At 44.7% G+C, this 243793-nt stretch overlaps 9 protein-coding genes, 1 long non-coding RNA gene and 1 pseudogene across 17 annotated transcripts; 9 read left to right on the plus strand and 2 right to left on the minus strand.

Annotated features, from left to right (window-relative positions):
* Nucleotides 1-23849: 23849 nt before the first annotated feature.
* NOL6 (nucleolar protein 6) lies at nt 23850-50411 on the minus strand. Its single transcript, XM_066180899.1, has 26 exons — nt 50388-50411; nt 50080-50292; nt 48619-48735; nt 48206-48385; nt 47450-47618; nt 46560-46694; nt 46250-46413; nt 45928-46048; nt 45535-45593; nt 45269-45370; nt 44616-44731; nt 44060-44237; nt 43537-43659; nt 43233-43381; nt 42421-42496; nt 40036-40176; nt 39640-39751; nt 39266-39420; nt 38873-39036; nt 38283-38435; nt 37022-37119; nt 36007-36131; nt 35756-35845; nt 33518-33715; nt 25339-25440; nt 23850-24233 (listed from the first exon to the last, which is right to left on the minus strand). Exons 1-26 carry the CDS (start codon nt 50391-50393, stop codon nt 24084-24086), a joined length of 3396 nt encoding a protein of 1131 aa, XP_066036996.1. The 5' UTR covers nt 50394-50411; the 3' UTR covers nt 23850-24083.
* A 19970-nt stretch (nt 50412-70381) lies between these two features.
* On the plus strand, nt 70382-128318 carry UBE2R2 (ubiquitin conjugating enzyme E2 R2). The gene is made up of 5 exons (XM_066180901.1): nt 70382-70740; nt 113979-114065; nt 117471-117568; nt 123390-123524; nt 124838-128318. The coding sequence occupies exons 1-5, from the start codon at nt 70564-70566 to the stop codon at nt 125055-125057; spliced, it is 717 nt and encodes a 238-aa protein (XP_066036998.1). The 5' UTR covers nt 70382-70563; the 3' UTR covers nt 125058-128318.
* LOC136288796 (sodium/potassium-transporting ATPase subunit beta-3 pseudogene) lies at nt 110181-111427 on the plus strand (annotated as a pseudogene).
* A 3103-nt stretch (nt 128319-131421) lies between the features above and the next one.
* UBAP2 (ubiquitin associated protein 2) lies at nt 131422-236375 on the minus strand. 8 transcript variants are annotated; one of them, XM_066180912.1, is made up of 28 exons: nt 236283-236375; nt 214595-214734; nt 210618-210695; nt 208920-209030; nt 205016-205169; nt 203248-203325; nt 193427-193481; nt 192166-192269; nt 185872-185924; nt 181201-181268; nt 179951-180140; nt 179074-179287; nt 177289-177563; nt 176158-176330; nt 174878-175085; nt 173670-173709; nt 170895-171078; nt 168257-168323; nt 167373-167568; nt 166039-166130; nt 165099-165146; nt 138421-138499; nt 137149-137363; nt 135729-135828; nt 135538-135645; nt 134199-134266; nt 132999-133190; nt 131422-131611 (listed from the first exon to the last, which is right to left on the minus strand). In XM_066180912.1, the coding sequence occupies exons 2-28, from the start codon at nt 214691-214693 to the stop codon at nt 131516-131518; spliced, it is 3345 nt and encodes a 1114-aa protein (XP_066037009.1). In that variant the 5' UTR covers nt 214694-214734; nt 236283-236375; the 3' UTR covers nt 131422-131515. The 8 variants fall into 8 exon arrangements, with proteins under 8 accessions (XP_066037009.1, XP_066037008.1, XP_066037007.1 ...); XM_066180911.1 differs by having other exon boundaries at nt 165099-165149; XM_066180910.1 differs by having other exon boundaries at nt 176152-176330.
* On the plus strand, nt 141585-142295 carry LOC136288797 (interferon-like). Its single transcript, XM_066182296.1, has one exon. The coding sequence runs from the start codon at nt 141585-141587 to the stop codon at nt 142293-142295; it is 711 nt and encodes a 236-aa protein (XP_066038393.1).
* LOC136288121 (interferon-like) lies at nt 147146-147718 on the plus strand. Its single transcript, XM_066180905.1, has one exon. The coding sequence runs from the start codon at nt 147146-147148 to the stop codon at nt 147716-147718; it is 573 nt and encodes a 190-aa protein (XP_066037002.1).
* On the plus strand, nt 150884-151456 carry LOC136288118 (interferon-like). The gene has a single exon (XM_066180902.1). It carries the CDS (start codon nt 150884-150886, stop codon nt 151454-151456), a length of 573 nt encoding a protein of 190 aa, XP_066036999.1.
* On the plus strand, nt 154622-155194 carry LOC136288119 (interferon-like). Its single transcript, XM_066180903.1, has one exon. The coding sequence runs from the start codon at nt 154622-154624 to the stop codon at nt 155192-155194; it is 573 nt and encodes a 190-aa protein (XP_066037000.1).
* On the plus strand, nt 158360-158932 carry LOC136288120 (interferon-like). The gene has a single exon (XM_066180904.1). The coding sequence runs from the start codon at nt 158360-158362 to the stop codon at nt 158930-158932; it is 573 nt and encodes a 190-aa protein (XP_066037001.1).
* Nucleotides 162098-162670, plus strand: LOC136288122 (interferon-like). The gene has a single exon (XM_066180906.1). The coding sequence runs from the start codon at nt 162098-162100 to the stop codon at nt 162668-162670; it is 573 nt and encodes a 190-aa protein (XP_066037003.1).
* A 1244-nt stretch (nt 236376-237619) lies between the features above and the next one.
* LOC136288798 (uncharacterized) lies at nt 237620-243113 on the plus strand. The gene is made up of 3 exons (XR_010720589.1): nt 237620-238015; nt 241523-241640; nt 242374-243113. It is a non-coding gene; the product is annotated as an uncharacterized lncRNA (long non-coding RNA).
* The last annotated feature ends 680 nt before the right edge of the window (nt 243114-243793 follow it).

Genomic DNA, 243793 nt, shown 5'->3' on the forward strand with positions numbered 1-243793 from the left:
TGTTGGCTGGGAGCAAAAATGTAGAAGGGTGTTATTAGAGCTATTAGAGACATTAAATATGTCCTAAAAATACAAGCCTGCATTCTGCTTGAGAAAGATGCTGGTTTGAGAAATATGCTACTTAGAGAAAGGCAGCAGTGTAAGTACAGACAAAAGACACTGCAGATTTTGTGAATTATGAAAAGTATGTCCCTGTGGAGACACTTTCTAACCCCCAAGCATCCCAAGCAGATAGGTGTCTGAAAAAAAATTCTGTGGATGCTGGTTATAGCTTTCTGATTCAAGACTCTAATTAGTTTAGGTTATTCTTCAACTGATTGTGATGACAAAACTCTTTGAAGAAGTTTAAGTGTGGATTTTCTTCACCTTGTACAAACTTTCGTGCAATTACCCCTTCACTCACTTTTTTGTATTAATCTGGGAGAGTTTATGTTTCATATGCCAAACTCCCATATTGTTAGCATGGCAACTCACAAACCAGAGAGTATTTGCAAGAATTAGGAAATATTTGTTTGGCAGCACATACACAAGCTCCTTAGGAAATTCAGAAAGACCAAAAGGATAGTAGGAAGAAAGAGATAGTGGGATTTTTAAAAATAAACTAAGAGTCAAGATTTGTTTCAAGGATTAATATAATTTAAAACAACTTTCCCGCTCAAGAACTTTTATACACATAGCAAAGTTTGTTCAGTTTATTTGGAACAAAATATTCACTTCTGCAAGACCCTAGATAACCTAAAATGGCATCTTACCTGTTGAAATTCATTCAGATAATTTGTCTACTTTAAAAAAGGAGAAGCAAAAATAGTTTTTCCAGGAACAGAAAACTCCACAAAGCTATCAGCTGAAAATTTCAACAAATGAACTCCACAAGGACACTAACTCATTGCTAGGACACAGAGGCAACACAAACAGCCTGCTTCAGATCCAGGCAAGTGTAAAATAATTGCACTTTCTTTCTAATTTAGGTTTTTGAAAAGAGGTGATCATAAAAAAACCCTCTGAACTGAACATGCAAATGTGTTCTCTATCCTCATCTCTCAGCACTCATCACACCCTCTCTGTAAACAACTTCAGCAAGACAAATAACTGAAATAAAAGAGTTTGTCCCATAGCACAATTTCCAGACTCAGCAAAGTTTTAGCAAAATGACATATCAGAGGATTCTGTGTTCTGGGTGGGGCAAAGCATTTAAAATGCTTCCCACAAATCAGACTGTCACCTTCATAGATTTTAATGGGTTTTTTAAACATTCTCATTAATTCAGCATATCCCAGTAAATCTCATGATTGGGATGTTTTCCTCAAGATGAAACACAAACAAAATTTCAATGAGAAAGAAACCCAGTAGGATTTGGTTGTGCTTTAGCTAACTACTGAGGTCTCAAGTCTTTAGAGGACTTCTTCTGAATAATAGGTTTAGAGGACTTCTTTGATTTCATATAACTTATTAATATCACGTGTCCTTGTCTATTCAGCCTGTGAGTTTTATCCTTGAGGTGCCCATAAGGATTCTCCAACAAGGAGATGGTGAAGCCTCCTATCTACTGCTGATACTTGCAGCTCTTCTACTAATTTGGACAAAAGGGTGAGCCCACTTAGAGCTGTAATCCCTACAATCTCCTTTCTGCAAAGCTGTGATCTCCTTTCTGCAAAGGAGTTGCAGATAACATGAAACATGCTTCACTGTCTGCTTACTTTAACATCCTAAAAAAGTACCTGTGTCTGAAAAAACCCTGGGGAAAAACATGCAGGAAACTCTCTGGAATGGAAAGCCCATCTCCACAAACCACAGTTAAAAGACAGTATGTTAGGAAAAACACATGTCGGTGGCCTGAGTGGTGCCCACACTGAGGTGATATGCTGGAAGCTAAAGTGCATTCCAGAGACAATGGTCTCTTCTAAACTGTGACCTGAATTACCAAAGCCTTTTGGCACATCAGTCCAGGGTTTCAGAGACAAGAAGGTTTTAGAACTGCAAATAATGAAACTGGAATAGAGCCAAAATAGCAAGACAAAGGAAAGCTCCTGCCCTTGCACTGAATTACAGAGAACCTGGATCCGCCCAGGTGAAGTGCAAGTGTCTCACCTCACCTGGATCATCCTCATTAAATCCCTGTCCTCAAAACACTTTCCAACTCCATCAGCTCTTCCACTCTTTCTCCTACCTGTCAGTGAGACCTCCCAGAAGCATGGTCTCTCTAAAAAAGTTACACATACTGCAAGACTTTCTAGTTCCCAAACATATTCTGTGATTTTGTGATTCAGTGATCTCTCCTTGTTAGCAAATAGGGGTATAATGAGTAACTGCAGCTTTTGCTTTCTTCAAGCCACTGCAGGCATCTTTAGAGGAATTAGATCCTTGTCAAACAACAGCAGTAGCATCACAACCAAGCTTCCTGAAATTACCTTTTGTCTTGCTGCTATCAGGTAATATTCAAGACAGTGCAGATTATCAGAGAGGTGGATGACATTCAGGATGTTTGTCAGCATTGTGAAAAGGTCAGATCAAATCTGAGGCCACTGTATTTACCACCCAGAATCAACATGTGAGGCTTGTGATGCAGAATCATAGAAAAATGGAGTTGGGGATGGCTGCCTAGCAATTCATAGATACCTGGGACTGGATTAGTATTGCTCAATATATTTTTACTAATCCAGAAAAGGAAATGAGCAGTTAGGTGACAGCCTGTTCATTGCTCACACCCTTCTCAACTATGTTTATGAATATATTTAATAGCAATGACCATAAATTAACACTAGTTAGTTATACAGTCATAGAGAACTGGGATGCAAAGTGACCTGGAAAGAGCCAAGAAGGGGTCAGCCCTAATCTTGTGGTTACAGACAGATGTTCATCTAGCTTGTTCTTTAAGATTCCCATGCTGCTAATAGCAAGCTTGCCCAGATCACACATTCCAGCACCTAGAGATCCCACTATCCCTAAGATTTCCTCCATTGTCATTGCTACAATGCACTCTCCTAACTTTCTACATCCCCAACCAAGAGAACAGGTTTTTCCTTCTATTTTATGCATTTAAAAGTTGGCATTGGGGGCCTTTCACTCTTCTCTGTGAAACAGGAATGGTTCATTGTCTCTCACTTCAGTGTTGGGCCCTAAGTTTCTTTGCAAGGACAGACCTTTTTAGAGAAATTATATCTGTAGACAGCCCTAAAGCATATAGAAACTCGCTTTTCTTACTCACCTTTTCCAGACCATGTACAAATAGACCAGAAGACAATAGGCCACAGTCTGAGAAGCCCCTGCTCTAGACCCTGGTCGCGTTTATGGATCATATTCCCTAACCCTGCAGTCACTTCTGTTACATTCCTCTGACCCCTCTCCTAATGGTACACAACCTTCCTGAATGGCAGTGCCCAGACCTGGTCATATTACTGCCATGTAGGCATGATACACACTAAAAAATCGTTGGAACTATTTAATGTGTCCTGCCAACAATGCCGTTGTTTATACGTCCCAAGGATGATTAAATTTTTCTTTTTTTTTTTTGCAACACCGTGACTCTGTTGACTTATGGTCAGCTCATAACTGCTCCAGCCACCTGCAAAGCCCTACAGCTGCTGCCTCCCCACGTCTGCCTCTCCCATGTTTGTACAAAGGACTATGCCTGCACCCACACCAAAACCTGTGCCATCTTCCTTGAAATATAACCCTTCTCTCTCATCAGACTAACAAATACCGTGAGCAAAGAGCTGCTGGGGCTGGGCACGTCACAGTGAGCAAGGAGGGATATCATATAGTCTGCAACACTGGAAGGTAAAATTCCATATTTCCAACTGAAAAAGAAAATATTTGAATTATTCAAAACAGGCTTAGTTCAGCCTCTGTGCTGAGACCTGACCACCACAGTAGTCAACTCACTGGCAACATCTGTCCCACCAGTGATCAGCCACACTGTTTACTTTTTAAGTAAATCTCTGCTTCCAACTGAGAATTTCTCCCAATGGCTCCTGGTTCCTGTTGTTGGTGTTCTGCAAGACATGGCCCAAACAACACCTCTCTCGAAACAGTCTGGACAAATGAGGGTGGGATTGCAATGCTAGCACCACACAGCTCTGGTTACCATGGGTGAACAAGGAAGTTCAGGAAGGAATTCCGAGAACCAAAAGTGAAAAGTGCAGCTTCCCCAGTACCAAAGCCATACCCAGCACAAGCTGCATCCCCACAAAAGCCTCCTCCTGATGAAATACCCGCATGCAAATTGCATTTTGTCTGTGGAGGGAAGTAAACCTGTGAGCTCCCACCAAGGTAGAGCTTTAACATCTACCTGGGGCTTTATGCCTCAGCTGCCTTGGAGGTGAGGTGGATAAAACAAGTGGCCTCTCCCAGCAACAGTGACCAGGAAACCCATCAGAGCATTCCTGGCCTTTCATATGCACCTTTGCCAAAGCTGAAACTCAAAGAAAAATAGCAGCAAGAAACAGGAGGACGGATGAAAGGGAAGTCAGGAATTTTCTGTAGTATGTATCCTTTTCTTTTTTATCAAAAGGATGAAGTCTAGAGGATTTTGACTTTGTAACTTTACTCTGAAATGTCCCATGGGCCTGAGGTGTGAGAGGTATCTCCTCTAGGGTGGCCTTACAGACCCTGCTCCCCAGGGAGGCCAGGACACCCCACCTCTACAGATGGTAGGGACAAGCCAAGCAGATCCATGAAGGATGTGGTAATGCCCATCTCATATAAATTGTCCTCTAACTTCTCTTCATGCTAAAGAAAATTTTAACAGGCATCAAGCATCTCAGGTAGTTCAGATCACAGATAAAGACAAAGGAAGGGTCCATCAGGTTTTCTGCATACCTTCTTCCCTTCATATCAGGATCTCCTAATCACTACAACTTCCCTTACTAATTAGACTTCAAATGACTGGCTGAGAGAGTTGGGGCTGTTCATTGTGGAGGAGAGAAGGCTCTGGGGAGACCTTACAGCACCTTCCAGTACCTAGAGGCTTCAAGAGAGCTGGAGAGGGATTTTTTACAAGGACATGGAGGAATAAGATAAGGAGGGATGGGTATAAAGTGACAAATGGCAGATTTGGATTAGATATTCAGAATTCTTGTCTGTGAGAGTGGTCAGTAAGTGACACAGGTTGCCCAGGTAGGCTGTGAATTCTCCATCCCTAGAAGTGTTCAAGGCCAGGCTAGGTGGGATGCCATGAACTGGTTCACTGATGGCAGCAGTGTTGATATTAATCACTTGAATTTCAATATCAGGTAGACCTTCAAGTAACATGGTCTAGTGGAAGGTGTCACTTTAAGGTCTCTTCCACCCCAAACCATCCTATGATTCTATGACTGAGGAGTGAGTGCTTTAGCACCCAAGAACCCTACAGCCTTCCCTGCTATAGTTTGTCATGCAGGACACTGTTCATGCATCCAGCAGTGCAGTCAGCCTCCCAGCTCACACACAGCCAGTTATCAGGTTCTCTTGCCATTGTAAAATATTTGTAGTTTAAAGGTAGACCAAAGAATGTAAAATCCTAAGTTTTTCCATGGGCAGAGCTTCTGTAGCATGGAAGAGAATTGCAAGGGCCCCAGGGCTCAGTGAGGTGCACAGGGCAGCCCCATCTCACTAGGCTGTGCAAATGATGCCAGGCCACAGCCATGCTTGCACAATATCCCCAGCAATTTCAGCAAGAACAACCCAATCTCTCCCATAAGAGAAGGGGAGGAAGGCTGGAGAGGGTTAATGAAAGTACCTGTGAGGTCCTGGGATGCTGCATCAACCCTGTTCAACCAACCCCTGGGAGAACTCATGCACTGGCCACACAATGAGCCAGCAGTGACACTGAGCCAGAGCAAGAGGGCCCCACAGATATTTTTCTTTCTTTTGGCATCTGCAGTGGATGTTTCCAACCCATTAGCTGTTCTGTCACTGCCTAGGTGTGGATGATTCCACTCCTGGGGCACAGATGAGGCCCCATTGATGGATTAACCACCTCAATAGGCAACATGAATGGCAGGCATGATTTGTGCACTCAGCTGCCAGGAGGAATTGGATTTTAATCTCATGCCAATATGGGTCATATCCTCAGCTCACAGCCTGAATCACATCCTCACCTCACATTCCTGACCCACATTCTAGCTCAATTCAGCCTCATTGGCAAGGAAATGGTGAGGGTTATTTCAAGCACATCAGATACAGCAAAGGGGGAGCTGTGCCTGACAGTCCCCTTAAAACTGGTAGAACATAGGTGTAGCTAAGACCCCTTCAAACCTGGCCCACAAAAGGAAAGTCTAAAACCCTGCCTTCTTTCTTTTTAAGGAGTCTGGAGAGATCTTTCTGGAGATGGACATGGACAAAGAACCAAACAACAGCTGCATGCATTTGCTTTCCTAGCCCCCTAAAAACACAAACTCCCAGAAACAGCAAACCCATCCACGTAACAGGAACCAGCTCTGGTCCTTGATTTGGTGAAGTGCCCCGCAAATAAATTACATAAGAAATTTCTGATTACATAAAGTACATTGCACAATGCATTATATAAAGCTCAGGTCATGGTTTAATCAACCAACACTCAGCTCTCTTACATCAAGAAAAATTAATCTGAGGAGCAGCAAGGAAGGGGGAGGAAGAGAAGGATGCTCTCCCTCTCTTAAGGACGCATATGGCATGGCACATGGCACACGTGTCCAGTGAGCACACCTCCATTCCCAAGCCAGCCCTAAAGGAGCAGCTTCCAGCCAAATTCTAGCATTTGGCTCAAAGGCCACCTGCAGGATACCTGTACAGGGTGGGAGATTTATGAATCCCACAGAAAACAGATCGATAATCACAACCACCTAACCATTAACCCTGTCTGGCTCTAATGGGATTGCCCAGAGGCACAGGGTGTACATCAACTGCTATAATGCACCTTGGAGGGAAGAAATGAGAAACTCCTCATGAATGCATTGCTCATAAAGGCCTGGTATTCTTTTCTGGCACTTTTTGATTTCAAATCAGCAGGACATAGCCAAGGAGTATGTTTCAATGCTGACAGTGATAAAGGAAGTTTCACACCAGCAGATGGAAACCAAAACAAACTGGGAATTCTATGCTGAATCTGGTGCAAGCGATGCCCCTAAGATACATAACAGAAGCCAAAGCTCCCACTTCTCCACCCTAATATACAGGCTTTTACATAAAGTAGAATTTGGGTTTCATAGTTTTTAAAGCCCAAGAACAATGTTAAATTACTCACAGGATTTCCAATCAATCCACCATGGGGCTGGCAGGTGGGACCTGCTCCTTCTCTTGGAAAACTTTGCTCTCAGAGATCCCTGAGGCTACCTGTGGCTTAAATACAACTCTTTCAATCAGTTTCAACAGGTCTTGTACAGTGTTTTGAGCATGCAAGCACTTCAGAGTAAGAAACATCTGCAAAAGTTCTCACCATGTCTTGCAGAATCAGATTGAATCAGCAGGGGTGTCAATGAAAATCGTTTCAACTTCTGCAGGTTTCAGTGATAATAGCATCCATTAAATAGGAAAAGCAATAAATCTATAGTGGGCCTATGCTGAAAATAAACAGTGAGGTTTCAGCCATGCTTTGAAGTTGCATTGAATGGCCCAGAGGCAAAGAAGTGCTGGGGACTCCTTGGTCCATTGTGCCAGACAGACAGAGAACTTCTGTGTACCAGGGGAGAGGCAGAAAGTTGCAAGAAGAGGAGAAAGGCCTTCTTTGATAGTTGATTTTGCAGCTGGGCTGTTTCATGGAAGGTGAAATTCTGAGAGGAGAGATGGGGATGCAGGAAACAGCAAGGGCAGCACAGAGAAATCCTCATGGGGTATTTCTGAGCCTTGGAGGCAGATGGTTTCTAATAGCTCTTCCCATGAGAATGGCCATAAAGGAACCTAAGAGGAGACAGGAATTTGTGTTCTATCACATTTCCCTTTAGTCACAGGAGCACCAGCTGTCACTAGGGGAACACAAGAGGTGGGCCGTTTGGGTGACACACAGATGCAGGGGTGTTACACTTCCTTGGCACTTTCTAATACTGCTGTCAGCACATTTGGGGGGGAGAAAACTACAAAACAAACACCTTTATCACACCTTGCCCTGTGTAATAAAATCCAAAGAGAAATCAGGTGAGAAAGGAGCCAGGGCACATTCCCTGTGACCAGCCATTCCCAGGGAGGGAGTTCCCACCATGTCTTCTGCAGAAGAGAATGAGTCAAGGAGAAGTTACCACAGACACGACAGGGCATGCAGGCGTGCACAGGGAGACAGCTTTCCTCACTGGGTGATGGGAATGGGGAGCATAACTCAGGAGACCTTTCTTGCAGCCAAGATCTCCACAGGTGAGGTCAAACAAGTCCTCAGGAGTCAAGGACTCTGCAGACATATCAGCCTGATGAAGCCTGGATGTGGCATTAGGAGAAATTCAAACACTTAGAGCCTGCCTGTGCCCAAAAGCCATTGCAATAGTGACGGGTTTGGGTTGGAGGAAGAGGATAGGGAGCTGCTCCTAGCTAGTCCTTCCACCCATCCTCCTTTTCTTCCAAAAATGGTGTTATTTAGGGGTTATTTAGTACACAAAGGCTCTCTGTGCCAAGGCTAGATTTCTGAGTCACTAGATGAAAAGCAAATCTATGCCACCGGGGAGAAATCTATGCCTGTAATGCAAGAATGAGAGGGCTCTTGCACAAGACGCTGGGTTCCCAGTGATCACTGTCCCACACCTGGCCAAAAGCTGTGGGCTTTAGTGCTCCACATAAAATTCCCTGGGTAGACACAAGATGCCAACCCATGAGATGCTTGGGCTGACTACGCCTCCTGTTTGTCCAGTTGGGAAACTCGTTCTGCAGCATGACCAGGGAAACCTGGCACCGGTGATGCCCGCATCAAATCCTCCCTTTGTGCGAAATGGCGTTGAACAAATGCCTCCACTCAGGGTTTCTCCAAAGAGTCTCTGCCACCCACACCTCTATCCCACACAAACGGTGTGTTCAGGGGATCCCAAATAATCCCCAGCCCAAATAGATTTTGCACTGTGACCTGGGGAGATAATCACTCACAGAATTCTCAGTAAGATCAGGCTTTGCAGCTTGTATTTACACAAAGGTCCCATCAAAGCCAAGTGAAAGAAAACAGAATTTGACCAAAAGGTCTCCTAGTTGGTCCTGGAAGCTTTAGTTACAGTCAGGCAATTCAGAATTGTGTTTGATGCATAGGCTGACAGCTGACAAGGTTTTTGTCACTGTGGGTTTTAGCAGAGGACTGCAGCACAGGATTGCTCAGATGCAAAAGGGAGGTGAGACCCTCTGGGTGCAGAAGGAGCATTCCATGGGCCATGAAGCACCAGAGAATTCCTGAGTCAGGAAATAAATAGGGATGAATATACTTTGCACTGAAGAACAAGGCTCAGAGAAGAACTCTGCTTAATCTCAGAGTCAAATCATGTGCCAAAGTCAAGTCACAGAAAACAGTAATGGCACATTCCTGTCCAAGAAACAGCTGTGTTGGTACAAGGTAGGCACTGTACAGTTAGGGTTCTTGGCCGAGCACTGGCCCATCAGGTAAACCTTCAAAGTTTTGTCAGATCTCAGACACAATACAGGGGAGTCAGCACTGACCTCCTTCAGCCTATGATCGTCACCCAAGGACCAGGGGATTCCATACTCAAATCCCTTCTCTCCCCCAAGAAATGAGACACAAAACTGAAGTGATCTAGCCCCAAGCCCGTGAGTGTCAGACACATGTGAGATATTGTCGCCGGTAGGGACACGAAAGAACCACACTCACTCAGGTTCAGAGGTGAGCAGAGAAAGAGCAAGCTTATTATCATTTGTGATTTAAATAGGATTTGGAGTTTGGTCAAGGATTGGTAGATGAGAGGAACACCTTTCTGACCCTAGTGGTCAGTTCACCAGTCCATCACAGACTGGAATGAAAACAATCTACTTGTTTATGTTACATTCGTGAGAGACTCCACTAGAAATATGTAAACAGTCATCAGAAGGCTAAAGAATCAGGGCGACAAGATATTCCTATCTTTCCTTTGGAAAGCTCTCTCACTTGGCACAAAACAATCTGAAAGAGAGCACACAAATCACTTCCATCATGGTCATGGCAGAAGGCTTTCAGCAGGAGAGCTGGAACCCTCTCATTTAAGCATAAATAAAAGGCTTGTGTCCCTCTGTAGGTGGGAAGGGAGCCAGACCTCGAGGCGTGGACAGAGTACAGACCACGGAGGTAACATGGGAACACTCACCTTCCTGTCCTTGGGTCACCCAAGCATACCTTGCACCTTCAGCTGTTGCTGTGTACTCTCCTCTCTCTGCTTGTGGTAGTTGGCTCCATCTCACATCAAGATCAGTGATAAAACAGGGAATAAATAAATACAGTAAATTGAGAAAGATTAGCTCATCAGGCCAAGTGCAAATGCTACATAGTCATCCAGAAAACATCCTGTAATGTGCAAACAAGAACTAATAGAGATCCTCTTCCAAGGGCAGAGCTTGTTCATAACTGATGGATTCTCTTGGCCAAAATCACCTCCTGCATATCTGGGCGTGAGCACTGCTATCTGCTGCTGTATCATGCACAGCCCAGATCTCTCCTGGGCCAAGGGCAATTCTCAAATTGGAGAGAATGGAAGCATCAACAGGGGCTGATCTGTTGTCCTCATTAGCCCATCCTGTCAGGGAGCATTTCAGGATGAAAGTGAGGGAAGAAACATGCCTTTTTATCTTGTTACATTCTTGCATATGGAAGGGAATAACTGAATCCCTGTGGCAAGTTCTGCCTAGCAGAGCAAGCCCAGCTGCAGAACCTCACACTGCAGCCTACATAAACATCATCCTGGGAAGATCTCTTGGGAGTCACAGCACAAAAGGGCTCTGTGCCTGGCAACAACTACAACACTGGAAAAAAACCCTCACTATGGAGCCTGGGTCTTAAGGCACTGTAACAACAATTAATCTCACCAACTCATTTCCTTACCCTGGGGAAGTGTGCTATGGGAATCACCTGAATCCTCTCATAGGAAGGGCTATGATGGGGAGGGCACTCAGTAAATCAGGTGGTACCTCACTTCACCTGCACTGCACAGGGCATTGTTGAAAAAAAGGACATCTTAGGAACTCTCAAGGAGGGGTTATGAGGCAAGACAGCAGCAGGATGAAGCAACAACTTGGGCAGCAAAAGACATGAGTGGGAAAACCTGCTCTTGGGTCAGATTCCTTAGTCCAGGCCAGATCACCCCTCTCTATCCCATTCCTGTCATTACTGCTGCTGACCTTTCAGAGTGAACTCTGACATCCAGAGATCTGCAAGGCAGATGGACAGTAACCATCAGAGCTGACCACTGACATCACTCAGGCTGAAGAGCTCCACACCCTGTGTGCCCTCTTTGCATGTCTAGCTTGTGGTAGCAGAGGGGCTACAAGTGCAGCTTCTATGGGAAGTTTCTGGAAGCTTCCCCCATGTCTGCCAGAGCCAATGCCAGGCAGTTCCAGGATGGACCTAGCATTGGCCAAAGCTGGGCCAGTCAGAAATGACAGCAATGTCTTTGTGATATGGTATTTTGTGTGGCATATTTAAGAAGGGGAAAAAAAAAAAAGTTACTGTGCAGATGTAATTGCATCCAGAGAAAAGCAGGGGGAGAACATGTGAGAGAAGCCGCCCTGCAGACAGCCGGGGCAGTGCAGAAGGAGGGGCAGGAGCCGTTCCAGGCTCTGGAGCTCACATTTCCCTGCAGCCCCTGGAGCAGCCCATGCTGAGGCAGCTGTGTCCCTGCAGCCCAGGGAGGGCACAGGAGAGCAGAGATCCACCTGCAGCCCCTGAAGGAGCCCAGGCTGGAGCAGGGGGATGCCTGACAGAGGGCTGTGAACCCATGGGAAGGTGGATGCCTGAAAGAAGACTTTGGACATTTGGGAAACCTGTGCTGGAGCGGGCTCCTGGCAGGACCGGAAGACCTGTGGAGAGAGGAGCCCAGGTTGAAGCAGGTTTGATGGTAGAACTCCCCTGCAGGGGACCCACACTGGAGCAGCCTATTGCTGAAGGACTGCAGCCATGGAAGACCGAGCCAGAGCCATGGAATGGGCTCACATTGGAGATGTTCATGGAGAACTGTCTCCTGTGGGAAGGTCCCCATGCTGGAGCAGGGGAAGGACTCCTCTCAGGAGCAACAGCAGGAACAATGTGTGATGAACTGGCCATATGATCCCATTCCCATCTCCCTGCTGCACTGTGGGAGGAGGCAGAGATGGGAAACGGGGAGGAGCGGGTGAAAAGTGGTTTTAAGATTTATTTTACTTCTCATTATCCTGCTCTGATTTTGATTAGTAATAATTTCAATTAACATTTTTAGTTCAAGTCAGTTTTGCCTGTGACAGTATTTCATGAATGATCTCTCTGAGTCCTTAGCTCATGAACATTTGTTATATTTTCTCTTGTCCGGTTGAGCAGTGACAGAGCAGCTTTGGTGGGTGCCTGGCATGCAGCCAGGGTCAACACGCCACCCCCTGCAGTTCCCAGTCTAAGCCTGGCCATCCTCATGGCTAGGATTTGGTGAGCTCATCGGCAAGGCAGTGGTGCGCTCACCACCTCAGAAAGGTACCCAAAGAGCTTTTGCTGGGCAGGGTCTTCCTGTGGGTATTCAGGGCTCTGAGGGATGGCCTAACTAGCACTGACTCCTTGCCTTTGTTCCTTTAGGATTCCATAGTTTTTCCTGCTGCTGTCATGTCAACCATCCCACCTCTGTCCGCAGTCTTACCTTTCCCAGCATGGCCATTTCTCACAGCATATGGGCAGGACCACAGCTGGAATTTCGGACTCAGGGAGCTGAGACGTGGGAGCAGGGGATTACCCAGAGATGGGGTTATAGAGAGATGGGGTAAGGGTGGATAGGAGGGGTAAGAGGAATTGGTTCCCCATGCCTTTTGCTTGAGCTGTTCCACCTCACATGGAAAAAAAATGAAAAGAAAAAAAAGGGTCCCATGAGCCATAGAATGTGTGATAATGAGTGCAGCTCCATCATAAGTCATCTCTGCTTTGAGACAGGTCAGGAGGGCTGAAGTTTCCCATGACTGGAACACGGAGGACAGTCTGGCATTGGCACTCCATGTCAGGGGAGCATCTCCCACAGGATCAGAGACACACAGCCCTCAGGGACCACCCAAGCCAAAGTTCAGTCTGAGGAGCAAACATGATACATGGTTCTCAGCTGCTTGTCTTATGTGGCATTCAGCAGGATCCCTTCCAAGTCTTGTGGAAGCTGTCCCTGCCTGTGAAAGATCATCTGGGAAACAAGATAATCTTTTAGATCCGTTCTGACCAAACCATTCTGTGAATTCTCAGGTTGATGGGGTCAAGTCAAATCTCCCTGCAGAGCCAGGATCCAACCTGTGCATAGAGAGCATACCCAGTATCTGACTAGCCACTGGAGAAGACTCTTTGGATGTGTTACTGCTGAAATCCCCAGATGAATACAGGAACTTCTCACATTGGTGCCACAATCCCACTGGAAAGACTAAAGAAAAATCTACCCTTGTGCTTTAGGCTGCTGTAGAGAGAGCAACATGAGAAGCCTCCACCTGCTCTGCCCTTTCCAACATTTCCCTGTGTCCCTGGACATGTAACATAGCACAGAAGCAGCACTACGGATGACAGTGCTTGTGGGACCCACCAAATTCAGGATCCCAGCTTAAGCCTCTCTGCTCCCATCCCAGAACCACATGGTGGTCACCCAGCCTCCTTACGAGGTGTGTGGGGAGGTCGATGCTGGCCTCTAGCCCTCCCAGCTGGTTTGCCAGATGCATGAGCTGAAGGCATAAGCTGAACAAGTACAGCTTGTGCATGGAGTTTCCCCCTGAGGGCTTTGCAGCCCTTTTTAGGGTAACACAGGTTAGGGCTGTCCTAGTGGGCAGTGCAAGGGTAACCTCAAGCCCGAGGGTTTCACTGGATGTAGATACACTGTAGAAGACCGCACAGAGGCAGCTTGGGCAAAGCAGAGGGCAGTGCAAGCCCTACACTCCTCTCAGTGCTACATCCATGCCCATCTACCTCCCAGGTTAGCAATTTTTGTTGACAGTGCACACAGCCAGATCCTGTCTTCTCAAGAACTCTGTGGGTGATCTCTGAACACACCTCAGATTCTCTGGCACCAGTTGCAACATTCCTACTGTGCACACTGAGTTCCACTTCAGCAGTGCTCAAAATCTCAGCAGTTCAGGGACAAGAAAAACAGATTTCTGCTCTCAGGATCTCCAGAGAGCTGCTCTGGTAGTGAGCTCACCTTTGTTGTCTATAGCAACTCCCAATGGAGGCTGTGTTGATCTTTTTCCTAGGAGATAAACACCTTCTGGATTTCAGCAGCCCATGTACTGGCACAGCCAAGGTCTGCCCTGACTCACACTGAGACCCATTTGCCCCAGGGGTACCAGTTCCAGCCATAAATCCCAGCCTGAGCAAGGCTTGTCATTACATTTGGCTCAGTCAAAATTCCTGTAGAAAAGCTAATACTAATAAATGAAGGTTTGCAGGAAGTGTTGGCATGAGCCAGCAGCATGCTGCTGAGCTTTGCACAGAAACCTACCAACAGCATTGTGGTTTCAGATGAAACTCAAGACATTTAAGTCCTCTGGCCAAGTTTGCCACTGGGTTTCAGTGTCACCCTCAGCAGCAGGAGCCAGCCACCACTGCAGGACACCAGGATACTGGACTGCAAGCACAGCCAGATCCCCAGCACATCCAAAGCTGGAGCAGTAGGCTGGTTCAGGAGGCAGAGGGGAGCTGGTCTCCCCTGTACCCACAATGACAGGTTTCCCTGGCAGCTTGCAGGTCCTGGATTTCATCTTACTCCCCAAAATGTGGTAGGGAGGCAACCTAGCCCTCTCAAGCTCACAGCAGGGACACAGGAGAGACACATGTGTGTGGTACCTGGCTCACAAGCCACACAATCCATCTGGGACCTGGGTGGGCAACACATGCACCTCCACCACCAGCATGGCTCACTGAAGTGATTACTGGACCTCAGGCAGCCTCCATGCTGAGTGACCTCTCCATACCTGTCAGCAGCCTGCCACTGGGAGCTGCAAACCCAAAGCCTCCTCTAGCCTCTCCATCTCTGATCCTGCATCTCCAGAACTGCAGCCGTGGATTCAGATAAATGAATCCACTAAGCAGGCAGTTTACTCCAACTGCCACAACCAATGGATTTTTGCCCATGCAAAATTGCAGACAAGTCACTCCCTATTTCCAGGGGCAACAGGTTTGTGGGGGAAATCCTTCCAGTCAGGCAGGGCTCTTCTGTCCTCATCACAGGAGGGAGGGCAGCTTTGCAGCATCCCATTTCCATGGAGCTGCCTCAGAGCAGAAGAGGCGCAGGAGAGGCCTTGAAGAAGTGTGTTACAGGCTGACAGTTTGTCTTGGACCACTCCTGAGCACTGGCAATCCCTCAGCCCTTGGAAGAAAACACTCTCAGCTGCTTTGAACATTCTTGTTCAAGCACAGCAGCAGGCACATGGAAATATTTGCATGCTCAGGAACACGTCTTGTTGGAAGAGGGGGAAAGAGTGTCTGGATTCATGTCCTTGCTTACAGCACTGCTGGTGACTTGTCCTGTGTCTTGGGTTTGACTGCTCCACAAACCACACCATGTCCAGCTGAGATAGGAAGATAAAGGCAGCCATGTACTCACACTGCCAGACCATGGCTATCAGGCATTTTTTATAGCACTTTACACATACAGGTGGTAAAGATTGCAGCCTTAAAAGAGAACTAAGGTGATTGCCCCCCTAGCCTGGCTCTGGATAGGCAAGGGAACAGCTGCTGCACTGGGGAAATGGTGTAAGCCCAGCCAGGAGAACAGGTCTGGAAAAGGCCAATGCTTTTTCCTATGGTGGCTGTATCAGTGACATAGCCCCACCTTGGGATGGATAGCACATCACTGGGGTGAGTAGGAGGGTGCCAAATTCAGTTTTGGATGCTGCTTTGTTTGATGGTTGAAATCCATGTCCATGGCATGGAAAAGAACAGGGGAAGGAATCCTGCCAGCCATTCTCCTGCCTTGCACAACAGGGATAGGCTTCCCTTCCTTTCAGGGTCATCCCTAGACCCATGGCTGTGATGTCCCACCCATTCCCTGCCCAGACCCTGTGTTTCCCCCAAAACTCCTTCCCCATGTGCTGCTCACGCCCTCCATGTCTCATCCTACCTGCCACCAACCGCCAGTGCTTCAGGGTAGGGAAAGTATCTCATTGCCTCCTTTCGATGGGTTGTGGCAAACTGCTGGTGCTAAAGAAATTGCAGTTCCTGCCAAAAATCATCACTGTCATGGGGCAGGAGCTGGGAGCATTACTCACCCAGGGAATTGTATTTGCCTGTGTCAAAAAGGGCTGGGAGCAGCAGCTGCCTCACTCGCTCTCTGCTATAGGACAGTGGTGACATGGCATAGGCCACCAGTCCCCCAGCAACATATTCCAGGGAAAGGCATGTCATTCTCCAAGTCCTCACCACCCCCCAACAACTATCCAAAAAGGTGAAGGAAAGGCATACCTATAAAAATACAAGGTAAGGGGCAGGCATAAGGCAGGGCCAACACCTTGTCCTGTAACCATGCAAGGGAGGGACATGAATTGTACTTTGAAGAGCATAAGGGAAAGGAAACGTCCTTGGGATGGGACCACATGGGGAAGAGGTCCTGGTGCTGTGGCAGCAGCAAGAATGTTAACCATCTACAGCTCTAGGCTGTACTGGGAGGGAGCATGGGATTTGGTTACCAATTATTCCACCTGGCTGAGTCTTTAGCAAAGATAATCCCCACTGACAAGATCTAACAGCAAGGGCTGGCTCAGCCCTGCACTGTAGGACACCCCTTGTACCATGCAGTCCTGCCCTGTGAGCCCTGATCCCACTGGATGGAGGAGAGGCACCACCCACCCCCTTTGATCTTCCTCTGGTTTGGGGAACAGCCTTGTTTTAGGACAGGGTCTGCTGATCCCCGGTATCCTTGCAGAGCTAGCTGCCCAACTGCAATACATAGCCCCTCATCCCTTCCCTGTAACACTGCTAGTGTCTCCCATCATGCAGAAGGACGTGGTTACCCCATGGCAGCATCTCCAGCCCAGAGCCATGGTCTTGCCCTGCAGTAACACAAAGCGGGTCAGCATTCCACCAAGCCAAGCCTGGCTATCATGTGTGTTCACAGCATAAGCAGAGTTGGAAGGGGCCCAAAAGGATCATCAAGTCCAGCTCCTGACCCTGCACAGAACCACCCCAAGAGTCACACCACGTGCCCAAGAACATTGTCCAAATACCTCTTGAACTCTGCCAGACTTGGTGATGTTACCACAATCCTGGGGAGTCTCTTCCAGTGCCTAGCCACCTTCTGGGTCAAGAGCCTTTTGCTGGTATCCAACCTAAACCACCCTTGACACAACTTTAGGTCACTCCCTCAGGTCCTGTCACTGTCACTACAGAGCAGAGATCAGTGTTTGCTCCTCCTCTCCCCATCATGAAGACGCTGTAACTAGGATGAAGTCTGCCCTCAGTCTCCTCCAGGCTGAACAGACTAAGTGACCTCAGCCACTTCTCACATGGCTTCTCCTCAAGGCCCTTCCTCATCCTTGTTACCCTCCTTTGGACACTCTCTAATAGATTTATATCCTTCCTGTATTGTGGCACCCAAAGCTGCCCCCAGCACTTGAGGTGGGCTGCCCCAGTGCAGAGCAAAGCAGGACAATCCCCTCCCTTCCCCAGCTGGCAATTCTGGGCCTGATGCCCCCCAGGACAGTGATGTCCCTCCTGGCTGCCAGGACACTGCTGACTCATGTCCAATTTCTCATCAACCAGAACCCCCAGGTCCCTTTCCCTGGCACTGCTTTCCTCATCTCATTCTCCAGTCTGTCTGTACATCCAGGGTTGCCACATCCCAGGTGCAGAATCCAGCACTTTCCCTTGTTGAGCTCCATGTGGTTGGTGCCTGTCCAGCCCTCTAATTTGCTGAGGTCTCTCTCAGGGTCTCCCTGCCTTAGAGGGAGTCAGCAGCTCCTTCTAGTTTTGTAGCATCTTTGAATTTGCTCCTGTTCTGCATCCAGGTAGTATTTGCTTCTGTTCTGCATCCAGGCAATTTATGAAGATGTTGAAGAGCAGCATGCCACCGATGGAGCCCTAAGGAGCCCCACTAGTGACAAGTCCCTAGTCTGATGTCACCCCAGTCACTATAACCCTTTGTGCTTGACCTGTGAGCCAGCTGCTCTCCCATCCCATTATGTCTTTATCCAGCTGTGAGATGGACATTTTGTGCAGAAGGATACAGTGAGAGACAATATAGAAAGATTTCCTGAAATCCAGGAAAATTACATAAACTGCCTTCCCTTGATAACTAGGCAGGGGAGAGTCAGAAAATTACAAGCTTGAAGCCTAGAGGGGCTACCACTGTAGTTTGCCTCCCAGACACTCTGATTTTCAGTGTTTTAATATGCATGAAACAATGTGATGTAGCCAAAAAGGAGAGACTCCAAGCTAATAAATCAATACAGTACCAGGTTCCTGCAATGCACTCTTCTGGCACCTCCCTTGGGCTTCCCATGCATATCCAGGAGCAACATTAACAGGAACAGTCTGTCTGGCACCTTCAGCAGTACAGGAGTCACCAGCACAAGGCACAAGTGTTTCTCTGCAGGCTCACTGCCAACACAAGCTCTCAGCACCTTCATTTGTGACAGCAAATGAAACCCTGGGGAACAGATTCCCTCTTTCTTGCTCTCTCGTGGGAAGAGGCAGAGTTTGCAGAGCCTGGTCATGATGCTCAGTAAGCGGAATAACGGGGAGATCCTTGATACACCCCCAGTTCATTCCTCTGCCAGAGCCCACCATGGCATCACCTACACAGCACCTTCCCCACTGTACTTTTGGCCAGTGTTTACTTTTCTCCTGGTGGCTTCTGAGCCTCTAGCACTTGAGTAGTGCAAAGGCTTCACAGCACCAGAGCATACATCTTTGTGACAGCTTGTATGGTCTGAGCAACTTGCGGTTTCGTTCTGTACCGCCCTCACAGCCCTGAGATGCCAGCAACCAGCATTGCTTCTCCCACTACCCCTTGTGTCCCAACCCTAGCCTCTTTCCAGACTGCATTTCTCCCATTTTGCAATTTCCCCACCCAGTATCTCGATTTCCCCTTCATTGTGGTGCACCCTGCACTTAGTAAATACCACTCTCACCCCTTCAGCTGCATCACTCTCCCTTTCTGAGGAGACCACAAGCACTAAAAGCTGCTGTCTGCCAGAGCTGCTTTGCCTAGGGAGACTACTTCCCGAAGGCTGCTGCCTTGGCTGGGAAAAATCACTTCAAGTCCAGAGCGTTTTCCTGATAATAGAAACCCCAGCAAAAAAGTCATTCCCCAGCCTAGCAGAATGGCCTTTGTGGGAACAGCAAACCAGGGGAGATTATTCCATTTCTGTGCCAAAAAAAAAAAAAAAAACCAAAAAAACCACAACCCAGACAATCACTCTTTCACTTCTCAGCCACGGAAATTTAACCTAAGGGTTTTCAAAAACGACTAGTAATTGTGGGTGCCTGAGCAAGATACCTCTTTAAAAGGCCTTTATTTCCAGGACACATGTGCTTCTTGCTTTCAAGGGGTCAGCCTTACATCAGACAGCCCCACAGAGACCCCAAACAGCCTCTGAAAAGACCTCAGCAGCCCCAAAGAATGAACATCAAAGTCTGAACAATTCAGTAAGCACAAAAACCTCACAGCACTCCATCTGCTGTGGTTATCCCATCATCCCAGCTGTGTTTCATTAACCTGTTTCCCCTGCTCCCTTTCATAAATCTTGTTATGGTCACTCAAAGCTGTCAAGGGCACCTAGCAAGGAGGATTCTGGTGGCAAAAGAAAGGCTCCATCCCCCAGCCCCTTCTCCTGAGTCTTACAACAACAGCTGTCTGAGAAATCCTTGAATCCTTGCAAAGCATGAGCTGATCTTTTAGGAGAAACTGCCCAAAGGGTGGCTCAGGTAAAGGCCCAGGGGAACCCACCAGCTTTTGGAAAGCCCTGCTAGAGAGCAGAAAGCCTATATAAAGCATGCACCACTTGAGCCCTGTCTTCGCTGGCTCCATCCATACACTAAGCATCCCAATACCACCACTCCAGCCCAGTTTAGCATTTGGAATCACCTCCCTGTTTGCACTCACCCCCCACACAGAGGAAACCCCCAGTAAAGAGCTTCTGAGGTAGCCTTGTAAAGCCAACACATCAAAGCCCATTGCTGTTGCCTCAGCTCTCCCTCTGCCCTCATCCCAGCTCTTGCAACATGACACGGTGTGGGCTTCCCAGCGCAGCTGTTTGCAGAGCTCTTGTTTATGGCTGGGACCACAGCTAATCAAACAAGTGAGTGCCCACTCACTGCTCTGGAAGTAGAAGCTTGGCACGGTTGTCAAACAAGTGCGCTCTGAACAACCCAGGCCCTACCCCAGATTTTACAATAGGAATTAGTCACAGTGCTCCAACCGGAACAGCAAATCTGGCAACAGGAGATAGTTACAGCAGAGACCTCACTTGTCCTCTCTTGTGTATCTGAGATACCTCCTTCCTTTGGTTCCTGCCTTTCCAGACCCCTTAGAGGTGCAGGCACCCTCTGCTTCCAAGAAAGGTGTTTTGGATTTTGCTTTAGGTAAACTGTCACTAAAGAAGTCAGAGTACAGCAATATCGAGGCCCTAACAGCAACCAGTGGATGTCCAGAGGAGGCTACCAAACTGATTAAAGGAATGAAGCAACTCTCTTAAAAGGAAAGGCTAAGAGAATTGGATTTGTTCAGCCTGGAAAAAAGAAGGCTCCAGGGTGACCTAACTGTGGCCTGCCAGTACCTAAAGAGCCTACAAGAAAGACGGAGAAGAACTTTTTACAAGACACATAGTGACAGGACAAGGGGGAATGGCTTCAAACTGAAAGAGAATAGGTTTAGATTAGGTATTAGGGAGAAATTCTTCCCAGTGAGGGTGGTGAGGCACTGGGACAGGTTGTCCAGAGAAGCTGTAGATGCCCCATTCCTGGACATGCTCAAGGCCAGGTTGTGAATGGAGCTCTGAGCAACCTGGTCTAGTGGAAAATGTCCATGCTCAAAGCAGAGGGGTTGTAACTAGATGATCTTTATGGTATCTTCCAACTCAGATATTCTAGTCAGATTCTATGGCTTTGATACCCAGGCTTTGCTGAGAAATGGCAAGGTGACTTTGTTCATGTGCATTGCCCAGAAGGGTCTGAGTTTAGCAGATGATAAAACATGACCAAAAAATTTGCAGTCTTTGATCATATGAACAAAACCTTCAGAATGGCTTAAAGGTGCTTTTAAATATTAGGATACTGGAAGATTTAAGGCAATGGAGCTATCCTTCCCCTGAAAGCGGAGGCAGGAGCTACAGCGGAGGATCAGCTACAGCTTTGGCAACAAGAGTATTGCAAGCAAACGTGTGATAGTTTGTTATCTGGGTTACTTTTGCTGACACAGGTGTATCCCTTCCAGGTGATGTAACCTGGCCTAGCCGTGGTCAATATGGTGAGTCTGGGGTGAATTCATGACAAGGTCTTTGCTGAGGTACCCATGGTTGTCACCAAAACTGGGCTCACATCTGGCTGCTGGCATGCCACAAGTGGCACCACCTTGTGAAACACCAGCAGGTTAGGACTTGTACAAGGGTTTGCTTATGAGTTTCATTTATCATTTTATTGGGACCAGTAGAAGATTTGCCTGGACATTTCCTGTCCCTTTGCTGCATGCTGCAAATGGAGGGTGGAGGAGCACTTTTTTGCCTTTTTAAAGGCAAGAAGGAAAAAGCAGAAATACAATACCTAACAGTGTAGAAGAAGTAGATAAAAGCAGAACTGGGGTGGGGAGGACAGGGCAGAGGGGATTACAGCATTGTTCAGCTGAAAATGCAGAGGCCATCACCCCATAAATATTTCCAGGCAGGGAATAAGCCACTAAGGGGCCACATCCCATGACAGCCCCAGAGAAGGGGGACCTTCAAAGCCTGTTTGAAGAAGGCGGCTGGAGGAGCTCTGCTGCCCTGGAAGCTAATGCAGGCTCTGGCACACGCCTGTGCCCTTGGGCTAAGCAGATATATGCAGTGGGGACAATGTTCCAGCATCTGCAATATACAGCAGGGGCAAAAGCAGCAGCAAGACAGGGCATGGAGAGAACAGGCAGAACTCTAGCACAAGCAACCAGTGCACCAACTCCAGTGGTGTCTGACGGCTGTGCTGGCAAATTTACGTGATTCAAATGTCCAACTGCATGTTCAGAGTGAAGGCAAATGGACACAAAAAGCAGAAACAATCCAACTACTGACAAAAATTACAGCCACCACTGAAGGCAGGTTGGGCAATTCCAACACCTAGAGGATGATAAAGCACAACAAAGAGAAGATTAAGAATTAATCTCTAATTAGCTGCTTCTGAAAGCTGTTGAAATCACTGCCTGCATCATTTTCTGATGGACTTGTCAGCAAGTTCTGAGGCTGCAAGGGTCACAGCAGCAACAAAACATGCTGCTTTGTTCTCAGCAGAGGGGTCTGTTTTGCCCATTAAGAGCTTTTGATGTTTTCAGTTTAGGTGTACCCAGAAAGCTCTTTCCAGCAACAATGGGCAATGGATCCCCCATGCAGCCTCCCTCAGCCACTAGCATAGGGAAGAGAGAAAAATGATCCTTTTAATTTAAATATACCAGATTTATCCCAAAACCAGGGGTGCTGCATACATGTTCCTACCCCATAGGACACACAGTGCCTTCAACACCAATCAATGGGCACTAAGCAAAGAGCACTAGCCCAGAGCCTCATCTTTGCCACAGCCCACTTTAAAATGATTCAGAGAAAACATCTGAAGAACAAGTCATGAATTTCCTACACAAAGCCCTGGGCTCACTGCCAACAGCTGGAAAGGCCAGCAGGTCTTGAGGCACACATTTAACATCTCATCTGAAATGCTCCTAACCAAGCAACAACTGTCTAGTTATCAGGCCGCCTAAATTTCCACTTGCCTCTCCAAGCTTGATGTACTTTTGGTTTCTGCAAAATCTGCTGTCATGAAATCAGTTTTCTTTGCTCTGCATCTGATTCATCCATGCTTTGCTGCGGGAGTATGTGCTCTGCCTCCACCAGAAGAGGGGATGGGACAGGTGCATTTGCTCCAACTTATTTTCCTCTCTTCCCTTATCAGGAGTCTTCACAACCATTCCACATGAGAGAAATAAGCCAACATCCCTGCTCTGAGTAGGGTCACCTCAAGCAGGTTGCCCAGGACTATGTCCAGTTGGGTTTTGAGTATAAAGTACAGAGACTCCACCATCTCCCTGGGCAACCTGTGCCAATGTTTAACCACCCTTATGGTAAAGAAAAAGCATTTTAAGCAGAACTTGCTGCATTTTGATTTACCTCTCTCACCCAGCATTTGGCACCAACCCATCTTCTTTACGTCCTCACCAGGTTTTAAGACAAACTGGCAGTAACTCCCTGAGCCTTCTCTTCTCCAGGCTGTACAAGTTTGGCTCTTGCACCCTCTTCCTTTCATGAGAGGCTTCAATTCCTTTAATGTCTTTGTTGCCCTTCACTGGACCTGCTCCAGTATCCATGTCTCCTTTTCATTGGGAAAACCAGCATTGAACACAGCATGTCAAATATGCCTCACTGGGGCTGAGCAGAAGGGAATAACCTGGTCATTCTTTTAACAGCTGTTTTTCTGGTTTTGCCAACCCCTACAACAGCAACATCTCACATTTACTCCCTACTAAACCAGGAAACTGCCCTTCCATTGCACACCTCAGCCATATTTTTCAGACCTTTACATTTTCATGTGAACACAGCTCCAACTCCTACAATGAACAAGAAACAGGAACATTTCCAAAAACTTTATCCTATCTTTATATTTTCTTCAAAATAAAAAGGCATTTGTATTCTTGAAAGCAATAACAGGTCCCATTGCTATTCTGAACCATATATATAAAGATAAATAGAGTAAAACATACAGTTCTGGGATTTAGAAAGCTAAAAGGCTTTTCTAAGACTGATTTATAGAAAGGAACAGACTGAGAGGGAACAGACTGCTTCAGGACAGGCCACTCTGAGACCTCTCAGTGGTTTCAGATAGTCCACTTCTCTGTATGAGCTTCCACATTTTTGACCAGGCCTTCTCCCAAAATCTCAAAGTCCTCCAGAATTGCCTCCACATTGGGAACGCAGACCAGCTCATTGTTCAGAGTTGTCACCTTCCTTCCTTTCATGCTGGAGACCTGCAGGACACAGAAAATACTGCATGAATGGGAGCACCTGCTCAGAGTTGCATTGCAACCACTGCCAGCCCCAAGGAAGAAAGTTCCTCTCCGGCCTTGTCACGTCCAAACCCTGCTACACCACAGCACCCAGTTCCACAAGTTTCACTTCTCAGTACAATCAATGCTCATTTTGAAAGCTAACAAAGTGCAAAAGTGACCCTTCCAGCCCCTTTACGATTTACCCTGGAGCTACAGTCAGAAGACTGAGAGGATATCAGGAAGCAGAGTAATGGCCAGGGGCATGGTGGAATGACAAATGTGCAGATGCATGGCAGATGGCAGAGCCTGGGTAAGCAGTACACAGGAGTACGCAAAAGGGATCACAGCACAAAGCTGAGTAAGAGCTGCTTCTGCTCTGTTCTTTGGTGGGTATCAAGACCTCAGGTGGGAAGATATCCTTGGCTCCTACACTGGCAAAAAACAAAACCCTTGTGTTTAATCCAGCCAGACTCAGCACCAATGCAAGCATCTCCTCCTCTGTTTCACCACTGTGAATAACTGGGTTTCACAATAGCATTCAGGCAGAATGGCCAATGCCCTCTGGCCATGAAGAGAGGGGAGATAAACCACCCAGAGACTGACGGCAAAAGAGCCTGGGCTGCCAGCTCTGAGCCATGAGTAAACAGTTTCTTTGCGTCATTCCTTCATAGAAAGCAGCATGAATCACTCCAGCGTGCCTCATACCTGGCTTAACCACCCTCTAGGGTTTGCCAACCCACACAGTGCAGCTGGAAAACGGCCCTATGCATCAATGAGGACACGGGCACTCTGGACCTGGGCTTCTTGTGGGCTGGGTATTTCCGGTAAGATCCCAAAGCCACAAGAATGGGATAGTCCATTTTCCCTTCTCAGATCTGCTGATGACTGAAGGCACTGTGGCCACAGCCCGGTCTTGGTTTCATCCCTTCTAAGAAGCAACAGAACTATGATCTCCATTTTTCAAAGGGCTTTGGGGCTGATGAGAGTTGGACAAAGCAATTACCATGCAGAAAAAAATAAAAAGCCCTTCAAGCTTTCAGGGTATAAAGATACCATGAGGCTTAATGCAGAGACAAAAACTCACCTTAAAAGGCTGAGGCTGAAAGCTCAAAGGTTTCCACAAAACTGCAATCACTTCCCCACCATGCTTGTCATAAAAGAACAAGGCAAGATCATCAAAGGCATCCTGGGTAGAAAACAAATGCAGGTTAAGGACAGTGACCCCTCAGTGACAACCCACTGAGTGACCCTCACTGTGGTACTCCAACAGCTAACCTGGCACTACCAAGTTCTATTTTCCCAGTGTCCAGCATCTATATCCCAGATTTCACAATGCATGAGGCGGAAGGAGGCACGCCCTACCCCGCAGGCAGTCCTGCCACAATACATTTCATGGCACCAAAGACAAACCTGAAACTAGAGGCCAGCATCTCAAGCTCTGCAATCTGTGCAACCAAGGCATCAAAGCTCCTCCTTCTACCAAGATAAACCTCATGTGACCTGTCAGCACTTTATCCATAAAGGACACATAAGAGCAGAGGTTTTGAGTAACACAATGTTCTGTGGAGTGCAAAGAGATGGAAAGCTCAAAGGAGGCACTGCAGGAATCTGTCCTACTTGACCCTTGTGTTTCAGCAGTGGTGTCAGTGAGCATCTCCTTTGGTGGTGCTGGGCAGCAGAGATCAAAGAGAGATGTTGCACAAAGGGATGACTAAAGCCCAATCTGGCTTCCCCCTAACCCGCACCAGCTGGATTCCCAGGACTGCAAGGAAGCAGAGGAGCATCACAGCAGAAGGAAACAATGCTGTGTGCAAGTAACTTCTTGAATCCAAAAATCTGGCCCTACAGCTCATCACCCAACACGCTGATACCAAGAGATGTGTACCCTGAAAGATGCTGACCAAGACAGCCAAACAGCTGCTCCCTGATACATGTTCATCTTGGTGGAGATCAACATCAGGCAACAAGGCATATTTACCAGGCTGAGCAAACAGTCCCCAGCATCAGTACAGGAGAAGCCTCTGCACAGGGTTCCACCAGCCTTGGAACAAACTATTGCCCAGAATACAGACCCTCTGCTCCCTCTTCAGCCTTCTTTTCCATCACTTTAGTTTCCCAGATTTAACCAAGAGAGGTCTCTGCTGACATCATGGTATCATGAGGCTTCCATGAGGATGAAAATGAAAAGAAAATCAACATTTTGATGGACAGAGACAACTTTGGATGGGCTCTTGTACAGACATACCAGGGTTGCAGTAGGAAAAAAAAGGTGGACTGGTTGGTGTTACCAGTGATCCTAAAAGGGTAAGATGGCATTTTTAGAATACAGACCTGATAAGGAAGGAGGGGTGGTGTTGTCTGCAATCTTCAGAGACAGATTTGAGTTTGGACTGTTGTTGCCCTCTGTGAGGGCAAAAAAATTAGGTCATCAAGATGGAAAGATCCCAAGAACTGCCAACTCATCCCACTCCATCCCACTTTCACAGGGGCAAGCCTGGTCAAGGCATTATTTCACCAAATTGGCTAGAAAAACCTCTGCCTAAAAATACATTGAGAAAGAGGCAATACACCCTGGCATTTCTAAGCTAAGAGCAACAGGTTATGCTCAGAGCCCAGTCAATAGGGAAGATTGCTCTTTTAGCCAAAGAGCAAAGAGCAGGAGGGAGAGAAAGCTCAAGGAACAGCAGTAAAGCTCAGGGCACACCGAACACCAACGTGCAGCTTTCTGAACCAAAGGGGAGCACAGCATGTGAGAACCTGAAAAAGCCCAGATACTCTGCAGGGCGAGGTCTTCAGTGTCATGTGATGCTCCTTATGAGAACAGTATTTTTTACAGATGCATCTTGCTGGACAGAAGCCAGGAGCATTTGCAGTAAAAAAACCCTCCCAGGCTCAGCTAATGTCCCAATAAAACCACTGTTTGCCTTGATACCCAGCGCCAAACCCTCTGTTTTTTTGGTTTTTTTGTTTTTTTGTTTTTTTTTCTCCCAGACAGCAGGAAGCAGAGAGCAGATGTTAAAAGGATGGCATCCAATTCAAAATCCCAGCACTTGATCTGCTCCCAGCATCATCCATGTGACAGTGCTTCTAACTGGCCTACCAACCTGTGGAGTTCCTGGAAAATTGCAGCATTAAAAGGGTCAGGTGTTTTAGTCACTGCACTCCTGTTTGTTCAGAGACTTGGAGAGTAAAAGCAAACAGTTCACCTTCCTTTCCACATCCCACATTCTGTGCCCAGTGTCACTGGACTTGTCTGAGCCTGCAAACACCTTCTTCCAGGAAAAGTTTCAGAAAAAAGGAAGGAAAGGCAGGTACTCCATTTGCTCCCTTCTCAAGCTGCTCTTTGGTTGCAATTCAGCTTTCAAGGCCCAGGGAAATCCCTGCCATCAACAAAACCTACAGCTGGTTCCCATCTCATAGAGACATGGGGGACCTACAAGCTCAGGCCTTCAATTGGGAGAGGCCTCATTGTCTAGGGAGATGATATATATGGCACTGAAAGAAGATTAGAATGAGCTCTGTAAGAAACCATCTAGGTTATATGTTATATTGGAAAGGGTGGAGAAATGTAGTGAGTAAAACAATACCTGGATCTAAAATGGGATTACCAGATTAAGCACCTCCATCTGAAGCGTGGATTTTGCAATGAGCTAAATGTAAGTTAGTTAAGTATCTAGTAGTTGTTAATATCTACTTGCTGCTAGTTAAGTGTCTATTACTTAAGTATCTATACTGTTGTTTACGGATAGGGTTTTTTCCATCTGACCCTTTATCCACCCATTTTTTTTACTGCTCCTACCAAGAGAGTAGGCTCATTCCAGCATCTCAGCTGGTGGAAGAGCCTTTAAGGGAGGTCTCTGCACCCAAAAATGTGTCCTACAGTAGAATTTCCTGGTTCAACAGTGGCTCAGAAAGCAAATGCCTCAACAAACACTTGCTCAGTGTTCAGAGCATTTTAAGTGCTCTTAGCAAGGAACCCACCACTGTTAAATCCTATTATTAAAGCTACTTCTAACAAACAACATTTGTGGTTAACATTTTAAAGTCTCTGTCACCCTGTCATGACCTGTGCTGGTGCTCCCAGTTATGTGACACAGACACAGCCTCCCCCATGACCCAACAGAGCAAGGAGCACAGTCCAAGGAACCCCAGGCTGGGGCTACCTCTGTGACTTTCTTTTAAAAGACAAAGGAAACTCTTAGGTTTGGGATTCAGCTGATAAAAGGTTTCACACTGGTTTCAAACTAAGCAAACTCTTCCACCTGAGAGCCACACAGACATCTGTGTCCTGAAGGTTTGGGGCAGCAGGAAAGAAATATGGAAAGGAAAGAAGCCACCTGTGTCCTCCTGGCCGCATCAGAGAACATGTCAATCCACTGAACCATTGAGACAAAAGTATTCTGTCACTCCCAACAAGACAAACCCTACACAGCCTCTGGGAGGGCATTACCAACACAGAAGAAAGGCAACCACAAGTCCCCTGCCAGCTCACCCCAGGAGCACGTGAGGTTGATGCCCCACTGAGGAAGTGGGCACACACACGTGTACCCACCCCCAGCCCAGAGCACCGTGCTGAGGGTCTTGTGGCAGTTCTGCAACCCTGAAAGCAGGAGACTGATTTCCTGACACCTCCACCCTTCCAAGGCTGCAGATCCAAACAAGAAGTCTCCTGCCTGACATGAGAGCCCACAGAGTTTTTTCAGCTTTTCCCTGTCTATGTGGTGTCACCAGAGGAGGAGTAGGAGTCAGCTCTGTCAGTGAAAACAGAAACAGAGCCAACTGACCTGGAAACATTTCACCAATTCCAGATACATCACAAAATCACGGCTTACATATTTTAGGAGACAGAGAATTTTTATCATTAATTCCTTTCTAACATGCAGTAGCAAGAGACATTTTTACACCATGGGAGGAAGAAAGGAAAGGGCTCCAAGTCTTCCTGATAGATCGTGCCTTAAGGTGCAAGAAATGCAAAACATTACTTTATTGGGATGCTTATAGCAAAGCAGGAAACATTTTTCTGCTCATCCACACAGAAAAGATCTCACAAGATGGACAAGCTCCTCTGTCATAAGCTCTTCCTCTGGCATGTGCAGCCCAAGAAAGCTAAATCTCAGTGAATGACAGCACATCCCATCAGTGATCTGGTGAGACCAAAGACCTAGTAAGAAATGTGAGGTCTGTTAACAGCCATAACAGACAGGCAGATGGACATGGCACAAGCAGCTTTACCCAATTTACCCCACAATGAGTGAACAGCTCAGGGAGGTGACCAGAGCCTTTGGCTTCTGTGAGCTTCAGAATGCAGGTAGAAGGGCATGACAAACATTTCCACAAGTCCTGTGGCCTCTGGATGGTCTCAAGTCCAGAGTACAACCAAGTTACCCTGAAGCAAAAGATGCAAGGACTAAGCCTTCTCATACCACATGCCCAGCAAACACAAGGCCACTCTGCAGCTCCACAGCCACCACAGTACAGATCAGCAGTCATGACAGAGACTCAACGGGAGCTTCATCTGAGACACCTAAATTTAATTTAGCCTTGCTGGAGAATCCCGACCAGAAGCCAACCCAAGATTTGCTCAACAAGGTGCTCTGAACTGTAAGTTGCAGGGAGGCTGTTGATGGGCTGAATCTCCAGGGAAGCCCTCTCTGTGCGATGTCTGCTTTCCCTCAAAAGTGTCCGCAAAGCCTTCTCATCTGGACAGGATCACAGAACAGGTCTTCTCTATCAGATCTGTTCTGTTCTGGAATCGAAGAATTTGCTGCCTGAATCCAGCCAGCCAGCCTTTCGTCTCTACCCAGAGCCTCCCAGGCACCAGCACAACTCAGGGCAGTTCCTGCAGCATGTCTCCTTGAAGCAGGAAAAATTCAAGCAGTAAGGACTCAACACCTCCTCTCCTTTCATCTACTCTGATTAAGCTCCCTGGAAAAGGCACACAGCAATCCTTCAGTTCCAGAGCACTACTGCCTTGCTAAACCTTTTGACCTTAGAAGAACGGGGCAAACAGGCTGGACAGAACTTGTCCAAACTAGGAGAACCTCTCAATTCAAACAAAACACCAAGGCATTTAAATCCTGTTTTCATGCAGAAATCTCAGTAATGGGCAGATGTACTTTTTCTGCCCACAGAAGAACACAAAATCCCACAGAATCTGTGTAGCAGATGTCTCCCTTTGTTGCTATAAACTCACCATGGCTGCACTGACAGCCATAGCTACAGCCCCATTGCTCGGTTCTGTGGTTTGTGCTGTTAAGAGAGAGCAAATAACTCTGAATTAAACCCAGCTGGTACTGCATCCAAACTACCTTCTCATCCAAGATCTCTCATAAGGATTCGCTGCTGTCACCATGCTCCTTTCTGGCACCAACTTCTTGCACAGTTTGTATCACCCCCAGGACTCCCAGCCCACAGGACAAGGAGTTGAACACTGCCTAGAGCAGCAAGAGCCAGGGAAGGAGAAATAAAAAGGTGCTGGAGAGGCTACCAAGCAAAGCCGAAGTCGATGAAAAGGTCTTGCCTTTAAGCAACAACATCAATACACTGCAATATGAAGCCAGATGATTTCTCATGGATGGAGTAGCTTCTACTAACAGCTCAGCATCACCAGCTTGCAGTGCTCCTGAAGAGCAAAATCAGCTTTTGAGGCCTTCCAACTTAACTGGATATGGCTGAGTTTTCTAAGACCATGTGCAGCATCATCTCTGTGATTTTTCCAGGAAAAGAAACACCTATTTGCCTACAAAAACAGATATTCATCAGCCCCTTCAGGACTGCCCGCAATTGATCTGGATGCTATGAATGGCAAGCAAACTGTTACTGCAAGATACCTCCAATATGATAGCCACAAGAGAACAAACCATATTTAAGAGCCTTAAAGACAAAGAAAAGCCTCCCAGACAGGGCTGCTGAGGCAGATTTTGGGCTCTCTGCCCCACAGCTCACTCTTCAGAAAACGTTGCAACCAAGTTCCTGGTCTGTTCCCTCCTAAGAACCCTCAGATCAAAGAACAAGGAACACCAAGAGAATGAACACTGCTTCCAACAAGCAAAGTGACCTTTGCTCATATCCATCTTTCTTCATTGGGATGTTGGCATATCAGATTTAGGAGCAGCTGTAATTTGCAACCTGACCAAAACCAATTCCAAATCTATTATAACCTGTATTGATAAAAATAGGCAATAAAAAGCAGTAAAAATTCAGGCAATTTGGACGTCACTATTGACTAGACCAAGTAAATCACCATTGCCTGAAGATTAATGAAAGCTGCTTTCCAGGAAAATCTCTTTTCTACCTTTCACTTCCAGAGCCACCTACGGATATCAACTTGTCCAGATGCATAAAAATGTCCTATAAACCCCGAGGAGTTTCCTGATTGACAGCCTCAATCTACAGCCAGACCTGCTGCAAGCATTTAATGGCCTCCCCAAAGAGTCAGCTCTCCCAACCAGCTCATCCAGCATGCTCCAGCTTCTCTTCAAGCAAGTAGTCTTCTTTCTATCAGGTTTCCACAAGGGTTGCTTAGCCCTGACCCCTTCAGAGATACAGAAGCTCTGTCCCCATGCATCTCCAGCACCTTGGCAGCTGCTGAAAAGCTCTGTTCAGCTCTAAAATCCACTTCCAGCACTGGGTGAAGAAGGATTTCAGACTTAAAAAACTCCATTTCCTACCCACATCTACACCTCTTGGCTGAGGTTTCATGGCAAGCAGGTCATTCATCATTGAAAAGCGAGGGGCTGGTCCTGATATGATTCCTCAGACATCAGGAAGGAAAGTGAAAGAGCAATCAGTTCCAAACCAGCTTCCTTCCTCCCTTTTAAAACACTTGTGAAGGATGATTCTCCCCTTCCTTCTTGCCCCAAGAAATCTCCCAGTGCTCTCTACAATATATCTGCAGGACCTCCAGGTCCACCTTCCTTATCAAAGGGAGGAGAGCACAGGGCACCTCCCCTCCCACATGTCCTTCCAGCTAAGGAAGCAGTGCTTTTGGCAGGGAAATTGTGTGACAACTTTGAAGTCTTCCTCAGCTTCAAGAGGCCTTTCACACATCCCTGTCTCTCACTTCCTCACCACCCAAAACTGTCCCAAGCTGCTGTGGGTGACAGGAGAGCTAAGCTTGCACCTTGGCAGACCTGGCAGGTCTGCTGAAGGCACAGCAGGTTCACATGGGCACAGGTTATCATGCACTGTGGCTGGCATGCAACTCAGGGGTAACAGGGCTGTGTCCAGGATGAGGAAACCTTCAAAGAAACCCTTGCAAGTTTTCTTTGCCCAGCTCCTAAGGTACCTGGTTAAGGTGAAAGGGGAGCTTGAACTGAAAAGGCCCTAAACTGGACTTTTAATTCAGGCACCACTGAGTGGGGAACAGGGCCAGAGATCCCCACAGCTCCTTTCCTGCCAAAGCCAGCCTAGATTCCCATGCTTGCAGTCCTGAGACTGTTCACAGCACTGCTAGCAGAAAGGGATGATAGTACTTCAAAGTCAAGGCAGACTTTGACAAGACAGCACCACAATCCCACCTCTCTGCATACCCAACACTAACATTTAACCCAGCTACCACATCTGAAGCAGGGAAGGGCCAGAGTGCCAGGTGCTGCACAATTAAAAAGCATAGGCTAAGTCCCTCTAGATCCAGGGAGGATCACTGCTGTCATCCAGCACCTTGCCTATCTCCCCAGCTTGCCAACGCTTTGGCTTGCCCTCATGGCAGAAAAGAACATGGTCGATGACTTTGGGTACTGATGTTCTCCATATTTCCATATTACCAGCTTCCTCTGTTGTTATACATGCAGCAAGACACAAGAAACTACTCTGTGGCCAATACTGATCTCCTTTGGCTCACACAACTGTTGGCCTAACAATAGAAAGCTTACTGGGACCATGTCTTGGATACCTGTACATCCCCCCAAAAACTGTGTGTGGTTACTGCCAATCATGCACATAAACTGGTGCAAGAAGCCATGAAAAGTGAATTAAGCGACTGGAGACAAACGGCTTAAAGACACTTCTGTGCTGAATACAAAGTTCTTCAGCAAAAGCTCCTGGTTGTTTGTATCTGAGCTCATTCTCACATCACAGCAGCACTCCCATTTCCATAAAGGAGGTGGTGCATTCACCAGGACTTCTGCTGGAGCAGCAATGCCCATCCCACGCAAACATCTGAAGATGTCACCAGCCACGTCCTGCAGCAGCAGGCAATCCAAACGCCACCAGAGAGCTCCCGCTTAGGCACCCCATCTGCCTCCCCAACAGGCCGTGCTTACTCTCAGCTCCCGGAGGTACAACTGCACAGGGTCGTAATCCACCACAGGAAAGAGGATATTCATGGCAGAGCTGTTCTTCACCACACCACGAGAAACCGCTTTCACCGGCCGGTCCACACTCTCCAGGTGATGAGGAATCTGGTTTGGATTCAGGTGGATCAGGACATCATAGAAGTCCAGAGGAGGGCGGAAGACCATCTGTACGGAGAAACGAACAGTGCTACTCAATACTGGACAAAAGCAAGCAGGAGAGATACGAGACGTTTCCCAAGTCCTTGTTTCCATTTTGTCTCCTTCTCCTTAGAAAGCAGTAAACCAAAGACGAAATTTTTGTGAGATTAATGTTAGAAGTTTGCCACAGACCCCAGGAAGCCTGCCTGAGTAAACGCTAGTGGGGTGGGCAACTGAGAGGGACAAAGAGGTGAGCTGAGATAGATAACTGCACTGCATGTGGGAGAGTCTCAGGAAGAAGAGGGGAATCCAGAAGCCAACAGGAGCTGAACAACACCCAGGGGACACAAGGAGCTGTTTAGTAACAGGATGGCCCCATGTGTCCACCAGGATTTGCCCCAGAGGGCAACAGCATCTTCCATCAAGCAGACAGAGGGTGAGAGCAAAACCCTGTTAATGGAGGGGAGCATCTCAGACACGTAAATATTTGGACAGGCAGGATCTAGCTGTGGATACAGCTGCATTAAAATGGAAAAAACTTTAAATTACATGTACATTTTCAAATGGAACAAACAATGCAGAGACATGAACAGAGGCACGGGACACTGCTCAACTTGGCACTGGAAGAAAACTCACTGCATGAAACCGGTTTACAGCCATGCTGGGGTGAACACACATGAAGAACATCAGTGGCCAGCACTAAGTCAGTCCTAGCTCTGTTCCACACAGTCCCCCAGTCCCACCCAGTGACCATGTCCATGGCTTCCTGTGTGTGCCCTGGGAGCAAACCCATGTCTGCACCTTCATGACAGCAGGCATGTCCCAAATGCAAAGACAAAAAAACACAGCCTGCAGCACTCTTTTAGATACAGGAGGCAATTGCAGAGAAGGCAACTCCAAACTAAACTGGAAAAGCTTTTTCCTCCTCCCTGCCCCAAGCTCTGCCCTGAAAACAGCATCCCAGGTTTATCCCTGAGGAACATCATAGGCCTGGGAGGACACTGGCATGGACCAGAGGGATTCCATGGCAATGAGAAACGTTCCCACTGCAATCGAAGGGAGGAAGAAGGAGGCCCAAGGAGGCTGAGTCAAAGTGTTGGGAGACTGCTCTGACCATCTCCAGCTCACAATGTGCCTCTTGAATTTCAGTGCTGGGCCAGCACTGTGACTGCAACACACTGGACATGCCTCATTCCTTAACAGCCCTGTAACACACACTGCTACTGCCTCAAGTACATCCTCACCTCATAATTTATAATTCCAGTGCAAAAATAAGCAGAACAGAAAGCAGTGTCAGTATGTCCTTTCTATATTGCCTAGGCAGAAAAAAATCCACTGTATGTGCTGCTTTCTGGTTTTGGTTTTAGTTCGGAGTTTTTCATCTGTAATGTGAATCTGATATATCTAACCATTGCTTGGCTTCTTTTCATCCTTTGAGCTTCCATCTCCTGGTTCACTACCTGGTCCACCAAAAAAGTACCCCTCAAAACACATGTATCTCCCATCAAAGGGCAAATAAATATACATCTCTCAGGTCCATCACAGTAACGGATGTTTCAGTTTACCTAAAGAATAAAATCACTGAGAAAATGAAGAGGGTTAAACTATATAGGGCTTTACTCCTCCACTCAAACCAAAATAACATTGTCCTAAAGTGCCTGCTACTGTCCTGCCAAAATCTCCAACACCCTGAGCTTCTTAGACTTGAGCACACAAGCCAGGTTCCACAGCTACTCCAAAACAGTCTCCCTGAGGAACCATTTGATCCAGTCATGGACATACAACTGGTTTGGCACAGGAAGAGTGTGGGTTTGCTCAAGAAAACCAGAGAATACAGAATTAACTTGTCCTAGTCACACCAAGCTGCAGTGCAGAGCTGAGTCCCTCAGAAGCAGGGTGACACAGAGGGACATGAGCCTCCCTCCCTCCATCCTTGCAGCTCTACATCCCAGGGCAACCACATGGCCACAGCTTGAAACCTCCTAACACATCCCAGCGACCATCACCAAAGCCCAGTCTGCTTGGCCACAGCCTGAAAACCCTTGTGCTGCTGCCCCAGCAGGTCACCTTCACATCCTGGTCACTGAGCGGGTTCATGAGCTGCTCCTCCAGGGCACGGAGAGACTCTGAGGCGAGCAGGACAAGGCGCTGCAGGATCTGGGGAGGGAAGGAAGTCAGAGGGTAAAACCTGGCAGTCTTGTATGTAATAGGGATGCCTCTCCCTCATGGGGCTGTAAGAGTTGGCTCCAGCACTAGGAGCAGGGAACTGCCCCAAGCCAGCAGCCACCGGAGGCAAGTGGACAAAGGGCCCAGCTCACCTGTGCTGAGGGGCGCTCCCGGGTCCACATGGAACTACACTGGTCCTTGGGGGTGGCCAGGAACATGACCGGGAGGTGAGAACGAGCTGCTACAAACTTATTCTTGATCTCTGTGCAGTCAGAATCTGGAGAGGGCAGGCAGACAGATGAGGTGGTCTGCCCCATCCACAGCCCTCCAACCTCCTCACTGCAATCACAGCCAGGGAAAGGGCAGCACAGCAGGATTTATCTTCTCCCACTCTCTGATCCCACAGACCATGTGAAACCAGAGCTCCTTAACCTCAGGCTTGTGCCTTACTCCCGTTAGATGGACCATTGCTCTAAACTAACTCAGGTGGGCTCAGGCATGGTAGGTACTGACACAAGCTGGAAACTCACATTATAAGCTAGTGACTGTTCATATTATCCAAAGAGTGTTCTCTCATTTGTCTTTTACATCCCTTAAGTGGGGAAAAAAATAGCTCTTTAGTTCATTAAAATAAGTTGGAGGGCACTTTGGAAAATATCAGTTTTCAAAACCCAATTCTCCCCCAAACACCTTTACCATTTTTTTATAAATCAGTTTTAAAAGCTGGGTGTAACTATATCCCCCACTCCATAACTTTACAGAGCCAAGACAATCTCACGGTCTCTTGCGTCTCCAACATGTATCCAAAAGACAATCAACACACAAAACACTAGAGGGCAGGAACAGAGGGCTTCAAAGACACCACCACATCAAACACCACCCATGTTTGTCACAGATTTCAATAAAACCAGAAGCATCAGAGCATCATTACTGAGATACACCTCTTCAGAGGCAGGCAGGGAAGAAAAGAAAACCACACATGGCACAACCAAACCCATCCTGCAGGCAAGTGAAACATCACAGGACAGGAGCAAGGGAGTAGAAAATCTCCTTGTCCCCAGCACAAGCTGTGATGTCTTCCTGTATCCAAAGGATCTGGAGCCAGGCACTGACCAAGGAGGGTTCAAGAATCTCATCTTGCAGCTCTCCTAGCCACTGCCTGCTCACCTGTGAGGCCAGTGTTTAGGTTGACAATCAGAGGGTTGTTTTTCCAGTCAAAGGTTGCCAGCAAGTTGAGGAAGCGGAGGAACCCCACCTGTGGAGAGCTGCAGGCAAGACAAAACAGTTCAACATCAGCATTTGTTCTCCTGGCAGCAAGCAGGGCTGCACTTAAGGGTGACTTAGTGAAGGCCACATGCAGCCCAACAAGGGATATCTGTAATGGGAAAGTGAAGTTCAGAGCGAATTTCAGGCCCCTCCCCTTCTCCAAATCTCCAGGGTACGTTTTTTCCCCCTTTTCCCTCATTCCTTAGGAAAAAGAAATCAGCAAAATGTAAATCATAGACCTCCACCAGCTGCCCAATCTCCTGGTGCTCTTCCCACCCAGAAGAGCAAGAAGGCAATGGAAAGAGGGCTGCTCCCATCTCTGGTGCAGGTCTGTACACCAGCCAAGTTCCCAGTGTGCCTCTTCCCCTTCAACACAACATGTGCACAAAGCCAGAGAGCTGGAATATGGGGATCCTGCTATTTTAGGAGACAGGAAAGCATTCTAGGCATCAGACTGTTGTTCCTGCCACTTTGGGAAAGGAAGTTGCACCCCAAGTGCAAGCCACAGTAACATTTTGACTCCACACAGAACAAAAACATTTCCTTTAACTTCATTTCACTTCCTTTGGGCCCCATAACATCTGTCTGCCAGGGGCCAGCAAGCAATTGGTTCTCTGGGGTTATTTACCAACACACTGCTCCATTCAGTTTTCAGAACCCAACCCCTCGTCCTTCCCTTCAAAGACTTCTCCAGGAGGAAGGGACGCTGGAGCTGCTGTCACCACCACAACATCCTTCCTAGGGAATCCAGGAGCCCCAGCATGTTGGTAGCCACAACACAGCCCTCACCCTGCTTCTCCTGGCCACCATCCCCAGAACAAGGGGCCTCACCAGTCCTCCAGAAGGCACAAGATATCCTGCAGTTGTGCCACTAGCACCTAGAGGCCACAAGAACACTCACTCCAAGCCTTACCTGCTTTCCGCCTTTCACTGCAGCGCACAGTCTAGGGAAAGCCACAGCCCTGCAGTGCAAAGCATCTCCATCTTCTCTAAAAACTCCCAACAGGAACTTGGGACACTATTTTGGCAGCACAGGGCCCTCATGCTCCCTGCTGTGACCCTCCCAACACCTCCAGCCTGAGCAGCATCCCACCCTTCCTCCATGCCGGGTAATGAAAGGCACTAAATCCCCATCGGGCCAGCCTGGGCTCCTCATTCTCACCTGGGTGGTGTGAATGGGGCTGGGTGGAGGAAGAGAAATGCCACAAGAAGGTCCACACACTCCTCAGAGATGCTGTCGCCCAGGAGCTGGGCACTGATCCAGCGCTTGGCCAACCGGGAAGTGCTGCCGTAAACAGGGTGCTGCTGCTGGAGCCTGTGAGGAAGGAAACATGCCACTGCTCAGCCCATGTACCCCAGCACTCACAACAGCCTCCTGACATTTGGCAAGAAACAAGAGGGGCAAAAATCTGCAAGGAACACTTACACAGCATCACAAGCACAGAGACTTTCAGCAGGTGCTGAGTTTTTGGGGGGAAGAAGGGAAAATGCTGCCTCCTGCTCCTCTCTAACCACGTGGCATTTTAGTATTTGTCTCCCCACACCAGTGACCTCAGGGTGACAACTGGTGCCACCCACACCCACATCCCTCACTTAAGCCTTCCGAAGAGCCTCTCCTAAGGTTGGCTGAAGGGCTACTTCCCACAGCAAGCTCCTCTATCCACCATCACCCTCCAGGATCCAAGGGCACCTCCAAGCTGGTTTTCAGCCACATCCCACATTCTGACCCCTCAGGCACCTTCTGTCACCTACCCATGCAGTGAGCTGGTTAAATAGGGCAGATGTAACGTTTCCAGCTCCAGCTGCCAAGATTCTTCTGTGTCCTGGTACTTCAGCATCCCTTCCGGAGTGACCACTTCCTTCAAGATCAGGGGCTCCCGGTGGTAGGCTACTTCGAGACGGAAAACGTAGCCGTCCTGAGATGGGAGCACAAGGCAAAGTCAGGCTTGATGGTGACACAAGCAGCATGGTGTGTGTTATGCTGCCCCTCAGGAATACAACAGCAGCATCCTGACATTAGCGCAGTCTCACCACACTCTTTCCTAGGTCCACAGTCCAAATACTGTTTTTGTCCAGTGGGACCACTGCCACAGCTCCCCACCTAGGTAAGGTCAGGCCTGGAGAAGGTTCTGCGGACCCCCCTACCTTGTACACGTCAGTGTAGGTGACTGCAGGTCTGCAAACCAGCTGGTGCTGCTGCTGGAGGAGCTCAGCCAGCTGGAGGTGGAAAGCGGCCTTGATGCGCTTGATGGCTTCTTTGTCCTGTGGCCACTGGCCGCTGCCTTCCATGTGGCAGATGACTGGGGGCAAAGGGATAGCAGGAGATCAGTGAACCCCGCACAGCAACAAGGTGTTGGATAAGGGTGTCTGGAACTACAGGTTACAACAGGAAGGCAGGAGGAGTCAGGGTTCTGCTCCTGCCTGCAGCACACCAAAACAGCAATAACACAGCCAGCATTGCTGCTTGCCTCCACTTCCCTCCACCAGACCATCTCCCACTCACATCTCACCCCACTTACTCTTCAAAGGGGTTATATAGGCTGGGCAGGGTTTCTCCTCCGAGGGAAGCAGCAAGTGTTTGCTTCTGGTATGGAAGGAATAAATTGGCTTCATAGGAATGGGAGGAAAGACCTGAAGGAGAACAGCCATCCAGCAACTGAGAACAGGGAGCAGAAATCTCTTGGCAATGTGTATCGGCTCACCCAAACCTCCCAAACCAGCAAAGCCCTCCAGTACAGAGAGTTTGGTCACCTTGTGCACAGCCAGCCCAAATGATGGAAGAGCACGGAAGAGGCACCATATTGTTTCAAGGGCTCTCAGGAGTCACAAAACCAGTGAGTGACTCATTCCCTCAGTCCTCCCTCACCCCAGCTCCCTGCAGACCCCCATGCATGGCCATGGCCCAGGACACTCACATCTGTGTACCGGAGGGCTGGATGGACACCCTGCACAGCCGTCACCGTCAGCGGCAGCTCCTTCAGGTTCCAAAGCTTGCGGCTCAGGTCATCGTAGGAGCAGACGACACTGACCATGGCCTCCTCGCCCGTTCCCTGTGCCTGCAGACACACAGGGAGCCTCTCCATGCACCTCCCCTGTTCCTGTACTCATCTCACCTCCCTCACGGGCTGGCATCACAACTGAGCTCTGAGGAGCCAGCACTGCACCCCAGGAGCAGCTTCAGGCAAGAGCGCTCAGCAAAATGGGGAGGTAAGAAAGAGAGCAAAGACAAGGGAAATGCTGCCTGTGACTCCCCAGCAGCCACAGGCATCCCAGAGGCAAATAATATTTCTTTTGCAATACACTAAGGCAGGCCAAGAGCTGTACTACCAGCAATCACAATAGTAAAAAAGAAGCCAAGAATGATCTGGGAATAGAAGGATCACCCACTGGCAAGGTGAGAGCCCTGCTACTGTCTCCCCAGCAGTTACTATGACACCAACAGAGGCAGCAGTTAACAGAAAACTCCACTGACGATATCCTTAGCCAAGGCAGAACTCTGGCATGTGGCAAAAGCAAAGACAGAAAACATCACAGGAACCCTGTGGAGAGCAGAGAAGCACCAGGAGAATTGGTGTTGCCCTCACTGCTTCCGCCTTCCCAAATAACAGCCTGAGCAGGGAGGACACATTGGTGATACAAAACCACCCAGCTCAGAGGCAGGTGAGAGTCACACAAGGAGCCAACCTGCCTGGAGTTTTCTGCGCTGGGCTCTCTGGCAGAGCAGCAGCACCCTCTGTGGGGTGTGCCATGAATGGCAAACCCCATCTTGCTTGGGTCTGCACCCTTTCCCTGTCTTCATCCCGCACATCCTCACACTGTTGGCTCCCCAGACTGCCTGCACACAAACAGCTGGAGAAGTAGATACCCCTGTACCCACCACCCCACACTCAACACCAACTTTCTCCTTTGCACCTCGAGGACAAGCAAAAATGGAACTCCTAAGCACCTCTCAGGCTCCAGGAAAACGCAGTCCCTGTCAGGCTATACACATCAGCCCTGCTAACCCCAGACCAGCATGAAGGGACACAGCACACAGATCTTCCTGACTACCACACAACAGCCTGTGGAAACCAGCAGCTCATCCCAAATCTGACACGCAACTCCACTCAGACTGCAACTTGGAGATGGCACAGGAGATCTCCTGGTGCAGGAGATCTTTTTCATCAAATGTGCATCCCTTCGATCTGAAAAAGCGGAAAGGAAACAATTTCTTCCTACATCCAACAACCAGATAAAGAGCTGGTTGTACTGATGCCTTTTTGGGACTACCTAAAAACAGAGGTCAGACAAAATTAAGGGAATAAAAAGTGGTTATATTTATTGAAAGGCCTTCAGGTCCATTTTTGGACAGATAGAGTCCCCCTCAGGGGCTACACTCAAAAATGGACAATGGGACAAGGGTTTTCATCCTTTTTTAAGTTTGGCTCATTTGCATATTTGGGGGTTACTCTTCCAATTACAGCTTCAGGTAATGAAGTCATTTACTCCAAGTTTGCTCCTCCCCAACTCACTTTTGTTTATACTTTTCAGGGCCTGAGACAGTAAGGTGTCCTTGAGTCCCAGGCCTAGAAAGGAATTGTTTTATCTGACCAATATGTGAAGACAGTAGCTAGCACTCTATATGGAGTTTAGAGTTATATGCTAAAGAATTGCAGGATTACAAATAAATGAAAAATATAAACGCTAAAATCCTAAGGCATCAGTACAAAAAGATTGACAGTGTGCCAAAGTGCTCATGGCTCATCTCGAGACTGTAATTTCACAAGCTGGAAAGCAGAAGTTGTAAAGAGGGACATTTCCCAACCTCCAAGATGCATCTTTTCTGTCTGAAAATGGACTGACTTTCTTTGTTTCGGCTGTACATTCAGATGGAGCACAATCTAACATTTTGGAATTTGCCAGGAAAGATCCCATTCCCGGGTTTGCCAGCTGGACCTAAGGGATGCCAGCACAGAATTGTCTGGCCCATGTCCTGAAGGATGCAGTACCTCAGACATGCACTCAGAGGAGCATTGTGGGACAGTAATATATCCTCAGGGACACGGACAGAGGGGCAAAAGCAGAGAGAATAGAACAGTGGGGTGCTTGCAGGGGAAAATGAGGTCTGGTGGATGCTAAAGCAAGAGGATTTCAGCAGCTATGCATTGGCTACCATGAAAGACATGGTAGATTCTTACCCTTACTACATTATCTTGGGAACCATCCAGCTGCCTCAGTGCCACTCAAATGACCTCCCTACAGCCCTTCCCTCGCTGGTCTTCTTGGAGACAGCCCCAGCCCCACCGGGGAAGCAATCATACCTCTTTCCCAGTCCTGATCACAGATTCCAGCAGGGCTCCTGTGTAGCAGATGGAGGACTCAGGAATGTCCGCATGGCTACGTGGAAGAAGACAACAGAGCATTACAGCTATGACATGCCAGCCTACTGATCCTATTGACACTGCATGGGTCAGCCCAAGGATGGGCAAACCCTCTCTAAAGGAAGGTCCTGGTGAAAAGACAAATCAGTTTACATTCCTCCCTGCCCAAGTAAAAACTTCCTTTGGGTAAAAACCCAAAGTGGACCAGTAACTTGGGCAGCCTCACAGGATGCAAAGTCAAAGCCACCAATGTGCAGCCTTTCCTTACAGGATGCATCCTCAAGTCAGGACAAAGAGGCACAGGCAAACCCTCCTCTCTGTGCAAGAGGTCCTCACTTTTGGCAGACGGTATATACTGCTACAGAGGCTTTCCAATGCCATAGAGAAGACAAAATCTTGTGAACCACCATAAGGTCTCAGAGGATTTCACAAAAATGTCCTGCAAGGTTCAGACAGCCTCTCTTTCAGCTCTGAGGAGTGTCCTGGCAACCCATCCACGTGTAAGGACAAGATCATGCCCCTTTGCATTATGTCCAACAGAGGCTACAGCACCAGGTCATTGTCCTTCCCACCCACTCTTGGGAAGCAGCTCACAACATACAGACAACTGAAATGACTTCCAGATCTCACAAATCCGAAGCAACTCACAACACCCCACAAAGCATGAAGCTGACAATGGGGTCACCAGGGACAGGACGCATGGAAGGAGTGACATATGGAGTAACCCACGGCTGCTGCTCAGTGCAACTTACAGTTTCAGCAGGTGCCTGATGATCTGCTCAGGAATGAGGCGCTTCTGGCAGACAGTGCTGGCCTCCCACACCACAGCCTCACAGATGCTGCCATCCTGGAACCGACGCAGCTCTGACTTCTCTCCCCAGAAGCTCCGGAACTTCAAGGCCTGTGGAGGGACATTGACCAAGCCAGAGCAGAGACACAGGTCACTTCTGGGCCAGACAAAACTTTCCCAGGATCACCAGCCAGCCTCCCAGCTCTCTTCAACCACAGCACTACATCAGCTTTGTTCTTACTCAGCACAAGCAAGGCTCCCCTCACCTCGGGATGATCAGCCTGAGGACCCTTCTCCAGCATGCTGGCAGCAAACTCAGGGACAAACAGGAGTCCAAATGTCACGGGCCCAACATCCTTGTGTTTTGGGGGCTCAGCATCAATTGGCCACTGTGGGAAAATGAGGAACATGAAGCACAAGGAGAGATGAGGTTTCTGGAGCAGCAGCTGCTGGGATATTGGGAAGCTAGATCAACCTTCTGCTGTGTTGTCCCAGGTGCCCAGACAAGCACAGAGAGGAAAAGTCTCAAGTAATAGGTCTCCCCAACGACAAAAAAAGTTGTCTTCACCCTGCCCCATTAATGGACCAGAATTTGTGCACAGACCAAGCAACACAGCTTCATCCCACAGCCTAGTGCAGGGCCTCAGGTTCCATATTCCCAACAAAGGAGACAAGCCTGTCTCATTCCCCAGTGAGCAGGGATGCCCTCCCTGTGCTCTGTAGCACCACAAGAGACACAAGAGCCCTACAAGCTGCAAAGGATGCAGTGCCACTGCCAAACTGCATTACCTCAGGGATCTGGGGCAGGGAGTGAGCCACCAGCTGTGCTCTCTGGGACAGACCACGTGTCAGCAGCGAGACAACGAAGGGCAGGGCTGCAGCCACATAGTTCCCACCCCAATCCATCAGCTCATTCAGCAGCTGCATCTTCTTGCAGGTACCCTGCAGCTTGGAGACATGCTTCAGGCTACAGAGAAGAAGAGAAGCTGGTTACCCATCTCTACCACAGAATCTTTTCTGAGAGAGGAATATGCTAGAGGATGGATAAAATGGGGAACTGAGGCACCTAGCCCAGGATGGCTGCTTCAAGAATGCCCTCTGGCATCTCAGGAGATCCTGGTCCCTGCTCCCAAGGCTTAAACATTGCTCCCCTCCTCTGGGAGGGTATCTAGATGGTGGAAGTGGAGCAGCGCAGTGCAAGGAGGTACCAGTGTCTATCTCAGAGCTTAGCAGAGGCACTTCCCACCAGGTAAGTTCGAATCTAACCCAGACCAAGGCCAGAAACAGCTCACTCCTCTTTGACCAAGCTCCCTCAGCACTACCCCACCATCACAGTGAGACTCACTGGAAGACATGGTCAAAGGTCCTGAGCATGGGCTTCAGGGTCATGAGCAGCACCTGAAAGCCATCCACCATCCGGTCATCCAAAATCTCCATAGAGCACTTGGCTTCGAACTGGACCTGAGCAAGGAAGGAAAGCAGTGCAGGAGCATGAATGTGAAGGGAGAAGGAAAGCAAATCCCTCCAGCAGTGGTCACTTGTGCTCCCACCCCCCATCAACCAGGGCCAGCCCAGTTCCAGGGCCAGCAGCACACCCTGATCCCAGTCTCTCTCCTTAGCATGAGGAACTTTGTTACTTTTTACTTGTTACCCAAGTAACAAACACCTCTCATTGCTGGCCAGATAGTCCCTTCTCCATATCCCTGACATCAAGGTGATTTTTTTCTCCTTCAGAACAGTTATATCCACTGAACAGTTGCTTGGCTTCACCCAAAGGTGGACACAAAGACTCAAGCAAGACTGGTAAGGCAGCACTACATCTAAGTCTCCAAATTCACTTCCAAGCTTCAAAGCTGGAGATGTTAAAAGCTTAGAAAGCCACAATGAATGCCTTCCCTTGGTCCTACATCCTCCTCAAACCACGTCTAACCACTCTCTGCCTGTCTGAGCTCACTCCAAAGACAGCACCTCAAGAAGCCACCACAACCTGCTAGGTACCTGGTGGTATTTGCTGGCAGTCATATCAGCACAGAGGTTCACCAGTCCAGAGGGATCCACAAAAACCACTTCAAATGCCTGGTGGAAATCATCCAGAACAGGCTGGAAAAGTAAACATGGTCCTTAGAGCTACAGTACATCAAACACACCAAGACACCCCAAAATTGCTGCTATCTGCCATCCCTGCAAGTCAGTCACATCCTGCTCCCAGAAGCAGTGGCAGCACAGACAGATACAGGAACAAGACTCCTCAGAAGGCTGCTTACCAGGGAGGGATCAGCATCTTTGGCTAGACTGATCCCTGTGACGCTCAGGTCAGTGGTGGCTGTGGATAGACAGGAAGGAACAAGTCACACTAACATCCACGTCTCACCCCCTGGTGACAGTGGGACAGCTATGTGTCAATACCACCAAGGTCTCACATCAACAGTGCTACAATACAATGCTGGCCCCACCTTATGGTGGGACTTACCCACTTCTCTGCAAGCTACACCATCCAGCCCTGCTCTTTTGACTCATCCCCTCCAGTTCATCCCACCCACAGGGGCTCAGCACAAAAGAAAAGCCACAATGGCCTCTCTGCTTCTTCCCCCATTGTGTCCAGGCTTTGTGCAGAGACACAAACCTTTCCCTGTCCAGAGAGGCCCCTGGAAACTCACCCAGGAATTGCAGAGTGCTCCTTAACACCTGGTAACCACTCATCATCTTGACAATCTTGCGCTTCATCAGCAGGTAGGCAACAAGCATGGAAACCAAGAAGCCACTGAAGCACCCCAAGCCCTGTGAAAACAGATACCACAACCCCATGGCAAACCACAGCTTAGGATGGGGCCTCTTTGAAACCCTAACAAGCTCAAAGCCAAGACACAAGTCACCATTCCACCCACCAGGACCAAAGCACTACCCTTCTGCCCTAGGAAGGAGAGCAGGTCAAAGGCAGGTTATCCAGGTAAGCAGAGTCCACCTTGGCACAGAACATACCTTGCTGAGCTGCCGCTGGTTCAGCCAAACTTTGAGGAGGGCCAGGCCATCTTTCATGCCTGGGAAGTCCATGGCTGCATTAGACAAGAAATGCAGGTGGGAGAGCATCACTGTGTCACAGAGGATGGAGTTGTTGTAGTGGGGTGTCGGGGGCTCGGTGGTTCCTGTGTGGGGAGATTGACAGCATGTTGGACCCAACCATCAACAGCCTGCCCACAGAAAAGGGCTGCAGTGAACCCACCCACAGGCACTGGGGGCAGCCCCTGCCTGAAACAAACAGCCTCATGATCCCCCCATCCCCGGGCCGTACCTTCTTTTGGGGTGCTCTGCTCCATGAACCAGGCAGTCCGGACGTTGTTCTTGCTGGGATAGAAGCGGCTGGGTTTGAAGAGACCCGAGTCGAGACAAGCATGGAGTCGGACAGTGACCATCTTCTCATCTTTGCCTGTAAGTGCCCAAGGGGAGATGTATAGGAGGAAGATATGTCAGAGATTAAACTGGGAAAATACGGAGCATCCCTAGCCTGAGCAAAGGCAAAAGCTCTTTCCCAGTAAAGTTCCACAGCAGTGCAAATCATCTCAGAGCAGAGAGTGACCACATCCCAGAGCTAATGATGACCTTGAGGTCACACACCCCATGCCCCATTCCCATTTTCCTCCCCACTGCCCAGTGCGGCATCCCTGCCTGCCCTGGCCTTACAGTGCCACATCTGTCCCAGACTCCAACCCAGCATGTCCTGTGGGCTGTGGGAACAAGCAGCACTTAGCAGCCCATGCATCCCACATCATCTCATCAGGGAAGAGACAGACCGCAGACAGGTTCCTGGGGAAAGCAGAAGAACAGTGGGAACAGGGCTTGGGAGAGCAGGAAGGGCAGTGCTGGGTACAGGTGCATTTTGTAGGGTTTACTTTTTTGCTCCCTGAAGTAGCCACAGGATATGCCAGCCAGCAAGGCCAAGGCTGGAGAGCCCAGTCAAGCTGTAGAGGAGGATTGGGAAGGGGAGAGACCCTGAGGACTAGACTCTGCGTGAAGAGAGAAAACAGCTGAGAACTACTCAAAATTTATCACCAATTGTGATATCAGCCCCAGACTGATCCCTCTCCAAAGGGCCATTAAATAGTATGAGACCACCACCAACACCCTCCACCCAACACCAGTACCCCATCACACCCCCACACCAGATCAAGGCTCAAGTGCCACCTTGAGGCCTCAGGAGCAGGATGGGCTTCAGATGGTTGCTGTTCATGTAGGCAAACTTCACACTGCTGAAGAGTTTCTCCTTGGACAAATGCTGCGCGATGTGGGACAGGTACAGGGCTCTCTTTCGGTGGTAGCGTTGATTCAGGTTATCTTTGTCCTGAAAGATTTCCTGGGAAGAGAGGGACAGGACAATTCCACCTCACCTGCTGCCAAGTTCAGTTCAGCCCGAGGCACCCCACCACCCACAGCTCTCCCTGGCCCCACAGGCAGTCCTATCTCAGCCCCAAGGAGCTCCAAGCTGGTCAGGAGCTTGCTGCTGGCTCACCAGGCTCCAGGACTGCAGGGGACAAGAGCAGTCATGCAGCCAAACAGAGTGTAATTTGTCTCAGGCTTTTCTTACAAGCAAGTCTGGGCAGCTAGGGGAGGAGGTTACCAGCCTCCAAACATCTCCCTCCCTGTAACACAGTCTTGGGAGCTGGGGCGGAAGTGCAATTGGGTACAAAAACACACAGCATGCATCTCCCAGGCAATGTTCAGTCCAGGCAGAGAGAAGGAAGATCCTGATGAGGAACTAAGATCAAACAGCTGCAAGCTCTGATAAACCAAGAGGCCAGACGACACTCCCCAGCTCCTTGTGGGAGTCATTGTGCATATCCAGATGCTGTTACTGAGGAATGGAGTGGGCAGGGCAGGTGTCATGGAGGACAGAGCTCTAGCAGGCCTTAAGCCATTCAGGAGGTGCATGGCCAGACTCACCCGTGGCATGGTCACTGCAATGTCCACATTGATCTCTGGCCTAATGCAGGTGCCCAGAAGGTAACTGCCCACCACCTTCAGCTCGGCTGGGGGCATGAAATGGAACCTTCCCTTGACACTGAACGGCACTTGAAGGAACGGAACCTTCACATCCTTGGAAAGCCAGGCCTGGTCAGTGAGCTGGGAACAGATGTGACACACAAAATGCTCTGAGCATCAACAGCAGCAGATATGCAGAGACCAAGACCCCGCTTCCCACACAGCTGCACCCAGAGCTTAAAGACTGTTTCCCCCCTTTTTCCTCAAAGAAAAAGCAAAGTATTATTTTTTCAGTCCCTAAGGGAGACAGTCCATGAGTAGCTGCTCCATCCAGGGCAGGGGTCTTTCCACCTCTTCCATAACCTGGAACATACTTCAGTTTCTGGAGTCTCTGGGATGGCACTCAGCAGGCTGTTAATTTCATGGAGGAAGGCATCAATCTTCTTCTTCTTTGTCTCCTTCAATGTCACCTCCTTCAAAAGCTCTTCTATCTGTAGGGGGAAAGGGGACCATCAAAGGCAGCAATAACATTGGAATTATTCCTGACTTACCTTGTCCTCCAGCACCAACCATGACCATGGTGCAAAGGACAATTGGTGAGCTGAGGAACACAGCAAATTCTCCATAAACCCTGCCTGGAGCTAGCAGTTTCATCAGTTCCTGCCATTTTCTGTGAGCGCTAGATGGCAATCATCTCCATCCCAACCAAGGTGCAGGCAAAAACCCCTGATGTAATTCACACAAGCATAGCTCTCAGGAAGGCTGTTCGTGTGACAGAGAATCAACTGCAGGAAACAACCACACACACAAACCAGGCCTTAGAGATCCTGCCACTGGCACTAGCAAGTAGATCAAAGCTGTTCCTCATAAAAACGACCAATGTTACAACCACCTGAGGGATGGGATGCCATCCAGAGACCTGGACAAGTCTGAGGAGTGGGCCCATGAGAATCTCATAAGGTTCAACAAAACCATGTGAAAGGTGTTGAATCTGGCTTGGGAGGTGAACAGATGGAGCAGCCCTGCCCAGAAGGGCTTGGGGGTGCTGGTGGGTGAGAGGCTGGACATGCCCCGGCCATGGCACTCACAGCCCAGAGAGCCAAACGTGTCCTGGGCTGCATCCAGAGTCCCGTGGGCAGCAGGGGAGGGAGGGGATTCTGCCCCTCTGCTCTGCTCTGCTCTGGTGAGACCCAGCTGGAGCCCTGCATCCAGCTCTGGGGTCCCAGCAAGGGAAGGACAGGGACCTGTTTTTAGCTAGCCCAGAGAAGACCACCAACATGGTAAGAGGGATGAAGGAGGTCTCCCATGAAGAAAGGCTGAAAGTATTGGGATTGTTCAGCCTGGAGAAAAGAAGGCTCTGAGAAGATTTACTGTGGTCTTCCAGTACCTAAAAGTGCTACAAGAGGTTTGGAGAGGGACTTTTTATGAGAGCATATAATGATAGGAAAAGGGGCAATGGCTTTGAACTGAAAGAGAGTAGGTTTAGATTAAAAATCGGGACGAAATTCTCCCCTGTGAGGGTGCTGAGGCACTGGCACAGGTTGTCCAGAGAAGCTGCGGATGCCACATTTCTCAAAGTGTTCAAGGCCAGGCTGGACGGGGCTCTGAGCAACCTGGTCTAAAGGAAGATGACCCCGGGGGGGGGGGGAGGCGGGGTGTTTAAACTAGATGATCTTTAAAGGCCCCTTTAATCCAAACTCCTCTATGATTCTATGACCTAGTTACCAGCTGATCTTCACCTAACACAGCTTGATAACCCAAGTCATCTCCGAGTCCGGGGCCCCGCAGCCCCCCGCGCTCCCCCCATGGGTCACTGCGCGCCCCCGCCACCTGACCTGCAGGCGGAGCAGGCTGGAGTGGAACAGATCCTCCGTCTCCTTCAGCTGGGTCAGCTCCTCGCTGGTCGGCGGTTTGTAGAGCTCGGTGCGGCTCAGCTTGGCTGGCTGCGGGGCTGAGGCTGTCGGGGCAGCCCTCTTCCCCCGCCGCACCGCGCCCCCGGCGGGGGGCTCTGGGCCATGCTCCGCCTCCTCCGCCACATCCGGAGAGCCCTGCGGGGAGAACACAGCACAGCATGGTTCGGTTAGGTTCGGCTCGGCTCAGATCGGCCCCGCGATTCCCCCGGCCCCGACCCGCCGCCTCTCACCGCCATGGCCGCCGCCCACGTGGAGTCCCATCACCACGTGCGACGCCGCGCGCCCCGCCGGCCGCCGAGCGCCTCTCCCTATTGGCCGCGCGCGACAGAGCGGCGCTTCCTATTGGCCCCACCGCCACTGCCCGCCCACGGGAGGCGTGACCGCAGCGCTGCTCTGCTTCCGCAGCAATGGCGGCGCCGTTGGCAGGCAGCGTGGGCCGCGGACTTGCCGAAATCACCGCCTTTCACCCCAAAACTGCAGCTCTCGGGGCAGCGTAACGGACCTGCGCCTTCAGACGGGCGAGCGCGGGGCCGGCTGCGCGCCGCAGATTCCGGTTGTGGTACTTGATGCTTAATCGGGGTGGGTATCCTGGATGTGGCCTGCCGAGAGCCTCAGCCGGCCTGGCCAGCAGGAACGGACACCGGGAGCTAGGAAAATCCTTCTGGCCTGGAGGAGCGGGCACCGGGAGCCATCGTTCTCCTGGCCAGTTTCCGCAGGGACTGCGAAGGACGCCAGGTGTCTGTGGCATCCTACCTGTAGGTTATTGGAGTGGGAGGAATTTCCCCTTTATATAAATTAGATATATATGCGTTTACAGAAGCAGCTGTGAACACCGTATCCGATCAGATTTGGGTTGTCAGGGCATTTAAAAGACCACGCTATGCGTGTCCCTGAACAGGAGGACACAGATTTTGGACCCAGGTAATTTTATTTCTCTTTCCAGCTTTTTGGATGGCTTTTACATAACTGTAGTCAGTTAATTCACTTCTCTACACCGTACCATGAAACAGGGATGCTGTGTCTCCAGTGAGACTGTACTTCTCCAGAGAGATTGCTCTGGGATAGCACCCCTAGAGTCTGTCATCCCTGCGCCAGGTCCAAATTTTCCCTGAACCCTGGCCACACACCGTTTTTTTCCTGCACTGTGAGAACACTGCGAGTAGGATCTCTTCAAGACCAGTTGTGCAGGCATGTTAAGACAGAGGGTAGAAGATAAGGTATCTATCCTGAAGGTAAGCGTGGGAGTTCAGAGAACTCAGTGAAGTAAGCTGAGCTCTGTCCCCCCAGAAGACCCATAAGCCTCAGCCCACTGCTCATAGGCTGTTGGGGGAAAACATGCAGCTTTAGGGTAAAAGGTACGGTCTCTTGGAGGCAGGGGGTGGGAAACAAGCTGTGTTCAGAGGATGTTTGCAGCTGATACTCTCTGTCCTGCAGGTCTTTCATGTGTCTGACTTGTCTCAGAGCAGGGTACGCTCTCACCCATCCCTCTGCCAGGGAAAGCAGAGTAATGTCATGTCCTGCCCAGCTGCAGAGCTCATTTCCACACACTGCAGCATATCTGCCTGGGACATCAAGGTGCCAAGCTCCTGCTCAAGGCATTGTTTCAGTTCCCAAAGAACGCTGGCACCTGACCTGCTGCTTGGTTGGGACAGCCACCAGCATCGTTGCCAAGACCCCCTCAAGCCTGTCATCCCTCCCTCATATTTACTGACTTCCATGCCGGGAAATCTGCTGGAAGTGAGGTCTCAGCCTTGTGTCAGTTTGGCTACAAGGACTCCTGCAGGTGGGCATTTGTTCCCTGCTTTCCAAGGAGAATGTCTGGAGACCCCAGCTGCTGTATTTGGGGAGCACATTCCCCACACAAGTAACTTGTGGCAGGGAGGCACGTGACATGAGGCTTCTGGTCCCTGTTGCTGCTCATGGCAGTTCCTGTCTGGCTGCTGCATCACGCCCTCTCGGGATCCCAGCCACCAACAACAACTTCCCCAACCCTCTCCAGCGGATCCCAGGAAAGGATTTTTGCTGAATATAACCTCCAAATCATTTTTTCTTCATCTCAGTGGCCTGGGTCAGATCTCTCAGGCTTAACCCTGAACCGTGAGCTGGGTAGACAAACCCCCTTCATCCATATGCATCTATGCACACACTCCCCTGCATTCTAAAGTTGCCTCCAGAACTGACTTCCAGTTAGTGTGGTATTTACTTCCTGTCCAGTTTTGCAAGTAATTCCTGAGTGCAGCCTCAGTGATTCCACCAAGTAAGAATCAGCTCCTAACTTTGGAGGTCTTTATCCTCCCTGTTACCAAAAAAATCCAGTTTCTTGGCTGGAGGAGCTCCTGTTCCTCCCCCTCTTCCTGCCAGGGCCAGGACTCACACACTCAGCTCTGCTCCATTCCCCCAGTGATTCACTGCCAGACACCTGCAGGTGCTACGGCCATACCTGCAATGTCAGGTTCCTCTCTTTTTTGAGAGGAGGGTAATTACAGCCCTGTGCAGGATTTTGAGGAAGGCTGGGCAAACCAGTTTGGTCATCCCTGTCCCCAAGGACACATCCTCATATTGCCTGAGAGCAGCAGAGGAGGGAGGACTTACTTAGGGGCAGGTCCCGGGTGGGTTGCTGGGGTGTCCCCCAGCATTCCCTGTGCACCCCAGCTGTTCCTGGGATGGCATGTAATGCCCAGCTGGTGTGGAAGAATGAGTTCAGGGTCTGTTCTGGGGGCACTGGGGGGAGTTTAGGGACTAGGGGAACAGGACTAGTCAGCTCCTGGATGTGTCACCTCAGGGCAGCCCAGCCAGCTCTGCACTGGGGGGCAGGACCACTGATGCTTGCCCCAGAACAGGTTATTTAATAAAGCATTTCAGCACATAGTGAGTCATTATTACACCCAATCCTACAATGCTAATAGCAGTAATATTAATTTAAAAAAAAAAAAATACTGCATTCCATACCATGTGCCAGCCCTTGCAGACATCATGCACCTCCTTCTATCCTGCCTTGCCCAACAAGCTACTGCTGAGCTCCTGCTTCTTGTTATGCTTCATCCTTGCTGTCCAGAAACACCTGGGTCATTGGAGGAATGTTCCCTACACCCCATCCCTAGAAATCTGGGGCTTCCCGACCCAGGTGAAGCCATTCCAGGGTGAGTTTTCAACAAGGGTGAGCATCCCCAAACTCTGTGTACCAGTATCTCCTCAGCATGACCTTTTGAAGCTCCAGCTTTCCTAACAGGTACAGTCAGATAGCAGTGTGGCATCAATGCCCCACTGGGAAAATCCCACTCTGCCACACTGGCAGAGGAGCCACGGGGAGCATGTGGAGCCACATCCTCGGTGCTGTCTTTCCTGGGAGCAGCACCCGAGCACCTCCAGCCCTCAGCCCACCACAGTGGTGACGCCCTCCAGCACACGTCTCAAAGTGAACGAGTGCAGCCCCGCATGCACACCTGTGTACACACATCCCTGCTACCTCGGCTCCGGCCTCAGGAATGCTGCCGGCATCACGTGCAGCTGCCGAGAAGGGGCTGTGGTCGATGCGCCTGCCGAGCAGGTTTAGCAGCCACATTGACCCAGCTTATGCTGTGTCCACTTAAACCCCGCGCCAGCTTGTCCCCTCCTGGGGTCTTCCCGAAAACACCACTGCTGTGGAAATGCTCCCCTGGCAGCTGTGGAGAGGTAAATTTGCGGCAAAAACCTTGGCACAACCTTGTAGCTTGGTATCACCTGCAGGTGTCTGCAGGCAAAGCCAGCTCCTGTTCAGAGCTTCCCCCCTCCGAGACTTCTGCATCCATCCCTTAACTCTCTTTGGCCACCCCATGGCTGTGGCTGGTTTTTACCAAGTACCCCAAAACCTCATCCCAGTGATAACACCTGGACATGGCACTTCTTACTGCCTGGCAGCTTCACCAAGATTAGATGGAGTTTCTTGCTGCTTCTGTGGAGTGGGGGCTCTGTACCACTTCAGTAAATCTGCATTTCATTGTAGGAGTAAACAGTTCCTCCCTTTGGTTTCTGTAGTATTTTCAAGTGTTTTAAATTTTGAAGTATTAACACATGACAGAGTCATTTGTAAGTCCCAAAAATAACCTGGCACACAGGCTAATGACACACATAATGTTTGACTGTCCATCACAGGTATGGCCATATCACAGAAACACGTAGCCACTGAGCAATCTTCACAATGGCCAAGAGGTGGGGGACTTCATCAGGGCAAAAGGATAGGGTAAAGTTTGTAGTTTTAACTTCAAAACATTGAAGTTTTAAACAAAACATCGTGGGCTTCACCCCGGGGTTCAGGCAGACCCCCAGCACATTTCTGGCAGCCAAAAAATAAGGTCCAAGGAGAGCTGGAGCCTAGACACCGCCTGTGGGATGGGATAAGAGGGATACCCAGGTCCCTCCTGAGGCTCAGGGACCACCCAGGCAAAACAATATTGCATTGATTAAAACGAGTCTCAATCATCTCTTTTCTTGGATGGATGATTGTTAAGTCTTACCTGGTTCATTAAAGCTCAGTCATCTGCACTGGGACATGGAAAGAACTTTGCATCCCTCCACACCAGCAGAAGCAGCATTTTCAGAGTTTTACAAGGGACAGGCTGAGGGTCGTAGGATGGTACAACAACCACAGCCCTCCTGGTTGGGTCAAATGCTGGGATGGTGTGTTAGGCAACCTGTCTGACGGAAAAGGAAAAAAAAAAAAAAAAAAAAGCTTAACCAATCCTTACGTACATGTCAGGGGCAGAGAGGGAGAGACTGATTTTGACTGTCTGAAGTCAGTCTCTGGCAGCTTCATCTCAAAACTGGTGATCCGAGTTACACAAAGAGAACTAATGGGAAGCTGATACGCTTTGAAATGTACCAGCAGTTTTGCCTCCTCTTAAATTTGCCTTTTGCATAGATTGTTTTGTGTACCTTGTTTTAATTCTCTGGTTGATGCCTTAAGTTTTAGCTTTCATATTTTCCAGATTCTGTACTGCATTATTATATAACTCTGAATTTCATATAAAGTGTTAGCAAGCTCTCTTCATAGTTCAGTTAGACAAAACAATCCTTTTCCAGCCCAAGAACCAAGGACACCATTGCAGCTTTGGGCACAGAACCCATAAACAACAGTGAATTGAGGAGAGCAAACTGGGAGGATGGGACTTCATAATCTGAAGCTGTAATTGGACAATTGACCCCAATAAGTAAGTGGACCAAAACTTATATAAGTGTGATAACATGAGACTATTAGGTTGGGTGTAGCCTCGACCAGACTCTTGTCCAAGGTGTATCCTTTGAAGGCTTTTTTAATAAATACCTACTTTATTCCTTTAACACTGTCTGGCCTCTGTCCTAGGTAGCCTCTCAGGGCATCAAATCACTTTGTTTGATTTATGCAACAGGCAAGAGAACAAATTTACCTTACTTCCTGTATGTTGCTGGGTTGGCTTTACATATAGCAACAAGGAGGAGAAACCTTTTTTTTTTTTTTCTGGTATTAAAAAACAGTCTCTAAAAATCACATTTGAGACACTGAAGGAAAGGAAAAGCTCTGCCCCCTTTTCTCTTACAGTCTTGTCATGTTTTATCAGTGATGAGTTGGTATGCCTTGCCTGTCCCACCAAAGCATCCCTCGGCAGTCTCCCTGCAGTAGAATAGCGCTCTGTTTCCCAACCACAACAGGAAAAAATTCAGTCTTCAGGCAGCTCCTGAGACAAGAGGGAGTGGAGAGAGCCAAGAACATGCAAATGTGAGTTTTATTTATTTATGGTTTATTTAAACCTCTGAGTGCCAAACAGCCTGGCAATGTGAGTGCCCTCCCCACCTTTCATCCAAACCCAGCTTGCATATTGCTGAGCAAACATCAGAAGGTGATGGTGGTGATGATGATGATGATGACAACTTGATTAATTGAAATCTTCACGCACACCTGACTCAGATTTAACAGCTCTGGCCTTTTTTTTCTTTGATCCAGCTTCCCCCATTCCAATGACTCTTCAAGGCAGGTATGTTACATCCTCATGTACCTGATGGGGGACAGAGGAAAGGCAGTGGAGGGTTTTGCTGGAATGCAAATTCAGGAATTCAGGAAGAGCATTCAGGAAATTCCCTCATAGTTCTTCACTTTGCTTTTGCTTCTCATTGAAACAGAGATTAAGCGACAGTGTTGACTGTGTCTTTGCCACATCCCTCCTTGTTTGTGATTTCAGCCCACAGGGCCTGCCTCACCTCTAGATGCAGGTGTTTCAGAGCTGTTTTGTGGAATTTGGCAGCTCAGCTGGGTGGAGGAGAAAGACCAGTGTCCTCCACCACAGGGAGGAAGATAGTGAGGCACTCTGAACCACATTACTGGCCACTCAAGGTTCCACCTAAGATGGTGCTACCAGAAATCAGCTTCAAAGCTCTGCCACTCCAGGAGCACCTCGGAAAAGACTTACCCTCTGAGTGTTGAATCCTCCTTTTGCACTGAGATGAGTCCCCAGCATGTGGCCTCACCCCCTGGTGTGCCTTTGGGCTGGAAGGGAGAAGCACTCTGGCTTTGGGCTGGGATGGAGCCCTCTTTCCTGGCCCCTGCAAGGCTGCTCTGCAATCCAGAGCTGTCATCTGCTTAGGTCAGAGACATCTTCCTCAGCAGGGAAGACATCTTTGAGGCCTACATGAGGGTTCTTCCAACAAAATAAAAACTGGACATCAGCTTTGGGGAATCTTGGCAAATCTTTGCTGATCTTTAGCCTTATTTGACTTCAAAGAGTAGGAATTACCTGTCTTGGCTTAGAAATCAGGGAGATACATGCCCAAGGATGAGTCAGGGGAACACGAGGTGAGGCCAGATACCTCCTGGAAGTGCTGAAGGCTGTACAGAGAGCCGAGGGCTTTTTGCTATCTAACATTCAGGTGAATCCAAAAGTCCCAAAACCCAGGGATGACAGGCATGCCGCCCAGCTGAATGTTTTCGCTCCAATACTTCATCCTGCCCTGCTGTGCATTACCAAGCCACGGGCAAAAGACTTCTTTGCCCACTGCGATGTAAGCCTCTATCCTAAAACAGGCTGGTTGTTGTACCCAAGTTTAATCATGGAGATTAATGACTCTGCTGTCATTTGGGGTTTCCTTTGCCTCCCCTCTACCTGTTGTGGGGAGAAATACAAAGAGACATCCCACAGGAAGCAGGTCTTGCAGTCTGTGTGAGAACAGCAGCTATATCCAGGGAAAAAAGCATGGGCATGGGACAATTTTAAGTCACCTGGCAGATGGTGGGCATCTCATTTTGGTTTATTTGTAAACAATCTGTGGACTTGCACCCAAGACTCACAGAACTTTTTATGAAAGGAATAGAGACAAAAGGGAAACAATTTTCAGACGATCATAGCACTACAAGGTCTCTGTGTCCATGGGAGGAACAGCTGTGCAGGCTGGAAATCTTCTGCAACAAAAAGACACCAAAGAAAAGGTTATACTACAGCCTGCAAAGTTACAAGGGGCAGAGTGTGACTGGCCAGAAAAGGACCATTTATCATTTTCTTCACTGTGAGAATGAGGGCATCAAAAAAGCTATCAGATCAAAACAAGGCCAAGGAAATGATCGTGCACCCAAACAGGTCATTAGATTGGGCAGCTGTCTGGCACAGGATGTTGCAAATGCTTAAAATTTATCTGCCTTCAAAAATAACTAAAAATAACTAAATAAATTAATGGGAGAACAAATTACTCCAGGCTATTATGTATAAGGACACTTCTGGCTTAGGGAGTCTGAGTCACAAAAAAATGTTGGAGGTTGAGGAAATATTCTGGGGAAGTATCACTTGTCCTTATACCTTTCTAAGGATGGACTTGCATGAAGAGAAGTGCTAGGATAGATAGGTCCTTGTGGGCTATTTCTAGATTCCAGAATAGATAAGCACTCAGCACTGAAAGCTGGTGTTGGCTATGACAAGCTTGCTATCTACCTGTGTGAATCTGCCCCAAGATCTCACTGCTGTGCTGTGCAAAGCACCTCCTGGAGGTTCGGGGGGGGACAGGACACGTGGCCCCCAGCAGGTGGGGGCAGAAGATAGTGCCTATCAGGACCTGTGCAAGCAGGCTCCCTGGAGATAAGGCAGTGTCTGGAGAATCACTTAGTGCAGTACCTTGATAGAGCAGCAGCTGCTGGCTTTCAAGCCAAGAAACCAAGCCTGAAGGTCATGTGATAAAGTGAAGGCAGAGGGAAACCATGACCTGGCAGTGAGAATTTCCAAATTTCCTTTTTCATTCTTGTGACATAGGAAAACAAGATAAAAAGGGAAAATATTCAAAACAATACATATCTCAAGCAGGCATAGCTCATCTCAGCTGACTCAGACCCATCTGCAAGATCAGGCTCTGAAAGTTTGTGCAATATCTTCATGGTCTTCATGGTCAAGGTGCTGTTTCAGCTGAAAGAGAAATGGACTGGCAGGAGCAGAATTCAATGTCATGCCAACAGATAGGAGCACTTTTCAATCTTCTGGGCTATTCTTACAGCTTGGTCTATATAAGAGGCAAGTTCATTGCCCCCAAAACAGCCTCTAAGTCTTCAAGCCTTCCATTACCCCCATATTAGTATTTTCCATTGGATGGCTGTACACTGTACCCTGTACACCAAGGGCTCTCCAAAGCACTGTCATCCCTCTCCCAGTGTGCAAAGTATCTCTGGTGCAGCCACTGTCAGTGCTGACAGAGAGCCTTAAAGTCTCAGGTCTCACTTGGCGGCCACCTCCAATGTCAATAAAATATGACTTAAATGGCCCCACTGCCAAACTGATGACGACGAAAAACAGGCAGAGATACGATGCCACACAGAGAGACCTGGACAAGCTCGAGGAGTGGGCCCATGAGAATCTCATGAGGTTCAACAAAACCATCTGCACTTGGGCTGGGGTAATCCCCAGTATCAGCACAAGCTGGGCATGAGCAGATGGAGCAGCCCTGCCCAGAAGGACTTGGGGGTGCTGGTGGGTGAGAGGCTGGACATGCCTCGGCCATGGCACTCACAGCCCAGAGAGCCAAACGTGTCCTGGGCTGCATCCAGAGCCCCGTGGGCAGCAGGGGAGGGAGGGGATTCTGCCCCTCTGCTCTGCTCTGCTCTGGTGAGACCCGCCTGGAGCTCTGCATCCAGCTCGGGGGTCCACAGGTAGGGTGTCTGTGGTATAAAAAAAAACACAGACCTGTGTGCTGGTTTAGAGTACAGTGGCTGGAACAGAGTTCATTTTCTTCACAGTTGGTTTTCCTCACAGTTATGGGGCTGTGTTTTGAGTCTGTGCTGAACACAGCGTTGATAACATAGACATCTTTTTGTTATTGCTGAGCAGTAACAAAGAGCCAAAGCCTTTTCTGCTTCTCATACCACCAGGCTGGTGAGGAGACTGGGGGTGCACAGGACATAGCCAAGACAGGTGACCCCAAATGACCAAGGGGGTATTCCAAATCATTTGAAATTATGCTCAGTAAATAAAGTGTGGGGAAGAAGGAGGTAGGGAGACATTTGGAGTGATAGTATTTGTCTTCTCAAATAACCACTATGTGTGATGGAACCCTGCTCTCCTGAAGATGGCTGAACACCTGCCTGCCCATGGGAAGCAATGGATTAATAACTCCTTGTTTTGCTTTGTTTGCACAGGTGGCTTTTGCTTTTCCTATTAAACTGTCTTCATCTCAAGCCACAAGTTTTCTCACTTCTACTGTTCCGATTCTCTGCCCAATCCCACCAGACAGAGTGGCTGCCTGGGGCTTGGCTGCTGGCTGGGGCTAAACCACTGCAACCTGTCAGAGAGGTGGTGGATTCCCCATCCTTGGAAACATCAAGACCAGGCTGAACAAGGCTCTGACTAACTTGCTCTAGCTGAAGATGTCCCTGCTCATTGCTGGGAGTTGGAACGAGATGGCCTTTAAAAGTCCCTCCCAACACAAGCCATTCTGATTCCATGATTCAATAAGAACCCTTTTGTTTTCTCCTGCTTTACCAAGGATTTGGAAATACCTCCATGGATAGGAACAGTCAGGAGCTTCATGAGCTCCTATTTTCCGAGAGCCCCAGCTAAAACATTACTCAAATGGCTTTTATTATTTATTAATCATCCAAATATGAGGAATAACAGCAGGGTAATTTGATTGTGCTCTGTTATCGGAACTTTTGTCAGCTTTTGCAGGTTTCTAGACAGCAAGTAGATGTGAAAGAAGCATATATGTATATATATTTCATCTATATGTGACAATCAGTATGTGGGTGACTGTAAACAAAAAGGAGGTTAGGGCAGTAGAGGCAATGGGACAATATTTTCACATGTATGAAGAAACCTCACAGAAAAATGTCCTTAAGCATTGAAAATGGCTCTGGAAGAAGCAGCTTTGTACTGTTATAGAAGAAGCTAGGCACACTGTTTGCAAACCCTCCCTTCTAATTTCTTTTGCTCATAAGCATTCATGTAAGTGAAAATGTCTCACTCTAGGGAAAAACTCCGCATTTCTAAAGCTGAGCATGTGTTCTGATGCTTAGGAAAGGATCTAAGTGTCCTGGCAATGCTCACCAGTGCTGCACTTAAAGGAAAAAAAAAAAAAAAAAAAGATAAATATATTAAAAATGGATGCTAAGAGGAAAACATGCTTGAGGTGGAGAAGGCTTTTATCTAAGTTTTGTGGCCTTCGTGAAATGTTGGCTGCTTGTTTGCAGAGAGAAGAATTCACTACTTCGGAAGTCCTTACTGATTCCTCTGCTTCCCATCTTGCAGTCCCTGCTCTGTCCATTTTTCCTGAAGAGGGAGTGGTTTTCAGGCCTCCGCCCCACAGGCTTTTCTGCTTTACCCTACTCTCATACTGAAGGGGCAGCATGAAGAGAAAAATAGTTAAAACTTGCCCTTTTTTGGTTCTTCTTGACCACTGGCAAGTATGTTCACAGTTTTTTTAACTTCCGCAGGGCAAAAGCAAAGAAAGGGTCTTTAAATATCTTGGCGATAAGGAGATGCAGACCCACAGGACCAGAGTACAGCCATCTCACCCAGATGAAAACCTCCCCTGCAGCACCCGTGAATGTGTCAAAGACAAGAAGAAAAGCATATTAATTTAAAGCACTGTGCAAATGAGGGTCCAGATGCAAAGGCTTAGCCCTTAAACTCCTTCTCTCCTACTCTTCTAGATCTCTGAAATGTCCACACATAGGAAAAACAAACCCATTTGAGATAAAATCTACAGCTTATTGTTTGGAACAGCATCAGAGCCTTCTCCATCATTAAAATGGGAATTCTGCAGAATGGACTGGCCCTGATGTACATCCAGACACAAGCATGGCTGTTGGCTCTCTTTCCCGCTTCCTGCCCTTGAGTTGACAGCTGAAGATAAGAAGAGGGCAAGAACCCATCCTATAGGCCAGGCGGAAGATCTGAGATGTGCTAGGTGGGACGAGGAAACGGGATGTGCCAAACTTAACCATTACCTGAATTGAGAGCTTCAGGTTGGTGCAGCCAATGGGTTTCTTGCAGGATGAAGAAGCATGAGGTTAATTAATGGAAATCTCGCAGCAGGTAAACAAGTCTGGAGGAGATTTACCTGGCCCTGCAGGCAGCTCTAGATGGGGATTGAGATGTTGGCACAACAAAGCATTGAGGGACAGCACCTGCAGGGCACAGCCATGCTCTATCCCATCCACGTGCCCCAGGGACTCTTTTGCAGGTCTGAGCCCTCCAGCTTTAGTCACAAGGCAGGAATATAACTGTGGTTGCCCCAAGATCTGCAGTAGGGTGCTGATGGAAACGGGGTAGCCAGCAAGGGGTGTTTGATGGGGACAGTAATGCAGAGCAGCTGGTGGAACCAAGAAGACGATCAAACCCCTGAACAGTCCCTGCAGGGTCCCATCCCTCCCTTCCCCAAAAGAGTGTGTGAGCACTGCTCTCCAACACGGACAATGCTGGAGGGTTTCAGCCCTGTGAGCTCAGTGGTCTTCTATCTTTTTTTTAAGACTCCATAGAAGTTCTTTCCAAATTTCCATGGGACAGCAAGCCCCAGGGTGGCGATGACAGCACCTCTCAGCATGCTCAGGCCAGGCAGGAAGGTTTCTCCAGACTTGGGAAAGCTTCACCTGTCTGGGAAATTTGTAATAATCACCCTCCTGGTGATTCAGGCTCCTGCAGTTAAGTTCAGCCTCTTCCTTTCTACATATAAGTGCACAGAGAAGTTTTCAGGATCGGTGCCAAGGGTGTTCCCCTGCCCAGTTCTGCTTCACACCCACCACAGAGTGGTTTCCAGAGCTCAAAACCTGGTGCACACAGCAGAGTGAGAGACTGCATGTGCCACACAAGCCCTACAAGCAGTTTTTTAGAAGAACATACCTTTGTTAGAAAGTTGGAGGTGGAGATGCTAAGGGAGGATCCGTTGCACCCAACCCTCTCTGGACCTTTTCACCTAAGAGATTCTCTCTGCTCTCAGCCACCCAAGCCTGCTGGCCATGCCTTGGACTTGGTGCTTACACTGCAGTTTGGTTTTCTTCCTCTGGATATGTTCATATTTATTGTGGGAAGGGTCATGAAATTCAGCCTCAGCAAAGCAAGGTCCAATTCAACTCACTTGGTCCTCCCTGTTTCCTAAGGGAAAGTCTTCTTGTGGTCAGTTTTCAAGGCCTTGGGCAGGACCTGAGCTGTACATCTTCATCTATGCCTTGCTGGGCCTGCATTTTAATTACTGGCAGATGGTGAGTGCATTGCTGCTGGTGACCAGCCCACAGAGACCACCCAAGGTATGGCAACGAGTGAGAGCATTGTAAGCTCAGCTGACAGCAGCTGATATTGTGCCATTCAGCATGGAACATGGTGTTGGTGTCCTCAAGCCAAGAATTATGTGAGACCAGAGAGCTTCCTCCTCCCCCTCACTCACCTTCTGCAAAAATGTTGTCCGTCCTCATCATGGCTTCTGCAGAAATACAAGGAGCTGCCTGCTCTGAGGGTAAAAGCCGGGTCTGATGAATGCACAGGCAGCTGCTCTGTGCACTCCAGCTCCTTCACTCTGCTGCCAATGCCTGCCTAACAGAGATGGCCCATCCCCAGGAATGGGGATAGCTGTTAGTCCCTCTTTCTTGGTCACCCAGTCACAAGGGATGGACAATCCCACAGAGCTGACCCTGCAGGCAAGGTGAAGGTAAAACACTGGGAATGTTGTCTTAGGCTGATGTCTCTCCCAGAGCACACCCCATGCTACCTTATTCCAGTGATGCTGGCATCCACGCCATCTCAGCCACACCAGAATGCTGGAGACAGGGATATCCTGTGTGGCAAGAAGAACCTAAAATTCCAACTTCCAACATAGAAACTATTCCTGGGACTGAACAATATGGATATCCCAGTACAGCCCCATCATAAAGAATTATGTTCCACAGATTGGTGCTTTGGATGGGGGTAACAATCACTTCAGGCTTCAATAGAATCCTGATAAGTCCCTTCCTTCTCAGCATTTTCTATGATTCTATGAGATTGTGAATTTCTAAAGACCATGGCACATACCACCACCCCTGTGGGCAGCTGGAGGACTGTCCTTATAGCTGGCAGCTTGAAAGGGCTCAGATATTCTGTACACTGACCCCAGAAGGAAGGTGTAAGGTGACCTGAACAGCCAGGTACACAAACTCTTGGAAATTCAAACCACTGGCTGGCAGGCATAAGGTCACAGTCGTCACACTCCTCAGGCCCTGGAATCACAGCTGAAATAGCATTGTAATGCCCTTATAATTTATTCATCAGCTGAATGGGAGCAGCAGGCATTGTGACGGCACTCTTTTATCAAGCCCTTGTGATGAACTTCATCCATTTTAAAAGAGCAAATTGGAGTCGAAAAGCAAAAAAACAAAAAGTAAAGCCAACTTTATTCAAACTAAAACAAGAAGAAAAAAGGCCAAATCAAAACAGGGAAAAAGAAAAAGCTCCACTAAAGATCTGTTTTTCTCTTCATTTTTCTTCTCCTTTGCTCTGAATCTTCCAAATTTTGCATTACTCTTCTGGTGGCTACTTTGATGTTGGAGGCTCCTGTTAACCCAGATGCTGCTTTCTGATGCTCAAAAGCATCTTTTCATCCCTGTGATGAGTTCTGCCTGAGGATCAGATTGCCCCATTTTTAGGTGAAAGAGAGCCAGAAGGAGAATTGTGGACAGATTTTTATTCGCAAAGATTGACAATTACTTCCCTTGAGTACTCTGATGCTCTGCTCCCCAGATATATGAACGTAGTTTCATAGGAACATAGGTGTCAATGTGAAGGTGAAGGCACTTGTGCAACTGTCTTGGGGGGTTTTGGGGGGTGTTTTGTTTTGTTTTGTTTTGTTTTGTTTGAAGTGAGACTCACCCCCCATACAGCAATACTGCTCTGATCACTTGGGCAGCAGACCAGATAATCACACTTTGATTTTCCTCACTAAATGCTCAGGGAGTTTTAGGGGGAAATCTTTCTTTGGCACCAGGGCTGAAATCCATTACGATAGTGCTTGTCTGTCATCTGGTCTGGGACTGAGGTGTCCAGTGTAAATAAAAGAAGTAACCCCAGACTCCTCTGTTACTGCTCCTCCAGGGCAGCAAAACCAGCCTGCAAACCCCAGGTGCTGTTTCCCCTTATCCCATGGGCAATGTGTGCTGCTGCTGTGAGAATGATGGGTTGCCAACACCTTTGTGGCCTCAGCTGGAAATTTGCACCCAGCCAGGGCAATGGCACTCTATGAAGGAGACAGAGGAAATAATCCTGGCCCCTCTCTCTATCTTCCATACCCATACAGTGGTCTTGGCAAGAAAAAACAGGGTAAAATTTGGGCGGTGGAGAAACCTATGAACTTTCTAACAGGATGAGGAGCTGAGTCCACAGCTGAGCCACATTGACCTAGGAGCACATGAATTTCCACTTTGGGCATTTGAAGGACAATTACTGAAAACTGGTTGGACAAATATATCTTAAGCTGTTTAGAACCAACTTTGGGCAGTACAGTGATGAGGTGGACCTCCAGGTGTCCTGTTCTGTTTCAGTACAGCCCAAGGAATAGCTGCCTGTTCTTTGAGCAACAAAGGACTCCTGGCGGGGTAGCTGTAAGCTGAGCAGAACTCATAGCCCTTGCCTGATCTTCTTCATCACTTCACCATCTGACCTGCTTGGGGTAAGAAGCTGTTAAAGTCCATCCCAGAGTCCCCAGGATCCATGTTGATGTTTCACCAAAGCACAGGTGCAGGGAGAAGGCAGGAGGAGAAGAAATGGTGTTGATGGTGCTGATGGTATTGTCTTTTATCCCAGGTGAATCCAGTTCCCCTGGGGAAGGAGCAGATATCTCATCCCTTGAGCAACTCAGGAAAGAAATTAGATAAAGCAGTGAAAAGCATCACATGAGAGGAGTCTGTCCTAAGAATGGAGTTACACAGGCACTCCCACATCTTCCCACCTCTTGTCCTCTCTCTCTGACAGCTCATAGAGCAGTAACCCTCTAATGTGACACCACGACAGGTTTGCATTTTCAAAGCTTCTGCTGTTGCTAAGCAGAGGTGTTAACTCTCAGTTTGTCATCCTTTGTGAACACAGCTCACAGGAAGAAAGAAATAAATGAGGAAGAGAGATATTAAAAATAGCTGATAAGAACAAAACCAAAAGGACTTAGAAGTTTTAAATTCAGATTTAACCTACTGCACTGGTGGCACCTTGAGGTCCAGTTTACAGTGACAAGTTCTACTGCTGGGGACTGGATTAATGATATGTATAGCCTCCTCCTCTCCCAGTGAATCTTTCCCTTCCTGGAGCTCCATGTTCCCACATCAGACTCTTATTTCTTGTTTTCCGAGCCCAAAGAACAAACTGATTTATTCAGGTGAAAAAAAAAAAAAAAGAAAATAGAAGAGGGAACAATACTGTTTGTGGCAGAGCACACCCCATGTAAAGCCCTGCTTGCAGGTGAGCAGTGGCCATCCATGGAAGAGCAGCTGAAGGGGGAGGAAAAGTAGAAGGCTTCATTCTTTCATTATGATATATCAGAGATGATTGGAGGGGAGAAATGCCAAATGATAAATCAAAAAAGTTATGCTAGCCTCGGGGCAGCCTGGGTTTAGGGAAGGGGACACCAGGCAAAACAGCTCAGCTTCCCTGGAAACACAGGCAGAAGTGCAGACAGGAGCCTTGGAGGGGCCTGCCAGGCTGCACAAGCTTCAAAATGCTCTGTTGCTTCAAGACTTTATATTTTCTTTGAGTGCTGAATGTTTTTGCAGGAAAGGGAAAAAAAACAAAACAAAACAAAACAAACAAACAAACAAACAAAAACCAGAGGGAAAAAACACCAATATCCTTTCTAAAAGCAGAGCCAGTGGAAAATTTGCAGTCTGCTCTCTTGAATACACCAGGGCTTGCTTTACTTTCTGCCTTGCATGATTACATCTTGCATTAACATTCAAGACAGGCAGCAGGAGGAGATAAATCCTGAATAACTCCAAACTTTGCTTCTTCCACCTCTTCCAGTATTAGGCAGGTTCAGACAAAGCCTGTGCTGGAGGCTGACTGCAAGAAAAGATTTTTTGAGGGCAGTGCAGTACCAAAAGAGCTTGGTTCCTGTACATTTTTATCCAAGCATGAGCAAATCCATGTTTTACCAGCAAGCTGGGATGCCCAATTAACAGAGCAGGTCTTTACTGGCTGGCATCAGCACAGAAGTCACAGTATGTGTTATGTCCATCAACTAAAGACAATTAAGGAAGCATGTGAAGATCCATGAGTATGGCCTGAGAAGCACAACAAAGGTGGTGAAAAGGCTGGATGAATGTCTTCTGAGGAGCAGCTGAGAACTTTGGGCTTGTCTAGTTTGGAAAAAAGGGGGCTCAAGGTAACGCTCTCTACAGGACCCTGAGGAGGGGAAGTGGAGAGGGAAGTACTGAGCTCTTCCTGGTATCCAGTGATAGGACACATGGAAATGGTTCAAATTTCTGTCATGAGAGGTTTAGACTTGGCGTCAGGAAGCATTTCTTTGCAGAGTGGGTGGACAGATATTGGAATAGGCTTCCTAATGCTCCAGCCTGTCAGTGTTTAAAGGACATTTGGATAATGCCCTGAACATTCTTGAACTTTTGGTCAGTCCTGAATTGGTCAGGCAGTTGAACTGGATGATATCTATAGTCCTTTCCAACAGAAATAGTGAATTCTTTTCTGTTCTATTCCACTGACATAAATAAAAAGAACAAGGGATTGAACTTCCACCAGAAAACACATACAGCATGGTACTGCCCAGCCTCCAAGGAGTTTCTCTGACAAACAGTGTTTCATGATCCAGCCCTCCAGCCCCCCGCTGAGGAAGTGAGAGCTGAATTAAGCAGCTTTCAGTAAATCTCAGCTCACTCCAAGGTGGTGAAGGGAGAGCCAGGGCCGCTGACCTGTGCCAGTGGCTGACCTGCCCCTGTAAACACATACTTCATTTCAGCAGTCAGTCAAGCTGTGGATGGATGAGGGATGTTCCTCCATATTATCCCTGTGGCATTGAGCAAGAACTCATCCCAGCTTCATGATAAAATTGATGCCAGCCCCCAGAGGGACATTGTCCAGGGTGAGATGGGATTTTGCAAGGGCCTACAGTATTTTATAGCTTGGAGGCAATTACAAGCCCTGGACTGGGTACCACTGACAGTGCTGGAGCACCTTTGGAGAAGGTAATGGGGGGCGACTCTGGGGAAAGCTCAAGAGGCAGGAGAAGGGCAAGCAGAGCAGTCTCAGGGATGAGGGGGAGGATGCCTTGCTTTTCACTGGGAAATGGCAAATTTGCCCTGGGAGCAGCTGAAGCTTGGGGAAAACCGTCTGTTTCCTGTTCCCCTCCCTGGGCCAAGGTCTGGGGAAGGAACCAGAGCCAGACCCAAGGCTGCCATGTGTCAGGGAGAGACTTCAAGGTGGCCCATGCAGCACAGACTGCTCCAGCATGATCTCCCACCAATGCACGGGGCCCTGGCTGTCAGTCCTGTGGCTTTGGTAAAGTCCTTGGCTTTGGAAAATGCAGGAGATTGATCCAGTGGTCACCAATGTTTACAGGGTTGTCATCAGGATGGGAAATCATGGGAGGTGATAGGGGCAAAGAAGGAGGTTAAAGCCATTTAATGACGTAGGGATGATGGGACACATCATCCAACCTGTTTGTCCAACGAGCAGGTGCCTCTGTGAGGTGACCTGAGCCCTTCCATGCACAGAAGCATGAAAGAAATGCCAAGTAGAAATGGGTCATCCTTCTCCTGGACAATTACTGTTATTTTTCTTTATTTAATTTTTTAATGAATATTATTTATGTTATTCATTAAATACTCACTAAGGAATGGATGCTGGCTTATGTTTACTGGTTGATATATCTCTACACTTCTGCAAGCATTTTTCACCCTTAGCCAAGCCAGGGAATGGCAGGAAGGCTGGAAATGGCATGTTCCAGTGTGACTACCTTGCACATCTGTGGAGAATGTGAGAACAACCTGTTGGGGTGAGGGATGGCAGCTGCCTCTTCATGTCCTACTGCAGCTTGGGAGTCACTGCAGGATTTTTATGGGGCCCTGAGTCATGCGAGTTCACTCCTCAAAAACCATGCTCTGTACAAAACCATCTGTTTTGTGACCATGGGTGCCTGTCAGTGGGCCAACCACACATGCCCTGTTGTATCCACTCATGACCTGTGACGATCTGGACAGGCTGGATGGATGAACCAATTGTGTGACATTCAATAAGGCCAAATGCTAGGTCCTGTCCCTGGGTCACAACAACTCCTGCAGCTCCATGTTGGGGATAGAATGGCTGGAAAGCTGCCCAGTGGGAAAGGACCTGGGGACTGCTTGATAGAAGCTGAACATGAGACAACAGCAGTTTGCCCAGGTGGACAAGAAGGCTAATGATATCCTGTCTAGGATCAGTAATAATAATAAAAGCAGCAGGATTAGGGAAATGATCCTTGCCCTGTACTTGGCACTGGTGAGGCACCTCAAGTGCTGTGTCCAGTTCTGGGGCCCTCAATCCAGGAAGGAGATTGAGGTGCTGGAGCAAGTTCAGAGAAGAGCAATGGAACTGGTGAAGGATCTGGAATCCATCTCCTGTGAGGAGCAGCTGAGGGAGATGAGGGTGTTTACCTAGAGAAGAGGAAACTCAGGGTGTTGTTATCTCTGTCTGCAACTCCTGACAGGAGGGCATAGCTGTGGGTCAGTCTCTTCCCCCCAGGCAACCAGTGACAGGATGAGGGGATGTAGAATCACAGAATCACAGAAACACAGAATCACAGAATAGGTTGAGTTGACAGGGGACCACCAAGATCATCAAGTCCAACTCCTGACCCTGCACAGGGGACCCCAAGAGTCACGCCGTGTGCCTGAGAACATTGTCCAAATGCTTGTTGAGTTGTGTTAGGCTTGGTGTTCTTGGGGACCCTGTTCCAGTGCCCAACTACCCTCTGGTGAAAAACGTTTTCCTGATATCCAAACTAAACCTCCCCTGACGCAGCTAGGGATCATCCCCTCAGGTCCTGTCACTGGGCTCCACATAGAAGAGATCAGTGCCTGCCTCCCGATCATGAGGAAATTGTAACTGCAGTGAGATCTCCCCTCAGTCACCTCTTCTCCAGGCTGAACAGACCAAGTGAACTCTGACACTCCTCACACAGCTTCCCCTCAAAGTATTTCACCATCCTTGAAGCCCTCCTTTGGACACTTAGCTAATGGCTTAAAGTCTCAAGCTGTGCCAGGGAATGCTTATGTTGGACATTAGGACCAATTTCTTCACAGAAAGGGTCATTATACATTGGACTGAGCTGCTCAGGGGGGTGATGGAGTCACTGTCTCTGAAGGTGTTAAAGGAAAGACTGGACCTCGCACTCAGTGGCACCAGTGTTAGGTCATGGGTTGGTGTTGGGTGATAGGGTGACTCGATACTGTCAGAGATTTTTTCCAAACGACTTGATGCCGTGATTTTGTGACTCCCCCGCCAGACCACAACCCTGCGTCCCCTTCCCATTCCCACTTCACCGCGTAACTCCTATCCCTGTACAGCCGCGGCGCTCGCGAGCGCGGCCCCTTTAAGGGCACGCGGCGGGGGGCGTGGAGCGCGGCCGCGCGTGCGGGGAGGCGTGGCTCAGGGCGAGGCGGGGCGTGGCCTAGCCGCGCGCCGGGGCACGGCCGGGCGTGCGGCGGAGGCGTGGCCCGGGGCGCGGGGGCCGTGGCTAACGGAGCGGCGGGGGCGGGGCCGGCGCGGCGCGCTGAGGTCAGCGCGAGCGGCGCCGTCACAAAAGGAAGTGGCGGCGGCTGGGCCGTCAGCGCGGGGAGGGGCGGGAGCGGCAACAGCACCGGCGGCACCACCGGCACCACCGGCACCACCGGCACCAGCGGCGGCACCGGGACCACCGGGAGCGGGACCACCAGGAGCGGCACCGGGAGCGAGAAGGCGGCCGCGGCGGGGGCCGCGCCGCGCCATGGCCCAGCAGCAGATGAGCAGCTCGCAGAAGGCGCTGATGCTGGAGCTGAAGTCGCTGCAGGAGGAGCCGGTCGAGGGCTTCCGCATCACCCTGGTCGACGAGTCCGACCTCTACAACTGGGAGGTGGCGATCTTCGGGCCCCCCAACACGCTCTACGAGGGCGGGTACTTCAAGGTATGGGCCTTTCCCGTACGCCGCGGTCCGCGGTGTGGGGCTGGGCCGGGGCCCGGCCTGCGGGAGGGGGCACGGGCACAGCCTGGGTAGAGAGGGAGCCGCGCCACAGTCGGGCTGCGCTGGTAATCTGCTCTTTTAGCTCCAAAGAGCTTCCTGTAGGAACCTCGGCGCAGGGTGAGAGTTCTCCCTTTCCGCCCCAAGTTGCCCCCGGGCTCTGCTGTGTGTGTATTTCACAGAATTGTTACGGTTGGAAGGGACCTCTGGACATCATCTAGTCCCATATTTCCATATTCTTTCAGTACCTGAAGGAAACTTAGAGGAGAGATGTGGCAAAACTATTTACTAGAGCATTTAGGGACAGAGCAAGGGGGAATGGTTCAAACTGAATAGAGAGTAGGTTTAGCTTAGATATTAGGACGAAATTGTTCATTGTAAAAGTGTTGAGGCACTGACACAGGTTGTCCAGAGAAGCTGTGGATCCCTATCCCTAGAAGTGTTTAAGGCCAGGTTGGATGGGGCTTGGAGCAACCTGGTCTATTGGAGGGTGTCCCTGCTCGTGATGGGGATGGAACTAGATCATCTTCAAGGTCCCTTCCAACCAAAATATTTTATGATTCTGCGATATTTATTTCAAAGTAAGGGACTTCCGAGCCATCCCTTGGTAGCTTCACTCACTGATGGCTTATTCAGGGTGAAGGCAGTGTTCTCCTCAGGACTCCATAGGCTTCAGGTTTGTTTGACACAACTATTTTTCTACTCCTGTGTTCTTCCTCTCCACACTTTAAGAAGGCAGCCTTCAAAGGGCTGCGGCAGCACATAATGGGTGAAGGTAGATTCAATTACTTTTTCAGCCTTCCTGTTAGTACAAAAAAACTTTTGTGGTTGCTATTTCCACTCTTGTGAGTACAGCAAATAAGAAATCTGGCACAGCCATCCCAGAAAAGAACTGAAGGGAGTGTATTTAAATTATCAAAACAACTGGAGGAGGAGGAGGAGTTGCACTTTTTTCTTAAAACAAGTGATAGGAAAACCTTTGTGCCTGCAAAAGATGTGTTGCATTAGGCGCACTCCTCTGTGCTTGAAATCTGCCTGATGTCTGGCAAAATATTGTCCCCATGAGCTTGCTTCTCCCAGCAGTTAACTGTTTTAATTGTGGCTCCTGCATCTCCCATTTCATGCCCTTTGGCTTCTCTCAAACTGAAAAAAAATTTAGATGATGTCTCTACTTGACTAACATGCACCTTCAGTGCCTCTTGGCCTCTGCAGGTCAAGGTTTAAGAGCTTTGTTCCACAAAACCAAAATAACCTGTAGCTTGGGGAATAATGGATTTGAGTCATGTTCAGTTTGGCCTCATTGTTTGGAAGGAGAGGAAGGTTTTGGCATAAGACTTGCCTTTTGTAATGAGTTGGCTGACTTACTCATGTAGGTGTGATAGGTATATTCTTAGACTCACCTCCATTATTATTTATTCAGGAAGTCGCTCAAGTCTTTGGTTGGTAACAGTGTCATCTTTACATCCAAATGGTCTGGTGACCTCTTCCTGCACTTATGTTACTCACCCATTTTTTTTCAAGGAAATCATGACTGATTGAAATAGTTTTGTTTGGTTGGGGAGCTCTCTGGACTGCATGTTTGCAGTTGTTCCTGGAAAGAAGCTAAAGCTGCCTGAGAAATAATTTGGGGATGTGTGTTAACAAGTGTAGATTTAGGCAAGGCTCCCAGTTGCCTTACCTCAGTGCTATGATTGGGTTTTTGGGTATTTGATGTCCTCGAACTGCCGTGCCTTTTTACTAAATTCTTTTGACCAATCCTCTGATAGTTGTTTTGAGAGTGGGAAGATGAGGTCTCATGATGCTTCCATCCCTCCCCAGCAGTGGGATTCACTTCAAGTGCTATTCACTTCAAGTGCTGTGGCTGAAATCTCTCATGTGTTTTCTGTCTCAACTTTCCTTCGTGAGGAGACCTGCATGCCAGATTTTTGTAACGTCTAATCTTTGGTTATGCATCTTGACTTCCGAGACACTGAAAAAGGAGTCCTGTGAGAAGTGGTATACTTGGCTCTCTTTGTCTTAGGTCTTCACATGTGTTAGACTCTGCTTGTGGGATAATTCGGAGATAAGAATAATACCCTAACTTTCTTTCATTGACTTCTGCAATATATTAATTGTACATGCTGTTCTGAACTAGTGCTCACCTTGCATGTATTTTATTTTGCAGATTTCTTAACTTAATGAAATATTTAGCTTCATCTTATTTTGTATTTTCAGTTTAGTAAGGTTAGAAAAGTGGAGTTAGAAAGTTGCAATTACAGGATGTAACTTTTTTCAACTTTGTGGCAGTGAGAGTTTGAGGATTGTGTTCCACTTGAAGTATAGTTTAAGGGCAGGAACTTGAGGGAGAGTACACAGACTTCTAGTTAAGCTAGAGCATAAATGTTTTTTACGAGGAAAATTTGTGTTTAAGGTGACTTCAATAAAGAAAGTGTCAGGGATTGTTGATTGGGGAATAGAATTGCTTGATTTGTGTTTTGGGAGCTCTTAGAGGTGGTCACATCAACTTTTGGCACCTTGTTTATTCTTGGAGAAATACGACCTTTCCACTAGTTCAGCCACCTTAGGTTTCTGAACTAGTGGAATAAACTGAAATGAGAGGAAGTGCTCTCTCTGCACCTTCTTGACAGAAGCTACTGTCTAAACCTGGTTCAACATTTCAACAGATTCTGGTTTCAGTTGCAAGTCCTGTAGCTCTAACATCTGATAAATTGAAGCAGAGAACAAGTCCCCTCAAATGTTTGTTTAAATGGTAGGTTGTCAGCATGCTGACTATGATAAAGTCAGAGACTTCTTAAAAATTCAAGCACAGTGTCTGAGCATATTTTATCAGCTAATATAGCATGCGCAGATCTGCTGCAGTGTTTCAGGGTTTAGGGCTGCCATCTAGATGGAAAGGGCAGCAGCCTTCCAGGAGCAGCAGCTATATGAAGAGCAACTTATATAGCAAGGCATCATGCAGCAGCCCCCCCCACCCCATTCATGTGATCAGCTGAAGGTGGACATCTGAAGTGCAAGTTACATCAACCTTTGTCTTACCTAAAGACTGTATTCCCAGTCAAGCTGAAGAGCTTTGTAATGCTTTGAACAACCCTTTAAGTTCCTGGCTACCATCCTCAAGGAAGGGGTTGAGCTATTTCATGTACTGGTTACCTCTCTTCTTTGCTGGCAAGGGGAAAATAGTTCAGGGGCAGTGATGTTAAGTCCTTCAAAGAGGTTGTGATAAGAGCAAACGTCTGTCCCTCAGCTGCTGGCAGTAAGAAATAGTGAGTTTGACTAAAGTTCTAGCAGAATCAGTTTTGTTAGCCCACAGGGATTGGACTGCACTAAGTGAATTTGGTTTTTGGTCCCAGACCCACTCACAGAGTGTAAAGGTGAAATATGGGTAGACCTTGTATGTCTAAGATGTTACTTAACGTCTGATTTACTTGCTGAGGTTTTGAGTGACAAAGGGAAAATTTTTCTCAGAATTAAATGCTTTGTGTCCAGTTCACAGATAGTGATAATTGTGTCTTTCTTAGCTCAGCTGTGAAGGACGTGGTGTGATAAGATGGGTCTTCAGATCAGATTCCACTGGGCTATGTACTAGTTCTCAATTGCTCTGGAAGTGATGGAAATGTGTTTTTCTGGTATTGCAGGCAGTGCCTGAGCAACAGAGAACCAGAATGTACCATAATCTGCAGAACTAAGTGTGAGCAGTTCATCAGTGCCACCCTCATGCCATGGGCATCTTCTGTTCATCTGAGAGCGTCCTTTGCTACATGGCAGAACTTCCTCACTTTTAGTTTTGGCACCTGATACATAAATGGGGACCACCACAACAGAGATTGATATGCTGTAATCTGATGCTGATAGGTGCTAGCTGGGATAGATCTCAATGGCTGAGGGCCATGCATGATGAAATCTTTACCATCTCAGGTGACCATTTTTCTCTTGAAATGAGTGTATTTCTTTAATGCTTGAGCCTTCAGAGCTTGGAGTTTGATGAACCTTTGCCCAATGCTTTGATTAAACAGCGAATACTTGCAGGACTATTAGAAAGTGTTTTGATAGCCTGCTTGAGGTCGTGAATGTTTGGTGCAATTGTACCTTAGCAACAGAGCTTTTAATTGTTTTTGAAAAAGACAGGTCTTCTGATTTTTTTTTTTTTCGTTTTTTTTTTGTATGGTATTCTTGTGCTGAGAGCTAGTGTTTCAGGAAAGGTACAAGTGAGAAATTACACAAATAGGAACTTCATTAGCACTGCTCAGAAGCATGATTTGACCAAGTACACTGTGTCAAGAAGCATGTTTAATGTAGACCAAAAGTCAATATTAAAAACTCCTTCAGAGGTGATTCAGGCTGGGTAAATTAAAATGAATATAGCTAGCATGAAAGGAAACAAGAAAAATTAACCACATTGTTAGAGTTGCTATTTAATAGTTCTTGAGGCAGTTTATTTCATAAGATACTTTTCCACCTTGAAGGAACAAGCCTTGACACATCAGTTGGAAAGGGAGAAAAACACCAAGCATTATGATTAGTTTTTTCAGGTAATCTGGGGGCTAAATACTTGTCAAGGCATTGTTATCCATGCTTTTTGTAAATCATTAGCCCTATGCTGTATAGAGTTCTGTACTGTATCTCAGCTTCTTCCAGATAATTTGATTTCAAAGTAACTAGGAAGATGTGTTAAGATTTCAGAGCAGAAAACAGGGAGCCAGTTACCAATAACTGATGGCAAGAATGAACCCCATGTTTAAAAGTTTGGTATTGTAGTCTACTTCTCATAAACGTTAAAATTAAGCAAATAGAAGTTTTCTAAGCACTTAGAATTGTACAGCTGGTAAAACATTTAATTCCACAAAAATATCCATAATGCCAGGATAAAAATGTGAGGTGCTCTCAACACAAAAATTGCCTTCCATGGGCCTCTGCATTGCAAGGTCCTGCAGAGTTTCTCTCTGTGTACTTGATTTATTTTTGTTGCCTTTAGGTATCATTGATGCTAAAAAGCAGTGGCTTGGTGCAGGAAAGGGACATGGAATTGCAGGCGAGTAGAGCCCTGCTTGCTCCAGGTCTGTGGAGCTCCTGTTCAGTCTCAAAGGCCAAGGAGCCTCTAAGCAGTCAGAAGGCAGAGAAGCAAAATTCTTCCTCCGATTTTGGTTCCTGGATCTAAATCACAAATAGGATCCCAGACTCTCAGGCCTGGGGAATACCTGGTTGTTCCTCACTCTGCTGTTGCATAGTTTTTTGGATGCCTGTGCCTCTGGGCTGCACAGATGGCTTACTTACTCATCCTGTAGCCTGTTCTGGACATTACTGTATCCTCAGGAGGAGATGGGCTAAGTCATGGTGGTAGCTAGCCCCCAGTCTTTTCCCTAGGGCTCCTCTGATCCAGGTAGGACTGTGGTATGTGCTAAGTACAGATAGTGGTTTCCAGTCCTGATACTGCCTTAACACAGGAGATCACGTGAAGTCAGGTCCTGTTGTATGGCAAGAGGAGAGCTGTACCGCAGCCCAACTCTTCTAACCCATTAGAATAAAAACAGAAGACATTCTGTATTAGTAAATTGAGCACTGTTCATTTGCCTAATTTTTGTACAGTGGTCCTTGGATAAGGTAAAATACAACTTGAGTTTTTAGGGTTTTTTCTCAGGTAACAATGCAAGGAACTGTGCCTCTTGAAACTTCTTGTCTGTCTGTTCAAGAGATAGTAACTAAAAGCATGTAGACTTACATGTGGTTTATATTATAGGAATTAATTGGAGGTTTTAACTATATAGTGTTAGAAGAGTGGGCTTTTTTAAAATTATTTTTTTGTGTGAATCCTTTAGATCCAGTATTGCAGTGATGTTATGCCAGTGTCTGAGGGTTTCACACATCTGTAACTTTCCAAAAACTCAAACATGTTTTTACTTTACTTGTTTCTGAGGTCGCTCTTATGCTGCCTTGCTATTTTACATGGTAATATATTCACACAAGGTACCTTCTCTTTAAGAGCGCATTAGGTCTACTACACAATGCTTATTTTGCATCTGGAGGGTAGGGAATGCCAGAAAAAAAATGCTTGCAGAACTGTAATTCTGATCTTTGATGTGCAGTTTTGTTGTGTGGTTTATGGCATGTTCATCGTGTGTTCAGAGTAATGAATAGTATGGGCTAAATGATGCAGGTTTTATGCTGAACTTAAATGTAGCCGAGTTCAAGTTGGAAATGTCACAATTATGCATTGCCTGCAGTGTGGATGGACTAGAGGTGATGTGACTCATAAATACAGCTGCTCTTATGATTGTCCTGCATGTCATCAGATGTGTGCATACATATATGCATGTACACAAAACTAGTCAGCTATTTCCAGAATGCCGCTTCATTTTTAGGCTTAGTGTTTTTTCCAGCATTATGACTTAGGGAAATTGCAGTTAATCTTGCTAAGCTTTTGTGATACTGACTTGCTGAGAACGTCCCATCTCACCAGGCTGGTTTGATAGTAATAACTTTGGCATTGTGTACCCACTCTTGAAGCACTAGTAGCCAAGAGTAATTAGATTGATTGATTAATTGCCTATCGTCACAGTTGCTGAAATATTTTAAATGCATTTGCCCAAACTGGCTTACAAAGGGAAGAAAAATGAGAGCTACTAAACTGCAGTTCAGGATATTTTGGAATCTTGCTTGACTTGAAGAAATGTGACCTCAAGACTTCCTGGGTGTTCATTTTGAATTGAAGCTTCTACGTGGAGAACAGCAAGAACATAAAGGGGCTGAATGTTAAATGGGTGACACTTGGAGGCATCGTAGCATTTGTGGTTTAGAAAGAGAAGGCTACCTGGCAGGCAGACTGTATCTTACTACTTAAGGTTTCAGTACTAAAAGCATGACATATGTTCTTTTTGGACTGCTTTGTTGTCTTAAAATTGTGCAAGTAATTTAGATATTCAGGTAAATAGGTTTTGTCTGAGAAGTCCAAGCTGATAGCAGTTAAGGACATGTTTGCAGTACCTTTGTGACTTTTCCCCAAGTTATGTATCCTAACTAAGTATTTAAAACGTATGTTTTTGTGTTCATTGTAGCAAAATATTTGAAGAGGTTAAGATGCAAAACCCTCTGCCACTGTATTGAAACAGTGCAAATACCAGTGTTTAATCGGTTGTCACTTGGGACAATTTTTGAGTGATAAACACTTGTCCATTGTGCAAAAATTCTTTGGTTTTATATTAGTCTTCAGACATCTCTGCAGCTAGAAACCTTTTGCTGTCAGACCTAGATAAAAGCTGAAATAATATTCTTTTCTGCTGTACCTCTTTGGCCTTGTCAAAACAAAAGCCATGCAATGGAGTAGCTTTGACTTACAATGCATTCTCTGAATACACATTTGTTCTTGCATGAAGTCTGCTTGTATAAGCCCCTTATTCATGGATGTAAACCACACTGGTGTGCAAGTGTTTGCTTATCTTAGCTAGAATAACTATCTGTAAAAGCACTCACCTTTATTAAAAGAATGGGCTTCTTATAATGTATTGAAGAAAACTGAATTTCATTTCTGTGCTCCCAGCTACTTCTCTGCAAAAGGGTAACTGGACCCACACTTGGTAGCTGACTACTTTTCATTAGTGCATTAAGCAGTATAACTTGAGAGGCTGACATCTCTTCTATACTTTTTAAGTATCTTGTAGCTATTATCTAAATCCCTTATTTGTCATTCGTGTGGTAACAAAATGCACGTACCCAGATGCTTCAGGTGAAGGTGCATGGCACTTTTTGTTTAAGGTGAAAAGCAAAAGCTAGTTTGTTCTTAACGATACTGCCACTTCAGTGGGTTCTCTGCCTAACCTCATTCATTTATTGCTGTGTCCATGTTACTCAAAATGCTAAGTAAGAAAGATGTTGGGAGATAACTCCTATTGAAAACTTATTGTTCAATTTCAGTGGATGATGGTAATGTTTCTTCTCTTGTATAGTTCTCTCAGTGTCAAGTGGCTGTTTCTTTAGTCAACTACAGCAATGTTTAAACAATTCTCTGTAGAGGACCTGTTGTTACTTTTTTTTTTTTTTTTTTTGGAAAGCACTTCTAAATGAACCTAGGCATTTTCTATTGCTGGATGATCTCCACTGAAGCATATAAAACTGAAAATTTTGAGAGTAACATATGGAATGATTTCCATTTCTCAGTCTCTGCCAGAAACTCAAAAGCTTATGTCCTTCAAAATCTGACTAATATTCTTTCTGTGAAATTTAACTGATTTTCTTTGTTTTTCATGCTGATTGCAATATTTGATTTTTGTGCATGAAGCTTGGCTGGCTTTGGCCTGAAGTACAAAAGCAGTGAGACTACTGGGGAAAACTAGGTAGGTAGGGTAGATTTGTTTGAGGTTGTGGACATTTGGGCTTTTGAATTTTGAAACTGGCCTTGTATTATTGAATATTTTTTGATACTGAAGATGGTTTTGACCCTCAGAGGTTTATGGACAGACTCATCAGGCGCTAAAGAGCAAATCTAGAGATCTGTTTTAAATTACAGTAGTAGCTAAGTACATGGTCTTGTGCGCATATCATCCATAACTGTACTCCATTTGGAAAGAGATTGGAGTTGTACTGGCTGCCACTAAGGAGGGATGGGGTAAGAAGCCTGCTGGTCTTGACCGCTTTCTTCTCAGTGTTAAAAAATAAGCCTGGGTTCTGTTGCTGTTAGAGGTGATACCCCAATTTCACAGATTCACAGCAGCCTGCTTAATGTTCACCTTGGATAAATGACTGTTAACTTTCACCCAACTTGCAGGCTTATCGCATACCTACTAAGGAGTTGTTCACTTTTTTTTCATGTCTCTAATGTAAGTGATATGCTTGGGCTCTTCAGCCAGGGTCCATGTTTTGCCTATAAAAAACAGCTAAGTAAGCTGCTGGTGGTAAACAAAAGTCATGAGAAGCTGTGGTGGGATGGCTGCTCTACGTATGTAGTACTTTCCTCAGCCAGGGAGCTTCCTGCTGGCAGGTGTGGGTGTATTCCTGAATGATGGACCAGGTCGAGTTGGGGTAAGGATCATGACTAGCCATTCCAAAGCACAGCATTGTTCCTGTGCCTCCTGGGGATGCAGTGAAATGTTGCGTGGGCATGTCTTCAGCATGTGCACCACACTGGGATCTCATCTGCTGTCTAAGCAGCTAATGCCACATCCTGTGGGTTCAGCTCTGTGTGTGCAATGGCGGAGGCATGAAGGAAGGTTCTGGTACACTTGGCTACAAAAGATCTGTCATTGTCTTTGCCACCAGGCCTCTTCATTTGTCTTGGAATCTCTTGGCATCCAAGTCCACTTGAGGCATCTCCCTCTTCCTTCAACTCTTCCTAAACTAGAATAACTGTGCTTGAGTCATGACTACAGGCTGACATGAGGTCACCACATGTGACTTGATTGGTGCTGCTGGTGTCTCAGCCTTGTTCCATTTCACCTTCTACTCTGCAGCTGCCAACTTTGCTGAGCATGTGGATGACTTTCACCTCCTTAGAAACACAGAATTGTTAAGGTTGGTAAAGACCTCTAAGATCAAGTCCAACCACCACCCCAGCACCCACCAACATGTTCACCACTAAACCATGTCCACAAGTGCCAATCTGTGCTTTTTTTCCAGGAGAGCAATGAAGTATTTTTGACCTACCTACATCTAACCTGTACTTCTAAGATGACTAGTGTCTGCTTTTGAAACAAAAATGATCCTAGGGAGACCCTCTGAGTTATACTACAGCAAATCTAGGAAAGCTTTGGCTGCAGGTTAGTTCTATTGTATCTTTAACTCTTTCAGGCTTCAATTTATTTCAGATTGTGTAGGTTTTTGTTCAGATTGCGTTAGTTCACAGGTGGGGTTATAATTAAATCTTGGAGTTTTTCTCTTTCCTTTTCTTGCAAAGTTCAGAGCAGTGACTTCTGTGCCCTAGAAAGAATGTTTCATAGAATCAATTAGGTTGGAAAAGACTGCTGAGATCAAGTCCAGCCTGTGACCAAACACCACTGTGTCAACCAGTCTATGGCACTAAGTGCCACATCCAGGCTTTCCTTAAACAGCTTGAGAACAGTGACTCCACCAACCCCCTGAGCAGTCCTTTTCAATATCTCATCACAATTTATGTAAAGAAATTATTTCTAATGTCCAACCTAAACCTCCCCTGGTTCAGCTTAAGACTGTGTCCTCTTGTCCTGTTACTGGTTGTCTGGGAGAAGAGTCTGACCCCCAGCTGGCTAGACCGTCCTGTCAGGCAGTTGTAGAGAGTGACAAGATAACCCCAAGCCTTCTTTTCTCCAGGGTAAACACCCCAAGCACCCTCAGCTGATCCTCATAGGATTTCCCCTCTAGATCCTTCACCAGCTTCACTGACCTCTGAACCTGCTCCAGTACCTCAATGTCCTTCCTGAAATAAGGGGCCTAGTACTGGGCACAGCACTTAAGGTGTGGCCTCACCAGTGCCAAGTACAGGGGGGACAAATTGGAACATACTCTGTGTAACTAGTAGGTTTTGTATAGTTGTCATCTAAATTCTATGCTGGATCTCTTTCTCTTAAAAAAATACACTATGGAGGAGGTATTTTATGGAAGAGGAACGTAATGATGGTACTGGGAAGGAGTTTCCCTATTCTCAGAAAAGGCTTCAGTTTTGTTAGGCTACTTTTGTGTGGTGCATAATTTGTACAACTGTAGTAATGCAGAAAAACTAAGGATAACAGAATTTGGGCTGAGCCTAAAGTCCACTTCTAATGCTACGTTGGTGCATTGAATTTGGTTCTTAATTTGCAGATTAGTTACTATATGATGTCAACTTGAAATAAGAGGGTTATGAGAAATCAGTTTCTTAGGAAAGTTTGTGTCTGTTACTAGGTGCTTTTATGGCCAACCAAACATCATCTTCTGCTAGGTAGCAGCCAACAACCCTTCTTTGGGACATGTGGTAAAACTACTAAATATTGCTGTGTCACATTTGCTGTGAATGCAAATCACTACAATCTGATGTTAGACTGGGTGAAAAGGGATACACAGTCCAGAATCTGTTTTCTGTTAGGCCCTTTGTGTGGGTGAAGCATGGCACTTGTCCAGAACAGTCTATGGATGCTACACAAACAGGCTGAGAGAGCCACTGCAATGCTTTTTTCATCATCTGTAGTGACTGTAAGAGGTGCTCACATGAAGGACACTGGGCTGGCATTGAAGGAGCCCTGTAGACACATAGGGCATTTTACAAAATATTCTTTGTCTTGTCAAGCTGACCTTTGACAAGAGTAAGAGTAATTTAGTGAGTAGAGACTAAGCCTTCTATCTGGTTCATATTCATTATTCTGGATAAATTAACACTTCTATGTAAAATATGTATATCTTATAATAGCATAATTGACTAAATCTGTAGGTAGAAAGTGTTTTGCTTGTTATTTATAACTCAGGGGAGAGCTTTCTTCCAAAACAAATTGTACATATATGTTTACATGTACAGTATTTAATTTTGGAATAGCTGAAGAAATTAAGTGAATAGGTTTTAGGCTGCTTAAGCACAAAAGCAAGATTTTTCTTCAATAAGAACTTCTGCTTATTCCTGCTTTTTAAAAATAAAAGCCTGAGCAGTTTCTTGAAGCGCCCCAGCACAGAACCTGATGTACTGACAAGTCACACTCCTCTGCACAGACTTTGTCCATGAGGCAGCTGCGGCAATTCTCTAAGAGCAAAAAATAAAGCTGGGGTTGTGTAACTTAACCTGGGGGAGGAGGGGGACATTCCTGGTGCTGAAGAGAAAGCCATCAAGTCAGGGCCTGGCTATGTAGGCTTCTGAGATTATGTTATGCAGGCTTCATAAATAAATCTCAGAGTATATTGTGGAGAATCTGGGTAAACTCCTCATTGGAGGAGACAAAGTTATCCCTTTCCTTCCTTCATTGTTTGAAATGTCAGAGGGACCTGCACTGAGTTTGAAGCCACCCTGCTTTTTCACTTCCCACCTGTGGGATTTCTTTCTTGTACTGTATTAATTGCTCTGGCCTCTTGTATACTTCCATTACAGCCACCCCATGTCTTCTCTCCTGTGCTTTGAAGGAGACATTCAAAATAAAGCCTCTCAGCATAGAGAAACCAGCATGTGGGATTTGATGTGAAGTGTAGAAGTGTGAAAGGGCTTGCAGCTCTGCAGCACAGCCAGGGAAACAGCCTGGTGTGGCACGTCGTGGAGCTGGCACATTTGCAGGGCAAGTTTTGGTTCCAGTCAGTTAAGACCAGGTTTGAAATCTACTACTGACATGCCGCTGAGTTCTGTTGTGCTTGTCACCCCAAGTGCAATTACCCAGGCTATGGCAGAACACAGCTTAAAACACATGGGCAGAAAGCCAAACTCTGCACTTAGCAAGCACTTTAAATAGAAAACTACAGCACAACTGACCTGCAGGTACCTTTCCTTTTATAAGGAAAGCTGGTGTTTCTAACTGCTTTAGTTATAAAATGCGTTGGTAAATGCTCTTGTAGAATATTTATTCACAGCTTCATGTGATTGCTATGTACAGTTTGAATTTTAGGCAGAATATAAGGCCTTTGTCTTCTCTTATTTTGTTAACCTTGTGCAAATAGGTACAGCAAAAAGAATACTTGAGGCATTTTCCAATGCTACTGTGGCAACCATGGCAAATCACCAAGATCCACACTAATGAACCATTGAGATAATTTTGTAGTGTTTAAGTATGTCTGCAATGCAGTAGTGGCACATTTGACCTGTCTCAAGCACAGCAGTGGGGTCTGTTAGTGACAGCATGATATTTAACACCAGTTGTGAACTGACCCAGCTTAGAGTTGGTTTTGCAGCCCATGCTTAATCCCATGTTGCCATGGTTCAGCCACCACCTGTATCCGTGATAATGGATGCAAAGCCAGTACAGTTGCAGCTGTAAATCTCTAAGTCACAGCAGTGACAGCCATGTAGACAGAAACTTGGGAAGCTGCTTTGATGTGGCTTCAGGTGCTGATGGTACAAAGATGCTGGTACCTTTGTTGATATTAAAACTTAACCAGACCTAGTGTAATTGCTTCTGTTGGCTTATCCCATATTTTGTAAAATGTAAATTCTAATCAAAGCTCATGTTGTGATTGAAGTTGTAAAACCTTCTTGTTTGTGTTTAAGATAGATGGGCTGGGAGAAGAGGAATGCTATGCAGGATCTTACTTCTGTACTTTCACTATTGAGAAATTTCGGAAAATTGTATTATATCATCCTAAGACTTGTCTGCCTGCAGTGTTTGGCTGAATTTGCCACTTTGTTTCATGGCTATCCTGTCTGGAAAGTTTAAAGGTTTAAGCCTCACTTAGTTAAAACGTCTGTATAGTTATGGGATTATCTACTTACTAATTGCTTTATGGAGGTTCTGTGACCTTTTTTAGAAAAGATACGAGTATTGGTGTGCATTTCAATGCCTAGATGAGTTTTAAGAAATTTTGTGTCACTTTGTTTCTCTTGGTAACAAAATTGTAGGACACTTCAGATACTGACTTATTGAAAGTGACAGTGTAGGCGCATACCTGGTTTGGATGTTTACCTCTGTGATTGCCTCAGTGCCTTGGAATTTAAGCTATCAGACTTTTTACAGCTGAGGGTATAATTAAAACAAAGCTGTTCCTATGTCAGGAACTTGAGATTCTTAGGACAGAAGATCCCAAAGGCTACTAAAAGTTAATGAAAACCTCAAAAGCCAGATTTCAAAAATCACTGTTTCTGGCAACTGATTTCCTGGAAGTTATGGTGAATGGAAGGGGAGCCCAAGATAGATGAGCTGAGGTGCTGGTGTTGATGAAGTGGTTGTCTTGGCAACTGCAGTCACTTAAATATCCTGAGGAAAATAGCAAGCAAATGTTAAGATTGAGAAATGGCAACGAATTGACAGAAGAACCAGGAGCAATGAGCAGCTTGAGGCTTACACAGGGAGTTGATATGACTACCATAACAAGTCCAGTAGTGGGATTCTTGAGCATTGTAACCCCACTGTTTCTTCTCTTGTAGTGACAGCGTGCCTGGCTGCCTATTTGCTGCATGAGGCCAGGTCTCTGAGGAGACACCTTCCAGGGTATATTTGTCCCCAAAAGGTGGCTGATTCTTGTGGTGTGAATTCAGGTTCTACTGGTGTGCTTCATTTTGCAGCCCCACTGTTCCATGTAGTCATACAAATATTGCAGTGAAATCCCAGTGCAAAATAAACCGTGCATGCAAGCAAGTACTAGTTTGAGAATTGTATTCCGTGTCAGAGATAAACTGCTGGAGCTGCAACTGTGTCAGGGATTGCTCTATGTCCCTGTAGTGCTTTCCGTAGCAAGAAATTGAGCCATCTTGCTGTGCATGTTTTGCTAATCGTGATTGCACATGCCAATTTGTGGTTCTGTAGGTAAAAACTGGTAAGTTTTAATCTTTTGCTTCCCTGATGAAGTACTTAATTCTCTGTCACTTCAGGACAAAAAGCACAGCCCAGAGAAAGCCCAACTGAGTAAAACAAGCAGAATTTAAGCCAGTTTTTTCCTGCTGCCACAAGCACATTTGTAACTGCCAAGTATGACAGGTATTTCTACAGGCACTGAATCTTAAGTGGAACACCAGGTGCTCAGAGAAGTTAGACGGCTAGGTGTACTCTTTCTGCCTTTCATCAAATACTTGGTTTCTGAGCTTCTCTTTGTGTAGTAACTTGTGAAAAGTCACAGTTGAAGACTTCATTCAAATAGAAGTGAAAAACTTGTAAGCTACTTCTTGCCACAAAGGCCAGCAGTAGTGAAAACTGCTTGTAAGATTAATTTCCTATCACATTTATTCCCTTGGTTTTTTTCTAGGAAAAAACCTACCCTGCAGATACAGGAAGAGTCACTGTCAATCTTTTTTATCTTTTACTTGTTGGTTTAAAAGCTACCTGGCTCTACTGGTAGCGATCAGGGTACTAGGTGAACTTGATGTTTCTGTGATACAGATCCAGCTTGGTGCTCTGGTTATTTCATTCAGTCATTTGACCATCTATTTCTGCTTAGCCACATTTTTCAACACAGGCAAAATCTCTGGTAACTTTCTTTAATAGCAATGCAAGCCTGTGCTACAGTTAATAGTTGATTTACTTCTGAAGCTTTGCCTAATTAGAGGGGGGTTTTCCTTGGCAAGTGATACCAGTTTCTGCAGTACTGAAATGTTAGAAATTGCAGTCCCTGGTGTAATGAAGATACTGATGGTAAGTGTTTTATTTGTAGGTAGCTTTTGCTGAAGGAGCAGTGGTAAAAAATACCTATTTAGGCTTTTTCCCCTTCCCATCTTGTAAGTTTTTAACCTGTATTACATCTCCCTCTGATCCTTCAAGGTTTTTTTACACTGAAAGTGCTAATCTGTTACAGGACTTCTTAAGGTATCTGTAACTTCATCTGACACCAATCAACAGATTAAGGTTCACAGATGACTTCTGAAAGTAGTGTGGTATGTTTTCCAAATATTTCCTATTATTGCAAAGAATATTTAATTAAAAAGTGAGGGAGTATGAGATACCTGGGTCACCTTATGTAATCACTTTGAATTGTGTGCTTATAATGGTCTGCTCTGTTGTTAAGATCCACTATTTTTATCCTATTTTCATTGGTTTAAGGGCTAAAAGTTCCAAATATGCCTGGTATAATCAAACCCACTATTTTGTCAAAATGAAGCTTGATATAGGAAGTTTCATAAACTAGGCACTACCATTATATGGAGTAGTCTGAGTTCGCTGAAGAGAGCATATGGTAGCTGGCACTTCAGTGGGAGTGACTTGGTAATTATAGCTCCTTTGTCTGAATCCCTCTGCCATTTCATGGGGCTAATGGCAAATTGAGCTTTTTGTAAATGCAAGGAAAGCATGCTGCTAAAAATATTTGGGGTTTGTACGTCTTTAATTATTTTATTGAGTTTGGACTAGAACAGTATCTTGGAGTCCAAGGTATGAGGTCAAAGTGGTTAAACTCTCTTGAAATGAATAGTCCTGCCACTGGAGCAAAGCTTCTTGTGAATGGAGATCTTGGTTCTCTGAACCCTTTTACAGCAGGATGAGGCAAGACTGTTAAGACATCTAGGGATTTTTTTTTTTTTTTTTAAACTTTAGGTTGTAGCTGTTTACTGAAATCAGCAGGGAATTGCTTACTTAGGTGGCCATGGTGGCTTTGCTGTGATGATCAGACTCTGAGGGTGTCACATCAACTTCTGTGCCTTAAATGTCTCAATTCTAGTTTGTGTTGTAAGCACTTGTGAATGTGAATCAGCTAAGGTTTGGCTTGAGTTGCTTTTATTCCAAGATAAATGTAATATACAGCTGTAAAAGCTAACTAGAGGAGCCTGAACCTGAGCTAGTGAAATCTAGTTTGATTTTGGTTTTTGTGAGCTGATCCTTAGTCAGTTGCTAGAACAGTGGGCATGGTTTTTACTGCTCTGTGCTAAGCAAAACAATCAGAAAGAAAAAATTTATCTATGATATAGTGGCTGACTTATACCACAAGGTGTGGTATTCCTTTAATCCTTTTATAAACTGTTTTATCCTACCTAATGTACTTGTGGATGTTCTTACTACCTATACAACTCTTAATTCCTTTTGAACTCTGCTAAACTGTTGGCCTTAATGTTGCTTGGCAATAATTAGAAAAACACAGGTGGTTTATGTATTAACTCTAGATCAAACCTTCAAAATTTTGTTTGTACTGACCTGTTATGCTTTTATGTTGGTAAGATTTCCACTGCTGAATGGTAAATGGGAATTCATCCAGATGGGTGCTTGAATCAGCCTCGCTGCCAGTCCTTAGCTTGGATCTTTTCTTAATTTTGTCTTTAAAGCTCTTGTGTTGTGTTTCCACTTGACATGACAGGCTTTTAAGAATGTTGGATAGCCTCCTTCCCAAACTATAGAGTATGCTATAGGAAGTTTCGCCTTCACAAAGTAAAAAAAGCTTCTGTTTCCCTTTTTATGGGAACTTGAGATGAGTTGCTGAATGTCATTCTACAGTTTAACCATGGTGCTCTTAGAGGAGCACACAGGTTACAATAAAGGATAAAGGAGTAGTGGCAGTTGGTATTCAGATGTTTTAGATGTTTGATCTGGAGGCTGTGTAACTTTGCTAGGATACTGGAGAACCCTTTATTTTGTGATTTTGATTCCATATTCTTCCTTTCTCAGATGTTTGTTCTAGGCAAGTTTGGTTGTTCAAGGTCAAAGTTCCTCTTAAGCTTAAGGAATAATACAGGATTCTGAAATAATCCCTGCTGTGCTCTTGTAGCAATGTTTTTATCCTATACATTCTTGCCTTGCAACTATTACCATTTTAGAGCAATCTGTGGTAAGGAGGGTAAGGTACTAAAATTGTGTAGAGGTGCCTGAAGTGTCAACAACTTCAGTACTGAAGCATGGCATTAAGGGCCAGCCCACTTATTTTACATGCCCAGCTTTGGAGTGAAACTTGGAGAGGTTCAGCCATCTCTTGTCTGGGGATAACTGTGTCCTCCTCAGGGCTTTGGCTCCTGCAAGAAATTTAATATGTGGCTCTCAGCCAGAAGTACTGGAGGTGTATTTAGTTCCCACTTCAACTTAAAGGGACTAAACACATGTCTTCTTGGTTTTTTTTGAGATAATGTATTTATCGGGCTGTGAGTTTATATTGAGGAATCCTTCCTTTCTCTTGTTGAAACTTTTGAGTTCTGGGCTCTTGGCTGCATACTGGAGTAGAGACAAAACCCAGCCAACAGTGAGGGAACTTGCCTCTGTAGCTTAAGGTGCTCAGCTGGAAGGAGGGATTGCTCCTGTTTATCAGCTCACATGCCAGTGTGAAATATTACTGATCCTGACAGGTTTTTTCCAAGCTCTCTGCTCTGAGCTATCAGTCTCCTTTTGTTTTCTGGCTTGGGCTTTAGCATTCCTGCCTGACAGTGGCCTGATGCCAAGGGGAAGGCTGAAGAAAGCTGTGCTTAGTGCCCTTTAGGGTAGGGTGTCCACCCAGAAGGTGGAGGATGCAAGGTGCCTTTGGGCCAAATGCCCCAGTGCCAGCTGATTGAATGAGGTGTCCCAGTTTAGCTTATTTTTTTTTTTTTTAAGAAAATAGGACAATCATCTGAATGAAATGTGTGGTACAAGTGGTCACGTACAGAATTTCAGGCTCTGAGTCAGCCTCGTACACATATCTACTTGTAGCCTTGGGTTCAGTATTAAATTCCCAGTGCTCAGTGTTCAGGGCATTTTGTTTCTTGTCACTTCTGTTGGGCAAGTCAGCAAGCACTACTCAGAAGGAACATAAGGAGAATCCTGGGTCTAGAACCTGGTGTTTTCAAGGGTGTGTGCCTAGTCTGCACTGACTCCTGAGATGCACTTCACAAGCACCAGGCTTGCCATGCTCACCCATGGAATGCTTATGGTGTTACTCCTTTTTCTAGCAGGGTCCAGAAAATCAAAGGATAAGCTACTTTTAGGTATCTATTAATTACTTTGTTCTGGAGAGTGCAGGATTTTCTTTTCCTCTTTAAACTTCTGTTCTTGTATTTTTGGAGGACACACCTGTAACAGAGGTTGAGAAGGTGGCCTCAAACAGTTCCTGTCCAATGCTCAGTGCCTAGTAATATATTTGTGGCAGAAAATTTTCCAGTGCACCAGGGAAATGACTTTAAAGTCCATCCTTATAAACACTTTGTCACTGGCTAACTTTTTTACAATTATTTTTCTGGTGAAATTTTCTCATTACTTTGCTGTAGTCAGTTGTCTTGTTGATGAAGCTGTGATTTTAAAGGCATCATTTCACACTGGAAGCAATTTCAATGTCCTATGGTAATATGTACAAGAATGTCAGATCAGTCAGTGTTTAACTTGCAAATTAAAAATCTTGCTGTTGTGGCTTTTTGTGTTAAGCTACTGGACTGTAAGGATAATGAACTAGTGATGCAGACTTCCATGGTCATTAATCTGATATTGTAATAGCTGTGTTTAAAGCTAACTGCTCACAGTAAAAAGCGAATGAGCTATGTGTTACCTTAGATATAATTAGATACCCTGCCTAGTATGTTTATTTTGGAGATTGCGGCAGAAGCATTAGCCCCCCTACAATACAGGCTGCAATGCCCAGTGCAGAAGTGGTTGTATAGGGAATGCGAGCTCTGCAGCACACACAGCTTAGTGCACAGTGTGGGTTACTCTGCGCTGGATTTGCTGAGAATCTTTTTTTCATGCTGACAGCAGATAGTATTTTAATCCTGGTGGCTGCAGTAGCTATGTCTGTATGAGAAGTATGAGATCTGATGTGTCCCTAGACTTAGTATGCTGAAAAGTTGGACAGCACTGCAGCAAACATGAAGGATGTTGTGCCTACGTCATTGGTAGGATACTTCTGAGGTCGCTTTCCCAGTATTCAACTCCTCAGTTTTTCCTCTGAGAAAGATTAGGGCTCTTGAACCTGAATTACTCTCCCACTTGCTGCTAATACAGGATACAGACAGCCACGGTGTTCAACTTTTGTGTCTCTGCAGGCTTTCTGTCTTGAAAAGATGACATGACTTCACTGCGCAACACTGAACAACAGTTAATTATGTAGATGTCTTCCAGGTACTTAATTTGAAACACTGTGAAGCCATAAAATATACTGGATCTGCAAAGCTGGCAATATGTCTGTACTTAGCACAAGGGCCGTTTTGCCAGCAGGAGAAAGTACTTTGTCCTGCAAAGTCTCAATTGACTCAAAGGTTTTTGGTTAGTTATCTTTGGTGTGATGTGGGGTTTTTCATTGGCTTGGTTTTTTTTAATATCATCTTTGTAAGTAGTGGTCTGGTGTTAGTTTCAGCATCTGAGTCTTCTTTTTCTGCTTTCATACATTGATACGTGCTTTGAATGATGCCTGGTTGGGAAGAGGCTAACTGAAAATATTGCAGAGTAACTTGAGCAGCAAACAGTGTGCTACTCAAATGAGGCTAACTTCTATATAATGAGAGTGAAGGAGGATGTTTTGAAACTCGTCTCTTTTTACAGGAGGCAGTTAGAGCTGTTGACATATTTTGAGGGTAAGTTGTGTTACTGCTTGTGTCACATCCACTGTGACGAGGCTGTGACTTGCTGGGGTCTCTTGAACCTACAAAGTTAATCCAGCCCACGAATACAATAAGGGGTTTGTGAATACTGATGAGCTGCAGAAATGATGGTTACTCTACAGTTTTTTGTATGCAAATATAAATAAATTAGAGCCCTCTTGAAAGCCCAGCGTACTCTGGAGGATGGTGACACAAGATTTTTGCTGAAACTGGGCTCTATAAGAGTTGGCTTCTGGTGAGTGTTTGCTTCTTCCACTCTTCCAAAAAAGTCAAACATAGTATATTAATGACATGCTCCATGGAGGTACATGTACTGCTGAGGCTGTAATTCTAAAATGTGTGTTATAAATCAGGCGATCCTGAAGTCTGGCCAAAATTTACTGGCTTAACTGTCTTTATCACTAAACAAGCAAGCAGGTCACTAATTTAACTTGTTTAGATTATTTTTCCCTGCTGCCATTCCCCTGCCCTGTACCTGCCAGGATATTATTGAGTGTTTGAATGGGAAGGAAAACTGTTTTGTCTTCCCAAGGTAGAAAAGTACTGATAGAGTATATATGTGTGCATGTATTCAGATTATCAGCAGAGTATTAACAGCCAAGGCCACAGCTGACAGTATACAGAACTGCCTCAAGAATCTTATACTAAGAAAGGCAACACAGGCATTTGTAGAGGATTTCCGTAGTATCTAAAGGCTCCTGGTTGAGATTTTTTTCGGAGCATGCAATCCCACACTTGCTGAAAGATTCAACTTGGTGGTTGGTCTAGCATTGTACTGACTGAACTGTTGATACTTAACTCTATAAATAAAGGATTACTTCTTCCAAAATAAACAATTTCAATTAAAAATTAGGGATGTTCTGGCTAGTTTGTTATCTGTCTGCACAGTAGTGCCAGGAGGGGTTGGGAGGAGGAACCTCTGTTGTGACTTGCACCGGTTTGTCCTTCTCTTCTTGCTTAAAGCTAGTTTGGATGCTAAGTTGTTTTTAAGCAGTAGTACTGAGGATTTATCAGACCCATAGTTGAATATAAGAGACAGGAAACAACAATTTATACACTTCAGATTTTGTGGCATTCAAATGCCAGTGACAGTGCTGCCCACAGTGTCATCATTCATCAGGTTCTTAATAGTCTACTTGACGTAGTAATTCCAATTGCTGCTTTCATCCCGATTTGTCAACGCATTGACTGTGGTGCTTGTTTGGGACCCTGAGCTGTCCTGATGGGTGTGTAACTGTCCTGATGGGTAACCTGCTCTTACAGTACCTGTTAGACCTCAGTTGTTAAAGATGCTGTAAATCAAAACAATCTCTGGGAGTGTTTTGGCACTGAGCTCCCAGTGCATTGCTGTTTCCCTCAGCAGCTGCTGTGCTGCAGCTGCTTGTGCACAGGCACAACTGTGCTCATGAGCATCCTCATAACTGCTGCTCTGAATGTCTGTAGTGGAGCAGGGAAAGCATGGAAGTAATGAGCTAGCTTGATACTGAGAAGATACTTGATGATGTTCAAACATAGGTGGGGAAGGAGTGCATCTTAACTAGTGAGAAAAAACGAAACATAAGCACAGGTTTTTAGAAATAATTTGAAGTTAGTTCTGTAGAAGTTTGAGTTAGTAGAGTGGATACTTTCTACCATGCTGGACAGCTGTAACTATGAAGTTTACAAGGATGACACTTCCTCTTTGCAATACCTTCTTGGAATTGGAGTCTCCCTGCTCAATTGGGAAGTCCAAGCTGCATTGTTAATATCTTTTTACAACTAATTTTCACCTGTGCTCAACATCTAGTACTCATTGAGCTTTCTCAGTGCTTTAATGAGCTCACTGTAACATTTTCTGTTGTTCCAAAGTGCCTTCTCACTGTTGACAGGTTCTTCACACTGATCTCCAGGTGTTAGTTAGAAAGGTACATTATTTGTCAATAGAATGGCCTTATTAAGGTTTAGGGCTTGACATGCTTCAATTTTCTCAGACCTAGGGGGAGATTAATAAAGCTTGGGAAGCAGGATATACCACTCATAGTGGGCACAAAGAATACAAAGTTTACCAGCCACAAGGACGTTTGGCAGAACTCCCAAGATAAGGAAGAAACTAATAAAGTCAGCAACTGAGAAATCAGCTCCAGATGGATGAAAAGTAATTCTGGCAAGGGAAGATGAGGACCACCAACTCACAGACCACTGGCCCAAGAAACCCACTGACTCAAAAAAAACCAAACCTGCTTATTAGTCTGTGTGCTCTACAAAGTGAGGCAATAATTTAACTAATAGAAGAAAAAATACTAACTAATGAGGGAACTCTATAACTTGTAGACAGTGAACATTAACGCCTTTGTTTGCTAAAATGTATGAAAAATGAAAGGTTTTGATAGTTTTTGTGCTGGCTTTGTGGATTCACCAGCCTGCATTTCTGTGCAGAACTGTAAATAAATACCTCAACTCTGTGTGGGGATCAGCCTCTTGCGCAGTGGGTGAAAGAAACCATTTTGGGACAACAACACTATAGTACAGTGAAGCTGACTGCATGGAAAATGAGCTTGAAAGAATCTCCAGATCTCACTTTGGTACTAATATGAGTTTACTTCCAACAGTTGAGATTTGAATCAAACTGTCATATATTAATTTTTTGTCCTTTCCAATACTGATTTATGTACTAGATCACAACTGCTTTTTTCTGCTCAGTCCACTGTTTCGTCCTTGGTGCTGCCTGGAAGTTTTAATAAAATACTTAAGGCAGCTGAACTTGCTAGGTGTATTTTGATGGGGAGGAAAAGAACAACAAAAGAAAGGCTTTAAATATGGCTTGGTCATCCACTGTAAATTAATACAGGCATTTGTGCAAGGAGTTAGTAGCAAATGTAGATGAAGTGCTGAATGCAGAGTGTCAGCCTGTCTGCCTGAGACACCAGAGGCTCACCTGGGGTCTCTGCAGAGTGTTTTGGCTAAGAATATCAGCATATAACTTGGTAATCCTGATCTTTCATGTTAGCAGGAAAGCAGTTCTCAGTTAACCTTATATATGTTAATTTTCCCACAGCCTTTTTTTTTATTTAGCATTATGACAGTTTGGGAAGTACCAGTTGAACTGTGTAGCACATAAAGAAATAATACTGGGATAAATATGTCTCTCTGAAAGCATCCTCTGAGAGGAATCCAGGAGTCTTAAATGCTGACTTCTGGCGTGTGGGTAGTCAGTTTGGTGTCTTCTCTGAATCTTTCCTGTACAGACAGCTAAGTGCTTCAGGGCTGTGAAGTGACAGACTGAAATGGCACACATAGTACCTAAAATAAATGAGGATTTTAGACTATTCTAGGTGATTTAGACTAAGTTAATCAAATAGGTCAGTTGCTGAAGACTAATAGCTGTCAAGACGTCAAAATAGCAAAATACTACCAGGTAGAAAATAATTAAATTACCGTGTAGAAAACACTGAATTTGGTGCTTTTTGTTTACATTTTGGGGGCAGGGTAAATGTGTTAATGAAATTAAGGGTGTTTTCTTTAGATCACCAAGGGGTGGCAATGTGGTTCCAGTAAGTGAACTGAATGATCATTTAGCTTGCTCCTGTACTTCATTTTGGTACTTTGTGTGTAACTGAGGTGGATTTTGTACTGATGTCTCTGCAAATCTCCTGTGGTAAGTAGGGTCTGACCTAGTAAAAACATTACTGAGATGGGAGTGCCCTGGGTCCCCAGACATACCGTGCTTCTGCATGTGCAGTTCATGCTCCAGATTCTATAGAGGAACTGCTGCTCTGCCATGCAGACATTGCTTAGCAGTTGTGAAAATGCTGGTTGTTAGAGTGGGATTGCAGGCATTTTTGCCATAGTACACAACTTGAACCAAGCAGCTGCAGCTGGTTTCCTGGGATACCAGAGCAGAAGCCATGAACAGATTAGATGTTGTTCCCCTTTTGCTCTTGGACTCATTGACTGGCTCATCAGTGTTGTCTAATCAACTTACATTGCAGGTTTGTTTGAAGTGTACCATATTTGAAATGGATTAGCAAAATCAATATGATGTAGTTTATTTTGTAGCACATGAAGCTGAAAGCTGGTGATACAGTCAAAGGCAAGGGTCTTTATCGTGCCCTCTGCTTTCTGTGGTAGGTACAGGGCATCTACCTGTGTAGCTCTCAAGTACCCTGTTAGGAAGGTTAAGGATTCTTGGGCATGCTGCATATTAATGTCAATGCCTGTCTTAAAATGAGATTGTCAAGCCTTCTGATTTTTTTTTTTAATACCTATATGAGTTAAATGATTTCTTACTTTTTATACTGATGCTGAAAGTTGGCAAGCTCTGACCTAAGCACTTCAGATAGCAAAAAGTTCCTTGAAAAGCAATCTTTTTTAGAGCTTTTCTTTTGACATAGTGAATACTGAACAGTAACCTTCAGAACAAAACTAACATAGTTTCTGTAACAGGAATTTTTAGGAAATCTCTTCCCATTTGTGATGGTAATTCTTTGGGGTGGAGAGGATAACTTCTCTGAACTTCAAAGCATAGCATGCTAATTTGAAACCCTTTTGGGTGTCTTGAATTGCAGCCTGTTTGAGAGGTAGATCCTTACCCTACTGATAAGTGTGGTTTGGTTTGAACACATGTATTTAACGTTGGTGATGTTGACAATGGACTGAGGTTAGTACACTTGAAAGTCCTTCAGCAGCATTGTGGCTGAGAAGGGAGCAGACTGAGCATAAAGAAATATGTACCTAATGGTACCCTGCTTAGGATCCTCATTCAGAATTTTTTTTCACTTCCTCTGCTTCTAAATTGGAGTTGAAACGGAAACATGAATAACTGATGGAGTAAATACTATATGTGAGTCCTACTTCCTGGGGTAGTAATGGCTTTCCACTCCTAAATTCACATGACAATGGTAAATGTGCTGTCTCCTTCTCCAGCAGATTTCAGAAAGCACCAGCTTCTGCTGACCTAATTGATGCCAAAAGTGATAATTAAATTTCTAAAAAACTCTGAAGATAGTTCTATTAGAGTAGGTATTCATGACTGTTCTGTTAAGTGGGCGCAAAGTGGGATTCAAAAGGGTTTCTCTCATCATTGTATGATTGCTTAGTATTGCTGTGCAGGGGAGAAGAGCTCTGCTGCTACTGCAAAGCATCTTTGTAGTAAGATGTTTGTATTGATATGTAAGCATTGCTTCTGGGTGTGTTCAGGTGCACTGAAGTGTTTTGTAAGAAAAACAACCCAGGGGGTTTGGTTCTATTGTTGTACTCCAAGACATATGTACGGTTATAAGAGCAGTGTGATTAATTAAAATTAACAAGTTCAATATGATAGTACTTGTGTGAACATTAAAATGGGCACTCGTGATGTTCCTTGTTCATGAGTTTGGCGCATAGGAAAAAATGGTGCTATGTCATGGAACCACTTTGTACTTTAAAGTCTGACAGTTACTGTGTTTCGGGTGTTAGCCATTATGAAAAGTAAGTTTGTTGGACTTAACTGCAGTACTATGGTGTAATCCTCTGCTTCCAGTGGAACGGTTAAAATCCAAGTAGTTTTGGACATCTGCAGGATATTCTGTCTTGCACCAAATCCATCAATATTGGGTATAGAACAGTATAAAGTTGAGCAGGCAAGTGTAACATGAAAGGTCAGATGTGCAGAGATCTTTAGAGACAGTTGTACTTGCTTGGTTGAGCTGTTTATGTGCCTGACACATAAATTTGTGATGGTATGGCTGAGGTCTATCTTAGGAGTGATTTTGTGAGTGTATGTTGCACCGGTCACCCAAAACCCTGCTTCAGTGTACTTTATAGGAATCAATTGGGCTGTTCCTAAGGTGCATCATCTTTTTCACAGGGCCAGTTCAGGACTGGAGGGATGTGGAGGCAAATTGTCTGGATCTGGAAATGCATAACCCTTTTAGGACAGCAAAGAAGACCCTTGGATCTGATAGTTTACTCTTCAGACTATTGTCAGTGCCCCTGAAGGTCATTGTTCTTGCAGTGTCTGATGGGAAACAGTCTCACTTGAAAATGCTTTTCCTTAGAGGCAGTAAATACTGGGGCAAGGTTAGGTAGGAGGGACTGAGCAGCAGCTCTAGTAAATAATACTAGATGTTCAAGAATAGGAATGGAAGGGTCTTTGTGGGTGATTTTTCTGGCAGGCTGCTTGGAATGAGTTTGTGCAGTTGTCCCCCTCTCCACCACCCTTATAGTGCAGGTATTCCCCCCATGTCTTCCTCAAAACTCTTCGTAGTATGACATGGGTGCGTAACCTGGGATTTTTTGTGAGCTGCTCTGTGCCAGTATTGCCTCTTGTATGGCTAGATACTTTTAAAACTGAAAACTTATAGCATGAAGCTTTTCTTAGGCTAAAATCTCCATCCTGTAGCTGTTCATATAGAGAAAAGCAGCTGAGAATAGCACAGAATAAAGCAGCTACTGGAAAACAGTTGACTCCTGTTGGTCACATTGTGGTGTTCCCCCATCCCAGCCAACTCTGTGATCTCTCCCCAAATCTGCCAAGGCATACAGAGTTCTTAAATGTACATCATTGTATGCTTTCTCCACAGTAGCATCTGCAGAACTCTGGGTTTTTTCCCTAGGAAATGAATTCCATGCAAGAGTAAGACTCTAACCATGTAAAGGTATACCTTTGTAAGCAATGTAAGTGTAAAGAAATTATTTTTGTCTTCCAGTCATTGTGCGGTATAATTTTCATCCAAAGGTCTAACATAGCAGCATAGTTTCCTATATTTATAACTTAAATAATGCTTATTATTTTACATAGTTTTTGTTACATTATTTTCTAGGCACAGGATACCTCTTTATTTCATTATATCCAGGCCTTCTAAAACACACCCTGACAACTAGCAATTTCTATAAACATACTGATCATATATAGAAGTCAAATAGTTGTATAATTTTCGGTAGAATTTGGGAAAATAAAAATTGGCACCAGTTCTATTATTTGATTTGGGAGAAAGTCTACTGTGCTTATCAGGAGGAGTGTAGGAAAGATGGAGATCTGTATTTGTCAGACAAATCTTTTGGCTGTGAAAAAGCAAACCTCTGAAGTACTTTGACAGTGTCTAGCCTGCAATTGTTGTTGCAAAGTGCTGAAACAGCATTAACTTTTTCAGCATCTGAACCTTGTAACTACAAACAAAAGATAGCTGTTTCATTCAATGCTTGATGCCAGAGGCTCCAGTTCTTTAAGGGCTCGTACTGGAACCTAAATGGTATGTGAGACAATGCAACCAAATCGCCAAATGCGTTTTTTTTATTTTCTTTTGTGCTAGGCTAAAGAAGGTGTTGCGTCAATATTAATGCTTACCAAAAAGAGTAATGTTACAGGGCCTCCTGATAGAGTGAAAGCAGCTTTCCAGTTACATGCCACATCAGTGTGGCTGCAACAGGTCACAAGATTGGAGAAACTCCACAGTTTGACACCTGCTGGTCTTGCCAAATGAGTTTCAACAGATATTATCAAAGTTCACGCTCCGGGAAAGTCGTTTTGCAGCAACTAAACATTCTCCGGTGTTGTTACCTGTGGAAGATACTGCTCTAATGTCACTGTAAAGTTACTCAAAGGATGTGTTTCTGCAGTGCAAGGCTTTCACATCCTTGCCTTCTGTGTACATAGACAGTTTGTTTAAAAATAGTGGTCTGCCTGTGTCAATATAACTTACTGGAGAAAACTGGTACCAGCACTGCTCCCTATTCTAGGAAACTTTGAGAATTCTTGATGTAATGACTGAGAAGGGGCACAATTAGGGATTATTAAGCCATGCATTAAACCAAAAAAAGTCAAGAGAGGATGATGGTTTGCTCTTTCCTAATTCAAGAACGAATATGCATTAAATAGAACTATGAAGTGAGTCAAAACAAAAGTGGATTTTTGACACAGTGTGCAGTTTAAACTGTAGAACTCACTGCTACAGGAATTTGTGCATTTACCTCCCTGCAAAAAATACTAGTCTGAAAGAGATTAAACAAGTTGTCAGGATATACCTTTATTCTGTTTTTGCACTAAATATTGCCTACAAGCTGAAGAAGTCAAGAAGCAAGCTGCTTGGTTCTTGAATCAAGGCAAGGTAAAATTTGTAGGTAGAGCACTGTTGAAAACATGCTATTTGGTCCCAAGTGTGTGTGTGGCTTGCAGGCCACATTGCCAGTAACTTCACTAGGAGTTGTGTCTGTAGGCTATGTGAATGCCAGCAAGGCTCTTAGCTTAAGCATCTGCTAATTCATAATCACATCTACTTCATCACCACTAGAGGCTCCTCCAAGTCATGCTTTGGATTCATTTCTGTGGCAGGAAGCAGCTTATACTCTAAGTAGCATGCAGATATCTGAATCTGTCACTGTAACACGTCTTTACATGCAGTGAATTAAATTTTTTTTTACATCAAAATACAGCCATTCTCTTGATACTATGGCTGAATTCAAATCATCTGTTTGAAATAGTTACTGATAATTAACTACTGATGAACCTTAAAGCATCAGAACCTAGAAGCTTGGATTACTTGCTAGTAGGTGGAAAAAACAGTCACAAAAATATTTAACAGTGAGTGAAGGTAAATAATTTTAACATGAACATATTTTATCCTAGCATAGATAAGGCTTTAATTACCAGCACAGGTTATTTTGTGGTTCATAGGCTTCATTGTGTAACTGGGGTAGGTTTCCCATGACAGGGCTGTACTTACAAAACACTGTTGACTTTTGCTGTAAAATGCTTATTACTGCATTGTAATTTGATAAAAGTGTATCAGGTGCAGGGTGTCTTATCTAATGGCCTAACAACATGGAGACTGAAGTTTTCAAGACTCAGTCTGATCAGACAGGAAAGAATATCATCGTGGGATTGTCCAGCACACAGATATGGATGAATTTTCTGTTCTTGCCAGTCTTGGGGTTTGGTAGCCTTGGTTTATTCTATACATGATCAAGTCTAGTGCTCAGTCTTAGTTTTTTGCAGATGTGTGGGTATCATTTTTCTCTGGATGGAATAAGAGAACCTGGTTTCCAAACCGACTATATGGATGCTGCATTTTCTGAGTGTGGGAGTGTGTTGGAGCACTGTACTTGAGCTATCAGACAGTGTGCATTCTTATAAGTGGTCTCTGTAGTAACATTTGTTGATACTGTTATTGAGAAAGTGGAAGAGCATTTAGCTGAGTCTTTGCCGGAAGGGAACATGCCTTGTTTCTGAGGAGGCTTCAACATATGAACTTGCTATGTGGTTACTGGCATATGCATGAGAATGCTGTGGATGATCATATTTTATCTGTTTCTCTAGCATTTAGCTAAACATTTAAGACCTTGGCAAGCAGAGCTGAAAAGTAAGTTATCCAAGAATTGTAAGAGGGTAGATCCCAGAAGAGTCTAAGTAGAAAATGATATCTCACAATAGAAAACTTGTTATGTCTGGAAGTACCTTTTTTTTTTTTCCTTCAGATATCACCTGTTCCTAGAAATCTTTTTAAATGCAGCACCTCATGCAAGAGCTCTTGCTGTCAGCCTGATACTGCAGTTCATCTTGTTGCTCACCTTAGACTGGCCTGCTTTTTTCCCCATTGTTCGGTTTGGGGGCTTTTTTTCAGCAGCACTCCAGTGCTGCCTGCTAGGAGCAGACTGTAGATCTGCCATAGATCTCATCATCGCTATTATGCCACTCACATGTGATCTGTCACACAAATTTCTTCCAAAGTTAAGTCAGATATGACACTTTGAATCAAGAACTATATCTAGGACATGCTTAAATATATGAAGAAAAATTAAATGAGTTCCAATTTCCCTTCAGATCCTTTCTTTGTACGGGCAGGAAATAGTGCATAATGTTGGTGAGGTAAAAATGAAACTTTAAGGGTTGCTTTTAGTCACACAATTGTACAACTTTCCTTTGACTTTCCTACAAGTTCCATCTTTCTTCATCCAAATTATAAGATCCCTTTTCCTGTATTCTCATCTTACACCTGTCTCATTAATTTTTTGCCTTGACCTTAGTCCTCTTAACCTGTGGTAGGCTTAAGTGGTTCTTCCTCACTGCTACTCTCACCTGGTACACCTTCAAACTTAATGGTTCCAATTAATTAAATACAGGCTTGAATTTCAAGGCTGTGTGTGCTTGTACCAAGCTTGTTTGACTGCAGTAGTTCTGCTTTTATAAGTATAAATGATACCTTAAATTATGCTGCACTGCAGATGACTCAACCTGCTTTGCTCCCTTTGCTGACTCTTTCAGGAGATTTTTCAGCAAATTGAGGTTTCTGGCTTTATCTGGATGTTGCATTAGTAATTGACATGGCAACTAGTTAGAACATAGGTAGAAATATTAATGCTAGTCTTCACTTCAGAGTTATACTTGTGTCTTGTATATCCATAGTAAAGTTTTACTGGTTGTAATGCTGTGACCTCCAGATCCTCTGAAGCACAAGGCAGAGGCGAAAAGAGGTGAAGAATGACAGAATGCTGAATGCCTCTTTTAATTTGACTCCTCACTAGCAAAAAAAGCCCACTCAAAACATGTTACTGTAGAAAGAATAGCCTGGGGAGCAAGGATGTCTGTGTATCTGCTAATTCATTTATCCAAGCTAAAACTTTATACTTGTTCTGGTCAGAGCAGCCTGTGATAATGGAGCTGGCAGGTGCATCATGCAATAATGGGAAAATTTGCCTTTGTGTCTCAGATATAATCTTCTCGCTAGCAAGTACCTTTTGACACAGTGCTGGCTCCTGCAGTGAACTGGAGGATGCTGTGCAGGGGCCAGCTGGTGGACATTTATCAGACTTCACTTGTGCAGGATTGGAGATGCTTTTCAGATGGTTGTACACTGGGTGGGGCTATGCATAATACAGTGTATCACTATAGGGTTATACATCTAGACTAACACATTGTTATTGGGTCTCCACGCTAGGAGATGGTGCTGCTGATTTAGCTGTTTGCTTGGTAGCGGTACAGTCCAGCAGACTTGTTTGCTACCGCTCAGTCTGCCTAGATTTACTGCCTGTGTCCAGCTTCAAGCAGGAGGGCTTATGATCAGTAATGCAGTGGCTGAAAAATAAGTGATAAGGCTGCAAGAGTACTTTGTTGGCTTCTGCATGGCAGCCAGAATAAATAAAATTTCAACTGTAGTTCCTGAGTGCTGCCATTCACCTTCCTGAAGCCTGTGTCCCTTATTTAAAGAAAGGCTGCTGGTATGCCAGCTCAAGAAGTCTCATCAGAGAGCTGCTGCCTGCCATGCTGGGAAAGGCGAAGTTGTGTAACACTGCAGCACAGTGCTAGCGTTTACACTTAAAATACTATAAATATGCCTTTCCCCTTGCTGCTTATGAAAGAGGTGACTGCATCAAGACCTGCCCTGTGTTTTTAGTAAAACATGTGATAGGCTGTCCCGTGAGGAGATCTTTCCTCTTGCATCCAGCCTGGCTTGCATAGGAATAGAATCAAGGCAATTAGTCATTCACTGACTCATGAATAGTACTGCTTTAAAGAATTGGCTAAAAATAGTAAAAACAGGCTGAAGGAAAGGGTGTTCTCACATTGAGCTAGCTTGGACATCACTCAGCAGGTACAAATGGTATGACTTGGTTCACAGAGCAACAAAACAATCTGCTGTGTTTTGGTAAAGATGCAAGTATTGGAATGAGTAAGTTCACAGACACTCTGTCCAACATTTTTGGGAAAATTGGGAAGTGTTTTGGCCCCGATTAATCACAGAACTTTAAGAGTTTGGGAGGGACCCTTAAAGATCATACAGTCCCAATCCCCCTGGTGTGGGCAGGGACACCTCCCACTAGACCAGGTTGCTCAAAACCTTATCCATCCTGGCCTTGAACACTTGCAGAGATTGGGCATCTACAGCTTCTCTGGGCAACCTGTGCTGGTGTCTCACTACCCTCACAGTAAAGAGTCTGTTCCTAATATCCAACCTCATTTTCTGCTCTTTCAGTTTGTGCCCATTACTCTTTGTCCCATCTATAGTTCCTGATGATGAGTCCCTCTCCTGCTTTTGTATAGGCCCCTTCAGATACTGAAGGGTTCCTATGGGGTTTCCACGTGACCTTCTCCTTGCCAGGCTGAATAGCCCCAACTTTCTCAGTCTGTCTTCATAGGGGAGGTGCTCCAGTTCTCTCAGCAACTTTGTGACTTCCTCTGGACTTGCTCCAACACTTTCATGTCCTTCTCTGTGCTGGGGTCACCAGAACTGTATGCAGTAATCCTAGGGGGATGTCACAAGAGTAGAGGGGATAATGACCACCCTCAACCTGTTGGCCGCAATTCTTTGGATTTATCCCAGGGTACATTTGCCTTTCTTGGCTGTGAGTGCTCACTGCTGGCTCACATTGAGTTGTATATCAACCATCACCCCCAGGCCTTCTCAGCCAGGCTCTTTTCAATCACCCACTTCTCTGTGGGTGTGCCACAGTCCAGATGTAGGACCTCATACTTTGCTTTGTTGAACTCCATGATATTTACACAGTCCCACCTCTCCAGCCTGTCCAGGTCCCTCTGGATGGCATCCCTTCCCCCCATAGTGTGACTGCACTACAGAGCTAGATCAGTAGTATCATCAGTGAAAATTTACTGAGGGTGCCCTTAATCCCACTGTTAATTAATCCCACTGATAAATTACCAGGATACATCTAAAGTATGTATGCTGTCTCACAGTTAACCATTCCATAGATGTGCCTGTGTAAATCTGTGTCAAGAAAATATGAATTACTTATCCAGTAAAGTTAAATTCCAAATGGTGAGATTGAACAAAAAATTGAAGATGTCATAGCCTAGTTCAATTCTTACTAAAGAGACGGTCTTTTGGACCCTGAAGCCTGGCAAGTAGAGAGAGGTGCCCAGATTGACAACCCTCTACATATGTAATTGGAGGACTTCCACATATGGTCCCAAAGATGCCAGTAATGTACCGTGATACTTTGAGTAGGCTGTCTCAAATATTCCCACCACTGCTCCACCAAAACTGTTGTTTTTACAAATGGAAGGAGATGGAAAATTGCAATGTCTGAGGCAGAGAGAAACTGTATCTAAAATAGTTATGCTTATGTGGGAGCGTTACCAGTTCAGGTATCAGCATGCTCTGTTACATGTGTAGTTGGGTATTTAAGTCCCAGCATCTACTCTGAGGCAAAGGCCTAGGGGGAGATGCATGATTTGGTTTAAACTTTAGATGTGTTATCCTCAAGTATCTCTGGCTCCTTCAGCAAGTATCAGGCTGCACAGGAAAACTTAAGTTTGGACATAAGTATAACATTTGGAGTTATTCTTCCTATTTTGTCTAAATGGGGAAGCTGGTGTGTTTGTACAGATGTAAATAAGAACTGAGTCATCTGTTTCCGCCTGGAAAATAGTCACAGAGAGTAGCCTCTCTGCATAGCACACACAGAGTGATCCCGATCTCAAGCCTGTGTACAGTCTGTGGGCAACCTGAAGGCATCAAATCCAAGGGCAAAATCTCCCCACAAAGAAGCCTTCAGGCATGGCAGAAATCTCTTAACATCTGGCCTGTCATAGTCTCTGATTTTTTTCCATCTTAATCTTTTTGTCTCCTAAAATGAGGCCTGACCCTGGGTTGAAGGTTAAATTGAGGGTGCAATCTTGTAATATTTCAGCATGGAAGTTTCTGGGAAAATACATAAACCACAAGATGACATCAGCTTTCTCTTGTGGGAATCTGAAATTGCTTTATTGTTTGGCCCCTGTGTCAAAGCTCAGTGAAGCTGTTGAACCAACAGCTTGTCCTGTGAAAGAGAATCAAGAAGTTCTGTTTGGTGGTGTGTCTTACATAGCTGCTGGTCATGGCCTTTTAAGTGATGAGATAGCAGACAAGAGCAAAAGCTGTGTGAAAATGGGCAGGTTATAGAATAACTACTTTGTTGTTTCAGGATGCCACTGTTTCCTACTCAGTATCTCTTGCTGAAGGTTGCGTCTCCTGCACTTGTTGAAATGATAGCATTTTCTGTAGTATCATGAAAAGTCAAGAGCAGTGGAAATGGACCTGGCAACTATTAGCTGAGTGTAGATGGATGCTTTTGTAATCTAGCCCTTTACCCGCTTTGGTCTGGGTTGGATGACTTGCCAACAATGTCTACTTTAGGAACGTAGCAGATAATATGTTACAGAAATATTTAATAACATTTTACTGTTAAAAGAAGTTCTGGGAAAAGGAAATCTAGTTTGTCCCAGAGGAAGCCTTCCACTGAAAACAACAGATTTAGTTGTGCCCCAGATAACTAAATTAGGAAATGTTTACAAGATATGGTTTAGTGTGAAACGAGAATGGGCTGGTGCCTGTCAAACCAGTCTCTGTGTAAGCTAGCCTTACTTCTTGACTCATCATTGCTCTGCTGATATTTGGCTCTATTTTCTTTTTTGTTTAGATGTTTCATGTCCTCATGAAATCTAGTTCATTCTTCCCATTCAGATCTTTGTGATTTAAATTCCTTTTGAAACAGTGCAGGTAATGCAGGACATCAGGGGTTTTCTGCTGTTACTGTTCATATGGCCACTTCAGCATCAAGGAAGTTATCAGAACTCACAAGACTTCAGTAGCCTGGTCACTCATCTTGGGTCAGAGATGTGCTCCTATTCTGTGAAAGCACAACAGATGTCAATAAACACTGATACAGTGCTGCTGGGAAATAAAGCAATAACTGCATTTTAAGTATCAGGCTAGCCAACTCTGCCACAAGAAATTAATTAGGCCATAAGCCATAAACAGAGGTGAAATAGCAGTGTTGGCCCTACATTCATTTTTGCCTCAGCAAGTAATTGACAGTGCGGTAGGACTGGCTGTAATGCTGTTTTACATGTTGTGAGCTGGATGATACTGAGGTACTTTAAACCTCACTGCTGTGAGAAACTGGCTGCTGGTACTGACTGCTGACCTCTACTGAACGTGCTTTCCAGCACATAGTGTTTAATATTGCATGCACTAATCCAGGCTTAATGTGAAAGAGGAGATTCCACTAAATGAATTGCATAAATGCGTGATGCACCAGAAGCAGGAAAGGGCATTTTGTGGGATTAGATACAAACACTTAACCTGGTAATGGCCTGTAGTTCCTGCTCTCACCTTGTATATTCAGCGTGTGGAGCAGTCAGCAGGAGCACAGTGGGGAGCCTGGTTGTGCCCCTTAAGAAGGAAAGTGAGGAGTCCTTGTGCTGTCTTTGAGTCTACTAGGGCAGGTGGGTTATCTGTAAGAGACCTTGATGATACCTGCACAGAGTCAATAGGAGCTTATCTGTGGGCTGACTGTAGCAGATAATTACAAATATCAGAAAAACAGTTTAAAAACTCAAACCACTTCCTTTGTATCTGATCTTAAATACAATTTGCTAACAGTCCTTGCCCTCACTAATGCAGAATTTTAGAGGGGCTGGCATTAAGGGGCTTGCGATGTTTTTGAAAAAAAAAATCTCTAAATGGCACTTTCAGGAACACCACACAGCTGCAATTTATGCTGGCCACTATAAAAGCTGATGGTGTTCCCCATTATCCTCAAATCAGATCAGTTGTGATCCTGGTGGCTTTCTGGGAAATGTATGTGCTTCCCCCATGACCTGTCTGCACTGGGCAAGTAGGATGAATTCAACATTCCTTCCCTTTCTGTCTAAAAATCAGGGGTCTCAGTTTTGCCAGCTTGAGATGGATGTAAAAAAATCAGTGTCAGACTGCTGAAGTGTCATTTGCAGCTAGGCTGGTACGAGGAGTGAGGCTAGGAGGGAATCCTGCCTGTGTTTTAATGACCATGCTATTGCTGATCCAGACTAGGATGCTCTTGCCCATCTGGGCACATGTTGACTCATTTTCAGCCACTGTCAACCAGGTCCCCTAGGTCCTTTCCTGCCAGGCAGCTTTCCAGCCTCTCTGCCCCAAGCCTGGAGTGCTTAAAATAGTTGTGACCAAGTATAAGTGTTGAGTCAAGTGTGTGGCAAGTTCTCAAGAAACAAAATTGCTGTAATAGTTATTCATAATGACTGAATCAGTGAATAATTCAGTGGTTGGCAGAAATACTAGGTTTATATTTTCAGTCACATAAGATCTAGTGAGACTGTGTGTTTTTCTGGCATACATAGCAGAACCTGTGCCTTTGTCTTATCCAACCTAAAGAAAATTGACAAACCTGAAGTGCAGTCTCTGTTGAAGATGCAGGGGAGCAGTACAACAGGAAACAAAGTTACTATGTTGGTAGCAATATTCTTAAAATATGTGCTATGGTGTAATTTGGAAGTTGAAGTTCTTGTGGCAGCTCTAAACGTCTGTAAAGGGCTGTATCTTCTTCCAGGCTGAACTATTTAGAAGAATTTATTATTTTTCTAGGGACTATAAGCATGACTAGTTACAAACTGGGGAAGGGAGGAATGAGGTGATTGGTGGCTGGTCTTCACCTTCCTGGCTGTTGAGTATGTTCAGTGATGTCAAGGAGCCATGGCATGCAGCTGGCTAAAATCATAACCAAAATAGGATTATTTCTGTTTTGTTTAAGTTCAGTTTGAGGAGTCAGGCAAGTGGTGAATGCAGGAACTGTTTGGAACTTGAAGGGGAGAACTGAGCTGCATCTTTAGTCCTCTTAAATTAGTTTGTGTGGCTGTAACTGGGTGTCTTGGTTTAGGAAGACAGGTATCTGCTAGGTAGAATTACAATCAGAGGCTCTTTGGCAAAGATTTGGGAAATAGGAATAGCAGTTTTTTATTAGTATGTAATACAAAGCAAACAAACACAAAAAAAACTCCCCCCCCCCCCCCTCACCAAACAACTACAGCATTAATGACAAACGACAACAGTACCAAGAACTTTGAGGGCTTTGTTTCACAAAACCCAGGGCAGTTTGGTTTCGGTGTCCCTGCAGGATCCTCAGAGCACCAAGCTGGAACAGTGGAAAAGTCCCGGGCTGGTAGCTGGGATGGCAGGGTGTCCCGGCAGGCAGGGGCAGGATGTCCCGGCAGCGCAGGGGGTGCAGGGTCACGCTGCAGCAAGAGGAGCAGCGCCGAAGGAGCTGAAGGCGAGGCAGAAAGCGGCCCAGCTTCTGCGAGTGGCAGAGAAAAACTCAGGATTCAGGTCGAACCGGTGATAGTAGATTTCTCAGGACTGGATCCTTTTGGCTACAGTGAAACTCCTCTAGCTAGCAACAGCCGTTCTCTGCTCGGCGTGCTTTGCGGCGGCTGAGCTCCTCGAGGAGCGGCAGACTCGCGTCTCCCCGAACGCCGGAAGCAGAAAAGCACGCAGCTGCCTCAAGCTTTATCTTTTATCTGCGTTATCTCCCCCTTCCACCTTTTGTCTACCTCTTTGTTTCGGTTAAGTACTCTCCAGTATCCAACACTTGGTCTCTTTGGTAACTTGTGGGGAAAAAATTCTTTAGAGGAAAAAAAAGGAACAAACCTAACCCCCAACACTGGGCTAACAACAGACTCCCTGTAAACTTTGCCACACTCTAGTACCTAGCAGCCTGGCTGAGTTTAACATATTTTTTTTGCCTTATATTATTGAAATTGTAGGGAAAAACTCTTCTGTGAGCTCTATTTAACGTTAGGTTTATTGCATAATTTACTTTTCTCTTTTTTTTTTTTTTTTTTAGCATGTTTAGAATCAGGCTTTCAGTGGAGAAAAGAATGACTTGTAATTGTGGCTGTTGCTTCATCTTTGCAAACAGTCTTGCAGCTTGTCTTGGAAAATCTTGGCTTGCTTAACTCTTAAAAACTCAAATCACATTCAGTGAGAGCAGAGTAGGCTTATATAACTTTCCATGGTTTCTCTTGCAGAAGAGATGAGGTAATTCTCTCAGACTGTTTGCAATGTCCTGGAAAAATGTTTGGTTTCACTTTCAAATTCTGGATGATCTCACCATGGGGACCTGACAGTGTTGCTCATTTGGTGTGGGAAAAATCCCTGCCTGAAATTCAGGGTTTTCTGTTTCAGAGGTTTTTGACTCTGAAATCAGGTTTGTAGAGAAGCCTCACTTGCTCTATGTTCCAGTACAGAGTCTCAATGTGCTAAAGAGCTACAAACTAGTTAGAAATAGCTGATCACCATATAATGTGACTGATTTCTCTAAATATGTGATAGATTACAGGGAAGCTAGGATCTTGGCTGCCTGCATGTGGGAAGGAAAGATTTCTTTTGTTTCTCCAGTTGCATTTTCTGTTCCTAGAGTTCAAGTGAATCCTTCATGTGACACAACACTGCATTCCATAGTGATAGTTATTTTAGGCAGGTAGTCCTTTCCTAATAAAGAACTGTGTTTGTCAAACAGGAATTCGAAATCTGGAACAAACTTTCAGGATCTACAGCTTCTGCATGAGTCTGCATGACATACTGGTGCCTCCGGCTCAGCTTCTGGAGTGGTCTTGTTGAGACAAACCCCTCAGGATTAGACAATTCAAAAGCAGAGGGAGTTTACTGGGAGTAATGAGACCTGCACTCCTTGAGCAGCTGTATGGGTTATAAGCATGGCAGTGCTCGTAGTCTACTGGCACAGTTTTGGTCACCTGGAAGCTGTGGCTGTGTAGAAGACAGATTTTTCTAAGACATCTTGTAGGTAGCTCAACCCTGAGTTTTGTTGTCTTCTGCGTTTTTAATCTTGGTCCTTTTGCCATTTTATGTCTTAGATCTCATGTAACTGCATGTGAGCACAGGAATGGGCTTTCTTGGGAAAACCCCAGTGGATGGAGGAGTCTGCAGCTATATGATGCAAGCACTTGAGTTGGAATGTGCCTGTCATGGGTCAATCTCTGCTCTGCTTATAGTGCAGGGTGGCATGTTGTGGATCCAGGCATGTCCTTGCTCCAGCAGTGTGTGGTGACAAAAGCCATTCACTCACTGCTTATGGAGCAATGCCATTTGTGCAACTGGCCTAAACTATGGGATTGTTTAAGTGGATCATAAATCTCTTGGCTGTGAGTGTACTGTGACAAATCACTGCAGGGTGAGCACTCAGTGCTGCTATAACATGCCCACATAGAGTCATGAGTAGGCATCTACAGATCATAAGGCCATGTGAGCTGGTGAATTGCTTTTGTAAAGGTGAAAAAAAAACCTCCTTTTTTTGACTACCTAGCACTTTGACCCCATAAAATTTGGGTTGTTAGGCAAAGGTATGTGCTGATAAGTAAAACTGTAGTCAGGTATTTGACAGTTCTGTAATCCATTTGTTGGGTTGTTTGCTTCTGTGTTCTATGGAATAAAACTTTCCAAAGTTTCTCTTGCTGAACAAGTGGCATGGTTAGGTACTTAAGTGGAAGCAAGTGACCTGGATTTCTGCTCTTACCATGTTTTCCAGGGCGACTAAGTTTCCTTCTAAATTTGTCTCAAACCAGGATAAATATGAGTCTTGCTTTTGGGATCTATTCTTGCATTTTCAGTTGCAAAGGAGCCTGGCTGTGTATGAGGGACCAGAAGATGCTTCCCTGGAGGTCCCTTGCTGGGCCGGCAGTAGGACTTTTTGGTGGGTTGAGCATCTCCAAGGAAATCTGCTCCATAGTGCAGCAAGCAGCATGCAAGTCCACTTTCCAGAGAGAAATATTTTGGACACTTGATCAGTCCATATTCAGACTGCTGTGGATGGCAGCACAGCACAGAGAATTTCCAGTGCTACGACCTCGGCAGTCTTCCCATCATTGACTCAACTCAGACATGCCCCACAGATGGTTGTTGACCACTGCAATATGTTTGCTGTCATTGCCCATCAATATTTCTCAAGGTGCACTGATTTACTAAACAGACACAGATGATGCTGAGACTTCCAATATGCCTGTGGTGGTAAAACATGTAGTATTAGAAACACATGTGGATGGACCAACTTAACTTTCAAAGAAAGGCAAAGTAAATAGAGTGAGTTATGTAACAATTTTTTTTTTCATCATGGGGAGAGTAATTTTAAATATTTGTATGAGCAAATATAAAACATCGGTTTTATAAAACATCGGGCAGTCAGTTCCAGGTATACTGCACTCCCCTCCATGTGAAGGCAAATATAATGAAATCGTATAATGATTCAAAGCAGTCCCAAAACATAGAGTGTACCTCAGGAAAGATCTTTAATCAGAGTGATGCTGCTGTTAAAAAGGCTTGTCAATTTAACCTCTCTGAGCTTGGACAGTGCTCTGGGAAGGAAGATACAAATTTTGGCTATTCTAAAGGAACTGCCTGTGTGCTTGTGAAAATGAATAGAGTAATTGGATTAAAGCCTGAAGGAGAGCCACATATACAGTATACCCCTAAGGAAGAAGGCATGGTTGACATAACATAAATTATTTTCCTCCTAATGGTGCGATGGACTTGACGTACTTCCTATACTATGGGAAAAACTTGCATGCTCACTATTTGCAGCCCCTAGTGGCTATCCAACTAGCAATTACCCCCAACGGTATCAAAAGAAGAAATAGCAATTGAGTGTAAGATCCTGGCCTCACCTAATTTAAAAAATCAAGATGACTGTGACAAGTTTCTGGGACGAATTGCCTTCGAAGTTCTGATGTCTGAATAGGTGGAATAAACACTCTCCACAAAGTAAATGTTGTGTTGTCTGTTTTGTATCAGCTGGACATGCCGTTCTAGGATATGAGACCACCTTGAAGAATGTTAAGGTGGTTTATGGCATTCAGGGTAGCATAATAATATGCTTCTGAATTGTATGTTTAAATTCCCTTAAAATAAATGCCTATCCTGCTTTTCGCCTGCCGTGTTGGAACAGTGTACATACCATAGTTATGTCATAGGGACCTGTAAATAGCTGTTTTCAAACACATAATGAAGGTGCTGGAATCTATTCCTGGTATGTATGGTTCATGGTTATGGTTATTCACCCTGTTTGCTGGAGGAGGAGCAGGGGATGAAGTGTTGCAGTCTTTCGTTTCCCTCTTCTCTAAATCTGTTACATCACTTTTGGAGAATGTTCAGTTTCCCCTAAGTGTCAAAGAGACCATCTTTCTGGTATTTAATCTGATAAGCTTCCTCTATACAGTCTGCAGCTTTTCTAGAATGAGGGCTGAGATTTCTAGAGGGGCTGATGAAATCCCTGACCCAGGAACAGACCCAGGCATAGAAAATCTGGAGTGGTGTGGCAAATGGGAGGATATGGACCAACTCCTTAAGGAATTTTCTGATCCTATAGTCTGGGACTTCCCATGTGAACAAATTCAGAATCCAGCTGAAGTGGGGAAATACCTGAAAGAGAAGTACTGTGGTGCCTCTAAGGGAGAAAAGATCATTACAGTAAGCTGTGCCCTGGCATATGCTTATTGCACAGTGTTAGATACTGTAGGGGAGCAGACAGAGGCAGGGGGGCAGGGATACCAGTCAACAGCCACCCCAGTCATGAAGCCAGCAGCTAAATCAGAACCTGAGCCTGAGTCGGCAGCTAAATCAAACAGTAAGCCTAAGCCGCTAGCAGTTGCTCCGGCAAAGAAGCACACACAGAAAACTGATCGACCAGTGTACGACGATGACCCAGGAGAAGGACCTTCACCAAAATCAGAAGCCAAAGCATCAGGCACAGGATCAGAAACCAATATTGATTCCTTCTCCCTGAAGGACCTTTGGGGCCTAAGAAAGGATTACAGGCAGCAACCTGATGAATCTGTAATTAGTTGGTTAGTCCGTCTTTGGGATACTGCAGGTGAGGCTACAATTCTGAACAGCACTGAAGCGAGGCATTTGGGATCCCTGTCACTTGATCCAGTCATCGACCAACAGATGATGCCAGAGGCCAATCCTCACAGTCTCTGGGTACGGGTCCTAGGAAGTGTGGCAGAAAGATCCCTGTGTGTGGATGATCTCTACATGCAACAAACCCAGTGGATGCCCACAGAACAAGGGATTCAATGCTTGAGAGAAATGGCAGTGGCAGAGATGGTCTTCTCAGATGTCATAAGCACTAGGAACCCAGACTTGGTACCATGTACATCTGTGATGTGCCGAAAACTTATACAACTTGGGCCACAAGAATACTCTTCTGCTTTAGCAATAATGAAGCGGGAGGAGACGGAGGAGTCTGTGCTTGATACGGCAAAGAAGCTCCAGGAATATGCGGATGCTGTGCATGGCCCCACATTGGGCGCCAGAAAAGTTGCAAAGGTTTAAGGCAGGTTTGGGAGGAAACCTCCTAAGGGGCCCTCCCTCCCCTCCCCTAACTGGTTCAGGAAAAAAACCCTCCTCAGAGAGAAGTGGAAAGAACCCTGTTTATTAAACAGACAAAGCACTCCCCAGCATAATAAATTGGACAATACCCGATAACAAGAACTTTGTGCCGCTCTGGAGAGATGACAGATTTAGAAAAGAAGTCCTTCCTGGAGATGGTTGCTCTGTCTCAGTCCCTCTGGCACTGGGAAACGCTGCACAGGATGGATCTTGGTGGGTTCCAGGTGCGAGCCCCCACAGCGCTCCCCCAAGTCCTCAGTCCAGAGAGATTGTAACAGTTCAAAGGGAAGGTGAAAAAAAGGAGAAAAAAAAAAAAACAGGAAAGAAAAAAGTTAAAAAAAAAGGAGAAAAAAAAAAAGCGAAGCTTCTCCCCCTCTGCTAGCTACTCACTAGCTAACTGATTACTGAAAAAAAAGCACAAAGAAAAGAAAAAGATCTCTCTGTCCCTTACCGTGTGTTGCTGAATCCGACTCTCAAGGCCAGCCGGCGGAGGAAAGTTTCTGAAAACCAACTGCGCGCCTCTCCCTTCCCCCTGCTCCCAGACCCAACACCAAAGGCACACGGGGCAATATCTAACAGAGACCCAACAGACAATAGGGGATACAAACCTCACAGCGTCACCCCAGGACACAGGTCTATTCAGCTTAGTAAACTTTTTTTTTTTTAACTTTTTTTGCTTTTGAACTCAAAAAGACAGCAGTGTTCTCTCAAGTTAAAACTTTTCCAGTATATTTTACCCTGTTTAACAAGAACTATGGAATACTGATTCTTGAATTATGGCATGGTGAATGCATTTTGACTTGTTTTCTGAGAATTACCAGCCCAGGTGTTTTGATTTTTCTTGTTCAGTTAGTTTTACTCATAAGAAATTGTATAGAGTTATACTGTGGGATCACTTGAGCACTGTTTTTTAAAATGAGCGATTTAGTAGCCTTAATGAATTTTCCCTACCCTGATCTTTTTACTGTAGATGTTGCTTGTTGGTCTTTTTTGTTCTGTTTCATAGCTAAAATATTCTGCTTTTTTTTCAGGCTCACATTAAATTTCCTATCGACTATCCATATTCACCACCTACCTTCAGATTCCTGACCAAAATGTGGCACCCCAACATTTATGAGGTAAGGTGTTTCTTAAATAACTTTTTCTGGGGTGTGTGAGAGGGCTTTCTGCTTCTTTAAACTCAGTACATGTATGGGTTACTTTCAGAGAGTAGTTAAGGCTGTGGATTGTCAGCAATTGGATCACAAATAGAACTACACGGTTGGTCCAGAAGAGGATGATTCTATGTAGTGGCCATTGGCACAATATCACCCACTTCCATAGAGCTGCATTTGTAGGCTGGAGGCCTGTTTTGGTTCAAAACTTGACTTTTAGTGGAGGTCAGCCAAATCCTAGCTGAACTTCTGGGTATCCTAGAAGAATGTCAGCCTGCTAAAGGAACACTGGTTCTACCTTTTGGGAGCTAAAGGATTTCAAAACGTTCGTGTTGGTGCAGGTCTCTCACCTTATCACGGGTCTTCTTATGAGAGGTTCCACAGGCTTCCTTTGAAACCACCTGAAAACAGGAATGTCATTCTCTTCCATCCCACGAACCAATGAAAGCTTCAGTTGATGGCTTGGGCTTGAAAAGCCCATTCTGATAAGTTCTTGCTGCTGAATGCCCAGCTTGGAATGGATGTGCTTCAAATATCATGGTGAGAACTGCACTGATGGCTTAGTAATAAATGGCTAGAAACCTTGCTAAACTTCAGTGCAGAACAGAATAGTAACCAGCTTTAATTATTGACTGATCCAGGGGATTGCTCTAAGTCTGGGAACATCCTCTAATCAGTTATCTGACGGTTTTCTGATGTGGGTTTTTTACTTGGCATAGGATCTTTCCTGTAGCCAAGGATGGTGTTTCTCTTTAAGGCTTTTTTTCAGTTACATGGAATTTTGATCTATAAATAAAGACAACTTTGAAATCTTCAGATAACTACAGACTCATGCTGTGGGTATTGATTCTGAATCTGGAAATCCTCATGCAGGTGGTGAGTGCAAATGGTTACCAGAGTGAAATGTACAAAAACAAGCCTTGGAAAGAACCTCTCCCAGTCCTGGTGAGAAAGATGAATAATTGACTAGAAACAACTGAAGGCAGCAGGAGGAAGAGGAACTAACCCAAAACTTGATGGTTGTATTTTGGGGTTGCTCTTCAAATACTTGGGCTCTCAGCTTTGTGTTTGTAGCAGTATATTTTTGTAGCTGAGGGAATCTGAAGCAGCTTGCAGGCTGTTTTGGAAACAACATTTAACCAATGAAGATGAGGCACTGGGATAACTCCAAATGAAACTGAGACTATCTCAGCAAAGTGTTTGAGGTTTGAGGGTTTTTCAGGAGGCGAGGGTCAAAAAACCCCAACCCTTTTAGTGCAAGGAAGATGAAAGAAAGTAGCAGTTTACAGAATCTGCTGGTAGGACCAGATGGAGAGGCTGGGGCTGACATTCCTGATCTGAGCAATGAGACTTGAGTAATGTGTGTTTTTCCATCTCTGGTTTACTTGGATCATCTAATTGAACTTTGGTAAAACTGCATTCACTTGCTCTTTGTTTTTATGACATAACAGTTCTCAGTCCTGATAGAAGTGTAGGATATTTCTCAATGGCAGATGAATACCCCATTCTCCTTGTTTATGTTTTTCAAAAATGCATGTAGGCAAAGGCTTGGCCCCTGACTGTCCTGATTCCTAGAACCTTGTGCTGACCTCATCAGGCCCCATTACACCTTTACTCTTCCAGACTCTTAACGCAGTGCAGTTTCCAAACATGTAACGCTGATTGTGGCAAGACAAAGACTTCTCACCTCGTTGCTTCCCTGTATCTTCATTTTGACAAATATCTGTCCACATGCTGCTGACCTGATTGCTTCAGGAACTTTTTCCAAGTGCTGAGATTATTCCTCTGGGCTACTAGCATTGTATTCTCCCAGGAAGAGGTTAAAGGGAAATCTAATGGAAATTGTTAGTAAAAGCAAAGTAGACTGAGCATAATGTAATATTAGTAAAGTTAACTTCACCTTGGAATGATACTAAAAAAATTTCAGGATTTCAGAAGCCTGTTGGGGTCCTAAAAGGGAAACTGCCTTCTTAAAGCAAACTGTTCTAGCAACATTAAGTACGTGCTTTGGAATTTGGAATTTGCCCGGCTGTGTTCTTGACTAAAACCTGCTTCAAAGTGACAAGGGCCTGCTAGATTAGCATACCTGGTGGGAATAGTGCGCCACTGAAATCTGGATAGCATCACAACCCCCAAGGTGAGCTGCTGCTATCTGTAGCTGTAATCACTGGCTTGGGCCCAAAGGCACAGATGCTGTTGCTGTGAGTGGCCCTGCTCTGTGCTCGAGCAGTGTTGGAAGGACATGAGACCAGGTGTGTGGGAAGCTGCCAGCCTGGAGTCCTGAACAGAGCTGATCCTGTCATCAGCCTGTGCCCTGGACTGAGGTGACAAGGAACAGCACAAGTGCTGCCCCTCAGCTGGGGCTGTGCCTGCTGAAGGTGTGGTGCTGCCCTAGGAACTTGTGATTCATCCCACAGCTGGCTGCAAGGGAGAGTAAAGCCCATGGGGCCTGGTGAGACCAATATCTGCTGGTTCGTCTCAGGCCTCGTCTTCACCTTCAGCCCATCCTGCAGTAAGGCATTGGTACCACATGAGTCCCTGGAGTCTGCCTCAGTGGAGGATATCAGCTGGGGTGTATACTGTTCCAGCACTCCTACAAAGCTATTGTGTCAGAATGCTGTTGCTGATGGAGAATTGGGTTGACTGCTCTCTTAAGTAGGCATTATGGAACTTTAAATCTATGTTCAGCCCATAACACTGGTGAGTAAAACACATATTGAGGATTATGTGGCTGTATGGCTTTCATATGCTGCCAGAATATTCTTCCACTTGCATGCTGGAAGGGATTTTCAGTGAAACCTTCAGAGAGTATCTCCTGCTTTTTCGTCTAGCATTTTGAACAGCTGTGTCCTAGGGAAGCTGTGTAAGCCTGCCCCACACCATCTGTTCAAAATCCTTGTGTCCTGGGAGACATAATGTTTTCATACCTGAGCTAGTAGATGGTTATTAAACTCTTCAATTCAAAAATTTCCTGTAGCTAGCTCAAGCTACCAGTGGGAACACAAATTTTCTTTAACCCTACTTTGGGTCTCCTGTGATTAAAGCTTATGTCACTGTGACAATAGTACTTGCTGTTTGGAGACCAATTTAGTTCTATGTTACATTATTACTATTTTTCTTACTTCAGTACATTCTTTAAACCTCTTGATTTTATGTTGGAGGTTTTTGCCAGTTTAGGCTAATCCTTGGGTATAAAGTAGATCCACGAAAAATTCAGAACCATTTCCAGCCCTTGTTGGTTTTTACTGGCAGCTGGGTGGTCATATCAACAAGATCAAACTGCTCAGGAGACAGCCAGAGTGGTGGATTTGAGTCATGAGGCCTCAGCCTCCAGCCAAGCTATTCTCAGTGTTTTTTTCTGTCTTGCAGAATGGAGATGTATGTATTTCAATTCTTCACCCACCTGTAGATGACCCACAAAGTGGAGAGCTGCCATCAGAGAGGTGGAACCCTACCCAAAATGTCAGGTAACCGTAAATATATTGTACAGTGGTGACCTCAAAGGCCTGTCACCTCTAATGCCTATGTTGGGAGAGGTTTGGGAGGGAATTTAAGGTTTTGTAGGTTTTAGGGCTTGAATCAAGTGGGAACCAGACTTACCAGTCTGTCTGAACATACTGGGCTGCTGTGTCCTCATACTGGGCTGACAGTGCAGAGCCTTCTGTTCTGTTCACAGGGTTTCATACTTCAAAGGCAAATCATCTCAAATGTTGAAGCCTTTCTCAGTCACTGTTATCTTCTTCGAAGTACAACTAGTGAAAAAGTATGTGTAATCACTTCCAGGTACCCATCAAACTGCTGTATTATTCCCCTTCCCAGCAGGACAGGGGAGAGAAAAATAATACAGAAAGCAACTTGTACGTTGAGATAAGGCAGTTTACTAATCAATAGCAAAAACTTGTGTGCGAATAAGCGAAGGGGAAGACCACTGAATCTCTATTTACCATTGGTCAGCAATGTTCAGCCACTTCCCGGGAAGCAGGGCTTCAGCATCTGTGCCAGTGGCTCCAGAAGGCAAACATTGTAATGTAACAAATGTCCCCAATTCCTCATCTCTCACTTAGCTTTTGTATCTGAACTGATGTTATATGGTATGGAATATCCCTTTGGTTAATTTGGACCAGCTGGCCTGGTTCTGTCCTATCCTGGGATCTTGCCACCTCTCAGCTCCTTGGTGGGGGAGTGGGAGTGGTGCTGTGCCAGCACTACTTACAAGTAGCCAAAACACTTGTGTGTTATCAGCACCTTTCTAGCTATGAATGCAAAGCACTGAGGGCTGCTAAGGGAAAATGAGCTACAGCTCAGCCAGACTGAATACAATCTCCACTCTTTATTCCATACCATTTGTGTCATGTTTGGATCCCACATAATTTGTGTATCTTCCAACTGTCCCATTGTATTTATTTCTCATTACTGGAATCCTTTCTTACTGACACATACAACCCAAACTACATCCTTGAACCATTTCTATAACAAACATATATTTTCCTTAACCTGTCCTTTTACAGGTTATTCTGTTTCGTGGCTTCTGCCACCCCTCCAGATCCATGACTTATGCTCTACTCCATCAGGATGGGTGGTCAGGACAGGAGAAGCAGCACACTTGGTCATTGGGCACCAGTCTGGCTCACATCATCATCACATTCTCCTTTCTCCTCACAAAATTCATTATTTGTCAGGTCACGTCATTCCTGCTCCTTTACTTCCTGCAACATAATACTCACACAAATTTTTTTTCTCCCCAAGGTTAAATCTCCTTGAGGTACACACTGGGTCTCTTCATCCTTCCATATTACCCGCCATGTACACCAAGGTCCTTGGGCAAAGACAGTCCTATGAATGGATTTGCCTTTTCCCATGGGAGGAGAAATGCACACTGACTTCCCCAGCCACTTTCCTGTGTGTAGTGCATCGACGTTATCTCCTCCCACAGTGTCTGTGGGCTTAGTTTGGGCAGGATCAGTGCAGTTAGCAGATCCCCTAGCATTTACCAGCCAAGTCGCTTCTGTGAAATTTGTATCCTGGTGCTTCCATGTCCCATTACCTAAAGCTCTTAATAGTCTTCAGCATTTCTCAGTCTTTCCAGAGGCTTGTGGGTGGTAAAGGATGTGATTTATTCGGTCAATGTTTCTTTGCCCAAGAGTTTATGAGATTATTTTGAAAATTAGTCCCATTGCCTGATTCAGTTCTCTCTGGGGTACCTTGTCACCACAAAATGTGTCTCGCAAGACCTGAGATCATGTTCCAAGCAGTGGCATGGTTTACTGGGTGCGTTTCCAGCCGGTTGTTGCCTCTGCCATAGTGCGTATGTAACTCTTGCCTTTGGCATGTTTGTGGCAATGGCCCAGTGTAATCTATTTGCCAGCCTCAGCATACTGGAAACCCAGCCACTGCCCTCTATTCCAGGGATATTTCACTCATGTGGCTTGCTTGATGGCAGCACATTTCACATTTGTGGATAACCTCTGTGGTGGCATCCATGGTCAGGTGCACCCCTTCCTAGATGTCCTGATGTGGCCTGGGGCTAGAAATAGCTCACCCTTTTGCTGCCAGCCTTAGTCTACCTGAGCTGTTCCAATCTTTGTAGCCTTACCTACCTGTTCATTTTTCTGATGTTCTTCTGCAGTACATAAGGACCAGGAGAGATCACTCACCAAACACCATCACGGACAAAACAGACGACAGTTACTGATATTAATTAAATTTATTACCAACAAAATCAGAGCAGGATAATGAGAAGTAAAATAAGACCTTAAAAACATCTTCCCGCCCCCCCCACCTCTCCCTCCTTCCCAACTTTACCTCCTACCCCAGCAGAGTATGGGGGTAGGGGAATGGGGGTTACAGTCGGTTCATCACACATTGTTTCTCCTGCTGCTAAGGATGAGCAGTGTTCCCCTGCTGCACCATGGGGTCCCTCCCACAATGGGCCAATTCTGCATGAACTCTGCCAACACGAGTCCACCCCATGGGCAGTAGTCTTCCCCAGACTGCTGCAGTGTGGGTCACACTTCCACAGGATGCAGTCCTTCAAGGACAGGCTGCTCCAGTGAGAGCTCTTTCCATGGGTCTCCCACAGGATCAAAGCCTCCTCTCAGTACCAGAAGTATTCAAGGCCTAACCTGTCCATGTTTTTGAAACAGCAGCTGAATTTCATTCTCATTACAAGACGCTGTCAAATAAAGAATAAACTAGGTGAGAAGCCTTAACTCAGAGTTAGTAAACAGCTTTGGGCATTAATTACATATATCACACATACATTTTGAGTATTTCATTCTATTCAGCCTTAAAGACTGACACGGAACTTCTCATGGTGCTTGTTCTGTAATTTCTGCTCTCCCTCACCACAGTTGCAGTTTTTGGTGCTAATGCTCTTGAGACATCTTGGGCTTAAGGGTGACAGATCAAAACATTCCTCAGCAAATTAATGTATCAGCAAATGAAAATAAAGCTGGTTCTTCACTTCTAGCCTGCTACCACTATCACTCGTTGGGTGGAGTGCCATCCTGCTGAGTCCATTCTAGCTTGGGAAAGCTTCAGAGTGTCAGACAGGAGACAGAGGGCCTGAAGATGTGGGAGGGAGCTGCTTCCTCAGCTGCTGGGTTCTGTAAATCCTGCCAGGTGTTAACTGTTTGCCCACAGATGAGTAGTGTTGAAGTGTCTGAAGAAGAAAAATCATTCTTCAACTGTCAGAGTTCACCTGTGCTTCCACTTGTAAGGGTGTCAACCAGGCTCATTTTCTTCTTTAAACACAATCAGTATGGACTTTCCCATCACTGGGAGCTAGGTGATGCAGGCATGAATAAACACAGCAAAACCCAGAAGGATGTGAAGTTCTGATCTGTTTGGCAGAGAATACTGCTTCCTGTGTCCCATGGAACTGAGTGAGTTGGTGGCAAGGTTCAGGGTTGAGCCTCTCTGATCATTTTAGTTGTCCTTTTCCACATCTCTTCTGTCTTTGAGCTGCACAGGCCAGGACTCAGCGCACTATTCAATGTACCGGTACACCTGAATCTCCTGTGGATAGGTGATGTACTGTCTGCCTGTTGCTTTGTTTCTTGAGGATTCCTGTTTTTCTTGGCTTTTTTTGCTGCCTAAGATTTGGGCAGATTCCACAAACAGCTTGATGTAGTAACGTGTCAGTGCAGCCTAGCCTAAAACTTTGAACTTTATACCAGAGGGCAAAAATGTACTTGGACCAATCTACACCTCCCTCTTGAGGTCACTCTTGAGAGGCTACAATGTGGATAGCAGCTGGAATTTTAAAGAAAAAAATCTTTTTTCAGCAAAGACCATAATAGGATATGCTGGTTGGGAGAACCAGGCAATCTGTATCATGTCTCTTTGGGAGGAAACTGGTCTGTTTCTGAGCCTTCTTGCATTGATACATGAGAAAAAAAGGGTCCTTAACAGATCTGTTTCCTTGAGCTTCTGCTGGTTGCTCTTCCATGCTACAGCCATCTTGTCTGAAGGGGAGACAGATCCCTGACAATATCGTGGAGACTCAGCCTATATCCAGCCTATGCAGTTTGTGTCGGGTGCTGCGGTTTTCAGTCCCACATGGCTGAATTCTTTCAGTGGTTTTAGTCCTGTCAGATGCCCCGTGCTGGGATGCCTTTCTGTTACTGTACCTTGTTCATGGCAACCGGGTTTGAGGTGGACGACACCATCCGGCTCTTAAAGATAGCAGCAGTGATGGAGCTGATCTAATGTGCTGGATGGGAATTGAAGAGCTCAGAGAGTTTCACTTCTAGTAGAGTTGTCTTGGTGTATTTAAGTAGCTTTGCAGTGACTTTGGTGTCTGAACACTGCGGTGAAAATTGGTTTCTGCTCACTGTTGATAGAAGTGTGGTAGAGCAGATACTAAATCCAGACATGAATTCCTGTCCTTTGCCTTCCCTAGACTTCATTTGCTCTACATGAAAGCTGCTGCATGATGCTGGAGCTGACATGCTGGCCTGTTTGCAGAGATACAAAGGCTCTTAAATAAATTCTTGAGATGAAGTAGAAAATGATCTCTCATGTCCATCATTCCAGTCCAATGAGACAGTTTCTTCCAGAGCTGCTGTTCTCTTTTCGTACAGAATTATATAATTTAGAAAATTAATTGTGAGACTCTCTTGATAGCTGTACTGAACAGTATGTTCAGATACAAGTGTTTATTTTCAAAACCTTTCAAGATACTTAGTATCCAAATGACCAAGCATTTCCTGGAACTGTACCCAGATATATGATCTGGTAGATGTGCTCTGAACGTGTCCGTGAACCAGTGCGAACATGACTGCGGCTCCCAGCCTCCTTTAATCAAGGTCTGCAAAGTGGCTGTTAGGTAATGCTGTGTTTCAAAAACTATTCCCTGTCCCGTGTTTGTCCATTCCACAACCAGGGAAGCTGTTGCTGGCAGGACCACTGGGAAGGGGTGGCACTGTTGTGGTGGCAGCTACAGCTGGTGGCTGGATGTGGGTGTTTGTGCTGGTTGGGGCACGGCGTGAGCAGCAAAGGCTGTGTCTCTCAAGTGCAAAGGGTTCTAGGAATTGCAGGAGAAAGCTCTGGGCAAGAGGATGGTGTTTGCAGCTGGTAAATGCCAGCAAAGCATGGCATCTGGCTGGAAATCCTGGGAGACTGTCTGCCTGCCTGCCTGCCAGGGGTTAGGTGACTGACTCATGCTGGCTTTGCTGAATGCCAGCAGCTGAATCCCACTGGGCCCTGGCACCTTGCCTGGGCGCTGAAAAGCATCTGCACTGTCTTACCCTTGCTGTGCTCAAGAGCTGCTGCTGCGGCCTGAGTGGGGCATGAGTTGAGGAGAGTCCTCCCCAACCTCAGCCTCCTGCCACCTTGGCAGGGCAGGGGAAAAGTAGTGCAGCCTTTTCTGCTGGCATTGGGTCGTAGTGGTCCTTCTCCCTGTGCAGAGCAGGCAAAAAGCCTGGCTTCCTGCTGGAGGCTGCAAGCCTCCAGGAACAGCTCACAGTGCAGATTTCCAGCCCCACACCATCTGTGGATAGTGCAGACAAGCTGAATTCTGGTCTGATTGTAGTTTTGCCTTCTGCCCTCTCCCAAGCACATGCACAGACACAATGGTCTGTAGTCACAGGAGGTTTGTGTTGTGTCACCTTCCCTATGCCCATGTCCAGGGTCTAAGGTTCATAAATACCCTCTCTTGCTTAAAAAACACTGTCCTCAGCTTAAGACTCGACTTCAAACAAGTTTAAAAAGTCTAAAGAAGTTGTGGACATCCAAAATCCATGAATGCATTAGCTTTGACTCTGCTGTTGTGGTTACCTCTTTCAGGACTATCTTACTGAGTGTAATCTCTTTGCTTAATGAGCCCAACACGTTCTCCCCAGCCAATGTGGATGCATCAGTCATGTTCAGGAAATGGAGGGACAGTAAAGGAAAAGACAAGGAGTATGCTGAAATCATAAGGTAAGATTTGCCACTTGTGATGCTGGACTACCCGCCTTCTGCTTTGAATCCTGTCAAACAGACTGCTTCCAGAATTTGCTGAAACCAGCTTCTCACAGCAGAATTTAATTTGGAAATTAATTTCATTGTCCTATTCAAAGTCCATGCTTCAGGTCCCTCCAGAATTTTCAGCACACAGAAGCAGTGCAAACTTCTGGGGCAAGAGGATTGGGCTTATTGGTCTTTAAATTGTTCTTTCTTCAGCCTAATCTGTTATGATGCTCTGTAAAACCTATTGGCTACTAGTAAATCCCAGTCAAAGTCCCTGCTTGTCTTTAAGCCCTGCATTGCTTGGGATGTGATGCAAACTGACTGTATCCTACTAATTTCTATGCTTAATATATGCTTGAATCATAATCTTGTCCCTCCAAAGGAGCATCAGCAGTATTTGTCAAGGGCTTGCAGAGCTGGGTTGGATTAGCTGGAAGCAGTGCTCAGTGCTGCACTTGGAGAAGTCCATGGTTCGTCAGGAGCTGCAGGGGGATGATGTGAGTGTGGGCCAGGGCTGCTGTGGAGGGACAGCCCAGCCTGGAGCAGGTCTGCTGGCATGAGGCTGCACCTGCGTTGTCTCTGCTAGCTGGGCAGACAGGATGTAGCCCTGGATGGGGCCAGCAGGGCTCTGTCTGTGCAGGGAATCCTCCAGCTCCCTTGGCTCCAGCGGAGCTGGGTGCACTCCACACAGGGAATGGCAGACTGATGGGCAGTGGGTGGGCGAGGGGAAATGCTGCCATCTGCTCCTCCCTGCTGGGATCCAGGAGCCAGGCCTAGCCCAGGGTGATGGGAAACACTTGGCTTCTTTGAGCCCCAGGCTGGGTCCTGGGGTGCTGCCATGTGCCCCAGCTGGTCTGACCCTCCAGTGGGAGCTGAGAGCTGCCAAAGGCTTGTGGGAATTGCAGTTTTGAGCATGCTGTGAGAGAGTTGTCAGCAGCAGAGTCAATAAATCATCATAGGAAATCCCTGACTATTCTGATGGTAGTGAATGGAATTTGCTTTGGCCTCTTGTAGGTCTCTCTAGTGTGTAGAGCCTGTGGAATGACTGATTTCATGTGTTGCTGAGAGCATGTGTGCTGCAAACACCCTTGACGTGCTCCCAAGTCTGGGGCTGCAGGAACCAAATCTGTTTCCAGTGCTGCCTGTGGTGCTTCCCTCAACCCTCAACTCCCCTGTCCCTGAGCTGCCAGGAGGGCTGGGCAGGGCCTGGAGGGGAGGGCGGGGGAGTTGAGCCACTGACACACAGCCCTGCTCACATTCCTGCTGTGTCCTCCTCCCCACAGGAAACAGGTTTTGGCTACCAAAGCTGAGGCAGAGAAGGATGGCGTGAAGGTCCCCACTACACTGGCAGAGTACTGCATCAAAACTAAAGTGCCTTCCAATGACAACAGTTCAGATTTGCTTTACGACGACTTGTACGATGACGACATTGATGATGAAGACGAGGAGGAGGAGGATGCCGACTGTTACGATGATGATGATTCTGGCAACGAGGAGTCGTGACCTGCTCCCTCTGTGCCCCTGTACTGCCCTGCCGACTCAGGCCAGAAGGGAGCAGCGGTAACCTAGCAGCAGTCCAGCAAAAAAAGGGGGGGGGGCGGGCTTGGGGGGGTGTCAAAAAACAAAAAAGAAACCCAACACAAAACTTTGTCTCCTGCTGTCTCCTGTTGTATGGATCTGTTTGCTCCTTTTTTATGGACCTCTTAGAGACCCTCCACAGAATGTCTGAATTCTTGCATTCTTAACCCTTTCATTACTGTATTACAATTTCTTTTTAAAAAAGAAACTCCCCTTTTTCACTTCTCTACAAAATGCTCACAGCAAAAGAGGTTTGCTCGTGTTTAGATTCTTGAATTAAATACAGTCTTGCATTGGGATGTTCAATGTATTTAAAGCTGGAACAAACCCATTGGAAGCCGAGTTTTTGGGAGCTCAAAGTGCTGCATTTACTGGGAAGAAAACAAAATCCCCGCAAAGCAAATTGCCAAGGTTTAGCTGCTCCATTTACAATAATAGCATGTGTACATTCGTTTATCCTTGTGGTGGTGGCTTTTCCTTTATAAGGTGTGGGGCGGAGAGTGTAAAGCTGCTGTGTGTTGAGCTTGATGGGATGTCACTGAAAGGTACAGTACTCCTTTTCAGCCTGCTAAGTTAGGAAATAGCTGGCCCCTGGAACCCCAGAGGGCACAATCAGCTTTGTCTTTGGAAAAGGCTTGTGATATGAACCCTGAAATAAACACTTAACACTTCACATCTTTACAACTGAGCCCTGGGCTGCTATTTTTTTTTAATTTTTTTTTTTCAGAATAGGATAGGGTTGAAAAAGTTCAGTTTAGTTGCTCTGCTGAGATCTGCTGCCACCTGCCCCTCTCTGGAGGAAAAGAGTAGATGTGCATCCTGCTGCCCAGAGGGCCACTATTCATGTTGGACTTATTTTTGGCCGTGGGACAGACCAGCAGCCTCCTCCCATGTGCTGTCTGGCAGCCCCTGCTCCCTGCAGCCCCAGCCCTGTGCATCTGGAGCTGCCTTCTGTCACTTGTGTAGGTCACCTGTGGTCAGGTGCGACTCTGCACAGCTGAGCTTAAAAGCTCTTGACACGCACTTGCTTAGGGTGGGTTTGTCTACACAGAAAAGGTAATTAACAATATAGGAAATAAAAATGCTTATGATTTCAAAAAAGACAATCCAAGTGCTACAGTGTGAGCTCCTAGCTCCCTGAAGATGTCTGAAATTCTGCCCACCTTTCATAGGCACAGACTTCCATTCTAATTATCTGTGTAAACATGGAAGCTGAAGTTACAGATTGGGGTTTCAACTACACACAGAAAAGCTCCTAAAAGAGTGGAATTCTGTTTGTTCTGCACTAGCGCTTGCATTTTTATGGAAACAAGTTCTTTGAAAAACTGTGGTTTTTCAGCAGAGTGGTAAGAGGTAGCAAAAATAGATTTGTTTTGTTTTGTTTTGTTTTTTAATTTTAAGAGAAGTACTTTGCATGCACTTCCCAGAGAATTTCAGAGAAGAGCCCGCTGGGCCGGCAGAGGTTGGAGCTCGCTTTGGTGCCCGCAGGGTGTCCAGGCTGTCTGTGCCGCCGGGCAGAGGTGGTCAGTGTTGGGCTCTCCCCTGCCCGGCTCCATGGGGCACAGTGGTGTGTGCAGCCCCACAGCGGAGCAGGCCGGCAGCAGGTTTTGACAGACTTCAGCAGTGTGCTTCAGCTCCGCCTCACGCATGTTTTTCGGAGCCCTTGGCAGACCTTAGAGCTCTCCGTCGTGGGCAGGGGGATCCTGCATGTTCCAGTCTCAGAATCCTCTTCCTCAGGCCCTCGGCCGTCCCCGCGTTGCAGGGTGCTCGTGTTCGGCTGTGGTGCAGTCCCCGAGTTCCACTTTCGCATGAGCCCTGGATCGGCAGCCGGACCTGGCAGCCCCGGGAGCAGATTGGAGGTGCTGGCCCTGCTTGGGCGAGCAGGTACAGAGGTACAGAGGCATCGCCCTGACCAGAGCCTGCGCCTCCCCTCATGCATCTCAGGGTTTTCCATGGTACGTCGCCAGCCGCAGGTCGCTCAGGGGTGCTTCGGTGGGAGCAAGTTTTGTTCTAGATCCGCTCCGTGGCTGCGTCCCGGGGCAAGACTGAGCAAAAGCTCCGAGTGCATGCCCGGACGGAGAGGAGCGGGAGGCCCTCGGGACTCTGCATGAAGTGAGCGAGGCAGATCTGTTTCCAAAATGTCTCTTGGTGGGGTTTTGCAGACACAGTTCCTGCCCCGGCGGTGCATCCGTCTGCGCGCAGGTAGTGTAGGCTGCCCGAGTGGCGATTCTTTGTGCGCGGCGCTCCCTCGGGCGCCTGCCCTCCTGCTTGGGTGTTACCGGGGAAGGCAGCCGCACTCTCCTGAGGTGTCAGCCTTCTTCCTGCAAGGACTGGCTCAGCCCCAGGTGCTTTCTGGAGCCTGCAGCGGGGCTCCCTTGCGCCTAGTGACGGGGTGCGGCAATCCCAGCTTTACACCAGCCCTGTGAGGGCAGCACCAGGGTTGGCAAATTGGCCCCTGATGCACCTGGCTGCAGGACTGGATTGGGGGCCACACCAGGGCAGGGGCACCAGCCTCCAACTTTCAGGCAGCTCTGGGGGATGAAAGAGCAGAGTGTGGCAACGCTGGCTTTGCTGATGACTTGGTTGGAAATGATACTGCATCTTTCAGGATTTCCCTTGTACTTTTGACCGTCTTCACTGTATACTCTCCAGTGACTTGTATTTCCAAGCTTGGTGTTGTAAGATGCATTATTATGACTCTTCTGTTACTCTTTTTTAATGACAAAAAAACACCTCTTTTGAGAGCTCCGACATTAACCAGATTAATTTCTCTTCCCCACTGTCCTGTGCAGTGTCATTGCTTGTTGACTTGCTGGTTTCCTTTTTTTGAGATACAACTGAAGTATGAGGGGATTTTTTTGAAACTATTTAAGAGATTGCAGAAAAATGTTTACTTGCTCTATGTATTCTGGGTTTTTCTTAACCCCTTTTTTCCTGTTTCAGTCAATATTAGCGTTTACATTTGCAACTACATGTCCCTTCAAATGCAGTTTTCAACCATTCTGAAACCAGCAGGGTACACTAGGTTTCTTAGTAGTTTTCTTAGCTGAACTCCCAGATCTTTTCCTTTTTTTCTGCAGTATAATTTACCATAAAGAATTAACTGATGCATTTTTGTGTTGTCTTCTCCTTCAGTAGTTATATTTTGTCTTTTCTGCACATCTGTCTACTAATAAAAATGTGAAATGAAAATATCTCCTTGCTGTTACTTGTGTGTTTGAGCTGGTTGCATTGCATGGGTTACTCAAAGCTTTGAATAACAGCTGCTCATGAGTTCATTGGTGCTCTGGCATCAAGAGACATATTTATACACAATTTATCTGTAAGTTTATTGCAAAATAAAGCTGCCTGCACCTAAGACTAAAGAACAAGGAGAAGGACTTTTGCAAAAGGCCAGACCTTTGCTGTTATATTTAGTTTTCCTAGGTCGGGAAGGGGGAGGCCAGTGAGAAGGTGGTTGGTGGATTGGTGTGACTGGAGCAGGGACACAGCGCTCAGGCCAGAGCTGCTGACGGCCGGTGCCCTGGCAGGGCAGGAGCACAGTGCTCCTGAAAGGGTTGGACAGGGTGGAGGAGGAGTTTGACCACTGTGTCAGGGAGCAGTTTTGGCAGAGAAATTGAGGTCATGGCTGCCAGCCCTCCCGGGTGCCAGCCCTGCCTGTCCTGTGCTGTTCCCTGCAGGCTCAGGAGGGAAGCAGGGCATTTGCAGTGCCCCGGCTGCTGTGGTCGAGCTAAAATTAGTAGGACAAGTGTTAGGAAGTTGCACTGGCTGCACTTTGTGTTGATGGCAGCACAGCGACTGCTGAGTCAAATGTGGCTGGGGCCCAAGTGGTTCTGCTGCACAGCTGAGCTGGAGGAAGGGTGATGGCATTTTGGAGCTGCCTTCCTAAGGCAGTCTCATACTATGGAATGGGACCGGGAGGGATGGTGTTATCTGGGATCTGGCCTGCTTGTATCTCCTGCCTGACTACAGCACTAGGCTGCCCTGAACTGCCGGTAGCTGCTTCCTCCGGCCCACCCTGCACTGGGTAAGCCCGGGGGGCTCCAAACGGGAGTTTTCCCCTTCTTTTCTTGGTAGCCAAGTACAGCTGGGCAACCTCACCTCTGCCATCAGTGTAACAGGACTGAGAGAGGAAATTGCTGCAGGCAAGTCCTGCCGAAGAGACAATGTAGGGGAAGGGAAAAACATTTTGTTGAGTCTCACAAAGAGGAGAGGAGCCTGCCTGTGGTTGAAGGCAACACTCTGCCTGCAAGCAGGACCCCAGGGCAGCTAGGAAGGTGTGGGACCTGAGGCTCAGGGGCTGGTGGGGACTGACACCATCTCTTCCCGTTGCTTTTCCCAGCTTCAGCTGCTTTTGGACTGTGACACACATGCAAGAACTGAGCGACACCTGTGGGGCAGCACTGGGTGTCTACAAACAAGGCCTCAAGAGTGAAGGCAGCTCTGGGAAGTCTTGTGTTTTGAAGTGGGCAAATGAGGTGCTGCTGCTGCTCTGAGGGCTCACCTGCTGGTGCAGTCTTATACAAGCTGATGCACCCCAGCCTGCAGAAACATTTTTGCCCTCCTTGACATTCAGGCCCCAAAGCTGGTGGCAGTGCAGCAGCAGCTGACAAGGGCTTGGAGCAGCTGCTGGAGTTCAGCCAATGTCAAAACCTGAGCCAGGGCAGAAGAATGCCAGTGTAGTTCTTGTACTGCTCACACGCTGGGGGAGACCTGGGTGACAACTGGGTCTCACAGGGTCCAAGAGCTGGTAACAGAGGAAGAAAAATGGTTCTCAGGGTAGAAAGAGACTTCTTTTTTCTTGTGGATACTGAAAGAAAAAAAGGCCCTCACCTGTTGTGTGCTTCACACTTACCCACCTCCTCTGCTGCACAGGGACAGGATGATCAGAAGGGTAAGTCTGGGGCAGCAGACTTCCCTCAGGTGCCCTCACATCCCTGCCCTTCCTCCCAGTATAGCCCATGGACCTCATGGGCAAAGCAAGAGAAGGCAGAGCTGCAGCTGTGCTTCATCCTTACCAATCCCAGCTGCTCGCAGGGACTTGGAGCACCACCCCAGGAAACACCAAAGGCAGAACAGGCCTTTCAAGGCCCTGGATCCCATCCTAGCTGTGGGTGCCTTAGAGCTCTCAGCACACAGGTGAACGCACTGCTGTGAGACACACCTGCTGCTCTTATCCCCACAGTATGGCTGCTCTTGCAAGAGCAGGTGGAAAGGGACAGGCTGTAAAACTAAAACTGCTCCTGGAGCCTTTGAAAGTGCAGACAAAAAAAACGTGGTATGCTCAGATCTTTATTAGGTGGAGAAAGGGCTATAAAGAAATGAAACTCGTAGAACATTCACTGCACTGGTGCAGGACAAAAAGAACCAGGAGTTGCCTCCAAGCTATTTGTTTAAAAAAAAGTGGGGAGGGACAGATGAAGGTTCCATCCAGCAGCTCTGGCTTTCCTGGGAAGTTGGCTCAGGGCAAAAAGAGGTACAAGACACGGCTTATACTTTTATTTAAGAAACTGCTACATAGTTTTTGCCTCTAATGATGCAAAGGAGGTTTCAGGACACACTGAGCCATCCAAAGTCTCTTGCTAGAGAAAAACACCACCAACAAAAACCCTCGCACAAACAAAAAATAAAACCCTGTCCTTTTTTTTATTATTATTATTAAAAAATTGAAAAATTAAAAGTTGAGACTGCAGCTCAAGGCCACAGTGATGAAACTGCCCACAAGAGCCTGTCTTCCACAGCAGGAGGGTGGGAGGCAGGGAGGGAGGAAATGAAAGAAAGGGGAAGGCCCACAAAACTTTTTTTTTCTTTCTTTTATTTTCCCCCTCTAAAATAATGGCTATATTGGGGGTTGGGGGGTAAAATCAAACCAACAGGACACATCTTGATTTAGGTTTTTGGAAGGGCAGGTCTTCTTACTTGTCTGAATTTAGAACTGCATTAAATAAATGGGCTCCAACTCCAAAAAAAAGGCGCAGTTTTGTGTTTTTCTGACCGAGTTACAAAACCCATAAAGCTTAAAATACAAAACAAAGAAGGATGCCCTGGTGCAGATGGAAAATGAACAATTAGTTTTCCTACAAAGAAAAAAAAACAGGCTGCAAGATGCAGAAAACCACATTTAGGCTCTATTACATTTACAAATACATACATAAATATATTACATATAACAGCAACTCAAAGAGGAAGCAGGCGAGTCACACAGAAGATGGCTGGCTGCAGTTCTCCTCACACAGACGTTTGGCTGAGCAGTTACTTTCCCTAATAATTCCAAGAATGGGCTTCCACTTTTATTTTCTTTTTTCTTTTTTCTTTTGTCTTCTTTTTTTTTTTTTTCCTTCCTCCTCTCCTTTCATTCTCTCCCCCCTCCCTGGTTTTCAGATTTAGTTTGTCCAGTATGGAGAAGTGCCATAGGCAGTTTTGGTAGCCTGAGACTTTTGCTGCATGGTGCTGGGTTGGTTGCGTTGGCCAGATCCACCCTAGAAAAGGGAGAAAGAAGAGACAAGAGCATCAGCGGCCACTGCACTAGCATTCCCAGGAAGACAAGCTCACCCCCAGCTCATAGCCAGGGACAGCCCTGACACCCAGCAACGCAGCGATGTTCCCCCTGAACAGATCTGTTTCTGCCCTGTACCACCTCTACATCCCACAGTCCAGGCCAAGCAGCCATGGATACACCATGCAGGAGCTCAGGATGCCCCATCCCACTGCCTCCCAAGCTCAAGAACAAGGGAAATGAGGAGCAGGGCCAGGCACAGCAAAGGAGCTTTCCGAAGGTGAGCTGAGGTGGTGCACCAGACAAAGATATCACACATTTGGTGTGCAAAATCATGTCCTATCACTGGACTCTAAGGCTGAACACTGTTTTTTTCAGGGAGTATTTAGTGTTAGGAAAGCAAATGCATGCGCAGATGAAACCGAATCGGAGCTGACATGCAGCCTGCAGGGGATACTTGATTTTTCCCCAGAATCACAGCACAAGTGGTCACATCCTGCTCTCCTGCCCCCCTGACAGGGGACAGCAGCACATGCCTCAGCTTCACACCCCACAAACCATTCCTCCCCAGCCCACAGCAGGATGGGCTCTTCACACAATCACAGCCTGGCTGAGGCTGCCAGGGATCTCTTGAGGAATCTTGTCCAACCCTTTTGCTCAAGCAGGATCACCGAAGAGCCAGCTGTCCAGCACCATTCCCACCCAGACAATTTCAAGGACGGAGACTCCATCAGCTTCCAGGGCAGTGCTTCATCACCATCCCAGCAAAAACATGTTCTCTGATATTCAGAGGGAACCTCTTGTGTTCCAGTTTGTGCCCACTGTCCCTGTCACTGGACACCACTGGAAAGAACCTGGCTCCTCTTTACATCCTCCCTTTCCATACACTGAGATCCCCTTTCAGTGCTCTCTAGGCTGAATTGTCCCAGCTCCCCCAGCCTTTCCTCAGGGGAGACATGATCCAGCCCCTTCATCAGTCCTACACTGGACACTCTCCAACACATCCCTGTCTCTCCCACAGTGGGGAGGCAAGATCGGACATGATGCTGCAGCCATGACCTCACCAGCGCTAAGCAGAGGGCAGGGATGAGCCTGGTGCAGCTCAGGATCCCAATGTCCCTTTTTGCTGCAAAGGCACACTGGTGGCTCATGGTCAGCTTGGGCTCAACCAGCCCAGGGCCTTTTCTGCTGAGCTGCTTTCCAGCAGGTGGTCCCTGACATATATTGGTGCCCAGGGCCGTTTCCTCCCCAGGGACAGGTTGTGGCACTTCCCCTTGCTGAACTTCATGAGGTTCCCTCCCCAGGCTGGTCAACAGCCACTGCTGCCAAGGTCCTTGCGGATGCTGTAGAGGCAGAAGGAGCCGACTCACCTGCCCATCCTGCTGAAGGTGGTGATGCAGCATCTGGGAATGAGGCTGCTGATGCGCAGGAAGGATATGAAGAAATGGGGCTGGAGCATAACCTGGGGCAGCACCAGGGTTCAAGGGCCCAGTCGACCCGAGAGCAGAAGGCAGGCTGAAGGGAGGCGGAGTGCCAGCATGGAATCCCTGCTTGTCAAACGCCTGCACAGGGGGCAATGGGCACAGTGTCAGAGACTGGTGTGAATAGCCCCAGCCAGGCTAGAACAAGAGTGGCCCAAACACACATCATCTGAACCTTTCACCTACCCCATGAGGAAGCCAAGTCACACTGAACACCACAGGATGAGTTTCAGCTCCTGTTCTCACCCGTATTTCTGCACTAATGGCTCCTGAAAGTTTTATTTTCACAGGCATTGTGGGGTTTTTTCCCTAACCTCTTTCCATTCAGAGGGACATGGGATCACAGCAGTTGCCTAATCAGTTCTTCTATCACTGAGTGATAGAAGAATAGATAGAATAGATAGAATAGATAGAATTCTAGGCTCAGCCTAGAATTACTCAACCTATCCAGGGCAGCTCAAAAAAAAACCACAGGAACTTGCAGTAATATTTTCCTCCTGCTGGCCAAAGCCTGACCCCTAACCATGGAGCTGACAGCTGGCTTCCTACCTGCAAGCATGGATCACAGCCAGACACAGATTTCCCCCGCTGAGGTTGCAGGGAGGAGCAAACAGGAGCTGGATATAAGCCCAATGCACAGCACAGCTGGTCAAAGCACTTTCTGCTTTGCCTGGGAAGCTGCACACTGAGCAATGGCCACAGGTGAGCTTGGGACAGGGACCCCTGGGTGCTAGAGGTGGGCACTACTGCCTGTCCCCCTGATGATAAGCAAACAGCCTCCCAACTCACCTGCTTTGGGGGCTATCTAGACTAAAAATGATAACACACATAACTTCATTTGCACCCAGGACACTGCTGGCATGGTGTAGCGTGGGCAGTGTGCAGCACAGGGAGCACTGAGCCTCTTCCAGCAGCTGCTGTCAGGAGCTGACACCGCAGAAACAGTGGGACAGAGGATGAGACTTCACTCCAGCAGCAAACAGAGCCAGCATTAAAGATGCCGTGGCCTGCTGACCCTGAGACTGGCCAGCCTGGGAGTAGGAGTCATCGGCCTTGGGCCCTGAGGGAGGAGGGTCCAACACTCCTCACCTGAGTCTTGTTATAGACTGAGCCACTGATATCAGGCACACCCGTGTTACTTGAGGTCACAGAAACACCTGGAAAACAGAAATGCCACCAATGGTGAGAATGTCACCCCACCAGCCAGCATGATCCCAAGCTCTGCTCCCAGCACCTCCAGCAGCCTCAGGGGATGCACTGCTTGGCTGGTTCTCCATTATCTCAGACCCACAGCACCCCATATGGGAACAGAAAAAAGGGCTCAGCCTCTTGTTCCCACTGCAGAAGCCCAGTGGGATAAACCACCCAGGTCCACACCCACCCATTAACACTCAGATTCCAACACACCTCGCCAGGCAGCAGTTGGCTGCACTGACCACTCACTGAAGTCCGCAAAAAGCCAGCTTTCTCTTAGGATCAGAGGTGCATTTGGCTCTATTGCAGGATTCAAGAGCTTTCCAGTAGTGCCCTGAGTGATTAGACTTGGCACATCCTACACATCTGAGCCCCTGTCCTTCCACATCCTACCGCAGAGTGAAGTCTGCAGTGCTTCTCTGACCTGACAGAATCAGCATCGCTGGCTCAGACACAGTTAACCACAGTTTTATAGAGGGTGGCTCTGATCATTTCACCTGGATCAGAATAAAGCCAATGTTCGCCTTGTTCAGTGAATCAGTGTCCAACGCTCCTTGGACACTACTCCTTCCTGGATTGCTTCTCCACCAAAAAGAGTTTGATCACCCAGTGTTTCAAATGCACAGCAAATGCTTGGTATTTGCTTCAGCATGAGGATGAATCAGTTGGTGCTAAGCAGCCCAGTATACACGTCTCAGATCTAACTAGCATGTGCTGAATAAAGAATTTGTATGAGCTGGATAAATTCTTCAGCTTTTACGATCACAAAGGAAACATGTCCAGGAATGACACAATGTTAGGAGCACATACAGGCAGCAGCCAGACAGCCCAGAGATGCATGAAGTGCCCTGCTCCTCTCCAACATGTGTGTGTCTCAGGTGCCTCCCAAGAAACTTAAATTCTAGCTATGATTTGGCAGAGGATCATTTCAGCAACAGCATTGAACTGCTCAAGTTTCAAAACTGCAGTATGTTGAAGGAAAGAAAAGTTTGGCTTAGGAAACAGCTTACCATTTCTCCCATGTGTAACTGGACCAAGCTGTGCATCAGCCACAAATCTTTATGCAAAGTCCGCCATGAGGTTTAGAAGGAACAACTAGGCCATTACAGAAGCATTTTACATAGGGGAGATGGAGAAATAGATTGGATCACGACCCTGTTTAGAGCTGGCTGAGCACTGAGATTTTGCCCTACTAAATCCCACTCCAGAGGAACCTCCAATCTCAAAGTATTACCTTTCCCAGGTCCAGTGCCAGTAGATTTGTTTTGTGCTTGAGATGACCCACTGTAGCCTCCTTTGCTGTAATCTCCAGTTGCCGTTCCCTGCGTTAAGTCATCGTAGCCTGCTGGTGCGCACAAAACAGGGCATTAGGGCGCGCGAGCGGTGTTGTGGATGCTCACGGGGGAGCAGGGGCTGAGGGTTTACCTGCACTGTAGCCATGCTGGCCGTAGCCACTCGCCTGCTGGAAGGGAGTTGATGCCGTGTTCAGGTTGACTCCGTGCTGTTTGGCAGATGCTGGAGGTACCTGGCCAAAGGATGGGAACAAAAGGTGCCATCAGCTGGACCACAGGCTCCCCCTGCCATCTAGTGGGGAAGGCACCTTCTACCTCATGTTGAGAATTCAGTCTGGAGTTGGGAGGACTGGGATGGCATGGGACTGCTTACAGACATAACTTGCGAGAGTGGATTTGTGTCTCAGGATTTCTCCCAAAGCTTTCCCTGTGATTGCAATGCAGCCCTCCCTCAGAATAGGCTGTGTATTTCTTTCATATGCTGAATGTAAACAGCAATTTCTTACCCACAAACCTGAGAAGAACAACCACAGAATCAAAGTAAACATCAATTCCTACCTGAGGCTGTTCGTAAAATACTATCCTACAGGGCCCTAAATAGCCTCATCTACCCTTCTGCCAGGAGCAGCACCTCTTCCCAAATAACATTCTTCCTCCAGCTGCTTCCAGCCCTGCTCTTCAGCTCAATGGGGTCTCCTCCATCCAGGCTCTCTCAGCTCACTGACTCAGCTTTGGGTCTCCCCTTGACTCTCCAAGGACTAGTAAGGGCTTTCAGGAACAGCAAGCCCACAAAATGCAGCTGTCAGATATTTGCAGAAATTTGCACAGGGGTTCAGGAGTTCTGGCCTTTTAAATTTTTAATTTTCTTCTGGGTGCGATTGCAGCTATTTTCTCCCATTGCATGTTTTTGCAGATCTCCTGCAGACTGGGAAAGGTGACTATTCCATTCTAATGAGAATCTAACTGAATACTGACTCCAGCTCTGGGGTCCTCAGTATGAGGAAGCTGTGAACCCATTCAAGCAGATCCAGAGGAGGTCATGAAGATGACCATGGGATGAGCTCCTCCCTCCTATGAGGACAGGCTGAGAGTTGGCGTTGTTCACCCTGGAGGAAAGAAGGCTCTAGGGAGACATTACTTTTTCTGCACTCAAAGAAGGCTTATAAGAAAGATGGGAAAAATATTTTACCAGGCCCTGTAGTGACAGGACAAAGGGAGGCTCTTTTAAACTGAAAGATGGTAGATTTAGATTAGCTACAAGGAAAATAGTCATCACCATGAGGGGGGTGTGGCACTGGCTCAGGTTGCCCAGAGGAGACGCAGATGGCCCATCCCTGGAAGTGTTTAAGGCCAGGCTGGATGGGGCTCTGAGCAACCTGGTCTAGTGGAAGATGTCCCTGCCCATGGCAGGGAGATTGGAACAAGATGGTCTTTGATGACATCTTCCAACTCAAACCTCCCTACACTTCCAAGATGTGGAGTGTTTGGGCTGGAAAAAGCAAACCTGGAGAGGCACACAGGGAGAGAGTTACAGTTTAGGCTGTCACACTTACAAACATAGTAGGCCCATATTGGAATGCACTGGGAACACCGGGCATTCCAGCATAGTAAGGGAGCCCAGTGTAGCTGTACCCTGGGGGCAGGGTTGGATTGAGGAAGGGCTGCTGAGTTGTGTGGTGAGTCTGTGTCTGGTTCTGCTGTGGCTGGGCCAGTGTGGTCGCAGGAGCAGGAGAGGCAGAATCGCCACGGCCAAATTTTGTTACATCACCTGTGAAAGAAAGAACTGATCAGAAAAGCTATCAAAGATACTGCAAAGGTGAACAATTGGATGTATTTAAATCCTCTAAATACAAGCAGACAACTACAGAAGAGGACACATCCTACACCTGAAAGCCTGCAGCTGTTCACGGGAAGCCCTCACCCAGTCTCTGTTCCTGACTGCCACAGAGATATTGCCTGTTCATGACACAGAACTCCATGATATGGAGGTTACTCCACTGATAAACAGAGATACCAATACTCACCTGTCTCACATGGTCTGAGCAAACTCATTACCATCAGATCATTGCAATAAAACATGCTAAAAGCCGAAGCATGATAAATAGCCAGAGAGACAATGCTTGTTGGGTTAAAGTGTGACTCTCCTGGAGGTTAACCTGTTTAGCTAAGCTTCATGGGCTGAAAGCAGGTTAGGATTTACAGGCAGTGATGGGCGTATTTTTGCCAATGTCTGTTTATTTGTCAAGCATGACTAGTTAAGATGTCCAGTTCCTCACACCACCAAAGTTCTGAAGACAGTAGCTGAAGGCCAGGAAAGCAAGGCTTGCATCGTGGGCCACCTTATTGAAGAAGTAGGAAGGGAAATTCAGTTATTGACCCAAAAACAGCCTCCCAAGAGAAGTGATCATGAAGCAGAAAATTCACAAACACTTGTACTTTTCTGGCAGCCTATAGAGCAGCATGTTCACATACTTACCAAGGAGCTGACATACATCAATCCCTTCTAGCTCACTCCCAACCAATATTCCTTTTTGCTAGTTACCAGGAAGTATGACAGCACTTAATACCATCGTTATAGGAACTACAATGCCTATGGCTACAGTTTTAAGATTTAATCAACTGGCAGTGGATGAAAACCAGTGGCTGAATTCCTGGATGGCATTAACATAATTTTTGCACAATGACAGTTAAGAGCAAGAACAGGAACAAGGAAGGGCTTCTTTGATCACAGAAGGGCAAAGCAACTCTTTGAGCAACAGCAGAATGAACTGCACTGAGAAACAAGCATATCTCACTTGCCATCCTCATCTTTAAGTAGCACTCACCTGAGTAAGGGTTGTTAGCAAGGCTCCCATCTCTGCCTGTTAAGGTTGCAGGAGCAGGGAATGTAATTCCATAGTAATCCTTGGAAAGAGACAACATCATTTATTAATAGTTGAAACTAACACAGCTGGACAGATCTTATGAACTGCATACTAGACACAGAAGAAAATTCTAAAAGCAAGAACTAAAGGAGGTTTGGGTGGAAGCTGGTATTACATCCGTGCAGCAGAGCTGAAAATTGACATGGATTCTCAAGCTAAAAAAACCCCTACTTTATAGACACTGGTCATTTTATATACAAATATTTCATCTCTTAATGGCAAGTTAATGGCAATAACTAAGTGATTTCCCACACAGCTCCCAGCTCTGAACCGAAATCTTCCAGTGAGAGTGCCTGAAAAAGAGCTGAGCATTGTGGGTCAAACGCCTGAGGTCAGGCCAGATGTGTACTCACAACATGGATGTAAGTCTAAGGGTTTTGCTCTTGTACTATGCCCTATTTTCTAAAAGTGGAAATGTCAGCCACGAAATCAGCAAAAACATTGAAAGAGAAAGAAAAATAGTTACTATTGGATGACTGGAAAATATTTTTAAACTACTTTACAGGAGACCTCAGGTCATAGTCTCCAAAGTTGGGTGTGTATCACAACTCATTGGGGTGTAGGAACAAAATGGATTTGCTACCCTCGATAAATACAACTTAAGAGAATTTTGAAATAGTGTTTGTTTAACCTTTCTCTCCTTTTTTTTGTTTTTATTTTTGTGTATGTTTTATAACATATATATTAATACAGGGGTATATGTATATAATTCAGAAATAATACTGAAGGTGAGTGCTCACAAACTTTCTGCTGATAGGGTGCATAAAAAAGGTGGAAACCACTGCCTCAGATCATTCTTCTAGGTCTTCAACAAGAAGGTAAGAAATACTAGAAGACTTGCACTCTGAAATAACAGGACATGCTAGCAAAACCAAAGCAGTATTTTGACCTCAGTTTGGGAAAAAAGGCAAGAAGTTTACCCTTCTCTCCCTAGGTGAATTCCACCTGTGGGTCTGGTAATCTGTTTTTTTTCCTCCTAATTTTCATGTTCTACACCTCACTGCCTCCAATCCAGAAAGCGATAATGCATTAAGTAGTAATGTATCCATTTCCACATGTTTTCAAACACTGGAAAAGTCCCCTCTTTTATCATATCCCTCTATGCAAATGCCATAGCACCTCAAATGTTTTCTCAGAGTCAACAGCACCCTCCACCTTGCTCCACTTCCGTGCATCACTTCCTTGTCTCCTACACCCAATCCTCCATCACTGAACATGAAATAATGTGGCAAAAAGTTTTAGTATTGTAGGTGCTTTCTGTAACTTGTAATGGTGCCATTTTATCATCAACCTTTCCTTGCATGGTAATTCCCCCTTACGAATTCCAGCATGAATCACTTGGCAAAACACAACTAAATTTACATTTAAAGTCTAAGCAGGTTATTCAAAAGCAGCACTCTCATATTCTTCTGATGAAAATGCCACAAAAAGAAGATCTAGAGAAGAGATGTGAACACAATTCAGTGGGTATGAACTGACACACTAACATATCCCCCCTCTACAAACTGGACAAAATATAATCAAATCCACATGAGAAGAGGGTGTAAGGGTTGCAAGTATTCCCACTGCACCTCAGTCAAGGGAAAGACACATCAGTACTGAATATATGTATCCTACTTGTGCATACACACATTCAAACTAAAAACTCAATAGAAAATATGAGTGCAAGGCAGATATGTCTGCAGTTTATGCCTGCCGAAAGGAAAATATCAGGGAAGACACTTGGCTCTTCAAACATCACAGATATCTCCTGACCTACAAAAGGAGAAGCTGCCTAAAGCCAAAAGTGAAATACCAGAAATAGGCTCAAAAAGTGAGGCAGAAATGGATGAAAAAAGGGTAAGTGATAAGACATTATAGATTTAAGTTTCACCCAGCAGTTCACTGGGTACCACATACCAGCTGACACATTTGTAAGATCTTTACAACAGATGAACAGAGAAGACAGCGTATCCCAATGTGACATACACCAAAAGAACCCAAACAACAAAAAGATCCACAGTGAGACTTTATAGCAACAATATGCACATTACTTGAGTTAAATTAAAAAAAAAAAATCTCAGGAGAAAATCCCATTCTTGCTTTATCAGCAAGCACAGGCATCTCTTGCTGCTGGAAGTTACACAGGAAGCAGTGACAACTCTCACTTGGAACTTTGCCTACTTTCACTTTTCACATGTAAGTGGACTGGCACATGAAATAGAAGTATTCCCAACTGCTCCTTCCCCCAGACCATCTACCACAGTCCATTTTCACAAAAAAATCACAACACAATTTAAAAAAACCCAAAAATCTAGAAAGGACAAACACTGCATGAAGAGTTGATGAAAAATCCTTTGTGACATCTGCACATTTATTTCTAACTACCACCATACCAAGGGTAATTAACTCTGGATACAGGGGTATGAGAGATGGTTCCAAAAATATTGTGCAAGATTTTGCAGAGAGAGGAAAAACTCTTGCACTAGAGCAAAGCTGCAGGTGCCACAGAAAAAAATAAGAACTATTAAAATATATACTTATACATAGAATTTAAAAAGACTGAGAGTCTAACAATATTTGTCAATAAAAATATTAGAAAAAACTAATTGACATGCAAAATAAACATTATATACAAATAATATTAGAGCATGAAATAAGAAAAAAAAAGATGCCAGTAAATAGAGAAATTTTAAAATAAAACCCCAAAAAAGGAAACACACAAAACAGATGAAAACACAATCCTGAAGCACATCCCCAGCACACCACCCTGAAAACTTCTGCCACGCTTTCATCTCCTGTAATAACACAGTAGCCATGCTTCCCCCTGGCAGCAGCCCTGAAAAAGTGCCAGCTCTCGTTCCAATAGCAGCGTCCCCTCGTGGTCAGGGACAAGCACCAAAGCCCTCAGAAGAAGCAAACGAAAAAACAAAAGTGAAAACAGAAAAGAGAAATTCTTTATAGGTGGTGATGAAAGGAAAGCCTGGGCATGGGCACATAAAACTGCACACCCAGCAGCACCCAGAGCAAAGCAACCACCACTACTGAGCCAGACCAGGCTCCTGCACTGCTCCCAAAGCTCTGCCATGGCTGTACCTGGATGTGCACAGCCCTGCCTGTGGCACAGCACCATGGCACTGTTGCTCCTCATTGTGGCTCTCACCACCGGCCTCCCGTGCTACCACCTGCGGACCCATGATCCTGGGGATGCACTCCAGCTTCTCCAGGACATGGCTCCCAGCCACACACAGCCCTGCCACCTCCAAGAGCCGCCCTTCTTCCCCGACACCCTCCTCCGCAACAACCTCCACCCGCACCAAGCCGCCGCCGCCGCCCTACGCATCCTTCAGCGCCTCTTCCACACCCTCAGCACCAACAGCACCCGCCAGCACTGGCCCACCCAGGCTCGCAACGACCTCCTCAACAAACTCCAGCACCACATCCACCACCTCGAGCAATGCCGCCCCGACAACGCCACGCTCTTCAAAGGACCGCGCAACCCGCTGCTCACCATCAACAGGTACTTCAAGGACATCCACCTCTTCCTCCACGCTCACAACCACAGCGCCTGCGCCTGGGACCACGTCCGCCAAGAAGCTCTTGACTGCTTCCAACATGTGGACAGACTCATACGGCGAATGAGACGCCAAGCTGCTCTGGATCCCACTAAACCCACGGATAGCAAACACCCATCCCCAGCCAGCACCAGCGGCCACAGATTGAGTGGTGACAGCAATAGCCCAAGTTGGGATCACTCAATACCAGTCACACCTCTTCTGTCCAGAATGATGAGCTGATGGGGAAAAGGGCTATGACTGTGGTGACACTGGATTCAGTCTGTGGCGCAGCCCACAAACCCAAACCACAGACACTGGAGAGAAAGGAAGATGAAATTTCTGTGCTACACACTGATGGACAGCTGCGAGGCACTGGGGATATGGATAGTACTTATTAGCTGTGGAATTATCCCATTCATCCAGACTGCAACCTCACCTGATGAATGGGAAGGGGATCATGGACACTGGGGAACTACTGGGGGACTCTTATGCCAATCACTGTTTATTACACAACTGTGTTTACTGACTCATTTAATTATTAATTAACTTATTTATTTATTTAGCCATCCATTTATTTATTTATTTATTTATTTATTTATTCTTTTGTTAGAAATAAAAACAGAAAAGAATGAAAAAGCAAAGCTGTGGTCATTGTGCTTCACGCTTATACCTGACATGGCAAAGACACAGCCCCCACAGGCAGGCAGGGATGAGTCTCCCTCCTGCAGCCCATCTTGCCCATGCCTCTTGCCTGGGTCAAAGGCTACAGACAGCAGATTATTCTCAGGGAATAAGTGGCCCTGCAACCTCCAGGCATCTCTTACAGCTGCCAGATCATTGGGACACCCACTTGCCCCAGATGGCACGATGCCTGTCCTGCACACTTCATCCTCTTCCATCACCACACTCTCTCTTCCAGACCCTCCAGTAACACAAAGACATGAAAACCAAACCATCATCCAACCACAACCAGTCATTCTGCAATGCCACAGCATTGCTTCGGAATAAACAATGTGGCATAAACAAGGTGCACCTCAAAGAATCAAGGAGGGGATGCATCAAGGTCTGCAGAGATTGGGACAAGGAAGAGAAGCCCAGTGCTACCAGCTCCACCCAAGAAACACCAAAAAGACCAAACCTCCAGATGTCCAGAACTGCTCACTGCTCTACTACAGCCACCACAACCGGTCCAGGATACTCCTGCCTGTGCTTACACCCCAGTGGCTATGGGGACCTGCTGCAGTACACAGAGCACATTGTCCCTTGTCCTTCTCCACTGCAACACATCATCAGCATGCAAAGAGTTTCATCACCTAAACACCACCACCCAGCATAGTCCAACCCAACGAGGACAGCATACCCCATGAAGGAAACTGCTCACACATGAACGGGCCCAGTTGCTCCTTCACCCTCCAACCACCAATCCAAAAGTATCTCCCTACGTCAGTGCTCTGGCCTCCTCCTGCATGGGACAAAGAGGTTGTTTCCTGTACTCAACCTCCACTACTACATCACTGCAAGGACACTGTACCATGCAAATACAAAATGATCACCTCCCATTTAGCTGAGTGAGAAAACAAGAGGACCAAACACAGAATTACAGAATCATTAGGGTTGGAGAAGACCTCCAAGATCAAGCCCAGCCTTTGACAAAATACCACTAAGCCATATCATGAAGTTCCGCATCTACTCAATTTTTGAACACTTCCGGGACACTTCCTGGTGACTCCACCACTTTCCGAGGGAGCCCATTCCAATGGTTGACCACTCCTTCAGTGAAGAAATTTTCCCTAATATCCAACCTGAACCTCTCCTGACACAACTTGAGGGCATTTTCTTTTCCTGTTGCTAGATGCTGGGAGAAAAGGCCAATCCCAACATGGTTATAACCTTCTTCTGGATCATTGTACAGAGCAGTAAGGTTCCCCCAAGCCTCCTTTTTTCCACACTAAACTCCTCCAGTTCCCTCAACTGCTCCTCATATGACTCACTCTACCGACCCTTCTCCAGCTGTTTCCTTCTCTGGACACACTCCAGCAGCTCAGTGTCCTTCTTCTTGTCAGAAGCCCAGAACTGAACACAAGATTCCAGGTGTTGCCTCACCAGTGCCCCCAGCACAGGGGTATGGGCACTGTCCTGGTCCTGCTGGCCACACTATCGCTGGCACAAGCCTGGTGCCATTGGTCTTCTTGGCCACCTGGGCACACTCTGGCTCATGTTCATAGAAACCAGCATCTCCAGGTCCTCTCCCACTCTGCAGCTTTCCAGCCCCTCTGTCCCAGCCTGGAGCTGCAGGGGCTGTTGTGGCACAGGGGCAGGACCCAGCACTTGGCCTTGTTGAACCTCACACAGTTGGCCTCAGCCCATGGATCCAGCCTGTCCTGACCCCTCTGCAGAGCCTTCCTGCCCTCCTGCAGATCAACACTCCCACCCAACTTGGCACTGTTCTCAAACTGACTGAGGATGCTCTCAATTAAAAGGGGCTGGCCCCAGAACTGAACTCTGGGGAACACCACTAGTGACCACCTGCCTGCTGCAAGTAACTCCATTCATCAGCACGCTCTTGGCCAGGCCATCAACCAGTTTTTAAATTGGAAAACAGAGCACTGAAGCCACAAGCAGCTGGTATCTCCACGAAAATTCTATGGAATACAGTATCAAAGACTTTTCTAAAGTCCAGAAGTCAACATCCCCAGACTTTCCCTCATCCACAAAGAGGCTCACCATGTTATAGAAGGAGATTGGGTTGGGCAGTTATGCCTTTTACAAACCTGCGCTGGCTGGGCCTGATCTCCTGGATCTCCTGTGTGTACCATGTGATGGACACTCAAGAAGATCTCCATGAGCTTCCCCAGCACCAAGGTCAGACTGACAGGCCTGTAGCTCCCTGGATTCTACTTCTGACCCTTTCTGAAGACGAGCATTACATTGGCCACTCTCCAGTTGCCTGGCACCTCCTTGGTGAGCCAGGACCGCTGGTAAATGATGGGAAGTGGCTTGGTGAGCTTTTCCACCACCTCTCTTATATATTCAGGTACACAACAGGACTCCTCAAGATGAAACTTCCACATTGTGCCACTGTCCTCCTGATGCTTCTATTCAGAAGTACCCTGTGATGTCAGGAATGAGGACCTCATTGGTTCTGTCTTTTCTGAGGTGGCTGAAGGAACTAAACCACTCTCAGATAAAAACAGGAGCGGTAGTAATGAAACAAACTGGAATACAGGGAATTCAAACATGAAAGAATAAATGCATTTGTATTATTTTTCGTATTCTAGTGATACAACACCAGAATAGGGATTAGAGAGGCTGAGTGATATCCATTCCTGGAGACATATCTAAAAGCATCACTGTACAAGGCCATGAGCAGGCTCTTCTGATACCATCTCCTCTCAGCATCACACTGTACTTGGGATATCCAAGGCAAAAGAGACAAATATAAATATTTTTTAAAAATCCTTTGTTGTTCAAAAGTAACAGGTTGGAGAAGACTTCTTAAACCCAATCACAATGAAAGTCAAATTGCAAAACGGAAGCAAGAGATTGCAGAAGCTTCATCAACAACATTCAGCGCTCAGGTGCTTAGACCCAGAGCCACCTCCTCAACTTAAGAGCTCCTGAGGTTCCTGAGAAATAAGCCATTTCACAACTCTTTCAAAGGCTAAAAAGAAACAATTTATTCATGTGAAAACAAAAAAACCCAAGCATACCATAGTTTAAAAAACCCCGAAAAAATAGAATGGAGAATTACAGAAAGACTTGGGAAGTGTCCCAGGCAGAATGGAAGCTTTGGACAACATTTATCAGGGAAGGCTTCTAGCTGAAGTTCAGAAAGGGCTTCCTTGCTTGCCATACTCCTCCTCAGAGAAGTCTGGGTGCAGCTTAATCAAATTCTAGTCCCAGACTTGGAAAATGGTTCATCTCTAAAGAATTATAGAGCTGTGATTGAGCCTTTATATGACTTTCTCCTGCAAGATTATGGGCATATCTATTTATACATTTATACAGGAAATATATTTATATGGTATAAAAATTAAAACTGATTATGAAAATGATCAAAGAAATTTGCTCAAAATTATTTATGATGTTACAGATAGTTGTAACTACTTGTAGAATACTCTATTACAACAATCCTTTAAAAGCCAGCTTAATAATATATTAGAGAACAATGCAATTAACCAAATCACTTCTTTTCAAACCTCAAGGAATAACCTAGATGTCTGTGCCCACTCCAGGGAGGACCTTCCATGCTCACTAGCAGAAGGTATGTCCTGGAACCCCCTGCAGTTAAGGTGTGAAACTGGAATTCTACAGAAAATAAAATGATTGACTCTAATGCATTATAAGCCAAGACAGCTCTACCAGATCAGCACCTTACCAGTAATTTACCAGTGACTCATTACTAAATTACCTGTACCACCACTTCCACTTTTCTATACAAGGAGCTTAGGACATGCACACCAGTGATACTCTCAGTCAGGAAACACTATGTTAAAAATCCTAAAAATGCATGACTTTAGAAGAGTTCAGTGAGATTGATTTCAGCACTGTTCAAAACAGAAAATTCTGTTACTTCCCCTTTCAACCAACACATATGAGTTTAGGAAGAAGAGTAAAGTCCAAGACACTACACAGCTCAAGAAGAGTGCCCTGCTAAGGGCAAGAACGGAAATTCAGTGAAACAAAAGAGGAAAGACAGATGCCCACAAGGAGAGGTAAAACCACAAAAAAAACCCAACATCATAAGTCAATGATGTAAACTAATTTAGAGCTTAACCCTCCATAACCAACAGAAACACATCACCAACACCACTTCCAAAGACAAGAAAAAAACCTAAAAACATCCCCAGCCACCGACACCCCAACTAAACACTGCCCCGAGACCACCGCAGCCACCAGCCCAGAATGGAAACCACGGGCGGAAACTCCCAGCAATCAGAAAGCGACAAAGGGAAAGCTGCCGCCATACAAAGCCCCACGCCCGGCAGCACCCCAAGCACAGCCACCGCCACCACCGCCACCACCAGCAGCACCACGGGGCCTCACCAGGCTCCTGCCCAGCACCACCCGACAGCACCCACAGACCCACCATGGCTGCACCCACGGCCCCACAGCCATGCCTGCTGCACGCCGCCACGGCCCTCCTGCTCCTCCTCACCGCTCTCGCCGCTACCCTCGCCTGCCAACAGCTCTGGACACACGACGACACCTTCCCCGGCGACGCGCTCCGCCTCCTCCAGGGCATGGCTCCCAGCCACACACAGCCCTGCCACCTCCAAGAGCCGCCCTTCTTCCCCGACACCCTCCTCCGCAACAACCTCCACCCGCACCAAGCCGCCGCCGCCGCCCTACGCATCCTTCAGCGCCTCTTCCACACCCTCAGCACCAACAGCACCCGCCAGCACTGGCCCACCCAGGCTCGCAACGACCTCCTCAACAAACTCCAGCACCACATCCACCACCTCGAGCAATGCCGCCCCGACAACGCCACGCTCTTCAAAGGACCGCGCAACCCGCTGCTCACCATCAACAGGTACTTCAAGGACATCCACCTCTTCCTCCACGCTCACAACCACAGCGCCTGCGCCTGGGACCACGTCCGCCAAGAAGCTCACGCCTCTTTGCAGCGCCTCCACAACCTCACACGCACCATGCGCCGCTAGCACCAACTCCCGCACGACAACCCACGCCCACGCCCCCACCACGCTCCCAACACCTACACCACAAACCCACCTCAGGGCTCACCTTCCCCCAGCCTCAGACAACCCACACGGCTGTAACAACTGCACGGCACCTGCAGCCTTCAACCCCTCCGCCTCCATTGATACAGCCTCTGCTATTCAGATGGACAAAGGATTACTCCACTTATTTATATACCTATTTATTTATTTATTTATTTATTTATTTATCTATCTGTTTATTTGTGTATTTATTTTTCTATTTATTCATTTTTTTATGGCAAAGAAAATAAAGACCAATGACAAAACACTTGCCACTGCCTCTCATCTCACTAGTACAGCAACCAGTCTTTGGACCGGGGGAAAGCCACCTCGACACAACACTTACCCCAGGCTCTGCTCCAAACAGCCCCTGTCCACCCCTCTCAATACCAACTGACCATGCAGGATCCTGCAGTAACCCCCACGGAAAAACACTGCCAGCATCTGGCCAACACCACCGAACCACAAACCCAGAACCACGCAAAGGCTGGAAAGCACCGCTGCACTCCACCTGCTTTATCCACACCGCTCTCCATCCCTCCAATCCTTGGCTCTCTGACTTACACGCAAGGACGTCGTGCCGGACACCGTCAAACACTCCGCGCAAGCCCAGGCACACGAGGTCACTTACTCTGCCCCTGCGCACCCGTGCTGTGTAGCCCTAACCACATACCGTCAACAAAACTGCCAACTGGCAGTTGCAAATGGCAATTTTCCTCTTTGGAAAGCCATGTTCCCTGTTACCAACCTCTTTGTTTTCCACAGGCCTTAGTAGAGTGTCTCCTTCAAGGAGAAGCATCCTCACCTTCTTACCTGGCAGGAAGGTCACATCGACTGCTCTGTAGATCGCAAACTCTTCTGCTTCTCCCTTTGTGAAAACAGGGCTTATATTTCCCCTCTTCAGGTTACTGGAGACTTCACTTGGCACCCACGCCGTATCTCAAAAATGATCCACGTTGGCTTAGCAACTCCACGTGACAGTCCCCTCGGGACTCGCAGGTGAATCTCATCAGGTCCTACGGACTTCCACATATTCAGGTTCCTTAGATGGTCTCAAACCCCACCCTATCCCTCCCGTGGCCTTGGGCTCTTCATTCTTCATTGCAGGGCTTCCAGCACTTGCCTTTCACGACTTGGGCAGTGTGGCTGCAGCTCACTGACACACAAAGGCTACAACCACCTGCTCGTCTCAACAGCCTGTTTTCCACAACAGTCCTAAGCTTTCTGTCCTAGGGTGACTTTAAGATGCTTGTATCCCCAACTGTCTGTTCTGTTTGTACTGGACATTAAATTCTGCAACTTCAAAACTGATTCCAAGAGTGAAGGGGGGGGAAAGAAGCGCCACGGCCTGTTTTCAGAAACCGCCTTCACTAGACCGCATCCTTCACACTGACTGCATTTGTCTGCAGCACGGACGGACAGCGGGAGAGAGCTCTCCTTTGCTTTTAGTTACCTTTTAGCTAGCTGAGGCAGAGAAATTCCCCAGACTCTGTTGTTCTCTTCTTCTTGGAACTGATCTGACCTGCTCTGGACCGAAAACCCAGAAAAACACCGGGAGCTGGCATCTGTGGCCCACCGGAGCCTGGGACAATGCACTTTCCAGCACAAGGAGGACTCAAAAGACACTGAGCGAGCTAAGCCGCACGCCACAACAAGGACTTTCTGAATTTCCCATCTCTTCACAACACCGAGGGGTTTTACGGTCTAATATTATTCATCTTTACGCTTGTGAATACTGCGCTTCTTGAACAAACAGGCTTTTCCCACTTTTCTCCAAAGAAATCTTTTCCTAAACTGGCTGGCAGAGGGGACGCTTGAATCTGCTTTCTGGAGGGACCCATTTGGGAAGCCTTCTCCCGGATTTGCCCTAAACCACGACACTTGCAAACCCATTGATCCACTCACAGGAACAATCCCACTTATGTCCCCAAGAGGCCAGCAATACCATACCCGTGCAAATCTGAAAACGCCACTAACTCCTCTTCACCACTCCCCATAGTTTGTGCCTTTGTTGAAAGCCATCTGAAACTACTGGCAGGTCGTCTCTACTCCAGCTGAAGAAGCCCAGCCCCATCAGCCTTTCTCACAAGTGACATGCTCTGGTCTCCTCCGCATCGTCAGAGCCATCCCTCCAAAAGCTCCACACCTCCCACGGACTAAAGAGCCCCAACACAGGACATGCCCCTGCAGGGAAGGGCTTTGGCAATCCCAAAACACAACGCCCTTTCTTCCACGGGGCACAGTCTCGCTCTCTGGCCGCTGCACCCTCTGTGGCACATGACTCAGAACCAGACCCTTGCTCCAGGGCTACAGCCATCACACCACAGCCACAGACAGCACGACAGTAACTGCAAGGCTCTTCCCTTTCTCCTGCTCCTTCGTCACTGAGCCTTTATCGCCTGCCTTGCTGCTCGCTCCTCCCCAGCTGCAAATACTGCAGTGGAGCACCCCCCATGCAAGATCACACTCAGCCCACAAAGGCTCACACCCACAGACATTCATTCCTTTGTACACTGCTTCTGCCCCTGGGCCCTTCACTGCAGAACGGGGAACCCCAGCCCTGGCCCACTGACATCACTGCACATCCCTTGACCCCACAAAAGGAAAACAGTGGCTCAGATGAAAATAACAGGCAAGGCACAAAGTGAAAAGGAAAAGTGGCCACAGCTACCATCAGGGCACTGCAGGAAGAAACGACGCTTGGGCACGAAGCACACTTCAGCTGCACAGCACAGTGCAGCTGCTAGCCCTGCAGGTGAAAGGGAACACCCAACACCCCTCCACAGCCTCTGACCCAGCACTTTTGCAACCCCGCTCACCCACTACCGCCACTCTCCCCTGGCACACCACTGCCACCGCAATCCCCAGCCACCGACACCCCAACTAAACACTGCCCCGAGACCACCGCAGCCACCAGCCCAGAATGGAAACCACGGGCGGAAACTCCCAGCAATCAGAAAGCGACAAAGGGAAAGCTGCCGCCATACAAAGCCCCACGCCCGGCAGCACCCCAAGCACAGCCACCGCCACCACCGCCACCACCAGCAGCACCACGGGGCCTCACCAGGCTCCTGCCCAGCACCACCCGACAGCACCCACAGACCCACCATGGCTGCACCCACGGCCCCACAGCCATGCCTGCTGCACGCCGCCACGGCCCTCCTGCTCCTCCTCACCGCTCTCGCCGCTACCCTCGCCTGCCAACAGCTCTGGACACACGACGACACCTTCCCCGGCGACGCGCTCCGCCTCCTCCAGGGCATGGCTCCCAGCCACACACAGCCCTGCCACCTCCAAGAGCCGCCCTTCTTCCCCGACACCCTCCTCCGCAACAACCTCCACCCGCACCAAGCCGCCGCCGCCGCCCTACGCATCCTTCAGCGCCTCTTCCACACCCTCAGCACCAACAGCACCCGCCAGCACTGGCCCACCCAGGCTCGCAACGACCTCCTCAACAAACTCCAGCACCACATCCACCACCTCGAGCAATGCCGCCCCGACAACGCCACGCTCTTCAAAGGACCGCGCAACCCGCTGCTCACCATCAACAGGTACTTCAAGGACATCCACCTCTTCCTCCACGCTCACAACCACAGCGCCTGCGCCTGGGACCACGTCCGCCAAGAAGCTCACGCCTCTTTGCAGCGCCTCCACAACCTCACACGCACCATGCGCCGCTAGCACCAACTCCCGCACGACAACCCACGCCCACGCCCCCACCACGCTCCCAACACCTACACCACAAACCCACCTCAGGGCTCACCTTCCCCCAGCCTCAGACAACCCACACGGCTGTAACAACTGCACGGCACCTGCAGCCTTCAACCCCTCCGCCTCCATTGATACAGCCTCTGCTATTCAGATGGACAAAGGATTACTCCACTTATTTATATACCTATTTATTTATTTATTTATTTATTTATTTATCTATCTGTTTATTTGTGTATTTATTTTTCTATTTATTCATTTTTTTATGGCAAAGAAAATAAAGACCAATGACAAAACACTTGCCACTGCCTCTCATCTCACTAGTACAGCAACCAGTCTTTGGACCGGGGGAAAGCCACCTCGACACAACACTTACCCCAGGCTCTGCTCCAAACAGCCCCTGTCCACCCCTCTCAATACCAACTGACCATGCAGGATCCTGCAGTAACCCCCACGGAAAAACACTGCCAGCATCTGGCCAACACCACCGAACCACAAACCCAGAACCACGCAAAGGCTGGAAAGCACCGCTGCACTCCACCTGCTTTATCCACACCGCTCTCCATCCCTCCAATCCTTGGCTCTCTGACTTACACGCAAGGACGTCGTGCCGGACACCGTCAAACACTCCGCGCAAGCCCAGGCACACGAGGTCACTTACTCTGCCCCTGCGCACCCGTGCTGTGTAGCCCTAACCACATACCGTCAACAAAACTGCCAACTGGCAGTTGCAAATGGCAATTTTCCTCTTTGGAAAGCCATGTTCCCTGTTACCAACCTCTTTGTTTTCCACAGGCCTTAGTAGAGTGTCTCCTTCAAGGAGAAGCATCCTCACCTTCTTACCTGGCAGGAAGGTCACATCGACTGCTCTGTAGATCGCAAACTCTTCTGCTTCTCCCTTTGTGAAAACAGGGCTTATATTTCCCCTCTTCAGGTTACTGGAGACTTCACTTGGCACCCACGCCGTATCTCAAAAATGATCCACGTTGGCTTAGCAACTCCACGTGACAGTCCCCTCGGGACTCGCAGGTGAATCTCATCAGGTCCTACGGACTTCCACATATTCAGGTTCCTTAGATGGTCTCAAACCCCACCCTATCCCTCCCGTGGCCTTGGGCTCTTCATTCTTCATTGCAGGGCTTCCAGCACTTGCCTTTCACGACTTGGGCAGTGTGGCTGCAGCTCACTGACACACAAAGGCTACAACCACCTGCTCGTCTCAACAGCCTGTTTTCCACAACAGTCCTAAGCTTTCTGTCCTAGGGTGACTTTAAGATGCTTGTATCCCCAACTGTCTGTTCTGTTTGTACTGGACATTAAATTCTGCAACTTCAAAACTGATTCCAAGAGTGAAGGGGGGGGAAAGAAGCGCCACGGCCTGTTTTCAGAAACCGCCTTCACTAGACCGCATCCTTCACACTGACTGCATTTGTCTGCAGCACGGACGGACAGCGGGAGAGAGCTCTCCTTTGCTTTTAGTTACCTTTTAGCTAGCTGAGGCAGAGAAATTCCCCAGACTCTGTTGTTCTCTTCTTCTTGGAACTGATCTGACCTGCTCTGGACCGAAAACCCAGAAAAACACCGGGAGCTGGCATCTGTGGCCCACCGGAGCCTGGGACAATGCACTTTCCAGCACAAGGAGGACTCAAAAGACACTGAGCGAGCTAAGCCGCACGCCACAACAAGGACTTTCTGAATTTCCCATCTCTTCACAACACCGAGGGGTTTTACGGTCTAATATTATTCATCTTTACGCTTGTGAATACTGCGCTTCTTGAACAAACAGGCTTTTCCCACTTTTCTCCAAAGAAATCTTTTCCTAAACTGGCTGGCAGAGGGGACGCTTGAATCTGCTTTCTGGAGGGACCCATTTGGGAAGCCTTCTCCCGGATTTGCCCTAAACCACGACACTTGCAAACCCATTGATCCACTCACAGGAACAATCCCACTTATGTCCCCAAGAGGCCAGCAATACCATACCCGTGCAAATCTGAAAACGCCACTAACTCCTCTTCACCACTCCCCATAGTTTGTGCCTTTGTTGAAAGCCATCTGAAACTACTGGCAGGTCGTCTCTACTCCAGCTGAAGAAGCCCAGCCCCATCAGCCTTTCTCACAAGTGACATGCTCTGGTCTCCTCCGCATCGTCAGAGCCATCCCTCCAAAAGCTCCACACCTCCCACGGACTAAAGAGCCCCAACACAGGACATGCCCCTGCAGGGAAGGGCTTTGGCAATCCCAAAACACAACGCCCTTTCTTCCACGGGGCACAGTCTCGCTCTCTGGCCGCTGCACCCTCTGTGGCACATGACTCAGAACCAGACCCTTGCTCCAGGGCTACAGCCATCACACCACAGCCACAGACAGCACGACAGTAACTGCAAGGCTCTTCCCTTTCTCCTGCTCCTTCGTCACTGAGCCTTTATCGCCTGCCTTGCTGCTCGCTCCTCCCCAGCTGCAAATACTGCAGTGGAGCACCCCCCATGCAAGATCACACTCAGCCCACAAAGGCTCACACCCACAGACATTCATTCCTTTGTACACTGCTTCTGCCCCTGGGCCCTTCACTGCAGAACGGGGAACCCCAGCCCTGGCCCACTGACATCACTGCACATCCCTTGACCCCACAAAAGGAAAACAGTGGCTCAGATGAAAATAACAGGCAAGGCACAAAGTGAAAAGGAAAAGTGGCCACAGCTACCATCAGGGCACTGCAGGAAGAAACGACGCTTGGGCACGAAGCACACTTCAGCTGCACAGCACAGTGCAGCTGCTAGCCCTGCAGGTGAAAGGGAACACCCAACACCCCTCCACAGCCTCTGACCCAGCACTTTTGCAACCCCGCTCACCCACTACCGCCACTCTCCCCTGGCACACCACTGCCACCGCAATCCCCAGCCACCGACACCCCAACTAAACACTGCCCCGAGACCACCGCAGCCACCAGCCCAGAATGGAAACCACGGGCGGAAACTCCCAGCAATCAGAAAGCGACAAAGGGAAAGCTGCCGCCATACAAAGCCCCACGCCCGGCAGCACCCCAAGCACAGCCACCGCCACCACCGCCACCACCAGCAGCACCACGGGGCCTCACCAGGCTCCTGCCCAGCACCACCCGACAGCACCCACAGACCCACCATGGCTGCACCCACGGCCCCACAGCCATGCCTGCTGCACGCCGCCACGGCCCTCCTGCTCCTCCTCACCGCTCTCGCCGCTACCCTCGCCTGCCAACAGCTCTGGACACACGACGACACCTTCCCCGGCGACGCGCTCCGCCTCCTCCAGGGCATGGCTCCCAGCCACACACAGCCCTGCCACCTCCAAGAGCCGCCCTTCTTCCCCGACACCCTCCTCCGCAACAACCTCCACCCGCACCAAGCCGCCGCCGCCGCCCTACGCATCCTTCAGCGCCTCTTCCACACCCTCAGCACCAACAGCACCCGCCAGCACTGGCCCACCCAGGCTCGCAACGACCTCCTCAACAAACTCCAGCACCACATCCACCACCTCGAGCAATGCCGCCCCGACAACGCCACGCTCTTCAAAGGACCGCGCAACCCGCTGCTCACCATCAACAGGTACTTCAAGGACATCCACCTCTTCCTCCACGCTCACAACCACAGCGCCTGCGCCTGGGACCACGTCCGCCAAGAAGCTCACGCCTCTTTGCAGCGCCTCCACAACCTCACACGCACCATGCGCCGCTAGCACCAACTCCCGCACGACAACCCACGCCCACGCCCCCACCACGCTCCCAACACCTACACCACAAACCCACCTCAGGGCTCACCTTCCCCCAGCCTCAGACAACCCACACGGCTGTAACAACTGCACGGCACCTGCAGCCTTCAACCCCTCCGCCTCCATTGATACAGCCTCTGCTATTCAGATGGACAAAGGATTACTCCACTTATTTATATACCTATTTATTTATTTATTTATTTATTTATTTATCTATCTGTTTATTTGTGTATTTATTTTTCTATTTATTCATTTTTTTATGGCAAAGAAAATAAAGACCAATGACAAAACACTTGCCACTGCCTCTCATCTCACTAGTACAGCAACCAGTCTTTGGACCGGGGGAAAGCCACCTCGACACAACACTTACCCCAGGCTCTGCTCCAAACAGCCCCTGTCCACCCCTCTCAATACCAACTGACCATGCAGGATCCTGCAGTAACCCCCACGGAAAAACACTGCCAGCATCTGGCCAACACCACCGAACCACAAACCCAGAACCACGCAAAGGCTGGAAAGCACCGCTGCACTCCACCTGCTTTATCCACACCGCTCTCCATCCCTCCAATCCTTGGCTCTCTGACTTACACGCAAGGACGTCGTGCCGGACACCGTCAAACACTCCGCGCAAGCCCAGGCACACGAGGTCACTTACTCTGCCCCTGCGCACCCGTGCTGTGTAGCCCTAACCACATACCGTCAACAAAACTGCCAACTGGCAGTTGCAAATGGCAATTTTCCTCTTTGGAAAGCCATGTTCCCTGTTACCAACCTCTTTGTTTTCCACAGGCCTTAGTAGAGTGTCTCCTTCAAGGAGAAGCATCCTCACCTTCTTACCTGGCAGGAAGGTCACATCGACTGCTCTGTAGATCGCAAACTCTTCTGCTTCTCCCTTTGTGAAAACAGGGCTTATATTTCCCCTCTTCAGGTTACTGGAGACTTCACTTGGCACCCACGCCGTATCTCAAAAATGATCCACGTTGGCTTAGCAACTCCACGTGACAGTCCCCTCGGGACTCGCAGGTGAATCTCATCAGGTCCTACGGACTTCCACATATTCAGGTTCCTTAGATGGTCTCAAACCCCACCCTATCCCTCCCGTGGCCTTGGGCTCTTCATTCTTCATTGCAGGGCTTCCAGCACTTGCCTTTCACGACTTGGGCAGTGTGGCTGCAGCTCACTGACACACAAAGGCTACAACCACCTGCTCGTCTCAACAGCCTGTTTTCCACAACAGTCCTAAGCTTTCTGTCCTAGGGTGACTTTAAGATGCTTGTATCCCCAACTGTCTGTTCTGTTTGTACTGGACATTAAATTCTGCAACTTCAAAACTGATTCCAAGAGTGAAGGGGGGGGAAAGAAGCGCCACGGCCTGTTTTCAGAAACCGCCTTCACTAGACCGCATCCTTCACACTGACTGCATTTGTCTGCAGCACGGACGGACAGCGGGAGAGAGCTCTCCTTTGCTTTTAGTTACCTTTTAGCTAGCTGAGGCAGAGAAATTCCCCAGACTCTGTTGTTCTCTTCTTCTTGGAACTGATCTGACCTGCTCTGGACCGAAAACCCAGAAAAACACCGGGAGCTGGCATCTGTGGCCCACCGGAGCCTGGGACAATGCACTTTCCAGCACAAGGAGGACTCAAAAGACACTGAGCGAGCTAAGCCGCACGCCACAACAAGGACTTTCTGAATTTCCCATCTCTTCACAACACCGAGGGGTTTTACGGTCTAATATTATTCATCTTTACGCTTGTGAATACTGCGCTTCTTGAACAAACAGGCTTTTCCCACTTTTCTCCAAAGAAATCTTTTCCTAAACTGGCTGGCAGAGGGGACGCTTGAATCTGCTTTCTGGAGGGACCCATTTGGGAAGCCTTCTCCCGGATTTGCCCTAAACCACGACACTTGCAAACCCATTGATCCACTCACAGGAACAATCCCACTTATGTCCCCAAGAGGCCAGCAATACCATACCCGTGCAAATCTGAAAACGCCACTAACTCCTCTTCACCACTCCCCATAGTTTGTGCCTTTGTTGAAAGCCATCTGAAACTACTGGCAGGTCGTCTCTACTCCAGCTGAAGAAGCCCAGCCCCATCAGCCTTTCTCACAAGTGACATGCTCTGGTCTCCTCCGCATCGTCAGAGCCATCCCTCCAAAAGCTCCACACCTCCCACGGACTAAAGAGCCCCAACACAGGACATGCCCCTGCAGGGAAGGGCTTTGGCAATCCCAAAACACAACGCCCTTTCTTCCACGGGGCACAGTCTCGCTCTCTGGCCGCTGCACCCTCTGTGGCACATGACTCAGAACCAGACCCTTGCTCCAGGGCTACAGCCATCACACCACAGCCACAGACAGCACGACAGTAACTGCAAGGCTCTTCCCTTTCTCCTGCTCCTTCGTCACTGAGCCTTTATCGCCTGCCTTGCTGCTCGCTCCTCCCCAGCTGCAAATACTGCAGTGGAGCACCCCCCATGCAAGATCACACTCAGCCCACAAAGGCTCACACCCACAGACATTCATTCCTTTGTACACTGCTTCTGCCCCTGGGCCCTTCACTGCAGAACGGGGAACCCCAGCCCTGGCCCACTGACATCACTGCACATCCCTTGACCCCACAAAAGGAAAACAGTGGCTCAGATGAAAATAACAGGCAAGGCACAAAGTGAAAAGGAAAAGTGGCCACAGCTACCATCAGGGCACTGCAGGAAGAAACGACGCTTGGGCACGAAGCACACTTCAGCTGCACAGCACAGTGCAGCTGCTAGCCCTGCAGGTGAAAGGGAACACCCAACACCCCTCCACAGCCTCTGACCCAGCACTTTTGCAACCCCGCTCACCCACTACCGCCACTCTCCCCTGGCACACCACTGCCACCGCAATCCCCAGCCACCGACACCCCAACTAAACACTGCCCCGAGACCACCGCAGCCACCAGCCCAGAATGGAAACCACGGGCGGAAACTCCCAGCAATCAGAAAGCGACAAAGGGAAAGCTGCCGCCATACAAAGCCCCACGCCCGGCAGCACCCCAAGCACAGCCACCGCCACCACCGCCACCACCAGCAGCACCACGGGGCCTCACCAGGCTCCTGCCCAGCACCACCCGACAGCACCCACAGACCCACCATGGCTGCACCCACGGCCCCACAGCCATGCCTGCTGCACGCCGCCACGGCCCTCCTGCTCCTCCTCACCGCTCTCGCCGCTACCCTCGCCTGCCAACAGCTCTGGACACACGACGACACCTTCCCCGGCGACGCGCTCCGCCTCCTCCAGGGCATGGCTCCCAGCCACACACAGCCCTGCCACCTCCAAGAGCCGCCCTTCTTCCCCGACACCCTCCTCCGCAACAACCTCCACCCGCACCAAGCCGCCGCCGCCGCCCTACGCATCCTTCAGCGCCTCTTCCACACCCTCAGCACCAACAGCACCCGCCAGCACTGGCCCACCCAGGCTCGCAACGACCTCCTCAACAAACTCCAGCACCACATCCACCACCTCGAGCAATGCCGCCCCGACAACGCCACGCTCTTCAAAGGACCGCGCAACCCGCTGCTCACCATCAACAGGTACTTCAAGGACATCCACCTCTTCCTCCACGCTCACAACCACAGCGCCTGCGCCTGGGACCACGTCCGCCAAGAAGCTCACGCCTCTTTGCAGCGCCTCCACAACCTCACACGCACCATGCGCCGCTAGCACCAACTCCCGCACGACAACCCACGCCCACGCCCCCACCACGCTCCCAACACCTACACCACAAACCCACCTCAGGGCTCACCTTCCCCCAGCCTCAGACAACCCACACGGCTGTAACAACTGCACGGCACCTGCAGCCTTCAACCCCTCCGCCTCCATTGATACAGCCTCTGCTATTCAGATGGACAAAGGATTACTCCACTTATTTATATACCTATTTATTTATTTATTTATTTATTTATTTATCTATCTGTTTATTTGTGTATTTATTTTTCTATTTATTCATTTTTTTATGGCAAAGAAAATAAAGACCAATGACAAAACACTTGCCACTGCCTCTCATCTCACTAGTACAGCAACCAGTCTTTGGACCGGGGGAAAGCCACCTCGACACAACACTTACCCCAGGCTCTGCTCCAAACAGCCCCTGTCCACCCCTCTCAATACCAACTGACCATGCAGGATCCTGCAGTAACCCCCACGGAAAAACACTGCCAGCATCTGGCCAACACCACCGAACCACAAACCCAGAACCACGCAAAGGCTGGAAAGCACCGCTGCACTCCACCTGCTTTATCCACACCGCTCTCCATCCCTCCAATCCTTGGCTCTCTGACTTACACGCAAGGACGTCGTGCCGGACACCGTCAAACACTCCGCGCAAGCCCAGGCACACGAGGTCACTTACTCTGCCCCTGCGCACCCGTGCTGTGTAGCCCTAACCACATACCGTCAACAAAACTGCCAACTGGCAGTTGCAAATGGCAATTTTCCTCTTTGGAAAGCCATGTTCCCTGTTACCAACCTCTTTGTTTTCCACAGGCCTTAGTAGAGTGTCTCCTTCAAGGAGAAGCATCCTCACCTTCTTACCTGGCAGGAAGGTCACATCGACTGCTCTGTAGATCGCAAACTCTTCTGCTTCTCCCTTTGTGAAAACAGGGCTTATATTTCCCCTCTTCAGGTTACTGGAGACTTCACTTGGCACCCACGCCGTATCTCAAAAATGATCCACGTTGGCTTAGCAACTCCACGTGACAGTCCCCTCGGGACTCGCAGGTGAATCTCATCAGGTCCTACGGACTTCCACATATTCAGGTTCCTTAGATGGTCTCAAACCCCACCCTATCCCTCCCGTGGCCTTGGGCTCTTCATTCTTCATTGCAGGGCTTCCAGCACTTGCCTTTCACGACTTGGGCAGTGTGGCTGCAGCTCACTGACACACAAAGGCTACAACCACCTGCTCGTCTCAACAGCCTGTTTTCCACAACAGTCCTAAGCTTTCTGTCCTAGGGTGACTTTAAGATGCTTGTATCCCCAACTGTCTGTTCTGTTTGTACTGGACATTAAATTCTGCAACTTCAAAACTGATTCCAAGAGTGAAGGGGGGGGAAAGAAGCGCCACGGCCTGTTTTCAGAAACCGCCTTCACTAGACCGCATCCTTCACACTGACTGCATTTGTCTGCAGCACGGACGGACAGCGGGAGAGAGCTCTCCTTTGCTTTTAGTTACCTTTTAGCTAGCTGAGGCAGAGAAATTCCCCAGACTCTGTTGTTCTCTTCTTCTTGGAACTGATCTGACCTGCTCTGGACCGAAAACCCAGAAAAACACCGGGAGCTGGCATCTGTGGCCCACCGGAGCCTGGGACAATGCACTTTCCAGCACAAGGAGGACTCAAAAGACACTGAGCGAGCTAAGCCGCACGCCACAACAAGGACTTTCTGAATTTCCCATCTCTTCACAACACCGAGGGGTTTTACGGTCTAATATTATTCATCTTTACGCTTGTGAATACTGCGCTTCTTGAACAAACAGGCTTTTCCCACTTTTCTCCAAAGAAATCTTTTCCTAAACTGGCTGGCAGAGGGGACGCTTGAATCTGCTTTCTGGAGGGACCCATTTGGGAAGCCTTCTCCCGGATTTGCCCTAAACCACGACACTTGCAAACCCATTGATCCACTCACAGGAACAATCCCACTTATGTCCCCAAGAGGCCAGCAATACCATACCCGTGCAAATCTGAAAACGCCACTAACTCCTCTTCACCACTCCCCATAGTTTGTGCCTTTGTTGAAAGCCATCTGAAACTACTGGCAGGTCGTCTCTACTCCAGCTGAAGAAGCCCAGCCCCATCAGCCTTTCTCACAAGTGACATGCTCTGGTCTCCTCCGCATCGTCAGAGCCATCCCTCCAAAAGCTCCACACCTCCCACGGACTAAAGAGCCCCAACACAGGACATGCCCCTGCAGGGAAGGGCTTTGGCAATCCCAAAACACAACGCCCTTTCTTCCACGGGGCACAGTCTCGCTCTCTGGCCGCTGCACCCTCTGTGGCACATGACTCAGAACCAGACCCTTGCTCCAGGGCTACAGCCATCACACCACAGCCACAGACAGCACGACAGTAACTGCAAGGCTCTTCCCTTTCTCCTGCTCCTTCGTCACTGAGCCTTTATCGCCTGCCTTGCTGCTCGCTCCTCCCCAGCTGCAAATACTGCAGTGGAGCACCCCCCATGCAAGATCACACTCAGCCCACAAAGGCTCACACCCACAGACATTCATTCCTTTGTACACTGCCTCTGCCCCTGGGCCCTTCACTGCAGAACGGGGAACCCCAGCCCTGGCCCACTGACATCACTGCACATCCCTTGACCCCACAAAAGGAAAACAGTGGCTCAGATGAAAATAACAGGCAAGGCACAAAGTGAAAAGGAAAAGTGGCCACAGCTACCATCAGGGCACTGCAGGAAGAAACGACGCTTGGGCACGAAGCACACTTCAGCTGCACAGCACAGTGCAGCTGCTAGCCCTGCAGGTGAAAGGGAACACCCAACACCCCTCCACAGCCTCTGACCCAGCACTTTTGCAACCCCGCTCACCCACTACCGCCACTCTCCCCTGGCACACCACTGCCACCGCAATCCCCAGCCACCGACACCCCAACTAAACACTGCCCCGAGACCACCGCAGCCACCAGCCCAGAATGGAAACCACGGGCGGAAACTCCCAGCAATCAGAAAGCGACAAAGGGAAAGCTGCCGCCATACAAAGCCCCACGCCCGGCAGCACCCCAAGCACAGCCACCGCCACCACCGCCACCACCAGCAGCACCACGGGGCCTCACCAGGCTCCTGCCCAGCACCACCCGACAGCACCCACAGACCCACCATGGCTGCACCCACGGCCCCACAGCCATGCCTGCCGCACGCCGCCACGGCCCTCCTGCTCCTCCTCACCGCTCTCGCCACTACCCTCGCCTGCCAACAGCTCTGGACACACGACGACACCTTCCCCGGCGACGCGCTCCGCCTCCTCCAGGGCATGGCTCCCAGCCACACACAGCCCTGCCACCTCCAAGAGCCGCCCTTCTTCCCCGACACCCTCCTCCGCAACAACCTCCACCCGCACCAAGCCGCCGCCGCCGCCCTACGCATCCTTCAGCGCCTCTTCCACACCCTCAGCACCAACAGCACCCGCCAGCACTGGCCCACCCAGGCTCGCAACGACCTCCTCAACAAACTCCAGCACCACATCCACCACCTCGAGCAATGCCGCCCCGACAACGCCACGCTCTTCAAAGGACCGCGCAACCCGCTGCTCACCATCAACAGGTACTTCAAGGACATCCACCTCTTCCTCCACGCTCACAACCACAGCGCCTGCGCCTGGGACCACGTCCGCCAAGAAGCTCACGCCTCTTTGCAGCGCCTCCACAACCTCACACGCACCATGCGCCGCTAGCACCAACTCCCGCACGACAACCCACGCCCACGCCCCCACCACGCTCCCAACACCTACACCACAAACCCACCTCAGGGCTCACCTTCCCCCAGCCTCAGACAACCCACACGGCTGTAACAACTGCACGGCACCTGCAGCCTTCAACCCCTCCGCCTCCATTGATACAGCCTCTGCTATTCAGATGGACAAAGGATTACTCCACTTATTTATATACCTATTTATTTATTTATTTATTTATTTATCTATCTGTTTATTTGTGTATTTATTTTTCTATTTATTCATTTTTTTATGGCAAAGAAAATAAAGACCAATGACAAAACACTTGCCACTGCCTCTCATCTCACTAGTACAGCAACCAGTCTTTGGACCAGGGGAAAGCCACCTCGACACAACACTTACCCCAAGCTCTGCTCTAATTAGGTTTCTGCACAACCCCTGCCTACTGTTCTCAATGGCACCTTCCAAATGAGGATCTGACCTCAACCTCTTTGGTGAAACATCAGTAGGTGTTAGGTATCATTGTAATAATGTTTAGGGCCCTTTTCGACTTAATAGTTTCCACCTCCCTTTCTGATTATCGTTTCTGAAGGCGTCATGACAAGGAAGGCACAGACCTATTGGAGAAGGTTCACTAGAGGGCCACAAACACAATCCGAGCATCAGAGCACTTCTGCTATGAAGACAGCTGACAGTTGGAGTTCTTCAGCCTGGAGAAAACTCTAGGCAGAACTTACTATAGCTTTTCAACATCTCAACAGACCTTACAAAAAAGAAGCAAACCAAATTTTGAACAACATCTGCTGTGACAGGCAATGGACTACAGTGACTATCTCTAAACTGAAAGAGTAGGTTTACATCAGACATTAGGAAGAATTATGAGGATTGTTAGGCACTGGAACAAGTCGCAGAGCTAGCCAGATTACTGCAACCCTGGAAGTGTTTAAGGTCAGACTATATGGGGCTCTGTGCAATCTGGTCTAGGAGGTTTTCCTTCCCATGGCAGAAGTGCTTGCCATCAGATTACCTCTACTAACACAACACATTTAAAGACTCATGTTGAAGTTTTGGAGGACTGTGGAACCAGCAGGGAAGAGTGTGAGTAGGAAGGAGCAGAAGTGTGATGGCACAGAAGTAGCCCCACTCTCTATCCCCCTACGCCACCTGGGAGATGAAGGTAGAGACAATCATGAGTGAAAGTGAGTCCAGGAAAACATGAGAGGTGAAGGGAAGGTGTTCTGTAGATTTGGTTTTATTTCATTATCTACTTAGTAATTGCCCTGATTTGATTGCTAATGAGTTAACTAATTTCCGCAAGTCAAGTCTCTTTTGTCTGTGACTGTAACCAGCAAGTAATTTCTCCCTGTACTTATCTCACCCCACATGCCTTTCAGGATGTACTTTCTCCCTTAACCAGATGAGGAGGGGAATGACAGAGGCCAGTATTAACAGATTACAATATGTGTCTCTTGGCCCTGCAACTTCAAATACTTCGCACCTTGCTGCCACGAAACTAATTCCATGCACTTAAGTTGACAGCTCTTCAAGTATCACGACTTCATCTGGTAAAGTCTGTATTCATGTGCACAACTTTGGGGTTTTTTAACTTTGGGGTCTGTAGTTTGAGAGGGCTTTGTCTGAGTCATCTCTGCACTCACCTTTAAACTGTCTGACTCTGGCAGCTCCAAGCTCTACATAGAATACCTAGTACTTATTTGGGTCTTATATGATGGCATTCATCCAGGTCTTCTCAGACCACTACTCACTGTTCCATTTCCGCCTCTACAGATACACCGCATCATTCTAGTATGTAACTGTTCCCAGTTACCTGCTACAAACCTTTTCTCCAAGCTCCTTACCCTACATTTCTGATAGGAAAATGCTTTACTGTTTTGCAATCTAGATTGAGGCCCTTTTTTAATCCACCTGGGAGCTCAGCCTGTTTCATATGACATTTGCATTATGAATCCAGACAAGGGAGAAAACTTTGCACACTCTTCCTCCTGCAGCTCACCTGCATTTGTTGCCACGATGCATATGCAAAGATCAGTACCTATGAGCACCTCCAAAACCTGTCAGATACATCTATCAGCTACCAACTTCTTTACTTGCTGTTCAACCTTACCTCTTGGTAAAAGAAAACACTTAGACTTCAACTAGATTAGACAAAATGTCATAACGTTGCTACAAAAATTAAGACATTTCTCCACTCAGGAGTACAGAGCACACTTGTGTCTATTTATAGATTTTGCAGCTGGACAAATGCATGATGCGACAGTCGCTCTCAATCAATTTACACAATCCTCGTGTAAATTTAAGAAAAAAAACATAAGGAAAAGCTCTTAACCACCACTAAATGAACCAATTTATGTGGTACTAATGACCAACAGTGAAGACAACTTGTTTAAAATTAAGAAAGTCATTTACTTACCATTGGCAGTCTGGATTGAAGCATCTGGAGATCATCATAACCATAAATCTGCTTAAAGACAGATAAAAATACAACATCATTATTTTCTGATGGTGATCAACTTGGGGCTTTTGAACTGAGTTTGACTTAAGCCCAGTTGGTCTTAAAGGCCTACAGCTGTATGTCATATTGCGCTATCATGGAGCACTATTGCATTTCAAGGAGAGTAGAACTGAAGTTAAAAAGGCTTGTCACTCTGATGCTGTTTCCTGGTGACAACGTCCTCTGAGGAGAGTTTGACTGTCCCATCTTCAATACAGTTTTCACAGACACATCATTCCTGAACTTATGAAAAATCTACCGGGCATTCAGATTTGCGAGTAAGAACAATAGCCCTCTTTGCTATAATCATTGCTTCAAAGAGCATTAAGATCTAAGAGTTGATGACTTGACCACAACACAACCTCCTGGGTATCTCCTCACATTCAGTTTGATACAGAAAAGTTACTGATATAAAGGATTGGATTCAAAAAACAGATAACTAAAAATACGTTGATGCTGGTCAGACATCAAAAAGCTATATGCAGTCTTTTAAAGCATGACAGACAGGACCCATGCCACATTTTATTCACTGCTATGGCAAATCCATTCCAATAACACAAAACTAACGGAGCCTAAATTTATTGAAAGGGTCTGAAACCTGTTAGCACTGAAAACCATAGCCACACCCATGTTTACTTTCAATAGCAGCCAGATCGGGCCTGTACCAAAAGCTCTGCAGTTTACAATCAACAGTAAGCCTCTACTGAACATATTTCAGATGTTCTTTAGCATTTGGAACAAGAATTCCAGGTGTAATATGTGCCACCAGAAATGCCTTGGCATAGACAGTAGCAGGTCTGGAGGGCCCGCTTGCGCCAAGGGCTAAGAAATCAAAGACAGAAACAATGAAACTGCTTACTGGGTAGGCAGGCAGAAGTCCTCCAGGTCCCACAATATACTGGTTATGCAACAAGGGTGGTACACCCTGGGGCAGGTTTGGGGGAGCTTTGCCTGTAGAATCAAAATACAGACACTTTAACAAGCCTTTAGAAAAGAAAAGGTTTCAGCATTGAGCTGAAGATAGCTCACAATATAGCTCACAAGTTGTGGCAGCTGCACTATCTTAGATTATGAAGAGGAGATTTTTTGCTGTTTGATGAATATGCTCAAAATAGCCTGAAGAGTTTAACCATGCCTCAAGGGAGGGAAAGCACAGGCAACTTAAGCCTGAAAACAGTCCAATCAGAGAACAGCCTGATTTTGTCATTTACTTTGTTCAAGAGTATTACAAGAATTACAGAAACTTCTCTCTTGCTCAGTCCTTTCCTGAAGGCAAATTTAGAAATCATTCTCAATCTGAGAGAGTAAATTCTCTCCTTTCATTTCCTGCTCTGCCAACACACTCCCTTTATCACCAGCATGAGACTGGAAAGCACTAAATGTTGCCAGCATGCTTTCTTTGAGTGACTTACTACAGCTAGGAACAGCAAAGAGAAGAGTGAAATGGTTTCAGCTGCCTTCATGAAGCAGTGCTAGGAAGCAGAACAGTAAAAGAACAATGCACTTTGGCCAGTCATACAACACTTCATTTACAAGCTACAGAAATGAGAAATACTTCTGTAAAACTAAGCCTGATCCTTAATAATACATCACTCACTTCTCTCTATAAGATTTTTTTTAGCAGTTCAGGATCATCAGAGAAGAAAAAGAATTTAGCATCGCTTCTACTTCAGAGCAAGAAGCCTCCCAGCCCTCTTTCTGCATGGACCTTCCTTCTGAAGTGCTATTTGCTGTGCAATGACCCAGACATTTCTTTCCTTTCTGTAGAAGTGGCAGTAAAGCTGTGATATATGATAATGTCAACACTGCAGTATGTTCTGATACTGCCAAATGAATTCAAGTCACAGAGAAGCCTGAAACTAAAGCTTATATGAACTCATAGTCCGGAGGTGATCACAACTTGGAATACAAACTGGGTGAATTTTATAGCCCAAAACTTCCCAAGCCAGAAGTGCTCTAGTGCGTATTTATAAAGCTCTCTAGGGATGAAATGTGCTATATAAATGCCACATAACACCCTAACAAATATTTCAAATACATAAAACCAGGCAACTTCATTTCATAAGCCAGCAAATACAGCATGCTGGAAGACTGTGGACTTCTGAGCATTGTTATGGCAGGTGAGATGCTCAACCGACAGCCCTGCTGACTGAAATTCTCTGTCTATCCACGTGATCAGTCAATATTGCCAACCTGAAGATACTAAGGGAGCTGCCCGTGTGGTAGCAGCTGGTATAGACACACTGGTAACACTCAGGCCAAGGCTGTTTGTAGTGTTCATACTGCTTGCCATGCTGACAACCGAGGAGGTGGTGCTAGTGGCTGAGGTTGAAGCAGTTGAAAAGGCTGTGGAGGGCTGGAGCGAAGTTGTGTTCTCAATACTAGCGTGCTAGAAAAGGAGACAAAAAGAATGAGGATCACAAAGCAAATAAACCACTGTGGAAGATGCTGGGAAAAAAAGAAAAAAATAGAAAAACAAAGAAAAACTTTTAAAATAACAGCAGCACATGCAAAAGATATGCATTATCTATGTACCAAACAAGCAACTAAGTTGGATGTTTGTGATGTTTTCGTGATTTAAAGAAAATTACTGCATGAGAGCTAAACTCAAATTGCTATACCATCATAAAATTATAATACAGTAACTCAAACATAACATATATCATTCCATCACCTGCATTTTCTCCCCAGTGCTCTCCAGACTGCTAACAATACACATTTTGGAGACATTTCAGATTGCTACTTTGAAGTTTGGTTTTGTTTTGTTGTTTTTTTTTTTTAAATAAACTAGTAACAAGCAAGATTTTTTAAAATTTCATTCCCTCCAGCAGGCACAACAATTTCCCTCACAGCTGTGCGACTGGCAAGTCTCTGTCATAGCTATTCCTGATCTAGTACAAATCACAAGTGGTAATCACTTTTCTCCCACTAGAGGGCTGACAGTCCTTCTTCCCTGAGGTAAGGCTCGTGTTTTGGTTCTTGGGGTACTGAGAGATATCCAACTTGAAGAGACGGTCCTAATTATGAGATAAACTGACTATTTGCCAAGCACTTGTTTTAATACTAACAGGACTTACCACATGTGATGTGCTTGAAGACAATACTGAGGAAGGAGAGAGGCTGCTCTGATGATTGGAAAGGGAGCTGGAAGGAAATTGCAATGAATTAATAAAATCAATTTTCCCTTTTCAACAAGTACAGATATGCAGTAGGACATTAATTAAAGAATTAAAATTCTCGAATAACAGAGTAGTTAAAGAAAAAATTACATGTAGGAGAGTGTGTGTACATGCACATACACACACAGATTCATGTATATGTGTGTGTATGAATACAGACACCTCTACAGGCAGTTTTTCCTTTAATTAGTATCCTACTACCTTTTAATGAAAAAAAATAAAGTCCAGAGTCATTATTACTAACAAGAAACATCTAAAACACCTTTCATTTGTATTTTTCAATTTATCCTATCTTTAGAAAAACTATAGTTGCTTTAGGAATCAAATAGCGGTGCCTCCAAAACACAAAGCCCAGAATCAAAACAAGATTCACACAAGCACAAGCCCTGTTTGTCATTCTTACTCTGATGCTGCTTACCATGGGGGAAAGGTTCTAAGTGAGGCAGTGCTTTGGTTTGACTAACTGTGGTGTTTCTCACATTTTGAGCTGCATAACATGAATTCAACCAATTAGAACTGCAGGGTACTTGCCCCATAATTCACCCAAAGATCTTCAAATGTCTCCCTGAAAGGTGACTGATACAGGCACTTAAACATTTAAGCTGACAATTTATGCCTTATAGTTGAGGTCAAGAATGTAATCTACTGTATATAGTATGCAATAAATTGAACCAACATTGAACAAAGGTAACCAAAATAACGATATAAAACACATGTTTATCTTGGTGCTCAAAAAAACACTTCCTTATTAAAAATGAAGCAGGAGAGATCCTAACAACAAAACTAGTTTTCTGGTCTATCTGGAAATAGCCACAAGAAAACACAGCAGTTTTCATACTAATGCTGACAGATACATTACATGACCTAATTTAAGGGCAAACACTTCTGGTAGCTCTTCAAGGTGTGGGCCCAGAATAAACTTTCACTGTTTCATAGATTAACTTTCAAAACTGTCCTGCTGCTGCAGGAATTGCAACATCAATCACTTTAGGCATCAAGGGAAAACATAGTTCAGTCCAACATAAGAGTTTCATACCACTCTCTCACTCACTCTTCCCAGCTCTTTTGATAAGCCTTCATTCACCATCAGACCTACGGTAGAGACACAGACCACAGCCATCAGCTCTACCAAGTCAGACATCCTGGGAATTCAGGCACCCTGACAATGGCTAAAAACTTTGTGTCTGTCCAGCATCGACCCCCAGCTGAAATTTTCATCCATTTATACAGCTTTTCAACAAATCAGTGTGGAGAAATGTGATCAATGCAAAGGGAATAGTTCTCGTTTGACATATTTACTATTTTATTCAACAAAAAAGTACTGGAGTGTTAAAAGAAAAAAAACTACGTTCTAGCTGTGAAACAGGAAGAAAAACCCCTGATATCTCAAGTCAGTTTCTTGTATTAACAAATATAGTACAAAGGTATCAAAAATATAACTCAATCAATACAGCTTCAGGATGCCACCTTGATGCCTTTTTCAGGCTTACCTAAATACAGAGCCCAGATAAAATTAAGGGAATAAAAATTGGTTATATTTATTGAAGGGCCTTCAGGTACATTAAGAGCAGACAAAGCCCCCCTCAGGAGCTACAGCCAAAAATGGATGGCCAGTCATGAGTTTTTACACTTTTATAAGTTTGGTCCATTTGCATTTTGGGATTAATTTTTCAATTACAGCTTCAGGTAATGAAGTCATTTATCCCAAATTTTACGCCCTCAACTTGCTTTCGCTTATACTTTTCAGGGCCCGAAACAGTAAGGTGTCTTTGATTCCCAGGCCTAGAGAGGAATTGTTTTGTCTGACCAAAATGTGAAGACAGTAGTTAACACTCTATATGGAGTTTAGAGTTATACACTGCAGAATTGCCAGATAACAAATATATGAAGATACAAAAGCTAAACATCCTAAAGCATCAACTGAGGATATAACAGGCATTCAGAAAAACAGAGAGACACTGCAAATGAGCAGAATTGTGCTAGATGCACTTCCAGGAACATCAATCTGATATTTTGAAGTATCTCTTAGAAAAAGAAAACACACTTAGTTTCCCTGTGAAATTATTTCTGGGTTTTAATATTAAGAAATATAAATAAAAATGAGACTACAGTATTTCGAATTGGCCATGTAGTAAACTGTTAAAGAATGATTTCAAACATATGACACTGAGCCAGAACAGCAAATAAGAAAAATAAACTGGGGACATCAATTCAGCTGATTTAGCTATCATGATTGAAGCAAACCTCTTGAAACAAAGAGGTTGTATATGTATCACAACTAAGAGGTTGTATATGTATCACAAAGTTGTATATGTATCATGAAAGCTTGAGGGCAGCAACTGCCCGGCCATTAGGAGGCAGCCCAGAGCTCATAATTTGCAAGCAGAAACATTCTGTTCTCTTCTGAATCTCTCTTCTAATTCTGGTTCACATCAGAAAAGGGACCTCTGGTGCCTGACAGCCCCATATGGAACCATGCTTACACATGTCCTATCTCCAAAACAGACTCCCTCAGTTTATCACAACTCTACCGTACCTGCTCAGCTGGGAGAGTGAGCTGCTGGCCAGATCGCTGCACTGAGGCAAGCTGGGCAATGCTGCCACATGCTGTGATGCTGAAGGCAGAAGCGAGGCCGTGGTGGACACCACACTGGGCAGAGAAACAGCTGAAGGTAGTGAGGGAGAAGGCTCTGTCTTAGGTACTGCAACTGATGAAGTAGCTGCAACAAGTTAAAAAGAGGCATTCAAATTAAAATTCCAGCATACCTGACATCGCAGCCCAGATGGCAGGAACACACCACAAGTATTCTATCCAAAAATCTGACCATTAAGAACTGATAACCGTATCAAGCAATTTGGCTATGAAGGAAAATTCAAACACAACTGAACTACCATTTTTTCCCCTTTAAGCTCTCTACTTACAATAAATTTATAATTATCACTGCTACACATGTGGTAAACTACCATCTTCTGCACTTCCCTGCCACTATCTGGATTACTAACTTAGGTTCACAAGTCATTTTACCTTGCTTTTGGTTCAGCAAACACAAGTCATTTCTGCCTTTTCAAGGCACTGTACAAATCTAGTTTCACCTACAGCTGCTTCTTCATTCCAACCTACACAGCACCTTTGGAGATTGAGACTGAGATTGTTGGAATACAGGTGTAGATAACAACTTACCACTTTGGTATATGCAGTCAAAAGTGCACTGCAGTAGAATTAAAGAAGCTACAATGAAAAGCCAGAACTGAGCACAGCATTAAGCATTTTTTATGGCTAAGGAGTTGTCAAGTATTGCCTCACTTTCCTTAGATAATAAAAGATGTTAGGTTTTATCTCACATTTTTTAGGCTACACAGATTAAAACTTGTTTATAGGATCACTATACTGTAACAAGATGCTTAAAAATTCTACTGCCCAACATGATTCCCAGCTATTTCACTTATTTCTTCTCCTACAAAAATAACAAAGAATGAGAGACACTCACTCACCAATAAAACTCAGGGAAGAGTTGAACCCTACCTTCTGCTGGACTGTTTTCCCATATCACACCAGAGACCACTACCCAGTGGATCACTAACTTGTAATGTATGTGAATGCACTTTTAGAGTGGTCACCAAACAAAAATCAAATAAACTTGGAAGTTATGTCTTAGAGTTTCTTCACTTTATTGACTTGATTTCCTAGTTTAATGATCAAAGTCAGGTTGGTGGGTTGCAATATAAAACCTTAAACAGGAATCAAGTGGTCACGGCCTTGGCAATAAGTATATCCCCTTAGAGAAGGAAATCCAAGTGACAAACATGGTTATGAAGGCAGCAACTATATCGCCTCATAACTCCTGGTAAATATCATATAAAAAGGGAGTAAATAACATTTAAAACTCTCAATATATTAAGAGCAAGATTCCCATCTTTAAGTAAAAATAGATGTCCTCAACACAAGGGACAGAATCACCATCTTAAGATCTCCTACAAAAAGCCTGAATGCAATGTCCAAGACAAAGAAAACCAGGAGACAAGTAGGACGGTCAGAAGTAAAACACATCAGCCATACTTTGAATTAAGGATTTAGGAAGCTTGAGATCTGAATATTAAAGAAGACTATCAAAGAAGAGACATGAACAACTAAGAGCATTATAGCACATACACAAGGGGAAAAGTACTTATAAAAGTTAAGACAAAATTTAAAATCATTTGGATGCATAAAATAGACTCAATGGAAGAAGAAAACAGAAATGCTCTCAAAGGAGAGCTGACATAGGAAAAGAGACTAGTAAAGCCATTACAGAATACAGAAGCATGACAAATTGTCAGATCTTTGTTTTCTGTAGAAAAAAGGACAGGTTCTGCAGTGAATGTCATAAATTGTTTATTAACTCCGTACACAAAAATACAAAAGGTTTCCTGTTGAAAAGCTGTCTTCGTATACGTCAATCTTTTACATGGATTTACATACAATCTTTACCTCTTGAAGCTTATGCGCTCCTGCTCCTTTAAATTCAACTTGGCACTAACAAAACACTGTCCCACTAATAGCCTGTCTGAAGAGATGTTTAAGAGGAGGTTAGACCTAAAATTGAGGTGTTAGAATTCCAATAGATACTAATTCACACCGCTGTACTTGAAAACTTCCCCAGAGCAGCACACAGATCAGAAGAGTGAATACTATACTTGAATTATTTTAACTCCCAAGTAGAGAGCTGCAGGCCTGCTACAGGTCCATGATACATTAGAAACGGGCCAAGATGTAGAAACTAACACCTATACCAATGTCAGTACTGAGGTATTGTTTGCAAGGTATCAAGAAACTCAGAAAAAGGAACATGTCTCTCACTTTTATTCCCCACAGTCTTCTAACAGGGCAGAGATAGAACTACACCCAGTGAGAGATGCACTCAAAGAAGGTGACTTTGTTTCACTACAGCTAAATGCTATTTGCAGCTTCCCAATTCAGAACTAGAAGAATTGCTAAAAAAAATAATATTAATTTTTGATTTTGCGTTTTTATTTTATATTAAAATTTTTTGGCAGGTAAATTCAAAAGGAAAACCAGCAGCAAAGCAGCTTCTTTAATTCTAAGGCTGTATAGGTTTGTAGATTAAATACACCTGCCTTCATATTTCATTTGTAGTCAAGAAGCAAGAAGCATTTTACGCAAACACAAATAAAGTCAAATGGGTCAGCCATAAATTAATCATGGAGAACAATATAAAACCTTAAACCCAATGTCACTGCTATGCTTGTGTGCACAGCAAGTAGCAAGGAACGAACAGAAAGTCATGTGCTCAACCAAGCTTTGAGAACTTACTGTCAAGTGTTGCCTGTGTCCTACCACCACTGTGCCCGTTCTGTAAATAAGGAAGAAAATAATTAATAAATCATCTTAGAGGTACATTAAATGTTCAAACTGAATCACACATTGAACATGCTTCATGCAAAATTCTATATTCATACTAAATTGAACAAGGCAGAAAATTAAATTTTTACTGCCTTTAAAAAGACTACATCATAAAGTTGTCTGAAGTGCAAGGTGTCCTGAACATAGAGAAACCCATACACTGCCCATAATACACCCATCAGCAGCAGACCTTCCCATGTACTGTAACATAAACTTGAGGTTCACACCAATATGAAAGAAGGAATTGCATTAACATATAGGAAATGGTTGTGCTTTTGATCTAATGTAACTCACAATTTTAACTATCCAAGTTACACAGAGACGCCAATTTTTTTCCATTGAAAGATAAGACTTGAGAAGCACCAGTTGTTTTTTGGATAACGCTGGAGTACAGAAGTGGATAGTCTATGCTTGATCCTCACCAGTACATACGAGCTAGTGCAGAAGACAAGTGTGACTGAGCCAATACATAACAAAGGCCAGAAGTATATAAACTTACAAACTCACAAGTTCCTAAAACGTTTAATAAAATCAGTTCTTTTAAAACAAACCTACATTCCATACACAAAGAGAGCAGGTGGGTCTGAATGTCCCAAGAGATTCTTTGTCCTATATTAGACCTCTCCTTATGTTTATTAAAATAACACATGAAACTAATTCCCACTGGTGTTTAAATACAACAGAAAAGTAATGCTGGAGGGGCCAAAAAAAATTTGGAACCATTCAATAGGTGCCATACAAATTTAGAAAATCATATACCTTTGTATAGAAACTGTCAAATTATGGGAAAATACAGTAACTAGTATTTACATACAGAGACAGATCCTTAGCTTCAGGAAAGGAAACTCAAATAGAATTTTAAGTGTTACAAAAAAAAAAAAGGTCAAAAGACAACTTAAGATGTCAAAACCCACAAAATCAGAGGCTCTTATATCCCAAATACAGTATTACCAAAATTGACTACACACCAGGAAAGGCAAAAACAAGTAAGAAGGTGGGCTTGGGAATTACAAATACCACTTGGCTTAGTTGAAGCATTAATGTATCAGGGAAATACAAACCTAACACAGGTAAGAATATTCCCCCTTTTCAAGGTCCAGTTTCTGTAATGAACTCACCGTAACTGCAACAGAGGTCGGTTCAGACGGAGCCATGGAGCTTTGGTACGCTATCCTGCTATGCGCAGAAGTCTGGTCATAGGAGGAAGTTGTTACTGGGCTAGTGGTCTGGGATGAGCAGGTCAGACTGGAAGAGCTGATGGCAGAGGTTGTGTAGGTGGAGTCCTGTACTGTATTGGATATTGGCAAAGAGGTATTCAAAGGATCACTGGAAAAAAGAATTATTTATCATCTTGGTAAGTATTGCAAATACCTTCATGAAAATATCAGCTCCTATATATAGCTGCCTAGAACTACCTTAAACATGCAGAAAAATCTACACTATTTATAGTAGAAAATCTAGGAATGTAAAAAAAAATTATATTGTTTTGGTCCTCACTAATCACTGCTTCAAAACATCAGCCTCACTAAGTACCATTCACCTTCCTCACTCCAGCTCAACTAAGACAAGAATTTACACACAAGCACTTCCAGTCACATTATTTCCACCTTTTCCAAGGATAAATTAATGATCATAATCTTTCTTTTTTAAACAAGCAGAATTGGTAAAGCCTGGTATATGGTGAATAACCACAATAGGATTCTTTTTACAATACAATTTTAATGTTACAGAATTAATTATGCAAAGAGCTAAAAAATACTTTAAAACATGCAGGAATGTTTTATTTTCCAATTAGTTTAAATATCATGTATAAAACTAAAAGTTATGTGAAATTTCATTTTTATTAATATTTCTGAGTTACCTTCAGGAAGTTTTTTACTGATGCCAATTTTTCAATGAGTATTAAAAATTACTGGTACACTGGCACTTATCATCGGCTGTTCTAGCATTTCAGTAAGAGCTTCTGCATACAGAAAGCCTAGCTTCTTTTCTCATTTTCTCATCTTGTAGGAGCAACAGATCTGTAACCTGGTGCCAATCTACTAACACACATATATGGTACAAAGGTCAACTCGGCTGGATCAGATGGAGAAGAACACAGGTAGTGAGGAACAAACCCCACAAAAAATCTGAAAATCAGGGCAATTTTACATGAGAAAGAAATTCTATAAAGCATAGCTTATTAAAAGGTCATTTATATTCATGTCATCTCCAGCTTTGCTCTATCCATCCAGGGAGATTTGGATTATCACTAGAAAAGAAATTTATCATTCAAGATACAGTCCACAGAAAACAAGTCATCATGTTTTCCCCTCTCATTACATTGTAAATCTGTCTTAGCACAAACTTGATCCCCTTCAAGAACACCTGAGAATGCAGGAGGGCAACTCACACATACTTTACAGATTTTGAATATAAGCTATTGTTGGTTGCCTGGCTGGTATTCCCACTGCTTGAAGTTGATCCAAACTCTGGGAGTGTAGGCTCTGATCCAAACTCAAGAGCTCCAAACTGAACATTTAACCCTGTCATGTCTGCTGATCCAGGCATCTCCACAGCAGAGGCAGGAATCTTAAAAGAAGAAAAAAGACTGTAATTCTTTTGCATGCATCTGCAACATGAAATTAATCCACTGAATCTGGAGCTGAAGGAGTAAACCAAATTATTCCACGATAACAAAGTATCATCTGTGTACAACCCTCCCCCCTCCACCAATATTCATATTGTGGCTACTAAATCAACCTAAAAATCACTCAGCAACAGACGTTTTCCATACAGAGCAAGCAGCTATGTGCTTGCAAAAGATATTACCACAATATTTTGGACCTAGTAACTATCCAGCTTAGTATTTCTTGCTTCATAAATAAGAAATATACCAAGGTCTTTGCTCTTCTTCTCCCTAGCAATTTATATAAAACATATACCAAATCAAATAATAGAATCATTTAGACTGGACAACAACATTAGGATCAAGTCCAACTATTAAAGCTAGCACTACCAAACCATGTCACTAGGCACCACACCTTCAAATCTTTTAAACAGTTCCAGGGATGGTAACTCCATCACTTGCCTGGGCAGCCTGCTGCAGTGACCGACAACCCTCTCAGTGATGACATTTTTTCTAATATCCAAACTAAACCTTCCCCAGTGCAGCTTCAGGCTGTTTCCTCTTGTCTTGTCACCTGTTACCTGGGAGAAGAGACTGATCTCCACCTGGCTATACCTTCATTTCTAGAGAGTAATCAGGTTTCCTCTGAGCCTCCTTTTCTCCAGGTGGAGCCCCCATAACTCCCACAGCTGCTCCTCAGACCATCCCCAGCTCTGTTCCCTTCTCTGGACACGCTCCAGCCCCTCAACATCTCCCCTGTACAAGGGACCCAGAACTGGACAAAGGATTTGATATGCAGCCTCACCAGTGCCCAGTACAGGGGGGCAGTCACTGTCCGGGTCCTGCTGGCTATGCCATTGCTGACACAAGTTTTTGTGGTTTTTATGTTCACTAATGACAAGCCACCACTCAATTACCCACCTTGGATGCAGGAGTTATCCTCCTTTTTGGTGGTTTTATCTGTTTCTGCTGGGTTTGATGAACAGTCACTGCCTGGTTATCCATAGTGATAGTGGGGAGCTGTAATATTTTGCTAACAGCTGTAGAGGTGTCTACTGGTGATGGCTCTCGGAGTTTTACCTGGGAGGAGGACGACTCCAGCCCAGGAGGAGAAGCAGGAACCACCTGCATTTGTTGTTGCTGCCGCTGGGTCAGCTGGCTCAGAACTGGAGATGGCTCAGGCTGGGATTTAAAGTCTGGTCAGTGTTGGGAAAAAGAAATACCAAAATTAAAGCACTGAACTTTGCTCTTCACAGTTCTACTCTTTATGCAAGAATCTGGGCGATGCCTAAGAGTTATGATTCTATAGCATTTTTAAGTCTTTTCAGACATCACAGGGGTTTCACATGGATCATTACCACTTTAACACTAATAAGGACAACAGCTAATACATCTTCAACTTTTAAACAGCTGTGACCAAGCATTGTTTAGTTTTTTGCAAAAAAATAAAAACAAATCCATCTACACAGTCACAATATTATCACACACAACTCCTCAAAAACTGTTACGGATTATTTTAATCAAATACTTCAAGTTTCACTGCAATGTGCTGATATAATATGATTACTTCCAAGGCATAAAGAGTTGCTGCCATTCAGAGGTATTATGATTTACAATTCCCTTCCCCTGCAAAGAAGAAAATTAAAGAAAAAAAACAGAAAGTCTTCTACCATCTCATAATAGCTAAGAAACAAAGAGATGCTGGACATGAACAGTTTTTTTCCCCAGTCTTCCCTTTCACAGTTTTTGGATGCTGAAATCCATGAAGTGACCTAAAGCACTGGTCAGCCACCACCAGCATTTCCAGTGTGAAGGGTTTTTTATTCAGGTGGTGGCATCCATTAGAAAGTATTAAAATGTACTTTTTTTTTTTTTTAAGAATTTCTGCCTGTCAAAATAGCAATTGCTACCAATGGCTGCTTATCTACACAAAAACACATACACACACAACAGACACAAGAGCTATCTTCTTCACAGTGAGGATACTGCTAAGAACAACACTTAGAAAATAAGTTCCTGTCATTCTCACTGTTGCTACTAATTTTACTCAATTACATGAAAAAATTCATACAATTATAAATATACAAAACAAGTAACCTGAATCATTCACAGCACACTAGGGAAAGAACACTGAGGCGTGATGCACATTATGAAGGAATTACATAGTACTCATTCAAAATTCATGTAATGATTAGAAGAGAAAATTGGGGAAAAAAAACAAAACAAAAAAACCGAACAAACAAAAACAAACGAACAAAAGTCTAAAACAAAACCAAAAAAACACCAAAAAACCAAAATACAAGTACACGACTTTGCACTCAGCTCTGCATGCAGCACAGCTACAATGAAAATAAGTATTTTCCAGCATTTGTTGAAAAACAGTCATCAACAAAATTCTATGTAAATATTCAAACACGTTAAATCAAAGATGTCATTACCTGGAAGGCTCAATAACTTTAAAGATGTAATGACATTTATGGATAGGCCTAATCTTAACAAATCTTAGTTTATGATACATTTGTTATGTCTATTACCAGCAAAAAACCGTAACACTTAAAATGTTGTAAATAACTGCATTACTAGTATTAAAATTTTTGGAAAAAGTCTTTCATTTAAGTAATTTTGAACTATCATTGACATTAAGAAATCTTATTTAGATAATTAATGTGGAGAGAAAGAGAGAAGCAGCTGTGTCAAAGCACTTACCAAACTGACTGAGGACTGAGGACTGAGTACTAGGTGGTTTTAGATCCCAGGATGACACAGCAGCTGTGCTTGTGGTGGCAGAATTGCTATTGGTTTGTTGAGAGGTAAACTGACCCAATCCTGGCGATTTCAATTGATCCGAGATTTGTGAACCAGTAGAGTTTGCCAGTTTAGAGGATCTGAGCTCTCCAAAGCCAGAACAAAGAACTGCCGACTACCAAAAGAAAAAGAAGACGATGGGAAGGAGTGGAGTTAATATTTTAACTAATAAATGAACATAATCATAGGGTCAATGTCTACAGCTGCTATCTGGCAGCAACTAAAATCTTTTCAGACCTAGATTATTAATAAATGACCAGTAAAAACTTTCACTACTGTAATCACAATAATACTAACTTACTTTAACCTGTGTATCTTAAAATACAAATCTACTAATAGCTAGACTGATTTTTAGAGAATAAACACCTCATCTCAGAACCTCAAAACTGACTCAGAAATAGGCATGCTTCCACAAAAAGCAGTTGAATATATCTGCCTGGAAATAACACACCAGTTTTCTGGCCTAGAACTCTTAACTATAAACAAATTATTTTATCCTGCATCAGCAAGCAATGAGCACATCTGTTCTCTAATCAAAAATTAATGTAACTACTTCATGTAAACACAGAGACAACTAACTTGCAAAATAAAAAAAAAAAAGTAATTCTTTCCGAGGGGGGTGAAAGGAAGGAATTATATTCTTTGTTTTCAGCTTTTTCAACAAATACCAACACACTTCATGAAATAACTGGCACTGGAAACATTGTTCAACCTGAAATATTTACTCATGAACAACATCTGGTAAACATAATACTTAGAAAGCAGAAGATAGTTTTACCAGACTTTGAGGAGAATAAGAGTTCACAGCACTGGAGCTGCCTGTTCCTGATGCCATCTGGGTGCTGTGCTGAGAATTTGTGAATACTAAGGCTTGGCCAAAGGTCTGCTGCTGGGGAGACTCAAATGAGTTGCCTTCTGTCTCTTGGGTAGATGTCACCGGCTTTTGAAGCAGTGCCACCAAATCAATGCTGCAAGACAAAGTGAAATTTGGCTACAATGAACACCGTGATTAAACTCACTGAGGAAAGCACTAACAATACTAAAGCTGCCATCCCAGCAACAGAATTATTACTGATTAACAATCTTCTCAAATGTTTTTTGTCTATCATACAAAGAGAGAGAAGGAGTCGTTTGCCAGTAAGTAACTAACACAAAAATCCCAGCCCAATATGAATGGATGAACTACAACATTTTCTAACATAATTTGAGGGACATCCACTGGAAGAACAGAACAAAAAACATATTAATATACTACCACTAAGAAAGAAAGAAATATAAACAATACACCACCTGACACCATGCCTCATGCAAATTGTATCCATATTATATGGAAAATTTTGCTGCAGTAAAGCAGAATAAGGACATTTGAGACCATTAGCCTATTTAGTTTTCAGATCTCGTGCTATCCAGCTACCGAGATCTTTATCACTAAACTTTAACATGCTCTCCAAAAACACAAGGATAACAGAGGCAGTTGATTCCACATCACCAGCAAGATATTTGAAGACAAAGGCAAGCAAAGGAAGGCAGCAACTGACATATTTTTGGTTCTTGATCTTAACCCTATGTCATCAGTAAAGGCTTGTAACTCTGATGTTTACCAGGGAATTCACCTCTTTGCCATTGCAAGGTTTTATTCAACACATTTGTCAAAGCACTACATTCTGAAGACGTTCTGCATCTACAAAGACAGGTTTTCCATTTTCTGGACCCTAAAGCCAGAGCTCCCTTTTCAACAGCAAAAATTTTTTCCTCAGCTACTTTTCTTCCTGCCTATAAGCAGTCCTGATGTAGAAGATGTGTTATGCTCACACATTTGGTAAGTTTGTCTCTACTCTCACAGCCAAAAATATGTAACACAGGAACTCACAGAAAAAATAATTTGCAAGCAAGGCTTTTTCAATTTAGAGATAACTTCGACCAATCTCTGACAGCATCTTTATTGAATATTTTGTGTGTGGAAGCTAACATTGCTTCATCAACAAGAAGGTTTTTAAAGCATAGGGAAAACATGGAAGAAGAGCTTACCTCTGCCCAGGAGTCACATGATTTTCAGCTGGAACAGAAGATGCAGTGAAGACTTTTGTTTCAGAAAGCTGAAAAAGAGATGGGGGAAGAATTTTATATGCTCACAATTCCCTCCTGCAACATCTGTTGAAATTCCATTTTGGTCATGCACTTTCAAGATAAAAGAAAAGTCAAACTACCATTACAAACAGCTACTCTGAAGCTCTGCTTAAAAAGAAAAAAACATGTAGTCAAACTTCAGTAAAATCTTGTCCATAGAATGAAGTACCTATTTAACTAGAGGGTTGGGTTAGGAAATTAGACCTACACAAAACATGCACCAGCATAGAACAGTATACCACTGTAACTACATCAGCTTGGAAAATAGTTTAACTGAAATACACCAGTAGAAAGTAATTAATGTGACAGCCATTCTACCTACCATCAATGAGTAGACAATTTACCACACTATTGAGCAACTCTGATAAATCCTGTTGCACAAGGGTAACATGTTGCACCGCTCACACCCATTCCATGTATCCTTGCATCTGACATTTCAGCTCCCACCACCAGCGGAGGCAAGTAAGTACAGGTAAGTACAGTGAACTGGCATTCATGGCTCCTTCTTGGCAGCTCCATTAGGAGAGGCAATAAGGTCTTTAACTGAGTGCTCTGAGGGCTCAAGCTCGGAAACAGTAATAAAATGAGGGCCATGCTGACACTCAGGTAACAAATCAGACCACCCACAGAGGAAAGTGGCACTGTTTTCATGCTGTTAAAATACAGAGAGATACTTGCACAGGCACCTGGGGAAGTGGAGCTGGTTGGGACTTTGGGGGAAAAGAGGGGGTTGGTTCTTTGCAGTGTGGTTGGATTTTTTAATACTTTTTCTTGTTTAAAGAGTAGTAGTTGAGCAACTCTAACTTCTTAGGGCTAATTTGTTTCTATTGACAGAAGTACTAGCAAAACAGAATAGGTCTTAAGCCAGTACAGGTTAGGTTTAGCATGACAGAGATACACATGTACAGTGTTTGTAGTTAAAATTTAATTTTCACAAAATCACCCTTAATTCCTTCGGAAGCCTTGTCTTTGACTGATGAATAACTGACCTATTCAAAGAACACCTTTAGAATGTGCCATTTGATACAGCACTTCTAGTAAATGATGCACTTTTAACTGCATCCATTTCTAGCAGCCCAGTTTAAAGGACATCACAGACATGAGGCAGTTTCATTTGCCACACCACAGGCAGTTATACTGACAGCATGTGCATCCCTGAACATGGACATCTGATAGGGGTCTCCTGTGAAACACTTGTGATTTAAGAATGGCACAGAAGGGCTGACTGGGAGCAAATCACCACTCAAGAGGCAGAGTAGAGATATTTCACATACTTTCCCAGAGCCCTCTTACAAGAAACACGAGACCATGAAGAAAACAGTACTACCACAGTTCCTCCCTCCATTTCTTGCCCTTCCCTTGCTGCCAACACAATGCACTTTAATGCCCCATTTCTGGATCACTTGTGTTGAGATTAATGCTGACAGCCCACAGCTCTGTGTACTGACCAAAACAAAGAAAAAACATTCCACTTAAGTACATTTCAGTTAAAAAGGCTGTTCCTCTATTGTTCAGCACTTTCCCCACATTTTATTTCAAAGCAATGCATACTGTACTTTCTGGGGTATTATGATACTCCTGCATTACATGGCACAAGGTCAGCTAATGGCACAGGCAGCACTCTATGGTCTGCAATCCCTTGGTTAAATATTATATTATTAAATTCTTTGTAATGTAAACAGTTTCTTACACTCACATAACCGAAGAAAAGACTAACCATGGACAAACACTGATGAACCCCAAAAATCGGGCAAATTAAGGAGACTGAGAATGTTTGTGACAATGCAAATGCATGCTTGATGTGTGAGAGAGTAAATGCTCTTTACGGATGAACCAGAAAGCAAACAAAAGTCTCCAGCTACCAGCTCAGTTACATTGAGATTTACACTACACCTTGTGGCAAACTCACTGCCACAAGGTTCAATAAAGCACTTAATTCAGGACTCTGCAGGGATTACGGCATTCGTCAAAACATGTTTCCTGCTGCAGCAGCTGAAAATTTTTATCATACGTATGTATTTAGCATTCCTCAGAAGCAGTATTTCCAGCTCCCAATCAAGCCATTATGCTCACTGCACACTACTCTCACAAATCTTTCACTGAGTCTCTGGCATTTTCCCAGAACTGAATGAACGGTTGTGGGTCACTTGTTGGTGTTGGCCTCACAGGGATATGTCCTCCATCTGCAGTGAAATGCCCATGGCTTTCCAGCTCCTGTTCCTATGATAAAATCATTCACCAATCACCAAACAGACAACTAGCCATCAGCTCCTAAAGGAGTACAGGAATGGTGAGGAGAAGAGGAAACTATATTCCAGCAACCTCACAGAAACTCAGCATCAACAAAACAGAAATTTTAAAAAAAAGCTTATTACTGTTTTAGTGTGACGTAGTGAAGGTAAAGAAATTAAAACAACTTCTCATGCTGCATCCTGGTAAAGAAATCACTTCCACCAAAACACACTATTTTTTCCTTTCCTTATTTTTAAAAAGTGTTGCTGTGGTTTCAAATAAAAACTAGTACTACCAACATTGTATAGAAAATATTTGCCATCATCCACTTTCTGGCAATTTGTATTTATTCTATTTCTCTCCTTTGGAACGCTTTCTGTAGTTAAATTTTTTTAGCCAGGAGAGCATGATCACAATTTTAAGAGCAAAATTCAGAGTCACCTAAAGTACCTCAATATTTGTCTAATCATTCATTGTTCATGCCCTGAATAACCCTTTAACAAAATACAACCTCCCATTCCACTGCAAGCAGTTTCCATTTTATTTAATAACACTTTGACAACCTATTATACTTGCTCAATACGCACTGCAAAAGATAAGGACCAGACAGGACTATTAGGTCAAAAAGACCTAATTCTTCTTGGGTCAAACAATATTAAATTTCACTACTTGCTTCTAACTTGTATCTGACTAGAGAACACCACCTTTAAACAGAAATATTCTTTAGAACAACACCTGGTCTTCCCCTGCAGACAGCAAATATATCAGCTTCCTTGGTTCTTGTAATCAATAGTCATGTCACTAGAACTGTTTGTTACACGCTTAAATCCATGGATCCATTTTCCAGACACAGGTTCATACTACACCTCTGCTCAACTAAAACCAGAGTCCATCATATGTTCCTGAAGTAACCCTTTCAGATGCCCTAAACTAAAATCTCCCTTCTTAAGGATCTTTGATCAGACATTTTCACCTATTATACACAATTTTTCAGCTATAAAAGCTGAGAAATTGGATTTGGTACTTAAGAATCAAGTTCAGGAGTGTCCACATACAGAAACATAACTCAAGAATGACTAAGAGATAGGGAAGAGTGCCAATAGACAAATAGGAGCTTTTTTGATACAGCACCAGCTCATGCTGAGCTGTTCTTTTTTCATCATCCACTACAATCCTGAAAACTTTTGAGTTGGTGCTTCCCAGACACCAGGCCCTTGTTCTGGAGGTGTGTCTTTATTCCTATAAAACAAATATGTACTTAGCTATAATAAAGTATTTTTCAATGGAACAGGTCAAATTTTGCAGAGGTCCAAATCTCACTGCATGACTGGCTTTCATATGCTATTCCAATACTTTTTGTATTTCACAAACATTTTATTAAACAATTATTTTAGTTTTACTTCCCAATCATTAATCGAGGCACTAGATGGTATCTGGCCCCAGACTGGGGGGACTAACAGCCTTCCTACAAAAGCCCACAATCAATAAGGGTTCTTCTGTAACAGATTTGTCAAAATTTGCAAGGCAGATTTCAATATACTAATACGTTTTGTGATAGAATGCAATTATTTTTAGAACAAGAGATGTAACATTTTCCGCCTTTTTTGGTTGGTTGGGGTTTTTTGGGGTGGGTTTTTTTTTTTTGGTTTTTTTTTTTGGGTTTTTTTTTTTTTTTTGGTGCATGTTTTGGGCTAATGTATCTGCATTTTGACAGTTCATTCACTCCTTCTGAATATTAGTGGACAAACTACTTTCTCCTAGATTATAGGGATTTTCCAGGATCCGAAATTAATAAAAACTAACAATGAGCTAGAGATTACAAAATTCATTTGCAAATTATTCAGCTCTAGTAACTAATTAAAACAAATTCTATCCCTAGTCAGCATTCCTCAGCACCCCTCCCACATGACAAATGCTGTCTTGCACCAGCAACAAACAGGGGTGAGAACAGCCCATAAATTTCCACCATTCTTAGCCCTTAGTCCACCTATACACATACTGAAGAAACTGAGGAAAGGTTGAAAATATGTCAGCTTTTGATGACATTAACTGACACAGAAAACCTAGGAATTTAAGAGTTTCTTTCAATTCTCTCAAAAGATACATCCCTCTCATTAGGTAAGGATGGAGTTTCCACATCAGTCACATGAAACATCACATATTTCCAGGAATAACACTGACATTCCACCTTGCAGGAGGAGGCAAAAGGGATGACTTATTTTAACTCTTCTGAAAATAAACCTGAAATAAGGGGTTACTTCAAATATTTAGTTTTTGAAAACAACATGAACTCCAAAGAGAATAAATAATCAATTAGTATATCCAACCAGTTGCACTTACATCTTCATTCCAGTCTTCTGCCGTCCATTCTTCTATTGAGTTTTTCCATGCTCCTATTATAATTGGATAAAGAAAGAAAACAGGTACAAGTTAAAGGCACAACACTGTGTTTCAATCCTGCTGCTTTACAAGCAATCCTGTTTTCATTATCAGTGGAACACAAAGCAAGGAGATGGAGGCTGGAAACATATTTGGAAACATGGTTGGAAGCTCTAGGAAACTGGTCTGCAGAATTAAAACTTTGGGAGGGAAATGCCACCACTCCTCCATCCCCTTTGCCCTTTATTTCTGATTTCAGGCATTTCTTAGCCACTATGGTATTGGACTTAATTAGCATGGATGCATATCTGCACCCAGTGATTAATCCCAAACACTGGAAGAACTTCCTCCTACGGGTCCAACAACAGCGAGAGGTTACTCAACCCTTAGCCACAGGATCCCCTGGTTTCACGCACAAATTCGTAAGAACAAAACACAACCACAACCACCTGCTCCAATACCCACAACCCTACTTTCAACACATTCAATTTCAAGACCCAAACTATGCCTGTGGAGACTACTTTCCAACCTGTTAACTCACTCCTCGGAGTGGAACAGCTCCAATTCCTTCCCCTGAGAGAGCAACTTATTTTAGAAAATAAATAATTCTTATGATGGTAGCAGGACAATCTTTAAATGTCCACTGTAGCTAAAAAACACTTCCTGTACCTTGTGGCAGACTGGATTTGGCAAACACTGGAGCACAGTGCAGCATGCAGAAAGAAGAAAACTACAGAAAACCATCCCATGGATGCAAAAATCCAACCCCTTCTTTAGCAAACAGCAGGTACAGACATATACAAGAGCAATACAGGGACTGAAGGCCTTGACCACCAGCAGGAGTACGGGGAATGTTATCCCAACAACAACCAGAGCCTTTGCGTAAACTGTGCAACCATGAGCAAAGAAAACACCAGCACCAAAGTTAGTGCCACCAGCACCTTGGATCAAGTACAAAAGCAAAAGGACTGCTTCTTCAATCATCTCCTTGCACTTAACGAGGAACTGTCTGAGATGCAATAATCCAGAAACAAGCCCCCCAAAGACAGCATCAAAGCCACCTGGTACAAATGCCAGCACTGCATTGGTGCTTCCTCTCACACCCAATGACACCGCAGTGGGCTTTGGCAGAGGAGGGTCAAGCAGCGCCAGTCCTCTCAGGCAAATGGGCTGAACATGAAGGTTACACACAGTGGGGGGAATTGAAGGGGAATATACCTTGGAATTCAAAATTATTTGGTAGGTCCTGAGAAAGGTAACATCCACTCTGTGTGGACTCTGTGGAGCAATATAGAGTTGCCTGAAACATCTCATGCTTACATTTTACCAAACAGCCCCTAACCCAGCTAATGTTTTTAGGAATATCCACACCCTGTAGCAAAACTATTACAATGCTTCAAATTTCTAGAGTAATCCACACATCTCTACAGAAATTTTGAAAAGAAGGAAAAGCCCAATGAGCAGCAGATTTTAGAGGAACAGTTGATTTTCTTTCCCTTCCCCTGATCAGCACAGAATCCCCTTCCTCAGTATTTCTTCTTTGAAGAAAAAATGGAAGTATTTGCCCTGCTTATATTTATCTCCCATAAGCCAGTGCCAAGGCCTGTCTCTGGAAGACAGGCCTTGCACTGACACCAGAACACTAAAACAGAGCTCAGAGTCTGATAAAATAAACTCTAAAAGAGCTCAGATCCATCAAGTTAAACTCTTGAGTATTTTCCACCACCTTTGAGAGACCAAACCTATTTGGAATAATACTTGTGATGTTTTCATGACATTCAGTTTAAACAATTATCTGTTGTTCCTTCTTACAAAACTAGTTCTGAGGGTTTATTCTTTTAAATACTTTAATTTAAATACTGTGTACAGCCTTTCACCCTTTTATTAGTTTACTTAAGCCACCAAGTTTACTAGTGTCATTTGCTAACACTCTTCCTTCCCAAGTCAGTCCTTCCACTCAGAGTTGTTTCAGTACTCTTATGTGCACTAAATCCAGTTTTCGAATATCTTCCTCCTATTGATGGGATTTCTAAATCAGATCTTGCCACAGGCGCATCAATTTCTTTTTAGTCCAAAATCCACCTTGGCATTACTGCAAATCATGCATCCTCTTCCCAATCTTTCCCCCAAGCTTTGCAAAGCATCACAATTCAAGAGTTCTCTGTTTTCCATCAAAATTATGCTTTGGGTTTTCAAGGATCCTTGTCATACAAGCCTCAACCTAGATGATTATTTGTGACCCTTTCCTCTTTCCCTTTGTAACAAATTCAGTTTTAGAAAGTTATCAAGCCAATAAAAATAGAATACATCTTTTGATGAGTCTTCTGCTATATTCTTCAAATTCTCCTCTTCTGCTATCACACTACTTAATTTTTTACCCTTTCTTTGAATAATCATTGATATTAGCCCCAAAATAAATTTAACTTGGTCTCTGCCAACATTATGTACTAGTTCTCTCCTTGTGGATTTGCATTCTAGAAAGACTTGAAGGTTTCCTTAAAATATTCCTTCTGACTTTTACAGCAGATATTGAAAAAAAACCCAAACACAAAACCCCCAAAAAAACAAAAACCCAAACACCAACTTACTTCTACCTTCCAAGGAGCTCAACTGTCGGTCTTGAAAAAAAAAAAAAAACTCTGTAATTTATATTTTATTTCTTGTCATTCTTCAGTTTCAGAGTAATTTAAGGTTGTTCATAACTAAGATAACAAAGGAAGCTGTTCTGTGAAACTTATGAAACTCTATCAAAGTAGAGATGTGAGTAAATTACCAGAACACAAGGCCATTTTTACAACGTGAGCACCTCCAATATAATTTATGTATAAGAACTGCTGTGATTTGCACTCATTTTCTCCCACTGTCCTGTACATTACAAAAAAGGTAAGAAAGGAATGAGGCTGCTCATGTTTATTTCCTTTTGGAGGAGAATTGCTAATTTTGTTTCTCTTCATCCGTCCCTTCTCTTTGGCTCTCATCTGTATATTCTTTCTATATAAATTAGGACACAGGAAAACTGATGCTGTATTATTTGGAATACAATTACACTTAAACATTATGAACTATTAAAGACTTGCCCTTCAGTCTATATTTCAACCAAAACTAAATTCTACCTTCACAGAATCGGTTGGTTTTTCTACTGGGTTACACAACGGTGCACCTAGAAACACTATTCAAGTTACCATGAAGTCTCTGGCATCTGCAACAATTCAGGGCATGAGTTTCTAGAGCACTTTCAGAGTAAACATGACAGAAACTACTTTTTGGAAACAAATACTGTATTTATTTTTAATGAAAATATTCATTTCCCCAGCTAAATGAAGAAACGGCTAAAGAAAGAAATACTTAGTAAATTACTCAGAATGTCACAGAGCTTATATTTGTATGATGTCTTCAGAAAATATTTTGATAAGATCTTTTATTTCTCTAGGCAGTTACCCAGTTATCTCCTCTTTTATGTAACTGCAGATGAAAGACACTAGTTTTCCAAGCAGATAGCATAAGCTAATATTGTCTACCTTCTTTTCAGATTAAATAAGAAATGGGACTGGGTAATGAGAAATAAAGAGGCGTATTTCCTTCCTGTCCTTCCTGCATAAACTCTTACCTGACAGTTATAAAGCCCACTGCAAGCTTTACAGTTTTCCATACACATATAGTTCCTACATTCAAAACTTTCGTTAACTCCCCACTGGGAACTTAACTGATTTGTAATTAACATTGATTTTTTAAACACTGATCATTGTCATTGATCTGTAATTAACAAAATACCACTGTAAATTTAGGGGGGGAAATCTGTAAATTAATATTTGGGACTAACAAGTCAAACCATGCTCAACTTTATGCAACCTACTTCCAGCCCCATACCTTGTCTGCCACTGTCCCCCTTATCACTGCTTCCATGTTCCTTCCCAGAAGTCTCTTCTGCTGTAAATTTACCACCCCAGCTGCAGCTTCCTCTAAAAACCCTCAAGATGCTTTCCATCACAAGGCTGAAAGTGCTACCCATTTGGACAAAATTGATGCTTCAATTTTAAAGCCCCTTCTTTCTAAAGTGATTCTTTTTGGCCCAGGAACTTCTTTCAGACATTTCTAGAGCTTGTCTAAAGAGGCAACATCATAAAAGAAGCATTCTGTAGAGAGACATTTTTGTTTTGTCACTTATTGTGCTTTTTCATTTGAAAGTAAATTACGATTGGCAACAAAAAGGTACTTAACACCCAACAAGAACATTCACATCTACCTAGTCTCCTTTAATTTTCTGCCAACCAAGTAATTTTGCAGCAACTTCCCCACAACGCCACCACTCATTCATACCTCAAAGATTCAATCATCTGACAAGGCCAGGGAAAATTCCCAAATGCCTTCTCACACCTTCGTCCTACAATGCTTCCCAAATTTCCATGCACGCCTTAAGTTGTGTTATTGAAGTCCGGTGTGGTTGTTGGTGACAGCAAAAATGTGCTTGGCATCCAAAGAGAAATTCCACACACCTGAACTTTCACCACTGTCAGCAGCACACCTCTCATGGTGACACATGTGTACTGTAGAGGGATCTGTTTACCCACATCAAGCTACTCTTATTCCTAGGTAGATTTCTTCCCTTATTGAACACTAAGGAGATGCCTACAAGGACAAAGGCTGCTATAATAGAGGCACATGGAGGCTACTCTGAGTTAGCAGGGAGGGTCCCAGAACACTTGAGTCCATTTTGGAAGTAGAGCACAAGTCATGTGTAAGTTACAGCCTTACAGATGCAATCAGTAGTAACAAACCAGTGATTCTCTACCTCTGGTCCCATCTCCTAGTACCTTTTTTGCAGATCTTTCTTTACTTAGTTAACCTTACAGCTTCTGCAACACCTGTAATTACATACCCTGCCCCTTGCTAACAGGTAGCAAACAATAACGTTAAGAATCCCCAAAGGAATTTTCAAGACATTAGGTATCTTCCTTATTTGAAAAACTAATGTGAGTGAAAACAAAAGTGAGTATTTCTGTTTGTGCTATAGCACCAAGTAATTTAAAAAGTAATTCCTTAGAGAAGATACCATATCTGGCAAGAATGCTCCCATTAACAACCACTAATACACTCAAAGCCACTCTTCCACACTGGTTTAGAAGGCAATCAGAGTGACAAGACAGTTGATTAATAAGCCTCCCTAAACTTTGAGCCTGTTGTTGTCTTCTGTGGTTAAATGGAAAATATTCAGAAAGCTGCACCTCTCAAGTGGCTCACAACAGAGCTCAACAGAGCATACTCTGCCCTTCAGCATCAGCTTCACAACTTGACATGGGAATTCATGAAAAATCACCTGAGGAGGTTTCACAAATGAAGAGATCAGAAGAGTTATCCATTGCTTCACTTAAAAGAAATTCACTTAATGACTCACAAATGAGGACAAAAACATACATTACTTTCTCCATTCTAACACAAGGTTTCCTTTGCCTTCACCTCCTATCACAGAACACATGAAGCAGCAAGGTATCCTATTTTTCCCATCACAGATAAGCAGGACACCCTCCGCATTTCTGAATCACCCTAAGACCACAGCCAAATGGTTTCTTTCCAAACTATGTCAGTCTCTTGCCTTTAGCTGGAAATGTGTATTTTTCACTTGAAACTTCATACAGAAACACACATCTGCCTCGATCTTCAGACAGGTCAACAGCTTTTTGGCTTCAATTCAAGTGCCTACTTGTGCTTTAGGTAATCATTTTTCTCTTCAAAAGTTGCAGATCCTGGAACTCTCCTCCATCCAGAGACTCACATCCTTACTTTTCTGCATTTTGCAGCAAGGGCTTCCAAAGCTATCCCAGAGTCACTGAGTGAATTCACACTTGTAAACTTTTTCTTTTCTTTTTCTTCTTAGATATTTACACACTACTGCCTAAAGCCTGTGGACCAATCAATTCTATGAGAACATACGCTTCTTAAACTACATTAGGTGAGATCTTAAGCAGTATAAAGATATCTAAACACTCCTTTACATACAAGGTTCTTCCAGTGACTCTTCAAATTCCTTTGTCTCTCAAGGGTTTGTTAGTACTAAAACAAAAGAATTGCAAAATGCCTCCCTTCATTCTCACCAGAGAGACACTCAGGCTCTGCACATAAGCAGCAGTTAAACTTAAAAATCTGTGTCACAAGAGATGTACACAAATTTTCAGAAGTTAACTGAACACTAACAGAATAGTTATTTTAGCTGCAATTCGCTACAGGTCTTCATTCCTTCCACTTCTTGAAGCATCTTACCAGTTCCATCATCTGCATCACTCTGACCAGTCTCCCAGATCTCTGACTTTGTCCCAAAGCCATCAGTGGCAGAAGACTCCACATAGTCTGCAGGATTAAATGTCCTAGAGTTTTGAGAGTTAAGAAATGGAAGAGAACACATGGGTCATTCAGTGAGCACAAGTGTCATAATTTTAGCTGAAGTTGTATTAGATTTAACATCTTGATTTCCACATAAGTTATCTTGATACCTTTTAGTTTAAAAAAAAATCTTCAAAAAAAAAATTCTTCTAAGAGCAGACAGAGATAAAAAGGGAGAAAATAGCAGAAGAGAAGAAACTGAAGAGACTGGTAAACAAAATTCCTATAGAGAAACCGAACCAAATCAATTCCTAAAAAGCCAGTTAAAGGCATCCCTATTCCTTCCGGTACTATAAAGCATTAGTTTACACCCACAACGATATGACTCTCTCAACTGATAAGTTTTTCAGCAGGTGGCTGACTGATAAGTACCAGTATCATGTCCTTTCAGATCACCAATAAGATTATTTCAAAGTGCTCTGCTGACACCAATGCCAAAATACACAGATGCAGCTAAAAGGTGAAAAAGCATTATTGAAGAAAAACCTCTTTTCAGTTCATTATCTGCAAGTATGAACAAGAAGAATTATTAGAAAAGTAGAACAAGACTCTAGTTCATCGTGACATCATTGATGTTGCATGAAGTGTCATTAAAGGCAAACACTAAGTGAAAGTAGTTGAGGTCACATTTCTATAAACCAAGTTATTCCAACAAAATCTTAAACTTTTAAGCTGCTGAGTAACTTCTTGAATCTGTTTTAAGGTCCATATGAGTCCAAACAGCCAAAGCATGAAATCTCAAAAACAGAAGAAAGTTTAGTTGCCACTTTCAAGTTTTATATGTGTTCATTGCATGTTCTTCATTACACTGAAATAAATCTAGTTTTAAATTCACCTAAGACTACACGTAGCACACAACTTTTCAGACTCCAAGACACTATGTGGTTGATAGCAGGCATGGCTCTTCATGTTTGAGATATTAACATTGAGTGGATATATTTTAGGATTCTACAGGTGTGCCTAGTTAGAAACACTAGTTTAAGACAAAAATCTTCCATTCATCATCTAAGAAATTTTTCAACTTTTGCATCCATATTGGTTTATCAAACATACAGCAATATCCATACATACAGTGACAACATTGTCAATTAATATTGCCACTCTGATCCTTGCCAAAATCTGAACTCTGCATGTTTCTTACCCCATGCCTTGGGCTGAAAACCTCCCCGCTCCTCTCCCTCTGCCACGTCCAAACCCTAGGAGAGAAAATACCATTTAACAGCAACAGCAGAGGAGCCTCCAGTCACTAGTCTGTCACATTAAAGAATGCCACAGTTCAACAAAACTACCATAGTTGAAGTTAAATATCATTTACTTCCCAAATTCCCACACAGAATTTGCTTCCCTGACACACTCAAATAAACCTTGGTTCATCTAAGACCATGCATTTCAGCAGGATCTGCAATTATTTGCCATCTTTTCTGTGTCTTACAAAGTAGCTCCAAATGCCATTAAAAGAAATTACCTAAAGACTCATCCCAAACACTGCTATTGCAAACTTATTAGACATTGTTCAGAATTTTCCCTCTACTGTCTCATTGTTTACTAAGATCCTCTAGAATCTCAGCCTCCCTGAGTATTCTCATCTCTCAAGCAATTCTCTGTCACTCCTTATCTGTGAGGAAAAAGTTGAAATACACCACTTGTTTCCTTTTCTGACTCAGACCAACTGTCTACCCTCCTGTGCTTTTGCCAATCTCTGATTACACATTCCTTCTGCCTCACCCTTCATCACAGTTACTGATAGGAAAATACCCAAATCAAATAACTCAACTTCCTTGTTATTATCCACTAAAATATTCATTTGTTTTAACAAAAACAATTATTTGTTTTCTCCAATTTTGATTACTAGCCTCAGTTTATGAGCTTCTTGATACAATGAACAGCTTAATTTTTGCACATTGTATATCGTCAACAAGGCATGAAAATTTCTGTGTTATTCAAGAATACACAAAGCAAGTGTCTACAAAAAAGTGTTACCACCTATTTCTTATATGTAATATATTTCTGCATAGATTTCCTTCCCCACCTCTTAGGGGTTTAATGGAAGGCTTACCCAGTTTATTCAGGTTTTTTTCAGGAAGAGTAATAATATTATTTTGTATTACAAGAACAGAAGGAGGTCAAGAGCTGCACTCAGAGAACAAAAGAATTTTTATTTTAATGACAAAATTATGTGGTAATTGTAAGTCACCAAGAAACTGCAAGTTTATCAGAGCACACAAAAATATCATCTTAAATAACAAAAACACTGATGTCCATAGGTCAGAATTACCCATGACAGGCCGTTCAAAGTTGGATCAGAATTACCCATTACTTTCAGAAGACAATCCAAATTGAGCAAGAGCAGTACCCCCAGAACGTGGTAACACCAGTTTATGAATGTTCTACTTTAATGACTTTCTGCTCTTCCCACTCATTCTTCCCCTTACCCCAGTTCACTGTTGAAGTGTTAAGACATTTCTGGACCTGCTTTATCAAGACTTCTTAGAAGCATCAAAATAGATGAAAGATTCCCATTCAGCAATGCACAGCATTTTGTTGGGACAGGAACACAGAAGAGCTTACATCTGACACTGACCAGCTCTGTTACCTCTACATTATTTTCCCCTCCTTGCTCTCTTCTCACAACTCGTTGGAGAGAAAGCAGACAGAGGTTAGGAAAGAAGCAGCAACTGCCGCAGCCTGGCATTTCCCACCCATCTTCACTGAGCCCAATTGCTCTTTGCCATAAACAACAGTGCCCCAAACCCCAATGTACCCAACTGCCTCCAACTTGGCCACTGAACCTTGTTCAGCATACCTACTGTACTGATATCCTTCGCAAAGTCAGAGCACTCTGGATTACTTTTCTGCCTAGTAGGTTTTTCATGTCAGTAAGTTTTTTTAAGAGTAGAACCAGCTACACAAGTTTACCTGGGGACATGGTAGGGGCCGTCATGTAATGAAATTACTTTCAATCACTATCAGTAGAGCATTAAACACCATGTACAGAAATTGCACAGAAAAATGATCAACAGTTTTCTGACAGGCTGAGGTACAAGTCCAGGTGGGAGCTGTGAAATGCAGAAACAGTCAACCAAAAACAGTTTTGAGTGAGACAGACATTAGGTACAGACAGATAACTGAAACAGCTGTCATGACTTTTTAGAAGAGGAAGTAACTCACCCCAGTATCTCAAATACAAAAGTCTGAAGGAACTCAGGACACTAAAGAGAAGGTGACGTTTTAGCAAGCCAGGCATACGTAAGATATGTTCCCATAATGGATGCAATAAACTTCTGACTAAAAACATCAATAAGCAACAATTTTAGAAACTGCAAAAAAGAAAAAAATGCTGTTCCTGCAGTTCCATGCACAGTCTTAGACTACTAGCCAGCAAGGCATTTTTTATACCAGATCACTATGTAAGATAATCCTGAACTTGCATTTCAAGTGAATTCCTTTAAGATTGTAATGTTGTGTCTATGTTTTCTGTCAAAACTGGAATTAAGTTTTATCAACAAATGAAAAAAAACCCCTTTCTAACTAAGGCAAAAGGGAGTACCAAACCAAAATACTAAATTTGAAGTTAGAAAAATTAACCCAAAATATGGGACAGTGAATGCTCACCACAGCAATACCACCTCACTCAGACACAGGATCTCCTACATCATCGTCACTAGTGCAAGATGCCAGTGGAAAGGGTTAATATTCTCTTTGACACAACCAGACCACCAGCATATCCTTACATTCTCATGCAAAGAAAGCTACTTCTCTCAGCTGTCAAAATTTTAAAATGGCCTTAAAACAGAAGATAGAGTCTTTTAAGACAGAGAAGTTAGTCATGAAACAACTGTGAATGCCCACAGGGTATCAACAAACTTTTTATGCTTTTTAGTATTGACTAAAAAGTGAACAAGCAAATGAAGCTTTCAGAATTCACTGCAGGAACCCAAATACTGAGCATGCAATCCCACAGGAATTTAAATATATTTAAATTAGAATGACTACAGTTGTGGTCTTCCTCACTGGTGATCACAAGCTCTGCTCCTTTGTGCACTGACAGTTTTGCACTTTCCAGTGAGTGAGCACCAAACAACCACCAGGAAATAGTATTTGTTCACTTTTGGATCAGCTCTCCAAATAAGTTCCCACCTCAACAGATGCCAGAAAACCTTTATACCAAGTCACCAAAAAACCCTGCTGTCTACAGCAATATGTTACCTGCCTTTTTCTTTGTGATGGATAGTTTGGCTCACCTCACACTTCCTAGTCCCTTAACTTAGCTTCCAGGAGGATCTACTCCAGGATCTTGCCAGGCACAGATGTGAGACTCCCTGGCCTCTAGTTCCGCAGGACTGCCTTCCTTCCCTTTCTAAAATGGAGGTTATGTTTCCCTTTTTACATCAGTGGGAACTCAAATATGATAGATGGTGGCTTAGCCACTTCATTTTCCAGTTCCCTGGGGACCCACAGATGTATCTTGTCAGGCCCCATAGACATGTGTACCTTCAGATTTCTCAAACAGTCTCAGACCTGATCCTCTCCTACAGTGGATGGTTACTCATCTCCCAGCCCCTGCCTCTACCTTCTGTAATTCATATGGCTGGAAATCTTGGGGGAAAAGACCGAGACAAAAAAAGTAATTAAGTACCTCTGGCTTCTCCATGTCCTGGTTAGCCAGGTCTCCTGTTTTCCTACAGAGAAGGCCTACATTTTCCCTTGTCTTCCTTTTATCACCAACAATACAACTTTTGCATTCCCAACCAGTACCATCCTGGCTGCTCAGACAATCCCACCTCCTTCTGCCTCCCAGGCTACATGTATTTGCTTCCTCCTTCTCTGGGCTTCCTTTTTGTGTTTGAATTTGTCCAGGAGCTCCTTTTCATCCACACAGTTGGGGTAGTTTTGTCTTTCTTTTGGTTGGGATGCATTATTCCCAAGCTTGGAAGAAAGAACCCTTAAATATTAAAAAGCTTTCCTGGGCCCCTCTCCCTCTGAGGCTCTATCCCCTGGCACTCTACCAAGCAGATCCTTGAAGAGGCCAAAGTCTGCTCTCCTGAAGGCCATGGCAGCGAGCTTGTTGTGTGTTCTCATCGCTGCCCCAAAGATCCCAACCTCCACCATTTTACGGTCACTACAGCCCAGGCTGCCCTTGACCTTCACATTCCTCACCAGCACCGCAAACCAGTTCACTTCCTAGCCTGTAAGCACACATTGCCAGTTCATGACAGCTTTTCATCTGTAGGAAGTCCCAAGTCCTTCTCTGCAGGGCTGCTCTCAAAGAGTACTTCTCCCCAGTCTGTATTTATGCCTGGGATTGCCCTGATCTGAGTGCAGCATCTTGAAAGTAGTCTTGTTAAACCTCATCAAATTCCCACGGGCCCACTCCTCAAGCTTGTCCAGGACCCTTTGGATGACATCCCATCTTTCAGGTGTGACAGCTGTAACTCTCAGCTTAGTATCATCTGTAAATTTGCTGAGGGTGCACTCGATCTCACTATGTCAATGATAAAGATATTAAAGAGCACCAGTTCCAAGAGCCCTGAGGGACACCACCTGCCACCAGCCTCCATCTGGACATAGAACCATTGACCACAACTAACTGATGCATCCATCCAGCCAATTCTTTATCCACCAAATAGATCAACTTTCAAATCTCTCTCTCTCCAATGTAGAGATAAGGATGTCATGTGTGACCACGTCAAAGGTCTTACAGAAGTCTAGATAGATGATGCCAGCCTTTTCTTGCTGACTGTTGTGATCACTTCAACACAGAAGGACACCAGATTGGTCCGGCATGACTTGGTGTTCACAAAGCCATGATGACCAAGGATGCTTGTCCCCTTCCCTGACAGATGGAACCCATCAGTCCCCAGAAGAGCATATTTCTCAAAGTGAGTCCCCTGGTCTAAGAAGTCAAATCCCCTGTTGTGGCACAAGGCCTATGAACACCTGCTGATTCTCCAAATACAACTGGTCCTTTCGACCCACTTTGTTTTTGACTGGGAGGATGGATGAAAAAACTACCTGCTTCAGAGTGCCTTACGGCCATACCTAAGGCTCTGTAATCCCCCTTCATGCTGTTCAGACTGCTCCCAGCTCTACCACTGGTGCCCATATGAAACATCAGCAGGAAGTAACAGTCAGTGGACTGCAAGAAGCCTGGTAGTCTTGGTGACATCCCTGCTAAGAGCCCCTGCTAAGCAGCGCACCTCTATAGACAGCACAACGTGTCATCTAACGGGTGCCTCTGTGCCTCTCAGAGGAGTCTCCTACTACTGTCACCTGCTACCCTACTCTTTCCTCTGAATGAATTCTAGAAAAGTCAATAGACATACCCAACCCAGGCAGAAGGCAAGTTTTCCTGTTTTCTCTGAAACCACTAGGAGTTCAAAACACTCATCACATAATCACTTCTCCACTCTGGTACCATCCATGCATGGCAAGAATTGCTCTCCACATTCCCAACATTTCTTACCCCAAAGCAAATGCACGCTTCATGGCAGCATGAGAAAGGTATGTAGAAGCAAAACTCAGATGGGACTAGCCCATTAAATTACTAACCTATTTTGCAGAAAATCAAGTCTGCTGAGCTTGTAAACCTAAATCCTTGCACTGCACACAGGTGCTTTATTTCAAAACTCAGATTTTTACTCATTGTTTAAATTAGTGGAAGTTACTTCAGAAATGGCCTGAAGAACAGCTGCAAGGAAAAGGAAATACAGACTCAATGGGCAGGCAACACTCTAAATTTGTGCTTATCTCTGACTACAAAGTAACTGAACTGCCCAGGTCTCTGCTCTGGCAGTGCAGAGCCAGCCATCCTCCCAGCAGAACCAAGCTGACAGAAGCTTATTAAGCCTTAAGAGATAAGTACAAAAACTTTGTATTCTAGGTACTCCGTATTACCAAAACAAACACCAAAGTTGGATTTAGTAATTCAAATTACTTTTGTCTTTATTAGTCACCATAAAGCTAGAAGCAATTCATCAGTTTTATATACTGCATTTACTCTAGAAGCCATTTTTACAAATCATGCTGAAAACTTTCAACTCTAAAATTATATTTAAAAGAAAGTAGGTGACTTGTTACAACTGAACTATGATAATATTTTTTTAAAAAGTACATAACACAGTTTCTTAACTAATACAGAATGAGCCACAGCAAAACTAAACAAATTCCAAATTTTGACTTCCAGAAGGTCTGCTCCACATCCATGTTTTAGGAAAAAACGACATCTTCCTTAGTTTTGGCAAACAAAATCCGAGATATATCCTCTGCCAACTGGTCTAAGCTTTTAAACCAAGGGAATGTTTACACATGTAATTCTGGATACAGAAACTCAATTTGTTTAAGGATAGATACTTCTTATGTTAAAAACAATGAAAAGAGATCAAGAATACAAACTGGACTATAATCAGATATCTATGAAAAGGATAAGCTGCTTTATTTTCCTATACAGCCAGCAGACAAAACAAGAGTTGGAATTAAAGCATGGCAGTTTTTCCTTTCATTTTTATATCCGTTTTGTGGGAAAAAAAAACCTGGCAGAACCCACATTTATGGCATGCTCATGTTGTTCTGGAAAAACGAAGTAAAGAGATAAACAGAAGTGCAAGCAATAAATCTATCTTGTCTTTGCAAACCAGGAGAATTACTATACATGAGTCTATAACAATATCTATGATGAAACAAATCCAAAAGCCCACCTATCTGTTATTCCTTTACAAGCCACGGTCAATTAGATATCTAAGGAAGAGCACATGAAACCACAGTGCAGTTCCTTTGGATGCCTTCCTGGTCTTCAACTATTTGTGGCTTTGACTTCCTTAGTCAAAGATAATTAACGCACAACAAAATCTTTGGTGGTTTCTCTTTTTCTTGCCTGTGGTTCTTTTTTAGGATGAAATTGCCAAGTCTTTTTATGTGTACATTTTCTGCACCGCATCATCTTACTGCAAGTTCTTCCGGTTCACTACATGTATGAAGAACCAACTCTTTAAGTTCATCTTGAAGCTGTAACCTGATGATCTCATTTAATAGTCTCTTTTGCATTCCTGCTTGGCATGATCAGTTGATGCCCCTACAGAAGTTTAACAGATCTCTATTGTACATCCACTCAGTCCTCTCTCACAGCAGAAAAATCCTGGACTACTTATTCCTCACACCCCATAACTGCAGGCTTCCCAATCTCTTCAGAAGTCTTTTCTAGCTCTACATCCTTTTCCTCTGCATCCTTTTCAATATGAAGTAGAAAAACTGGGAGAATCAGACCTGCACTTAAAATCGAAGATTCAAGAACACTAAAAACCAGCATCATAAAAACAACCTGTGCTAGTGAAGTTTGTCAATTTGTATACAACGCTGCAGCTGATTAAAATACAAATGAGAAAATGTTTCTGTAGCTGACAATCCTAAAGGCATAACCATCTGCCTCCATAATTTCTTCAGGAGATTCCATTGTAGACAGTTGCAAGTCTTTGCTATACTGACAAATATAATCGCTTTGATGCAATTACTGCTCATCACCATTTCAGTATTTCTTACATGTAACTTAAGCTCATGCAAGAAATTTGGTTCTGAAAAGAAGCACAGATGAGAAGGCATCTTAAAAGAAGATATTCCTTGACTTCAATACAAAGTTTACACCCTTAGTTTAAAATGCAAAGATTTAGCTAAGAGCAATTACAGCTCATACCTGTCCTGTTACACATACTGTGATACATTTTTGCATTCTGTTCATGAGTCAATAATTTGTACATGCTTCAAATCCCTAACACCGCCCATACCAGCACACAGTGGTATTTGCACTGTTTACCTATGACCCTATAAAGTTACAAGGAACATGACACAGTCATTAATGGAAGATTTACTGCCAGATAAAGCTAGTGCCTTACACACTGAATATCAAATACTCAGTATCAGGGTTTCCCCCCGCCCCCAGTAAACAGCATATTATCACCTCTCAATCCCATTTTTGCTATTTTCAGTTGCTTATCATTTCTTAAAACTACGCTTTTGTACACTGAAGCAGTAATACATACGATAGCCCAGCAAATCGAGAAGGCAGCCAGTAAGATTAACTCCTGCCTGAGAAGGTAGGTTAAAATAGAGAGACAGTGTGTTGCTCAGATAATTAGCTGACCCCTTATTTCACATCCAGTGCCAAGATTTCTACACACACACACACTGCATGAAATATTTCCAAAAATTGGTTCTGTGGTGATTACCAGCAATCTGTTTAACTTTCAGATGAAGTATGTTATCTCTTATTTGACTGTTCTGTGTAACAGAAAAGAAATACTGTAGAATGAAATGGCAGGAAGTCTTTTATTATTATTTCTACTAATATCCAAAGAAAGAAGGTCACATATCCCTGAAATTATAAGAACTGAATTATAGAGATTCCTAAAATTCCCTGCAGATTTCAAGGGTTTGCATGGCAAAATTAATCAGGTATTTTCTGCCATAGAATACACACACTTGTAATATAATTATCCTGTAGCTGGCCAACAGGTTCATCACAGACACTTCACTAATATACTTTGCTTACAGTACAGTCTAAAATATTTAGTAGAGATGTATAGTAATACTATGTACATGAAGCCAGTGAACTGAAACTCTTTGAAGTTTCTATCTCTTCAGTTAGACAGGTCAGTTTGATCTGATGATAAAGTTTGAGATACACGATAATTCATACAGAAAGCTACAGTTTTGACAACAAAAGCAGTGTATGATTTGTAAGGTTAAAGCAAAAAGACACTGCATTTGAAATTAATCACTAAGTTTCACTGAACCATTTTTAAAAAGTCCTATTTTTATACTTATCATTTCAATATAAAGGATTATTTTATAAAATAAGTAACTGAAGATTTACATTCTATCTACTGGAAGTGTAAACTGTTAACATACCAAAAAATTATAGCTGAGCAGTATACCACAGCTTGCCCTGCAGAGCTACTTCTCTGCACACACCATTGGGTTTTTGCTGATTCACAGGCACTCTCACATGCAAAACTTTGGAAGTTACTTCTTTGCATTTTTGCACACCTTCAAGATGCAGATCTGGAGACAATGAAGTTGGATGCACCTGTCTCTGAATGCCTTGTTACCTAACATTCCCAAGAGAAAGGAGTCCTTTGAAGGCCTAATTTTTCTGGAGTCAGACTAAATTAGACTAATTACTTACCAAGTACATTAGTTCTGCTATACATTTTGTCAATTTAACTTATTTAATACCCTTGCCCACCCATAGTCTGCACCATACATGGGTTACTCATTTTCATTACTCTGACTTTGAGAAAAAACAAGCCTCTTTCCACTCCAACCAGTGAAAATCCAAACCAAATACAAATCACTTGATTCCAAATCCAATCCATTATCCCACCTCTTCAACAGGACTGGATTGGAGCTGTACCTAAGACTCCACAGTATTCTTCCTCCACAGTTCTCATCAACTCTTCCATGCCAAATTCCTTCTCATAGCAAAATGTCTCTAAGGTAGTTTGTTCTTTCTCTGATTGGCTACGAAAAGCCGAAGGCAAGCCTGACAACCAGAGCCACCCCAAAAAAATGGTATAAGTATACATCAAATCCTTCCCCAAGAGCCATATAGATGGAATCTTGTGCTCTCCTGCTGCCAAGGTACATCCTGAGGAACTTAGCACCCTCCCACTCACAGGAGACTGGCAAGAGTCAGTCTGGGAAAACAGTTCTCCATAGCCAGTGCACAGCAGCCTGCCACATAGGAAATTACCATCAAAGTGATCTCAGTCAATTTTTTTTAAGTTGCTTCAAGACCAAGAAATGATAAAGGGTAAAGGAGTGGGATGTACCCAAGAACAAGGTGGTTGAAATGTGTGTGGAATCAAAGGATAAACAAAAATGCTTAAGAAGATGCATTTAAAGAAACAAATGGGAGCGCTTTGTTTCAGGACATGAAAGCTGTGCCAGTCCATACCAATGACACCATCTCACCTCTCCCACGGCCACGTTTCCCACGGTCTGAAGGTCTCTCTCCTTGATTGTTGTCCACTCCATTCTCTTCAGCTCTAACTGTGGAGAGAGGACAGCTTAAAAAAAGCTTTAGAGACTCATATATGAGATAATCCAGACATTTGCTTAACTCAAACCCCTCAAAACAAAAGTCAAAATTTTCAAGTAGGCTGGTCAACAGATCTCAAATCACCGCTCCTCTCTGAGGCCTTGCTAGAAGCAAGTTATGTTTCCTTTGCACTGGACAATTAGGAAGCAAAATATAAGAAGGAAAAGTCCCTCAGGAGACAAACCTCTTCAAGTGCCACATTTTGCAGCCTACACTACTTAATGAGACAAGAAGTACAACTGCCTCGTTCTGTGTTTCCTAGATAATGCACTGGTGGACAACAGTGAAAAAGTAAAGCAACACCAACTCTTCTCCTGTCTGTGCATACTGCATCCCTGTACAAGCATGGAAACAGACTTCTCCTCTCTATCTAATGCAGAGGATGATGACTGGGAGAAGGTAAGGCATTATAAAAGCTCTGCAACCTGATTGTTTTGTGGGAAACTCTTGACAAGGTGCTTTGAAATATGGCTGGCTACTTGAATGAGGGGGAAAAAAAAAAAAACAAAAAACCACAACAACCTGGCCTCTTGAAACACTCATTGCTTAGACTTTGCACTTCATTCCTCCTAATGGCAACAATAAAACCAAAAATGCTTGGACAAAGCTGGGAAGAAAATACCAATATTTGGGAACCATCTGAAATATCTTTAATTCCAGTTTACAAAACAAGACAAGCAGCATCTGTCTCTGGTAAAAAATTTTGCCCTTTGCTTTAATTTTGATGGATCTAATTTATACTTTTCTAAGTCCAGCTCCAAGTTTTATTAACATTTTTTCATCTTGACTTTATCCTACAAAAATTCACATCTATATTGGCACAATAGTTGAATACCTTCCAATTAAAAATAAGATGAGTTGCTAATATTGTAAATATTTTTCTGCTTATAAGTGGCAAGCTAAACATACTGCATCCATTCTCATTTCTTTTCTCATCTATCAATGTCGCAAACAGCCATTAGAGACAACGAGCATAGCTTTAAGAATGCCGACAAAACTTACCTAAAAAAAGCAACATATATCCCATCATGATCTATTGTGACTCTACCAAACTTGGAAACATCAGTTTTGTACAATGTATTATTGCAACTGTAGCAAAGGTTTAAATGTTTCAACTAATAATGAATTTTCTCAGTTGCAGAAACTCACCTTTGGTTGATTTATGTGAGAAATATATTTAGATTAATAATCATCCCAGTGTTTTCATTCCCCTTATGAGAAGATGAGAACATCTTCAGGTTCTCCCACTCATAAAAGGAGATGGAGTCAAAGCTGGATAATTTTTTCATTAAAAGAAACAAAAAAGTGTATCAGCTGTGCAGTGACATACTTGCTCTCAAGCAGTCTTGCAAAGAGTCAATTCTAAAACCTACACGAGGAACAGCAATGTGCACAAGATCAACTCATCAAACAAGAATAGAGACTTATATGAAACTGAGTGTCTCTGAACAAGTACAGACCATCCCAAAACCAAGTCACACAGGCAGATCAAGAATACCTGTGGCACAAACAAGCTATGATCCCTTCAACACTGAGCTATAGTTGGGTGGACTTTGCTCCGTTAAACACTTGCTCTTAGTTCAGTCAGTTACAGCTGCAAGAAAAGCATCTCAATCTTTAAAAATTAATCCCTATACGTACACTCTCGTCCACGGCTGCCTCCTCTTCCCCGTCTGTTGGAAATTCCCCGTCCACGACTCACTTCTCTGTCCCCTCGTTTCTCTCTGTTTTCTTTGTTTTCTGAACCTTCCTTTCCAAGGCTTTTCTTCTTACCCCCTACAGTCTCCCAAGAAGTCTATTTGGGTAGAATAGAATTAGACACAAAAGTCAAAAAGCGGGAGACACCTCTCAATGCACAGTTCCCACCCCACATCCCTCCAGTTCATGGAAAAAACACAGGTATTTGCAAAATATCACATATGCAAACTACACTGATAAAAATGGAAAAAGAGACTGTATTTTTGCAAAGAAAGGAGAAAGAAACATTTTTAAGTTTGTCTTACGGAATACGAGAATCCCAAATATTTTTGGCTATAATGGACTTTCATTATTTCAAGGAAGACTGGATACTATCTTAACACAGAACATCTGCAAAGCAAACAACAGTTTTCCTCCCAAATATATCCATAAATCTAGCAAGGGAGCATGAACAAAGCTATCTTTTTCTCCCAGGGAAATGAAAAAAAACAAACCCTTGGAAGTATCATTGAACAAAAGATTGATGAGAATAAGTATCTGGCCTAAGGGGAAAATAAAAAACAAAAACCCCAAACAGAAAAGAAAAACTTTCATCCAGGCATACTAGAATTTAAGCCCCAGAAGACAGAATGGCAAAACAACAGCTTGGAAAAACTGATAAGCCAGACCATCCACTCTTAACAGATACAGACCATCAAACATAGCAAACCATAGGAAAACCTATGTCTAAACAAGACATGGATCAAGGTCCAAACATCACGCTTCGGCTCTAATATTAAACTCAAACTTTAAAATAAATTAAAGGATGTTATCAGCTCCACAGGAATATCTGTAGGAGTTGAAAATAAAATGACTAAAACACTTGCCAAGAATAGCTCAGCAACTCATATTATGCAATTGCATGGTTAGTCTATTGAGCCATAGCTGCAAAGCAAGTAAGAAGAAAAGGTATTACTTGCAAACCATTAAGATGGCAGAGAGGTTTACATGTATGTCCCCATCTCTAGCTTACGGCTCAGGTAAGATATTTAATATCAGAATATTTGCACATACAAATTGTTGTGAAGCATTGAAGTATGACATCTGACAGGCACCTGCATCAAACAAAAAAGGTTCTCTATCAGTAATTTTAAGTATTCCCTTATCTCTCAATTCTACCAACAGCAACTCAGCAGCCCTGAGGAGCCAGGCCATGACCAGCTAGTTCAAGCCGCCTAGGAAGCCAGTGCTAGGAAGAAAGCAGGTAACAAAACAGTTTACAAACTCAGTGTTACAGAGTCTCCTTTGAGAGAATAAGAACAAAGAGAACAGTTACTCTCTCATTTTTTGGATTGGTATTGGTGAGAAAGAAGGCTGAAATCTCTTTTCAGTTCCACCTCCAGTACAGAAGATTAAACCAACTTCAGTGAAGCCCAGCCACCACCAATCAGAGGCACAAAACTAACATTTGACCATCACTTTACCTATGAAGCAGAAAGCTGCTTCTCCCCAGTAAGTACCACATGGCCACAGCCAAGGTAACTGCACTGAAACACTACTAGTGCTTCATACACCTCACAGAAGATAAAATACCTGCACTGACAACTGAAGAGCCAAGTCTGTAGAGTACAGAATGCATTAATTCACTGATGGGTTTGGTGCCAAAACATCTTTGACCATTTCAGGAAATACCCAAAACTGGATAAGGCTGCAAAAACTGAAGAGGAAGCAAGCTCTCCTGAGTGATATTTAAAATAACTTAGGAAGGATCAGTAAAAAGATTACTATGAAAGCATCAGATCCATGCTTCCCCACAATACAATTTTGAGGAAAGCCTTGAGAAGTCAGGCATATCCTTTAAGATAGAGGATGGTGCTACTTCTGAACATGGGGATCCATCACAAACTGTTGAAGCTGTCTCTTTTTGTAAGGGAGGTAACTGATTACAACTTCAGCTGACAACGCCTGAGGCAACCCAAATGACAGTAGTGAGCCTGAGCTTTGAAAATCTGTGACAGAATAATTCTTGTTGGCCTGCTCCTTTTGTTCTGCCTTCAAAGATTCAGTAAGTAAAACATGCCTGAGCATAAAATGGATGTAAGAAGTTAAATGAATACAAGTCCTAGGCAAAGAAACATTTCCTTCACTACTCATCCACAAGCCTCTAACTACTCCAAGCCAGACTGCTACAACTGCTGCAAAAAGAAAGTCTTTACAGAGTCTAAGCTTGTAGATCACAGCTTTAAACACCAAAAGCAAACAAAGACCATGACAAAACTGGCTGAGTATCAAATAAATTATAAATACACATTTTAGCTACCCCTTGCTCTTCTAATTCCTTCAGTTGAATGGACACATCTTTCAAATGAAGTTTGAAAAAACTCCAAGTGCATCAAAGGAGAGTGAGGCTAGAAAAAGATTTGGAAATCTGCATTCAGAATTTGTAGTATCTCAGCTCACAACATCACATCAAATCTATGGTTAAACTGCTCTCAAGGATAATGGCCTTAACACAAATCCTTCCAACTGGAGGCCCACAAACTTTCAAAAAGAATAAATTTCTTCATACCCATCAATTAATACTCATTCATCCTTGACTCCTTCAAGTTCTCTGTACTTGTTTCTAATTTTCATTTTGTCTATAGAGAGCAGTAGGTTAAAAAGGACTTGTCAAAAGAGCAGAACGTATCGGTTATCACTTGTAGTTGATAAATGAGTTCAGAAACCTTTTTCCATGTCATGATCAGTTACAATAAATTGCTAAAGTAAGAAAGGATTTAATATTCTCTATCTACCAGAAAACTACTTTCAACTAGAAAATGGCAAATATGAAAAGCATGAGAGAACACACAACATTACCCAGACAGATTTTATTAAGGTGAAATGGTCTCTTCTATTTCCACCTTGTCAATATCATATACTTCTGTGTTTAGAAGACCTCCACTCTGATAAGAAATGAACAGGAGATAGAAAAGGCAGTCCCCTCAGACAGAACAGTGTGTGTCCCACATTTAGGGTGTGTGAGGGGTGAGTTTCCTCATTAACAATAAGCCAGAGTACACATCCTGACAAATCACAGGAAATACTTGAGTGTTCAGTATCAAGAAAGGAAGTCCAGGTTACTTTTCCAACTTGGATGAGATAGAATCTAATTTAAGGACAAACTGTAAAAAATCCCTCTAGCAAAAACTCCAACTGTAGTAAAACATATTTTCTTAGTATCTCTTGGGATAAAAAATTTCACCGTGCAGCTTTTTAAGCAGTATTATTTGTTGTTGTATACAAATAGTTTAGTCTCCTCTTCCTGTTTTTCAATTAGGTCATGCAAATGAGCAACACAGTTAAAGGAGCAACTACTTGCTGCATCCTTTCCTGCCATAAGTAGTGTTATCAATGCAACTTGCAGATGTGGACACCTCGAACTTCAAAACTGGCAACCCACACCCACAGAATTTGCATAACATAAAATATCTGCCTGCCCTTATGTTTAGAAGATTGACCTTCGTGATTGTCTCAGGCCTCAGGGCTGCAGAGGGTCTACACAGTAACTACAAAACCTGCAGCAAGAAATAGGCCTGTGTCTGAGGGAGCACTGAGTCCTGCTGCAGAATTAAAACTGCTGTATACAACTGAAAGCAGAGGAACTCTGCAATACACCAGTTGAACACCCACAACATTTTCCAGATTCAGCCTTCTCCAAGGTATGCATGCAACAGAGCAGCTGCCCCAGTTCCTATTTCCTCCAAAAGAAATTGAGTGGGGACGTGGAAATTGAAAACTTCCAAAACATGACTTTTCCAATGTCCTTTCAGAAAGTGAAAAACACAGCAAACAGAAGGATTAGTTTAACATGGAAGTAAAACCTTACCGTGTCTGAATTTCCTTCCAGCAGTATGTTGATTGCTCTGTTCACATCCCCATTACAATCATGTAGTGCCACTATGCATTCATCCTGGTTTTTCCCCGTAACTTCCATAAGCTGGCAGTAAAAGTCAGACATGTTAAAATATCTAAATTACCATCATAAGGAAGTAGGAGCTAGTATGACCACAAATTACAACAATATGCATAGCTACCATGTCAGAATAAACTAATATCCTGAATAAAGTAATCTGCATTTTCAGACCTGCCGGCTGAGATTCAGACAAGAGAGGCAGAAGCACAAATTAATCAGTAATCAAGGAAGTACTCTTCCACACTTTTTAAAATTCTGTATGCTTGCAGCAAACCCTGCCAGATACAGCAGTATATGAGTGTAAAGATGTAAAGGACCGCAATAGTTTCAGTATCATCCTATCTCCTTCTCCACCAAACTTGCCCATGTTTATCCCAGTCTGAGAAAAAACATATAGCAAAACATGGCAGAGAACAGATCCACCTGGAAAACCATCCAGACTAAGAAGTGCATTATTTTTCAGACATACTAGTTCCCTTGATCCATTTCAGCATAAGGCCACATCAGAGTCATGAGCTGATTAAGGAGACCTAGTTCTGAATTATGCTCCTCAAACTCATGGTGTATATCCTGAGGAGTGTGGGACAGAAATAATCTGTCATGGGGCATTCAGCAACTTCATCCAAAGAACAAAACCTACATGTGCTAGAAATACATATGCAGAAGGTAAAACATATTCTACGCAGAACTTAATTCATCTCCTTCCCACCAGCACAGCTACAAGCGCTATTGATGAGGCTCCTTTTGCTTCACAAAGTACAAGATTTCGTTTTCGGCGCGGCAACAGAACTAGTTTGTAACAGGAACAACAAAAAGCATTTAATAATGCTTAAGAGGAAGTTTTAGAGATGAAAAGAAATCAAGCAATCTGCTCCTTTTCTACATTTATGCATTCAAACTAACTCTTCCCTCCTGGGTGTACTCCTAGATTCTTCTTGAGTTGTGATGTATTCACTAGGACAAAAACACCAACAGCCACAATACAACAGAGACCCATATTGTTAGGACTGCTTGAATTAATGAAAGCTTGATTATCTAACACCCAACACTCACCACGGTAGAGGAAAAGTGTGAGATTTCATTTACACACTGTAATTCTATCATTTTAATGCATACACAGACCTCTGAGGTCAGATTATTAATTTTTTAAAATAACACCTTGATTCGCCTTTAAGCTATCATTAGACTTTTATTTTTCCTGAAAAACTTTCAAAATATTAGCAAACTCAGTTTACACAGGTGATGTTTTTCCCACATGCATGTACATGTGGACAAGATAAATGCATTCTTTATTCTGACAATCACTAATCATCAGGACCATACTAGAGAGATACACTTAGGAAGAGACATCAGCACGAATGAGTTTTGACTTAAGAGTTTGTCTACAAAGGAAAATACACTGACGTAACTATACAGTCAGAGCTGTATTACCACAAAATTTCTTGTAAACAGACTTTACAGTGCAATAAAAGCACTTTTTCCTAGTCAAACTTATGTCCATCCAGAAAAAGTTTCATCTAACCCAGAAACAGATGCTCCAGCTCCAAAATGGAAGCCAGTTCTAGAGCATTTCAGCGCAGGACAAAAAAACTTGTACCATAAGAAACATACTTGCTTCACTTTATCTTCAAAATCTGCATCATTCTTATCGTAGATCATCTGAGCAAGGCGAATCTGTTCTGCTGTTGCCTGAAAAAAGATAATATCCAATAAAGTACACAAAAGGTAGCTATAATTTTTAGAAGTATATTCTATTGCCCCTGCTTTTTTCCTACGGGTCCTCAAAAAGAACATACACAGTAAGCACAGAGATACTGTGGGTAAGGGATCGATATCTTGTCTCTTCCCATTTACAGTTTTAAATGTTATTTGGGATAGAAGCAATTTTAACACATTCTAATCTATCTGAAGCACAGTTTAAGGTCACCACACTAACAAGACCATATACAGAAGGACCAGGGAAGAGTACATTTTAGCATTAACGCTTTTAATTTTATTTAGGACCTTCTACTCCAGAGTTAAGAGTTTTATTGTAACAAACTGGCAATAGTATCTCTAAATTACCCACATCTCTGATGATTCCTGCTCACATCACCTTCCACAGCCCTTCCAAAAACAACCTGACCCTGTAGTTTTATGAGCACTTAAAAAGACTTGAGTCATGTCTCAAGACTCTGCCCATGAACAGCTGCACTGGCTTTTTTTTACAAACAAATACTGGTCTTTGAAAACTGGTAGAGGAACTTGCTATTGATGCAGTATCTGTTGCTCCTGCAACGTTTCTGGACAAAAATGCACACTGGAAACTTGCGCAGAACCTGAGAGACTGAAAGAGACTTGACTGAAAGACAACTACAATAAACCCACACACACTGTGGCTGCCCCAAGAGAAAAACAACTCTAACGGAGATGTCACATCACACAAGTCACTCTTCCTAGTGTGGCATCTGCAGCCTACAAACTGCACTCCCAAGAAAATACAAAAGAACAGTGTACACTACAAGATCCTGGACCTCATTTGACTTCTGCTCAAAGAGGAAAGGCTACTGTTGCATTTAGAGAAAGCTGATACTGAAGAGAGCTAGGACCCACAATGTGGCTGCTGAGCCTGCAGAGGTGGCTCTTCATCAAGTGAGACTAGTTGATCTACTAGAATTTTGGATGGAAACGATTCACCCTGAGCAGCTGGTTGAATCTCACTTTCTGCCATCTCACTTCACAGGATACACACGATATTCCATGTCTCACAGGGTCAGACCTAATCAGGGTCAGACTGTTTGGCTTTTGGAGTTTACCACAAATGCAAGCTCTAGAGGAGGTCACCAAGCATAAATGCTGAGAAGAGTAAAAATTACTCCAATGTACACCACCAGCTGCTTATTTGCTGAAAAGTTACTGCAGCTGTCCCAGTTCTTTGAGGGAAGTGACATCTGCGCTCAGAGACAGTGCTACAAGAGAATCAGCATTTGTAACACAGTTACATACTCTGAGTTACTTCCCTTTTTCGGCATGTCATGCTGACAACCTCGTCTGTCACTGGTAACAGGGAGAGCCTGGTCTGGAACTCCCCAGTTCCACCTTCCACAGAAGCCTCCCTGCCAGTGTGGTGCTCCAATAAAAGGAGCTTGCTCTTAATGACTGCTGAGTATCGGAGAGAGCAGAACCAAAATGTACACTGGCTTCAGGAATTTAAGTCTTGTTGATCCATCTTCTCACTCTGATTACAGCCTCCACAGGCACACTGCAACTTTTAAGCAAGTGAAGAGATTTTCTTTGAAGATATTCAGAGCAAAAACATTCAGACAATATAACTTCTGTAGAGACATGATGACATATTTTACCAAAAATCAGGAATCCACTAAGATTTATTTTTTCCGTAAACAAATGTTTTCTTCAAGCCCACACGTTGGAAGACAGAAACATACCAATTTGAAGAGAATTACAGATGTGTGAATTACAAAATCTTCAACTTCCCCGTGTAAGCAGAGAGCTTAGAAACTTGTATATCCAATACCACTCATATTTATGCCAGTGGATTACACCCAGATGGAATTGAAGATTCAGAAGGGAAAAAAAACCCAACAAAAACCACAAGATGACTACACAAACATCAGAGCAGTGCTACAAAAAATTCTGGCCTTTTCTACAGGAAGTGGTGCCTCTCTATTTTTAAGGCACCATTGTTAGAACAGATGTGGTAGTATTCTAACCAAGAGTACAATTTAGTTTTAATTGTGACTAAGAAAGCAGTAGTATTTTAAGACAGCCTGAACTTCACTCAACCTTAAAGACATATTACCTTTTCAGGATAAGAGTGGAAGAAATTTTAAACTAAAAACTTCAAACTACCAGAAAACAAACGTGCAAAACACAAGATTAGGTGACAGGAACAGACACAGATCTTACAATAAAATGGCACATTTATTATCCAGAAGTAATGCAAAAAAACTATGATGTAACTTGTTAAATAATTTAAATTATGATCAATGTGATATTATGGCAGTGGAATCTCCATTTGGAGATTTGGGAAAACAACACTATGTACTCAGAAAAACTAATCAGTGGTGATTAAATAGGCAAATCCACAGACTTCTGTTGATCTGCAAAGACTGACTAAGCAGAAAGGTCCATCTGATATTTCAACTATAAAATATATGGTGCATTAAAATGTAACTGCTGTGTATGAAATAATCACCTTCTCCACTGAAGTGATCAAACCAGTACCTACTATGCAAAAGGCAGTGTAAATGGCCAAAATGCAGAGAAAGGTCTTAATGCCTAAAATCAATGAATCCCGTAGTTTGGAAAGGTCCTGCAGTGATACACTATGACCATACTCACAGTATTTTTTTTTTTCTTTTAACAGCATGAATTACCAGTGTTCCAGCTTGTGCCACCCTCTCTCTGAGAGCTGGCTTCTACCTTTCCTATACCCTTTCATGAGGTACCTGAACAGAACACACATGTGCCTTGTCTTACTAGGGCTGAACAAACCCAGATCCCTGAGCCACCCCTCATGTGTCCTGTGTTTCAGTTTAACAATCACCTTTGCAGCTTCTCACTGGACTTGCTCCCACTTGCCTATGTCTGCCTTGGGCCAGGGAACCCAACCCAACCAGGCAAAGCACTCCAGGGCTGTCTTGCAAGATGTTCTGCCAGGCTGTTTACTATACTCTTGCAACCTTGTTTTAAAATTAAACCAAATTCAACTCATCTGTTGAAAGTCACTTTCTAAATCCACACCTTAGCATGAGTCACCACTATGCCAGGTGCAGCAACTCAAGGAGATGACAAGGGTTTGAGGTCACATGATTAATACTGTGCAAAACAGACCAACAGAGGGTCTCCATATTAAAGACCTGTCCAAAAAACAGTAGTAGTATTTCCCTGTAGAGGACCTCTAGATTGATACACGCTCTGTCAGCAAAACTGAAACAGTTTTTGAATTGAGGTAAATTTTGAGATGTATCTGTCAGGAGAATACTGAGTTGCCTGAAGCAGAAACATTCTGCACTCTTTGTAACCCAGACGTGCACACAACTATTGCTGCCAAGATGCAGCGGCAGTAGGACAAAACCCATTTCATCTAACAGATACTGAAAATTTTAGTCTGCTAGTGGATGACAATTTCACTTTGTGGGTTCACTGCACAAGAAGTTTAGGATTTTGTGACTTGCAGAGACACTGAGCCATGCTGTAAAACATAACATGCATCTAATGAAGCTTCTCCTGCCCATTCAAATTTCTCTCTTGACCAGAAATCTTCTAGTATCAGGAGACTATTAGATGGAAGAGCCAAAATCTGATGACTGTTGAGGTCACAGGACAGAAAACCTGACACAGGCATAGAATTCCTCCCCGACAGGAAATATTGGTGAAGAATACAAAACTTGTTTAGAGACAACACAGGAATAATTTAATGCTGTCCTGCATTACTGAGTAATTAATGCAAGTAATCAAGCATAGTCTTCCAAAATAAACCACGTATTTTCATCCCATCTCTTTCAGTTTTTATTGACTCAAGGAAGAAAGTCATTATCATTACATTCTCACTTTCAGGTAAAAGAAGTTTATACAGTAGCACATACCTGTACTACTTGTTTCTGTGGTTGTGCTGGCTGTGTGGCTGAAATTTGCATTTTGTCCCGAGTGCCCCGGCTACGTTCACTGCCCACCGAAGTCATCATATACAGTATATACAAAACAATGTATGTACAAAATACAAAATCTGAAAGAAAAAAAAAGGGCATGAGTTAAGGTGGATACTGATTCAATAACCAAATAACGTAAGTGCAGCAGTTTGAACTCTTGCCTTTCCTACAGATTCTATACAGAGACTCAAGCAGCTTTAATACGCTATTTTTTGATTTACTGCAGTTTTTTACACTGAAGGGGGAAATGCATTGGATGGAAAGCGTTTCAGTCAGCCAACTGGGATCTGTGTCAATTTGTACTTCTAAATCTCACAGCTCTTCCCAATTATTTAACATACAGACTTTTCTGTTGGCTGCTCTGATGAAGTTTCAGCTCCAGCTGCATCACTCAAACATCTTTAATACCTGCTGTCTAGTTCTGATGCCTGTAATTAAACTGCTCTCACACCCACTCAGAACACTACACAAAAATTGTATTAATGGACTAGATAGTTCCTCTTTCCCTACTATCAAAACTGCTTTTTCTGCACATACATGGAGGTCATGAACACTCTAAACCCTACTTCTCATCTCTCATCTATAAGAGAAATTATGATGATTACATTTAAATCCAGCCTCTATAGCCCGTACTTTTGTTTTATTCTCCCTTATATTTACAGAAACAATTTATAAAACCACCTATCCTCCTGCTTTTAACACACCATGGCTGTAGGCAGAGGAAATCCCAAAGAAATCCCAAATCCCACACACATCATTATCCCATCTGTGGCTCTCAGATTTCATTCTTATTTGTTCTCTAGTATTAAAATTACTTTGAAATAAGACATTATTATTCCTCGTTTGTACAGTATTTAGCATAGGACTAATCAATGACATGGTTTATAGCAGCTATGGTAACTGGATACAGATCTTTCAAATGGTTAGCGTACTCATGTTCAACTGTCTGGTTTCTGTCCCCATAAGGCTAGAAAGTAAAAATGCAAATTTTTGGAAGTAAGGACAACTTGCAAGAGGTGAACCTGGGCAGAAGGAGATGTGCAAACAAGCAGCAAAGTGATTTTACTGCAGTTCCATTATATAAGCAGGCCTCAAGCACAAAACTTGCCAGGGCTCAGTGTACAATAATCACAGAATCACACAATAAACTCAGCTGGAAGGAACCCATCAGGATCATCAAGTCCAATTCCTGGCCCAGTACAGGACCATTCTCAAAAGTTGCACCATGTGTCCAAGACTATTATCCAAACACTTGTGCTCTGTTAGTCTGTCCTTCTGTGCTCTGTCCTTGGTGCTGTGACCACTCCTGTGGAGAGCCTGTTCTAGTGACCAGCCACCCCCTGGCTGAAGAACTTTTCTAATACACATAGAAAAGCACCCACGACACAACTTCCACCTATTCCCTCAGGTCCTGTCACTGGTCACCAAGAGATCAGTGTCTGCTTTTCCTCCCTCCTCCTCCCCTTACAAGGAAATTGTAGGCTGCAATAAGGTCTCCCATCAGTCTCCTTTTTTTTTCAGGAAGATGAGTACACACTGCAATCCCATGGACTGGGACCTTTTCAACACTCAACTGAATCACTGGCAGTCACAAGTAATACACATTCAACAGTTAAAGTTGCAATGAGATGCTTCAGTTTAAATATCAATTCATGATGCCCCAGAGCCTCATCTACAATCAAGAGGACAATTAATTAAAATAACACCTAAATCTCTTCTTTACTTTAGAAATACATTCTTGTTGGTCAAAATTGAACCCTGACATTGAATTTATTTATGTACTACTAAATATATGCTTCAATGTCTGAGAGGAAAGTATACTTCCATAAGAAATATACTTTATCAGGAACTGACTGCAGTCACAAGCTGAATCGGAATACTGTGTTTCTACAATTTTTGAATGCACTGAATAAAGCCAGTCTATCTCACAGTTCCTTGAAGTAGTTTAAGTGCATTATGTTCTAAGGCCCAGAATACACAGACCTTCAGAGCACTGTCTGACAAAAAAGGCCAGATACAGCCAAAACAAAAAGTTACCAGAGCTTCTGACACCATGTTCTATGGAATGCAGCAAAATATAAAGTAGAAGTGGAGATGCTCTGGGCAGCAAATTCAACATTTATCACTATCTGCTCATGGCCGTTTACTGACATGATAAAGATGTACAAAAATTTTCAGTTGAGTCTGCAGTAGTATTACTTCAGCTGTTTGTGTTAAAATCTGCTTTACAAGCTTTGCTGACTGGACTGACAACATTCAAAAACTTCAATTTATATTGACTAATTGACCTTTGAGTTAGATTATTGTTTGGTTTGGATTTTTTGCTTGTTCCTTTTTCCAAGGATCAGACTGTTTATCACAATTTGAACCTAGCACAATGAGCAATACAAAAAACCCTAAACAGAGCATACAAGACAGCACTAACTTCTCTGAAAGACGAGCTTATAGTTTCATATATGATTGTCTAAAAACAGCCCCTTGTGACTTACGATTTGCTGAGAAAATGTAACTAACTCCATTGGGTCTCAATTTGTTCATAATTTCTGAATAAACATCATATTTATTATGGTACCTAGGAATTCTGATATTTCTGTCAGTGCGATTTTCCCCAATATCACCAAAGCCATTGAAAATACGGTGATTCATATTTTAGACAGGACAGCAAGATACTTTTAATATATTAAAGAGTTTTCTGTGTGTTTGCAAAGCACATTGCTGAACTACACCCCACAATCTGCAAACAGGCAACCTGTGCTTCCTCGAGCAGATTGTGTCTCTTTTCCTAGCATGTGTCTGTGCCACCACTGCTTAAGCCATATTTGCTCTTCAGGATGAAAGGACACTTTAAGAAAAAAGGCAGGCACACAAATGGCTGAAACACTCCTGGGGGATGAAATAGCACAGAAAGATGAGGCTGCTCTGGGAACAGAGCTCAAACAACCTAAACAGCATAAGAGGGTTTTTAAAGGAGATGTCCATTCTCCTCACTGTGCAGTAGATGAACAGCAGAATTTGGCAGGTTGGAACCAAAAAAAAAAAAAAAAGCCCAGCAAAGGTACACGCAGCAGTATGGACTTGTACTTGCCTCAGGCAAGTGTAGAACCCCACACTCAGTTTGACAGTCCCCAACAAGGACATCAGACACAATCCAGTCTTCTTGAAAGCACAACTGGCAGCTTGATAAAAAGAGAACTTTCAAAATACTGTTATATTACTTCCTCTTAAGTTGGTTCCCACTGTCTACTGACAGTGTCCAGACACAGCAGCTGGAGGGCCATCTCAGACACTGCAATGAGCAGGGACACATGGCTGAGGCTTCACGCCCAGCCACACCTACCGCAGAGTAACAAAGCACCACGCAGCAGGGAGGCACTGCCTCCAAATTATCACAGTGACAACAGTTTAGAGCATAAGTGGGATATTATTAACTAATTAGATGGGGCTGAACATCACAAAGCAGCTTCTTATTCTCTCCAACTCCTCATATTCATCAAGTCTGTTCGGCAGGCTGCTGTCATAGTAATGAGCAGGATATCACAAACTGATGAACTTAATTTTAACTGTAGATCAAATGACAAAATAAGATTTGAGACTTCAAGGAAGAAAACTCTTAATTAAAATCTATTTAATAAAGATTTAAAGAATATTCAGGCAAGCAGATGCTCCAGTTTCCAGGTCAGGATCTGGTGCAGTACAAAAGTCCCCCATCAGCAGTTAATACCTGACCTTACAGACACTGCAATTCAAATAAGTAATCAAAACAGCTGTATTTGAAGAAACATATAAAACATTAAATGAAACTAGCACTAGTTTCATCACTTTCCATGTATTAGAAACTAGTGAAAAAAAAAAAAAAAAGGAAAAAGTATTAAAGAGAGAGGGCTTCCCAAACTCTTGTGTAAAGAAGTATTCTATGCTGTATACAGAGGCTGTATTCTTTCATGACAATTAATAAAGATGCACAAGACTACGGTAAACTTTTTTCCTTTTTTCACTGATGTAACCTACTACCCACAAACCAAGCTTGTCTTTACTAATTTAAAAACAAACAAAAAGCAAAACCCAAACAAAACTAAAATTTAAAAATGCCTTTATCATTAATTAAGACTTAGCTTGAAATTTTCTATTAAAAATGGAAAGCAACAGAAGAATCTAAGATGAAAGCCATCCCAACTTTCAATCTTTTGTTTATTTTAGTTTTCCATCTGTACAGCATGCTTTAGTCCAAGGACCTACAACTGCAGCTCCAGTAATGTGTGACATGGAATGGCAAGGACTATTCTAGCTTACAAAACCAGTAACAAAATATTATAACTTAACCCTTCCTAAATTCCCCTACCAAATTTCCCACCTCCAAAGTCTTCATCCCTAGTCTTATCCAATACATTTAGATGTGTTATTGCTTTGGATTTTAGAACGAAAAGAGAAAGGTAAATAATCAAAGATTGTTTAAACACATATCAACACAAAAAGCAAGTTTTTAGAGCTATTATAATGTTTTCTGTGATCTTTTGTTCAATCTTCCTTCAGCAAGAACTCTAAACCTTCTAGACTCAATGAAGTCAGAAAACCCAGAGACACAGAGAACAAAAATTGATTTGACATGGTTGTAAGCCCCCAAGACACAAGTAATCTATTACTGAACTTCCAGGAACAGACCACGCACAGCAATGGCAATGGACATTCAAGATTCCTCTAGAAGTTAAATATTCACTTCCATCAGTTGAAAAAAAATCTGCAGTTTCAATTCCTTTCCTGAGGTAGTCTCAAGAAAGTTACTTTCTTGATTCCTGGACAAAGAGCTGTAATAAACCATGGAAAGCCCTCTGTGAACACCTTAAAAAAGTGATTGCTTTTTTATATTCAAAATACAAAGCTCCCAGTCAAAGATTTCTCACGGTGACAGAGTTGGGAAAAGGCTGCAGGACACTGCCTCGGAAGGGCATAACTACAGTACATGTACAGTGAGCTCTGATTTTACTGCTCCAGCTGCAGAATTACATGAGCATGAGGAAAAAGAACAGTAGAAAAAAATTACATCTGCAAAGCATCAATGTAATGCGTTTCCCTCGAGTCCTGTCACCCAAAGCATCTCACCATCTTTATTCCTGACTGAAACAGGAACAGTTTCCAAGAGTCAGATGTTCTTTAAGAATGATGCTGATGACTCAGCGTCTGTATTGCCACAAGCAACTACACTGAACGTGAGGTTATGGATCCTGGGAGAATTCATGTCTCATCTTACAGTCTTCTATGGTAAATAGGAAAAATATTGACCTGCATCACTAGCAGAACAACAGAGGAGAGAGAAACTTTACTATCTGTATGCTCTCATGTTTTACCAAGGAAAGGGCATTGCTGGGAGCAGTCTGAGTACCAGCACAAACACAAACATAAACTTCAAGTTGTTTTAACGAACTGTAACCAATAACCAAGTGGCTATTCTTACCCACCTTTTGAAAGCCCTCCGAGTTGTTACTTGAAACAATTATCCTGCTAGGCCAATCTATAATTAGCTAAAAACACATCCCCATCTGCAAAAATCAAAAATTTCTTTTTAACACCAGAAAAAAATAAGTTTATTTTAAGCATTAGTACTCCTAAACATATGCTATGCAAAGGAAGACAAAGAAATATACAATTAGGTCTTACAAATAAAAGACAGCACTTGGTAGAAGTTTTGGAGGAGAAAGTGTTCCTCCTCAAAAGACTGGAGTTAAGCAAAAGTTGGTCACATATTCGGAGTCCAAAAGCATGATGTGGACAAGGGACTGAACATGGCATGTTTTCTAGTAGTAGAGCATGCTTCAACCATGAAAGTTAAGTATCATTATTAACATTTTTCAAAAAAATCATCTCAGAGTATCTATTTTTTCCCTATTATCCCAGTGTCTCTAAGAGATATGCTTCACATTTCAGTATATACTGGTGATTCTCTAGTTTTAACCAAAATCTGCCAGCCACATTCAAACATTCTGTAGACTTGTCCTCATCATTTCTTTATAAAATATTGAAGCTTCTGAAGCAACACCTTATTCATACAGAAATTTCTGAAAGAAGGAATGCAACTATAGGTATCTAGGGGGGAAAAAAAAAAAGACAATCAATCACACCATAATCAGAGAAGTTTGACTGACTTCCACATGGGGCTTTATATTCCACACAGCCACATCAGTCTTCAGACTTCTAAAAAGCTAGTTAGTAAAACTTACCCAGCTCCACTGCTGTCTGTATGCACTTGAGTGACTCTGGACAATCAAAGGCAGCAAATGTCTTAAAACATTCAGAGGACTTGACCTTATGTTTCAGACGGCAGTATCTACAAGGAATCAAGTTCTGCTACCTGAACTAACGATAAGTACCACGTTTACAAGGACCTGCAAGATGCACTAGTTACCAACAGCTATGATTAACTGTACTGAAACTTCAAAGAACAGAGAAACACGGACAAACTGCACACTGTTTTCTAAGCACCACACTCTGGACTATCTGAACTAGATAATAGAGATTAGACCACATTGCCATGAAATAACAACAACCAACCTACCAAGAGCAAAACACAACAACAACAACAACAACAAAAGGCTGCACTGCCCCAAATAAAACTGAAGTATACAGAAAACAGGAATTCTCTTCAACAACCAGCCATCATAAGGATCCTGTGAGGAAGAGGCAACAGCAAGTTCACTTTTCAAGTATATTTGTCAGCTGAGAAGTATTGAAAGGAAAGTTTTGGCTTGTCCAAATATTCTAAGACTTGGAGAGTAAAATACAGGTTCCTGCCATCTTTGACTGAAGATCCTCATTTCTTGTCCTCTCTCAGAGAAAGCCTTTGTTACATGAAATCTCTCTAACAGCCACCAAGGTTGAAGAGATAACATTCTCATCACTGGCCACACAGCATGCTGTCCTGAATTGTCAACTCCATCAGTATCTCAGGTCAGGGAGTATACAGGGCCACAGTGGCTCAGAGGTGATGCTTGTACACCCATGAACATAATAACTTCCTCTTGCGACAGGAGGAAAGGAACCTCAGGAGATTAAAGAAAATACTAGCCAGGTCAATACACAGCGCACTTGCTGTTTATTCCATGACTGCTACCAATAAGTGGTGAAGAATCATTAGCATCGCAAATCTCTTCATACCTGTTTCTCTGGGTTTGGAACAATCACAAAGGAAAAAAGAAAAAGTAAGGCCCTTGGTGTTTTCTCTCCTAAGGTTTCCTGAGTAGCATCCAGTGGAAGGGCACCATTGTGTCTACAATTTCCAACAATGTAGCAGCTAGCGCAACTACAGCCTGGTCCTCCCCTACAACAGACACTTCGACTGAATTATTCACAGCATTAACTAGAAGGCATGGAAAAAACATTAACTAGTATTTATTAAAGGCAAGGTTTATTGCAGCCAGGGGAAAAAAACAAACTAGCAGGCTTTTCAATGTTGAAAATCATTATCCTCTGCAGCCAGAACCAAAACAGGCCTCCTGAAGTCTCTCAAACAAGTAAAGGATGGCTGAGCACACTTAATGACAAAAAAACCCAAACATGACTGGAGCTTTAGCTCCCCTTTGGGACCTGGCTGTATATTCACTTAAAGTTCAATCTATAGCTTGGGCAGAACCCAAACAGTTTGTTCCATTAAAATCAAGTATCAGTTCACATCTAATACCACACAACTCTGAGCAATCCCCAGAAATGGCATGCCTGCTTCCCCACTCCTTAACCACAAAATATTGCTCCTTTCCTTCGATCAGGCTAATGATCCTGCAGCTGCAGAGGGATTTGGTTCAGTCAGCTCACCCAGGAGCAAACTAAACACTCTAAAACAAAACAATCAGTCAGTTCAACAAGCTTATCCACTGGAAAACTATGTGGCTATACAACCGCTGAATCTGACAGGTGGGACAGGGATCAAGTTCATGAGGAAAGGGGGAACTTGCTTTTTAGTAGACATGCACCACTACAGCACAGGTAGAAATGTATTTTGTTTTTCCAGGATCCAGTAGAGCATGACTTGATCCTGGTAAAGACCACTGAGTGCAGTCAAAAAAATTAGAAATAATTCCCTGTTGGCATTTTAAAAACAAAATAACTCCCAGCAGAGTTTTGAAGAAAAGTATATATTTGAATATATAATTATCTTGCAGGAAAAGAGGTTGCTATCATGTTTACTGAGGAACACTTCACGTTCAACCTCAGACACCTGTTAGCATCCAGTTAGAAACTTGCAGTGAAGAGTATGCTTAAAATTTGGAGGTGGTCTATCGAAAGAAAAAGGCATAATCAACATCAGAATAGCCACACTATCACAGCTTATGTTAGGCTAAAATATAGTTTTTCCCCCAGCTACAGAAGTGTATGTCTACATTTAGCTTCAGGAATTAAAACAGAGATTCAAACTAGTGCAGAGCAACTTATTCATCCATAACAATCTTTAATGATTTTGTATACACAACTAAATATCCAATGCTTTTGCAAGTCATCTACGGATTTCACTTTTAAAGGAATAACACAATTAAACATCTACCCATTCCTTATCAAAAGCCCCACCTTGAGAAGGTTTGTTTACTCTGCCAGCTCATTAAAACTCACAGCATCCCCTTTGAGGGGAAAGGAGGAAATCCAGACAAATCCATTGAAGAAAACAGGGCTGGGTGACTTGGAAATTCTTTCAATGGCTCTCTTCACTAAAAGAATCACAAGGCAAAGCCTCTTCAGCCTGAAATAATTTGCACAGCCTTCCAGCCTGAGATGAACCCTGGGGTCAGCAAGAAGCCCAGGTGGGCTCGGGGCACATACATATATATGTAGGTAAGAATACAGCTGCAGAGCACCAACTACGCCAAGTTACAGATGTTCTCTTCAAAGAATACATGAAAGAACATAGGAACTCAGGCCACACTGAGTACTCTGGTTAAGCCATCAATACTACAACACAAAAAAAAATACTTAAGTGGCCAAAGCATCTCACGTAAGACTGAAGTACACCACTGAAACTGCACAGGGTTGATGACCTTCCTGTAATAACTGTTACTGATTTGTCTCAAAACCACTATTCCCAGCTCTTAAAAAGCTGTTAAATAACAAATGAAAACTTTTAAACCAACTTACTAGGAAAGCTAATCTAGAAAAAGCTGTTTCAGAAAAAGAGCGGGGGAAAAAAACAAGTACTGGGAACTGCTGGCTTTGGCTCTTAAACAATAGAAATGCATATTTCAATTACCTGCTCTGATATAATACTCCATACCTGAATAGCCCCTAAAATTAATTGCTGCTTCCACAGAGAAACAAACTGAGTAATAAGATTCAAGTAGAAACTAGGCACTCCAAATGACACAAAGAACCAGGTAACACCTGCCAGGACAATAGCCAGCAGGGGGAATTCTCTTGGAACACAGAGCTCAGAAACAAGGTGTCACACAGGAATCAGCGCTGCACATCAGACATCTCGCTGCCAGATCACTAACACCCTCCTTGCTTGTGCTTTCCCTGCCCCCACTAGCATCACCAAACCACTCTCTCCTGGAACAGCTTCCAAAGGAATTCTTTGAATAGAAACAAATACAAGTAAGAGAACTAAAAATAGTTGAGCAAGAGCAGACATTATCACACTTGCAAAAACGCACTCAACTGCATTTAAAAAAAAAAAAAAAAAAAATGGCCCATTTAATTCACACCAGAAATGACAATGAGGGACAAAGTAGAAAGTGCCACCACAGGAAAGCTTTCAAGGGCAGGATTGATGCCTTAAGTTTTAGCTTTCATATTTTCCAGATTCTGTACTGCATTAGTATATAACTCTGAACTTCATAAAAAGTGTTAGCAAGTTCTCTTCACAGTTTACAGTTAGACAAAACAATCCTTTTCCAGCCAGAGAACGAAGGACACCATTGAAGCTTCAGGCTCAAAAAGTATAAACAGCAGTGAATCGAGGAGAGCAAACTGGGAGGATGGGACTTCATAATCTGAAGCCGTAATTGGACAATTGACCCCAATATGTAAATGGACCAAAACTTATATAAGTGTGAAAACATGTGACCTATCAGCTTGGGTCTAGCCTCGGCCAGACTTGTCCAAGGTGTATCCTTTGAAGACCTGTATGCTCTTTCTAAGACCCATGGCCACTGCTCCAGCTCCATCTGTACCTTTTTCTGCAGTTCTGATCTGACTTAATGTTATTTGTGTTTTCTGTCTCCAGCGGGAGGTTGTCACTCTCCTCCACCACTTCTTTCCAAGTCAAACTCACAACAGAATTCAATGGGCAAGAGTGATATTTTAAGTTTGCAAAATCTGAACAAGTATATAAAGCTTTTCTTCAAAACTTTCTTCCTATTGTTAAAGCCATTAAAAATTCTTTTTCATATTAATGTATTCCCTTACCTACATGAAGTTAATGTGCCCTTTTAATATATTTTTGTAGTCTGAGTTAGTAGAGTACAGTGTATTAATGAATCACAGTCTTTGATTCCACGCAGGTACACCAGGCTTATATACTGTGCAAGGCAATATTAAAATGCCTAACTAGAAAATGTGTTTCCTAAACCATACCAAGAAGATAGTAGTGACTGGTCCACTTTACCCGTGGAAGTCTGAAAGACCAAGCACTTACCTGCAAGATGAAGTTACCCACTTTTGAAATAAAATGGAGTTGTACTCTTTACACACCTTAGCTCCTGAAACAGTTGATTTATATTAACTGTACACCTCATCCTCAGTACAAATACAAATTCCAAGGCGGCACCTGGAATATACATTGTGCTAACTGCAGTGTTCAACTCTAGTGTTGGGGGTTAGGTTTGTTCCTTCTTTTCTCTAAAGAATTTTTTCCCCACAAGTTACCAAGGAGACCAAGTGTTGGATACTTGAGAGTACTTAACCGAAACAAAGAGGTCGACAAAGGTGGAAGGGGGAGATAATGCAGGTAAAAGACAAAGCTTGAGGCAGCTGCGGGATCTTCTTTTTCCGGTGTTCGGGAAGAGAGAGAACGACTGTTGCTGGCTGGAAGAGTTTCACTGTGGCCAAAGGGATCCAGTGCTGGGAAATCTACTATCACCCGTTCGGCCGGAATCCTGAGTTTTCTCTGCCACCCGCAGGAGCTGGTCCAGGCCCTGCCTCGCCTTCGGCTTCTTCGGCGCTGCTCCTCTTGCTACAGCGTGACCCTGCATCCCCTGCGCTGCCGGGACATCCTGCCCCTGCCTGCCGGGACACCCTGCACTCCCAGCTACCAGCCCGGGACTTTTCCACTGTTCCAGCTTGGTGCTCTGAGGATCCTGCAGGGACACCGAAACCAAACTGCCCTGGGTTTTGTGAAACAAAACCCTCAAGGTTCTTGGTACTGTTGTCGTTTGTCATTAATGCTGTAGTTGTTTGGTGGGGGGGGAGTTTTTTGTGTTTGTTTGCTTTCTATTACATACTAGTAAAGAACTGCTATTCCTATTTCCCAAATCTTTGCCGAAGAGCCTCTGATTGTAATTTTACCTGGCAGATACCTGTCTTCCCAAACCAAGACATCTAGCAATACCATTAAAATATTACAGGTACCAGCTACAGAGAGCACACTGCACATATAAAAACTTAATTAAACAAATGGTTTAAAAATTACAATCTTGAAAACTATTTCAGAAGATGTTTTGTAAACATCAGTTTTCTCCAAGCAAACCAGAAAGTTGTATGTGCACAGAAATCAAGCAAAGGATGAGCAAGGAAAAACCAAGATAAAATATTAGAAGTTCTAAAAACTGCATTATGAACTTAAGTAACAGCTTTTTAAACACAGTAACAACTTTAAGTCATTTAGAGAGCCTTGTTTAAAAATTCTAGCACAGCAAGGGACTGTTAAGCACACTTGCCAAAAAAGCCAAGATGACACTGTAAATAAATTCAGAAACCAACGGTAGGCAGGTTTAAAATGCAGAACAGTATGATGCCTTAAATGTGTTCTCAATTTAACACAGGACTGTTTTTCAAGTTCAATGAGTACACCAAAACATGGCTTTTTGAAAACTAGTAAGAACCTGAATCAGTAGAATAAAGTGAAAATAAAATTTAAAAGGAACAATGCAACATACCTTCTCTCATCAGGGGAAAAAGTACAAGAGACAGCAGTCACCCAAAACTGCCATCAGCAGATAGTAAACTGCTAAAAACCTGCTCACTGTCTCACCTTCAGAACACTGAAATATGCAGTTATGCAGGGCTTTAGGTAGTTTTCTTGAAAGTATACAAGCCTCATCTAACTAAGTACCGTCCTTTAGGTTCCTCCAGTTTTTGATGTCTAATATTAGAAAAACTATACTTATCAACCCTGTTGCTATGCTCTAAAACTCTAAGGAAGAAGGTGTTAGAATTACCTCAATTTTGATATTCAAATGAACAGTGCCCTGAAGTCTGAGTTTTTGAGATTTGTTGGAAGATACGGTGAGCTCACAGCTACATCACAGGAATTTCTGCGCAGGATCAAATACAAGGGACCGACAGAATGGGATAAAAGAACACTGCATTTAAACATTACGGAGTACACATACAACTGCTGAAAACACCAACTTGAAAGAGTATTTTTACTTCCACTTATTCATGGAAGTCCACTTGAAGAATTGCAAACACCTCCAAGAAAAACATTTCGTGCTCCTTTTAGATTTTATTTTGCCAGAAAAAGGGAAGGAAAAAGCATGTTTAAATGAATTATCTCATTCTAAGAGCCAGAGACATAATTTTACTTAAAACCATTCTAAAATCTCAAATGTTGCATACAGAACAAATAAGATCCAGAAAATTCCTAGCACACACAGCACCAAGAGTAAGGCCTTCTGTATCTGAGATGATGTTAGACTTTTACATATATTCTAATATGCAAGCACATTTGAGAACACAAACCTTTGTTTGACTGACATATCAATTCCTACCAAAATCAAATGAGGAATAAAACAGAGATCAAAAAATGCAACGACATTAAGTGAGAAGAAAAAATAGGACAAAACCTGGTGAATTAAAAAAAAAATCAACCTTACAAACTAATGCAAACATGCTAAAGGCTGTAATTTTACTTCAGAGGCAACTAAAATTGAATAAACGTTTATCTGGAACTCACTTGTCAGCAAACATTTTACCATGATTTAAATGCAAGTTGTTGAACAGACAGAAGTACACTGATGTCAAACTAAAATTCCCAGACTACAAACAAGTATTTCTTTAACTGCACTCTTCTAAAGCTTTAGCGAGATTACCAATTGCTGTAAAAGAATTCAAAGTGTAAGTTCCAGAAACATGACAGTGTTTTGGTTAACCTTACGCTGCTTGGAGCTGTGGTATTTTGAATTTAATACAACTGGAAAACATTCCCATCATGATCTTCAAGATGAACTTTTGGGAGCTTTTTTCCTTTTAAACTCATCTAAAGCTTAGTAGATATCCTATTTTTTTTAAGTTAAACTGAGGGGATATTTCCACTTTTTTAATTAGAAAATTGGGCGATTTTATATATATATAATTTTTGAAAGATAAAGATGAAGAATACATATTACAGGTTAGTATTTCAACAAGCTTTGATACATCCCAGAAACTTAATGCTTGGGAGGTCAATGCACACCAAGTCCTGGAAGAACTAAACATACCACTTCCTCCCAGCTGGTCTTTAAGATTACAGGATAGCAGAGCCCCACACCTCTCTAGCTATAAACACAATACAGCATAAAATACAATAGAGTTATACTGCCCAAACATGCATTTAGATAAATCAGCCTAGTGTGAAGCTCTATTTTCAGGTTTTGCTATGTTTCCAGATTAATGCTTTCAGGTTTTAACTGTAACAAAATCAATAAAATTTACATATACATTTTAGCAAAGTTTAGCAGTGTTTGACTCATGATTACAAGAAGTCACTTCACCTGGCAGAGAACTTGAGAAGCATGGAGTTGAGATTTTTCAGGAAATGTAAGAGGTGGTAATGTTCTTATTTTATTCAACAGAATGACTAAGTGAATCCACCAAGAGAACTAACTTTCCTCAGAATTACTGAGTGCCAGAAGAGATAGCTTATCCCCTTCAACATCTCTGTTTTAGAGAGGAAAAAAATTATCTTAAAAAGACTTTCACAGTCTTTCCAGCATATCTGTTCATATAAAAACTTCTAGGGAATACAGCAAGTTGTCAGTGCTGCACTACACACAGCCATAAATGCAGAACAAAACCACATTTGTAGGAATACCAAAAGTAAGATGCAAAACAACCTCACAGCTTTGCAGCCAGCATCACCAGATACAGCCACTACACGCTAACAGAACAACATAATTTCAAAAGACTGAAACACAGACTCATGTCAAATAATTCATCAGGCATATTTAACAGCCAAAAGGGATGTTATGAACAGAGACCCCTTTCTTTCCCCCACGTATTCCACCAGGGCTGATCATTCCTGGCATTATTTCATTACTCACTTTCACTGCAGTTCTTCAAACCAGGAATTTTGTTTGTTCATTACGACACACCTAAGGTTCCTCAGCATTGCCAATTCTGCCTATATGAATCAGACTCCAAATAATTTGAAAAAACAAAACAAAGCAGCAACCTGTCATATCAAGAATACCAAACTCTTCCCCTTTTTTCCCCCACCCCAAATCTGTCTTATAACTAGCCCCAAGCCAAATCCTCCTCCTGGTCCCCCACAAGCAACTCACCCTGTCCTTTTCCCTCTACACACTGCATTAGAACCTGTCTGTTAAGCCAAGGAAAGTATCATCCAAAGTCCATGTTAACAACTGAAACAAACTCTTCTCCAGTACTGTGGAGCAACTGGAAAAGGAGGAAGAGTTACTGTGTCAGCTTTTCAACCAGGGTCTGTCAATAAAGGGGACCTACAACCATAAAACCCGTTCCCGGCCGCTCACCACTCCTAAACAAAGTCCCAAGAAGGAAAATGGTACTGACTCCAGTTGATCAACTCTCTCATTTGTTTCCACCTGCATTCAGTTCCAGTTCCAAACAGCTACCTGCTTTTTTGATGAATGGAAAGGCCTTTAGTTACTAAAGTCCGGCTCAAATGTTCAAAATCACCTTGTTTACGCCTGAAAGGCAAGATGCCTCACTCAATATGTTTTTGTGTTCAATTTTTACTTAAGTACTAAAATTGACTGAAAAGGGATGGTTCTGCGGTTTCCTGCATTATGTTTTATCATATTTTATAATGGTAAAATATGATAAAACATATTTACCATATTAAAGGGATGGTTCTGCAGTTTCTTGAGTTAGGTTTTATCATATTTTATAATGGGTGAGTCATTTCATAACTAATGAAATACTTGAACATCTTCTCTTGATCAGTCATTTTTATGGATATGTTTATTGAGAACAAATAAAAGTTATACATTCTCGCTTCACTCTTTCTCATGACCAAAGTTCTCAAAAGCACTCCCCAGAATCAGCAAGGGCGTGAAGTCACCCAAATATTTGAGGTAGATTTCTTAGCAGAAACTACACCTCAGTGATGCCTCATTTTGGATGACTGTTCTACAAGAGTCATCCCAGCACTTCCCAGATTCAATAACCCTAACTATGAAAGTAATTTTAACCATCTAACTTTATTCCAACCTTTCTCTACAATTGTGGAGGTCTTGGGGTTCTTGGGGAAGGTGTCTGGACTTGTGAGAGTACAAAAACTAGGCTGGTCCACTTTGCTTCTAATTTAGGATTCATATAATTCCACAAAGTTTGGGCTTTAGTCTCATGAAAAAGTACTTCTAAAAATAATTTTGATGTACACAGCTGCATAAAATGGATGGTTCAATATGCAGTAAGAACTCCGTCTAACCTCTCCTAAATGATGTATTCTACTTTAAGTTATCATTTGCAATCCATGCAATTTCTAGACAGAACATACAAAGGACTTAGGCAATTTTATCACTATAAGACAATCAAGTGTTCAACCTGTTTCTTCCCTCACAGACTGCGGAATTACTGTCTTCAATTCAGCTAGAACCAGGAGAGACAATTACTCCTCATTTGCAAGCACAAAAATTACTCAAATTTGAAATATGCCTCTTACTGCATTTTCACAGTACTTTCTCTGAACTCACCCATTTCTTAACCAACCAAGAATGATGAATAACTGTGAGTACCATATCACCCATACTAAATTCAATGCTTAATTCACTTCTTTCCGAGAGGCCAATAAGGACATATGAGTTCAGCTTGCCTGAAGGACTACAGATGTGACTATGTCAAGTAGCTGAACCCAGAGAAAAAAGCCTGGGAGGGATGTGGTGCCTCACCAATATGCCTAAGTACCTGAAGAAAAGGTACACAGACAGAGCCAGGCTATTTTCAGCAGCGCCCAGTGACAGGACCACAGCAAACGACCTGAAACACAGAAGGCTCCCTGTGAACAACAGGGAGCACTTTTGTGCCCTGAGGGTAATCAAGCACTGGCACAGCACAGGTGTCCAGTGAGGTGGCAGAATCTCCATCGGAGATATTCAAAACACATTCAGACATAATCTTGGGCAACCTGCTGCAGATGACCTTGCTTGAGCAAGGGGAGACTAGAACACCTCCACAAGTCCCTGTGAGCCTAGGCCAGCCCACGATGAAGCAAAGTAAAAAGGGAAGAAAATCCTTTAACAGAAAAGCTACCAGAAACACCTCATAAGCTTCATTAGAGATAACTCCTAAGCTCTAGCATTTCTGCTCCAACAGTAATAAAGGGAAAATAAAGGGAATCTTCAATTAAATCAGATAGGCTGAAAGTCATTGGGACAAAATCCAGAAACATACACTGGATAATAAATAAAAAAATGATCAACAAATAAAATGGTAAACAACAAAAACCGGAGTACAGGAATGAAGTTGAAATTAATTTTATACTTGTGGTCATAACAGAGAACTATTCAAAAAAGATAATAAGCATCTTTTTCGAAGATGCACAGAAGAGTTTCTGGGATTGCTGCTAATCTGGACATCAAGAAACAGCAAAGAAACCAACAGGTTAAAGATGTATATCAGAAAGTGTTTTCTCAAACACTAAGGAAAAAACAAACACCCTTACATACTCATTAACTTAACTTCACCAATCTTATAAGTCTATTCCAACCTTCCTCTTAAAGGAATTTCAGACAGCTACCCCTTGGCACTTACTCCATGTTCAAAACATTCAGAAATTCATTCAGAGGCTAATAAAAGAAAGTGAAGCACAAGACCAGGAAGTGCAGTACTGTTCCCCCTCATCACACTTAGTCACCCAAAGTTAACATCACTAACTTAGGTCTCTCTTATGTCAGTCTCAAAAATGGATCACAAGTCAGTGATCTCCAGAATGTGTGACTGAAAGCTGAAATAAAAGCAGACATCCATCCCCTTGGGGCACAACCCATCAAGTGCATGGACCACAGCTTCTTGAATACAATATGCTATGTACAGCCCAACAGTAGTGCAAGGTTTGGCACCAGGATTCTCTTCTGAACCCTGTTGCTGAAACTGTGTGTAAGACAACATAAGATTTTGAAAATCAAAGAAGAGCACAGAAAAAAATAAATCAGCAATAGCTTTCAAATATGGAAAAACAAACACAATTAAACAGTACAAAGCCAAGCGTAGAGGACATAATAGCCATGATTCAGTTAACATTTAAAAACAAACTGGAACAGGAAGCAAAAAGGTTCCTGAAGTCATATGCTTCATTCTGTATTACTATACATTCATCATTCTCAAACCACTAAGCAAAACAAATGGAGTAGAAACAAATACTGTGTTTTCCCTGCTTAAAAGCAATCTCAATATGGTCTCTAAAGTATCATCCTACTTCTAGAAACACTGCTTTAGTTGTTAAGAAATACAAAAGAAATGTTCTAGATTAAACCAATACCAGATGTAATAAAACTGCACAAAGACTTACTCTCTCTGCAGCTAACCATTAAAAATGTTTAGGAACATGGTTATAACCAGTGAATTCAAATCCTACACCTTCAGCCACAGGGCCCCGTAAAAGACTGAGGTAAGCATTTCCCCCCCACACTGAAACAGTTTTAAAAAGTGCAACCAAATTAATCGAATCTGAAGGTTAACAAAGTATTTGAGTTTTCTTCATTTAATTGTAGATCACATACTGAATGATTCTGCAACACAAATTCCATTGAACCTGCATCTTCTACAGGAATAAACTGTATTTCCTGTAGAATAGCAGAAAAACAAAATCATAAAGTTCACCATAGGAGTATTACTTCAGGCAAACCTTAAGTCTCAAGAAAGATCAAAGTTCTCTCAACATGGGAAACATTTCATTGTTTTTAATGCAAAATGCTCCTCTCAGCCAGGTTGAGGACTCCTCCAAGTTCTGTTGGAAGACTGATTTAAAAAGCCTGAAGAGAGAGAGCAGAAAAAAGCTTGACAATTTTGCCTTCAAAAGAAGCCACAGTACTGTGCAGGTTCCACAAAGAGAATGGGACAAAAAGAAATAGAATTTCAATAGCATTGAGAATAGAAACAGCTCCATCCAAGGGAGCTGCACAAAGTTGTTCACGTAACCTATTTTACAGGTTTTACAATCTAAAGAGAACATAAATAAAACAATATGCTCAGCAAAATATTTATGATGTAGTAAAAGCAGACTGAGCAAGCCATGAGATCTTAGGCACCAGACCGTACCACCTCTAAACTGTCTGTCTTTAGTCCCTGTTTACTCCTTGAAGCATTGAGAAGTAATGGGGAGAGAAGGGCTGAGGGTACCACACCTGTGGAAGGAACAGCCTTGCAGGAGCCCCAGGCAGATGGGGAGTTCCAACAGACTCCCAGTGCAGATGGCCAAAATCAAACAGTGTGGACTTTCATGTTAGAGCAAAACAGACAAACCCTTTGTACGTTTTTGTAAAATATGAACCTGAAGTAATTGCAAAGGAGGCATTTCACAACCTTTCATCCCAGTTCTCACTTTAATGAATGTAATCTGTTTAGGGAAGTTATATGAAAAACAGTGCAAGTCAAAACTAGGTCTTCTCTGAAATGCACAGAGGACCCAATGGGCTACAAGTAAACAGATTGTATCAGAAATAAATCTAAAATTCACCAAAAACTTTAGCACAGTAACAACACTGCAGTGGATATCACTGGTATTAACTCTAGCATTTAATAATTCTGAAGTCTCAAATACAACACAGTTTCTTTCTTCTGTATTTTACAAAGGGGACAAGTCACTTGACTTCTCTTTCAGCAAGGTCATACAGGGCTGTTGCAAAGCACTGAACATGGGTCTTCAGAGTCCTGCCCATGTGCTTCAACCATATAAGAAAAAAAGACAAATAAAAAGATTCACAAGAGAGCCGAAGGTTTACTCCTAGTCTTTCATGAAGTACCTGTACTAAGAACCGGTACTAAATGTGACTGAAACTGCAAGTAAACATTACTACTAATAGTAAGACTCTCAGTGCTGATCATGAATAGAGCATTAACAGTATATTATACATACACCTTTCAAGCATTGGTCATCAGCATGTTACTCTGCTATGACCAAGATCAATAGGACAACACAGCAACAAACATAAAGCATACCAAAAAATGGCATTTTAAAAGGAAATCATCAGCTAAAATAAAAAGTTCATGGAAGAAATATGGAGCATCAACAATCTATTTCTAGGTACTAAAACTACGGCTTCAAAAAAAGGAAGAATCAAACAAAAAAAACAGTTTAAAAATAACAGCCTCTGGTAACAGACAAGATTATTTTGTTGGTTTTCCCCTTAGCTTCCTTAGATTTTAGTGGTGAGTCTGTAGCTTCCACATCCCCTCAAACAATCAAACCCTTTTGCAAGTCATGGTACCAGAAGCTTTACGAAGGATGGGCCAAGACAACCGAAACAGTCTAAATTTCAGAAATGTCACGCTTTTTTTTTACTATAGACACTTTTCAAAATCAACACACTGATAAAACTACAACAAAGTAGAACAGAGCTTGTCTAATTCCCACGCATCCCCACCTCCAAGATTACCAAGATTATTGAGGTTATAAACACAGAAGCCATCTCATTTTCAGGAGTCGCAAAACATCATTAATCCTGCAAAGTGATTTACCCTTGCTTGCTTTCAAGTTACCTAGTGTAAGGTTAAAAATAAATTATTTAAACAAGTTAGGTCAAACCACTGCAGAGAGATTGGGTCCAGGTATAAATATTGAGTCAGTTAGGTAGGAATCCAAACCCAGATTCCATTAGAGAACATGATACAACCAAGGGAATCGTTAAAGGGCCTGGTAAATATTAAAGAAGCAAAAGCCAGAGTCGCTGACATTTTTTGTGAAGGGCTCTGTTTCAATGGCAAGCACTGCTCCCCCTCCCTTCCCTCACATCCAGCTCCAATTTCTCTACTTGGAAAAAAACAGCTGCTCTCAGGCCAGGACAGCCCCTCCATTCCTCTTCCACAGCTTTCCTTCACACAGCTCCGCAGCAAACCCCAAGTTTCTGCTCCACAAGACATCCCACTCCTCCGAACACAACCAAGGGTGCACTGCACATCCACACTCCTGGTGCTAACACACTTACAAAAGGGAAGCTTCAAACCAGTCCACCCTGCTCCCAGGTGGCATCCAACAGCACTGCACACATTCCAGCACAAGCTTTTAAACTTATTCCACATCAGAGAGTTCAGATGTTTGCCTTTGGACCCAAACATGCACCAGGTCCTTTCTACATGCAGCTTCTTGCACAGGAATGCCTACCAGTTCACTTTCCTACTACAAGTTTCTTCAGCAACAGGAGAAAACGAGGAAGAGCTCTTTTTTGTTGTTTTTGAAGGCAACATGAGTCAGGCCAATGGCGAAGCCCTGCCATGACACCCAGTTCCAAGCAACCACGCACAGCCGATGGCAAAGAAGGAGAAGCTTAACGGAGAGAAGAGTTCGTTCATTGTCACGTCCTCAAGTAACCCACAGTAGCTGCTGAGACGTTTCTGCCTGTAGCTGTGACTCCCCACCACCAGAGAGGGAATACCCGGGAAGGGGATGAGCAACAGAACATGGAAGTAAAGCCCTGTGTAAGTCAGATCGATACTTCATCACCCACTTGTTCACTTCTCGAGCTGCCACCTCCCCTCTGGTCTGACTCCTGCCGCCAGCCCCACTCCTCATCTGCGGGGTCCAACTGGTCCCGCTTTCCTCACAACGGCCCGAGCAAGAGGCACCAACCCGCCAGAGGGAAACCCTCCGTGAAGGAGACGAGCAGCTCAAAGATGTGGGCGCAGAACCCCCTCCCGCGGATGTCAGGTGGTGCAAAGAGAACCCACCTCTCCCGGGGCCAAGCGGACTCCCCCTCCCCAGCCAGGTGGGCGCTGCCCGCACTCGCGGCCCTGCTGAGCGGGAGAGGAGAGGAGCGGAGGGGGGGGGGGGGGGGACGGCGATCTAGGTCAGGGCGAAGCTTCCCCGGGGCGGCCGCCACGGAAAGTAGGGCAAAACCGCGTCCCCCCGCAATGCGCCGGCGGGCGGGCCGGGGCTGGGCGGCCCGGGCGGACACCGACCGACCCGCGGACCGAGGGACCGCCGGCCGGACAAAGCGGGGCCGGGCCCGCGGGGGCGGCTGAGGCGGGGAGCGGCCGCGCGCGGGGACCGTTGGCGGGGGCGGGTGAGGCCTCCCCGCGCCGCCCGCGCGCGCGGTACCTGCCCAGTGCGCTCACAAAGCGGCGGCAGCGGCGCCCGCGACCGTCACGTGACCTCCTCCTTCCTCCTCCTCCACGCGCGCGCGGGGTCGTTTTCCCCACGTGACGTGGACGTGACGTGGACGTGACGTGACGTGACGTGACGAGACGCGACACGCTCCGGCGCAGCCCCGCCCCGCGCCCCTCACGCACCGCCAGCGGGCACCCATCCACCGGCGCCTTTTTCCGCCTCTGCCTCCCGCCCCCTCCCGGTGACCACGTGGGCAGCGCGCGCGGGGGGAAAAGCCCGCCCCTTCCTTTCGCCTTCACGTGACTGCCCCCCTCCCGGCGTGCGCGGGGCGGGAGGGAGAGGCGGGGCGGGAGGGAGAGGCGGGGCGGGAGGGAGAGGCGGGGCGGGAGGGAGAGGCGGGGCGGGAGGGAGAGGCGGGGCGGGAGGGAGAGGCGGGGCGGGAGGGAGAGGCGGGGCGGGAGGGAGAGGCGGGGCGGGAGGGAGAGGCGGGGCGGGAGGGAGAGGCGGGGCAGCGGAGCCCCGCCCGCGAGCGCGTGAGGGACCCCGTGAGGGCCCCGGTGAGGGATCCACTGAGGGCCCGCGGTAAAGCACACTCAGAGGTCCCCCCGGGAAGACCCAGGAGGGGCCGCGGGAGTTACCCCACGGGTGATCTCCTGAAGAACGTCCTGATAGACCTCATGAGAGTCCATGCGAGGATTCCTCTGAGGAACCCTCTCAGGGACCGCGTGAGGCACCCTGTGAGGGACACCTTGTGACGGACCCCCAGAGAAGCCCCCCTGAGCAATACTGTGACGGGGCCCTGTAAGGGACCCCCGTGGCTTAGGAACAGAGCATTTTGGAACTAGTTCTGCACTTACATTAATGTTAACGTCTCCTCTTGCGAGGCTGGACGCAGGGAGGCACCCTGTTGACATGGAGAAATCCAGGACAAAAGATAGCTGCACTACAGGAGGAGAAAGTCAAGTAAAGTATGGTGGGCATTAATGGAGAACAGGGAGGGATTGGCACAGCAGAAGCTTCTGGCAGCCTAAACTCGATGACAGGAGAGATGGCAAGAATAGTCAGTAAAACTTGACTCCCCGAGATGACGAGTTTTGGGTTGTGTGTTAGGAGGGCAAAAAAAAAACCAACAACCCACAAACAAAAATGTTTCTTCCATTTAGGCTTTTTCCTGCTGTGCATTTTTTCCACTGTTTACAGCAGCTCTGGTTGCCCAAAATGAAGTGGTCCTTACCCTTTGGGCATCAGTGCAAAGTCTGGCATATTAAAGCTGGGCTCACTTACCCGGTGTGGAAGTTGGTCCCTGCTTGGTGCTGAGCAGGCAGGGCTGGTGGAAGTAATGTTCAGACTATTCGGCCCCTGGTGCCAGCAGTGATGATGTCCCATGATCCTTGACCTTTGCTGTGGTCTGATATCCTTTAGCACTGTTTGTTCATCTTCTGTCCCTTGAGCCCATATTCTCCATGTAAGTAGAAAGGGCATTAAATCTTTTTCTACTCTAAACAGTATGTGAAAATTAATTGGTGTTTTTCATGCTTCTGCTTTCTCTGCATAGAGTAGGTAGATTCAGCCAGTCTGCATCCTTTACACTTACTGCATAGATGCGCAGGAGCTACAACAGATTCTACTGCTGAGGAGCTGCAAGATCTGCCTGTTCTCATTTTTTCTCAGTAAGATAGAGGGTCCGTTGAAAAAAAATTAAATTCAGACCAAACAGTGCACAGGTATTGTTGATTTTCTTGATGCAGCTGTTGATATTGTTTTGTTACTGTTGCAATGGAACAATTAATTACAACTGTAAACAAAATTTCACAAGCTTTGTGACACATATGTCTGTAGCTCCCTAATCTGTGTGGATTTAATCAGCATTATTAGCAGTCTTCCATCATGGCTTGGCAATCCTTTGATAATCACGATGGAAGTTTGGTGTGCTGCACAAAACAAGAAAGGCTGAGAGCTCTTGGGATGCTGCTGTCCAATGGTGTAGTGCCAGCTGGAATGTCTCTCTGAAAATCACACTGAATCCAGCCCAAAAGCATTTGGAATGGGAGAAAACTAAGCAGGGGTACCAGGATCAAAGTGCTGTAGACTCCTGCTGTACATGGAGTAAATATAAATGAGAAAATGTCATACTGCACTGACAAAGCTTCCAGAGGAGAGCTAAAGGAATAAACAGGTGGAGGCTTGGGAACAAAGACCTTCACTCGAAATATTGATCAGGAGGAATTTCTTCACTGAAAGGTAGTGAAGCATTTGAATGGACTGCCCAGAGAGGTGGTAAAAGTGTTCAAGAAATGACTGGACCGGATATTTAGTGCTCTGTTCTAATTGCCAATTTGCTGCTCAGTCAAAGAATGGACTCACTCTCAAGTGTCTTTTCCAACCTAAATGATCCTGTGATTCAGTACAGCAGACTTGGAGAGAAGACCCTGCACTAAACACTGCGAAGGTTTCACGGGGCCCGGCAGACAAATCCTACCTTACTATGTGTGTGTGTCCTGGTTTACGGCAAATTTTGGGAGGAAATCTCTGAATAAGGTCCCTCCAGAAAAACAAATTGAAGCGGCCCCTCCCCCAACTGGTTCAGGAGGAGATTTCCTTGGAGAAAAGTGGAAAAACAGTTTATTTAACAAACAAGTAGTCACAAGCATAAAAAAATTTAATAATATTAAACACTAAATTCTCTTGCTGTCTGTAGAGATGGGAAATTCGGAAAGTCTTTGCCATGAAGTGTAGCTTGGCTCACTCACTCTCTAATCAGTCCCTCCTGTGCTGGAATGCAGCATGCCAGCCCCAGTGGGCCACAGATGTCAGCTCCTGGTGTTTTTCTGGGTTTTCGGTCCAGAGCAGGTCAGATCAGTTCCAAGAAGAAGAGAACAACACAGTCCGGGGAATTTCTCTGCCTCAGCTAGCTAAAAGGTAACAAAAAGCAAAGGAGAGCTCTCTCCCGCTGTCTGTCCGTGCTGCAGTCAGTGTGAAGGATGCCAGGGAGCAAGTGCAGTTTCTGAACACAAACTCAGTGCTTCTTCTCTCCCCCCCACTTCACTCTCAGAACCAGTCTTAAAGGTGCAGAGCTTAATATCCAACATTAACAGAACAGACGACTGGGGATACAAGCATCATAAAGTCACCCCAGGACACTGTGTCAGGATTCTTATCTGCTGTTACAAGTATTTGCAACCTCTTTAGTTTTCCAGCCAGTAAATAAGTCTGGTGCAGGTGCAAATCCAGATAGGCTATTTCAGTTTACTGCAGAACTGTTTTTCTCAGTCACTTTCTTCAGATTTCTGAAATAGGCTGCAGTTCACATACCATAGGCTGGACACCACTGTTCTGGTGCTTTGGCATTCTCTTTGCCTATTACATTTGTGAGGGAAAACTGCTTGTGTTAAGAATATCACCCTGTTCCTAGTTCAGGAGTCTGCTCTAGTTCTGTGTTGCAGTTAAACCATCTCTTCTTGTCAAGCTCAGGTGGTACCATCTTCCCCCTTGCTAATGCTCTCTCCCACTTTCTACACTACCAACCCTTCCCCCATTGGACAATTGGTCTGACTGAGCTGAAGTTCAGAGCAGTTTTTTGCTATTTATTCTGAAGTTTTTATTTTCTTTGTGCCCTCTTTTTTCTTCTTTTCATCACTTGGTCTAATAAAATATTGCTTTTCACTGCAAACTGGTCTCACAGCCCTGACCCTGATGACACCACTTTAACAGCACTAACTTTTTCCAAAATATATTGCACTAGCTTTGGAGAGTCAACATAATCCAGGTACACAACCTCTGCAAGAGAGAGGCTAAATATAAAGAAACAAATCTTGATTTTCAGCTTTGAGCTGAGTTTGCAGGGAGTCTGTGTAGAAGCCCAGAAGATAATGGAGCTAATCTCAAACAATGATAGCTGGGTGGCTGTGGAGCCACCTAAGGATTGTTGGTACCAGCAGCCAAGGATTGTTAGCAATAATATACTGGGAGAATGAACAGAATGTGACTGGAGAAGGGGCCACATGGAGGCAGAGCAGCACATTTCTGGGACAGACATCCTTGTCCTGGCTCCTGGAGATAAGCACAACACAACACAGCACAAGTGTAGGGATGAGGTCAAGAAGCAGGCGTGGGCTGTAGGGGTATATGAAGACCACCAAATACCCTGAAGCCTCCAACCCATTTCCACAGTAACTAAATTACACAGAAAGGGAGAAATCTACCTCCACTGCAGGGAAACTCATCTAGAAAAAGGTACCCCCACAAAACTCAGATGTGTGTGTACCTCAGGATCCTGCACACTACATCAGCTGCATCAGTGATGGAGTCAGGACTGATCTTTGTCTCTGTCCCTTCCCTTCTTCTCCTCTTTAATACATCTCTCTCTCTCTCTCTTCCCTTTGACCTTCCTCCTTCATCTTAAAACTACTGCCATGTGCTTTTAGGAGGTCAGAGACTAACATAACAATTTCCATGCAGAGTGTGTAATTTGCTCATAGAACTTGTAAGATTTTGTGGACCCTCTGACTTTTGCTATTTCTTTTGTCCACGAGCATCTCTGAATCTTAGGTGCTCCCTTCTCCTGAAGAGTGGGATGCCACAATATGGAAATCTCCCTAGGTATAGTGGAACAATTGAAAATTTTGATGGCAAAGCGGAGTTCTCTCAAGAGAACTGCTACAAGGATTTTATAACAAGAGATGTTATCTTTGGGCATACCTGAGATTGCTGCTGCATTTAGATGTGGGGTGAAACTTGTGGGGATGTTGCAAAGAAATGGGATCTAATGTGTAAGATTGTTGTTGCTATGCCTGCACAAGTAGAGCTTCTGCAACAATTGTACTTGAAAGGCTTGCCATATACGTTACGGAAGCAAGCCCTTCTGCTAGAGATAACATTCAAAATGATGAAGGCAGGAAGGATAATGATGTCATTGCATCCAGCCTTCAAAAAGCCCAGGCCATTAAATTCCTAACATCCATGGGCTGCGTTAGTCCATCATGTCTCAGAATCATCCCTGGAATTTGTGTTGGGCTGCTTGATCATTCTTTAGAGTCAGTGTGTGGTCCCTGCAGACCATGGTTCAAGTTTTGTTACCTTGTAGTTCGACTGTATGAAAAAGGTGATGCATTTTTATGTGACCAGAATCTGATATTGTTCTGCACAACTACCTTAACCCTACTGTTATTTTCCATCCTTTCAACTTTTTCCAGAAAACATTTTATCTGAATTTGTATTTATTTCTTCTGTAGACTGATGAGATGGTTCCACATGTCTGAGCCTGATACTGATCCTGCAGAACCTTGTTTTAAGACCTGTTTGGAAAGGATGCTGGCAGGGCTAACCTGTGTAGTGCATGCTCTTCTAATGGTGAGTGCTGAGTTTGTTCTGTCATATTCTCTGATTCAATTCCCTAATGTGCCTATCCACTGTTACCAGATAAACTGTTTCTAAGAATTAAACAGACTGTTGTTAAACAGACTTGTTTTCCACATAACGCTGTTGCTTGGCATTAGCTGTGTATTTAGCCTTGAATTATCTATTTAGTCCTTTATCAGTTTTCCATTACTTTGTCTGTGACATCAGAGAAAGTAGTCTGCAGATGCCTGGTTGCTTTGTCTCCTACTCTAACAATGTCATGCTTCCTGCCTCTTAAAATTCCCTGAGAATAAATTATCTCTAAGAAACCAGAAGTTTCCTTGGCCAGCTCTTAAAGAACTTGGTGGGGCAGGGTTGCAGTAGATGAACACTGAAGGTCTTTTAAACCTCGTTGCATGGTGTTGCACACTGACCCTTGTAGCACTTACAGACCATCTGCCTTTATCAGTTGGATTTTAATAAGCCTAGTGGAATCCCAACCTTCCCTTACTCCAGGTAATATAAAGATTCCTGTAACAAATGGTAACAAACTAATAGTGTTGTAAAGTGGAAACTAGATTTGCACCATTTGCTGTTTTCCCCCAAACTTCATCTTAGGATAAATTATTAATTTCATTTACATTTTTATCCTGTGATACATTTTAGGAGAATGTTTTGAATAGCGTATCCAAGGATATTTGCCAACTCTGGTTAAATGTCAGCCATCTGTTTTCACTTTTAAAAGGGCTGTTTGTAGAATCAGCAACTGGCAATGGCAAGACCAAAGCAGTGAGCTTGGAAGATCCCAGGGAACTGCAGGCTTGAGAGCCTCCACCCAGCCCTGCAAAGATGATAGTACTGAAAGCCTCAGACATTGAGGACAAGAAGGTGATTGGCAGTAGTCAGTATGGATTTACACTGGGGAAGTCATGTCGGGCTGACCGGGTAACCCTCTGTGGTGAAATGACTGCCTTGATAAATGAGGGGAGATGTTGCTCAGTTTGAGCAAAGTTTTCAGTGGTGTTTGCTAAAAGAATCTCATAGACAAACTGATGGACTACAAGCTGAGTTTATGGACAGTGAGTCGGACTGAGAACTGCAGAGCTGCTGGGTTCAACAGGTTGTGATCACTGGCACAAAGTCCAGCTGGAGTCTAGGTGCTTGTGTTGTGACCTAGGTCCTGGAACCAATATTTAAGCTCCAGATGTTTCCCTTCTCTTCAAGCAACAAGTTGAGCAGCCCAGAGCACAGGACTAAAAGCTTTTCGCAAAACCAAATAAACTCCAAGTGCAACAGCAACATCCTACAAGGTAACAGACAGTGGGGTTTATTTTAGTCAAAGCCTATTTATAGGCTATGTTAAAAAGCTGAAGTTGGCTTTCTGCGATTAACAGGAACAATGCTTCTATAAATACACATGGGCAAGTCATTATGACTCCTAGAATTTATTTCCAGGAAGGAAAAAAGTCTACATGAAGTGGTTTTATCAGGTGGCAAGATCATAAATTGTTACAGCTTAATAATGCTTTGCTGGCATCCTCACTGGTTGGCTGCAGAGTGGTGCCCAGGAGCTCTCAGCAGCAGTACACAGGCTGCCACCATAGAACATGAGGAAGTGAATCTTGTCTTAGTACTGACCAACCCTTCCTCATATTTTTGGCTCCAAAAGGCACCTTTCTTGGGGCTCATATACATGGAGAAATTAGCCAAAATTGCTCCCTAGGTGAATACTTGCCTAGAATACTGTAGTTATTTGGGGTGGAGTTTTACAGTAACAGTGTCAGTCTGTCTCCCCAAAGACAATCTTTAGTCATGTTTTTCCAGTTGTCTAGAATCTGTAGAATTTCTGTTGTAGCCAAGTCTGTGTTCTTCACATTCAACACGCATCAGGCACTGCAGTGGGTTTGTAGAGAGAGAAAACCCCCGGGACAGGAAAACTTTTGACAGCACAGGGGAAAAAAAAACACAGGCACTGATTACAGGGGTTACAAATCTTTCTGCTGACACTTCAGCATCCTTGGAACATGACCCTCACTCTGTCCTTGGCACAAAAAGCCCAAGCAATATCTAGCTGACCTTTTGATTGCAGCTCTGCACTTGAATCCTGTAGCTTGTCTCTCACCTCTGCCAGCTCACGGTACACCTCAGTGAAGAGGAAAGAATAT

Source organism: Chamaea fasciata, unplaced genomic scaffold, assembly GCF_029207755.1.
Source record: "Chamaea fasciata isolate MVZ Bird 193981 ecotype frontalis unplaced genomic scaffold, bChaFas1.0.hap1 SCAF_4, whole genome shotgun sequence".
Classification (NCBI taxonomy): domain Eukaryota; kingdom Metazoa; phylum Chordata; class Aves; order Passeriformes; family Sylviidae; genus Chamaea; species Chamaea fasciata.

Excerpts from the sequence above, each read along its gene's own strand:
- NOL6 (XM_066180899.1), bottom strand. Across the intron at positions 38,436-38,872 it reads TTAACCAGCTCACTGCATGG|GCTCCAGCAGCAGCACCCTG; the intron begins GTAGGTGACAGA and ends CCTTCCTCACAG. Across the intron at positions 37,120-38,282 it reads GCCCCATTCACACCACCCAG|CTCTCCACAGGTGGGGTTCC; the intron begins GTGAGAATGAGG and ends TCTTGCCTGCAG.
- UBE2R2 (XM_066180901.1), top strand. The coding sequence starts at position 70,564 with ATGGCCCAGCAGCAGATGAGCAGCTCGCAGAAGGCGCTGATGCTGGAG. Across the intron at positions 70,741-113,978 it reads ACGAGGGCGGGTACTTCAAG|GCTCACATTAAATTTCCTAT; the intron begins GTATGGGCCTTT and ends CTTTTTTTTCAG. Across the intron at positions 114,066-117,470 it reads GGCACCCCAACATTTATGAG|AATGGAGATGTATGTATTTC; the intron begins GTAAGGTGTTTC and ends TCTGTCTTGCAG.
- LOC136288797 (XM_066182296.1), top strand. The coding sequence starts at position 141,585 with ATGGCTGTACCTGGATGTGCACAGCCCTGCCTGTGGCACAGCACCATG.
- LOC136288121 (XM_066180905.1), top strand. The coding sequence starts at position 147,146 with ATGGCTGCACCCACGGCCCCACAGCCATGCCTGCTGCACGCCGCCACG.
- LOC136288118 (XM_066180902.1), top strand. The coding sequence starts at position 150,884 with ATGGCTGCACCCACGGCCCCACAGCCATGCCTGCTGCACGCCGCCACG.
- LOC136288119 (XM_066180903.1), top strand. The coding sequence starts at position 154,622 with ATGGCTGCACCCACGGCCCCACAGCCATGCCTGCTGCACGCCGCCACG.
- LOC136288120 (XM_066180904.1), top strand. The coding sequence starts at position 158,360 with ATGGCTGCACCCACGGCCCCACAGCCATGCCTGCTGCACGCCGCCACG.
- LOC136288122 (XM_066180906.1), top strand. The coding sequence starts at position 162,098 with ATGGCTGCACCCACGGCCCCACAGCCATGCCTGCCGCACGCCGCCACG.
- UBAP2 (XM_066180907.1), bottom strand. The coding sequence starts at position 214,693 with ATGATGACTTCGGTGGGCAGTGAACGTAGCCGGGGCACTCGGGACAAA. Across the intron at positions 177,564-179,073 it reads CTCAGTCCTCAGTCAGTTTG|ACTTTAAATCCCAGCCTGAG; the intron begins GTAAGTGCTTTG and ends AACACTGACCAG. Across the intron at positions 168,324-170,894 it reads TCACTCTCCCAGCTGAGCAG|CTCCCTTTCCAATCATCAGA; the intron begins GTACGGTAGAGT and ends ATTTCCTTCCAG.